Genomic DNA, 288358 nt, shown 5'->3' with positions numbered 1-288358 from the left:
CATGGCATGTCCCTATGTATCTCTCTGGGTCTCTTCTCCTCTTATGAGGACACCAGTCATATTGGATTAATGGCCCTACTCCACTATTACCTCATCTTAACTTGATTCCATCTACAATAACTACTACTACAACTCTATTTCCAAATAAGTTCCCGTTCTGAGGTCCTGGGAGTTAGGACTTTAACATATTTTGGGGGGGACACAAATCAAGCAACAATACTAACAGAATAATTAGGTCAAGTTGTGGGCACGGTTTGACTTTTAACCTGAAGCAAAGTATTCTCAGAAATGACATCTTCTACTGAGAACAGCCTTGGGATTCTACATAGACCAAAAGTCCAACTCTTACTACCATGTACAGTCATGCTTCCTCGGACATCAGGTAGAACATTCATTCAGGGACTCTTTACCTATAGGCTAATAGCTCTAAAGAGGCTTTTTTTTAAAATCAGCCTCACTGGGCAGGACTGTGTAGCTCTTTGAAGCCATCAAACCTGACAGTTCACACCACATAGGTAGCACCACCCAAAACCAGGCCTCGATCTGAATTATTCATAGCCTCAGTTCTGAACTTTCTGCCCTAGACTTTCCTCCCCACTTATATCTTATTCTTTCAGCTTCTGATCTCATGATTCCTCTTACTGATGATGGTTATACTTGTTCTTTGGACTTGATGTTTAGCACCATTTCTCTGGCTCTGACCAATATCTTTCTTCCTGGACCCCAGTTTGAACTTACCAAAGACCGTGTTGTAGTCATGCATGGTGGGCAAATACTCTATAATGTCCACCCATATGCAGCACAGTCATCTGAAGTTAGTGCTCCCATTGAACCATATGAATCAGAGCCAAACATCAAGCCATGACCTCTAAGGTTCTAGGCCATCCCTTGTGCTGCCATGAAAAATTGGACCTTCTTTGACCCAGACAGAACCATCCTTTTTCCACTGGGAACATATTTCTGCATTTATTTTCAAAACTGAAAGTACATTTAAAAAAAAAAGTACATTTGAAGGTTTTACACAGATTTGATGGAAAGTCTTAGGAACTTAGAACTCTTCTTCAGGTTCTTAATGGTGTCAGTCTTCTGCCCTCATATCTTGCCAGGAACAACCCTAGGAAATGTCCCCAATAACCTCTTAAGTACTGCATTCAATCACTTGTTTTCAGCCCTCACACTGCTTGACTTCATAATGCTATTTGACACTATTGACCCCTCCCCATGTCTCAAAAATCAGCTCTCTCTTGACTTAAGAGATAGAACCTCTGCTATTTTCTCCAACTTCACAGTCTCCTTTGCGCTCTCTCTGGCTTCAACCATCCTTTAATCATTGGTCATTCTCCAGGCTCTCTCCTTGGCTTTTTGCTGTCATGCTATACCTTCTGTGGGTGATCCCATTTCCTGTCAAGTCTTCAGTTATATGTTAATGATTTCCAAATCTGTATCTCCAGCCTCGACTTCTTTTCTGAGCTCCAGACCTGTGTATCCAATGACTGGGCACCTCAAGTTCAACGTGTCCAAACAAATCTCATTGCTTATATTGCCTACCTCAGTGAAAGTACCATCATCCTAGGTTTGTTACCCCATTTCACCCCTCACCTCTAATCTACATGTTCTCTTTCTCTTAAATGACCCTGTCTCTTTGTACTCACTAGCTTTACCCTAGTTGGAGGCTTTACTACACTTTGGACCATTTTAATAGCCTTTTGCCTAGTTTGTCTCTCACTTCATACCGTTCTCCACCTGGCATTCAGAGTGAAAATGTCACAGCATGAAAGTCTTCAGTCACTTTCCATTGCCTACAGGATAAAGTTCGGTTTCCTTAGGAAGCCATTCAAGGGGTGGCCTTTCGCACTTTGAACCTCATCTTTTGCTTGCTACGCCTCCTCCCCAAAGCTTCAGTCATATCAAACTACTTCTAGATCCCAATGTGTATTATTGTTTTATGCCTTTACTTCTTTTTCTCTCTGCCTGGAAGGCTTCCCCTTCTCCACCCCCGACTACTTAGAAAAGGCTCAGGGCCAGACTTCCTTTCTGAATACGAGGTAAGAAAAGCGGACCTCTGTAAGAGCTCATCCTTGCGGACATCCCAGCAGACACTCTGTTGGGCAGTTGGTCCCTTTTTCATCTGGGCCCTGAGAGAGAGAGAGCTGTGGCATGGTGACCCTGGATCCCTGCCAGAAGCTGCAGGGCAAAGACAACTTCTGTGGTGGACTCTTCCGGATGTGTGTCGGTTCTGGGTGAGGCTTTGAGGCAGCCAGGTTCTCAGGTTGGATCTCCTGTTGGCAGGCAGACAGCTTCTCCATGCCCTAGGTGCCAGCATTGCAAAGGTTTCTGCTGAGGGGTTCCAGTTTTCCACAGTTACACAGATAGCTAGACCTACCCTTGTCTTTGGCCTGACTCAGAACAGATGGGTGAATGGGACTGTTCCCATCCCCACTGGCTCCTGGGGTACATTGTGGCTGGCCCACAGTATCCGTCATGCAAGAGGCCTCTTTCTCGAAATAACTTATAGGATGATCTCTCTCTCTCTCCTCAGCATTTATTCAATCAACTAATATTTATTGACCAAGAACTATACACCAAGCACTCTACTAAATACTGAGGACACAGCAATATACAAAAAACAGGCAAAGAAAATCAGTGCCTTTTTTGAGCTTACAGTGTAATGTGGGAGACAGACATTAAATACAAAGACATGTAAATATTTCCTTAGTAGCCTTTGTGAAGGAAACAGTGCAATGAAGGAAAAGTGCAGGGTTCTATGAAAGAACTGAGTCTTTGTCAGCCTGATTTGTTGGAGAAATGAAATCCCTCAAGTGAGTACAAAGCAATTGCTTTTCTCTTGAAGTTTTAAGTTTTTCTTCTCCATTTGTATGAGTTTCTTATATGTTAAATTTATTAATCCCTTGTCTACTATATTTGTTGCAATTATTTTCCATGTTAAAAAATTCTAATTAAATCTAAAAACTCTGACACATTTGAGTATTACAGGCTAGTTATGTAGGTGTCCCCTATTTGAATTTGTCTCATGTTTTCTCATGACTAGGTCCAGGTTATGCATTTTTGGCACAGTTGTCATAGAAGTGATGCTTTCGACTTTTCATTGCATCCTATCAGGGGCACGTGATTTCAATGTAATCTGTTACTGATGGTGTTCACTTCCATCACTTGGTTAAGGTTTTCCACTGTGAAATTACTCCTTTTCCCCTTGTATTATCATTTTGTGGACTCCTTTCTCACCCTGCATGGACTCCAACACCCCACACCAGGCTGCTCATCCATGCATGCCTTCATAACCCAGGAATGGACAACCTTCTCACCCCGTTCAGGCTCTGACAACCCATGCCTGGCCACTCGCATGTGTGGATGCCCTCCTCACCCTCTCTGGGCTCTGACACCCCTTGCCAAGCCTTTCCTCCACACGGATGCCCTCTCTTACCCTGCTCTGGTTCTGATGCTGAGTTTTCCCCCTTCATGGAGGCCACTGTCATTCACTTGGGTTCCAACATCCTATGGCAGGTGCTCACCTCGCAGATGGACACCCTCCATTTGGGCTCAGATGTCCCATTCTGGGTCCTCCCCCTGCATGGACACCTGCCCATGCCGCTTAGATTTTGAAACTTCACCTGCTTGGAGTCTGACTCCGAAAAAATGCTGGGGCTCTGCAGGGATGCCCTTCTGACAGTGACCTGGCTCTGACTTCTCACTCCAAGCTGCCTTTCCATGCACCTTGCTCCATCCCTCTTTTTTTTTTTTTTTTTTTTTTTTTTTTTTTTTGCTGTACGTGGGCCTCTCACTGCTGTGGCCTCTCCCGTTGCGGAGCACAGGCTCCGGACACACAGGCTCCGCGGCCATGGCTCGCGGGCCCAACCGCTCCGCAGCATGCGGGATCTTCCGGGACCGGGGCACGAACCCATGTCCCCTGCATCGGCAGGCGGACTCTCAACCACTGCGCCACCAGGGAAGCCCACTCCATCCCTCTTAATGGCATGGGTACTGAACTGCTCAGACAGAGAAGAAAAAGGAACAAAAGAGGAAGAAGTAGAGCTCTACCCACTCTGCTACATCCAGAGTCTAAAGCCACGGTCAACTCTCATTGAGATTATCTGGATTATTTCAAAAAGCTCCACCTTTTTAAAGGGTGCATTTAAATGCCATCTCTTTATGAAGCATTTTCTTTTCTAAAAAAGAATTATTTTATTGAAGTATAGTTGATTTACAATGTTGTGTTAATTTCTGCTGTACAGCAAAGTGATTCAGCTATACACACACACACACACACACACACACACACACACACATATATATTCTTTTCCATTATGGTTTATCACAGGATATTGAATATAGTTCCCTGTGCTATACAGTAGGACCTTGTTGTTTATCCATTCTATATATATTAGCTTGCATCTGCTAATCCCAAACTCCCAATCCATCCATCCCCTCCCCCCTCCCCCTTGGCAACCACCATTCTGTTCTCTATGTCTGTGATTCAGTTTCTGTTTCATAGATATGTTCATTTGTGTCATATTTTAGATTCCACATATAAGTGATATCATATGGTATTTGTCTTTCTCTCCTGACTTACTTCACTTAGTATGATAATCTCTAGTTGCATCCATGTTGCTGCAAATGACATTATTTCATTTTTTATGGCTGAGTAGTATTCCATTGTATATATGTACCACATCTTCTTTACCCATTCATCTGTCGATGGACATTTAGGTTGTTTCCATGTCTTGGCTATTGTAAATAGTGCTGCTATGAACATAGGGGGGCGTGTATCTTTTTGAATTATAGTTTTGTCTGGATATATGCCCAGGAGTGGGATTGTTGGATCATATGGCAACTCTATTTTTAGTTTTCTGAGGAACCTCCATACTGTTTTCCATAGTGGATGCACTATTTACATTCCCACCAACAGTGTAGGAGGGTTCCCTTTTCTCTACTCCCTCTCCAGCACTTGTTATTTGTAAATTTTTAAATGATGGCCATTCTGACCCGTGTGAGGTGGTACTTCATTGTAGTTCTGCTTTGCATTATGAAGCATTTTCTTATCAATTCATCCAACTATTAGTGATCTTTCCCCTTATTCAGAAACCTCAAGACTCCCATGACATATTCATTTATTCAACAAAGGTTTACTGTGTGCCAACTCTGGCACCAGGTGCCGAGCAGGATGCTGAAGATAGTGTGGCAAGTGAGCCCCCAGCCCTGATGGAGCTTACAGTGTAGTTAGAAATACAGGCAAATGAACAGAGAATAATAAAGTGTGCCAAATGCTCAAGTGAGAGAAATGCATAGTCTGTAGGTCATTAAGGGGTGGTGGAGAAATGAGGATGAAGAGATAGGTGAGGCCAGATCGTGTAGGGCCTTTATAGCAATTCATTCACCATACACTGGTGTAGAATTTACTGAGTGCCAGCCATGGTTCTGCACACTGGGAATACAGTTATACAAAACAGATAAAACTCTGCCCTCATGTAGTGTATATTCTAGTGGGAGGAGACAGCTGATGAACAAACTAAACAATGGTTTTAAGTACTATGGAGAAAAATAAAACAAGGAAGGGGATAGGAAGTGTCAGTGGGGGCAGGGAACTTAGCAGAGGGGGCAGTAACCATTTTAGGGTGAGCGCAGAAGGCCTCACTGATAATAGTTTACTTCCTCAATTGGTGTAAATGCAGGAATGAGCCATGCCTACATAAAATGTGGGCATTTCAACCAGAGGGAAGAGCAGGCATAAAGGCCCCGAGGCAGAAGTGAGGAAGAACGAAGCTACCTTCTAGAACAGAGGAAGGAGGGGCGGTGGGAAATCGGGTCAGATGCTAATAGGGAGCCAGCACCCTTAAGGCCTTGCAGGTCAACATAAATCTTTCAATTGTATCCTATTCTGCGTAGAATAGAAAGTCATTGTAGAGTTTTGAGAAGAGTGGCAAGGTCTGGCTTATGTCTTAGGAGAATCAGAACAGCTGCTGGGTTGAGACTAGACCATGGAAGTGGAAAGCAAGCGTGGAGTCAGGGGAACTGGTTAGGAGTCTACTGAGAGGCGACGGTAGCTTTCTGCTCTGGTGATAATAGAGAAAGTGGTTTGGAGAAAAAGCCAGTAGGATTACTGAATGATTTTATGGGGGATCAGGTGCTCGATAGGGCAAGAGAGGATTCAGAGATATCTCCAAGTCATATAAGGGATTGAAACAAGAAAGTGATATGTGCTTTACATTTTAAAAATATCACTCTAGCCATTGGGTGGAAGATGGAATGGGGGGTGGGGAGGTCAATTTTGAATGTAGAGAGGGCAGTTAAGGGGCTATTCCAGTAGTCAAGGTGAGAGATGAGCCTGTTCTGGACTGGACTGGTGGCAAGGGAGATGAAGAAAAGCTGATGGGTATAGAATACACGATGGAAGTAAAACTGACAGGACTAGCTGATGGGCTGGGTGTGAGAGGGAAAGAGAAGAATCAAGAATGACCCAGGTTTTCATCTTCAACAACTGGGTAGTGCCAATAACTGAGATGGGAAATCTTGGAAGAGAAATAGGTTGATGTGGAAGGGGGAAATCTAGAATTCTGTTAGATATACAAGTGGAGATGCTAAGTAGGCAACTGGATATACATTTTTGAAGCTCAGAAGAGAGAGCTCCATCTCAGAAATGTCTCAATCTGAGACACCCCTCCATCCCTAATCACAATGTTCCATCCCTTTACCTGTCTCCTAATCAACATGCTCTTTGGTTTCATCAGGACCTCAATTCCCATCCTCCATCTTCATTCTCCAAGTCTGGCAGCCACCTTCTAGCTTCATTATTTTTCTCTTTGGCTCAAACTCAGTGCTCTGCTTTGTCAAACATTCCAGTTGAATTTGCTCTATTTTGTAACTTCTGTCATATCCGTCTTGCTAATCCTCAATCCTGGACAAATACAGTCATGTTTCTTTTTTTTTTCTGTTCCTAGTCCCTCTTATGGGTTCATAACCTGAGATCCAAAGATGGGCTTCATGAATCCTCTGACTTGTAAAAAAAAAATATATATATATATACATATATATATATATATATATATATATATATGCATTTATTTGAATAGACCATGCATTGTACTTACATTTCCAGAAGGATTCAGGACCTTAAGAAATTTTGAGAACCTTTACATTAAATGATGCTGGCAAATATTAAAAACAAGCAACAATAATTAGTCCCATTGTAAATTCATGTTATGGGAGCTCAGCTAGTTCCTTAATGTCACTTAGTGATACTTTTTACTGTTATTAAAAGTTCAGGGATTGGGAAAATATGAGGGGAAAAAGACTCACAAAATTATATTTGGGGTTGATTCTTTCACTTACAGATGCTTCTTAAGGCATAGTGGATATTCATCTAGGCAGAGTAGAACAGAAAGAACATGGAATTAGGAGTCCCAAGGTCTAGCTCCATCTCTGCCTAAAACTAGTAGTGTGTCTTTAGGTAAGTCACCTAACTGTTTCTAAGCCTTAGTTTCCTCATCTGTAAATAGAGGATATAGTATCTCCCGAAGTTTTTAAGGGTCAAAAATTGTAACAAACATTATGTGAAAGTGTTTTGTACATACCTAAACTACAGACCCCATGTTGCTAAGGAGAAACGGCTGAATTCTCAAAAGTGTGGCATTTCTTTTCCTGAGACGAATTGAGAAAAAGGGTCAACAGGGCAAAGTCCTGAAAGCAATACGAAGTGGACAGAGAATTCATAATTAGCAATTGATTCAACATGTTTTGCTGTAAACATACTCCTGGAAATATTTTGAAAATCTTCAGCTGTTAATCTCCAGGCACTGAGCTGGGCCAAACAGGGAGGGGCCTTGGGTGGAATGATGAAATCCAGGATGTGTCTTTTTGGCCCCCCTCACCCATCCCCAGCCCCACACTCCACGCCTGTACCCAGTGTCTCCTGCTGGCAAAGTCAGAAAGTATCTCACCCTGCAGCAATGTGGGAGCATGGAACAGCCTGAGGGCAGAGAGGGGCTGAAAGAAGGCAAGCAATCCTTCCTGCCAATTCCCCCTCCCTTGGTCTCTTGCCAAAAAGAAGTCATGTCTCCACCTGGCTCTCTCTCCCTCCCTGTCAATTTTCTTTCTACCAGGGAGCTTTGCAGTTTCTTAAGGAACTCTTGAAGACCTATAATTTTTCCAGACTCCAGTGAAAGAATTTTTCATGGTGTCATTCTAGGCACTGCGACCAACAGTGTGTAGAAGCAATGCCTCCTCAGCACATTAAAAAAATCCAGCTCAATATTTGCTTTCCAGTCTTCCTGCTCTGAAGATCAGCCTTGGTGACAGAAAAGAGAGCTACAAGCCTTGAACGTTCTAGTCAAACATTCTCTTCCCAGAATCATGAGTCACCAGGGTGGTTGGCTTAGCTAATAAATAAATATTGAAGCACTGGCTTCTTGTTGAATCCTTGTAGTTAATAATTCTTCAAAAATAGGTAATCCTCAGTAGTGTCACATAGCAAATATACTTGAGATCATGGTATAGTGCAGTGGTGCTCTATGTAGGGTGAGCACTGGAATCTGCTGAGGGAGGGGATTATTGGAATCAACTAGGACCCAACTCCAGGGAGTATGATTCATTTGCTCAGAGGGTAAGTGATGGGTGGGGTGGGCAGGACATTAGTATAGTCTTAAAACTCTCCAGGTGAAACAGTCTAGCAATTCCTTAAATGATTAAGTATAGAGTTGCCATATGACCAGTGATTCCACTCTCAGGCATATACCCAAGAGTAGTGAAAACATATATCCACACAAACACTTGTACATGAATGGTTTATAGCAGCACTATTCATAAAAGCCAAAAGGTGTAAACAACCCAATGCCAATCAATGGTTGAAGAGATAAACAAATGTGGTATATCCATAAAATGGAATATTATTCAGCCATAAAAAAGGAATGGAGGACGAATATATGCTACAATCTGGATGAAACTTGAAAACATTATGCTAAGTGACAGAAGCCAATCACAAATGTCCAAATATTATATGATTCCATTCATATGAAAGTCCAGCACAGGGAAACCTATAAAGACAGCAGGTAGATTAGTGGCTGCTTAGGGCTGGGGGTGGAGAATGGAGGGATAGCAGGGTGATAGCTAATGAGTATGGGGTTTCTTTTTGAGGTAATGAAGATGTTCTAAAATTGACTGTGGTCAGGTTTGCACGTATATGTGAATATATTAAAGTCATTGAAATGAGTGAATTGTACGGTGTGAATTATATCTCAGTAAAGTTGTTTAAAAGAGAGAGACAGAAAATAAAACACTCTCCGTGTGATTTTAATGTGCAGCTGAGGTTGAGAACCACTGGTGTAGTTGAAGGAGCATGCAATTGAAGTTAGACAGACTGGAACAAAATGACTGTGTCATTAGGTGACCCAGCTGTGGTTCTCTGAGCTTCATTTTCCTCATCTGGAGAATGAGGATAATAATTTCTGTCTCATAGGCTTGGAAGGAGGATTTAGTGTGGAAAACAAATGAAAGTATGTATGTGTAGCATCTGACACTTAGCAAGCCAGCACTCTATTAAAGGAAGCTATTGCCATCATTGGTTTTCTTTTCTGCCTGAAGGCTCAGAAGGACAGCATTAGAAATATCAGTTCTCACTGCACAAGCTGGGGGAAGGCAAACTGAAGAGTGGAGGGGACCAAGCCAAATACATTATTTGAATGTAGACTCAATAAATGTCCTCTGTGCTGCAAATAATTTTTTTGGCCCTGTCACAAAACCCACGTTCTTCCCATGAGTAAGACTGCAGTGTCATTGCTCATGGAGGAGATGGGTTGCTTCTTTTTTGCCTTTAGAGTTGATGGAAGACCAACACAGGCCCACAGTGGGATCTACTGACTTTCATAATATATTTGCTGTCAAATCTACCACTGTAGGGAATTACCTGGCTGTCCAGTGGTTAGGACTCTACGCTTCCACTGCAGGGGGCCCAGGTTTGATCCCTGGTCTGGAAACTGAGATCCTGCAAGCCACATGGCACAGTCAAAAAAAAATAATCTAACACTGTAATATGTCTCTCAGATCCCCTCACTTATATCCATTTCCACTGTCATTACCTTAGGCCTCTAACACCTCTCGCCTAATGACTGCAACATTCTCCTTAACCGTCTCTAACCCTTTCCCCTCCTACTTCTTCTCCATACCTCAGTTCCAGCCATCTTGGTGAAGCACCCTTCTGATGGAATTTTTTATTTAAAGACCTTTCAATGGCTTCAAGCCTTTCAAGAGTTGCTGCTATATGACAGTTCTGTTAATAGCATCATCGTCCATGCAGTTGAGTTCAGTTCAACAAATATTTATTGATGGTCTGCTTTGTGATAGGTTGTGAAATAACTAGTAAACAAGACACAGTCCTTTCCCTATCAGAGTTTACCTTCTTGAAAAGGGAGGCAAACAAGCAATTTCGATGTATGTGTAGGAGATAGGCAAAGAAGAGGCAAGGGGTTTCAGAGGGAAGAAAGAGAGTGAGCAAGGGCATGAGAGTATATGCAAGAAACTACAAAGCCACAGGATATTAAAGGGAAAGGTGTGAGGACAGAGTGGGGGAAATAAGGATGGACAAATAGGCTGGGGCCAGGTTACCCTAAGAAGTTTGGACTCAGTCTGATAGTGATAAGGAGCCCTTGGGGAGCTTTTGGCTAAGGGGAGATACAGGATTATATTTGCATTTGTAAAAGATCACTCCGGCTGCTTTGTAAAGGAAAGATTATAGTGGGTCAGGATTGGAGGCAGGGGAAGCTATATGGAATCTAGATTATTTATGACTGTCCAATTACCCAAGCTAGAAACTACTTAGTTTCTATTCCCCCTCTTCATCATAACCAATAATCACATCAAGTCCTGTCAGTTCTACCGCCAAAATTGACTTAATCACTCAGCATTTATTGAATCCTTCTATGCATCAAACGCTGGGCTTGATGACAAAGGATCCATTTCTCTCCTAAGAGAAGCTGATTGTCTTTGGGGGGGAGGCAGATATGTAAATGGATAAATGTGAAATAATGTGATAAGTACTCACTGGGCACTGTCAAGGCAGGAAGAGGAAGAGAGAAACAAATGAATGTCTCTGCCTGAGGGCAATGAGACAGAAATCAGGGATCCGAGGAGATGAGGTATGAGTTACATCCTGAAAGATGAGTAGAATTCTCTAGAGGGAGGAGATTTGGGGAGAGTGTACTGCACATGATGGGAATAGCTCCTGCAAAGGCATGGAAATGTGAATGAACAGGGCTTGTTTGGGAACCAGCAAGAAGTTTGGGGTCATGGGGACTGGAGATTAGGTTATGAAAGGAGGCATAGAAAAAGATGAGGTTGGAGAGGTAGGCCAAGTTGGAATGTGAACTCCCTTGTTTAGGGCAGTGGATCCTGGAGAGTCATGAGAGAATTTTAAGCTGAAGAATGTGATATGAGCAGATTTGTGACTCGAGTCCCTATCTTAGGCCATATTAATTTATCACCATCTCTTCATTTTTTGAAAAGATCCTGATTTTGCCCTATTAGGGCACTTGTTCTTTCTCGTTTATATGATTGCAGTGGTCTAACAGGTCTCCCTGCCCCAGAATCCCCTTCCAATTTATCCTCCACATTGGCATCTTTCTAAAACACCTATCCATTCCTGCCATTGTCCTGCTGCAGCCTGCCAGTGGCTCCCCATCGCTGCCAGGAAAAATCTTTAAATGCCCAGTACGGCACGCAAGACCCTTGTAATCCAGCCTGTGCTGCTTTCCAGCCTCATCTGTCATCCCTCTTTCCCATCCTTTTTCCAGCCTGCCCCTTTTGCTATCCTTGTTAACTAGAGGACTCCCAAGACCACCAGGCACATTTGGGGCTCCACATCTCTTCTCATTCTCCTCCCACAAAGGCTATCTGAAATGCCCTTACTGCAAACGTCTCCTTAGCTTTCAAGAACCAACTCGTAAGGCAAGTTCTTTCGACCTTCCCTTGACCCCCTACAGGGAGAACAAACCCCACTTCCAGGTACTTTCACTCTAAGCATCTTTGCCGTAAGCATTTTTTGCCATTTAACTAATTTGCTGTAAGGCAATTTTGCCCTGAAAAATTAAAAACACTGGTTGACAGTTTTTGGTTTGACAGTTTGGTTCACACTAGTTGAAATGCATTTCCTCCAATTAGTGATGTCATTGATGGCTTTATGGAGCTGACAGATGATGGATGATAATTTGCACTGAGTTATTTCTTATTTTGAAACACACTGTATTGGAGGAGAAAGAGGCCAAGGGCCTCAAAGGCGCAGACTTGAACCTGAGTTTCCCATAGAACTTTGGAATGTCTATCAAGGGACACATGACAACATGCCAAGAACACACAACAGTGTAGAGGCTTTCACAACACAATACAGAGCTCTGTTTTGTTTTGGTTTTGTTTTTAATATTTATTTATTCATTTGGCTGTGCCAGGTCTTAGCTGTGGCACACAGGATCTTCGCTGCAGCATGAGGGATCTTTAGTTGCAGCATGCGAACTCTTAGTTGCAGCATGTGGGATCCAGTTCCCTGACCAAGGATCGAACCCAGGCCCCCAGAATTGGGAGTGCGGAGTCTTAGCCACTGGACCACCAGGGAAGTCCCCAGAGCTCTGTTATGGATATGCATCCTAGCATTTGAAAATTGATACCTCTCTTAATGAAGGAAGACATTTTAGCAAAAAAGAAAAAGTTCAATGCCAAACGAGGAGAGGAATCACCAAGTTAAAAAAAAAAGGAAAAAATACTATGAACAGAAGGCTTGGAAGACAAGTACTTAACGTACAACCCACAAAATAAAATCAGTTATTTTTGTAGTATTGCCATGAATCTACACACATTTAAAATGCTTTCTTGTATTTTGTATTTTGCAATAGTCTTTTTAATTTTGTTATTCATTTTTCATGCTTTATTATGTTGTCTTTAATGTCCCTCTTTTATTTTTCATTATTTTATCTTTTAGGGCAAAATTGCCTACAGCCAATTAGTTATGTGGTGAAAATGTGGTCCTTTTAATTTTGTTATTTATTTTTCATGTTTCATTATGTCCTTCTCAATGTCCCTCTTTTATTTTTCGTTATTTTATCTTTTATGGCAAAATTATCTTATGGCCAATTAGTTATGCAGCAAAAATGTTTGTGGCAAAAATGCTTATGGCAAAGATGCTTATGATGAAAATACTGGATACACAAATCCTTTCCCTTCTCTGGGCTCCCTGGCATCTGGTACATTCTGATATTAGAGCATACAGCATATTGCCTCATAATTATTGCTCGCAGGGCTGTCTCCCAGGCTGGAATGTAAGCGCCACCAGAGGATAGGGTCATATCACATTCCTCTTGTAAACTCAGCTCATAGCACAGTGCCTGGAATATACATAGAAGCTCAGTTAAATGAAGTTAAATAAAGGTGTTGATTTTCTTGTCCCTTTTTTGTCTGGAATAGTTATCTTCCCCACCAAGCAACTATTTACTGTCAAATGGATATCACTCTTTTCTGGGTCGGATTTCCATTCCTAGGTCACTGAAAATATTCTTTTTAGCCAGCTGGAGAGCCAAAGGCCTGCAGCTCAGACTTCTCTTGGGTTAGAGAACAAGGGTTTCGATTGCCATGCCATAGTGGTCAGAAGACTCAAGCATCCACCAGACTCAGCTTGTAACCAAGCAGCATGATAAAGCCTTGCATTTGCCATTTAAATGTCCACACCCCCCATTTACTTCTATATATTTTGGGGCCTGAGCAAAGGGCCAAAACACTTGTAGAGATATCTTGGGGGCATGGCATAATGTCTATGCTTTGGTTGGGATTTTTCTAAGGGTAACCATGCAAATGTTCAAAAAAGGGACTGCAGGAAACCAGAGAAATCGATGTCCACTTGTATAAGGGATTCCTGAGGCTCCCTCCTAAACAATGAACCCCCAAACTGGGATTTACTGAAGGGTCAGAACCCCCAGAGATCCTTACATTTCTTAATTATAGACTTCACACCTGTCCACTTTCAAGGTCCAAGAAAAAGTTCAGATGGGCTTAAGCCCCTCGCTCCCTCACATCCCTCTTCCAAACTTTAAAGCTTACAGCAGCTGGTAGGAGCTTCAAACTACTAAGTCCAGGGCATTCTCTGAGGCTTACAGCATGAGTAAAAGTATCTAGAGCCTCAGGAGCCAATTCCTGGAGGACTTTCTGGGGCATCTGGGAGTCTCTGGTTACACGGCAGACTGCACAGATCATTGATATTGAAGCACATACATGGGACTAACATCTGGGGGATAACCTGACATTGGTTTAAGGCCAACCTGAAAATGTCTCCAACTACTGGTGTCAAAGGATTTGGAGACTGAATATTGGTGTTGGGGGAACCAGAGTAAAAAATCTTTACTTCCATTAGTTTTATTACTCATAAAACTATCTTATGGAAAGAAGGGAGGGGCAGGGTAGGAGTTTGGTTACATGGGGTACAAGTTAATTGGTAGGTACGATGAAGGAATGGGGACAAGGATTAAAGGAAAGGCCAAGGAGATGACTGTAGGGGTGTAGGTGGGGAATCGCCTGAGATTTTGCAGAGAGAATAGGAATTATTGCCTCATTAAGGGGAAATATTTGAGAGGTTGGGGGACCCAATATGAACATTTCTCTGACTTGTCTAAGATGAGGCTGGGACAGGTCTGGGTCAGCTTCGAAATCTACTGGAGAGGAAATCCAGGCATGAGCAGCAAATACTCTTTCTTGACTGTATTCTCCTCCCTAGACTCTGGGGGAATTTAATCTTAGACTCAAGGCCCTTCCGTCCATATTTACAGTATGCCTGTATGGACCATCTCTTTATGGTATACATTTCTCTTGAAAGTGAGTTTAGTAACAATTACTTCTCTCATAAACAAAAACAGAAAGCAAAACAAAGGAGCAAAAAAAAATCAGCTTAGTGCTGCAGAGGATGCAGGAAGGTGGAAGAAGAAAATGCATTTCCCATACTACCTGCTATAAATGAAAATGACCAGCAGGAAATGGCAGGGTTAGAGTTTTCTAAAGAGTGAACACCCATCTGCCATACTGGTCTGTGATTGTAATTTCATAAAATACTTATTGAGCACCTATAACACACTAGAGGTAAGAAGTGACTTAGGCAAGGCCCTACCTTCAAGGAGCTCACAGTCTATGGGAGAAAACTTATGAATGGGTCCTGTACAATGACAGGGCCATTGAGTTTGTGAATGGGGCAGCCTGGGCCATAGAGAGTAATGCCTAAGCACTGAAGTAGGTCTGTTTGCTGACAAAGGATGTGTCTGGGATCAACTGCACTTCTGGTCCTCCATTCAAACGCTAAGTTTAGGTAGAAAAAGGGTGCAGCTGAGCTCTGCAATGGATTCAGGATACAGCTGCTAAATCTAACTATAGTTCTTTTGGCACTGCTAACTGGGCTGGATTCTGCCTGGTGGCCAAAGACTGCCAAATCCTGATTTAAGACATTGACTTTCCAAAGAAAAATAGCTATAATGAAAATAGCTTATGTCTTACATAAAGTCTTAGCAATATAACAAACACATTACCTTTAAATAGGACCCATAGTATTTTGTTACATACGAACTGTCACACTGACTCAAAACAGTTATTTCTTGCTGTGTGTCTTTTGTGTTGTTTCCATGAGCTTGTAATTTTAACAGCACATATTTGACACTACCCAATGATGAATTTTAAGTAAATGTTTAATGAGAATTTTAAGACTTGTCCCAAAGTACCCTCCTCAACATTTCAATCATTTGACTTTGCCTTTATGATCTTAAGTCACAACTTTCCTGAGCTTTGGTTTCAACAACAAACTGGGCACAATAAAGTCCAAAACACCAGATAGCTGTAAGGTTCAAATGAGATAAATATATGTGAAAGCAGGACCCTCTCTGAAAAACTGTCCCTGTTTTAAATCTGAATGAGAAGTCTTACAGCCTTGGATATTGACCCACACAAGCGGCTATGTCCTGGAGGATGAATCTTCTCCCCAGATGAGAACATGAAAAGGGCAGAAAAGGTGAAGATATAAAGGTGACCCGGCTGTAACAGAGTACCCTACTGATATGGCTCATCAAGCATTTACCCTACTCCATCCTCTCTCTCTGTTATTCACTTGGTTAAAAATGTTGACCTTGCTGGATGAGGGATGCTATTCCTTCAGTAGAAAAAAAGGGGGAGGGCTCTGAAGTCATGAGAGCATTCCTTGTAGAAAAGGGCTTTTGGACTTGAAGGACAGCATCTAGTATGGCATATATGGGGTGTTTAGAGCCCAACTAAAGACTGATAATCGATGGTAATAAACAACAAAATATCTTCTGTATGTTATGACACAGGTATATAAATCTGCCCATTTTTACAATTTAAAAAATCCAGTTCATAATATATTTGGACAGACAGAACTGTCCAACTTCAAAGAAAACATTGAGATTAAAACATCTATTCAGTTCAACAATTTAAAAACACTAGGTTAAGCAGTGAATCAAAGTGATTGGCAAAACCTTTCACTGGATAAAACAAAGTGATAATTGTGTTGAATTTTCTTAATTCATTATTTCAGAATTTAATTATATTGCTAAATATCATCTGAAAAGTCCTACACATGGACAATTCCCAGCCAACAGATTTGTAGCTGGGCCACTTTCTCCATTTGGGACAAGTCATATACGTTATACTTTTTTACCCATTATTTCTAATTTATTTATAAGTTATTCAATTGATTAAATATTACATTTTAGGCTATATCTCAGTTTTTCCCCATATATGCCAGAATGGTGACTAAGGACACAAGTGAACGTTTAACTTGTTTAAACATGTACTGCAATACACATTATCATTTTGATAAAAAGTAATGACTTTTGAGTTATGAGATTTACAAGTTAGCAAATAACAAGTAGTAATACACCAAATAATTCAAGAAAACAACCTCAGTAATACAGATGTCTATTTTATTAAAAAAGTTACAAACAGGTGGACTGCAGGGTCATCTTACAAAATGACAAGAACGAAATCTATTGGAAAAATTTTACTTTTACAAATCTTTATAGGTCATTGTTCAATGTTTGTACTTGTTATTCGAGATTTTTTACCTTTCATTGATAAAGTTACAGTACATTAGATCCATGATAATAGGTTACATGATTTTATTTGCAGAGCCCTACTGCAGTGATTTGAACAACTCCTAAACAGACGCCATAGTAAAGACGAGACACATATTGCATTTAATATTAATTTATTATCCTAATAAGCAACTTGACATGCAATTTATTGAGGAAGCTAAAATAACTTTTGGTCCCTTTTCTTAAAATGTGCTGGAGAAACCACCTTTAAATCACTTTCCCCTGATTCCTGTGATCCTAAGTGAATTCAAGTTAAACTTGCTGCTGAGGTCAGTGACAGAGAGAGCGAGAGAGAGCAAGAGAATGAGAACTATCCATAGGAAAGAAATACTGTATTAAAAAAATCCATCTGCAGAAAATTTAAATCATTATGAATTATTTGATTCCTTTAGAATTTCACAAAGCTAATAAAGATGAACCACAATCACCTAACCTACTTTGTTTTTGTTTTTTTTTTTGCAGTATGCGGGCCTCTCACTGCTGTGGCCTCTCCCGTTGCGGAGCACAGGCTCCGGACGTGCAGGCTCAGTGGCCGTGGCTCACGGGCCCAGCCGCTCCGCGGCATGTGGGATCTTCCCGGACCGGGGCACGAACCTGTGTCCTCTGCACCGGCAGGCGGACTCTCAACCACTGTGCCACCAGGAAAGCCCTCACCTAACCTACTTTGAACTGAGTGTTTGGTTTTAAGTTTGGTGTTAAAGTGCAAACTTAAATTAGGTATTCATTTCAAGCAGTTTATAAATAAGAAACAAAGTTTCAATTGCCTCCACCCTTACAATCTCACCATAAAATTCAAAATCTAAAATCAAGAGTTCACTTTGAGGGAATTTGATCAGGAATCAAATGCAACACGATTTTAAAAAAGGAAATCAAAGTTTAATTAATTTCTATGCAATAATGAATGGTCATGATGACCAATAAATCACATGAATGTAGATAACATTTTATTTGAACATCACACACAATATAAATTTAAAATTGCCACACCCTTCCAAAAACCATCACTGCATATATTAGAGCTTTCCTTGACAAAGTTATTGAGCTATTATTATAGATCAAAAGTATAGTTTTGGTTTTTTTTGTTTTCTTTTATTTAGAAGCATGTTCAAATGACTAAAGCTGGGCTCCTAAAATCGAGAACTTTGGTGCAGTAGGTGAGCTGCTGTTATTAACTTCTGCAAATTAAAAGCACACAACTAAAACCAAAAAAAAAAAACCCAACAACAAAATACTGTCAAACTTACAAAATTTTTAAATCATTGCTAGAAAAAGCGCTCGTCATGATGTTAAAACTGAACCACAAGATTACTCTTTATAAGTTTTATTTCTGCTTCTATACCTGTGTTACTGTTAAAATGTTCAAGTATTCAGACAAAATGTGCTGATTAGGTAAACAACATGGAAGGCAATGGCTATTAGAAGCACATCTGTGAAAAAACAAAAACAAAAACAAAACGCCCAGAGACTTGGCGCTATCCTCCCTCCTGTTACACAGATTTTTGTCTCTACTACAAACATGCTTCTTGAGAAATAACTAAAAAGCAATTGTGATAGTGCAAGAAAACTTTAACAAATATTGCTTTAAACTATTACTCAGAAAGACAAATATTGAGAACTACAAACTGTATATGACTTTATTTGAATTTAATTTTACATGTGCAGAAGTCTACTAGATGTCAATTACAAGCCTGACAGGCAAAGCTGAGCTATCTCTGTTTAGGTATACAATTAATTTACCATGGATACAATATCCCTCTTCAAAGGCATTGCTAAGTAGGTCATAACTAAATTTAGAACTTCACAGAAAGGAAAATGTTACTGCTGCAATTTGATGCTGTAAATGAGATTAACACATGTGAAAACCTAATGGAATCAAATGCTTAACTCTTCAGCTAAATGCTCTACAGTCAATTTCAAATATCAATTGTAACTTTCAGAACATTTTAATTACAAAAACACATCACAAACAGCAGTTGAAGAAAAGGGATAATCCATCCATACAGGTAAAATGTGATCTTTAGTTTCTTTTTACAACACTGCCACATGTAAACAAGGGCTCAAAGTATTAACCAACCATTTAAAGGAGAAAGATTTTACAAATAAAATGAAGCACTGGTGCGAGGTAATATACAGAAGTAACCATTTGTTTAAGGCTCAATTTTTTCTCCATTATAACTTTCTTTTAAAAGGCATTGAGTAGGTAATACTGAGTTTGAGTATTTAATAAATACAAGTTGAGAAACAGATTAAAGAAATCAATTAAAATATTAAAAATTAATTCTTGCATATTAGCCATCAAAAAGAACTTAGAAAGCTACAAAAGAACTGATTGATAAAGAACAGATTTTAAACATATGGTAAACGTGCTAAGCATTCCTGTTTAAGGTCAATGGATCTTGAAGGCCAAAGACCTTATGCACTTAGTTAGATGTATGGCAACATGCTGTAATAGAGACAGGTTTACCAAGGCTCAGTTCTGCAACCCAGGTTGTAAAGTTCTCCAAAGCAGCATCTGTGCAAATTTCCTCTGAGTTTTATCTGCAATTAAGATTAAAATGTCATTAAAATGTAGAAATATAGATTACAGTTTAAAATGAAAACACTGACAACAGACCTCTATACACATGCAAGTGGTACCAGAATCGTAAAGTGGAATTTCACTGTGTTCCCCATAAATTTAAGCAAAAATAATTTTCTGTGGTCCAAAAGAATCATTAAATTTTAGCAACACTATAATGATGCATTGGATGTAATACACTGTACCTTTTATTTTAAAAAATATTATATTTTATAAAGTATACAATATTAAAAATGTTATTACGTGTTTAAAAGATCTTACAGTGTAAAAGTGGCAAATGTCACTTCTACTTTGAATTTGATCTCTTCATGTTTTTAATGGGAAATAGTATTAGAATTAAATGTATACTGATTATGAACTAACTTGACAATATGCAAAACTTCAAAAGTTAGGTTTTTTTTTGAGATTTTAAAATAAGAAAATGTAATTCAATCAAAGCCTAGCTATCAAGCATCTACTAGGTACCCCGACTTGGGTTAGATGCTAGGTGACAGCAGTAGTTCAAATTTCCCACTCTGGTCTGCCCTCTTCAGTACATCCTCCCAACCATAAAAGCTTCTCCTATGATTGAGATTTCTCAGTCTCTGTTCTTAGAATTGGTAGACTTCCGCCCTCCTAATTAATACCAGGGGGAAAAAAATCTATCATTCAGACACAATGTCTTTTAAATATACTGGATCACCAAAGTGCTTCTAGGGGAATGGAATTACATTTTTTAGTGTAAAAGATTAAAATTGTTAAATAAAGTCAGAAACAAAGAGTGGAATAGCAACTATGAAACAATGCCAAGTGAAACCAACTTAAGATCATCTTAGGGCTCTACCAATGTTTATACATGCAAAATTTTAATTTCATTTGACAGCTACACATCTATTAGTGTTCAAAGAGCCTGAGAGAACTCTTTATTAGCAGCTATATCATAAAAATGATTAGTTTTAAAGAACGTCTCTCATTATTATTGAAATTCTGCCACCTAAACACATTAGGAAAAACAGAACAAAAGTTTGTCTCTTTAGAAATTATTAAAGAAAAATTTTTCTTCCAATTAAAATTAAGACTTTCTTTGCATTAATGCAAGTTGTTAATTAGGACACTGGTTATTTAAGCTTGGGCAAGTCCAGTTTCCTCATCATTAAAATAAGGATAAAAATTCTTTCCTGACAGGGTTGTGGTAAACATCACATAAGGTACTATGTGAAAGCACCTTACATGTCAAATGTCAGGTAACTTTTTCATTTCTCAACTATGTTATAAATTTCTAGAAGACCAGGATTATGCCTTTGATATCCAAATTAAAGACCTTTATATTTTTATTTTTTAGCCTCATTTCAATTTTTATACCTATTTGAACACAACAGTATTTCATTATATATTCAGTTCATTGTGAGGACTCTTTTTCATATCAGACTTTCATCAATTAACATGAATAGTAAGTTGACTATAAATTTTAACCCACATTTTTCAAAATAAACAATTATAAAGAGTTTAGGATTTCCAAATATGAATATGTCTCTTAAATAGGGAAGACTTGGATGATTTAATAGTTCAGGAATTCTCTGAAATCAAATTGAGGAAGTAGTAATTATTTCTAGCCAAAATAAACATTAAGAATACATACCAGCTTATTAACCATAATCTATATGAAATAAAACGTGATAAAAATGCATTATTTCCCACCCTCTAAAAACCTGGTTAATACTTGGTCTATCCACCTTCCACAGGATGACAATAACTCCAGTGAAATCAAGAGACATACATAAATCCCGGGTCAGATTCAACAGTATTAATATGACGCATGCCATTAAACAAAGTATTAATACCAACTACTTTTCAAGAGAGTAATAAATTTTAATTCTCTGCAGTAATAAATTCTGAGGCAAAAGCTTGCATTAAGCCAAAAGTACAGTCTCTCTCAGATTAGAAGTTCACTGAATGCAAAATGTAAATGTTACTGCTCCACACTGTGAAAGCAAAATTTTCAGTGTACTAACAACTCCTATTCATTTAAAAAAACATTCCAGAAGTTTTAAAGGCAGCTGGTCAAAGTGATACTTTTTAACTCCCAGGATATCACATCCAGATACACTGCAAAAGTATAACATGCTACTTGTGAGACAGAACACAAGTGATCCTTGGCCTTTCTCTCAAGTTTCCAGCAAGACACCCAACAAATCTGAACTCTGGAAGCTTCTGCTCAAATTCTTGCTTAACTGGTTTCACTTTTCCACTTTTTTCTAATTAGATTTTGTTAGGAAAGAATAAAAAAAAAATCCCAAACAACAGTCCAAACCTTTTGCTCAGGAAATTATGAAATAGGGTCTCCCAAGTGGGGTAAATTGGTACACGAGAGTACCAAACGCAGAACTGAAAGAACAAAGATCATTATTTATGTCAGCGTGAAGAAAAAGGGAGACTCTTGATTCAAGACTAGCACATCATTTCACGTGGCAGCAGAATGCCTGGGATATTAACAAAGGCTCCTAAAAGGCTTAGCAGTTTATGAATGCCTTTCTAGCTTAGCTGGATTTAGCATTTCTAAATACAATGGTATTTACTAGCATTCTTTTTAGCAAATATAAATGTGCAACCATAATCAATTTTAACTTTTTCCAGTTTTATACATATGATATTCTGGGGACTTAACCAAAGGAACTTTTTAAAAAATAAATTTCGTTTCACATTTTTGACTTGGCATTTTCATATCCAAGTTAAATATTAATTATATTAGCAAAGCACTAAGCTAGAATTCTGTTGATAGAGTTTATGTTTTTTGTCAAATATCTTGCTTGTTTCTCCACTGTAATTTGAATAACACTCATGAAGCTTATTAGGGGGTGGAGTGAGAGAACTAGGATCATTAAAAGTGCTCATCTGTCACCCATTAAACATAGAGAGCAGAAGCTGAACCTATGGCATAGAATCCTCAAATGGAAGGTGAACCGTGCTTTAAGGAGAACATGCACACTAAAATTTTACAGTAAACCCAGGGTAAAAAGGAAAAGCTATTTTTCTTATGTCCTAGACCTAAAATCTCTAAGTTTAAATTCATATGATGAATTCAATTCTGAGACCTCAAACAGTATGGTCATGCCCACTGATATAAGCGGCAGTGTGAGTCCAATAATCTGATCCTAGCTGCTAGCTTTGAATTAACCCAGGTAGGGCACTGCTTCCCTCAACTCTAAATTGCTTTTTCTGAACCCCATACTCCTAAGACTGTGGCTAATCAAAGGAATTTGGGAGTATGTTTTTAGTAGGATAAGTTTTTCCAACAGCTGACAGGATTTAAGTTTTTCTTGGTGATATTATCTTCTGGATTTTAGAATTCCACTGAGAAGTACTCCCACGAGGAGAATCTTTCCTGAAGTATGGCTAGAATACTTCCTCAGTGGCAATTCTCCAACTCCATGATGCAATTTTTGTTAATTCTACTGATGGCTCATTCTAAGCTAGAGAGGTAACAGAGTAAAAGTGAATGGCTCAAATGCATTTTATTCTGCAATAAAAGCCTAATCTTGAGGTTAAAAGGAAGCAGTTAAAGTGGGAAGAGATATACAAAGAGTCATTCTAATCACAGACACCTCCACACCCAGAGCAGGTCTAACTAGACACCTATCCACCCTGAACAGTCCCAAACCATGAACCTTGTGGGGGTCAGTGAAGGTCTGGGAGAATTAGTGGGCAGAAAGGACAAGGCAACTCTATTCTTCCCTTTTCCCCCAGGTCCATTGCAGATCTATATGGTACACACTACCCCAAGGAATGCTTTCTCCTTCACTCAGGGCCACTGTGTCACAGGCTCCATTCTGGCTCACTATGTGAACTGGATGACAAACGAGCATTTAAAGTAAGCTATTTTCTCCAAAGTGATAAGCAAGATAGGGCAGGGGGGAAAAAAGGAAGTATCTATCTAAAGTATAACTTCAACAATAGAATTCCACCCCAGTGTTTTACTGATATGATTAATATTTAACTTGGATATGAAAATGCCAGCATTTTAAAGTACAAAATGTGATTTAATTTTCATGATTTCCCCCTCACATCTGCTAAATCCCCAGCATATCATATCTAATTAAAAGCTGGAAAAAAGATTAGAAACAATTCTGATTCCACATATTTATTTATTTTTAAAAAAACCTGAAAATGCTAATCAATTCCATTGTGTTTAGAAATAGTAAGGCCAGCTAGACTAAAATGACACTCATAGATGGTTCAGCCTTTCAGGAGCCTTTGTTAACATCCCGGGCATTCTGCCGCCATGTGAAATGATGTACTAGTCTTGAATCAAGAATCTCCCTTTTTCTTCGGGCTGACATATATAATGAACTGAGGCTGACATAAATAATGATCTTTGTTCTTTCAGTTTGATTCCCGGTGTTTGGTACCCTTATGCACCACTTACTCTCATTGAGAGAACCCGTCCATAATACACAGAGAAAAATAGGATAAAATCCTGCAGGAGACCTTCAAGCTGTAGTAAAGAACACCTTCTTTTATTCCTGTTTTTTTAAAAAATAATAATAATAATTTCTGTCAATACTGGACTGAGATACAGGCATCCTTGAAAAAATAATCTTTAAAAAATTCTATTTGCCAAAAGAGTATTTACCAAATGATCACATTTAAGGAATAACTTTACTGTACTTCCCTAACAGAATATTTTTAGGATATTATTTTCTTTCTTTCTGGAATTCCCTGTTTGGAAATCACCTCTGCCCCTCCCCCCCATCCACTCAAATCCTACCCATTCTTCAAGGCCTGACTCAAACGCTACTGCTCCCCAGTTCCTCTAAATCAGTGGTTCTTAACCAGGGGCAATTTTGCCCCCCAGGAGACACCTGGCGATGTCTGGAAATATTACTGTTCATCACAACAGAGGGGCGGGGGGAATGCTCTCGGCATCTAGTAGGTAGAGGCTAGGGATGCTGCTAAACATTCTGCAATGCACAGGACGGTCGCTACAGCAAAGGGTCCTGAATGTTGAGAACCTGCTCTAACTGAACGTGGTCTCTCCTTTCCCTGAAACCCCACAGCACTGTGATTTACTTCTTTTATAGTACTATGAGATTATTAACAAAACACTCATCATTCTCAACGACAGTATCTCACAACAGCCAAATGTCAACTATTTACACCAATACAGGGGAACGATGATACAGTTAATAAAACCAAGACAGGGCTGCGACCCTGACCTGGGTTTCTATTATACTTCTGCTGCACAGTAAAGGAAGTCCTTCAAAGCAGTTGGTGGCAGGCTCCTCAGGTCAGTAAGGAAACCAGCCACGAAAGCAGTGCATAAGGAATCTGGCATTGCTTCCAGACTTACAGTAAGATTACTGCCAGTGGGAGGGTGAAAGGTGAGGAAACAATCCTGGGAGCCATGCAGACAAACAGGTGTTGGGCAACAGACTGGTGACTCAAATTGAAGGGTGGTAAGAAATAAATGTGAGGAATTATCAGCAGTAATGCTTAGAATATTAATATAGTTTCCCTTTCAATTAAGAGAAACCAACCTACAACAATCACAGTTCTTCTGACTCACTTGAGTCTTACTATCTCTAATTTGGACAAGGTACTCTTATAAATATTAAGGCCAAACATTTCCAAAATCACCTTTATTTGTCAAAGTTTGATCTTCAATCTAAATCTGGGACTGAGAGACTTCAGAGCTCTATGAGTCAAGCTACAGGACTCAGAATCCATCACCTATTTTTTTCAAATAAATAGTAAGCAAGCACAACCACAAACTTTATGGACCTCCAATTACAGATACCTGTGCACATCAGTTCAATTTTATTTGACAGGAAAAAAAACCCACTGCATACAGTGTGCTTTGTTCTAAAAGATCTTGGTCAGGGGACTCCCTATAACATTTTCAGAAATCCAGCTGATTAGATATTTTATTTCAAGACTCACAGCTTCAACTGTGTATTCTGCTTATAAAAACCAAACAAAAACTACACAGGCAACTTAACCCATTATTATAAAAGTGAGCAATTATTGTTATTAATATTTTCTGAGTTAACAAAAAATATAAACATAGTTTCCTTGAGATATTAAAAAGTCTACTTAATCATTCTTGTAGATAACCAAACAGATTAAAAGTTAACTTAGATCACAAAAGCTGCAAAATGAAATAAACTCAGAAATAACGCAGAATAAGAAATCTTTAAAAATAACTTTAGACATTACTTATTTGCCAGTTTGACTAAGACAGTGGCCCTCTACATGTGAGACCAATTTTATTCAGTTTCCTTCCTATAGCTGTCTACATTAATGACAGAAAAAAACTTGGAACATTTTGCAGGAGCTGGTTAATTTTTTATAAAGATGATAAAACTAAAATGCATACACTTATGCCATTTGCCTGGTTAAAAGTGTCAGATAAAGAAGTAGAGCATAATGGTAAAGACGCGACACCACACAGAACTTGCTCAAACTTGAAGCTGGCTTACAATTTAAGAAGAGACATTGTGGTATCAAGAACCCTGGACTCAATCACCTACATAGGCCTGTTCCTGCCTCAAAAAACGATATTGTAAGTGTGATGCTATCAACAAAACATATGCTGGGCTACAGTCTGCACAGTGACACTATATGATAACAGATGGAGCTAGGTATAAGACAATAAATGTGTTTTCATCTCATTCTGGTATGCTCAAAAACTGATGAGTGAAAGCATTTTGAATAAAGCACTGTTGTCATCCTTCATTTTCAAAGATGACACCAGCTGACAGAAGATCTTGTCTGAAAAGATAAATTAGGGACTGTTAGTCTTTCCTCCAGGGAGCACATATAAAGCCAGACCTTTGATTAGGAATCATCTCTGCGATCTGAAATGACTGTTGCCATTTGCAACACTGCCTCTTAGACTTGAGGTCAGTCTTGGCTCAAAACAATCAATTCCATTCCTGATATTGTCAGGCTAGTCTGGCATTTTCTGTGGTTTCTCAGTCATCCAGGATATTTGTTGTCTTATCTTATAATCTAAGTATTATTGTCTAAGTGAGACTATCTGCCCAATTACAACCTAGATTAAAAGATCATGACATGAATAAAATAATCTCATTTTAAATGCTCAGTAAGTTTTATATAACCTTACTTTTCCAAAAACACATTCATTAAAAAAACCTTTATTAAGTTATTTAGCCCAATGAAAGGTTTGAAGATTTTACTATTGTTCTTATTAACTCCATTATTTATTAAACTGAATACATTACTTTCCTAGGCTTGGGACTGTCCGTTCTGAACACATCACAGATGATTTCACCAGATTTTCATCTGGACCATATATTCATAATGAAGTCAAGGTACATTGTGGCACTATAATTTATTATTATCAGAGGTCACTTAAGTCCCTCCAGTGCAAGGTACAGATGAACTTGATTAAATAATCATCCTGTAAATCTAGCACTTGGGTGATTAGTAAATTGATGATTTCAATTACAGCAGCTCTCCAGCCCAGAAAAGAAAAGCATAGAAAACACAAAACTAATCATCTTCTCAAATTATTACTGGATGCTCTCCCATGCATTTTGGATGCTACATCACCAAAACAGGGAAAAGGTGTATTATCCTTTAACTTACCCCACCCCAAAGGAATGTTACCAGAGGGAGAAGAACAGTAAGTCACTTTAAAAAACAAATCTTGGTGATGGGAATACAGGCAATTTCTTACCTTCATTTTACTAATCTGTATTTTTTTCGATTTTCTACATTGAACGTTGACTATTTTGTGCTAAGGGAAATATTATTTTAAAAATAAAGAAATTTAAGGTAGCACAATGTGTATTATTAGTATTACCCAGCTTTTTGTTCCACTTGACCAAAAACATAAGGTTCCATCAACAACTAACCTGCTCGGTATGGCCATGACTGAGGTTATCTTTTTTTTACTGGACAACGCAAGTTGTACAACACTGATCTTGCTTCTCGGGCAGGGAAGAATAGTTCATTTGCCTGACGATCTCGGCAAAAAGTTCATCCACCATTGATTTACTTTTTGCCGATGTCTCCATGAAAGGACAGCCCCATTCTTGAGCCAGAGCTCTGCCTTCTGAAGACATAACCTCTCTTTCTGGTTCCAGATCCACTTTATTTCCTACTAGGATCAGTGGGACTTTTTCATATCTCTTCACTCTGACAATCTGATCTCTCATTGGCTTGATATCCTATGTAAACAGTCACAAAGAGAAAGGAAAAAAATTATGCTATTTGCATAACCATAAAAGAAATATTGCAATATTGCAAGAAGTCATCCTTCAGTAAGTAGAGAAAGCTGAATCCAAAATAAAACCACACACCCAAATAGAGAAAATGTCATTTTCTCCATTGAAGTAGGAACTAGATAACTTCCACAGACCCTACCTGCTGGATTTCTGTCAAGAATATAAAATGTAGGTTGCACACTAACTTTAGGACTCATTTAATCACTTCTTTCCCTCAGTCGATTTAAAAAGCAGATTTAAAAAGCAAATTCCCAAATATGATGAATCCATTTGTACAAAAGGGTGTCTGGCCATGTCCTTAAACCTGCCGGCTTGTCATCACTCCTGATAACACCTGTTATCCTAGCACAGGATGGCAGCATCTATGCATTCCTAGCCATTTAGCAAGAGCGCTTGAGAGAAAGTGTTTTAGGTGGGAACAAAAACACTGCTTTGTGTCTAGAAGACCAAAGTTAAAAACAGATTCACACACTTCAGTGTTTCATTTTAAATGTAACGGTATGCCTTTATGCTCAAAATACACTTCAATGTTAGAAATTACTGTACACTAGTGAGCAGCTCCTGGGAGGGACAATGCAGGGGGGAGTCTAGGCGGGAAGAAGTCAAACTTTCCTTTGCCTATGTTCGGGTTTACAACTTGAATTTTCTCCCATGTGTATTACTTTTTGTAAGTAATTACAATTAATTACAAAAGGTAAGAGCCTCAACAATTCTCTAGGAGGGTGAACTTTGGGGGGGGCGGGTAGTACTGATTTAAGACATGTTATAGATTTAATACTAACATTAGTTTTTTGGATTTTTTTGTAACTTAAAAGATTTGACTTAAATATAACACGTGTTTAATTTGAATAGTTACAGGGCACAGTATTCACTTGCAGGATGAAGGAAAAACAAGGGATTGAAAATTTACAAAAACATACGGTTATTTGACATTTGTAACAATTTTGTTTGATCACATATCAATTCAGTCTTCTAGGTTAAGCTTCTTTTCCCTGTGTCCTTATGGAAACACAAGTTCAGCTGAGAATCCAAATTTATGGCATTTGGGCTTAAAAGAGTTTAAGTCTCCATTGAAATAATGGCAGTTTTTCACTCTCTATTTATGTGTATAAAAGAAGTAGCTATAATGGATATCTTATGAAAGACCCTTCAAAAGACTGCCAGCCTCAAGAGAGTCAGCTAATAGAATAACAAATGTCCCAAGGATCCTTTAGAAAGAAAACGCCTGTCAAATAGCACCTTTAGCACATTGGTACTTTCTGGTGAAAAATGCTTTTATAATAGTAATGCTTTGGAATTTAAGCCTACATAAAATGAACTTTAGTTTGGTCACAGTAACTCTGTTGCATTTACCCACAACTTATTATCTTTAAAAGAAAAAAAACCCTGAAGTTGCTATATCTGGTTACTGGAAAAGCTCACTATAGTACTTTAAGTTAAAATACTAAGAAAAGTGGAATTAGCACATTGGCTTGGCTAAAGCACTTAATGTCTCTTATGTAAGCAACATTAGTGCATACCTTTAAATGCAGAAAAAATATCCATTTCCTAAGGCAATGGAGGTCAATATAACGGGTCAATATGAGGTTATTTATTTTCAAGGAATAAATAGCAACATTTATTGCATCTCTTAAAATAATGTTAAACCTCCAGTCTGTCTTCCAGTGAAGGACACGACAGATATTCCGAAGAAATTGGACCACCTCCAGTTCGGCCACCGGCCGGGAGTTAGAAATCTGCACTTGTTCAGTGTTCCCAGTTCCAGATATTTTCTATAAATATTGTCAATGTTATCAGAAACGATTTGGATGAACTGCAAAAAAGGAGAGTCATTCTAGATTTTTGTTCATTAATTCTAGGTACTAGTCTTTTCAATTAGTAACTTCCCTTCACACGCCCCAAGTAAGTAAAATGCCTAGAAGGCAGGTCTTGAGTTCTTCATCTTGCAGCCCTAAGATTTATAAATCTGGCTGAGAGACTTGGCTGAGAACAGAGAGGGGGAGGGGGGAAACAGACGCGGAGGAGTTATCTGTGCAACAGATAATCGGCTCCAAATAATTTTCCTTCTGAAGTGCTCTATTTGCCCAAGATTATCTTTTAAATGTTGTTTTGAGTACATTAACCAAGACTTGTTGACTTGAACAAGCAACTTCAGAAGGCTATATAGTCCAGGCTAAATATACACAAGCTGACATTTCTTTTTCACTTCTCTTTCACTTAAAAATAACTTTAAAACATTTGTTGACGGTTGAGACTTTAGTCCTCTCTACAGAAACAACTCGATACTTTTCCGTGCCAGGAGTAACCTCAAAAATGCGCCATGTCTAACTTTCAAAAGCAAAACACAGTCATTTACGCACGGTGCAAGCAAACCAGAAGTAAATGTAGATTACCACACCCCCTTCTAACAAATTACAAGACTTGGTTTGGTTACCTGAAAAGACTGTTGATTAACCAGACTATAAACCAGGATGAAACCTTGGCCGTTTTTGATGTACAGATCTCTCATGGAGGCAAACTGCTCAGTTCCTGCGGTGTCCAGAATTTCCAGCACGGAGGGGGAAGAGTCCACTTCGATCTCTTTGCGGTAGAAATCTTCAATGGTGGGGTCATATTTCTCAATGAAAGTCCCAGTGACAAACTGCACAGTCAGGGCAGATTTGCCAACCCCTCCGCTCCCTAACACCACTACCTTGTATTCCCTCATGAGTCCCACCTTCCCCAACTCCTACCAGAGGGAGGGAAAAATTACACCCCGCTCGCTGCGGCGCGGCTCTGGGAGGCGGAAGGTGGGCGGAAATCTGCGAACCCGGGAGGAGAGTGCAGAGAAGCCGAGGGCCCAACGAGGGAAGAAGAGGAAGTTAAAGGAGGGGGAGGGGAAAGAGCGAAGTGTCGGGGTGGGTGGGGATGGGATGGTAATGCCCTTCCTATAGGAACTGAAGCCCAGGCAAGGGGCGTGGGGAGAGGGCGAGCCCGGAGCAGCCCGGAGTGGGGGGGAGGCGAGGCGCGCCCCTCGGAGGGAAGGGGTGGGCGCCGCAGGACCGACGGGGGCTCCCGCTGGAAGGCGGGCGTCGAAGGAGCCTGCGGCCGGGGGCTGCCCCGTACCCCTCCCCCGCCCTTCACACAAAGGGGCCCAGGGACCCCGCTTCCTGCTCTCGCCGCCGAGCCGGCCCGGGCCTGTGTGCTCCGTTCCAGTCTCTGCTGCCCGGACGGGTCTCTGGGCCGCGGCTCCCGCGGGCGTCGTCCGGCCTGTGATGGGGCGGGGAGAGGGCGACCGTTACCCGCCGGACCCCCGCCCGCCCCAGCCGGGCGGCCCGGCCGGCCGCTTCCCCTCACCCGCCCCCGGCTCCCACCCGGACCCGGCAACCGCCGCCAACACCACCGCCGCCAACACCGCCGCCGCTTACCCTGCTGTCCACACTCGCCCGGCCTCCCGGGAGGCTCTGTCACGCCAAGGCCATGGCCATCGGCCGGCTCCTTGGTCTCACCGCCGCCCCTGCGCTGCGGCTCGCAGAGGGAAAAGGGGCGGGGGCTGTCCGGCGGCGGCGACCGTTGGGACTCCAGGCGAACCCACCTCTTTTATTTCTCACCCCCCAACCCCCCCACCTCACACACCCGGAAGGGTTTCCCTGACACACTGGTTGAGGTGCCCCAGTTCCCCGAGACGGGACGGGATCACTTCCGGTGGGGAAAGTCCCACCTCTCCGGGGCGAGCCGGCTGGCGCTGGGGCCGCGCCCTGCTGGGCGAGACGGCCAGGGCACGGTTTCGGGTCCGGGCTACGGCCTTGGCAAAGGGCCTCTCCCAGAACCTCCGGCGTCCTCCCTTTTTCCGCCCGGCTGCCCGCAGCTGCTGTTCCTGCTGCTGATGCTGCGGACAGTCCCACCCCGACCTCGCGGAAGCCTCTCCGCGTCTCAGCTGCCTGCAGCCCGGCCTGAGGACTCAATCCACGCTTGGCGGATCTAACGACCCGGAGAACGCCAAACATCTCCGGACTAGAAGCGGAAGGGAAAATAAGACAGCCAAGAAAGTTGATTCTCTTTGCTGGTATTCCTTCCACTTGACATTTTTCGAAGAAACGCGTGCAAACTAGCCTTCGACTTCGCTAATGGTTCTGATTTCCTCTGTGGTGTGTTTTATTTAGCCGTGCCTGACAAATAATTAAACACACACACGGTACTTTTATCATCTGGCAAATCTGCTTTGTCTCCATCAGCAAATGCCAAAGTCATTCCTTTCTTTCTTATCACCAGGGTCGAAAAACAACAGGATTAGAAGTAGACTTTACGGTACTGTAACTCAGCTTTGCCCCATTTTTTATTCCAACCTTTACGCAGCAGGGAAGCCTTGACTGGAAGTTGTTTAGGCCAGCCGACTAACTTCTTTTAATCTTTTCATTATCTGCAGGCACAGCAATTTGCATGGCTGGCTCTTCCAAGTTAAAGTTTGTTTTAACGGCCATCCTTCATAGTCTTTGAAATTCAGAAGCAAAGGACTCGGGTTAAACACACTAAGTTTCTATTTTTAGATAAAATTGGTACTTCTTACATATCTTTCCCTCTGCTAACTTTCTATTTGTAAACTTTGTGTCAGATCCAGAGCCCCAGGGTCCCAGAAGCCTAGGTTATATTTTAGGCATGTCACTCCCTTTTTGATTCAGGCATGCACCCAGAAACCTGAGTCTGGCCAGTCGAGTTAAATTGACCCCAAATCCCCTTATTTGTAAGCCCTAATGGCTGAACTGTATACATAGGGATTTATTACCAAACCCAAATTGTTAGACATTAGACAACAAGCAAATTACAGTAGTGTGAAGTCCCACTGTGTCTCTCCCTGAGTACTCCCCAATGTCACTTACAGTATCCAAAGGAGAGTTTAGCTCAATTTCTCCTCAGCCTAGGGTTGGTGTCATCTGTCCCGCGAAGTCCCCGGCTCTGGCTCCAGCTGGCCTGAGTCCCACCTGATATCTGAGGCACTGCCCTCTGCTGGAAGAGGTTTGGTCTATGAATTATGAGTCTCCTTGTAGGTCACTGCTCCTTCCACCCGTGCTGTTGCCTGATTTGGAGTTCTGCTGCCCACCTCCCTGGCTAGCTGTCTCCAGACTGTCTGGGGGAATCCACAGCCCTGCACCAGCCCTGCTTGTAACTGAGTCTGGAAATTCCTCTTCTGATCCAGCAATCAGTGCTGAGCAATTGTAGCAGGTCTCTGCTGTTACTAAACTGGCAAAACAGGGTGCCCTTCTTGTTGAGGTGGTCCCACCTGTTGGCAACTCTAATATGAATGTGTTGGCCGAAGTATTTTGGAGAGAATTCTTCGTTTCTCCCTGCAGGGAAACATACTCCTACCCTCGGTACAGAGTCCGATTGGGTCACTCTCATCGACTACAGGGTAGACAAATGTCACACAGTCTGAAGATCCTTCTAAACTTTCTTAGGAAGGGTATTCATTACAGCAGCGTCTAGGAAAGTAAACAATTGGAAGTAACTTAAACGTCCTTCAATAGATGATTTAAAAAATAATGTGTACATACACACACACACACAACATTCACAAAATAAGATACCGTGCAGCTATGAAAAAGAGAAAAGTAGATTTTTAAGTGCTGATGTGAAAAGATGGCCAAGATATATGGTAAGGATAAAAAAAAGCAATATACTGAACAAATATATAGTTGCTCCCATTTATGTAAAATATGTGGGAGTGTGTGCAATGTATAGTTATATAGCCATTATAATCTGAAACACAGCCATTAATTATCAGTGAGGGATATTATGAAAGGACTTTCATTTCTCCATATCATTTTAATTTTAAAACAGTGATCAGGTATTATTGAGAAAAAAGGGAATAAATATAATTGTATAATATTTTAAAGGAGAAAAAAATTCGTTGATCCTCCCCTCCTGAGGGAAAAAGAAAAACACCAATATCCTGACTGTCTAGGGGTCAGTGGACAGATCTCCCAATTTAAATTCCCTCCTGCTGCTCATTCTCTCCTCCCCAAACATCTCTATACTTAGAAAAGTATTTTCACATACATTACCTCATTAGACTCCAGTTGTTTGCCAGTTCACTCTTATTAGGCAATGACAATATAAAGACCAATTAGAAGAGCACAGCCTGGTAGTTGAGGGCCAAGGGCCCTGAATTGAGGGGCACAGGCATTTCAAACGGCAGCTTCCCCGCTTCCTAGCTGTGGGACCTCAAGCAAGTGATTTCACCTGAGCCTCGAACGTCTCACCTAGAAAATGGAGCTAATCATTTAATATCAGACTATAATGAATTATATGTAAAATGCTTAGCACAGCCCCTTACTCATTATGAACCTTCAATAAATGCTAGCTATTGGGTTTTTATTTTAAAGATTTAATAAAGTGTTTTTCTTAAAAAAAATTCAGTGAACATGGAGAAGGAAACAAAACTTTTAAAGCCCAAGTATCTCCAAATGGCACAAATATAATAACTCAGTTACTCTTTCCAAAGGTATTTATTGTTAAAGGCTTTCTTGTTTCCTTTCGGGGAAAAATGTTTATATGCTAGTACATCTATCAATCCATCTTCTATATGTGTTTTTTAAATGACTACAAAAGTAATCTTACTATACACACCATTCAGCACCTTGCCTTTTTCACTTACTATATCTTGGTGATTTTTCCACTTCAGAGCATATAGATCTACTTCATTTTTTAAAATGGCTGAACCATGAATTAGTTAACCAGTTTTCTACTAAAGGACACTGGTTGATTCTAGTTCTTTGCACTGAACACCTTGCACATGTTCTTTGCCAGTTAAACCTTAGGGTGAATTTCCAGTAGCTCAATAATTGAAACAAGGGGTACTTACATTAGAATTCTTCTTGTAAATATTACCAAATTGTCCTTCAAAAAGATCACAGTAGTTCACATTTCCTATGAACATAGTATGACCACCACAGAAACATATGTTTCTTTATAACGTCACCCTAGGCATTACTAAGTGTAGTATTTTATAACTATTGTTACTTGCTTGAGGGTATTTTCAGGGCTAACGAATGCAGGCTAGCGTTATGGAGGGAATTTGGGCGTCAAAGTCAGACAGTCCTAACATTGCCCTTTGCCAGTTAGATCTCGATTCCCTTACTTGTAAAGTTGGGCATAATAGCAGTGTCTAACTCATAAGGCTCCTTTGAAGAATAAATGAGTCAATCCATTCAACGCACTTAGCCTTCCAAACACTAACTGCTCAATAAATGTAACTGCGCAAATAATAACTTGCCACTCTCAAGGCTCAAAGTTGGGGGGGGTCACTTCTCCCAAGAGTGTGCCCTTGAGATGTAGAATTTTTGCTTTAATTCTGTATCAACCTCCACTCCAAAATAACTATTGCTGGGGCAATCATTTTTAAGAACACAGCTGATTTCTACCATAATGTGAAGAAAACTTAGGGTATAAACTATATGCAGTATCTGTAAGTTACAGGTACATAATCTCATTTTATGCACTTAGCTTGGCACAAGTTTAAAGTGCTAAACAGTTTGCTTCAGGCACTAGTTGTTCACTTCTCTTATTCCTCCCTTCTAGTTTATACCTACTTCCGTTATGATCCCTGGAGCCATTAACTGTTCTGGATAATTCCACCTTCCAGGTGAGCCCTCTCACCTTCCAGGTCCTGGAAGAAAAAAACACAAACACCCAGGCCATGTTCTATCCATGTCCCAGGCTCTTGCCTTCTCTTTGCTTAAAGTTGCCTTTGAGTTAGCAGAAAGCTAAGTCTGTAGTGTCCTCGGTCTTTGCCTACGGAAATCTCCAGCAGAGCATCGCCTCTTCTTATTTCAGTGTTTTCGGGAGGCCCCTTGATATCAGATCGTCCTGGGTTCTTTCCAGCCTCTAAGTTTCCAATCTTCTTGTTCAAATCATGCCTCCAGCTACACCAGCTGTTAGTTCTGCATGTCAGTGCCCTCCAGATCCACAGAAGCAATTTTATACCTTTATTATCTTTTTCTCATTATAAAAAATGTTTTTTGAAAAAAACTTTCAAAAAACATTTTGAAAAAAGTTTTTTAAGGGTCATCCCACTACCAAAAGAAAAAAATCACCATTATATTTTAATACCATTCACAAATTTCTTTCTCTTAGAATGAAAGAATATTTTTTAAACTAAGAATGGGGTCGTATAATTTTGCAAGCTGCTTCTTTTACTTACTGAAACTTCATGTTTGTGTAAAGTATTAAAAATACTCATGTAGTCCTCGTAGCCTGAGTACATCTTTTCCCCCATAGCTTTGGCTTTCGTATGACCCCAATTAGTATTTAATCACATTTAACCTTGCCCACCTGGAATCCTTCATCCACCCAATGAGATTTCACCAGAAGGGCTGCTTACCACAGAGGCCGCTACCTGAGCCCAGCCAGGCAAACACTCCTCTGGAGACACAAAACTCTTTCTTTTCCAGATGTGACTGCAGAGAGAGTTAGTTCCTTGGAACTCAGGGGCCTACTAAATAGGTATGTACCTAAAACTGATCTGAACTCCTTAATAACTTTTCCTCTCCATTTCATTTTTAATTTCAAAGGTAGTAGTTAGGAAAGCCTTTTGTTAATTTATTAAGTACCAAATAGATGTAAGGAATGAGTTTTAAAAATAACCATAATCTTTTTTATTGTTTATATCTGCATGTTTACTGAAAATGTTAATCTGTTGTATGACCATACCCTTCATTTCTGTGCATCTGAATCACCTGGGGGTGTTGTTAAATTACAGATGGCTCCGTCTCAGCCCCAGAGTTTCTGATGCTGGGGTGGGGAAAATAATTTGCACTTCTAAATTCCCAGATGCCGCTGCTGCTGCTGGCCCAGGGACCACACTTTAAGCACCACTGTTCTAAAAAGTGGTAGGACTTTGTACTTGGACCTTCCCTGCTCAATATTCATTAATCTATCCACTCATTCATTCATTCATTCACTCATTCACTCACTCAACACACATTGGTTGAATTCCTACTTTACACCAAGCACTTTGCTAGATAGTGGGGATAGAAAGATGGATAAGACACAGTACCCTAAAGAGTTCATGGCCCTTTGAGGAACACAGACGATGCAATCAATACTTATATTATAGTGTGGCAAGTGCCATGATAGAGATATGGCCAGCGTGCTCCTGAAGGGCATCAGGGAAGGATTTTTGGATGCAGTGATTGGGCTGTAGGCATGGACGCCAGAGGGGTTAGTAGGGGCCAGACCCAGCTAAAGAAAAGCCTTATGTGGTAAGCCGAGGGGTTTGACTTTTGCCCTGGAGGCCGTAGGAAGTCATGGAAGGTGGTTTTTTTTGTTGTTGTTGTTTTGTTTTGTTTGCCGTCCGCGGGCCTCTCACTGTTGTGGCCTCTCCCGTTGCGGAGCACAGGCTCCAGACGCGCAGGCCCAGCAGCCATGGTTCATGGGCCCAGCCGCTGGATCCTCCCGGCTGGGGCATGAACCCGCGTCCCCTGCATCAGCAGGCGAACTCCCAACCACTGCGCCACCAGCGAAGCCCCGGAAGGTGGTTTTTGAAAGGTCGAGCAGTGCTGCACTGAGCAAAAGTAGAGGATTCAGAACCCAGGCCTAAGTTCAAAAATTGGCTTTGCTGCTAGTACGACCTGGGGTAAGTTACCTAATTTTCTTTGGGTCTCCCTTTCCTCATGTGGAAAGGGAAAAATAGTATTTACCTTATTTAGGTGTTGTGAAGATTAAGGAAGAAAAAGTACCTAAATGCCTGGCATGTGCTAATGAATGATGATTTAATGAATGGTGATTATGATCAGGTTTGACCTTTAGAAAGCTAAAGACATGGAAGACATACCTCTCAGATAACTACAATTCATTTGAGACTACCAGGCTAGTTCAAACATCAAGGCCATATTTGTCATAGTGGCAAGTTGGATGATTTAATGGTATAATAATGATGATCTATTGATTACAGACTATATTCCAGGCATTGTGCAAAGTGATTCACACACCTTTAATTCTTGTAATAGCTTTAAGAGTTAATTGTTATTATTATTATTCCCAATTTTACAATGAATGGACTAAAGCTCAGAGAAGTTAAGTAATTTGTACAAAGTCACACAGTTTGTCAGTGACAGAGCTTGAATTCAAACTCAGGTCAGTCTGACCCCAGAGCCTACACTGTATTAACCACCTTGTTTCAGAGCAAGCAGTTCTGTTTCTTTGGCATATAGAGTAGTGAATGAGTGGTAAAACAGTGTTAAAAATTTCAGAGTTATCTTTCTGTTTCTCTAAACTTGAGCAAGGCTGACTGTTCCTACTGATTTCCTATCCCCTCTGAGAACATGCCTCCATGACCTGCCAGGGGCCACTTAACTTGGGTCTGTGGCACTTCCTGTTGATGCCGAGGTTGTCACAATTACGTTCCACAATGCCCTGGAGACTTTGCAACAGGGAACCTCCTTCTCTTGCCCCTGGGACCATATTCAATTCCATGCGAGGAGGCAGGGAGTAAGCTTAATTATTTTTCATACTGTTATTACAAATAGCAGTTCTTGTTTATTGGGCACTTGCTATGCATCAGGAACTTTGTAGAACACTTCAATCCTCACCTCAACCCACAGCAAGTACTACTATCCCTAGTTTAAAGAGGAGGCAACTGAGGCTCAGGGAGGTTGAGTAACTTATCTAAGATCACACAGCTAACAGATGCAGATTCAAGCAGAGAACTGGTACCTTCATTTTTACAAACCTTACATTTTTCATTTCTTGCCTTGCCTCTGTAGCTAAAACACTTCCAAACACAAATGTAATCCTCTTGAATGCTTCTACTGCCTACATGACTTAGTTACCAGACAATAGTTCAAACCCTGTTTTTAATGATGTGTATGCAAATAATGCCTGTTGCCTCAAAATTATTGCATACCATAAGAAGTCATTTTTGGGCTATTATCAAAAAGAAAAAAAAAAGAAGTAACAAGTGCTAGTGAGGGTGCGGAGAAAAGGAACCCCTGGTACACTTTTGGTGTGAATATAAATTGGTATGCCTATATGGGAAACAATATGGAGGTTCCTCAAGAAATTAAAAACAGAATTACCATCTGATCTGGCAATCCCACTTCTGGGTATATATTCAAAGGAAATGGAATCACTATCTGAAAGAGATATCTATACCCCCATGTTTGCTGCAGCATTATTTACAATAGCCAAGACATGGAAACAATCTAAGTGTCTCTTGTTGACAGATGAATGGATAAACAAAATGTGATATATATATATATATATATATACACACATACACAAACACACATATATTTTATTTTATACAATATATATAAGTATATATTATATAATATAAAATATATATACTATTATATATAATATATACTATATTATCATACTATATATAATATACTATGTATTATATATTATATATATTATATAGTATGTATATTATATATTATATATATTATATATATGTATGTATAAAGTAAAATGCTTCTCAACCATAAAAATGAAGGAAATCCTGACATTTGTGGCAGCATTATGCTAGGTGAAAAAAGTCAAACAGAGAAAGACAAATATGGTATGATCTCACCTATATGTGGAATCTAAAAAAAACGAAACTCACAGAAACTGAGTAAATTGGTGGTTGCCAGGGGCAAGGGTGTGAGGGAAATGGGTGAAGGTGGTCAGAGGGTTCAAACTTCCAGTTATAAGATGAGTAAGTTCTGGGGATGGAATGCACAGCCTGGTGACTGTAGTTAACAATATTGTATTGTGTATTTGAAAGTTGCTAAGAGAGTAAGTCTTAAAAGTTCTCACCACACACACACACAAATGACATAACTGAGGTGAAGGATGTGTTAACTAACCTTATCATGGTCATCATTTCACAACATATACATACATGGAATCATCCCATTGCACACTTTAAATTTACACAGTGTTCTATGTTAATTATGTCTCAATAAAGCTGGGGGAAAAAGTCATTTTCCCCTCCCCCATTTACTAATTAATTCTTTTTTGCAAATGGTAGTTTATAATAGTTACATACAGGGCTAAATTTTGGCTGTTTAGTATAAACCCTCAATGTGAAATTGAGGATTCTTAAATAGTTGAAAAGTATGGTTATGAAAACTGTGAATTCCAGTCCCACCTGTTTCAACTTCTAAAGGGAATTTATCCTAAGTGTTCACAGCTTCCAGAAAGTGAAATTCTGACCTCCTTGGGCCTTCATGTGCTCTCAGGAATTGCCCCAGCAGGTAACCAAAATTGAGAATAGAAAGAAATTGCCTTCACATTGAATTCCTAGTCATTTAAAAGGACTGGTGTCTGAACGCTTTAAAAGGCTGATATATAAATATGAGAAATGATGTTTAGATAGATATTATTTGCCAAAAGCGATTTTTGTTATTGCTGAACTCATGGCACTGTATAAATCCTGTTAATTTTTTTTTTTAGAGCAGCTAGTTGAATATGCAGAGTTCCAGCACTAGGTGTCAGCAAAACATTAAATAGAAACTCCCATTTTTTTTCTTTATTTTTCTAAGTTTTCATAACAATAAAAATAAAATACATTTCCTGGATTTTAGAAAAGACGACACAGCACACTTCCTTGCCGCTGTGACATCAGTGGGAGAGAGGCACCAGAGGGAATCACCATGGATCAAGAAATTGTAAGTCTTAATTTGACTTTCAACTTTGAATGTCCTGGTATTCAATTTTGTGTCACCTGGAAAGCTGAGGGATTAAAGTTTTGAGGTGAGGGTGAACTAGTTCCTAAAATTCTAAATAATGAATTCTTTCGCACAGAGAAATCTAATTTTCAAGTTGACCACAGCACTGGTGCCCAATTAACTCAATGAATGCTTTTCCCATGTGAATAAGATGAATAAAATTAATATAATGGTTCACTTTGATAAGCCTCGGGAGTTGTCCCATCCTATGTCTGGTCTGGTGTATAGAGAGATTTGAGAAACATTTGTGTGACAGTTCTTTCCTAAAGTTTGTAATAACCTAGGTAGTGTATGTCTGTAATCCTTCCTTCACACTTCCACAGTGTCATGAAGCAAGTGTGTTTGAAGCAAGTCTGACTACATCTTTCTGCTGATTTCAGCAACTCCCTATCAAGATAAACTGCAAATTCATATACATAGAATATAAGGTCACCTATAATTTTGTCCCTGCTTACCTTCTGCACCTACTGAGATGATCATATAGTTTTTATTCTTCAATTTGTTAATATGGTGTATCACACTGACTGATTTGCAGGTATTGAAAAGTCCTTGCATCCCTGGGATAAATCCCACTGGATCATTGTGTATGATTCTTTTAATGTGCTGTTGGATTCAGTTTGCTAGTATTTTGTTGAAGATTTTTGCATCTATGCTCATCAGTGATATTGGCCTGTAATTTTCTTTTTTTGTGTGTGACATCTTTGGTTTTGGTATCAGGTTCGAAAGTATTCCTTCCTTTGCAATTTCCTGGAATAGTTTCAGAAGGATAGGCATTAACTCTTCTCTAAATGTTTGGTAGAATTCACCTGTGAAGCCATCTGGTCCTGAACTTCTGTTTGTTGGGAGTTTTTAAATCACTGATTCAACTTCAGTACTAGTAATTTGTCTGTTCATATTTTCTATTTCTTCCTGGCTCGGTCTTGCGAGATTGTACCTTTCTAAGAATTGTCCATTTCTTCTAGGTTGTCCATTTTATTGGCATAGAGTTGCTCGTACCTGCTTACCTTCCAAGTACATCCCACACCTTCACATGCTTTATGTTCTAGTGCAACTAAACTCATCACGGTTTTAGTAAATTTGCACCCAGTCTCAGGGCTTTAAATACCATCTTTTATACTGCAGACTCCTAAATTTCCATATGCAGTCCAGACCACTCCCCTCAGCTCTAGATTCACTCTTACTCTATAGCTGTACTTGTATGTATTCAGACATCTCAGATTTAACATGTCCAACACTGAACGTTGACAACCACCTCTCCTCAAAAAACAAAACAAAACAAAACAAAACAAACCTCAGTAAATGGCAATTCCAGCTTACAGCTGTTCAGGCCAAACCCTAGTGGTGGTCCCTGAGTCTTCTGTTTCTCTCCTGCCATATCCAATCCATGTGGAGATACTGAAGGAATTACCTTCATAATATATCCAAAATTTGACCACTTCTGTTACCAAACCAAATTTGAGTCCACTCGTCTGAGTGCAGTAAAGCCAATCTACTGACACCAGGTTGTGGTGAAGGGAAGTGCAGCATTTATTGCAGGGCACCAAGCAAGGAGTCCAGGCAGTTAGGGCTTAAAAGACCCAAACTCCCCGATAGGTTTCAGCAAAGCATTTTTAAAGGCCAGGTGAGGGAAGGGAGTCCCAGTGTTTGTGATCAGCTCATGCACAATTCTCTGATTGGGTGATGGTGAGGTGACCGGGCAGTGTCACAAGGGTTAACATTATCAATCCTTAGGCGTCAGTAGGTCTGGGGGCTATGCGGTCAGGGTCATCATGTAGTTAATTTCTTCCATTTGGTGGGGGTTTAGCATCTGCAAAACAACTCAGGAAATGTGCATCAGATACTGTTATCTAGGTACTGTAGAGAGGAGCTAAAGCAGAGGATATGGGGAAGGGGTCTGTCCCCGGAAGACCCCACAGGGTCCTGCTTGGTGATACTTCTTACCACCTCTACTGCAATGAATCTGGTCCAAACTACCATTTCCACTTTCCTGGGTTATTGCTCTAGTCTCCTAACTGCTCTTGCTGCTGCCGTACTTACCCCCCACTCAGTGTCTTTTCAACACAGGAACCAGAGTGATCGTGTTACAGCCATAAAACCCTCCAGTGGTTTCCCACTTCACTCAGAGTGAAGTCAACATCCTTAGAATTGTCTAGAAGGCCCTGCATGATCTGGCTGTTCCAAAATGTTAGGTACACTCTGACACCAGCCTCTGTACTTGCTGTGCCATCTGTCTGGAATTCTTTCCCCAGAGACACACAGCTCCCTTCCTCTCTTTGGGTCTTTTACTCAAAAGCTGCTTCTGCAATGAGGCTACTCTATATAAAATTGTAACCCCCCCAATACAATACCTTCAATCCCTCTTATCTGCTTAATTTTTTTTGTTTTCAATAACACTTATTCTCTTCTAGCTAGGCATTTTGTTTAGTATATTTCCCCTGTTAGAATGTAAGTTCAACGAGGACAGGGATTTTACTCAGTTTTGTTCACTGCATATTCCAGTGCCTAGAACAGTGCCTGCAACATAGTGTTAAACAGTGATGAATTGATTAAACTGTTTATACTATTATGCATATATGATATTTCTTTCCCATGTACCTCTGTTTATGATATTACTTCTGCCTAGAAGTCTTTTCCCTCTCTTCATTTTTTCCCCTATGGATCTGTTATCAGCATTCTTTTTAAAAAATATCTTTATTGAGATATAATTTGCATACTATATAGTTCATCCATTTAAATTGTACAGTTCAATGGTATTTACTATAGTCACAGAGTTGTGCAACCATCACCACAGTTTTTAGAACATTTTCATCCCCTCAAAAAGAAACTTTTTAGCTACTGCCCACCCTGTACCCCCAATCCCTCTAAGCAACCACTAATCTACATCTCTATAGGTTTGCCTGTTCTGGGCATTCTGTATAAATAGAATCATTTAATATGTGGTCTTTTGTAACTGACTTCTCTCCCTTAGCATCATGGACAGGCTCATCCATGTACTAGCATGGATCAGTATTTCTTTTCTTTTCATGGCCGAATAATATTCTATGGTATTGATATACCACATTTTGTTTATCCATTCATCAGTTAATGGATATTTGGATTGTTTCCACCTTTTCACTATTATGAATAATGCTACTATAAACATACAAGTTTTTGTGTGGGCATATATGTTTTCATTTCTCTTGGGTATATACATAGGAGTAGAATTGCTGTGCCATATGGTCATTCTAGGTAACTATTTAAGAAACTGACAGACTGTTTTCCAAAATGGCTGCACCATTTTACATTTCCACCAGCAGTGTATAAGAGTTCCAGTTTCTCCTCATCCTCCCCAATATTTGTCATTGTCTAACTTTTTGATTCAAGCCATACTAGTAGGTATGCCATGGTATCTTTTATCATTTTGATTTGCCCTTCCTTGATGATTAATGACGTTGACTTCCTTCCTTCCTTCCTTCCTTCCTCCCTCCCTCCCTCCCTCCCTCCCTCCCTTCCTTCCTCCCTCCCTCCCTTTTCTTTCTTTCATTCTAATTTATTTTTTATTGAGGTAACATTGGTTTAAAACACTATATAAGTTTCATGTATACATTATATTTCTACATCTATACACTACAGTGTGCTTACCACCAAACATTTATTTCCATCTGTCACCAAACAGTTGACCCCCTTTACTGGTTTTGCCCTCCACCCCCCAAGATTTTCCCCTCTGGTAACTACTACTCTGTTCTCTCAGCATCTTTCCACATGCTTTTACATCACTTGTATATCTTCTTTGGAAAAATGTCTATTTAGATCCCTTTCCCAGTTTAGAATTGGGTTATTAGTCTTTTTATTATTGAGTTGTAAGTGTTCTTTATATATTTCCGATACAAGTTTCTTAACAGACATGATTTGTAAATGTGATCTCTCATTCTATAGGCTGTCCTTTCACTTTCTTGATAGTGTCTTTTGAAGCACAGAAGTTTTAAATTTTGATTAAGTTCAGTATATCCATTTTTTCTTTGCTTGTGCTTTTGGTGTCATGTCTAAGAATGCTTGGTCAAATCCAAGGTCATGAAAATTTAACCTATGTTTTCTTCTAAGAGTTTTATAGTTTTAGCTCTTACATTTAGGTCTTTTATCCATTTTGAGTTTATGTTGTGTATGGTGTGAGGTGATGGTCTAATTTCATTCTTTTGAATGTAGCTAACTAGATGTTCAAGCACCATTTGCCAAAAAGACTAAAACAAGATTTTAATGGCCTGTTTGTTGCAGAAGATGGGACATATTCCATAGCCCAGTGGTTCTCAAAGTGTGGTCCCCAGAGCAGTAGCATGGATATCACCTGGGAACTTGTTAGAAGCACAAAGTTTCGGGTCCCATTGCCAACCTACTGAATCAGAAGCTCAGGGGTTAGGCCCAACAATCTAGGTTTTAATAAGTCCCCCAGGGGATTCTGATGCAAAATCAAGTTTGAGAACCATGGCACGTCAAACCAACTGATGAAGCACTTGTACTTAATGAGCATCTCTTGTATGGATCATCTCCCTTTCCCCCTTACACTTGGTCAGGCCACCAAATCCTATCGATCCTTTCTTATTAATATTTCCTGCATTCATTTACCACCACCTTTACCCATTCTGAGCCTCACTATCTTAGTTCAGTTCCTCATCAACTCACACTACAAGAGCCTCCTAATACCCCACTCCACCTCTTACATTGTCCTTTCCAGGTTGACCCAAGATTCCTAGAATATTGTACGTGTCAGTCAGTGCCTTACTGAAAAATAAGTGATAATGCCTTACCACCTCTAAGATGAAGCACACATTCTTCACTTGGGCAATCAAGGATCTCCTTCATTTGGTTCTAAACTCACTTTAAATTTTTTTTTCATTTATGAATCCTCAACAGGAACTGCTGCATATCTAAATTATTCCTTACACATACCATGAGAATTTTTGCCTCTGTACCTTTCCCTTTTCCAACTCCTCCCACCCCGTACTCACCACCTCTCCCCCTTTAACTCCCACTTCTCCCCTAGATTTTAGCTTTGATGTCTTAACTTTTAGGATGCCATTCTTGGGTGCTTTAGAAAAGGTAAGGTACACCTTCCCCTCCTCTGTGCTCCCATAGAACACTGTACTTACCCATTGTATTTTTTTTTTAGATGTTGGGGGTAGGAGTTTATTAATTTATTTATTTATTTTGGCTGTGCTGGGTCTTCATTTCTGTGCGAGGGCTTTCTCTAGTTGTGGCAAGCGGGGGCCACTCTTCATCGAGGTGCGCGGGCCTCTCACCATCACGGCCTCTCATTGTGGAGCACGGGCTCCAGACGCACAGGCTCAGTAGTTGTGGCTCACGGGCATAGCCACTCCATGGCATGTGGGATCCTCCCAGACCAGGGCTCGAACCCGTGTCCCCTGCATTGGCAGGCAGATTCTCAACCACTGCGCCACCAGGGAAGCCCCTACCCATTGTATTTTAATTGTCTGTCTCCTCTATGAGTGTGTAAATTTCATGATGGCAGGAATCTTGTTCATTAACTCAACAAATATTTATTGAACAGTACTGTGTGCCAGGCCCTGTATCCCCCACACCTAGGAGGTATTCAATAAAACTTTTAATGGATTAAAATGAGGGTTATCCCTTTTTATGCTTGCCCCTCCAGCCACGTATTGCTCTGTAAACCATGATTTATGGAGGATGAGTTTTTGGACACTTAAGATGACATCCAAAGTAAGTGGTGTAAAAAACATAAGAGCTATGGACCTAATAGCAAAGAAGAAGGGAAGGAAGGAAACTTGTCCAAACTCATCAACTACAACGTGTTAGGTACCTTATAGGAAATAAAGCCCTTTATTTTCTTCCTCTCTTTTATGTGAATTTGCAACTAAAATTAAATATGTGCAAATAAAGAGAATTTATCATGAGAAAGTAAATCTTTTTTGGCACATATTTGCATGTCAGAAAAGATAAGCATTTCATATTAAGATCAGGAAAGAGTCATTTGGGTGTGAATTGTGTTCCACTATTCATAATTTATAGGTAGATTATAAATATTTCTTCCCACCTCTTACCCTACTTTCCTCTCTAACCATCATTGATTAATGACATCAATTGAGAATGCATCTGACTTGGGAAAAGGTAGCAGAGAATAGAAGTGGGGATTCCAAAATGTTTTCAGACAGCCTGGAAAGTTCAGCCTCCTTTCAGCATTCAGGAAAGACTGGATTATGAACAGGATTCCAGATTCATCTAAGGTTAAGGTCAAAGTTTCCAAACTAGGGGCTGTGAATCCCTTAAGGGCTATATAAAAAACAAACATTGTTTATACACAATAAATAGATCTGGTACATATATGTGAAACTATGGACTGTAAAACAGAAGAACATGAACTTCATCTAAAATACTACTACTACTCAGAGGTAGCCACAGTTACATATCTTTAAATAAACTTTTATTTTAGAAGAGATTTAGATTTATAGAAAAATTGTGAAGATAGTACAGAGAATTCCCATACAACCCACACTGTTTCCCCTATTATTAACATCTTACATTAGTATGCTACATTTGTTATAATTAATGAATCAGTATTGGTTCATTATTATTAATGGAAGTCCATATTTTAGTCAGATTTCCTTAGTTTTTACCTAATGTCCTTTTTCTGTTCCAAGATCCCATCTGTTACATTATAGTTAGTTGTCATATTTCTTTAGGCTCCTCTTAGGTGTGACACTGTCTCAGACTTTCTTAGTTTTTGATGATATTGACAGTCTTGAGGAGTACCGGTCAGGTATTTGTAGAATGTCCCTCAATGGGATTTGCCTGATTTTCTCATAATTACACTGGGGTTATGAGATTTGCGGAAAAAGACCCACAGAGGTAGAGGGGCATTCTTATCAACCCATATCAAGGGTACTAAATGTAAGATATATATATATACACACACACACATATATCTTAATAATATATATATTACTATATTGTACTTACTGTTTTGTACCCTGCTGTTTTCATTTAAATGCCTATTGTGAAACCCTTTTCCATGTCATTAATAGCAGTATATGAATATCTAAAAGTTCATTTTTAAATTTTAATGGCTTTAGAGGTACATTTTTTTTTTTTGGTGCAGTACGCGAGCCTCCCACTGTTGTGGCCTCTCCCGTGTGGAGCACAGGCTCCGGACACGCAGGCTCAGCGGCCATGGCTTACGGGCCCAGCTGCTCTGCGGCATGTGGGATCTTCCCAGACCGGGGCATGAACCCGTGTCCCCTGCATCGGCAGGCGGACTCTCAACCACTGCGCCACCAGGGAAGCCCTAGAGGTACATTTTGTCTCCATATCTTTCTTCAAAAGATGGATTCCCCAGATCCAATTCCTATTGTGTGCAAGACGGTGTAATTTGTTTACATTATAAAAGGGGTTCTAATTAAGGAATTTAGTTCCTATACCCTGGCATTGCACACTGAGGGCTCTTGGCTGAGTTGGACTTTGTGAGCTATTTTCATGTACTTGTTGAAGTTTCCTTGAGGTCAGTGAGATGTGAGCAGGTGAGAGAAAAGTATAGAGGCTGGGTTAGGTAGAGAATTAAGAAAAACAAAAGATTTCTCCTTGTCAATTGCATTATTATGAACTTTCATCAAATCTTTAACTGTGGTCATTTTTAAGTCTTTTGTCATTTACAGACAGTTCTGGGTGTACTCTGATGCTTTTGCAAAAATGTTCCTATAAAAGGGTTTCATCTTCAAGGAATTCATGGAAAAGACTCTGACAAGTACAGGTTTCTGGTAACTGACTATACTGCTGAACTGAATGAATAAGCATTTTCAGAACTCTAATGGAAAACTGATGAATTCATAAAAGTGCTAACAAAAGATCAAGATAAAAAAAATTAATTACATGAGACTGAGTGAACTGATGAGGATGATTATAATTTTTGTGACTTTCTGTTTGAATTAGAAAAAATCCCACAAGGACTCAGAGGCAAAAAATATACAAATCAATTTTCACTGCAAAGTAAAGGAGCTGTTTCAGTGGAGGATTACTGGACTGAATATCAACATTATGCCATAGTATGAGTGTGTTTTGTGTTTGGTAATTGCAATCATTGTTGCTTTTGTTGTGATCATCCATTTACAATGCTTGGTGCCAGTTTATTTATCTCTTGTAAAAATAAAATACAGTGTGTGTATGTGAAAAAAAAATCAACACAATTATACCTGTCCTCTACTTTTTAAAGTTTCTGTGCGTTTTGGTCAAAAAGATGATTAAGGTTACATTCGCTTTCACATTATGCAGACAAACCTTTCAAATAAATAATTGGTCCTTCCAAAGTAAATTGTACTCAGAGCAGCCTGAGTCTTCAAGGTATGTCGTGTTTCATAATTATTATTAAAACTTGCTATTTAAAAAAAAAACAAACAAAAAAGAAAAACGAGGTTTTTAGACTTTCACCTGAAGGGGGAGAATCCAATTCAGAGTCACTATGTGGGACAGTCTCAGAATTGAGAGTCTCCAAAGGCTCTGGTTTTGCTAAACCATACCATATTTCCATGAGTTAAAAGACAGAAGATATAGAAGATATGTGGCAGTAGATGGTTGTGTTATTTTAAAATTATATATATATATATATATATATATATATAAATTTTTTTTTTTGGCTGTGTTGGGTCTTCATTGCTGAGCGTGGGCTTTCTCTAGTTGCAGCGAGCAGGAGCTAATCTTCATTGTGGTGTGCGGGCTTCTCATTTGCAGTGGCTTCCCTTGTTGCGGAGCACGGGCTCTAGAGTGCAGGCTCAGTAGTTGTGGCGCACGGGCTTAGTTGCTCTGCAGCATGTGGGATCTTCCCGGACCAGGGAATGAACCCGTGTCCCCTGCATTGGCAGGCAGATTCTTAACCACTGTGCCACCAGGGAAGTCCAGAAATGATATTTTTATGGTTTGAAAAGTGACCCCAAACAACTAGCTACTTTGTGCTTTGGTGTAATATTTTATTAAATATTAAAATTTGGTTCTTCTGGTTGGACTTTTGCCTAATGTAATCATAATATAATCATATCACATAACTACATCATTTAAAGCAACATTTTGATTGAACACAACTTCATATTTTGGGTGTTACTGGCAATTAGACAATATTTTCTTACTACTCCAAAAGGGGCGAAGGTAAAAAAAACTGCATTATTGTTTATTTTTAGATCTGTTTATACTGATCCAAATACATATGCCATTAATACCTGCTAATGTTATTATTTGAATGAAGTAAAATTAAACGTGTATTATTATGAATAATAATGATTTTTGTTAAATATTTGAGACTGACTGCTGGGTACTATAAAAGAGGTTCTGCTGATTTTTGCCTACACATCAAGCAAAGCACATATGCAGTATCATGTTAGGAAATTAGTGGCTGGGGCTTGAACTGGGACCATTATACCAAAGTGTAGTATATTTCCAGCAGTAAATCAGAAGTCAGAGGACTTACAAGAATAAGACCGCCAACCCATGTTGGATATACAAAGTTCATTCAAATAATAAGCAACCAGGAGATCTTATCAACCACTGAAATGTGGCATGCTGGCTGCAGCAGGGCACTGAGAAGTGTGAAGGTCCGGGTTTGAAAGCCTGCTCCTAAAGCAGCGTGCCAGCTCCTTATGTAACACAGACCCATCACTTCTTCTCTCTGAGTTTCAATCTCCTAAGGCTCTTTCTAGCTCTAGTCGTCTATGAATCTATGATTCTACTCAGTGTGAGGTACTATGCTAGGTGCTTTGTGGGAGCCAAAGATGTACAAGACACTGTCCATGTTCTTAAAAATCAAAATAAGGATTTGAACGATTCCATGAACATTTAGCAAACATTTGCTACTGGGACTCAAGAAGGCTTCAAGTACTGAGGTAGAGATAGAACGTATAAGTGACAGTGACACAATTCCAACAACAAAACAAAACTATGATGTTTGTCTTAGCTTCAATTTCATTTATTCTGCTCCAAATATCTACTTATACATGGCTAATATGAAGTGATAATATTGATTTAAAAACAAATATGCCAGAACTGAAGCATGTGTGCAGTCTCTTTGAAAAAATATCCTTGAAAGATTATTCAGATACTTGATAAGTCCCTTCATGGCCTGTGGCACATGTTCAGATTTACTCGGTTGGAATAGATCTTGGTCATTGGAGAATAGACAAGGTGTTTGGGAATAGCCATGTGTCACTTAGAGTGAAGTCAAATGAATAAGAGGAGTGATAGAGCTAGGCCATACATTTTGAGTTGAAAATGAAGTGTGACAATTAACAAATGAGACTGGTTTTCTTGACAGCCTTGTAATTGGCTCCGAGGGCAATTCTTGTTCCTAGAGATGTTCTGAGTATCACAAGAATAAGTAGATGTTCTCCCGAGGGAAACAGTTTGAAAGGCGACACTACTTCTCTGGCATGCTTGTGGTTTCAGGGTTTGTTTAGTTACAAATACCAGCTATATTATAAACAGTTATATATTATACCTGACTGATCCTTGTTGTTACAGTTTTGGGAAAAGTAACATCTTTCATCTGAAGGAAAACATCTTAAAGTAACACTTACTGAATCTCTCCCTTCTCTCACGAATCCATTAGGTGTTAGATGCTGAGCTATATAACTCCCGCAGCAACCCTGTATGAAGTGGGCATCATTTCCCCCATTTTATAGATGAAAAAACTGAGGTTCAAAGAAGTTAAGTGGCATATCAATAGAAATCAAGATCTTGGAGTTTGCCAAGGATCATAAAAGAACCCTCCTCCATAGTGTATTCGAGGAGTTTTTACACAGTTAGCAATGTTTGTAGCATTAGTACAATCCACTTTCTTTTTTCTGGGTGTTGTAACACCATTTTAACCAACCAGAGTATACCATTGCTTCCATACTTGCCTGCCAGAGACTAATGTAATAAACATGAATTTTTATTTATTTGCTACTTGTTTCTCAACACTAACCCTTTCAAATTTGCCAGTTAGGTACAAAAGGGTTTTCCTCTCTTTCATTGCATGGTTGCTTTGTTTTATTGTGCTTCAAGTCTCTTGACACATAGGGCATATTCACCTTGGTTTCTGATAATAGTTCTTTTAACTAGTCTCCAGACTTCTAAAATTTTTTATAGCCAAGAAAATAGTAACTATCCAACCCTAGGTAATTTACTGATTACCTAGGTAATCATTCTGAACTGTTTTCTTATCTTTCACCTAGAGATAAAAATGTTTACCTTACCTCCCATCTCAGGATTGATGGATGGCCTGAATGCAGTAATGTATTTGAATGGATGTTGAAGTATAATGCATGGTATAAAATGCCCAGTATTGTTTTTTCACGTTGACTATGTGATTGACTAACCACTAAACCAATGTGGATTTTCATGTAATTTGATCTAGGTTCTGGGCTGGTTCCAGAGAAAGATTACCTTCTTTGTCTCAGCTCCAGAAAGCAGAAAGCAGTCATACATTACTAAAGATCAGGCCATGTCAGATGTCCTTTTGACAATTAACCATGGCAGCTGTTGCTACTCATTGTCAAAAACATTCGATTATATTTCACAATATATACAAATATTGAATCATTATGCTGTACACCTGAAACTAATATAATGTTATATGTCAATTATATCTCATTTTTTTAAAAGTTTAAAAAATGCAAAATACAGTTTTGAGTGGAGAAGCTTTCTTAAAATCTAGATTGTTGCTGCTTCACCAAAAAGATACAGAATGTTGTATAAGACTTGCTTTAAGTTGTATTACAAGCTAATAAAAGTTGAAATTAGTAACACACACGCACAAATCCCCAAACCCCATTCAATTAGATGTTTTACATCAGTGAACCGAATGAGGACAATTCTTCCAAAAGGCACCCCCTGCAGAGGGAAGCTGGTTGGTCTAAACAGGGAATACATGGGGGGAAGGAGCAAAAGGTCTCAGTGCAAGAAGCAGGGGGCCTCCCAGGGCTCTCAGCCCTGAATCTTGTCCACTATTTGAAGGCAGGCAAGGCTCTGGTGCATTCTGATCATCAGTTTCTTTAACTAAAACAAGAGGAGGGACAAAGAATAATGCTTCACTTATATCATTGGGTTACTGTGAAGAGATTTGTCAACTGTAAAGAGCTATGCACAACTGAGGAATTAACAAATGTTTATTGAGTGCCTATTGTATACAGTGCACACAAATGAAGCATTCACGTACCCTCAAGAAACTGGCAGTCTATTAAAGAGAGAATAAAATGTATAAAAGTAAGAAATGTGAGGTAGACAATTGTCAGTGCCAAAATAGAGGAAGGCATTATTCTTACATGTCTACAAATAAACTAGGTGGTGATTGGATTGATCAATAAGATGATTAAAATGGTGAAATGATCATTCTTAGGCACAGGGCTTTAGCATCACAATTGCTTTATTCCTTGTACTTAATTAATGTATTTTTCAATGAACGAACATTTACTGAGCAACTACTATGTGCTGGTTCCTATGCTAAAGGCTTCAAATATACTGGGAGTTAAAAATAAATGTTCCTGCTTTCAATGAACTTATACTTTAGAGAGGAGGAAAAAAAAACATGCAAAGACGTGACACAAAGTATCAGGTGTAATGGAGGACACTTGGACAGGTTCTGGTAGGGGGTAGCACAAAGGAAGCAGTGATTACCTCTTGGCAGTGGGGGCAGATCTGGGAAACTTCATAGAGGAGGTGCCCCTTGAGTATTAAAGAAGAAGGAGGACTCCCTCAAGCAGACAAGAGGTAAGGAAGCAAGGACATCTCTGGCAAAGGAAAGGACATGAACACAAAGGCAGAGGTGCAAAGAGCCTGCGGAGTGAGGGCAACTAAATGGTTCTAAGTGGCACTACTGAAATGGGCTGTGGGAAGGAAGGGGCACAGAAAAAAAGATGAGATGCCTTTTTTTTGGGAGTGGTGTATTACTGTCTATTGCATAGTCATCCCTGTTGGTTAAAGTCTTTCTCTGTGAATTCCTTTTCTTGTTGGGGAAAAATAAACAGTCATGAAAACTTCAATTAGCCATTCAGGTTTCTAGAATTCCAAAGCAGTTGTTAGCTCGTTAAATGTTAGTATTCTGGAGTATTTGTCAACTAAAGTCTGCACCTTCCATGGTTCCATTGCTCCCCCTCCCTGCCCCCTACCCCACCCCGTGGCTGCATTTGCAATACAGTTTACCAGTCTGGTGAGAATGGGTCCTTTAGCTGGCAAATCTATTGGCTACTGTGTTAGAGCTCACAGAAATGAGTGCTTGGTGCTCCTAAGAAGTTGACATGTTAGTGCTCTTTTGTGATCTGTTTCCTCCTCAAAATGGCAGAGTCTTTATCTGCAGTTGACTCCAAGCTATCTTGCAGGAGCATCATTCCTGCCTGTTCAATAGGAGCTAGTATAGTGCAGTAGCCATTTGCTGTAGGGGAATTCCATTACCTCCCCTTACCAGCAAGATAGATTCTGTCTGGTGTTTACGCTGAAGATGGAGGAAATTTAATTAAATTCTTTCAAGTGCTAGATTTACTTACACTATCAATTTACCACTAAACCCACCATTCTCATTTTGGAGAAAGAGGATAGGACCATATGTCTCAAACTTATCAACTGTCGGCACTTCCAGTAATAGCTTTCTGCTTAGAATCAAAGAAAGATTTGAGTTTTTGAGTCCCCCAAAGCCCTCTAGTTAGAACCTTATGGACTTCGTGATTTGGAACTGAATTGACTGTACACTTCTGTTTATTGGAATGAGTTTTGCAATAAATCCAGTACCTTGTTTGCAAAATGTCTTAGGGCAAAGTTTGGCAAGTTCTCCAAAGGGTAGCTCTTTCCTCCCACCATTGCCTGGTGAAAACTGTGCAAGAATTAGATTAAACACCACCACCACCAATAAATCATCTACACGTTTGGCCAAGTGACAAAACACTGGCCTGCGGGGAAAGCCAGAGAAAGCAAGGATAAGGATATACATTAATTGCCATGAAAATATATAAAGATAAAGAGAAACTTGGTAAAAATTTCTGATGGCAAAGAGAATGACTTCATAATGCTGTCCAAAAAATGGTATTATAGGAAAGCTTCTCCCACTGAGTTTAGATGACTATTTAATTTATAGATGGAACAGAAATACATATGCATGTTCACATTTCTCCAATTTGTATCCAAAATGTCTGATATTTGAATAAAAGCTCAAAAAAAAATCCCATCCAAAATCTAAAGGGACATGGGACCTGTCCTCAAGTAGCTTACAGTACAGTTGAAAAGATAAAACTTCCACACATAGCATCATTAAAGTCAAAGAAAGTTTGTTATGAGGAGTGAAATGCACATAACTTAGTGTAAAACTTCACAGTACAGACACGTATCTGGAGCTCTGGGAAGTTAGGAAGAAGAACAAGGGATTAATGGTAGCTCAAGTCTTAGAGTTTCATGAAGAATGTGATCTCAAAGGTTAGGCACAGTTTGAATGAGACATTCTGACTGAAATTCTGATTGAAAAGGGGGGAAAGAAGAGCAAAAGCATGAGAGAGTGAATATGATGGGCAGAAGGCAAAGAAGAGGCCAGGCTGATTAGGATGGAGTATGTGAGAATGTTGGTGTGGCAGGGTAGACTCAGACTGAGCAATGCAGGCTTAAGAATTTGGGTTGGGTTCCACAGGCAAAGAAGAGCCATCAGGATCCAATGAGCAGTGTAGTGACATGATGAAAGTAGTGTTGTGGGAAAATTAGACCAGGATTTATGCGATTACATATGGCCATCCAGATGGCAAATGCACCAATTGCAAGGATACTTACTTGCCAGTACAGTGAGCAGTGAGATGACTGTGAAAGGAAAGAGGTTGAAGGCTGGCATAAAATCAGGCTATGATGGAGGCTAGGATCAACCTGGATGAGTTCAGATGGGAAAAACAGATAGTTTCAAGTGGCAATATGGAAGAGTTGAGATGAAACATTCTGATCATTCCTATATAGCATACTCAAAAGAAACCAAGAAAGACACTAAGGAGAATAAGAGAGCTGGAATAGTGAGGTCCCATTATTATGTGACCCCTGCCTCTCTCTTCAAACTAATTTTGATGCATGTGCCAGTCATATTGAACTGCCTATAGTTGCCAGAAATCAATATTTTTTCATCTCTCTAGGTCTTTGCCCAGAACACTCTTTCTCCCATTTTTCATGAATGCAATTGTTGTAGGTAGAATGGGACCCAAAGATACCCAGTTCCTAATCCCTGAAACCTGTGAATATGCTACATTACCTAGTAAAAGGAGCTATGCAGATGTAATTAAGGTTATGGAACCCAAGATAAGGAAGATAATCCTGGATTCCAGGTGGGCCCAATCTAAGCACATGAGCCCTTGAAAGCAGAATTTTCTCGAGCTGGAGTCAGAGATATTTGGTAGGAGGAGTCAGAGAGATCTAAAGGGTGAGAGGAACTCAACTTGCTGTTGCTGTAGGGAAGCCACATGGAAACCATGGGAAAGAATGAAGGTGGCTTCTAGGAGCAAAGACTGGCCTCTGGCTGACAGCAAGCAAGGAAATGGGGACCTCAATCCTACAACTGCAAGGAAGTGAATTTGGCAATCAACCTGAATGAGCTTGGAATTGAATTCAATTCCAGAGCCCCAGAAAGGAATGTAGCTGATGACTCCTTGGTATTGACCTATGAGACTCAAATCATAGAAACCAGCCAAGCCACACTGTACCTAGACTTCTAACCTGCTGAACTAGGGGATAATAAATGGATGTTATTTTTTTAACATCTTTATTAGAGTATAATTGCTTTAAAATGGTGTGTTAGTTTCTGCTGTATAACAAAGTGAATCAGCTATATATATACATGTATCCCCATATCTCCTCCCTCTTGCGTCTCCCTCCCACCCTCCCTATCCCAGGCAATGATTTCTTTGGTAATTTGTTACAGTAGCCTTAGAAAATGAATATAGCACCCTTTAACTCTGAGCTCAAACATCATACTTCTGGGAAGGCTTCTTTAAGGCCCTCTTCTGTGTTCCCATAGCCCTCTATATTTTTCTTTACAATGGCAAGGATGACATTATATGGATGTCATCTGGGTGCACAGCTGCTTCCCTCCCTAACTAGTGAGTGCCTTGAAGGAAGGAACCGTGTCTTATTCATTTTGAATTTATATCTGTAGCACTTAGCACAGTGCCTGACGGTTAGCAGGTAAATATTGCAGAGGAAAGAAAATGAAAATGGGAGGAGGAATATGTGTCTAAGACGCTGAGAGAGAAAGGGTAAAAGAAAATGGAATGGCTGCCAATAATTGCTGAGTCAGAAGAGCTTAGGAGCAGTGTGGTAGTGATAGTGGCTGGAGATGTAAATAAATGCAAAAAGGAGACCTAGGAGTTAGAAGGGATCCAATCAAAAAATGGGCAGACTTGAATTGACATTTTCCCAAAGAAGACATACAGATGGCTAACAGGCACATGGAAAGATGCTCAACATTGCTAATTATTAAGAGACATGCAAGTGAAAACAACAATGAGACATCACCTCACACCTGTCAGAATAGCTATCATCAAAATGTCTACAAATAATAAATGCTGAAAAGGATGTGGAGAAAAGGGAACCCTCCTACATTGTTGGTGGGAATGTAAATTGGTGAATTTATGTGTACCAATGGAGTACATGTAATGGTACATGTACTCCATTGGTACATGTATGGTGTTTCCTTTAAAAACTAAAAATAGAACTACCACATGATCTAGCAATTCCACTCCTGAATACCTACCCAGAAAAAACAAAACCACTAACTTAAGAAGATACATGCACCCAAGTGTTCATAGCAGCACTATTTACAATAGCCAAGACATGGAAGCAACATAAGTGTCTATCCATAGACCATTGGATTAAGAAGATGTGGCATATTACACAGCCATAAAAAGGGAATGAAATTTTGCCATTTGCAGTAATGTGAATGGACCTAGAGAATATTATGCTTAGTGGAATAAGTCAGACAGAGAAAGACAAATTCTATATGATATCACTTATACATGGAATCTAAAATACAATATAATACAATTGAGTAAATATACAAAACAGAAACAGACTCACAGACATAGAAAACATACTAGTGGTTACCAAAGGGGAGCAAGAAGTGGGGAGGGACAAGTTAGGGGTATGGGATTAACATACAAACTACTGTGTATAAAATAGATAAGCAACAAGGATATACTGTATACCCATTATCTTGTAATAACCTATAATAGAATACAATCTGAAAAAATACTGAATCACTGTGCCATATACCTGAAACAGAATACTGTAAATCAGCTATACCTCAATTTAAAAAAGAGTTAGAAGGGAATACCAACAATAATCAAGCTTAGAGGACTCTAGAAAGGCTCTAAAATCGCAGACATTAAGTTCTGCCCACCAATTATGCAGCACAACTTCCAATGTGTTTTTTAGTTCTTCACTCTTGAACAAGAATGGATAACTAAAGGTCACCAGTCACTTGAAAGAAAACTCTAACTTGAAAGAGTTAGGCCAACACAAAGAGAAAAGAAGGAATTGAAACAATGTAGAGAGAAGAAGAAAATGTCTATGAAACAATAATTAATATCCTTAATAAATAAGACAAGATATTGTATCACTAAAACAAGAATATGATTATATGAAAGAAAAATTAATCAAAGAACAAGAGTTCCTGAAAATTAAAAATATAATAGCAAAAAAAATCAGTTAATAGGTTTGAAGATAAAGTTGAGGAAATCACATAGGAAGTAGAGCAAAAAGATAAAGAGATTTCATTCATCAAAATGGCTTGAGTGCTTATTATGTGTCAGATACTGTTCTGCACTCTTGGACTATACCATTACATTATCATCATCAGGAAGAACAAACAGACAAAATCCCCTGTCCTTATGTAGCTTACATTTTGGTGGACAGTATGAGAATAAAGAAAAGTTGAACAATCCAAGCTATCCATCATCAAACTAATAAGAATTTCCAGAAAGAAAACAGAAAATAGTGGGAGCATACTATCAATGAAATAATACAAGATTGTTTTCCCATCTCCAAAAGACATGAGTTTCCAGATTTAAAGGGCCCATCTAGCACAGGAGCATTGTGAGATTCCAGAATACTAGAGATAAAAAAAAGAACCTGAAAACTTCCTGAGAAAAAAATAAAATAAGTCACACACAAAGTATTGGGCTTCTCAATAGCAAAATTGAAAGCTAGAAGACAACGAGGGTAATGCTTTCAAAATTCTGAGCAAATGATGATTTTCAGCCAAGAATGTTATCCTTAGTTAAGTTGTCAGTAAATCAGAGGGCAGAATAAAATCATTTTCAGATACGCAAGGTCTCAGAAATGTTACCTATCACGCACCCTTACTCAGGAGGTGATGCTCAACCCAAACAAGGATGTGAACCAAGAAAGAGACTCACAAAACAGGGATCCCATCCAGGGGAGAGATGAAAGGAATTTACAAGATAACAGCTGTACAGCAAGTTCAGAAAGCAAATGGTTCAGATTGGAGCAGGCCAGAGGGCCCTAGGAGGGATATTTCTAGGGAGAAAAAGCCCTCAAAACCCAAACAAAACTAAACAACATAACAAAACTTTGAGATAATCTGAAAGCTTTGCTTTCCTAGTTTACTTCCTGGCTCACCAGTGAATAACATCTGTGTACTCATAATGATGCAAACTTTAAATTGTGATATAACTATTGGGAAAATAGAGGAGGGGAGGGGAACTGTAAGAAAATTGAATCCCCGTCTACTATAATATGACTCCAATATATTAATTGTAATGAATCAAAAGACAACAATGAATTCATGTTATTTAGCAATATGGAAGTAAATGTCAGAAGAGACAGTTAAAAAATTGAAAGTGAGGTAGGGCAAGTTGGGAGGAAGGGAAGACAAGGAGATGGGGTCTTTAGTAGTATAAGCCTTTAGACACAGTAGTATACCATTGTAAATCAGTATATATTAGATACAATAATGATTAATTTGAAAAAAATCAATGGGGGTTAACATAAGGACAACAGGTGTTTTTTAACCTCCAGTTTCTAAATCCTCTGCCCACGGTTATCCTGTGGTTTTGTCCTGGCCATAATCAGAAAGGAAGAGTCTGATAAACTCTTTCACACTGAGATCCTAGATGCTTAAGGGGCTATCCTTGAGGAGGAGTGTCCTGGGGAGTGGGCTATATATTTTTTAAAGAGGAGTTTGGAGCAGGGCAACGCTAAGCAAGGAATAATTTCTAAATATGTATACATGGGCATTAGCATAAGTCCTGACCAGAATGGGATTTGGTTACGTGGGTGGGCGGGTGATATACTTTGTAGTGTGGGAGATTTCACTATGTTCTCAAATAGTCATGTAATGAAACCAAACATTTGTATTGCATTTATAAAGCACTTTCACCTAGGTCATTTTATCTGAGTCCCGTAAGGTCAAGATCATCCATGAATAAAGATGGAGCAGCACTAAGATCCGGGACTGGCCACCAGTGATTCTCTGTATCACTACACCAAGGTGCTTTCGTGAGAATTTTATGTGGCCCCCTCCCTACTGCCCTTAAAAGACTCACTTGGCCACTGAACTAATGCTGCATATGCCTCAGCTCTTCCAGAATCTCTCCACCAATCTGCCCTGCCCCCTGATTCTTTTCTCTCCAAGGCAAGCAAAGGAAAGGCAAGAGTATCAGCAAAGGACAGTCAGGCAGGTGAGGTTGCGTGGAGAAGCAGTTGGGGAGAAGCAGGGCCTCAGTGTCCTTTCTGTTTGGCGACTGGAATTATAAACATGGCACCTATGTGCTCTCAGTGCTCATCTCATCAGATTTCCAGACTTGAGCCCTTTCCAGTACCTAACACTCAAGGCAGAAGATGGGCCTTTAGGGTCCTGTGTACTAACAGAAAAATGTGAACAAAGGCATAATCAGTGCCCTTTGATCAGCAAACCACCCAAAGTACAAATGCAGCAGTCTTCACAGAAAGCTTATCAGCCTTCCCAGCAAGGAACCAAAAACTACATGCAGGGTCTGCCCTGTCAGGGCTTCTCTGATTGTCTCCACCCAGACACCTGGCAAGCTGGAGGCACTGTCCCAATCAGCACCTTGAGAAAACCTGCCAACCTCAGCCAGGAGCCTGGGAAGTTTCCCCACTGTGGGAATATTGGGAGGGGCCAAGCTTGGGAGGGGAAAGAGAGGAGTGATGAGAACTTTGTTCCGAAGTTCTTCAAAGGGTGGCCTCTGGGAGTGCCCTCTGGGAGTGCCCTGGCATCTACTGTTTGGCCCAGTTTTGAGAATCTGGATCCGTTAACTATTGGCCCATTAGTGGTTGCATCTCCTCAGGCAGACCTCCCTGTGAAGCTAGGATGGAGACGGATGGTGCCTGAGCAATAAGGATGCCTCTGCCACATTCTTCTATTTTCTGATAGCTCCTCCTTCTGTCTTTGAGACCAGTGTAGGAAGCTGTAGATCCCAGTTTACCCCCTCCGTCCATCTAGGAAAAACAATGAGATCAACAGAAACACATTCACATACAGGTATTTGATATTTAATGAGACTTCACCCGGATGCTTTGCATTTTAACAGAGGTGTCAGGGTGATGGTGGCCTCGCAGAATGAGTTTGGGAGTGTTCTTCCCTCTGCTATATTTTGGAAGAGTTTGAGAAGGGTAGGTGTTAGCTCTTCTCTAAATGTTTGATAGAATTCACCTGGGAAGCCATCTGGTCCTGGGCTTTTGTTTGTTGGAAGATTTTTAATCACAGTTTCTATTTCAGTGCTTGTGATTGGTCTGTTTATATTTTCTACTTCTTCCTGGTTCAGTCTTGGAAAGTTGTGCTTTTCTGAGAATTTGTCCGTTTCTCCCAGGTTGTCCATTTTATTGGCATATAGTTACTTGTAGTAATCTCGCATGGTCCTTTGTATTTCTGCAGTGTCAGTTGTTACTTCTTCTTTTTCATTTCTAATTCTATTGATTTGAGTCTTCTCCCTTTTTTTCTTGATGAGTCTGGCTAATGGTTTATCAATTTTGTTTATCTTCTCAAACAACCAGCTTTTAGTTTTATTGATCTTTGCTATCATTTCCTTCATTTCTTTTTCATTTATTTCTGATCTGATCTTTATGATTTCTTTCCTTCTGCTAACTTTGGGGGTTTTTTTGTTCTTCTTTATCTAATTGCTTTAGGTGTAAGGTCAGGTTTTTTATTTGCAATGTTTCTTGTTTCTTGAGGTAGGATTTTATTGCTATTAGCTTCCCTCTTAGAACTGCTTTTGCTGCATCCCATAGGTTTTGGGTCGTCGTGTTTTCATTGTCATTTGTTTCTAGGTGGTTTTTGATTTCCTCTTTGATTTTTTCAGTGATCTCTTGCTTATTTAGTAATGTATTGTTTAGCCTCCATGTGTTCGTATTTTTTACAGATTTTTTCCTGTAATTGATGTCTAGTCTCATGGCATTGTGGTTGGAAAAGATACTTGATATGACTTCAATATTCTTAAATTTACCAAGGCCTGATTTGTGACCCAAGATATGATATATCCTGGAGAATGTTCCCTGAGCACTTGAGAGAAAAGCATATTCTGTTGTTTTTGGATGGAATGTCCTATAAGTATGAATTAAGTCCATCTTGTTTAATGTGTCATTTAAAGCTTGTGTTTCCTTATTTATTTTCATTTTGGATGATCTGTCTATTGGTGAAAGTGGGCTGTTAAAGTCCCCTTCTATGATTGTGTTACTGTCAATTTCTGCTTTTATGGCTGTTAGCATTTGCCTTATGTATTGAAGTGCTCCTATGTTGGGTGTATAAATATTTACAATTGTTATATCTTCTTCTTGGATCGATCCCTTGATCATTAAATAGTGTCTTTCTTTGTCTCTTGTAATAGTCTTTATTTTAAAGTCTGTTTTGTGTGATATGAGAATTGCTACTCCAGCTTTGTTTTGATTTCCATTTGCATGGAATATCTTTTTCCCTTCTCTCACTTTCAGTCTGTATGTGTCCCTAGGTCTGAAGTGGGTCTCTTGTAGACAGCATATATACGGGTCTTATTTTTGTATCCATTCAGCCAGTCTATGTCTTTTGGTTGCAGCCTTTAATCCATTTACATTTAAGGTAGTTATTGATATGTATGTTCCTATTATCATTTTCTTAATTGTTTTGGGTTTGTTATTGTAGGTCTTTTCCTTCATTTGTGTTTCCTGCCTACAGAAGTTCCTTTAGCATTTGTTGTCAAGCTGGTTTGGTGGTGCTGAATTCTGTTAGCTTTTGCTTGTCTGTAAAGATTTTGATTTCTCCATCAAATTTGAATGAGATCCTTGCTGGGTAGTGTAACCTTGGTTTTAGGCTTTTCCCTTCATCACTTTAAATATGTCCTGCCACTCCCTTCTGGCTTGCAGAGTTTCTGCTGAAACATCAGCTGTTAACCTTATGGGGACTCCCTTTTATGTTATTTGCTGTTTTTCCCATGCTGCTTTTAATATTTGTTCTTTGTGTTTAATTTTTGATAGTTTGATTAATATGTGTCTTGTCATGTTTCTCCTTGGATCTATCCTGTATGGGACTGTCTGTGCTTCCTGGACTTGATTAACTATTTCCTTTCCCATATTAGGGAAGTTTTCAACTATAATCTCTTCAGATATTTTCCCAATCCCTTTCTTTTTCTCTTTTTCTTCTGGGATCCCTAAAATTCGAATGTTGGTGCACTTAATGTTATCCCAGGGGTCTCTGAGACTGTCCTCAGTTCTTTTCACTGCTTTTTCTTTATCCTGCTTTGTGGTAGTTATTTCCACTATTTCATCTTCCAGGTCAGTTTTCTGTTCTTCTGCCTCAGTTATTCTGCTATTGATTCCTTCTAGAGAATTTTAAATTTCATTTATTGTGTTGTTCATGATTGTTTGTTTGCTCTTTATTTCTTCTAGGTCCTTGTTAAACGTTTCTTGTATTTTCTCCATTCTGTTTTCAAGATTTTGGATCATCTTTACTATCATTACTCTGAATTCTTTTTCAGGTAGACTGCCTATTTCCTCTTCATTTGTTTGGTCTGGCGGGTTTTTGCCTTGCTCCTTCATCTGTTGTGTGTTTCTCTGTCTTCTCATTTTGCTTAACTTACTGTGTTTGAGGTCTCCTTTTTGGAGGCTGCACATTCGTAGTTCCCATTGTTTTTGGTGTCTGCCCCCAGTGGGTAAGGTTAGTTTAGTTGGTTGTGTAGGCTTCCTGGTGGAGGGGAGTGGTGCCTGTGTTCTCCCGGATGAGGCTGTATCCTGTCTTTCTCGTAGGCAGGACTGTGTCTGGTGGTGTGTTTTGGGGTGTCTGTGATCTTAGTATGATTTTAGGCAACCTCTGTGCTAATGGGTGGGTTTGTGTTCCTGTCTTTCCAGTTGTTTGGCATAGGGTGTCCAGCACTGTAGCTTGCTAGTCGTTGAGTCTAACTGGGTCTTAGCGTTGAGATGGAGATCTCTGGGACAACTTTCGCCATTTGATACTACATGGAGCTGGGAAGTCTCTGGTGGATCAATGTCCTGAACTCAGCTCTCCCACCTCAGAGGCACTGGCCTGACACCCAGGCAGAGCACCAAGACCCTGTCAGCCACACAGCTCAGAAGAAAAGGGAGAAGAAAAGAATAAAAGTAATAATATAAAATAATATAAAGTTATTAAAATTTTAAAAAATTTTACAAATAAAAATATTAAAAAGTAATAAAAAAGGAAGAGAGCATCCAAACCAAAAAACAAATCCACCAATGATAACAAGTGCTAAAAAGTATACTAAAAGCAAACAAAAAACAGACTTACAGAACCCTACGACAAATAGTAAAAGCAAAGCTATACAGACAATATCACACAAAGAAGCATACATATACACACTCACAAAAAGAGAAAGAGGAAAAAAATATATCTATATATTAAAAAAAGGAAGCGAGCAACCTAATCAATGAACAAATCTACCAATGATTATAAACTCTACATACTAAACTAAGATAAACATGAAACCGGAAACAAATTAAATGCAGAAGCAAACTCCAAGTCTATAGTTGCTCCCAAAGTCCACCTCCTCAATTTGGGATGATTCGTTGCCTATTCAGAGATGCAGGGTACATCAAGTTGATTGTGGAGATTTGATCCACTGCTCCTGAGGCTGCTGGGAGAGATTTCCCTTTCTCTTCTTTGTTTGCACAGCTCCTGGATTTCAGTTTTGGATTGGCCCCGCCTCTGCATGTGGGTCACTTGAGGGCGTCTGTTCTTTGCTCAGACAGGACGGGGTTAAAGTAGCAGGTGATTAGGGGGCTCTGGCTCACTCAGGCCATAGGGAGGGTGGGGTACAGGATGTGGGGCGAGCCTGCAGCGACAGGGGCCAGCATGACGTTGCAGCAACCTGAGGCATGCTGTGTGTTCTCGTGGGGAAGTTGTCTCTGGATCACAGGACCCTGGCAGTGGCGCGCTGCACAGGCCCCCGGGAGGGGAGGTATGGATAGTGACCTGTGCTTGCACACAGGCTTCTTGGTGGCTGCAGCAGCAGCCTTAGCATTTCATGCCCATCTCTGGTGTCCACGCTGATAACCGCACCTCACATCCGTCTCTGGACCTCGTTTAGGCAGTGCTCTGAATCCCCTTTTTGCGCATCCCCAAACAATGGTCTCTTGCCTCTGAGGCAGTTCCAGACTCTTTCCCGGAATCTCTCCCGGCCAGCTGTGGCACACTAGCCCCCTTCAGGCTGTGTTCACGCAGCCAACCCCAGTCCTCTCCCTGGGATCTGACTTCCGAAGCCAAAGCCTCAGCTCCCAGCCCCCACTCACCACAGTGGGTGAGCAGACAAGCCTCTCGGGCTGGTGAGTGCTGGTTGGCACTGATCCTCTGTGCGGGAATCTCTCCTCTTTGCCCTCTGCACCTCTGTTGCTGCACTCTCCTCCGTGGCTCCGAAACTTCCCCCCTCCACCCCCCATCTCTGCCAGTGAAGGGGCTTCGTAGTGTGTGGAAACTCTTCCTCCACAGCTGCCTCCCAGTGGTGCAGGTCCCGTCCCTATTCTTTTGTCTCTGTTTTTTCTTTTGCCTTACCCAGATACGTGGGGAGTTTCTTGCCTTTTGGGAAGTCTGAGGTCTTCTGCCAACGTTCAGTAGGTGTTCTGTAGGAGTGGTTCCACATGTAGATGTGTTTCTGATGTATTTGTGGGATGGAAGTTGATCTCCACGTCTTACTCCTCTGCCATCTTGAAGGTCTCCTCTGCATGTCTTCTTTGGAGAAATGTCTATTTGGATCATTTGTCCATGTTTTTGGTAAGGTTATTTGTGGGTTTATTTATTTATTTTTTGCTATTGAGCTGTAAGAGTTCATCATATATTTGTGATATTAACCCCTCATCAAATATATGGTTGGCATATATTTTCTCCTATTCTGTAGGTTTCCTTCTCACACTGTTGATTATTTTCTTTGCAGAAGCTTTTTGTTTTGATGCAATCCTGTTTGTCTATTTTTGCTCTTGTGCTCGTGCTTTTGGTGTCATATCCAAAAAAAATCATTGTCAACACCTATGTCAAGAAGTTTTACCCCTGTATTATCTTCTAGGAGTTTTACATTTTCAGATCTTATATTTAGTCTTTAATCCATTTTGAGTTGATTGTTGTGTATAATGTAAGATAATGGTCCAATTTCATTCCTTTGAATGTGAATATCCAGTTTTTCCAGACCATTTATTAAAGAGACTATCCTTTTCCCATTGTATATTCTTGGCACTTTTGTTGAAGGTCAGTTTTGACTGTATATGTGTGAGTTTATTTCTGGGCTGTTTATTCTGCTCCCTTGGTCTATACATCAGTTTTTATGCCAGTACCATTACTGTTTTAATTACTGTAGCTTTGTAATATGTTTTGAAATCAGGAAATATATCTCTAGCTATGTTCTTCTTGCTCAAGTTTGCTTTGGCTATTTGGGGTCTTTTGCATCATAGATTTTAGGATTCTTTTCTCTATTTCTGTAAAAAAAAAAAAACACCATTAGGATTTTGATAGGCATTGCACTGAATTTGGAAATCACTTTGAGTTGTATGGACATTTTTACAATATTAAGTCCTGTAATCCATGAATATGGGGTGTCTTTCCATTTATTTTTGTCTTCTTTAGTTTCTTTCATTAATGTTTTGTAGTTTTCAGCATATAAGTCTTTCAGTTCCTTAGTTAAGTTTCCTAAGTATTGTATTCCTTTTAATGGTATTGTAATGGATTTTTTTTTTTGGCCATGCTGTGTGGCATGCAGGATCTTAGTTCCCTGACCAGGGATCAAACCTATGCCCCTTACAGTGGATGTGTGGCGTCTTAACCACTGGACTGCCAGGGAAGTCCCCTGGAATTGTTTTCTTAATTTCTTTTTTGACTTGTTTGCTGTTAGTACATAGATAATGCAACTTATTTTTGTATGTTGATTTTGTATCCTGTAACTTTACTGAAATCATTTATTAGTTCAACAATTTTTTATTGTTGTTTTTTTGTTTGTTTCTTTGGTTTGGTGTGTGAAGTCTTTAGGTTTTTCTATGTATAAGAACATGCCATCTAAAAACAGAGACGTTTTTATTCCTTCCTTTTTCATTTGGTTGCCTTTTATTTCTTTTTATTGCATAATTGCCTTGGCTAGGACTTCCAATACCATGTTGAATAGAAGTGCCAAGAGTGGACATCTTTTCCTTTTTCCTGATCTTACAGTAAAAGCTTTCAGTTTTTCACCATTGAGTATAATGTTAGCTGTGGGCTTATTATATATGGCCTTTATTATGTTGAGGTAAATTTCTTCTATTTGTAGCTTGTTGAGAGTTTTCATCATGAAAGGGTGTTGAATTTTGCAAAATGCTTTTTTTGCATCTATTGAGAAGATCATATGATTTTTATCCTTCATTCATACCCTGTTAATGTAGTGTACCACATTTATTGCTTGCACATGTTGAGCCATCCTTGCATCTGGAGATCAAGAAGGTAAGTAGGAAGTCTCACAAAAAAACAAAGTAGTGTGTTCGGCAGTCTCACTGTGCTATGTAGATAAGGATTAGTGTTCAAGATCTGCCAAGGGTAAGGCCTTCGTTGAACACACCAGATTATCAGCAGAAAGTTCTGGACAGTAATGCCTTAGAAGCAGGGGCAAAAGTAAAGTAGACAGGCTTTACCAACACTGAACCTGGTTTTGATTCAGCTTAGTCACTGATTCAGTAAAGGTGATCTGCCCTTATTTGATCTGCTTAACAGAGAAAAGAGTGTATCCTCTCTGAGGGAAGATAACATCATCTGGAGCCTAGATAATTATTTATACACAATTGGTTAACACTCATTCAACACTTTCTAGGAATTACAAGAGACAAGGTCATATGACTGAAAGCCTAGGAAGAAAAACAGACAGTAGACACAAACCCACAAGTGATCCAGATATTTAAGTTAGCAGATAAGGAATTTTTAATAACTACATATTCAAAGAATAGGGGAAAAGGTGGAGAAAATATATGAAAAAAGAATTTAATCCAATCATTGGAATCTATAAAGAATCAAATGGAAATTTGGCCTGTGACTGGCAATAACCAATAGAATGCAGCAGAAGTGAAGTTGTGCCAGTTCTGGGCATATTCTTTAAGAGGACTGGCAGTTTCCACTCCCTGTCTCTTAGAACACTCTCTTTGGGGGAACGTTGTAAGAGGTCTGGCTCCCCTGCTGAAGGTACCATGTGGAGAAGAGAGTCCTTGAACTTTTATGTACAGGAAGAGAGGGCCAGACATCTCAGAGACCCAGTTGAGCCTCTGCATGACTCCAGCTGCATCTGACTACAACTGCATGTTAGACCCTGAGTAAGACCAGCAGAACTGCCCAGTGGAACCCAGTTAACCCACAGAACAGTGGGAGAAAATAGATTGATGTTTTAGCCATTATATTTTGGGGTAGTTTGTAAGGTGACAATAGGTAATAGAAACACTGTCTTTCATAACTGCTCCATACCCCACACTATGAGGTAGGATAATGGAGATCTGGTATCTGACCCTTCCTCAATGCACAAGGCCAGTTTTCCTTGCTGGAAACCTGTTCAACTCTACAAGAAAAAGGTTCTGCTCCTGGATCATCCACACTTCTGTGTGAGCCAAGCCTCAGTACAATATCTTCCCAGAAGGTAGTATTCCAAATCTCCTCTTGAGTTCTGCAAGAAAGACTTCAGTCCCAGATGTTGGCATTTCTAGCATCAATAAGCAGGTGAGGAAGATCTCTGAATGATCAGTCGCCCAAATAGATGGTCTTCTCCCTCTACTTGTTTGCCTGTCCAGAGGCTGATAATTGCTCAATGGTATTACCTTTCTAGGGAACCATATTCACCCACTACCACTGCATACCCTTACAGGTCCTGGTTTCACTCAAAAATTCTCCCATATGAATACATGATGTCATCTTGAGGTTTGCATCAGATTGAGCTCAGAGGCATAATTCTGCTGCCTATTTAGAAGACATATCACTGCAGGCTTTATTTACTAATTTTCATTTCCCTAAGCATTCCACTTCAGCAGGTCCTGTGAAAACAATTTGCTGCTGTAATAATTTCAAAGTATCTTTTGGAGGCAGCTGATAGGCATATCATCCAAGAAGACCACTTGTATAAGGAAACCTTCCTTGAACTGTTTTACGTGGAATGCACATCTTTATTTTATAAATATAGCCAACTCGGTTATCTAGGCTATTAAAGGGCTAGTGGTGTAAATAATCTAAAACATTGGAGAAAAGGTCATTTATATCTGTTTTGGGACTGTAGTATAGATTTTTTCTTCCAGCAGCAGCAGGTGTTCCTGATTATGATTTTGCTTAGGCTAATACTAGAATGAACTCGCACACTTTGAGCATATATATTACCAAAAACATGTTGGTAACTGAGCAGGGAGAGCTGACCCAAGACTCTTAAGAAGGTGTTTGTTGTACAATTTGCCTACAGAACCTTGAATCCTCTTTTAATGGATCTATCAGATTTCCCATATGAACTGAGAGCTGGTCCTCATTTTGACAGGCTGCATACCTATTCCAAAGATGCTATCATTTCTCACATTCTCAAAATCTCTCTTTATGATTTACCTCCAAAATCTGCCCTCCTTGTTTTCCCCTGTAGTCACAAGAGAATCTGGGCTGCTGTATCTACTCATCAATTGTAATGTCTGTCCCTGATGGTCTTTGGGGGCCAGTTGCAAGGCATGATAGGCAGGCAAGGAAGGCCTCACTGGGATCAGCCATGAGCCTGCATGGCTTCAGCCACTCTCTTTATCCTGATTACTCCTAAATTCCTATACCTGGCTCAGACCTCTCTCCCGAAATCTAGTGGTGTGTGGATATGCCTATTTACTTCCACCAAATGTCCCACAGGACCTTCACCTGAACTTCTCTCCCTCACTCCCTTCCAAATCTGCTCTTATGTTCTTTACATCAGTGGCTGATACCACTATCCATCTAGTCCTCAAACTAAGAACTTAGGAATCCTCCTTGTCTTTTCCTTTTCCGTCCTTACCCACCTGCTCCAGTTCTTGCTGATTTACTCCCTGATTATCGCTTCTGTCTGTCTACCTCTTTCCACACTCTTTTCCCCTCAGACCAAGCCTCTATTACCTCTTGTCTGTTCTGCACAAACATTCCCATAACTGGCTTCCTTGCATCAAGTCTTGCTCCCCACCCTCATCCATCTGCCACGTAGGAAAGACACAGAAGCACTGTTCTAATACACATATCTCATCAAGTCACTCTATGGCTTCCCATGGCCATCAGGACAAAGTTCAAAACCCTTGCCTTGCCTACAAAGGCCCTGCACAAATGTGACCCCTGCCAACCTTTCTAGATTTATGTTATGTCTCTTTTCCCTTCTGTCTCTCCACTTCAGCCATGCTCTATTTTTCTCAATTTCAGAACATACCATGCTCTCTCATCTCTGGGCCTTTTTCAGGGTCTTTCTCTCTGTCTGAGGTACCCTTTCACTTTCTCCCTCATCTGGCTAAGTCTTCCTGCTTCTTCAGATCTGGATCCAAATGTCACTGACTCAGAACAGTTTTCTCTGATGCTCTAGACTTTTAGGTCTTCTTGGTTTATGCTCTCATAGCACCCTGGATGTTTCCTTTGTAGCTCTCCTCAGACTGTGAGGGCCACAAGAAGATAGGACATGTATGTCTGTGTTCCCTGCTCAAGTCATTAGCACAGTGGTTGGAACAGAACAGGAGCTCAGTAAATATACTCTGAATGGCTGACTAAGCAATAGCCTCTTAACTGGTCTCCCTTCCTCCAGAGTCTCCCCTTCCAACCTGTCCTTTCCACTGCCCTCAAGGTGATCTCCTAAACCTAGGATCTCCATTCAAGTCACATTTGAGCTAAAAAAAAAAAAATCAATTCTCCCCCTCTCCTACTGAATGAAGTCCAAATGCTTTTGTATGATGTGACATCAAGATCTTCTGTGATCTGGTTCTAAACTACCTGGCCAACCTTATTTGTCTTAGTTTCTGCTTAGAAGAATAGCCTACACTCCAGTCAAAAGGAACTGTGCACTTTTCCCTGCCCTCACCTTGCTCTTTCTAACCTCCGTGCCTTTGCTTTTGGTGATACATCCTCCTGGCAAAGCCCATACCGCGTCCTGCCTATTAAGTCCCATCTCTCCTTCATGAGCCCGCTTAAAAGCCTTCTCTGAAGTTTTGGCAGTTCCGCCTCCCAGCTGGAAATGACCACTTCTTCCTCCGAACATCCCCAGCCCTTTTTACCTCCCTCGTGGCACTGATCCCATTACATGCACACAAGGCGCATTCTCCACTAGGCTGCGAACTACAGGAGAGAAGGCCCTGGCCATTTCTGTGTGGCTGACAGGACTCAGGCAACAGGAGAGCTGCGGGGTCTATTTGCAGGCCTACTGCTTGCTTCATAGCCTTGTACTCTAAGTGTGGTCCAAATACAAGCTGCCTCAATATCACCTGGGGGCCCGTTAGTCATTCAGTCTTAGGCCTCTCAAGCTTCCCAAATCAGAATCTGCATTTTAACAAGATCTTCAGGTGATCTGCATTTACATTAAAGTTTAAGAAGTCTTGCACTGTTTTATTACACAAGGGAACGTGCCTCGTCCAGAAAAGACAAACACCACATCTTGTAATTCGTTGCTCTCAGACCTGGGACCAATTTACAGATCAGCTGCACAGTGTGTGTTGCTGTTTCCGTTACCAGAAGAGCCAATTTCATCAGGCTCTTAGTTTGGGACCCTCCCCTTCTCCCACGACTCGAGGAAGCCTATTTTAGGCAAGGGAAACCTTTCCTCCTATTGGAGGGCTGTGGATGCACAGAGCTGGCCCCAATCAGGGAGGGAAGCTGTGATTCTTCACAGCTTGCCTTAATCAGTGCAGTCTCTGGCCAAGCTGTGCACCAGGCCTGGTGTCCTCTGTTAATCATCAGTGAAAGGAACACCACCGAGTGATGTCAAGTGAGCTTTGGGGCTAACCACTCCTAGAAACATCTGGAGCTGGCAGCAGATCGTGACTATGAATACGGATGAGGGGAACGATTGAACAATTTGAGTTAATCATAGTTTTCTATGTCTTGTACAAAACGTATTTGGGTTTTGATCTAAAGAGGCAAACAACTAAGCAATACTTGAGCTTCCTAGGTTTTAGAAGAAAGGTCAAGACTCCATCAAAAGAACTTTCTTTCCTGAACTTTCTTTCTCCCCAGATGGTTTGAGCAAGAACACCCTGTCTTCTTCCCTAGGCCTTACTTAATTATCAGCATAGCTCCAGTGTTGTACTCAGCGCCCATGTTGTCTACGGATGCTGATGGGTCATGTGGAGCAATATTGTCTCACTTCCCTGCAGAGCAGCCTGATCACTGGAAGGGCCCGCTCTCAAGTCCAGGCAAAGCAGCTCAAACTGGGAAGTGGCAAAACCTGCCGTTTTTGCCTCAGGCCTGTATTTGCTGATGAATTCCTGCCCAGGAAACCTCCTCCAGCTCTCTTTGAGCTGCTTGGCTTCTACTCAGAACCACACCCAGACTGAGGCGGGAGTGGCTTCAGACTAGCTTCTGTCTGTCACTGGGAAAGAAAGACAAAAATGTCCCCTGCCACGGAGATGACAGAAAAAGCAAGGCTTGTTAGCAACCATGCTGTCACAGGCCCCTGACTGTGCATTTAATCAGCAGTGTCTATTGTCACATAGGGCTTTGTGAGGCAAAGAAACAACTGGTTTAAATGAGAAAGTGGAAGATGACAAACAGGCCACTGATGGAAGCTGGTCTTCTAAGAAAACTGCCCCTGGACAAAATCGGGAAATAGATACATTGCACATTTTCTCTTCACCTATTTCCCTTTGCTAGGTTGATCAGGAATATATATATATCCCTATTGGTATGTATATATATCTTTCTTGAGAGAGAAAGAGAAAGAGGGGGAGAGAGAGAACAAATTGAGATTTTAAGGAGTTGGCTCATATGCTTTTTGGGGGCTGGCAAGTTCAAAATCCTTTTGGCAGGCCAGCTTGCTGGAAACTCAGGCAGGATTTCTCTGGTACAGACTTGAGACAGATTTCCCCCTTCTCCACTACACCTAGGCAGTTCTGGCATTTCAACTTCATCTAGTAAAGGCCATCTTTTGGTCCATGTTTTATATAAACAAACTGCTAGACTGGGCTAGCGCCAGCTCTCCTTTCTGATTATTCTAGGTTGTTGGTCTGGTCCACAGAGGAAATATCGTGGGGTTCCCTGTAGAACCAGGAAGCCAGGAAAGGTAGACAGGGACATTTGTCTGATGCCCCCAACATGCACAGCAGGAATCTCTGGGGCAGTGTCAAGAGAGCCAAACTCACAGGTTGTCACGTCTGTCAGGAGATGTCCATGGTAGGCAGTGACTCAAGAGCTATTCTAAGGCCATCCTTTGCCTGTTAAGTCACAATAGTTTGGCCCTCCCTGTTCTGTACTGCCCGGCCCTGCTAAGCTGGCCAGCTTTCCTGAATTGAAAGAGTACTCACTAGTCTCTTCGAGCTCTCACCACTCTAGGGAGCCGGAGAGAAGATCTGGCTGTGCCTGCCTGTTCCCAGGAGAAAATTGTTGTGATCTCAGGTTCGGTAGAGTTCTTAGATATAATACCCAAAGCACCATCTATAAAACTGAAGTGATAAATTGGTCTTCATCCAAAAAAATGTTTATGCTTCAAGAAAAGGATGCCACCAAGAATGTGAAAAGATAACCCACAGAGTGGGAGATAACTTTTGGAAATCATATATCTGATAAGGGTTTATATCCCAAATAAAGAAGTCTTACAGTTCAATTATAAAAAGACAACCCAGTGAAAATTTAGACAAGGATATGAATAGAAAATTCTCCCAAAGAAGATATAAAATGGCTATTAAGTACATGGAAAGATGCTCAACATCATTAGCCATCAGGGAGATGCAAATCAAAATGACAAGATACCATGTCACACTCACTAGGATGGCTATAATCAAAAAGAGATAGTGTGCATTGGCAAGGGAGTGGAGAAATTGGGGCCCTCCTACATTGCTGGTGGGGATGTAAAATGATGTAGTCACTTAGGAAAACAGTCTGGAAACTCCTTAAAAGTTAAGCATAGAGTTACCACATCACTTAGAAATCCCACACATGGGTATATGCCTGAAAGAAATGAAAACATATATCCATACAAAAACTTACACAAAAAAGTTCACAGCAGGGACTTCCCTGGCAGTCCAATGGTTAAGATTCCATGGTTCCAATGCAGGGGGTGCGGGCTCAATCACTGATCTGGGGACTAAGATCCCACATGCTGCACTGTGTGGCCAAAAGATTTTTTTAAAAGTTCACAGCAGCATTATTCATAAGAGCCAAAAAGTGTAGACAACCCAAATATCCATCAATCGATGAATGGATAAATAAAATGTGTTACATTCATACAGTGAAATGTTATTTGGCCATGAAAAGGAATGAAGTATGTATACAAGCTACAACATGGATGACCCTTGAAAACTTTATGCTAAGTGAAAGCGGCCAGTTACAAAAGACCACATACTGTATAATTCCATTTATATGAAATATCCAGAATAGGCAAACTTATAGATGCAAAAAGTAGATTAAAGGTTGCCAGTGGCTGGAGAGTGGGGGGAATGGGGAGTGACTCCTCATTAGTATGGGGTTTCTTTTGGAGGTGATGAAAATACTCTGGAATTAGATAGTGGTGATGGTTGCCCAACTTTGTGAATATACTAAAAACCATGAATTGTATAGTTAAAGGATGTAAATGTGAATGTATGTTATGTGAATTATATATCTCAGTAAAACTGTTACCAAAGAACAAAAATGTCCATAGTTCTCTGTTGCTCTTAGCATTAAGTCCCAAGGTTCATTGCCTGGAACATTAGAGCCTTCACTCCTACATACATGTCCAATCCCTGGCGTGCATTGTGCCACATCTAGCCACACTAGATTGCTTTATCTCCATTCTCCCAACAGGCTGTGCATGACTACGCAACTGTGCCTTTGCTCCTATCGTTCCTTCTGTTGTCTCCTCTGCCTTGTGTATTTGGTGAATGGCTACCTATTTTTCAGAAAGCAGCTCAAGCCTCTTCTCTCTCCCCGATCTCCACTCTCTTAGGCCAAGAAGGGTTACTCTTCCCTTCTCTCTGCCTCAACAGTTCACAGCACACACCTCTCTCATTGCACTTCTTACATTGTGTGGCAGTTGTCTGTGTTTACCTATTTGTCTGTCTCCTTAACTAGGTGATGAGTTCATCGTGGGCAGGAACCATGTCGGATTTAGCTCTCTACATCCAGCACCTAGCAGAGGGCCTGATACACAGTAGGCTCCAGGTACATATTTGTAGGTTGAATGAATGAATTTAAGTAGACTATCAGTTACTCATACCCTCTTGTCACTCCATTTTATCAGAGTGATATCCAGTGACTCGGGAGCTGGCAACAAGGTCTGAACACATGGAAGAGGAGGGCAGACATATTTGGGGAGCATGGAGAAGGCAAGTCTGGCCAGAACACTGTAGTGCAGAACCCTGGGCAACCAGAAGGCCAACAAAGGCATGTGGCCGGGAGAGAGGATGTTATCGGGGGGAGGGGGTCACTGGGGTTGAAAAAAGTGGATAGAAAGGGGAGGGAACATCAGCACCCCAGCCTTCTCTTAATCCCACTTGCCTGAAATCATTGACTCACTGGGTGGGGAACTCCTCAAAAGCAGGAATCGTGTCTGATTCCCTTCTGAAGGTCTGTGCCTAGCACAGAGTGGCATCAAATAGCTGTTTGATGAATGGAGGATCTTTGGTTGCCTCTCAGGGTCATAGCAAGTTTTCTTCTAGAAGTTTTAGAGTGTTGGCTCATACATTTAGGTCTATAATCCATTTTTAGTTAACTGCTGTATACTATGTACACTAAGAATCTGAATTCCTCTTTTTGCATGTAGATATCAAATTGTCCCAGACCATTTGTTGAAAAGATTATCCATTTCCAATCGACTTACATTGCCATGTTTGTCAAAAATTAATCAACCATAAATGGACTCTCAATTCTCTCCCACTGATTTTTTTTTGTCCTACCCTTGTCCCAATACTAAACTTAATTGATTATTGTGGCATTATACTAAGTTTTGAAACCAGATAGTTCTTCGTTTTCAAAATGATTTTGGCTATTCTAGACCTTTGTATTTCTCTACAAATTTTGGGATCAGCTTGTCAATTGCTAAACAAAAGCCTGCTGTGATTTTGATAGGGCTTGCATTGACACTATACATCGATTTGGGGAATATTGCCATCCTGACAATATTGAGACTTCCAAACCCATGACCATGGATTCTATCTGCATTTATTAAGATCTTTATTGTTCTCTCACTATAATGATTTATAGTTTTCAGTACACTGGTCTCTTTCACATCTTTGGTTAGATTTATCCCTGAGTAGTTCATATTTTTCATGCTATTGTAAATGATATTTTAAAATATTCAACTTCTGTTTTTCAGTGCTAGGATATAGAAATATAATTGAATTTTGTATAATGATCTTGTATCTTGTGACTTTTCTAAACTATTTACTAGTTCCACTATATTTTTATGGATTCCCTGGGATTTTCCACATACAGGATCAAGTCACCTGCAAATAAAAACAGTTTTACTTCCTCCTTTTCAATCTGGATGCCTTTTATTTCATTTGTTTGTTTGTTTGTTTGCTTACCACACTGTCTAGAACTTCCAATTCAATGTTGAATAAAAGTGACAAAAGCATAGACTCTCACTTTGTTCCCCATCTTATAGAAAAATATTCAGTCTTTCACCATGAAGTGTGATGTTAAGATGTTGTTTTGTTTTGTTTTTGAAGATGATACCTATTAATTCTGACCAAATCATCTATTCCTAGTTTGCTGGCAGCTTTTGTCATTAATGGGTATTGGATTTTGGAAAATGCTTTTTTATTTTTATTTTTTTGCATCTATTGAGATGATCATGGTTTTTTCCCCATTATTCTATTAATATAATGTATCACATTAATTAATTTTCAAATGTTAAGTCAACCTAACATAGCTGGAATAAATCTCACTTGGTCATGGTTATAATACATTTTATATGTTGCTGAATTTGGGTTGCTAATATTTTGTTAAAAATTGTATCTTGACAATGGGTGATATAGGTCTGTATTTGTGGGTTGTTTTGTGTGTGATGTGTTTCTCTGGCTTGGACTCAGGGTAATCCTAACCCCATAGATTGAGTTGGGAAGGGTTCCCACTACTATTTCTTGGGAGAGATTGTGAATACTTGATATTACTTCTATTTTAAATATTTGATAGAATTCACCAGTGAATCCGAGTCTGGACTTTTCTTTGTGGGAAGATATTCAACTACTATATCAATTTCTTTACTGGGTATATGTTTAGTCAGACATTCTATATCTTCTTTAGTCAGTTTTGGTAATTCATGTCTTTTTAGAAACTTTTCCATTTCAGCTATGTTGTCCAATTTTTGACATAAAGTTTTTCATGGAATTTTCATAATCTTTTAAATTTCTGTCATGTTGAAAGTGAAATCTCCTCTTTAATTTCTAATGTTGGCAATTTTTGTCTTCTTTCTTTTTTTTCTTGTCAGTCTAGCTTATTATTTGTCAATTCTGTTGATCTTTTTGAAGAATCAAGTTTTGATTTAATTATTCTCTAGATATTTTTACCTATTTTACTAATTTCTACTCTAATTTTAATTATTTCCTTTCTTCATCTTGCTTTGAGCTTAGTTTGCTCTTCTTTTATTGGTTTTATAAGGTGACACATATTATTGATGAGATATTCCTTCTTTTCTGATAGGCATTGAAAACTAAATTTTCTGCTAAGCTCTGCTTTAGCTGCAACCCATAAATTTTCATGTGTTACATTTTCATTTTTTCAGTTAAGAAACATTTCTCATTTCTTTCATGCTTTATTCTTTGACCTATGAGTTATTTAGAAGTGTGTTGTTTAATTTTCTAGTATCTGGAAGTTTACCAGATTTCTCTCTGTTGTCAATTTCTCACTTAATTCCATTTTGTTATTAAATATACTTTGTAAAATTTCCATCCTTTTAAATTTACTGAAGCTTGCTTTATTGTCTAGAACATGGTCTATACTGGAGAATATTACTATGTGTTCAAAAAAATATGTGTTCTTTGGTTGTTGGGTAGAAGTTCTTATATATATATCACTTAGGTTGAGTTATTTGATAATTTGTTCATGTTTTCTTCATCCTTGCTGATTCTCTGCCTAGTTGTTCTATCATTATTGAGAATGAGGTATTGAAATTTATAACAATTATTGGTGAATTGTCTATTTCTCTTTTCAATTTTGTCAGTTTTCAATTCATGTATTTGGATGCTTTGTTATATAGCATCCAATTTATAATTTTTATAATTCCTGATTTATCCTTTTATCATTATAAAATGTCCTTAATTATCTATAATAATATATCCTGTTTTAAGTCTATTTTGTATGATATTAGTGTAGCTGCTTCAGTTCTATTATGTTTCCTGCTTGCAGGTGTATCTTTTCTCATCATTTTACTTTAAAATTATTTGTGTATTTGAATCTAAGTTGTATTTATTTTAGAAAATAACGTAGTTGGGTCTTGGCGCTTGTATCCAGTCTGACAATGTCTGCTTTTTGAGTGGAGTGTTTAAATTATTTACATTTAATGTAATTATTAATATGGTTAAATTTGCATTTACCATTTTGCTATTTGTTTTATATGTCTTTTTTTTTTACTTTTAAAAAAATTTTATTTTATTGAAGTATAGTTGATTTACAGTGTTGTGTCAATTTCTGCTGTACAGCAAAGTGATTCAGTTATACATATATATATTCTTTTTTTTTTGCTTTATAACAAATTTAATCAGTTATACATATACATATGTTCCCATATCCCCTCCCTTTTGCGTCTCCCTCCCACCCTCCCTATCCCACCCCTCCAGGCGGTCACAAAGCACTGAGCTGATCTCCCTGTGCTATGCGGCTGCTTCCCACTAGCTATCTACCTTACATTTGGTAGTGTATATATGTCCATGCCGCTCTTTCACTTTGTCACAGCTTACCCTTCCCCCTCCCCATATCCTCAAGTCCATTCTCTAGTAGGTCTGTGTCTTTATTCCTGTCTTACCCCTATGTTCTTCATGACATTTTTAATGTTCATAGCAGCCCTATATATGTCTTTAAAAAAATATTAGGGCCTCCCTGGTGGCGCAGTGGTTGAGAGTCCGCCTGCCGATGCAGGGGATACGGGTTCGTGCCCCGGTCTGGGAGGATCCCATATGCCGCGGAGCGGCTGGGCCCGTGAGCCATGGCCGCTGGGCCTGCGCATCCGGAGCCTGTGCTCCGCAACGGGAGAGGCCACAAGAGTGAGAGGCCCGCATACCGCAAAAAGAAAAAAAAAAAAAAAAAAAAAATATTAACCATTTGTGTTCTTCCCTAACTGCCTTCCTTCACATTAAATACATAATTTTGAATGTACCATTTTAATTCCTCCAGGTTTTTTAATAATATATTTTAACTGAGCTCCTTTATGATTTCTCTGGGGATTATGAGTACATTCTTTTAACTTATCACAGTCTACTTAAGATTAATATTAACTTAATTCTAGTAAAATATAGAAACTTTGCTCCAATATAGCTTCTTTTTCTTCCCCTCCTCTTTGTTATTTTATTGTCACATATACTGCACCTCTATATATGTTTTAAACCTAACAGTACAGTATTTTAATTGTTGCTTTATAAAGTCTTATGACTTTTAAAGAACTTAAGGGACAAAAAAATATCTGTGTCTATAAGGTCCTTTATGTTAACCTGCCATTTCTGGTGCTCATTATTTTTTCCTGTGCATTTAAACTCACTGTTTGAAGTAATTTCTTTTCAGCCTAAAGGAAATTCTTTACTATTTTATATGAGGCAGATCTGTTAGCAATGAATACTCTCAGTCTTTCTTTATGTTGAAAGGTCTTTATTTAACCTTCATTTTTTAAGGATAGTTTTGCTGTATATAGAATTCTTGTTTTTTTTTTAATTGAAGTATAGTTGATTTACAATGTTGTGTTAGTTTCTGGTGTACAGCAAAATGATTCAGTTATATATATCTATATTTTTTTCTTTTTCATATTCTTTTCCATTATGGTTCATTACAGAATATTGAATACAGTTCTCTGTGCTTGTATATAGAATTCTTGACTGGCAGGGTTTATTTTTCCTCCAGTGCTTTGAATGTGTCATTCCACTGCCTTTTGGCTTCAATTATTTAAGATGAGAAATCAGCCATTAAGAGTATTGGTGCTCTTTGGTATGTGAGTAGTCATTTTTCTTTTGCTGCTTTCAAGATTTTATTTTTCTCTTTTACCAGTTTGACTATGATATGTCTAGATGTGAATCGCTTTGAGTTTATTCTTTTTTTTCTTCTTTGAGTTTATTCTACTTGGGATTCATTAAGATTTTTAGATGTGCAGAATAAAGTTTTTTGTTAAATTTGGGAAGTTGTTAGCCATAATTTCTTCACATATTTTCTCTCTCTTTCTCTTCTCTCCTTCTAGTGCTCCAGTTACACATGTACTGGTATACTTGATGTTTCCCCACAGTTTTCTGAGTCTGTGTTCGTTTTTCTTCAGTTCTTTCTTTCTGTTCTTAAGATTGAATAATTTCTAATATTGAGTCTTCTAGTTGACTGATTCTTTGTTCTGCCATCTCAGATTTCCAGAATTTTCCTTGAAAATCCAATATTCCCATTTGGTTCTTATTATGACTTATGTCTGCTATTGAGAGTTGAGAATCTCTATGTATTAATTAATTGTTGTCATTCTTTCCTTAACTATTTAAACATACTTTCCTCTGGTCTTTTGAACATATTTGTAATCACTGCTGTATCATCTGCTAAACACAACGTCTGGGGACACTCAAAATTTCTGTTTAGTGCTTTTTTTCCCTCTTGACTATAGATCACACTTTCTTTCCCTTTATATGTCTAATAAGTTTTTCTGGATAACTGGAAATTTTCATTAATAGATTATAACAACTGTGGATTCTGACGTTTTACCCCTGAATATCATTGTTGTTACTGGGTTTTGTTTGTTTGATTGTTTCTTTATTTAGTAATTTTCCTGGGCTAAATCTATGAAATCTGTCTCCTCTACCCATTTGCAGTTGCTAATATCTATTTTTTAAACTTTATTTTTTTAATTGTCAAAGCTGGCTTTCTAAGGGTCTCCCTGTGTCTGCATAGGTTAGTCGTCATCAATCACTGGACCAAGATTGTGCTCTACCACCTTGAGCAGTACCCAGCTGATGAAACTGTGTGCACGTAAAGGAGCACATTAAATCTTTATGCTGTTTTCAAGTATGCCTTTACTTTTTTTTTTCAGTTAGACCTTTACAGATCTCCTCTACACATTGTGCAGCTTCAGGTTCAGCCAGAAGTGTATGGTTTGAACTCTCTCAGGTCTCTGATGCACATGTGTGCCACCACAGCCAGGAATATACTTGTCCCAAACATGCAACTTCTGACTAGTAGAGATGTTGGCCCTCCCCACACCCTGGCTGCTCATGTGCTCTGTGATTGTTACCTGTACTAACAATACTGTTAGGCATAGACATTGCCCATCACACTTTTGACCTTGTCTGAGAAGCTGCTAGTCCTCATGGTATGCTCTATCTTGCAGAACTTCCATGCTGACTGAGCTGGAAGGGAAATGGGAACAGCTCCAGGCCAGACACAGATTTTATTGTTCTTACCTGAAGTTCAGAATTTTTTCAAACATAAACACTTCTCAGATTGTTGTGTTACTTTTGTTGATTTCCAAGGCACTAAACTTGTTGTTTTTGTCAATTTTGTTCAGTTGTATAGTGACTTTTGGGGAAGATTTGCCTGTCTTATCATTCAGCCATAGGCATGTGGAAGGTAAAAGAAGAAAGTGACATGCAATGTTTTGCGGGGTTGAAAGATCAATCTAACCAACATATGGAGGAAGGCCTTTGTAGGACAAGTTTGAAAGCAGAGAGACCAGTTAAAAGGCTGTTGAAGTAACACAAGTGAAAGATAATATGACTATGAATGGATTGTTGCCAGTAAGATGAAGGAAGGTGAACGAATTGGGCATCGATATCAAATGCTGAAGCCACAGGCCATTTTAGTAGTCCAGTTGAGAGGGTATAAGGCCAGAGCCAGGACAGTGTAAGTAGAAATGGAAAGTAAGAAATATTTTAAAGATATATTGCAAAGGAGGCATTGCAAAGACTTGATGCCTGATGGGAGAACTGGAATGTGTTGAGAGGGAGGGAGGGGAGAGTTTGGGTCTGGATTACTGGTAGGATTAAAGCACCAGACACAGAAGGAACAAAAGAAGGACTGGTTGTGGGCAGAAGGAAGACAGTTTTGGAAAAATTTAGTTTTGGAAAGCCATGAGGACATCCAAATAGAAATGTCCAGTAGGCATAGGAGATTTAGATCTGTAGGTCAGGAGCAAGACAAGGCTGCAAATGTAACAGGACAAAAGACCTTTCACATTCATATTTGGATACAGATGTCTCCATAAATCAGGACATCTTTGGTGTTACTCTTTTCAAAAACAATGTTTGGTCCTCCATATAGAATCTCTTTTTTAAAAAAAAATTAAGATACATTTTATTACATCTGGAAGATAGGTGGTCACTCCCTCCTTTTCAAAGACAAGACCATGAAGAGAGGTAAGAAGATTCTCCCAAAGTCACAGAGCTGAGTATCAGAGCGAGCATTTGAACATAGGTGTTCTTATTTATTTCTATTAACCCAGATTTCCACATCTTTAAAAATGAGAGTGATGATGATATTAAATAAGATAAAGCCTTTGAAGGTGTCCTCTTCAATGGATTGTTGTTAGAGAAAAGGTTGGAACAGGTCAAACAAAAAACTGTTGAAAAATTCTAGCAGGGAGGCAGTAGGTTTCAGTGTTGGGAAGCACACAGATCAAGATTCTTGATTTCAAAGGATTCAAACTGACTCTGGCTAAGTGAAGCAGCAAAGAAATTTGTTGGTTGGGCATTGAGTGGCTCCCAGACTTAGCAGGAAGGCTGGGGAGCCTGGATCCGGGAAGAGGCAGAAACTAGGGAAGCTGAGTGGCCATATTCACAGCCACAGGCACCTCCATAATCTCTTATATTTGCCCACAATCCCAAGAAGCGTTTTTGTTGTTGTTTGGTTTTGTTTGTTTGTTTGTTTTTGTTTTAAGGGAGTTGGCTAGAAAGTGGTCATGGGGGAGGAACATATAAAGATTAGGTAAAAGAATGAGAGAGAGGGAAGAAATTGGGATCATATGAGAAAGAAAGGACATAAGGCATACCAGAAGCTTCTTCCATCATCAATGTCCTAAACTGTGATGTGAGAACTAGACCAGAGAGCAATTGTGTTCATTCTCCCCATCCCTCACTCCTCAATTTTCAACAAAAGGTTCACTTAGTTTCATGAATATCTGTGTTTATATCTAACTTGCTTTGGCCTTGTCTTTGTCTTCCTCTGTCTTTGTCTTTCTTAGTTTCAGGGGATTTTTTCATTCTTCATCAGCTCAATATTTCATCCTTTGGCTGGCCCACGTTTCTCCAAAAGGCTGGCAGCCCCATCTGAGAATGCAAGGGCCAATTGCCCCCAATATACCTCTGAAGTACCACTAGATGGCAGCGTCTGGGAATTTTGCTAACCTGGCCTAGATCTTCACAAGTGCCTGACTGCTGAGTGGTGGGGAGTTTCACTTGGTTATTCTGCTTTTACACTCTTGCAAACAGTTGCTAACAAAAGGCATTATACCTAGCAGGATTCCTTTGTCCATCACAGAAGAAAACTGTTTGTAAAACACTCAGGACTGGGAAATCCTGTTCTCTAAGCTGGTGTTTCCCACCACCCCCCACCCCCCCCACCCCCCACCCCCGTCAATTCTCACACAAGTTCCTAGCTGCAAACCTTCCCTAGATATCCTTTTATTACCTCTTCAGCTGTTGTTTGTTGTTTGGCTTGGTTTTGTAGGCAGATTCATTTCCCCTTCCCTCCCCAGCCTGGTCATCAAGCTGAGTTGATCCTCTTTCCTCACTTTGAGCAGGGGCTTGTAGAGTCATGTGCTGTCAAAGCCTCAAGGGCTCTTATACTTCATTGAGTCTAAACCTATCATTTGCAGACAGAGCAACTGAGGCATATAAAGGAGTAGAAACTTGTTCAAGGTCATATAAAGAATTCAGGGGCTTCCCTGGTGGCGCAGTGGTTGAGAGTCCGCCTGCCGATGCAGGGGACACGGGTTCGTGCCCCGGTCTGGGAAGATCCCACATGCCGCGGAGCAGCTGGGCCCGTGAGCCATGGCCGCTGAGCCTGTGCGTCCGGAGCCTGTGCTCCGCAAGGGGAGAGGCCACAACAGTGAGAGGCCCGCCTACCGCAAAAAAAAAAAAAAAAAAAAAAAAAAAAAAAAAAAAAAAAAAAAAAAGAATTCAGGGCAGAGTCATATGGGTCAGAGTCTCTTGACATACTTGTTAAAAAAATCAACAAAACAAACATAAGATCATTTTGATCCACAAATTGTGCTAGCACGGCTATATGCCTGAGGAAGGAAACAGAGGCAAGAGATGTAAGACATGCCATCTGTCCTCCAGGCACTTAGAATCTAGTTAGGAAGCCAGACTTATACAATAAAAAGGAGATAAGGTGGTAGAAAAATGCTAACATGGGTGAGTTGGCTCAGGGATTCAGAGAAGAGAGAGCTCTAAGGGGAAACAGGGCCATGGGTGGAGGTGGAGGGGTAGATAATTAGGTGAAGCTTGGAGATGAGAAATTCAACAACTATAATTATTCAGAGGTCAAGGCCTAGGCTGACTTAAGCAGATGATGCTCAAAGACAAGTAAGAGATAAGGCTAGAGTGGTGGGCTGGGACTAGACTGTTCAGGCTTTTAAATGTCTGGCTAATTTCCTACTAATACTGAACAGAAACTTTCAAAGGCTTTGGATCTTCAGATTTTCGATTTTCAGTGGGAACTTTCCACTAAGTTTGATTTCCTAAGAAGCAGCCTCTTCACTTTGCCCTACTTTCCCCCAGTAGTCTCAGCCCCACAAAGATGAAGTTGAACCAAAAATTAGGCTGGTGCTTGTTTCCACTATACCTGTTTCCTAGCGACATAACCAAGAGTAATCTGGACATTCTCTGGCTCTAAACCCTATTTGCTTCATTTCCATCCCCCACCCACTCATAGGAGTCTGAGCAACAGGGCTCTGTATCCCACAGCTCCCTTTGTCACCAGGGGCCTTCCAGGAGAGTTGGAGAGCTCTTAACAGCTGAGCAACACCTAAAGGAGGTGAGCATGGTTTCACATAAATTCCAAAAGAGGCCTCCAAACAAAAGGTCTCTTTAAAAGCAGCCTGAACATGGGAGCAATACAAGAGCCCTTCCAGATTGTCAAGAGCACATCAGGGCCCAAGCAGTCTGACCAGCCACATTTCAAAGCAAAACAAGGCTGCTCTCTGAGCTCTCCCTTCATATCCAGGTCTGTTTTTCTACCAGGATACCAGTTGATATTCCAGTAGATATTCCAGTAGATACCAGTAGATATTCCTGCCTCAGAATCCTCCATCTAGTTTTACTCCTGCCATTTGCTGCCTCCCCTTCCTTCTCCCCAGAATACTATGCCTTACATCTTGGCTTCTGGTTGGTTCAGGGCCTGGAACATAGTAGGCGCTCAATAAATGGCATTCTCTTCCTTTAGACAGGTCTTAGAGATTATCTAGGCATTGGACTCCATGGAGTCACTTCAGGGGCCATTCGGGATACAGGTCATTGGGGAGCGGGCAGGCTGCAGGCCCCCACGCCTGAGTCAACAAAAGGAACTCTATTTTTATATGTTAAATAATAGTTTGGACACTGGATAGGATTTTGTTTTGGAGGGAAAGGGAATGTTCTCACTGATCTGATGTCTTCATTTTCTAGATGAGGTCAGTGAGGCTCAGAAACACTTTAAGTAGAGTCAGGAAAACAATCCCATTTAGAATAACAATAAAAAGAATAAAATACTTAGGAATAAACTTAACCAAGGAAGTGAAAGACTAGTACACTAAAAGTTATAAGACGTTGAGAAAGGAAATTAAACAAGACACAGATAAATGAAAAGACATCCCATGTTCATTGATTAGATGACTTAATATTGTTAAAATGTCCATACAGTCCTAAGTTATCTACAGATTAAATGCTATCCCTATCAAAATTCCAATGGCATTTTTTACACAAACAGAAAAAAATCCAAAAATTTATATGGAAAGATGAAAGACTCTGAATAACTGAAGCATCTTAAAAAGGAGAACAAAGCTGGGGACATCACATTTCTTGATTTCTAAATATATTACAAAGCTACAGTAATCAAAATAGTATGGCATTTTATGCTGGCATAAAAACAGACATATAGATCAAGGGAACAGAATAGAGAGCCCAGAAATAAATTCCCACATTTATGGTCAGTGGATCTTTGACAAGGGTGACAAGAACATAAAATGAGGAAAGGATGGTCTCTTCAATAAATGGTCATGTGAAAACTGGATAAACACAGACAGAAAAATGAAATTAAACCCTTATCTCACACCATATAAAAATCGACTCCAAATGGATTAAAGATTTAAACATAAGAACTGAAAATGTAAAACTGCCAGAAAAAAACATAGGGGAAATGCTTCTTGACATTGGTCTTGGCAAAGATTTTTTTAGATATGACACCAAAAGCAAAAGCAACAAAAGCAAAAATAGAAAGGTGGGACTGCATCAAACCTAAAAGCTTCTGCACAGCAAAGGAGACAGTCAACAGAGTGAAAAGGCAACCTATGGAATGGGAGAAAATATTTACCAACCATATATCTAATAAATAGTTAATATGTAAAATATATAAGGAACTTGTACAATTCAATAGCAAAAACATAAATAATCCAATTTAAAAATGGACAAAGGAATTGAATAGATGGTTCTCTGAAGGAGACATACAAGTGGCCAAAAGGCATAGGAAAAAGATGCTCAACATTCACTAATTATCAGGGAAATGCAAATCACAATGACAGTGGAATATCACCTCACATCTGTTAAAATGGCTATTATCAAAAAGATGAAAGATAACAAGTGTCAGCAAGGATGTGAAGAAAAGGGAGCCCTCGTACACTTTTGGTGTGAATGCAAATTGCTACACCTATATGGGAAACAATATGGACGTTACTCAAAAAACTAAAAACAGAGCCTATCATATATCCCAATTCTGGGTATATATTCAAAGGAAATGAATCTGTATCTTGAAGCGATATCTGCACCTTCCTGTTCATTGCAGCATTATTCACAGTAGCCAAGATGTGGAAACAACCTGAATGTCTGCCAGTAAATGAATAGATAAAGAAAATGTGGTATAACTATACAATGGAAAATTATTCAGCCATAAAAATAAAGGGAAATCCTGCCATTTGCGACAACATGAATGAAACTGGAGGGCACTACACTAAGTGAAGTAAGCCAGACATGGAAAGATCAAAATTGCATGATTTCACTTATATATAGAATCTAAAAGAGCCAAACCCTTAGAAGCAGAAAGTAGAATGATAGTTGTCAGGGGCTAGAGGGAGGTGGAAATCAGGAGATGTTGGTCAAGGAGTACAGTTTCAGTTAGGCAAGATGAATTAGTGCTGGAGATCTAATGCACGGCAGTGTGAATGGAGTTAGTAATACTCTACTGTGTACTTGAAATATACTAACAGGGTAGATCTTAAGGGTTCTTACCAAGAAAGAAAGCAAGGAAGAAATAGAGAGAGGGAAGGAGGGGAGGGAGGGAAAGAAGGGGAGGGAGGAAGGTAGAAAGGGGAGAAAGGAAGGAAGGGAAGGAGGGAGGGAGGAAGGAAGGAAGAAAATGGTAACTATGTGAGGTCATGGATATGTTAGGTTGATTGTGGTGATCATTTAACAATGTATGCATATATCAAAATGTAAGTTGTACACCTTAAATGTATGCAATTCATACTTGTCAATTATGCCTCAATAAAGATGAAAAAAAGGGAATTCCAAAGAATCTTTATTTCTGTTTACCACTGGCTTTTAAACTAAGAGCCTAGGATTTCCACTGTGGCCTAGTGGTTAGGATTCCAGGCTTTCACTGCCGTGGTTCGGGTTCAATCCCTGGTCAGGGAACTGAGATCCCACAAGCTGCATGGCGCAGCCAAACAGACAAACAAACAAACAAATAAATAAATAAAAATTTAAAAATAAACTAAGAGCCTTATAGCCCCCCAGGGCTTAGTGGAAATGCCTTAGGTCTCACTAAGAGAATGATTCTATCCTCTTCCCCACCCCCCATCCAAACAGCTTCACTTTTATCTGTTTTCTACATTGTAATTATACATAGAGTTCATTTAAACAAAGGGTTCCATGGCTAAACATGATTGCTTCTGCCTGTGAGTCAGCTTAACCCTAAATACCAAAGGGAGAAATATCTAGACACCAAAATGGAAAGGGCATTTCAAAATCAGGGAGCAGACTGCCTCCAAGAGACCACCTCAGACATGATTTAGTAGACTGATTAACCAACCTAATGCATCTGAGATAGGTGGCAGAAAAAAGGTTAAGTAACTAAAAATAAAGAAGTTATATTGGTGCCATGGCTTTATCTGGGAGGTAAATAGGATACAAATCTAAATGAGGAAGCAAGGGAAATGGGTACAGTGATGTTAAGCTAGTTGAGAATGACATTCCTGGGGCCTGACAGAGTTTGGATAGCCCCTGTCTGAAAATAAGCAAACTGAGGCTGTCATGGGCAGGGGCACAGGTAGCAGGAACTGCCCTTAATATTGCTGCTTTGCCACACACTTACTACCACACAACCCTTCCAATCCTAATTTTCCTCCTTTTCAATTGACAATAAAAATCCCTGTCCTTTGCCTCACAGAGATTGAGGGAGGCTCAGGTAAGACACTGGATATAAAAGAGCTAAAGATACTTTTGAAGGCTGTGCAAATAGTAGCTACTATTATGGTCCAAATGTTCTGTTCTTCAGCTGTTTTTGTTTGTTTGTTTCTTTGTTTTGCTTGGTTTTAAAGCTGATGTATAGGTGTAACTTGAATGTCTGAGAATGGTTTCCTGCTGCAGACCCATCATATCCGCTGGTCTGAAGTCCCTAATTAGGCCATTCATCAGCTATTAACACTGTACCCTGATTGAGCTTATTACATAGCTGGGTACTGGGGGAGGGGCGCTGGTTCAACAGTGGGAGAAGGGGATGCTGCCTAGAGAGGTGCCGTCCCTGGAGAATATTCAAGATCTGGCATCAGGGACAAAATCACAAATGTTCTCTCTCTCTCTCTCTCTCTCTCTCTCTCTCTCTGAAAGATATTTGCTTTATATATATATTTGTGTGTATGGTTATAGGTATATATATATACACACATTTATAACAAAATAAGGAGGACAAAAACTGGTCACATAATCGTAGCTGTTATTTATAACAACCTTCTTCTACGATTCATTCCACACTATTTTTGCCTACAGCAAACACCTCAGCTGGTCATGGTTCTTTACCTGGTGGGGTGACCCAAATCATTCCTGAAGGGCCTGTGCCATTATTAGTCCTGCCTGGATTGGGTGTTGTAGTTTTCCTTTGACTTTAATCATAGGTCACAGTAATATTAAGAGACACTCTAAGGAATCTCCTGTATTCCAGACATAGTCTTCTTTGCCTCTGTTGTGGAGGACCAGTCCAATTTCCCCTGGGTAGTCAGGATCAGTCATCCCAACCAGTACAGTAACTCTCTTCTTTGCTTATGGCCTCAGAGGCACAAGGAGCCCAGAATGGCTATATTGCTACAGCCTGTCCTCTGTGGGGTAGTGCCTGTATATCGTGCAGAACTATCCATAAACCAGAAGAGCCTTTTTTTCCTTTGTCAGCTGATCGTAGGGAACTCCCATGAGGCCATAGGTACAGATTGGGAGAACAAGGTAGTGAAGCAGGATTGGGGACCATGGGCATTTGGGCCACTTCTTCATGTAACTTACTTGTGCCTTCAGGGCCTGCTTGGGCCCAAATCATGTATATGTCACTTCCATTTGATGATGGATGCTACTGTGCACTCACAGCTTTATGGCTTGGTGGGTCAGATCACCGAGTTCATGATGGGCAGCTCAGGTCACATGGTAACTTGGTGGCCCATGGTAAAGCGTTCAGTCTCTACAAAGGCCCGGTAACAGGCTATGAGCTGTTTCTCAAAAGGAGAGTGTTTATCGCAGAAGATAGTAGGGCTTTCCTCCAAAATACTAAGGGTCTGTGCTGTCACTCACCTGTGGTAGCCTGCCAAAGGCTCTACACAGCATCCCTATCTGCACTGACACTTCAGGCACCTTTGGACCTGGTGGATGCTCCGGCCCAGGTGGCAGAGCAGCTTTCATGGCAGCCTGGACGTGGTGCAGAGCCTTCTCTTGTTCTGGGCTCCACTCAGAGCTAGCGGCTTTTTCAGGCTACTTGGTAAATAAGCCGGAGTAACGCGCCCAAATGAGGAATATGTTGCTTCCAAAGTCCCAAGAGACCCACCAGGTGTTGTGCCTCTTTTTCTGTTGTGGGAGGGACCAGATGCAACAGCTTAGCCTTCACCTTAGAAGGGATATCTTGACATCCTCCAAACCACTGGAATCCTAGAAATTTCACTGAGATAAAAGATCCCACAATTTTTGTTGGGTTATTTTCTCACCCTCTAACACCATGTCACTCCACTCTCTTTCCACTTACATAATGTCCAATCTGCTGGCATCTATATCTTTGTTCCTTAACATAACATGCTTTTTTCTCTGGCTGCTTTTAAGATTTCCTCTTTATCGTTGGTTTTGAGCAAACTGATTATGATGTGCCTTGCTTTAGTTTTCTTCATATCTCATGTGCTTGGAGTTCATTGAGCTTCTTGGATCTGTGGGTTTACTGTTTTCTTCAAATTTGGAAAGGTTTCAGCTATTAGTTCTTCGAATATTTTTTCTGCTCCTCCCCCCTCACCGAGGCTCTGATTATATTGTGTATTAGGCCACTTGGTGCAGCCCCAAGGTTGATGCTCTATTCATTAAGTTTTTTCCCTCTCTTTGTGTTTCATTCTGGATAGTTTCTATTGTTATGTATTCACATTCACTAATCTCTTCTGCAATGTGTACTTTGCCATTAATCCCAAACCACTGTATTTTTCATCTTAGATATTGTCATTTTCATTTTTAGAAGTGCAATTTGGCTCTTTTTTCTATCTTCCATGTCTGTACTTTTTTAACATATGAAACACGGTTATAGTAATTGTTTTAATGTCCTTTTCTGCTAATTCTAACACAGTTATTCTCCTCATTATGGGTTATGTTTTCCTGCCTCTTTGCATGCCTGGTAATCTTTGATTGGATGCCAGCCATTATGACTTTTACCTCATTGCATGCTAGGTAATTTTGTATTCTTATAATATTGACTTTTGTTCTGGGATGCAGTTAAGTTACTTGGAAACAATTTGATCCTTTCACAGGCTAGCCTTTACAATTTGTTAGGAGGGTCTGAAACAGTGTGTAGTCTTAGGGCTAATTGTTCCCCACAATTGAGGCAAGGCCTTCCTGAGTAGTCTACCCAATGCCCTGGAATTCGGAGGTTTTCCAATCTGGCTGGTTGGGAACAGGCACTGTGCTGGCCCTGTGGGAGTGCTCAGCACCGTTACTCCTGATCCTTTGGGGTGGCACTTTCCCCAGCATCAGCTAGTTTCCTCACATGCACTGTATTTGGTATTCAGCTGAATATGGTTGAGGTACCCTTTGTAGACAATGAACGTTCTCTCTCTATGCAACCCTCTCCTCTCTGGTCCTCTGTTCTGAGAACCCTAGCCTCCTTACTGTCACCGTATTATCAGCTCCATCTCCTCAACTCCGGGAGTCAGTCAGCCTGTGCCTGATCCCCCCTTCCTGTGCCACAGCCTGGGAGCTCTCTCAAGGTAGTAAGCTGGGACAATCACAGGGCTCACCTCATTTATCTTGCATAGTTCAGGCATTACTGTTCTGCATTTCCTGATGTCCAGTGTCTTGAAGAATGTTGTTTCATATATTTTAATCTAATTGTTTTGGTAATTTCAGGTGGGAGGGTAAGTCTGGTTCCTGTTACTCATCATAACCAGAAGCAGAATTCCATCTTCAAGGAAAGTTCTTCTAGGAATCTCTCAGCTTCTTCATTCATGCTGCTGGTGATCTTTCTCTTGAGCTTTTCCCAGATCTTTCATCTAGTTGCAAACCCCTCTGCACCCATGGGCTACATTCAGGACACACACAGAACAGAGGCCCCTTTGTCTCTAAACAAAAGGATATATCATACCCCTCCACCCTGATGGACACTGTCCTTGTCTCTTCAGATTGGCAAACTGACATCTCACTTGGCTGTAGACTCTGACAATTTCTTCAGAATGAAGTTTGGTGCCTCCTCCCCGCCAAAAACTTCATTCCTTAATTTTCCTAGTTTCCTTCCTTTTAACATCAGGCATACTTAGAAAATTACCAGGGGATTCCACTGGATGCAGTCACGTCACAGGGCTCCTAAAATTCTACTCCAACACCACCCGGTCCTAGAGGGGAAGGATGATGGAGGGGAAGTTGAAATGGAAAACTGTAGTCCTAACTGATTCAATTTAAACTATTTTACTTTTGCAAATTTTATATAAACATGCCCATGGGAACAACAGTGCTAAGTCCATTCCCAGGGCCTTGGAAGGAGTCTACACATGAGGGGCCCTGAGGATTTAAAGTTTATTAGCTACATGGTAAATGTACCTCAACATGCATCATTTTGACATTCTGCCTTAGTTCATATGCCGGAATCCTCCTTTTAGAGCCCATCTCTGTCTCTCCAGTGACTTCTTGCCAAGCAACTGATCTCCACATTTGAACTTTTAGTAATTTGTTTTGGCCACTCAACCACCTGCCTTCCAAAACACACAAAGAAGGTCATTTGCTCTTGATTAAGTTTTGAAAAACAGTATGTACAAATATGAGATGTCCTAAGATAATTTTCAAGGAGACAATGATCCATGTCTATGAAAAATTTTGTCTTTACCCACCCATCCTCACAGTGGTTATGGTGGACGAGTGTGGAGCTTGGCTCTTGAGAAGATGGTAGGATAAATTCAAGAAAAACATCTTAGAAGTGAATACAAGACTAAAGAATAGAATAGACCAGTGTGAATGGCATGACAAGGGTGATAAATGAAGGACAGAGTCCAGATTCAGAGACCAGGAAGAAACTGGATCTCAGTGGACGCATATCAGGAACAAGCACATATTCTTGGACACCAGTTAGTGTTCATAATTCATTTTTATGGGCCAATGGCTGTGTGGTAGTCTCACGAGGTTATTCAGTCCATTAATATCCAAAACTAGTCCATTCATATAAACAAACCCCCACGTATCCCAAATCTATCCCTCTTCATGAGAAGTGAGCGTTATTACTCTTTGGCTCTAGCTTTTAACCACATCTCTAGAATGAACGTTAAGCAAATTAAAGATATAAATTATTATTTCATCAGCAACTAGCAATGACTAGAACAGAGTAAAAGTTTACTGACTATATATTGAAGCATATTTATTACTCTATTTTACTGACTGTACATTCCTATCTCTCCCACTACACAGGGGCCATTCTTATTTATTTTTCTACCCTTTATGTCTAGCACTATGCCTGGAACTTTGTACATTCTTGATAAATGATTTCTGGGTGAATGGGAAACCTTAAAAGTGCAATGCAATGCTTTGTGAATCACTTCAAGGTCACAACTTGCAGCAGTGTTTAACACTCCTCCAAGAAACTAACCTAAAAATGTCCCCTCTACTTCTTGAGGAGGAGAGAGCTAGGGTTGATTTAAATAATAAGAGGGAAAATGGAATGACCTGAACCAGAATTTCAGGTGTACCTTCCTCACTGTAGCTCATGTGCCCAAAAGGAAGTGGAGCCCATCCTATAGTTAGCTGTCGTCACCTTCTTCAAGTTCATTGATCTTTTCTTTTGCAGCATATAGTCAGATATTAGGCCCATTCAGTGAATTTTTCACTTCAGATATTGTATTCTCCCATTATAGAAATAATTCCATTTGTTTTTTTATATCTTCCATTTCTATCCTCTTAGTGTTCATGTTTTCCTTTCATTTTTTTACAATGAAATGCATTCATAATTATAATATTTATATTTATAATACCCTTTAAAAAGTCCTTGTCTGCTAATTCTATCATCCCTGTAATTTCTGAGTCTATTTATATGGACTGATTTTTCTCCTGGATATGAGTCACATTTTCCTGCATTTTCTGTGTTAGTAATTTCTTATTGAATGCTAGACATCATGAATAATACATCGTTGGGGGTCTGGATTTTGTTATGTGCCTGCAGAGTGTTGAAGTTTATCCTGCTAGGAAGTTAAGTTACTTGTGGATCACCTCGATCCTTTCAAGGATTTTTTAAGGTTTTGTTCAGATGGGTCTAGTATAGCCTCTAGACTAGTGCTAATTTAGCCCACTACAAATGCATGACCCTTTCACTCTTTTTTTGTTTATAAGGATAGTTAATTTATGATGTTGTGTTAGTTTCTGGTGAACAGCAAAGTGATTCAGATATATATATATACACACACACGTATATACATATATATTCTTTTTAATATTCTTTTGCATTATAGCTTACTACAAGATTTGAATATAGTTCCCTGTGCTATACAGTAGGACCTTGTTTTTTTAAATATTCTAATTTTATTGGCATACAGTTGATTTACAATGTTGTGTTAGTTTCAGGTGTACAGCAAAGTAATTTGGTTATACATATACATATATTCATTCTTTATTAGATTTTTGTCTCATATAGGTTATCACAGAATATTCAGTAGGGTTCCCTGTGCTATACAGTGGGACCCTGTTGTTTATCTATTTTATATATAGTTGTTTGTATCTGCTGATCCCAAACTCCTAATTTATCCCTCCCCCTTTCCCATTTGGTAACCATAGTTTGTTTTCTATGTTTGTGGGTCTATTTCTGTTTTGTATATAAGTTTATTTGTATCATATTCTAGATTCCACATATAAGTTATATGATATTTGTCTTTCTCTGTCTACTTACTTCACTTAGTATGATAATCTCTCTGTCCATCCATGTTGCTGCAAATGGTATTATTTCACTCTTTGATGGCTGAGTAATATTCTATTGTACATATATACCACATCTTCTTTATCCATTCATCTGTCGATGGACACTGCGGTTGCTTCCATGTCTTGGTTATTGTAAATAGTGTTGCTATGAATATTGAGGCACATGTATCTTTTCAAATTATAGTTTTCTCTGGGTATATGCCCAGGAGTGGGATTGCTGGATGATATGGCAACTCTATTTTTAGTTTTTAAAGGAATGTCCATACTGTTCTCCATAGTGGCTGTATCAATTTACATTCCCACCAACAGTGTAGGAGGGTTCCCTTTTCTCCACACCCTCTCCAGCATTTATTATTTGTAGACTTTTTGATGATGGCCATTCTGACCAGTGTGAGATGATACCTCACTGTAGTTTTGATTTGCATTTCTCTAATAATTGGTGATGCTGAGCATCTTTTCATGTGCTCATTGGCCATCTGTGTGTCTTCTTTGGACAAATGTCTATTTAGGTCTTCTGCCCACTTTTTGATTGGGTTGTTTGGGGGACTTTTTGTTACTGAGTTGTATGAAGTGTTTGTATGTTTTGGAAATTAAGTACTTGTTGGTCACATCATTTGCAAATATTTTCTCCCAGTCCATAGGTTGTCTTTTCATTTTATTGATGGCTTCCTTTGTTGTGCAAAAGCTTATAAGTTTGATTAGGTCCCATTTGTTTACTTTTGCTTATATTTCTATTGCCTTGGGAGACTGACCTAAGAAAACATTGGTATGACTTATGTCAGAGAACATTTTGCCTATGTTCTCTAGAAGTTTTATGGTGTCATGTCTTTTATTAAGTGTTCAAGCCATTTTGAGTTTATTTTTATGTGTGGTGTGAAGGACACTTTCATTCTGCTCTAGGTGTTCAATATGGCCTCACCACTTTGGTAAGAATTCAAATGTCTCCTAGCCAGTGTTAGTTCTGGGAATTATTCATATTACAGTTCCCCAGTAGTTTTTCCTTACCTGGCCTTGTGGAGTTTCAGTATATGCATGTCAGCTTCATATTTAGCAAAAGACTCAAGGGCATTTCAAGCAGTTTTCTGGGGTGTTTTCTCTGCATAGCTCCCTCTTCTCTGGTTTTCTGTCCCATAAATTCCAGCTGTTTCAGCCTCAGTGAACTCTAACCTTTGTCTTCTTAACGTAGCAAGACTACTGTGTTCTGCTTGAGGTTCCCCTCCCTGAGCCAATGGTCTGGAAAGTACATCCAGTCAGAAGGCTAAGACAATCACAGGACCTTATTTATTTCTCACATCTAAGGAATCACAGTTCTGCACATTTTGTTGCCCAGTGTTTGACAATTGTTTATATATTTTGTTGAGTTTTATAATTATTTATGCAGAAGGTCAAATCTGCTGCCATGTGTTCTGTCATGGTCAAAAAGACTTCTGTCACCTTCAGAATTCATTGACCTACAAATTTATATTCAGAATCTTCTGTATTCCGAAAACTTGCAGAAGCCTCTTACATAGCCTCATCCACCAGAGGGAAGGCAGAGGAAGTGAGAAGAACTACAGTCCTTCAGCCTGTGGAACAAAAACCACATTCACAGAAAGATAGACAAGATGAAAGGCAGAGGGCTATATACCAGATGAAAGAACAGGATAAAACGCCAGAAAAACAACTAACTGAAGTGGAGATAGGCAACCTTCCAGAAAAAGAATTCAGAATAATGATAGTGAAGATGATCCAGGACCTTGGAAAAAGAATGGAGGCAAAGATCGAGAAGATACAAGAAATGTTTTTAAAAAATCTAGAAGAATTAAATGACAAACCAACAGAGATGAACAACACAATAACTGAAATACACTACACTAGAAGGAATCAATAGCAGAATAACTGAGGCAGAAGAACGGATAAGTGACCTGGAAGACAGAATGGTGGAATTCACTGCTGCGGAACAGAATAAAGAAAAAAGAATGAAAAGAAATGAAGACAGCCTAAGAGACCTCTGGGACAACATTAATGCAACAATATTCACATTATAGGGGTCCCAGAAGGAGAAGAGACAGAGAACGGACCCGAGAAAATATTTGAAGAGATTATAATCGAAAACTTCCCTAACATGGGAAAGGAAATAGCCACCCAGGTCCAGGAAGTGCAGAGAGTCCCATACAGGATAAACCCAAGGAGACACATGCCGAGAAACATAGTAATCAAATTGGCAAAAATTAAAGACAATGAAAAATTACTGAAAGCAGCAAGGGAAAAATGACAAATAACGTACAAGGGAGCTCCCATAAAGTTAACAGCTGATTTCTCAGCAGAAACTCTACAAGCCAGAAGGGAGTGACATGATATACTTAAAGTGATGAAAGGGAAGAACCTACAACCAAGATTACTCTACCTGGCAAGGATCTCATTCAGATTCGATGGAGAAATCAAAAGCTTTACAGACAAGCAAAAGCTAACAGAATTCAGCACCACCAAACCAGCTCTAAAACGAATGCTAAAGGAATTTCTCTAAGTGGGAAACACAAGAGAAGAAAAGGACCTACAAAAACAAATCGAAAAAATTAAGAAAATGGTCATAGTAATATACATATCAATAATTACCTTAAACGTGAATGGATTAAATGCTCCAACCAAAAGACACAGGCTTGCTGAATGGATACAAAAACAAGACCCATATATATGCTGTCTACAAGGGACCCACTTCAAACCTAGGGACACATGCAGCCTGAAAGTGAGGGGATGGAAAAAGATATTCCATGCACATGACATCAGAAGAAACCTGGAGTAGCAATACTCATATCAGATCAAATAGACTTTAAAATAAAGAATGTTACAAGAGACAAGGAAGGACACTACATAATGATCAAGCGATCAATCCGAGAAGATATAACAATTATAAATATATATGCAACCAACATAGGAGCACCTCAATACATAAGGCAACTGCTAACAGCTCTAAAAGCAGAAATTGACAGTAACACAATAATAGTGGTGGACTTTAACACCTCACTTACACCAATGGACAGATCATCCAAGCAGAAAATTAATAAGGAAACACGGGCTTTAAATGACACAAGAGACCAGATAGCATTTAATTGATATTTATAGGACATTCCATCCAAAAACCACAGATTACATTTTCTTCTCAAGTGCACAAGGAACATTCTCCAGGATAGATCACATCTTGGGTCACAAATCAAGCCTCAGTAAATTTAAGAAAATTGAAATCATATCCAGCATCTTTTCTGACCTCAGTGCTATGAGATTAGAAATCAATTACAGGGGAAAAAACTTCAAAACACCAACAAATGGAGGCTAAACAATACATTACTAAGTAACCAAGAGATCACTGAAGAAATCAAAGAGGAAATTAAAAAATACCTAGAGACAAATGACAATGAAAACACGATGATCCAAAACCTATGGGATGCAGCAAAAGCAGTTCTAAGAGGGAAGTTTATAGCTATACAAGACTACCTCAAGAAACAAGAAAAATCTCAAATAAACAATCTAACCATACACCTAAAGGAACTAGAGAAAGAAGAACAAACAAAACCCAAAGTTAGCAGAAGGAAAGAAATCATAAAAATCAGAGCGGAAATAAATGAAATAGAAACAAAGAAAACAGTAGCAAAGATCAATAAAACTAAAACCTGGTTCTTTGAGAAGATAAACAAAATTGATAAACCATTAGCCAGACACATCAAGAAAAAAAGGGAGAAGACTCAAATCAATAGAAATAGAAATGAAAAGGAGAAGTAACAACTGACAGTGCAGAAATACAAAGGATTATAAGAGATTACTGCAAACAACTATATGCCAATAAAATGGACAACCTGGAAGAAATGGACAAATTCGTAGAAAGGTATAACTTTCCAAGACTGAACCAGGAAGAAATAGAAAATATGAACAGACCAAGCACAAGTAATGAAATTGAAACTGTGATTAAAAATCTTCCAACAAACAAAAGTCCAGGACCAGATGGCTTCACAGGTGAATTCCATCAAACATTTAGAGAAGAGCTAACACCCATCCTTCTCAAACTCTTCCAAAAAACTGAAGAGGAAAGAACACTCCCAAACTCATTCTATGAGGCCACCATCACGCTGATACCAAAACCAGACAAAGATACTACAAAAAAAGAAAATTACAGACCAATATCACTGATGAATATAGATGCAAAAATCCTCAAAAAAATACTGGCAAACAGAATCCAACAGCACATTAAAAGGATCATACACCATGATCAAGTGGAATTTATCCCAGGGATGCAATGATTCTTCAATACACGCAAATCCATCAATGTGATACACCATATTAACAAAGTGAAGAAGAAAAACCATATGATCATCTCAATAGATGCAGAAAAAGCTTTTGAGAAAATTCAACACCTATTTATGATAAAGACTCTCCAGAAAGTGGGCATAGAGGGAACCTACCTCAACATAATAAAGACCATATATGACAAACCCACAGCAAACATCATTCTCAATGGTGAAAAACTGAAAGCAGTTCCTTTAAGATCAGGAACAAGACAAGGATGTCCACTCTCGCCACTATTATTCAACATAGCTTTGGAAGTCCTAGCCATGCCCATCAGAGAAGAAAAAGAAATAAAAGGAATACAAATTGGAGAAGAGGAAGTAAAACTGTCACTGTTTGCAGATGACATGATACTATATATAGAGAATCCTAAAGATGCCACCAGATAACTACTAGAGCTAATCAATGAATTTGGTAAAGTTACAGGATACAGAATTAATGCACAGAAATCTCTTGCATTCCTATACTCTAATGATGAAAAAACTGATAGAGAAATTAAGGAAACACTCCCATTTACCATTGCAACAAAAAGAATAAAATACCTAGGAATAAACCTACCTAAGGAGACAAAAGACCCGTATGCAGAAAACTATAAGACACTGTTGAAAGAAACTAAAGATGATACCAACAGATGGAGAAATATTCCATGTTCTTGGTTTGGAGGAATCAATATTGTGAAAATGACTATACTACAGAAAGCAATCTACAGATTCAATGCAATCCCTATCAAATTACCAATGGCATTTTTTACAGAACTAGAACAAAAAATCTTAAATTTTGTGTAGAGACACAAAAGACCCCAATTAGCCAAAACAGTCTTGAGGGAAATAAACGGAGCTGGAGGAATCAGAGTCCCTGGCTTCAGACTATACTCCAAACTACAGTAATCAAGACATTATGGTACTGGCACCAAAACAGAAATATAGATCAGTGGAACAGGATAGAAAGCCCAGAGAGAAACCCACGCACCTATGGTCAGCTAATCTATGACAAAGGAGGCAAGGATATACAATGGAGAAAAGACAGTCTCTTCAATAAGTGGTGCTGCAAAAAGTGGGCAGCTACATGTAAAAGAATGAAATTAGAACACTCCCTAACACCATACACAACAATAAACTCAAAATGGAGTAGAGACCTAAATGTAAGACTGGACACTCTAAAGCTCTTAGAGGAAAACATAGGAAGAACACTCTTTGACATAAATCACAGCAAGATCTTTTTTGATCCACCTCCTAGAGTAATGGAAATAAAAACAAAAATAAACATATTGGACCTAGTGAAACTTAAAACCTTTTGCAAAGCAAAGGAAACTACAAACAAGATGAAAAGACAACCCTCAAAATGGGAAAAAAATATTTGCAAACGAATCAATGGGCAAAGGATTAATCTCCAAAATATACAAACAGCTTATGCAGCTCAATATTAAAAAAACAACCCAATCAAAAAATGGGCAGAAGACCTAAATAGACATTTCTCCAAAGAGGACATACAGATGGCCAAGACGCACATGAAAATCTGCTCAACATCACTAATTATTAGAGAAATGCAAATCAAAACTGCAGTGAGGTATCACCTCACACCAGTTAGAATGGGCATCATCAGAAAATCTGCAAAGAACAAATACTGGAGAGGGTGCGGAGAAAAGGGAACCCTCTTGCACTGTTGGTGGAATGTAAAATGATACAGCCACTATGGAGAACAATATGGAGGTTCCTTAAAAATCTAAAAACAGAATTACCATATGACCCAGCAATCCCACTACTGGGCATATACCCAGAGAACACCATAATTCAAAAAGACACATGCACTCCAATGATCATTGCTGCGCTATTTACAATAGCCAGGTCATGGAAGCAACCTAAATGCCCATTGACAGATGAATGGATAAAGAAGGTGTGGTACATATATGCAATGGAATATTACTCAGCCATGAAAAGGAATGAAATTGGGTCATTTGTAGAGATGTGGATGAATCTAGAGATTGTTATATAGAGTGAAGTAAGTTAGAAAGAGAAAACAAATATTGTATATTAACGCATTTATGTGGAACCTAGAGAAATGGTACAGATGAACCGGTTTGCGGGGCAGAAATAGAGACACAGATGTAGAGAACATACGTATGGATACCAAGGGGGGAAAGCAGCAGGGGGTGGGGGGGTGGTGTGATGAATTGGGAGATTGGGATTGGCATGTATAAACTGATGTGTATAAAATGGATGACTAATAAGGACCTGCTGTATAAAAAAATAAATTAAATTAAATTTTTAAAAAAGAGTTCGCATGCCACAACTAAGGAGCTCACATGCTGCAACTAAGACCCGGCACAACCAAAAAAAAAACAACAACAACAACACAGTAAGTTAAAACAGAAAGAATATTCATGACCAGAACCAGCCTGTCTCCCTACAGGGAACAGTTAAACAGCTCACAGTTCTTGTCCCCTGTGTCTCCCTTTCCTGGATCCCATGAAGGCCACCCCTTTCTGCAGCCACATTTTTTCTTCAGATGGAGCCCAGTACCATGAATTTGTTTTTTTCTTTCTGAGTTATAATCTCCAACCAGGCATGCTTCCTTTGATTGCACTTGATTATTCCCAAGTTTCCTTAACACATCTGCAATTCCTCCCCCAGATGGTGCCTCTCATTCACTGTGCAAATTCACCACAACTTTCACTCCTGAGTGATGAACTTCCATCTGACCTCCCAGGAGGCCCTTTACTAGCTGTGTGACTTTAGGCAAGTTACTAAACCTCTCTGTGCCTTATTTTCATCATTTATATTATTGATACTGCTTACCTTGGATAGTTGTTTGGAATTAGAGAAAATTGTAATAATAGTAACAGCAGCAAAAGTTTATTAAGTTCTTATTGTGGCAGATACTATGGTCAGCATTTAACATGCAATTGTTTGCTTGAGTCATCTCAGCAATTCTATCACATGGGATCTCTGACTATCCAACCCCCGCCCCCAAAAAGAATCTTCTGTATTACCATACTGTGCTAAATCCCAAATTATGTATAGAAGAGAAGTAAAACAGCATCCCTGACTTCGAGGAGATTACAAATCAGCCAAAGGGAAAAGATAAACAGGTACAAAGTCACTGTTCCCTTTACTTGGAATGTCCTTTGTGCTCTGCCTTTGTGCCTGGCCAACATTTCCTCATCTAGCTGAAAGACAACTTCCTGTATGAGGCCATTCCTTGGGTAGGACCAACAATACTTTCTTTTGAACCTAACATTACCCTACACATTGTATCTTTGTTCTTTAAACACTGTCTTATATTTCTTTGTTTACATATTTGTCTCCCTCCCTAAACAGTGAACTCCTTTAAGACAAAGGTCATGTCTTTTCCCCAGCACCCAGAAGAGGTGGAGCATGGAATAGACATACAAGGCAATAAATACTAGTTAAATGAAGGAATTAATGAGTAAATATTTGGTTATGAGCTAATTAATGCATAATCAAATGCTAAACAGAGTAGTACTCACTCTTATGCAATAAAAATTGAACAAAAAGAGAACATGGAGCATTAGAAAAATCAGGAAAGTTTTTGGAAATAAAATGATCTTGAATCGGTGTGGTTGGCAGAATGATGGTCTCTCCCAAAGATGTCTATGTCCTTATCCTTATAATCTGTGAATACATTGCCTAATAGGACAGAAAGGACTCTGTGGATATGATTAAGTTAAGGTCCTTGAGATGATTAGATTATCCTGGATTACTGAGGTAGGCCCTATGCAATTACAAGATTTCTTAAGAGTCATAGATGGAGATGTGATGAGGAAAGAAAAACAAAAAACAAAAAACCAGAGTCGCACAGTATGAGAGAAACTTGATCTGCCATTGCTGGTGTTGCAGATAGAGGAACAGAGATACTGGCCAAGGAATTTCAGAAGGGGAAACCTCTAGAAGCTAGAAAAAGCAAGAAAATGAACTTTCTCCCTAGAGCCTCCAAAAGGAACAGTCCTGCCAATACCTTGATTTTAGCTCAGTGAGACCCATTGTGTACTTCTAGAACTGTAAGACAATAAATCTGTGTTGTTTTAAGCCACCAAGTGTGTGGTAATTTTGTTACAGAAGCAATAGGAAACTAATAGAGTTGGACGTAGATGGTTGGGCTGAATTTGTATGGGCCTACAAAGGAATCTGGGCTGAAGCAAGAATTGGAGACATTTGATGAAGATCCATGGGATTATCAGAGCAGAGATTAGCAAGTCAAATGGAAGGCTTCTGGACAACTGGAAATGAAAACATAAATAGAACTGGTCTCCAAAAGTCATGCAGAAGTCAGACATTGGTCTTGACAGACTTAAAATGCAGGCACACAGACCAACATTTCCATGTGCAGAGATTTCACAGAGGGCAAGAATAGCTATTTTACTTCACTCTCTTTGGGGGAGTTTTCTGAATCCATGTACAAAGATGAATTTCGTTGCAACCAGTCTTCTCAAAGAAGTGTGCTGATAGAATATTCATTCATGTACTTATTCATCCTCTGCCCAAATATTGATGAGCCACTAAATGCTTTCACTGTGGAGGCATGGTCCCTGTACTCTAGGAAACCATGTCTAGAAGAAAATATAGATAACTTGAATATAAGTATAGTGGACAAGGTTCTTTTTCTCCTTAACTCTCTTCATTTCTTCTCCTCAGTTATAGTGGGGAGAATGCTTTTAGTATAATGATGCATCAGAGTCTTGCCATTAAAGGTAGTTCAACATTAGCAAGAAGAAAGGTCTTGCAGACGTAGAGAATGGACTTGAGGTCAGGGTGAGGGGCAAGGGTAGGCTGGGACGAGTTGAGAGAGTGGCATGGACATGTGTACACTACCAAGTGTGAAGTGGATAGCTAGTGGGAAGCAGCTGCATGGAACAGGGAGATCAGCTCGGTGCTTTTGAACACCTAGAGGGGTGGGATGGACAGGGTGGGGAGGAGACACAAGAGGAAGGGGATATGGGAATATATGTATACGTATGGCTGATTCACTTTGTTGTACGGCAGAAGCTGGCACAACATTGTAGAGCAATTATACTCCAAGATGTTAAAAAAAAGAAAAAAAGAAGAAAGGTCTTATGGCTGCCCTATGCTAAATGCTTTGAAAGACCCAAGCCTGCTCCCAAAAGAGACTGTAAAGAGCCGTTGGATGGAAGGATCCACCATTATACCCCCCACCACCAAATGAAGAACCCCCAGGCTTGACTACACTGAAAGCTTCAGACCATATGAAAAGCCTGCAGGATGGAGCTGGGAAAAGTTGAGGGGAGAAGAGGGAGATCGGGGACTCTCATCACAAATGGGCTTTGATTAGACTGAAAGGAAAGCCCATGGGTACCATTCTCTGGAATATGAGTGTGTATATGATGGGATACTATTTAGAAATGGGATCTCCTTGAAGATCATTACAAAATGTTACATAAAGCAAAATGTGCCAAGTGTTATAAGAGTGACAAAGTGACATGGTGGGGGGAGTAGGTTCCACATTGATGTAATCAAAGAAGTACCAAGCATGATTTCCAACCCCTCAAATATCTCTCAGAACCTGAAATTCTACCATTGATCCCTAACACATCTGTCTTAAGCATTGCTTTCTTTCCTCATTATCTATATGAAAGAGCAAGTCTCCCCAGTCTTTACGAGTTGGTGGAATGACAGATGGGACTGATAGTAAGATGGAAGATGTGCCTCTTTGTTCTCATTTGAAAAGGCTCTGCTTTTCATCATTTATAGGTATCTCACTACTTACTGCTGCTGATGTGGTCTTTGCACTTTAGAATTCCCTGAATATGAAGTAGAATGTGCATTAAAATAGAATGCAAATGAATTGCTCTGTGATAGATTCTGGTCAAGGGAGAGATTGCTGCTCAGGTTTTGGTTCAGTTGAAAGTAAATTTCATACCTTGGGTAACAGACCCTACTACTTTTTTAATTGAATAGTCAGTACATTTATTCCTCATATTGGAGGGGGTGTTTAATGTTTTAAAAACAGATTTATCGAGGTATAATTTACATACCATAAAATTGACTAATTTTTTGTTTTTCATTAATTTTTATTGCAGTATAGTTGCTTTACAATGTTGTGTTAGTTTCTTGCTGTACAGCAAAGTGTATCAGCCACATGTATACATATATTCCCTCTTCTTTGGATTTCCTTCCCATTCAGCTCACCACAGAGCACTGAGTAGAGTTCCCTGTGCTATACAGTAAGTTCTCATTAGTTATCCATTTTATACATAGTAGTGTATATATGTCAGTCCCAGTCTCCCAGTTCATCCCACCCCCCTTCCCCTCTTGGTAACCATAAGTTTGTTCTCTACATCTGTGACTCTATTTCTGCTTTGCAAATAAGTTAATCTCTACCATTTTTCTAGGTTCCACGTATAAGCGGTATTATACAATAAAATTCACTAATTTTAAGGTTTGACTGTGCAACCATCACCACAATCCAGTTTTAGAAGGTTTCTTTTTAAAATTTTTTTAATTTATTTTTTAGACCCTACTATTTTAAGTGCTACAAGGTTTTCATTTTGTGTGCTTAAAAAGCAGGTCCCTGAATAAAATTAGCTACTCAGAAAAAGCATAGCCATGACATGAAAAAAATGATTATACGACCAGAGCAGCTTTCATTGTCTGCCAGGAAGAGTAGGCTAGATGCTGTCAGTGAGGGACTGCTTTTGATACTTCTAGATGAACTTTATTCACATTTTACCTTCAGACTCTCCTAGAATGTTAGTGCTCATCAAGTCCCACATGCAAGTTTCTCTTTCCCTCCTTCTCTTGGGGTGCATATCTTGGGTGGCTTCTCTGGTGAGGTCTATGCCTTAATGCCCCTCTGCACTATTCATGGGCAGAGGAAGTACAGCAGAGAGTGTAGGGAGCAGCTCACAGGAGACTAGCAAATGACCCTCAGGTACCCCCACGCCCCAGCCTTCTTCCTCTTTCCACTCTCAATCACATCAATCCCAATAGAAGGGATCCAGGCCTGAGTTACATGATTAGAACAGACTTTCCTTTGTCAAATTTGGCACTATCCCTTAGTAACCAGGCAGAAGATAGCCAACGGCAGAGTAGTGGAACCATAGAAGCAATTTAAAGATACAGAAATGCCTTCAGAGACCCATTATTTCAGCACTGCTGACCCCAACTCACCTGACTCAGAGATTTCTTTGGGGTTAGGGACTTCAGGAGAGCGTTGGGAACAGTTGAAGAGATTGGGCATCAATGATCCCAATAACTTCATTTCCTTCCTTTGCCACTCCTCTTTGTTCCCAAACAGAACCCAAGAAGTAGGATCATAAAGAGGAAAGAGCATTTCTCTGGGGTTCAGAAAACTGGGTTCTGATGTCCAGGTGAGTCATTATTTAGTTGTGTGACCTTGAACGAATACCTTTCAGTTCTTTGCCCTCAGTTTCTCCCTCTGTAAAATGAGGGGAAGTGTAGGTTACATTGCTAAGGATCTTGAAATCTCTGACATTCCAAGACTCAGAATAAAGCATACACAGTTGCTCTACCATTTGTATCTGGCCTTGGGCAAATCAATTACCCTCTTTGCACCTCGTTTCCCCATCAAGAATGTGAGAGGCGGGGGACTTCCCTGGTGGTGCAGGGGTTAAGAATCCGCCTGCCAATGCAGGGAACACGGGTTCGAGCCCTGGTCCGGGAAGACCCCACCTGCCGCGGAGCAACTAAGCCCATGCGCCACAACTACTGAGCCCGTGTGCCACAACTACTGAGCCCGCATGCGTAGAGCCCATACTCCACAACAAAGAGAAGCCACTGCAATGAGAAGCCTGCACACCACAACAAAGAGTAACCCCCACTCGCTGCAACTAGAGAAATCCCACACACAGCAACGAAGACCCAACACAGCCAAGAAAGAAAGTGAGAGGCTGGACTATGTTGTCACTAAGAGCCCTGCCATTCCTGACATTGTGTACATTTCCTAAGGCCAGAGCAAGTGCTGACTGTCTGAGACATGGCAAGTCCTCATTAGGCATTTTGGGAGCAGAAAGTTGTCTCGCCTCCCAGTGCATGTGCTCACGTGTCTGGCATGATTCACTAGGTTGGTCCAATTTTCCAATGGTTCCATTTTTGCTGGTTTGATTTCTTGTCAGGACAAGTGTGCAATCCATTCTGGGAATGTAATTAAACAAGCACCTAGAGATTCTAGAGGTTCTGGTTCCCCCCAAAGGAGGAAATACATTTGCACTGGGAGCTAGGTCCCAAGGGATGCCTCCCAGGAGCTAGTGACTGCCAGGCATGAGAATCAGCCTTGTGAGGAGGTGACCAGCTACCTATTACGCAGTGAGGATTGCCACTGCATAATACCATCTTCTTAGGTGCTGTCATCATGCCTCCAATGCTCCCATTTAAAATCCATCCATTTCAGTATTTGCAGATTTCAGCCAGAGGTTGCAAACTGGTGTCCTGGAGGCTGACTGCAGCCTGCCAACAGAACTTACTTGGCCAACACAATTTTAAGATTTGAATTTGAATACCTTTAGGCAGAGAAATGGTTCACCTGTAGGCCATATCTTCACCATTCCTTTTTATATTACAGCTCACTGTTTTACTGTGCCCCAGGATACCTTAATGCCAGTGATTTCTGTGAAGCCAGGTTTCTGCTCCCCACTTGGTACCTCCTCCCCGGCTGGGGGTTAGGTACTTGTGAAGTTGATCTTCTTCCAGCCAAGCAAGACTGTGCTAGGTAGGAGTTTAAAGGTTAAAAGAGATCTGATATGTCCCAATGCCTTCCTGGATTCCAAGGAGGTTTTTATATCCTGAAATAACCTACTTACCTTGCCTCAGCCCATCCAGAGGGTTTTAATCTGTACACCTTGGGGCCTAAATGTGCAGCTCCCTGGTGAGGGTGACTGCTGGCTCTGGCACGGAGGCTCAAGCAACTTCTCCCGAGCCCAGCCCTGACTGGGGAGGAGAACTGCTGGCAATGGCCTCTGGCCACAGAAGCATGTCCCAGGACTGGCCTTTGACTGGAGAGAGAGGAAGATGACAAAAAAGCTTGAAGAATTATTCCATATTGTGTCATTTAAACTTCTGTTTAACTTCTCAGAGCTTGGAAAGAAGCCTCTGGAAATGCCCTTTGGTCATAAAGGTCAGATTTTCCTTGGAGTCAGGAGAACTCTTTCAGGTCATGTGCAAAAGTTTCCTTTCAGTTTACCAGTCACTTAACTGTTGAACTTGTTTTTCCAGCTCTGTGCCTTCAAGTTCCCTCCAAGTCATCCTGGAGAAACTTGACAGGAGATAAACAGTAGGTTATTTAGGCTTGAACTGCTTCCCAGATAAACCTGTAGCTTACTTCCTGCTCTACAGAGGAAGGTCCACAGGGAGCAGACACTGGGAAGTGAGATTGGGGCTAGGTGTAGGGAAGCTGTTAATGGCGGAAATGTTCTGAGAGCAAAAGAAAATCCTCTCAGAGTCAGAACGTCAACCTTCAGGACCATCGGTGCAGCCACTGCCCACCCATTTAATTAGCATTTTCTCATCTTTTTCCTGGATAAGGCTGAGGAAAGCAATACTATTCCCCAGTAGAGCAGGCCTATAGAAATCCCTGGAAACCTAAAAAAGTCTGTTCCCAGTGTTCAGCACCTACCTCTACCTTCTAGCCCTGTTGCCCTCTCTCCAAATTTCCATCTCCAGTTCCTTTGCTCATCAGAAAATATTTAATGATATTTAAAGAAAGCAGGTAACTGCATAATTCATTTAATAAATTCTGATAAGACTGGTTTCAATTAAAAAGAAAAGTTTGGGTTCTTAAAGTTCATGGCTCAACTGCCCAGGTAACTTTTCACCTAATCTGTGAATATGTGTTCATCAGGGTTCCAACTCTAGCCACCTTTTCTTAGCACTATTTGTACCTCAAACACCATATTTCCATGATTCTAAGACATCATGAATTGTAAGACACTGAGTCAACAATAGCTTTACAAAACTTCACTGTAAGATGCATGATTATTTCAGAAATACTAAAAAGAAAAAAAAATGTTGCCTTAATATCAAGGAAATATGGTAGAGAGGACCTTCAAGATGGCAAAGGAGTAAGACCCGTAGATCACCTTCCTCCCCACAAATACATCAAAAATACATCTACACATGGAACAACTCCTACAGAACACCTACTGAAAGCTGATAGAAGACCTCAGACTTCCCAAGATCCATGCAGTTGACAGGGTCTTGGTGCTCCGGCCAGCTGTCAGGCCTGAGCCTCTTAGGTGGCAGAGCTGAGTTCAGGACTTTGGACAACAAGACACCTCCTGGCCCCATGTAATATCAAATGGTGAAAGCTCTCCCAGACATCTCCGTCTCAATGCTAGGACCGAGCTCCACTCAATGACCTGCAAACTCTAGTACCGGTCACCCCATGCCAAACAACAGGCAAGACAGGAACACAACCCCACCCATTAGCAGAGAAGCTGCATAAAATCAAAATAAAGTCACAGACACACCAAAACACACCACCAGACATGGTCCTGTCCACCAGAAAGACAAGATCCAGCCTCACCCACCAGAACACAGGCACTAGTCACCTCCACAAGGAAGCCTACACAACCCAGAGAACCAACCTTAGCCACTGGGGGCAGACAGCAAAAACAACGGGAACTGTGAACTTGCAGTCTGCAAAAAGGAGACGACAAACACAATAAGTTAAGCAAAATGAGAAGAAAGAAAAACACACAGCAGATGAAGGAGCAAGATAAAAACCCACCAGACCTAACAAATGAAGAGGAAATAGGCAGTCTCCCCGAAAAAGAATTCACAGTAATGATAGTAAGGATGATCCAAAATCTTGGAAATAGAAAGGAGAAAATACAAGAAATGTTTAACAGGGACACAGAAGAACTAAAGAGCAAACAAACAATGATGAACAACACAATAAATGAAATTAAAAATTCTCTAGAAGGAATCAATAGCCGAATAACTGAGGCAAAAGAACAGATAAGGGGCCTGGATGATAAAATACTGGAAATAACTACTGCAGAGCAAAATAAAAAAACAGAATGAAAAGAATTGAGGACAGTCTAAGAGACCTCTGGGACAACATTAAATGCACCAACATTAGAATTAAGGGGTCCCAGAAGAATAAGAGAAAAAGAAAGGGGCTGAGAAAATATTTGAAGAGATTACAGTTGAAAAACTCCCCTAACATGAGAAAGGAAATAATCAATCAAGTCCAGGAAATGAAGAGAGTCCCATACAGGATAAATCCAAGGAGAAACATGCCAAGACACATATTAATCAAACTATCAAAAATTAAATACAAAGAAAAAATATTAATAGCAGCAAGGGAAAAGCAACAAATAACACACAAGGGAATCCCCATAAGGTTAACAGCTGACCTTTCAGCAGAAACTCTGCAAGCCAGAAGGGAGTGGCAGGACATACTTAAAGTGATGAAATGGAAAAACCTATAACCAAGATTACTCTACCCAGCAAGGATCTCATTCAAATTCCATGGAGAAATTAAAACCTTTACAGACAAGCAAAGGTGAGAGAATTCAGCACCACAAAACCAGCTTTACAACAAATGCTAAAGGGACTTCTCTAGGCAGGAAACACAAGAAAAGGAAAAGACCTACAATAACAAACCCAAAACAATTAAGAAAATGGTAATAGGAACATACGTATCGATAACTACTTAAATGTAAATGGATTAAATGCTCCAAACAATAGACATAGACTGGCTGAATGGATACAAAAACAAGACCCATATATATGCTGTCTACAAGAGACCCACTTCAGACCTAGGGACACATACACACTGAAAGTGAGGGGATGGAAGAAGATATTCCATGCAAATGGAAATGAAAAGAAAGCTGGAGGGCTTCCCTGCTGGTGCAGTGGTTGAGAGTCCACCTGCTAATGCAGGGGACACGGGTTCGTGCCCCAGTCTGGGAAGATCCCACATGCCGCGGAGTGGCTAGGCCCGTGAGCCATGGTCGCTGAGCCTGTGCGTCCGGAGCCTGTGCTCTGCAACCGGAGAGGCCACAACAGTGAGAGGCCTGCGTACCACAAAAAAAAAAAAAAGCTGTAGTAGCAAGTCTCATATCAGACAAAATAGACTTTAAAATAAAGACTATTACAAGAGACAAAGAAGGACAATACATAATGATCAAGGGATCAATTCAAGGAGAAGATATAACAACTGTAAATATTTATGCACCCAACATAGGAGCACCTCAATACATAAGGCAAATGCTAACAGCCATAAAAGGGGAAATTGACAGTAACACAATCATAGTAGGGGACTTTGACACCCCAATTTCACCAATGTACAGATCATCCAAAATGAAAATAAATAAGGAAACACAAGCTTTAAATGACACATTAAACAAGATGGACTTAATTGATATTTATAGGACATTCCATCCAAAAACAACAGAATACGCTACCTTCTCAAGTGCTCATGGAACATTCTCCAGGAGAGATCATACCTTGGGTCACAAATCAAGCCTTGGTATATATAAGAAAATTGAAATTGTATCAAGTATCTTTTCTGACCAAAATCCTATGAGACTAGATACCAATTACAGGGAAAAAATGTAAAAAATACAAACACATGGAGGCTAAACAAAACACTACTTAATAACCAAGAGACCACTGAAGAAATCAAAGAGGAAATCAAAAAATACCTAGAAACAAATGAATGAAAACACGACGACCCAAAACCTATGGGATGCAGCAAAACCAGTTCTAATTGGAAGGTTTATAGCAATACAATCCTACCTCAAGAAACAAGAAACATCTGAAATAAACAACCTAACCCTACACCCAAAGCAATTAGAGAAAAAAGAACAGAAAAACCCCATACTTAGCAGAAGGAAAGAAATCATAAAGATCAGATCAGAAATAAATGAAAAAGAAATGATGGAAATGATAGCAAAGATGAATAAAATTAAAAGCTGGTTCTTTAGAAGATAAACAAAATTGATAAACCATTAGCCAGACTCATCAAGAAAAAAAGGGAGAGGACTCAAAAAATCAATAGAATTAGAAATGAAAAAGGAGAAGTAACAACTGACACTGCAGAAATAAAAAGGACCATGAGAGATTACTACAAGCAACTATATGCCAATAAAATTGACAACCTGGAAGGAATGGACAAACTGTTAGAAAACCACAACCTTCTGAGACTGAACCAGGAAGAAATAGAAAATATAAACAGACCAATCACAAGCAGTGAAATTGAAACAGTGATTAAAAATCTTCCAACAAACAAAAGCCCAGGACGAGATGGCTGCACAGGCTCCCCGGAAGGTAGGTGTGGATAATGACCTGTGCTCGCACACAGGCCTCTTGGCGGCAGCAGCAGCAGCCTTAGCGTCTCATGCCCGTCTCTGGGGTCTGCGCTTTTAGCCACGGCTTGCGCCCATCTCTGGAGCTCCTTTAAGCAGCGCTCTTAATCCCCTCTCCTCGCGCACCAGGAAACAAAGAGGGAAGAAAAAGTCTCTTGCCTCTTCGGCAGGTCCAGACTTTTCCCCGGACTCCCTCCCGGCTAGCCGTGGCGCACTAGCCCCTTTAGGCTGTGTTCACGCCGCCAACCCAGTCCTCTTCCGGCGATCCGACCGAACCCCAATCCTCAGCTCCCAGCCCCGCCCGCCCCAGCGGGTGAGCAGACAAGCCTCTCGGGCTGGTGAGTGCTGGTCGGCACCGATCCTCTGTGCGGCAATCTCTCCGCCTTGCCCTCCGCACCCCTGTGGCTGCCCTTCCTCCGCAGCTCCGAAGCTGCCCCCCTCCGCCACCTGCAGTCTCCGCCCACAAAGGGGCTTCTAGTGTGTGGAAACCTTTCCTCCTTCACGGCTCCCTCCCACTGGTGCAGGTCCCGTCCCTATTCTTTTGTCTGTGTTTTTTCTTTTTTCTTTTGCCCTACCCAGGTACGTGGGGGGTTTCTTGCCTTTTGGGAAGTCTGAGGTCTTCTGCCAGCATTCAGTAGCCGTTCTGTAGGAGTTGTTCCACACGTAGATGTATTTCTGATGTATTTTGGGGGAGGAAGGTGATCTCCACGTCTTACTCTTCTGCTACCTTGAAGCTCCCAGATATACTATTTTGTCCCTTTTTCCTCTTGCGAGTACTATTGTACCCCACCTGTTACTTTAAAAATTCTTCCTTTAATTCTCACCTCCACCTGCCATGTTGACAGAGGATTATCAGTTTCTGATGTGACCTTTCAGCACTGAAAGGGTAACCTTGGAGACTCAGTTTCTCTCTTCCTGATCTTGTTCCCCTTGCTTACCATTGTGGCATTTCTTTGATGTGCACCTTGCAGCTGTACCTGTAAGACATTATCCACTGTGTCTCTACCCCTTCCCCAAGCCCCCAGCCATCTGGAAGGATGGTTGCTTAATCCTTGTGCTCCACCATCAGTTGAAGTCAGAAACCTTTGATCTGCCCTGTTCACTAGATCCTGTATCATGACATATAAAACTCCTGACAACTACATTTTTATTAAATTTGCTTTCCTGGGTTTTAGTCGTAGCACTAAAATTCAATCCCAACATACAATTATTTTTTAACCTATTATCAGTGTGATTTTACAGTTACTATAGCAGTAAAATATGCACTCAACAGCATTATTACAATTTTCCCTTACTTACAGGATATATTTGGTTCATGTTTTCAAGCCAAGGAAGGAAAGAAGTAAATAAAATGATTGCCATCAACACTACTGCAGTCTTTTGTATCCTTAAAAGTCATCACCCGTGACACATATACCAACAGATTGCCTGTAAACACATAAAAGCCCTTCTCGGAAAAAGTGGGCTTTTTGTTTCCATCATGGTGAAGGCCAGGTCCTTTGACAGGATGACTGATGACAAAGAAGATAGGAAAGGGTGAGAAGACCTACCTTTGTGCACTCTATACCAGCACCCTGTAGATACATGAGCATGAACAGTGGCCTGACCCCTCTTAGCTTCCCGAGATCAAGTGACCCGGACTACAATTTGCTATTGATGAATGGAGCAGCCCTGGGCTCTGGCAGGAGCAAGTGGGTGATGGAATCTTGCCCACACTTAATTAATCTTTCATTTTACAAAATGTTCCTTTGTGCAGGATGTTTAGGGGATGGTAGATTGGGCCAAACTTTTTATGCCTGTGAGTCTCAGTTCCTATGACTCCTGAGAAGCTGGGTGTCTGGACCTCATCTGGTTCCCCTTTCTATATACCTGTAGAGGAGCAGGGATTATCTGTATGGAGATGGCTAGTTTGGAGAGTTGGTTTCTGGGTAATCCATGCTAGAATTGGGATATTACATCTGAAGCAACATGGGGAGCATTAGACAAGAAAATCAGTTAATACTAATGGAAAAGTCCAGAAGGCCAGTGGCAACATGAAGATTGAGGTTTAGTGTCAGTGGGCGACAGCCAGTGGGTCCTCTTGGGTCTTTGCCCATAGCCTTGCAGATAGGTAGATGCATCGTGTGTGGGTTGATTGGGTTGGCTTGGCTTATGGCCCCTGTGCATCTAAAAGCCTTATTACTTCAATTCTGTATATCTACTGCCTAGCAAATATCCACTCATCAGACTCAACACTAGGATTCCTTCAGGAAGGCAAAAAAAGAGGCTCATTTTAATGGATTCCCTTCTACTGTTTCTTTCAAGAATAAAACCCATGGCTCAATACCTTGGTTCTCATCTTCCCCATTCCTGCCAGCCCCCATCCCCAAAACTTGTTTCAGTTTCAGTATCGTAAAACAATAACTCTTTTTGGTTATTTTGAAAGGCTTTATTACATTTAAACTCTTAAAATAGTTCTTTCTTTTTCATATTCTTCTCAGAGCAAAAGTGGATCAAAAAGAGCTAAGCAGGAAAAATGAAAACTCCACTTCCCTTCTGTCCTGTTGGAGGCCCCTGAAAAATGAATTGAAGTCTTGCCACAGAGCTTCCATAGAGTTGATTCTAGATAAAGTTTTCATTAAATTGGACTCACAAATACTGAAACCCAAAGCAGGAAATAAATTAGAGTGTTAAAAATTTTTCAAGTGTTATATGCCAGAAAAATAATGCTTAGATGTGTGAATGATGTGACTTTGTGTAATAGAGGTGAACATATAATCTACAAATACAGACTCATGTAAAGTTAATTAGTATAAGTAAGACATGCTTCTCCATGGCAGTCTAGACTCAGGAACAGTCAGAGACTTTAACACAAGGTCAGTGATATTTGGCTCTGAGCCCCACAGATTTTGGTTAATAGACTACAACCTTCTTCTTTGTCTTAGGCCTCTCATTTTCCCTTATAATCAAGGAGCTCTTTCTTGGCCTGAACTGCCACTCTCTGTAGTTTTGCACTTGCTCTATTGGTCCCCACCTCTAAGGTTCCACTTCCAAGGTTCTATTTCACAACTTTCAAAGTTGGAGGACAATCATTATCCTTCATTGATTTCAGATTTCTTGGTCAAATACAAATTGTCTAGCATTCAAGAGACTACAGACTTAAGCTCCTTCTGTCCACTCTTCAACCCCCAAGAGTACCTTTCAACTTTATGGTCTTCTTTGAGGAACGTTGGACAAGTTCACCATGAACCATTTGTGGGGACATTTTAGTGACACCTCTTCATGCTGCCCTGGGAATATTCCTCTCATCCTCCCTGACCTGGAACCACAATACAGGATGTTTTGACTTTCTGACTCCATGGTGAGTGATCTGACTTCTAAGGATACCATTCCATCCTCCTTCCAGAGGTTTTATTGAAAAGTCTTTTTGTGAATTGGTCTTCAGTGCTTAAATCCCCTTCCCTCTTTCTGCCAGGGGGCCCCTTGTAAATTGGAGTCCATTTGGCTGTTCCCTAATATCCTCAAGTTTCTAATGTATGTTTCAAATTAGGGCCGCACACAAGGACCTTGCAGTAGTCTCCTCCACCCAACCTGTGACACTTTTACCGTCTCTTTAAAGCTTTCGCATTCACCCAATATCTCCCCTTTTAAATGATGTCCTTGGAAGTGCTTCTTTAACTTCACTATCCACTCTGAACTCTGCATCTTGGTATAGAGTAGGTAGGTACTCAAATATTTGCTGAATGAATCAATCAGTGATGAAACGATGGAAGGAAGGAATGATTGAAACAGATTTCCAAATGCCAAACAGTACTGAATAGGCACTAGAAGTGAACCAAGACAAAGGTTCACTTTGGGGTTCATCCTTCCCTATCTTTATGTTTTTGTTTTGTAAAACCACGGTAGAGGGAACCCTAATAGTTTCCTAGTTTAGAGGTATGCTGTACCCTGCCGAGGTGGCAGTAGCTATTTCAAAGTTGACAGTGTTTTCCATAAATTAAAAGGTTTTCCTGATTCAAATCATTAGTCACTCCAACAGTCTTGAATTTGGTCCCATAATCATTCTGTAATTTCAAGGTAGCCACAGACTGTGACTGACATGTTCCACTCCTGGTTTACAACACCAAGCCTAAGGGACCAAAATCCTAGATTAAAAATATGGCAAAAGACAATTATGGCAAGGTCAACTTCACTCTCTGTGCTGATCCCATACCATGATTCTTTTACCATCTCTTAATAAAGGCCATTGAGTTCAGACTGAAGAGAAACAAAGAGATATTAATGGTCACAGCCTACTTTCCCAAGGGCCAGGGAGATGTGGACCTCATGCCTTTCTACTTATTTTGACTTCTCCCAGACACACCATACCTTCTGAAACACCAGGGGTAAATTCTGATTGCTGATGCATTCAACCAATAGATAACAAGCATTATCACAGTAACAACATAACAGCAAGTTTTCCTCGGAATTACTTGCCCTGTATATTTGAGTAATGCCTTCTCAATATCCATTTGCTCCTTTTTATAAAAAACAGAATTCTTCACTCAGGGCAGCCTACCCTGCATATTAGGGGTAGCCATATTTCAGAGTTAAGAGGGGTAGCCAGTTAAATGTAAACAGAAGTCTAATAGATAAGGCTACCAGGAAAGCTGTTTTCCTTCTAAGAAGATAGAGATTCAGCTATCATACACAGTTTTGCCTTTGCTCTTTCCCCCTTTTCCTTGTCTGGACCATGGATGCAGTGCCTGGAGCTACAATAGCTACCTTAAACCTACAGGAATAAAAGACAAATAGTAAGAAAGACAGAAAAGGAAGATTGGATCAGGACTTCTCTTGAGCAACTAAACCAACCCTGGGGTGCCAACCACCAAACTTGCAAAAGGAGACGGGAAAACTCCTTATTTGCAGCCAAACACTCCTAAGTGATCTCTCTCTTTAACTCTTGAGAGCCAACGAGTTCTTTCTCAGGGCAAATCTCTGCCATGCAAAGTTCTCACTTTCTCTTACCACCAAGAAAGGCCCTGTTGAGAGTTTCTGTGACTGTCTCAGTTACTTTTGTTGTCCCTCTTTTCACTCTTCTTCCACAGGTAGTTTTGTTTTCCATGGAAAGAAGTTGAGAGTCACATATTCTTATTCCACAGGGGGAGCTTCCACTGAAGTTGAAGGAACCCAACCTCAATCTAATATACAGACTACCATTATCTATGGCAAAAGTAGAAAAATAGTGATTTGAAGGGGAAGATAATGTCTGTAGAAATATTTTGTGTTGGCCTGCCCAGTGTTTTAAGGCATTTGAATCCATTGCCAAGAATTACAAGTCAGAATAATTTTCATAATTTCTGTATTTCCAGCATCTCATGAAAAATCCAAAGAACTGACAACAGTGGGCCCTCATGGCAACAACTGACTAAAGTAGCACCTTATCCATTGAGAAGGGAGTATGCACTTTCCAGATTACCAGAGTGCCCAGCTCTCCTCCCATGGCCCGCTGTCTACTGACTGTGCTCCCTACAGCCAGTGGCAGGGGGTGGGGTGGCGGATGTGCTGCATGGCTGCATCTCCAAAAATGTGTGTACATATTTGTCAAAACTCATTGAACTACATACTAAAGTGTGTGCATTTTATTGTTTTTAAGTTGTTTCTGTAAAAGGAAGGAATGTTGAACAGATTAGATAGTAAGCATGTATGTCAATATAAGTAAACATTTTATGTATAAAATATTAATCATGCCTAATTTATTGGTCTAAAAAAAAGGACAAAACAAAATATCGGACCAAATGGCCTGTTGTTGGCAGGGATGGGAGGAGCATTGTTTGCAGTTAAAATGTACTAACATCCATGTTTTTTGTGGGAGAGGGAGATTAAGGTATTATTTTCAACTTTAGGCTGTGTTATGAAAGAAAACTGTACTGATAACCACTTAAAGATTATTACTTGAGGGACTTTCCTGGCAGTCCAGTGGTTAAGACTCCACACTTCCACTGCAGGAGGAACGGGTTTGATCCCTGGCCAGGGAGCTAAGATCCCACATGCCGTGCAGCACGGCCAAATAAAAAAAAAAAAGAAAGAAAAAAAGAATAGTACTTGATAATAAATTCAAACTGTTACAGGAAAAGGGAGTGGAATGTGAAAAAGAATAAAATACAATTTTACCATAACAATCATAAGAGAGAAAGAGAGAGAGAGAAAGAATTAGAAGAATAGGAAAAGAAGTTTGAATAGAAATGAAACAGTAAGATGGTAGAGACAAATGCAAATATATATAATCTCAATAAATAAACATTTCTAAGAAGGGTTGAAATAATAAATTATCAAAAGATATACCACAGGGGGGAAAAGATGTACCAGGCAAAACAGTAGAATAAAGAAAGCTAGGATAGGGGCTTCCCTGGTGGTGCAGTGGTTAAGAATCTGCCTGCCAATGCAGGGGACACGGCTTTGAGCCCTGGTCCGGGAAGATCCCACATGCCGCAGAGCAACTAAGCCTGTGCACCACAACTATTGAGCCTGTGCTCTAGAGCCCGTGAGCCACGACTACTGAGTCTGAGCACCACAACTACTGAAGCCTACAGGCCTAGAGCCCGTGCTCCGCAACAAGAGAAGCCACCGCAGTGAGAAGCCTGTGCACCGCAACAAAGAGTAGCCCCTGCTCGCCACAACTAGAGAAAGCCCGTGCACAGCAATGAAGACCGAAAGCAGCCTAAATAAATAAATAAATTTATTTATTTATTTAAAAGAAAAGGAAAGCTAGGATAGCAATATTACTGAAAGATAAAAAAGACTAAGACAAAAAGCATTATTAAGGCTAGAGATGGTCACCACAGAATAAAGGCTAAATTCACCAGAAATATATAGTAATTCTAAACTTGTTTGCATATGTATATAGCCTTGAAAATTCAGCAGTGGAGGAAGAGAGAAACAAACAAACAAAATATAAAAAACAATAGCAAAATGGCAGACACACAGTCCCACCTTATCAGTAATTATATTAAATGTAAATAGATTAAGCACTCCAAAGAAAAGGTAGAAATTAGCAGAATGGATTTTTAGAAAATGATCCACTATATGCTCTCTGAAAAACACACACATTAAATTCAAAGGCACAAAGAGTAAAAGGAAAGATCAATGACCTAAATATATGAGCTAAAATTATAAAACTCTTCAATGAAAACATAGGGATAAATCTTTGTGACCATGGGTTAGGCAATAGATTCTTAGAGATAACACCAAAAGTACAATGTCAACAGAAAGAAATAGTGAAACTGGAATTCATCAAATTAAAACCATTTCGGGGCTTCCCTGGGGGCGCAGTGGTTGAGAGTCCGCCTGCCGATGCAGGGGACACGGGTTCGTGCCCCGGTCTGGGAGGATCCTACATGCCGTGGAGCGGCTGGGCCCGTGAGCCATGGCCGCTGAGCCTATGCGTCCGGAGCCTGTGCTCAGCAATGGGAGAGGCCACAATAGTGAGAGGCCCTAGTACCGCGAAAAAAAAAAAATTAAAACCATTTCTTCTTCAAATGATACTATCAATGAAGTAAAAGTTAACCCACACAATGGGAGAAAATATTTGCAAATTATATGTCTGATAAGACTTGTATCTAGAATATATAAAAAATTCTTACAACTCAACATTAAAAGCAAATAAATCAGTGTTAAACTTTTGGTTTCCAGTTTCCCAAGTAAGGAACTTGAAAGTCACCACTACATCCTAACAACAGGTAAAAAGCTGAACAGACTGAAAAATCAACAACTTTTCTTGGATATGTAATAGAGAGGCGAGGACACAGGACAAACCGCTGCCCCCATGATTGGAGAGGCAGACAGGCAAATACAGGGAGTCATGGCTCACTAGAGCCGACTCACAAGTGAAAACTGCCACAGCAATCGGTGCCAAGGTAGGAAAACCCAAACTGTAATTGACAAATTGCTCGAGGTTCAGTGTAGACAAGACCGAAAATTAAAAACTCCAAGGGGGCCCAGTCATAGAGAGGACCCCATGCTTTTGTGAGTTTTACATCCAGAAACTCAACCAGGTTCTCACAGTAAATGTTGGAGAAAAATTCTATAAAAAATTAATAAACAAAAACCTCAATTAAATAGAGTTAGGAGACCAGAAGGGGGAGCTCCTGTGCCCTGTGAAGATAGCAGAGCCCAACAGGAAGAAGAAAGTCTCCTATTCTTTCCTGGCAAAGACTCAGCCAATGAAAACCCATGGACTCTTTGTTTATTATAACCCTCCCAACTTCCTTTTCCTCTCTGTAAAAGAGTTCTCCTTCCCTTGCCATGCAGGACTTAGCTTGCTATGGTTGCAGACTTCTGAATTGCAATTCTCTGCTGATCCCAAATAAAACTATCTTCCCTGGACAAATATCTGGCAGTCTGTTTGTGTCAGGTCAGCAATTCCCTTGTTCTTCTGGCAAGGAGAGAGGAAAAAGAAACCATTTAGAAATACGCCAGACATTCTGTTTTTCTTTCTTCTTTTTTTTTCCTTTATTGACTATTATATGTAGGTATAGTTTATTTTTCTTTTAACATCTTTATTGGAGTATAATTGCTTTACAATGGTGTGTTAGTTTCTGCTGTACAGCAAAGTGAATCAGCTGTATGTATACATATATCCCCATATCTCCTCCCTCTTGCGTCTCCCTCCCACCCTCCCTATCCCACCCCGCTAGGTGGTCACAAAGCACGAGGCTGATCTCCCTGTGCTATGCGGCTGCTTCCCACTAGCTATCTATTTTACATTTGGTAGTATATATAAGTCCATGCCACTCTCTCACTTTGTCACAGCTTACCCTTCCCCCTCCCCATATGCTCAAGTCCATTCTCTAGTAGGTCTGTGTCTTTATTCCCGTCTTGCCCCTAGGTTCTTCATGACCTTTTTTTTTTTTTTAGATTCCATATATATGTGTTAGCATATGGTATTTGTTTTTCTCTTTCTGACTTACTTCACTCCGTCTGACAGACTCTAGGTCCATCCACCTCACTACAAATAACTCAGTTCCATCCACCTCACTACAAATAACTCAGTTTTCTTCCTTTTAATGGCTGAGTAATATTCCATTGTATATATGTGCCACATCTTCTTTATCCATTCATCTGTCGATGGACACTTAGGTAGCTTCCATGTCCTAGCTATTGTAAATAGTGCTGCAGTGAACATTGTGGTACATGACTGTTTTTGAATTATGGTTTTCTCAGGGTATATGATATAATCTCAGCTTATATTTCTTGCTTAATTACTCAAGTCCTGCACCTAACAGCTCTGAGGAGCCCATTTGGGTACATCACACTCATGCACCAGAAAAGCTATGAATGTGTTGATCATGTCTCATCATGTCTTCATATCTTCAGGCAAAAGTTCTGCCTTCCTAACCTAGAATCCTTCTGGCTGGTACCAGGGTATATTCAGAGACATCTTTTATATTCATCTTTAGTATTTTTTATTATTGATTTATTGGTTATAAGAACTCTTACTTGAGGCCACAGTCATCATTTGAAGGAGAAATAGTGGCAAGGAGGCATTTGTTCACCAACAGAACATATTATTAAGTTGGGAGTTCTTTCTGAAAAAGACAGCATCTTACCACTGTAAGATGTGTGGAAAGGAGGGCCTGACCCGCTATGTAGCCTGACCTGATACTAGAACATTTCCTAAGTTCCAGCCAAAGCTATTTTTAAAAAACTTTTATTGGAGTATAGTTGATTCAAAATGTTGTGTTAGTTTCAGGTGTACAACAAAGTGAATCAGTTATACATATACATATATCCACTCTTTTTTAGATTCTTTTCCCATATAGGTCATTACAGAGTATTGAGAAGAGGTCCCTGTGCTATACAGTAAGTCCCTATTAGTTACCTATTTTATATATAGTAGTGTACATATGTCCGTCCCAGTCTCCCAATATATCCCTCCCTGCCCCATCCCCAGGTAACCATAAGTTTGTTTTCTACATCCATGACTCTATTTCTGTTTTGTAAATAGGTTCATTTGTATCATTTTTTTTAGATTCCACATATAAGTGATATCATATGATATTTATCTTTCTCTGTCTGACTTACTTCACTCAGTATGACAATCTCTAGGTCCACATTGCTGCAAATGGCATTATTTCATTCTTTTTTTATGGCTGAGTAATAGTCCATTGTATATATGTACCACATCTTCTTTATCCATTCCTCTGTCAATGGACATTTAGACTGCATGTCCTAAATGTCCATGCAATCATGTCCTCCCAGCCAAAACTATTAAGTGTTAATTATTTAGCATGATCCTGGGCTGTAGTCTTTGACAGTCCTAGTGACTAGCACTCCCCCAGCCACTTTCTGAAAGAAATCAGCCCCAGGGTTCTTTCTGCATAAAGTTGCAAGAGCCTATGCCATATACATTGAGAGCAGCTAACCCTAGGAATAGAGTTAGCTCCAGCCATAATATGTTGAACAAGAGATTTGCACATAATTAAGGATAACTTTATCTAAGACTGTTTGGCTTGAAACACTGCCTTATAATAGTGTCCTATATTAAAATGTACTGGTGACAAGGGCTAACATCTATAGAATAGATGTGAAGACTATCGGTCCTTTTGTGGCTTATTGAGAAACCTGGTCTTACAGGTCCTATAGATGTAGAGGAGGTAGAGAAGAAGAAGGAGTGTCTAAGGTTCTGAATGAAAGCTGATAATCATCCAAGTCTAGGGATTACTGGGATCTAAAATACCTTTGTGGATAAGATGATAAGTTCCATTGAGAAGCAGTAGAGCATAAAGGTGGGGTGCAGACTCAGGAGCCAAACTGCCTGTGTTTGAAGACTAGTCTGCCAGTTAGTAGCTATGTGATCTTATGTAAGTGCCATCAATTCTCTGTACCTTAGTTTCTCCATCTGGAAAACTGGTATAATAACGATATCTGCGAGACTGAATTGTGAGGCTGCAACAACTTTATACATGTTAACACTTAGAACAATGGCTGGCACATAGTAAATGCTCAAAAAGACAAAAGCTCTTAGTATTATTTTATCCTGTTTCTTAAGTGAGGCAAAATAACTTGTTGAGGTGCTGTGTTTCTTTTCTCCCTATTTTCCCTTTCCTGTATTCTAAAGAGGACTCCAGGTCCTTTGTTCTCTCTCTCCTGGGGAGAGAGTGGGTTGGGGTTCAGGGCCTAAAGTCTGTCTTCCTAGCTTTTGTTTACCTGGAATCCTGAGCCTATTGTAAGGATTGTGCTCAAAGGAGAGGAAGGAAGTAGTTGACTTTAGAGTAGGCAGAAGGACTGTGATTTCTCCAAGCCTTGGGAAGAACTGACGGCTGCTAGTTTGGAAGTAGTAAGGATCTGGGGCCCCTTCCTGGCAGAACTCCTGGGGGTGATGTATCTGTGGTCAACCTTAGGAGGCTAACTAGACTCTAGGTACTGTGGCTTTCACCTAGGCATGGGAGAAGTGTGACTGCTTGCTTTTCCAGTACCATGCAGACTTGGACTAAAAAACATGATGGCCTGAGGATTAGAGATACTCTTCCTGTTTGACACTTGCCACACAAATCTCCTGAGTGTTTCTGTGATCCTCAAGAGGGAAGAGAGCTCCAGGAAGTGACTAGAATTTAATTTTTTGCAATTCTGGAAGTGCAGAGATGTGGAGTTGAAATAAATTTGATTTAAAGAAAATAAAGAAATGTAATAGTTCTTGTATACTCAAGTCTGAGGAGTACATCGAAACCAATTACACAATAAACCATTATTACCAAAAGTAATTTAGTTTTTTATAGGGTCTTTTTTGTCATATTAGAAAGACGAAATGATATATAATTTTGTGCTAAGAAATAAGTTACAAAGAAAAGATCCTTAAAGGGAATGAGAGACTGGAGGGGTGGAGTGGGTAGCATCAAGGATCTTCCCACTTGAAGTCATTGTTTGTAATGGTGGAGTCATTGATGAAGGTTTCCTTCAGAGTTAAGGTCAGGCTTTGGGGCACATGGCATCTGTCACTTTAGAGTATATATTAGTTTCCTAGGGCTGCTGTAACAAGGTACCACAAACTGGGTAGCTTAACACAACAGAAATTTATTCTCTCACAGTTCTGGAAGCTGGAAGTCTAAAATCAAGGTATCGTCAGGGCCATGCTTTCTCCAAAACCTCTAGGGGATAATTCTTCTTTGTCCCCTCTAGCTTCTGCTCTTTGCTGGTAATCCTTGGCCTATCTTGGCTTATAGATGAATCATTCCAATCGGCCTGCATCATCACTTCCATGAAGCTTCTTCACTGTAAGAAATGTCTTCTTCCTTTACACTGCTATGATATCTAATTCTTATCTTTCTTGTGGTGTATATGTTATAGCACAGTTATTTATGATTATTTCTGTAGTAGGCACCCTTTCAGTTGTCTGCTCAGACAACCAACTCTCTACCTTGGAAATAACAGTACAAAACAGCAAGGGAGAGTTCTGTCTGCCATATTCATAGTACATGATCCTTGGCCCCTGATCGTAGCTCATTTGATGAGGGGTGGACAACTGACCAAACTGAATCAGTAAAATTCTCTCCCTAGGGAATTTGAATTTGAGACTCAGGGATTCTGGTGAGTCTTAGTGCTTTTGATTAAACTGAGGATATGTTAACCCAAGCATTGCTAGGACCAGCAGAAAGCTCAGAGAAACAAAGAAAGTTTTTCTGAACAAACAAGAATGAAGTGGATGTGCAAAGAGGACTGGCTGTAGTGCTAGGAGAAATTAGAGGGAAAAAAATCAAGATATTGGCATTTACTACTTACTTCCTGTTGCTTTCACCAAAGTTCTACAGGAGAGGAATTAACTCAAACTAGACCTGAGGAGGTCTACAAGTAGATATAAAAAGAGATACAGTATTTCTAAGATAAGTACTTTCTGCCTATAGACTGTAGTTTAAACTGACTGATTGTCCCATAATTTGGAGCCTTACAGGATTGAGAAAACCACAGGCTCCTGTATCTCAAAACTGAAGCAGGCACAATCAGTGGCTAAGAATGGCAGGCACAGCAGAAGATACAATTAGTGGTCTAGGCCTTTCTCAAGCAGGTTCTGTTAAAAAATCCTCTGCCAGACCAAAGGGAAAACCCTGTTGACAATGACCTAAATATGAATGATGTCTCATCAACCAAGGTTATTTTAGGGCTAGGGAAATCCGAGTGCAGAGATGAGTAGATAAAAAAGAGATACTTTATAAAAAAAAAAAAAAAGAAAACACAGTGGAGCATAAGAATAGGGCCTGGAAAAATTCAGATCCCCCAGGTATCCCCCAAGCACCTACTTTTATCAAAAGGGGAGCCAATACCTCAGATGCCTCTTAAAAGAAAGGGGAAGATTAGCTGTGCCTCCGCTACCCTAAGGTAATTGAGGGACTAGGGGACCTCGGCAGAGTCCTAGGGCCTGTTGCTAAACTTAAGACAGAAATTTCTAGGCTAGTGTGAAGATTCAAGGACGTGAGTTGACGACAACTCTTCCTTTGACTACCACCCCATGGAAGAGAATTTAAATCAAATCTATTGTGGTAGAAGGTAGAATTTTAATTGCCTACCCCAACATCTATTTTCTCCTTCTTTAGTAACAGATTCCCAGTTCTTATCTGGGCATATTGCCATTTGGAATGAAAAACTAGACAACATTTCCCTACCTCTCTTACTTAGGCAAGGCCATGCATTTAAGTTCTCATTAATAAGACATAGGCAATAGTGTTTTGTGGGCCTTCTGAGAAATTTACGTAGAAGGGAGGAGGCTTTCCCTTCTTTACATTTCCCCATCCTACTGCCTGGAATGTGGATATGATAGCTGGAGTTCTCTCAGCCATCTTGGGCCATGAGGATGACAGCCATACCCTAGGGATAGTGGAACAGAGAGCCAAAAGGAAGTTGTGTACTTCATACCAGCTCTGGATGATTTACGTCCAGACTTATGAAGGAAAGAAAGAAACTTTAATCTTGAGTAGGACACTATTCTTTGGATTTTTATCTTATAGGAAACTAAATTTAATACTAAGTGATATATCTACTAATTTTAAGGAAGTACATTGCCAGACAAAAGCAAAGCCTGGCCAAAACAAATAAACAAAAACCAAAAACCAAACAAACAAAAAACCCAAAGGCCTATGATTTTTCAACCCCTAAGGCAATCCCCAAGTCACTGAACTCACATCTACAGGAAGTGAGTTGCTGAAATGGTACAGCCCCCAGAAGGGTTAACCTTCCCAATGCCCCTTTCAGGAGTAGCCAAGTAAGAGAATGGACAAGGGAGATACTCTCAGAGAACAGAATCTGAGATATCCAGCTGGTTTGAACAAGAACTCACTCTATTGCCAAGTCAAGGAGCTCTTACTATTCATGTATATGGTACATAAATGGATATGATATTAAGTAATCTTTGTATATTGTATCAAGTTTTTTTCTATTTCCAAATGGGAGGTTTTATTTAGTTCATCCTGTTTTCCCTCTAAGAAACCAGCTCTCTCTCTTTCAATGCACAGGTTTGAGCAGAGATGTCCCATTCCCTGTCCCATTCCCTGGTTCAAAGAGTAGGTGCATAAACTCTAACCTGGCTTCAAGAAAGGGCATGTGATCTAAGCTGGTATGATCATGTGCCCAAAACTAGGCCAGTGAACCAGCCTTGGAATTACAGTGGAACTATTGGGAACAATGCACTCTCTTCTTCTGGATTGCTAATCTAGTGAGATCTAAGTGTGGACCTTCCAGTGATAAACACAGAGCTTGAGCACCAGCATACAGCTGTGCCTGAAACTAAACCATCCATGGACCGACCTTTCAACTATATGACCTAAAACATGCCCTCCTTTTTTAAACCAGTTTATTTTGAATTCAGTCATTTATAATCAGAAGAACTCTGACAAATAGACACGCATATCCTCATAAAGCACCCCTGCCCCCATTATACTTATGCTAAGAATCATTTACTGATAGTAGCTTGTGGTTTTTTCTCAGGGCTATTGGTATTTTTCCTTTCCATATTTATTCTTCCTTGTCTGATCTGTTTTTTTTTTTTAAACATCTTTATTGAGGCTTCCCTGGTGGCGCAGTGGTTGAGAGTCTGCCTGCCGATGCAGGGGACACGGGTTCGTGCCCCGGTCCGGGAAGATCCCACATGCCGCGGAGCAGCTGGGCCCGTGAGCCATGGCCGCTGGGCCTGCGCGTCCGGAGCCTGTGCTCCACAACGGGAGAGGCCACAACAGTGAGAGGCCCGCGTACCACAAAAAAAAAAAAAAAAAAAAAAAAAAAATCTTTATTGGAGTATAATTGCTTTACAATGGTGTGTTAGTTTCTGCTGTATAACAAAGTGAATCAGCTATACATATACATACATATATCCCCATATCTCTTCCCTCTTGCATCTCCCTCCCTCCAACCCTCCCTATCCCACCCCTCTAGGTGGTCACAAAGCACCGAGCTGATCTCCCTGTGCTATGCGGCTGCTTCCCACTACCTGTCTATTTTACATTTGGTAGTGTATATATGTCCATGCCACTCTCTCACTTTGTCCCAGCTTACCCATCCCCCTCCCCGTATTCTCAAGTCCATTCTCTAGTAGGTCTGCATCTTTATTCCCATCTTGCACCTAGGTTCTTCATGACCTTTTTTTTTTTTAGATTCTATATATATGTGTTAACATACGGTATTTGTTTTTCGCTTTCTGACTTACTTCACTCTGTGTGACAGTCCCTAGGTCCATCCACCTCAGTACAAATAACTCAGTTTCATTCCTTTTTATGGCCGAGTAATATTCCATTGTGTATATGTGCCACATCTTCTTTATCCATTCATCTGTCGACAGAAATTTAGGCTGCTCCCATGTCCTGGCTATTGTAAATAGAGCTACAATGAACATTGTGATACATGACTTTTTTTTTTTATTAGTTTCTGCTTTATAACAAAGTGAATCAGTCATACATATACATCTGTTCCCACATCCCTTCCCTCTTGAATCTCCCTCCTTCCCACCCTCCTTAACCCAACCCTCCAGGCGGTCACAAAGCACCAAGCTGGTCTCCCTGTGCTGTGCGGCTGCTTCCCACTGTCTATCTACCTTACGTTTGGTACTGTATATATGTCCATGCCTCTCTTTCGTTTTGTCACAGCTTACCCTTCCCCCTCCCCATATCCTCAAGTCCATTCTCAAGTAGGTCTGTGTCTTTTTTTTTTTTAGTTTCTGCTTTATAACAAAGTGAATCAGTCATACATATACATCTGTTCCCACATCCCTTCCCTCATGCATCTCCCTCCCTCCCACCCTCCCCACCCCACCCCTCCAGGCGGTCACAAAGCACCGAGCTGATCTCCCTGTGCTCTGCGGCTGCTTCCCACTATCTATGTACCTTACGTTTGGTACTGTATATATGTCCATGCCTCTCTTTCGCTTTGTCACAGCTTACCCTTCCCCCTCCCCATATCCTCAAGTCCATTCTCAAGAAGGTCTGTGTCTTTATTCCTGTTTTACCCCTAGGTTCTTCATGACATTTTTTTTCTTAAATTCCATATATATGTGTTAGCATACGGTATTTGTCTTTCTCTTTCTGAGTTACTTCACGCTGTATGACAGACGCTAGGTCTCTCCACCTCATTACAAATAGCTCAGTTTCGTTTCTTTTTATGGCTGAGTAATATTCCATTGTATATATGTGCCACATCTTCTTTATCCATTCATCCGATGATGGACACTTAGGTTGTTTCCATCTCCGGGCTATTGTGAATAGAGCTGCAATGAACATTTTGGTACATGTCTCTTTGAATTACGGTTTTCTCAGGGTATATGCCTAGTAGTGGGATTGATGGGTCATATGGTAGTTCTATTTTTAGTTTTTTAAGGAACCTCCATACTGTTCTCCATAGTGGCTGTACCAATTCACATTCCCACCAGCAGTGCAAGAGTGTTCCCTTTTCTCCACACCCTCTCCAGCATTTATTGTTTCTAGATTTCTTGATGATGGCCATTCTGACTGGTGTGAGATGATATCTCATTGTAGTTTTGATTTGCATTTCTCTAATGATGAATGATGTTGAGCATTCTTTCATGTGTTTGTTGGCAGTCTGTATATCTTCTTTGGAGAAATGCCTATTTAAGTCTTCTGCCCATTTTTGGATTGGGTTGTTTGCTTTTTTGCTATTGAGCTGCATGAGCTGCTTATACATTTTGGAGATTAATCCTTTGTCAGTTGCTTCATTTGCAAATATTTTCTCCCATTCTGAGGGTTGTCTTTTGGTCTTGTTTATGGTTTCCTTTGCTGTGCAAAAGCTTTGAAGTTTCATTAGGTCCCATTTGTTGTTTTTTTTTTTATTTCCATTTCTCTAGGAGGTGGGTCCAAAAGGATCTTGCTGTGATTTATGTCATAGAGTGTTCTGCCTATGTTTTCCTCTAAGAGTTTGATAGTGTCTGGCCTTACATTTAGGTCTTTAATCCATTTTGAGCTTATTTTTGTGTATGGTGTTGGGGAATGATCTAATCTCATACTTTTACATGTCCCTGTCCAGTTTTCCCAGCACCACTTATTGAAGAGGCTGTCCTTTCTCCACTGTACATTCCTGCCTCCTTTATCAAAGATAAGTTGACCATATGTGCGTGGGTTTATCTCTGGGCTTTCTATCCTGTTCCATTGATCTATCTTTCTGTTTTTGTGCCAGTACCACACTGTCTTGATTACTGTAGCTTTGTAGTATAGTCTGAAGTCAGGGAGCCGGATTCCTCCAGCTCCGTTTTTCGTTCACAAGATTGCTTTGGCTATTCGGGGTCTTTTGTGTTTCCAAACAAATTTTGAAATTTTTTGTTCTAGTTCTGTGAAAAATGCCAGTGGTAGTTTGATAGGGATTGCATTGAATCTGTAGATTGCTTTGGGTAGTAGAGTCATTTTCACAATATTGATTCTTCCAATCCAGGAGCATGGTATATCTCTCCATCTATTTGTATCATCTTTAATTTCTTTCATCAGTGTCTTATAATTTTCTGCATACAGGTCTTTTGTCTCCTTAGGTAGGTTTATTCCTAGATATTTTATTCTCTTTGTTGCAATGGTAAATGGGAGTGTTTTCTTGATTTCACTTTCAGATTTTTCATCATTAGTGTACAGGAATGCCAGAGATTTCTGTGCATTAATTTTGTATCCTGCTACTTTACCAACTTCATTGATTAGCTCTAGTAGTTTTCTGGTAGCATCTTTAGGATTCTCTATGTATAGTATCATGTCATCTGCAAACAGTGACAGCTTTACTTCTTCTTTTCCAATTTGGATTCCTTTTATTTCCTTTTCTTCTCTGATTGTTGTGGCTAAAACTTCCAAAACTAAGTTGAATAAGAGTGGTGAGAGTGGGCAGCCTTGTCTTGTTCCTGATCTTAGTGGAAATGGTTTCAGTTTTTCACCATTGAGGATGATGTTGGCTGTGGGTTTGTCATGTATGGCCTTTATTATGTTGAGGAAAGTTCCCTCTATGCCTACTTTCTGCAGGGTTTTTATCATAAATGGGTGTTGAATTTTGTCGAAAGCTTTCTCTGCATCTATTGAGATTATCATTTGGGTTTGGGTTTTCTCCTTCAATTTGTTAATATGGTGTATCACATTGATTGATTTGCGTATATTGAAGAATCCTTGCATTCCTGGAATAAACCCCTTGAGCACCACTTGATCATGGTGTATGATCCTCTTAATGTGCTGTTGTATTCTGTTTGCTAGTATTTTGTTGAGGATTTTTGCATCTATGTTCATCAGTGATATTGGCCTGTAGTTTTCTTCCTTTGTGACATCCTTGTCTGGTTTTGGTATCAAGGTGATGGTGGCCTCGTAGAATGAGTTTGGGAGTACTCCTCCCTCTGCTATATTTTGGAAGAGTTTCAGAAGGATAGGTGTTAGCTCTTCTCTAAATGTTTGATAAAATTCGCCTGTGAAGCCATCTGGTCCTGGGCTTTTGTTTGTTGGAAGATTTTTTATCACAGTTTCAATTTCAGTGCTTGTGATTGGTCTATTCATATTTTCTATTTCTTCCTGATTCAGTCTTGGCAGGTTGTGCATTTCTAAGAATTTGTCCATTTCTTCCAGGTTGTCCACTTTATTGGCATAGAGTTGCTTGTAGTAATCTCTCATGATCTTTTGTATTTCTGCAGTGTCAATTGTTACTTCTCCTTTTTCATCTCTAATTCTGTTGATCTGAGTCTTCTCCCTTTTTTTCTTGATGAGTCTGGCTAACGGTTTATCAATTTTGTTTATCTTCTCAAAGAACCAGCTTTTAGTTTTATTGATCTTTGCTATCATTTCCTTCATTTCTTTTTCATTTATTTCTGATCTGATCTTTATGATTTCTTTCCTTCTGCTAACTTTGGGGGTTTTTTGTTCTTCTTTCTCTAATTGCTTTAGGTGCAGGGTCAGGCTGTTTACTCGAGATGTTTCCTGTTTCTTAAGGTGGGATTGTATTGCTATAAACTTCCCCCTTAGAACTGCTTTTGCTGCGTCCTATAGGTTTTGGGTCGTCGTGTCTCCATTGTCATTTGTTTCTAGGTATTTTTTCTTTCCTCTTTGATTTCTTCAGTGATCACTTCGTTATTGAGTAGTGTATTGTTTAGCCTCCATGTGTTTGTAGTTTTTACAGATCTTTTCCTGTAATTGATGTCTAGTCTCATAGCATTGTGGTCGGAAAAGATACTTGATACAATTTCAATTTTCTTAAATTTACCGAGGCTTGTTTTGTGACCCAAGATATGATCTATCCTGGAGAATGTTCCATGAGCACTTGAGAAAAATGTGTATTCTGTTGTTTTTGGATGGAATGTCCTATAAATATCAATTAAGTCCATCTTGTTTAATGTATCATTTAAAGCTTGTGTTTCCTTATTTATTTTCATTTTGGATGATCTGTCCATTGGTGAAAGTGGGGTGTTAAAGTCCCCTACTATGATTGCGTTACTGTCGATTTCCCCTTTTATGGCTGTTAGTATTTGCCTTATGTATTGAGGTGCTCCTATGTTGGGTGCATAAATATTTACAATTGTTATATCTTCTTCTTGCATCGATCCCTTTATTGTTATGTAGTGTCCTTCTTTGTCTCTTCCAATAGTCTTTATTTTAATGTCTATTTTGTCTGATATAAGAATTGCTACTCCAGCTTTCTTTTGATTTCCATTTGCATGGAATAACTTTTTCCATCCCCTTACTTTCAATCTGTATGTGTCTCTAGGTCTGAAGTGGGTCTCTTGTAGACAGCATATATATGGGTCTTGTTTTTGTATCCATTCAGCCAATCTGTGTCTTTTGGTGGGAGCATTTAGTCCATTTACATTTAAGGTAATTATCGATATGTATGTTCCTATTCCCATTTTCTTAATTGTTTTGGGTTCGTTATTGTAGGTGTTTTCCTTCTGTTGTGTTTCTTGCCTAGAGAAGTTCCTTTAGCATTTGTTGTAAAGCTGGTTTGGTGGTGCTGAACTCTCTCAGCTTTTGCTTGTCTGTAAACGTTTTAATTTCTCCATCAAATCTGAATGAGATCCTTGCTGGGTAGAGTAATCTTGGTTGCAGGTTTTTCTCCTTCATCACTTTAAGTATGTCCTGCCACTCCCTTCTGGCTTGTAGAGTTTCTGCTGAGAGATCAGCTGTTATCCTGATGGGGATTCCCTTGTGTGTTATTTGTTGTTTTTGCCTTGCTGCTTTTAATATGATTTCTTTGTGTTTAATTTTTGACAGTTTGATTAATATGTGTCTTGGCGTATTTCTCCTTGGATTTATTCTGTATGGGACTCTCTGTGCCTCCTGGACTTGATTAACTATTTCCTTTCCCATATTAGGGAAGTTTTCAACTATAATCTCTTCAAATATTTTCTCAGTCCCTTTCTTTTTCTCTTCTTCTTCTGGAACCCCTATAATTCGAATGTTGGTGCGTTTAATGTTGTCCCAGAGGTCTCTGAGACTGTCCTCTGTTCTTTTCATTCTTTTTTCTTTATTTTGCTCTGCATCAGTTATTTCCACTATTTTATCTTCCACCTCACTTATCCGTTCTTCTGCCTCAGTTATTCTGCTATTGATCCCATCTAGAGTATTTTTCATTTCATTTATTGTGTTTTTAATCGATGCTTGATTCATCTTTAGTTCTTCTAGGTCCTTGTTAACTGTTTCTTGCATTTTGTCTATTCTATTTCCAAGATTTTGGATCTTGGAAATAGAATCTTGGATCATCTTTACTATCATTATTCTGAATTCTTTTTCAGGTAGACTGCCTATTTCCTCTTCATTGGTTAGGTCTGGTAGGTTTTTGTCTTGCTCCTTCTCCTGCTGTGTGTTTTTCTGTCTTCTCATTTTGCTTATGTTACTGTGTTTGGGGTCTCCTTTTTGCAGGCTGCAGGTTCGTAGTTCCCATTGTTTTTGGTGTCTGTCCCCAGTGGCTAAGGTTGGTTCAGTGTGTTGTGTAGGCTTCCTGGTGGAGGGGACTAGTGCCTGTGTTCTGGTGGATGAGGCTGGATCTTGTCTTTCTGGTGGACAGGTCCACGTCTGGTGGTGTATTTTGGGGTGTCTGTGGACTTTTTATGATTTTAGGCCACCTCTCTGCTAATGGGTGGCGTTGTGTTTCTGTCTTGCTAGTTGTTTGGCATAGGGTGTCCAGCACTGTAGCTTGCTGGTCGTTGAGTGAAGCTGGGTGCTGGTGTTGAGATGGAGATCTCTGGAAGATTTTCGCCGTTTGATATTATGTGGAGCTGGGAGGTCTCTTGTGGACCAGTGCCCTGAAGTTGGCTCTCCCACCTCAGAGGCACAGCACTGACTCCTGGCTCCTCAATTTGGGATGATTCGTTGTCTATTCATGTATTCCACAGATGCAGGGTACATCAAGTTGATTGTGGAGCTTTAATCTGTTGCTTCTGAGGCTGCTGGGAGAGATTTCCCTTTCTCTTCTTTGTTCTCACAGCTCCCGGGTCTCAGCTTTGGATTTGGCCCCACCTCTCCGTGTAGGTTGCCGTAGGGCGTCTGTTCTTCGCTCAGACAGGACAGGGTTAAAGGAGCAGCCCCTTCCGGGACTCTGGCTCACTCAGGCCGGGGGGCAGGGAGGGGCATGGAGTGCGGGTGGAGCCTGCAGTGGCAGAGGCCGGCGTGACGTTGCACCAGCCCGAGGCGCACCGTGCGTTCGCCCAGGGAAGCCGTCCCTGGATCCCGGGACCCTGGCAGTGACGGGCTGCACAGCCTCCCCGGAAGGGGGGCATGGACAGTGACCTGCGCTCGCACACAGGCCTCGAGGTGGCGGCAGCAGCCCCAGCGTCCCACGCCCGTCTCTGGCGTCCACGCTTTCAGCCGCGGCTCACACCCATCTCTGGATCTCCTCCAAGCAGCACTCTTAATGCCCTCTCCTTGCGCACCAGGAAACAAAGAGGGAAGAAAAAGTCTCTTGCCTCTTCGGCAGGTCCAGACTTTTTCCCGGACTCCTTCCCGGCTAGCTGTGGCGCATTAGCCCCTTCAGGCTATGTTCACGCTGCCAACCCCAGTCCTCTCCCTGCGCTCCGACTGAAGCCCGAGCCTCAGCTCCCAGCGCTGCCTGCCCCGGTGGGCGAGCAGACAAGCCTCTCGGGCTGGTGAGTGCCGGTTGGCACCGATCCTCTGTGCGGGAATCTCTCCGCTTTGCCCTACCCAGGTACGTGGGGAGTTTCTTGCCTTTGGGAGGTCTGAGGTCTTCTGCCAGCGTACAGTAGGTGTTCTGTAGGAGTTGTTCCACGTGTAGCTGTATTTCTGGTGTATCTGTGGGGAGGAAGGTGATCTCTGCGTCTTAGTCTTCCGCCATCTTCTGAGTCTCTCTGTGCCTCAGTTTCTTCATCTATAAAAGGAGGATAGTAGTCATCTGAGCTCACAGCTTTTGGGGGGTCTGAGGTCTTCTGCCAGCATTCAGTAGGTGTTCTGTAGGAGTTGTTCCGCGTGTAGCTGTATTTCTGGTGTATCTGTGGGGAGGAAGGTGATCTCTGCGTCTTACTCTTCTACCATCTTCCCCGGAAGTTTTCACATGACTCTTTTTGAATTATGGTTTTCTCAGGGAATATGCCCAGTAATGGGATTGCTGGGTCGTATGGTAGTTCTATTTTTAGTTTTTTAAGGAACCTCCATACTGTTCTCCATAGTGGCTGTTCTGATCTGCTTTTAAGCTACACGTGAGAAGCCAACTCCCATCCTGTTTGTTGATGCTGCTTGTTTTTAAGCATTGCTTTGTATAAAGAACTATTCTGGATAGTCCTAAAGGGAGAAAGAATAGAGGTGAAGGCTTGCAGATGCCAAAGACAGAGAAGGCAAAATGGGAGAGCGGTTTGGAAAACTTCCTGGGAGACCTAGAAGACCAAACAGAAGGAAGGGCATTCAATTAGGAAGCTACTGCTATTTTGTTGCGCACCCTGTACCCTCTCAGTGCTCCGGGGGATATGGAAGAACCTCAGAAGGAAATGACTGGGTGGTACAATGAGAGAGGTAGATCCTAAGAACTGTGGCTCCCAGTCTTGCAAGTGGGATTCTTGTGTCCAAGCTTAGAATAGAAGTAGCAGTGGATTCATGTGCTTTTTTTTTTAATTGTGGAAAAATATACATAACATAAAATTTGCCGTCTTAAGATGAATAAAGAAAAGGTGATATATTTATATACATATATGTATACATATATAATGAAATATTATTCAGCCATAAAAAAGAAGGAAATCCTGCCATTTGCAACAACATGGATGGACCTCGAGGGCCTTAAGCTAAGTGAAATAAGCTAGACAGAGGAAGACACTGTATGATCTCACATATATATGGAATCTGAGTACATTGAACTCATACAAGCAGAGAATAGAATGGTGGTTGCCAGGGGCTGAGGGGTGGGGAAAATGGGGAGATGTTTGTCAAAGGGTACAAACTTCCGGTTATAAGAAGAATAAGTTCTGGGGACATAAAGTACAACACAGTGACTGTAGTTAACTCCCCGGTCCCTGGCAGTCACCATTCTACTTTCGATCTCTCTAGGTACCTCATATAAGTAGTATTTGTCCTTCTGTGACTAGCTTATTTCACTTAGCATAATGGCCTCAAAATTCATCCATGTTGTTGCATGTATCAGTATTTCCTTCCTTTCTAAGGTTGAATTATATTCCATTGTATGTATATGCCACATTTTATTTATCCATTCATCCATTGATGGACATGTGTTGCTTCCACCTCTTGGCTATTGTGAATAGTACTGCTATGTACATGGGTGTACAAATTTCTGAGTCCCTGCTTTCAGTCAAGTCATTTACTTTTAAAGAAACATGAAAGCTTGGATAAAGAGCATATTGGTGGCGACTAGTGTGGACATAAGACCAGAATACCTCTCTCTGAATGTTTATGACTCTGCAAAACACTCAAGGTCCTTGAATGAGCATCTGGGGTAGGGGGCAGTGGTGGGGGAGTTTTGAATTCTTTACCAGTCCATCAGGTGGGGACTCAGAGAAGGTTAAATTTAAATTGGAGAAATAGGGAAATTCCTCATACCCATTTTGTAGAGTATTTTCATAGCTGCTATACTGATTTGACTAAATTTTTATTACTTGCTACAAAACGAGACTTGACTCTATTTTCTCTTCTCTTAGTCTATAAGGTCTTTGCAACAGAATCCAAGTCTGAGCAGTTTATTTTTATTCCACATAGGAGAAGTATCACACACAAAAAAGGTTAATTGAAAAAAATAAAAAATAATAAGGTTAATTGTATGACATGCTCCTAAGCGATCAGTGATAAATCTCAACTCTAAAGCTATCAGAGAGGACAAAGGGCCATTCTATGATCTTTCATTCAACATAGGATACTACTTTTAAAAAAGTGTGGTTATATATGTTTATAGCATAAAATTTACCATTTTAACAACTTTAAGTGTACAATTCAGTGAAGTATATTCACAGTGTTGTGCCGTCATCACCACCATCCAGATCCAGAACTTTTCCATCATCCCTAATAGAAATCCTTTACCCATTAAACAATAACTCGCCATTCCCCTCTCCCCCTACCCACTGGTAACCCCTATTTTACCTTTTGCCTCTATACATTTTCCTAATCTAAGACCTAATATAAGTGGAATCATCCAATATTTGCGTTTTGTGTCTGGCTTATTTCACTTAGCATAATGTCCTCAAGGTTCATACATGTTGCAGCATGTGTCAGAATTTCATTCCTTTTAATGGCTGAATGTATTCCATTGTACATATGTACCACATTTTATTTATCCATTCACCTGTTGATGGATAATTGGATTATTTTCACCTCTTAGCTATTGTGAATAATGCTGCTAGGAACACTGGTGTACAAGTATCTGAGTCCCTGCTTTCAAGTCTTTTGGGTATATACCCAGGTGTGGTATATACTGCTAATTCATATGGTAATTCTATGTTTAAATTTTTGAGAAACTGCCGAACTGTTTTCCAAAATGGCTATACCATTTTACATGGCTACCAGCAATGCAGAACGGTTCCAATTTCTCTACATCCTCAGCAACACTAGTTATTTTCCTTTTAAAAAATTATAGCTATCTTAGTGAGTATGAAGTGGTAGTCATTATAGTTTTGATTTGCATTTCTCTAACATGATGTGGAGCATCTTTTCATGTGTTTATTGGCCATTTGTATATTATCTTTGGAGAAATACCTGTTCAAGTCCTTCCTTTGTCCATTTTTGAATTGAGTTATTTGGTTTTTTGTTGTTGAGTTGTATGATGATGCTTTTTAAATCCCTAAGTTAGGTGCTGGAAATATAGCAATGGGTTAAGACACAGACTCTGTCCTCAAGAAACTCACAAGCTAGTGGGAGAAGCAGACAATATTCTAATGCAGTGTGGTGAATCCAGTGATAATTGTATGCTCAAGGTATTATGAGAGTTTCAAAGAGCGGTACACTAGTGGAGGTGGGAAGCAGACGTGGAAGTTTTCTTGGGTGATATGGTACTTAAACAGAGTCTCAAAGGATGCTAGCCAGGCAAAAAAGGGGTGGGGTGCACATTCAGGCAGAAAGGAAGTGATAAGCAGTGGCTTGCAGGCATAGAACAGTAGAGGATGTGCTGGAAACTCCAAGCATTTACCTGCTGTTGAAGTGGCAAGTCCAATGTAGGCAGTGGCAAGAGATGAGGCTGGAGAGCTAGACAGGGACTGGTCATGCCAGATGTTGTAGGCTGTTGTAAGGTGTGTTTATGCTTTATCCTGAGAGCTATGGAGAGTCATTCAAGGGTTTTAAGCAGAGGAGTTATATAGTGAAACTTGTGTTTTAGATCAGACCTCTCCAATCTTTCTTCATATTACATCATGGTATACATAGCATGATGAGATTTGTGTGGCATTCTGAGGTAGGTATACTTGCAGCTGCATGCTGCTGGAGATGACAGGACCAGTACTTTAGCTGCCCCAGGTCCAACACAGCTGTCTCAAGAGCTAAGGTTGGGAAGATGTTTTAGATAGATCATTCTGACAGTCATGTGAAGAACAGATTGGAGGAAAACAGCACCGGAGGCAAGCTATCAACCAGGTATAGTAGGGATAGAGAAAATAACTAGGAGATAGAACTGATGGGACTTGATAGATTAAAGATAGAGGATGGGGGAGGAGGAGTCAAAAGTGATTCCCAGGTTTCTTGCTTGTACCATTGGGTGGAGGAGCAGCATATTTAAGAGGGAAGATTATGATTTTAGGGCTGGATGTAAAGATTTGATTTAGTTAGAGATGACTGGCTGGAGATGCCCAATAGATGGTCATTATGTTCTTTTTTTTAAATTTTATTATTATTATTATTATTATTTTAAATTTATTTTTGGCTGCGTTGGGCCTTCGTTGCTGCGCGCGCGCTTTCTCTAGTTGTGGCTTGCGGCAAGCAGGGGCTACTCTCCGTTGCTGTGTGTGGGCTTCTCATTGCAGTGGCTTCTCTTGTTGTGGAGCACGGGCTCTAGGTGCACGGGCTTCAGTAGTTGTGGCACGCGGGCTCAGTAGTTGTGGCTCGTGGGCTCTAGAGCGCAGGCTCAGTAGTTGTGGCACACGGGCTTAGTTGCTCCGTGGCATGTGGGATCTTCCCGGACCAGGCCACAAACCTGTGTCCCCTGCATTGGCAGGCAGATTCTTAACTGCTGTGCCACCAGGGAATTCCCGGTCATTATGTTCTTATTGGCTCTATTGGCTATGGAGAATTGAGCTGCAGAGACCAAGAATCCAGTTCAGTGTGGAAATTCTTATGGGAATGACTATACCAGAGATCCACCTTCTTTGAAAAGTTTCCCATTCCACAGCCTCAAAAAGGCAACCTTTTGTATATGCCATGTGACTTCAAACTTTGTCCACAGCTGCATGTTATAGGGATAAACATTTGACTCACCATTCAAATGATCTCTCATGAGAATCAGGCATTGGGGCCCCAGGACTTAGTCAGTTTGGTGAGGAACCAAGCTTGAAGGTCAAATAGATCCATCATTCTCAAATTGCATCCCCAGATTCTCAGAATCATTTGAGAACTTGTTAGAAATTCAAATTCTCATACTTCATCCCCTAGCTACTGATTCAGAGACTCTTGAATGGGTCCCAGTAATCTATGTTTTACAAACCTTCCTTCCAGTGCAGGCTATCATTGATAGAGACTCTTGGGATAAGACTGCCATTCTGAGAGGAACCCTGATGAATCACCCAAGTGCTGATAAGTAAGCAGAGGAAGCTGGTTTGCAGAGAGAAGCAGGAGACTGAAAAGAGACAGACAGATAGACACAGAGAGACAAAGAGAGGAGAAACAAGCTACCTGATAACTTCCCGGTAACATGAGTCCCAGGTGTTCTTCCTGCAATTGGAATTTGTGAAATTTCCCTGCATCACTGCATAAATCCCTTTTATTTGAATGGAGTTTTCTTCTTTACAATAAAAATGCCCCAATTTCTTAGTCGACTATTTTTCCAAAAATATATTGTGCATTTACTGTGTGGCCACCGTACAAGACATCATAAAGGATAGCAAGGTCAACAGGGTTATTGCCCTTGAGAGGCCCCGTTTAATGTAGGAGGAATATAGATAACGTTAGAAGCCCTGTAGGGGAGGTGGCTGCTGAGATTTGAGATTACTTGGTAAGAACTCAATAAATACAGATCTTCCTTAACTTATGATGGAGTTACACCCCCATAAACCCACTGGAAGATGAAGATATCAGAAGTCGAAAATGCACTTAATACACCAAACCTACCAAACATTGAAGCTTAGCCTAGTCTACAGTAAACGTGCTCAGAATGCTTATATTAGCCTGCAGTTGGGCCAAATCATCTAATACAAAGCTTATTTTATAATAAAGTGTGGAATATCTCATGTAATTTCTTGAATATTGTGCTAAAGATGAAAAACATAACAGTCTTATGGGTCCAGAATGGTTGTGTTTTGGATGGTCACCCTCATGATCACGTGGCTGACTGGCATTGTAAGATCAAAAAATCGAAAGTTGGGAATTATCTGTAGTAGCTGCATCTCAGTGGTATCTAGTAAGGATGGAGGAGACTCCAAGGAAGAGGTGATAGTTGATATATACCTTTAATGATGAGTGCAAAGAAGAGGAGGAGGAAGAGGGGAAGATGTTCCAAATAGAGAGAAAAATAGCACAAAGATATGGGAACCGATGGGGTGCGTGTGGGAAACGGTGAGTGGTGTAAGGGCAAATTCAGATTAAAACTGAGATGCTTAATTCTCCTTGTTGAAAATAAGTGAGGAGATGTCTCCCATTTCTTTCCAAATTTCTTTCCCTGTCCCTTTCAAATGAATGTAAATCTCAATAATGGCTAAATAAGCCTCTCGATAATCTCACAACTCCGGAATGTTTCCTCGAGGATCTGGGAGCCATCTCTTTGAAATGCAAACATCAAGGGAACTAGAGCCCCATATTTCGGTTCCTGTGGGAGTTTAGGAGCCTAACTTCCTGGGCACCTTGCTCCAATTTGCAACACTATGTTTGATAAAGATATGATTAGTTTGTTTCTCCTACAGATAAAGTCAACACAGGTGGCCTCCCCAGTGGATGAGAAAGTTAAGACGAACCTGAATGACCACAGGTGCCGTCAAGTCCTCTTAGTTGAGGACTAGTTATTGTTTACCCCGAAAACAAGTATGGAATGGGTTGTATCTGTTTGACTACATAAGGGGGGTGAGATTCCTTTCTGTCTCTGCAATCACTTAGTGGGGTGCCTCTGATGCTCATCCCATTCCACTTTAATGTTCATTCAATAATAAAAATGTTTTCTTTCACGACTACCTTTGTGGAGAGGATTTGGGCGTTGGAAGATCTCATTTTTTCAATTTCCCCAACAGAGGTTTGGTTTGTCTGGAGTGTACAGGTTACAGAAGGCAGGGGAGAGATGAAACGAGAAGGTGAGCATAAGGCCAGAGCACAAGTGTGCTATGTGAGCAGGTCAGCGTTATTCCACAGGCAGCGGGAGGAGCTATGGGAGAATTTCAGTCAGTGAAATGATGTAATGTTCGAGCTTAGAAAAATGACTCTGGCACTAACGTATAGGGTGGGTTGGAAGGGAGAAGGGTCTAGTGTCATAGCACTGCATGTGGACACAATAATAATTGAAAAATACTAGTTAAGGGCCTTCTTAGTGTGTTACTACTCAAAGGTTAAGGTTATTCTTGGACTGACCTTTCCCTAAGCCCCCTCTGAATATCTGGATTTGTTTTTTTGTTTGTTTGTTTGTTTTGCGGTACACGGGCCTCTCACTGCTGTGGCCTCTCCCGTTGCGGAGCACAGGCTCTGGATGCGCAGGCTCAGCGGCCATGGCTCACGGGCCCAGCCGCTCCGCGGCATGTGGGATCTTCCCGGACTGGGGCACGAACCCGTGTCCCCTGCATCGGCAGGCGGACTCTCAACCACTGCACCACCAGGGAAGCCCTGGATTTGTGTAATTTAATTTTTACCACAGGGACATTTCTCCAGGATGTGGAGAGTAGTGTCTTCAGGGACTAGACTATCTCTGATGATTTCCATCAGGAGAAGGGAGTTGCTTATGACAGTGGTCTCTGCCATTGGCTGGTGCTGAGTTTATGATAAACACTTGCTTGCTATTCAGTGAGGTCCTGTACACCAGCCAAACTGCGGTGTGCAGGTTAGCTCAAATGCCTCATTTATTGGCAACTCCTGCTGGAAGCCCCCAACAGTTACCATTGATTCACGTGAGTTCAGGCTTTCCTAGTATAACAACCCATAAATGGATTGCGTCACCTGGGACTTTGTAAACAGAAATTGAGAAGAATCAAAACACTGTGAATGAACTACATACACATTAAATAGTTAACAAAGGCACATCAATAACCACTTACTATATATATATATATGTATGTATATATATACATACATATATATATATATATATATATATATAAAATTAACACAGATATGATTCTTAACTTCCAATTTCCTCAACAAAGAATTGTCCGACTCTTCAGGTCATGAAGGCTAAAGGCAAAGTCTCAGTCCCGACCTTATTATTCCCCACCTTCTTCTTGAGAACTGCGTTGATCTTCAGAGTTAACCATCATTTTCTGTAGCCATAATGTCTCTAGAAGCATGCTGACTGCAGAGACTCCTCAGGTTCTTTCTGCATTCTCAGGTCCAGTTCATGAACAGGCTGTCTGCTTTAACAGGTGCTGTCGCTACTTCATCCAGTTACTCTATGATTTTTCACCAATTTCTCTCTTTGCACTCGGACATGCTGTGCACTGAATCACTTATGGGGTGAAACCTCCCTCTCTCTCATCAGGAAAATCTCTGATTTTTCTTGCATCTATCTGTTTTGCCCCACGTGTCCTGCCTGCCTTTGCACTGCACTCTGTTTACGTGCAAAACACGAAAATGCTGGGCTGACCAGAACTTCCTTCTCATACCAATTGCTACATCCACTTTGGAATGGGGCATCTATTTGAAAGGACAGGAATCAAATCTCTGTTCCTCTCAAAAACCTCACCCTTCTGTCTGCGTGGCTGCCCTTCCTATCAGTGGAGCCCTTGGCTTTTGTTCCCCAGACTCCCACTGTCCTCCTGCTGAAGGGAGAAGTGTAAGTCCAGGCACTGAAAGGAAAAGCTGGGAGGGCTCAGTTAAATGGGCACTTCTAGTACAGGGAAGAGTCAAGTAAAAAGTCAGAGTATGTTGGATATTAGCAAGCACAGGCATGAGGCTACTCCAGAAATGTGACCATTTGTCAGGCCCATCACACTGTTATGCTCTTTACTACAGAGGTGGACCATGGCGTGGATCCAGGTCTGTGGAATTCGGGGATGCTCAGTATCAAGTCAGTATTTTAGGTTCATTATGGTATCAGAACTTTCCTGACAGTAACAAAATGACAGGAGTCTTCCTTTTTCGGCCTTCTTGATGTGGTGAATCACGGTACCACCCCTCCATGGGAATTTGGTTGCTGGTTAAATGCTGTGATTCAAGTGCCCAGATTTTTGCTTCAGTAAAGCATTTCTCCGTCATCTACGCATGTGGCCGTCTGATATTTGACCACTGGAGAGTCATGCCTTTTTAAATACAAACACTCCCAGGAGGGGCCGTGGATTAAGCACTTCTGGTCTATAACACCTTAGTGTGATTTGTCTCTTAGCAGCTATGAGCTGCTCTCCATAGCCTGAGATGCCCACCAGGAAAGTTCTGAAGGAAAAAAATCCATTATGTATCTGGGGAAGCAGGCCTGATAAGCTGCTACCATGGGGCTTCTAGAAGGCCAGAGGCCACCATGGGGGATGAGAAAAGGAGGGGCTTAAAAGGATGTTGGGAAAAGGCTGAAAAGTGTCAAGGTAAACTTGGTTGACATCTGGTTTTGCCCCGAGTCAACTTTCTTCTGACCAATAGAAACTCCATTTTGATGACCAATGCCTGCCCTGAATTCTTCCTTCTATCATTCAGCAGCTTCAAAGAGAGGGATATTAGCTGAATTCTTTAGAGGCCAAAGACCTCTTGTAAATGTCTATATACTGAACTGGTTTTAGTGCTGGAATTATGAGAGTCACAGAAACATATCAAACACATCAAAGGGCTCAAAGTTGGCCAATCAGGAGATGCCACAGTGGGAACCACACTTAGAAATATTTCTGTCAAGCAGGGCACAAGGGACAAGGGAGCTAGTAGCTCTGTATGATTCAGCTGATATTGGACAAGGACCCAACCTCCTCCCTGGCCCTTTATACTGTTCTAGACACGTGAATAATACTTTACTCTGTTACAACCTCTCATCCAAAGTCTCTTCACATCACTTTTCTATCAGCCTGACTACTGAACAGCAGCGATATGGAGAAGTTCCTGATTAGTGTTTTTAAATATTTACAAATCTGACCGAATAAAGAATTACCAAGTTACATTTTGCTTTCTTTAAAGAACAAACCCGATTATCCGTTCCTTCCTGTGCCATTTGTTGGAGAAAACCAATTTTAAGTGAGAGAAAACATTTTAATGCAAAAAGTCATGCATCCCATTGTTATGAGACCATTGATGCCCATCTTGAAAAGAATAAAATGAATGACACTGGTTTCATATATTACACTCAACATGCAGGATAGAAATGAATAATAGGAAAATACAAACTAATAATAATAATGTATCTTAGAATATGCCTCAGAATTTCTGAAGCACAATAGAAACCAGTAAGCGTTATCACAAAATTTTTAGTGTTCTTTTGCTAAAATATAAGTGTGTCTTTCTTGCGTTAATGACTTCAATATTATAGGAATAATACATCTAATACAATGGATGTATTAGCTATATAATTCAAAATACTGAAGGTATATATTTAGTAATAAATTTATTCTATGTATGAAATATAGCACTGAACCAAATCAAATCTTATATTAGAATTACTAAATATTAGGATTAATATACTAGAAGACAAATAGCTTTTAGGTGAACTCGTAATGTGTGAATATGGATTCATAAAAAAAGACAAAACCAAGAAATTTACACATTTTATTGAAAGAACAAAAAATAACATAGAAATAGCATACTAAAATTAACTGCATAATGCACACTTCTAAACACAAACAAGCAGTACACACTATAACTTGGAACCCCCCCCCCCAAAATCAAACCGTTTGCCCACTGATAGCAGTTGAGGGAATGAGCTATTGCATTTTGGAGGCAAGTATTATGGGAACAGCTTATATTTATTAAATACAGTGATTATTTAAATCTATAAGTGTTGCACAGGGCTAATAATTTTCTTATTGATAAGTATTTTTAAACTGGCATTTTTCTGCCCAAAATATGTGCTTCCATTTTCTACATTATACTGGATTATTGTTATACAAAGGCATAAAATTAGCCCTTTAAAAGAGTATATTTTGGAGCATCTTTTTAAGAAAACTTATTTAAATTATTGCAATTTGGGGGCATGTCACAAATGGTTCATTTTCTAATAATTAAAGCAACAATAATAATAAAAGGAAATGTATTTTGAAAAGGGCAATCCCAGAGTCCAATGATATAATGGTCATGTAATTCTCTCAACTGCTAGACACAAAAGACACAGCAAGAAAATAATTTGGTTTCCATCATTAACAAACAGCATCTGTACACCGGAATAAAGCTTTGGAATCATGCAGTTCTGTGACAGATAAATGTTTTAGGTTGTGTGTTTGGGGAGAAAAGAGCACTGCTTAAAGTTGGGTTACTTTTAGGTCTTGTTACAGAGTTTGTTTTTTTTTAATTCAAGTAATAATGATATACCTGTGACGTATTTCACAGTGATATGCTATAATTGAGGATGGGTTCTATTTAAAGATAAAATTCCTCTGGAATAACCCTGCTTTGGAGTATTGATGGGTGGTTCTCTTTCAGGGAAGAACAAGTGGAGGGGCTGGAAACTGAATCAGTCAAACTAAATCCTTTCCTGGGCTTCATAATAGAGGTCCTTTCATTCTCTAATTTTACTTACTTAAAAGACAGCACTGTGTTTAAGCTCCAAAGAGTGTGACATAGTGGCTGTCAGTATGCACCACATGCCATCAATTAACTGGTTATCTTTAGTGATGCTTCTAGGTTCATTCTTACTATTTTATAGGTGATTCTGCCCGACTTAAAATCTTACTATATTTCTATTGACCTTATGAAAATATATTCGTGTGGCTTATAGTTTCACAAGGAAATGTCAACACAAGGACATGGGTTAAGTTGGGGAAATATGTTGGTGATAAGGTTAAAGTTGGAGTTCCAAACTACAGAAGGAGTGAATGCTTACATTTTCTATCAATGGAAATGCTGGTCAGATGGTCAGGCTGTTAGCTGTATGGCTGACTCTAAGTGGTTACGGGCTCAAGGGGGGAAAAAAAAGGACATTTCTAACCAACTGGCCCTGAGCTATTGGACAACTGTAAGGCTTGGATTGCTTTCTGGCTTTGGCTTATTTTCCTGTCTCTGTAAGTGAGAACTATCAAAATGGGTAGCAATACTAATAACAACTCCCTCAATCCCAAGATGGGCTCCTTCTCCAGGGTAAGGACAACAGGCCTCAAGATGGGAAGGACTCAAAGCCCTCATGGTGATCTATCCTTAAACCTTTCTAACCTCGACCTTTTCTAGGCCTCATCACTGGAGGCAACAAAAAGATAAATGGTGATCTGTAGGTGATGTGGGAGCTGAAATTGGCAGAGATGATCTGATTGAAACATTCTTTTACAGCTCTGATGTACACAAGATTTCGGCTAGTTCTCTTGTTTCATTAAGAGTAGGAGGCTGAAGTGGCACGGTGAAGCGCTGTCTCACCTGGTAAAGGTAAGTCAGAAAACAGCCATTTCTAAAATTGTGCCAGGAGCATTTTTTCCTTTGCTGAAGGGAATGAAATGCTCTGTGCTGGCCATACTTAACTGTTAAATTACATCTTTCAGTAGTTGCCAATTTGGTTTTGGCTTCTGGATCTTGAAGGGGAAGTAGTGGCAAATGTTAGCAATTTGTCACTTAAATACATATTAATTGATGGAACCAATGTAGCTCAATTGACCATTTTCTGTGAAAGATGAAATCTAACTAGATCAGAATGGGAATATACATCTTGAAATTTACAACTCCTTGCAACCATTGAAAAAAGAAGACCTCAGCCAGAAACCTGCTGCCGTGTGTGTGTGTGTGTGTGTGTGTGTGTGTGTGTGTGTGTTTACAGTGAGGATTAATTTAAAAACAAACGATCTCTGCTAGCAATCTTGCTAAAAGCTGAAGTACCTTAACTTTTGTTTAGTGCCGTTAGCTGAAGTTGACCTGTTAACCTGTAACCAGTCTTGTCTTATGACGAGCCCTAGCAAACTAGAAAGCCTCCACAACAGCAAAGCAATATCACGTTTTAGTTAAGTCTTGTAGCAAAAAAAAAAAAAAAAACCTTCTCAAAGCCTTAGAAATAACTCTCTCTTACTAACTTTTCCACTATTATCACAGACTTATATTAAAAAAAAAAAAGCTCCAGGGATCGTTTTCATGGACTATGTACATCAGTGCAAAAAAGGTGTCTCTCACACGTTCGCACCCTAACTGAGACCATCAGTTAACTGCAGCATATGTCTCTTCAACACTGTTATGGGGTCATTCCACAGTATCTGTATGGATGGTTTCACAAAGATGAATTAACTTAATCTGTGCTTTTGTCATTCTTTAACCCTCATTTGGATAGATTTGTAAAAGAGAATTTTTGTAGCTACAGCTATGCCACTTGAATAGAATGATTCTGAATAAGTAAGGTTATGCAAAGAGATCGGGGCATATTATAAATACGATTGTGTTTTGGAGTCTAAATACTGTGGAATAACCCTATCCACACAACAAATTCTATCAGCTCTAAAGCCTGATTCTAGAATCCAGATGTTGTAAACTTTTTGCTCAAAAAAGTCACACAAGGACACAAATTCAATTTTCACATGGGAATTTGGATTAAAAAGAAAAATCAACCATATCTATTTTTGAGCTTTGAGCTGTATCTGCTACATGCTCACACTGTCAAAAACCACACAGAGTTTACAAGTAAAATTTTCACGCACAAAAAAAGTCTAAAGGTAGCCATGTTGTAGTTTTGTTGCTAAAGCAACAACTAAATACAATTAGTTAAACATTATTATTTGTATATAAAGTTAAGTTTGTTCTTAAACTGTGAACTGTAAGGAATAATTATGAACTATACTCTATACCTTGTTGTTTTTCAGTGTCAGTTGAGGACCTATCTAGGCGGGTTGAATACCTGTAGTAAAATCTTAAAGCTTCTCTAACTCTCCTTCAAAATTAAATTCACTAGTTACTTAAAGATATGAAAAGGGAATAAAATAAAAACTTTAGAAAGTAATAAGAAAAATGAAAACGTGGCACCAATTAGTGAGTTGGTGCCCAGAACCTCTACTTGTAATTATATTTACAGTTTGATTAGGCTGTCAACTAAACTTGCAAAAAAAAGTTGTCATACTATTTTACATAGTGTTTATTCTATTGCCTTTGACAGGCACTGGTAAAATTAAAGATGAGGCCACTATCTTCCTAAATCTATTCAACAGAATTGGGAAATCATATTTTCCTCAATCATATTTCCCTATTTCTATTTCAACGTGTGTGAAATGTAGAAGAGGTCAAAGAAAGAATATTCCAGTTTCAGTTGATTCTGTGCATCACAGCCTACCCTACAGACTGAAATAACTTGAAAACGTGTGGCTGCATTTTACCTAAGAGCATCCTCATGTACTCTCCAAAGGAGTGGAGGAAGGACCAAATAATATTCCAAGTAGCACACAGGCCTTCCCTACATACCATTTAATAAAATTTGATGTCAATGTTGTCCTTAATCAGACATCACTGTGCTTACTGGTCATGCCATGAAAAAGAGATTCATGTTGTAAAGATTAATTTTATTTGGTTCCTGCTGATGGTAAGGAGGAGGTACTTGCTTTGCCCCCATTGGAGAGCTGGTGAGCTTAGGCTGCCCATTAGTGAACACAGCCTACATAAGTAGGACAACACTTATGGCAAGATCAAAGTGCTTCAGCGTGTTCAGAAATGGATGGCAAAGATCGGTGGAGTAGGGAGAGGATGGCTTTTCATGTCGTGATTAACTACAAATTAAAGACTCTAATTTAGACAAATGCAATGAAATGCAACAGCTAGTTGAGGAATCATGCTCCAACTGCAAAAGCAAATACTGCATGGATTTTATGAATCCATTTAATTTAAATGTAATCTTAATCCTCTTTAAAATATACTTATGTTGTGGTCACATAGTGCTTTAAAAACTATGACACTACTAAAACCCTCTTAACAGAACACCTTTAGATTATTTTCTCTGTATATATGACCTGTTTTATCCACGTTTCAGCACGCTTGCATATTTTTGTGAAAGGCTGAGAGGAATGGACAGAAACAAAAATTTTGGATAAATAAAAGCAAGCCCTTGTAAATTACAAAGCTTATAAAATGTTAACTAAGCATCACAAGTGATTAGAATTTTATATATACAGATAATCCAGTAAATTGTTGTTTAGAGTCACTGATTAGTTTTGTGACTTGTCTTTTTCACCAGAAATTTATAGTCTAATGACTTCTTTCCTTTTCTTGAATAAAGATCACTTGAATAAGTCATTGCACAACTAAAGAGTGCTATCTTAAAATTGCATGTTTGTCTGTCAAAATTCTTTCACCTCTGATCAAAACCTTAGTGCTTTGAGTCTTCTTTCTTTAAATTCACTCACAAAGCAACTTTTAGAATGCCAATATCAAAAATTGTTGCACCAAAAATACCACTACTCTGAATCTCTCACTGAACCTCTTACTAAAAAAATGTCATTATTCATGTCTTCCAGTGCTTAAGGCGACATGCAAACAGCTGTACTCTAGGTTCATTGTCCATGTACATCTTTGTCAGAAGTTTAAAAAGTTAAATGAGACAGTATGCTGTATCAAAATGTCAAATGACAAAAATGTTCATTTCACACTGAAAATGTCTCTGTCTCTTTTAAGAAATACATCTAGAGTAGCTCAGGTGCATCCCTCCTGGATTCATGTGATCAAATCTGCCCTTCCTGAGAGGCACCAGCACAGGTTTTACAAAACTCAGTTCCAAACACAAGTAATTTCACAAAGGCATATTCTACCTTCTTTAGCAATGTTAAGATTTTGGGCAACAGAAATTAAGTGGTTCAAAGGACCAAAAGGTAAAACTCAAGACACTTCTTGCTCTCTAACTCCAGACAATACTGTTAGCAGATGACAATGGCTCAGTACAAGCAAGACCATTTAGAAATCCCTGATGATCATGATTTGGATTGATAATTAAGATCAACAGGATATCAGCTACTGAGGAGTTAATTTTGCTCCTCTGTATTCTGAGCCAAAATGATCTGCTTTGGGATGGAGTCTCAAATGTTCTGGAGCACAAACAATGTGAAAAAGGCGAACAACCAGGAGTCAGGAGATATTTCTGGGTCCAGCTGCTACCAAGTAGTTAGGCAGCCCTGGGCGAATCACATGCCCTGGCTGTGAAAAGGTTTTGCCAGTTCCACTGTTCTGTGATTCAAACACTACTAGCCGGCTTAAGGTATCCTAAATCAGATTTTCCCTTTGCTTGTCATTTTCATGAAGGAGAAAAATAAACTTGGTATACGTCAAATCTGATGATTTTATACTTTCCAGTGAGATAACACATATTTAGTAGAAAATATTAAATCTGTCTAAATCAATGCAAACTATCATGTGGTTCTACCACTGATTAATAATAGTAACTTGAATTAACTGTGTAGGGTGGAAGAAGTATGTGACATACCATAGGAATTAGTTACTATTTTACTTGGTGTTACAATTATTTCAAAAGTATTAGTAATGTGAATTCAGGTCAGCTCTGTGGAGTGTAGCCACTCTGTCTCATCCAAAGGGTGTTACAAACCTCTCTATTCGTCTCTATTATAATTTTCAAAACATATACAAACAAAGAAATCCAAACAAACCAAAAAAGAGGCTTGGTTATGATATGACAGATTCTGCTGTTAATAAAGTTTGGGAAGGGCAACACTTAACATATCACAGGCACTTGCTCCTTCACTAAAATGTTTAACAAAACTGAACTGAGCTGAACTTAACTCAGCTGAGCTGAACTCAGCTGAACTGAGGCTAAAGACAACTGTGGACATCCTTCTTAGAACTTTTAAATAATTGAAGAGTAATTTCAAATGGCTCCCTACCTCCCTCCCCAGTCCCGCCATTTCTCCAAATCTAAACTCAGACTCCAGCTGTGATGAACAGAAGAGACTGTCCATTCGGGGAAGAAAGGCCTCACTTGGAACCAATTCTCCCTCACCCTGACTGACTTTTCCGGACTGCATCTTACTTATTATTCAAAGAGTAGTCGAAAGAGCATGAGCCATTTGCATTCAGAAAGTGGCACTTGTATCAAAGGTTACATTGCAATGGTTTTTACACACTTTCCTCCAATATGTAAAAACTAGCTCCAAGCCCCCCTCTCTCTGCTTAATTTATAACCTGTCATTAGAATACCTTTAAGCTTCCAAGAACCAATTTTTCAGCTGAAAATGACAAATGGCTCAGTTTTAGACACTCAACCTAGAAGACAGGATCCTTGAGCCACAAAAAATGTAATGGGCACTTTAAATTCTAGTTTTTCAATCTACTTAAGGAGTGAAATTCGGGTTAATGTTTTAAGAAGTTCCCTGTTATTTTCAGGTAATTATTTCTCTCACAAAAAAATCCAGTAATGTGATTGTACTATGCAAGGTCAGATCTACAGGTACAAACTATATACATCCATGTTTATGAACAGGTTTTGGACACACTCAAAAGTGAGGCCTTTTAAATGTCTGCCTCAAGAAACCTACAGAAATATTCTAAAGAGAGAGAGAGAGCATATCAACATTAACCTGTCATGTTTTTCAAGCACATGTGTTTCTGTTTCCCATTAAAAGCATTTTAGTTAAAATCAAACACCACACATTACAGCAAAACACTATAGTATGTAAAAACCTAACACAACACACCACAATACAATACAATACAGTAATGGGGAAAATGGTATTGGATATATTTGTTACTTTCTGAATCAAACCAACAGACTATTGTGTAAACAAAACGGTAAGGTAACACTTCAAAACAGACCGAACATTTATCCACCAAGAATGCACAATAAGCCAGCAGTCCACTGTAGAGATTCACTCAGCATAATGGTTATTGGAAAATCACAAAGAATAGTGTGATAAATTACAAAATGTTATGGTGTTCTACCTAATAATTCAAATAAGATAGATAGATGGTAGTTGTTAGTTTTCTGTTGGTGTTTTAACATCTCCATTGGTTGTTTGATGCTTTGGTTTTTATTCGAATTTGTTGGTTGGTATGTTTGTTTCGTTTAATATATTGACTGCACCATGCTTATTGTTGTGTTGGTAGAAGAGGACATACGTGAATATATACAGAAAGGCCATATGGAGGTTCTCACGGAGAGGTTCTGATACTCCGTAACTCTGTTGTTCAGAATTTCAACTGAAATGGAAGAAAAAAAAGAGTGAGAAATCTTGGAGGGTTATTGAAGTAGGGGTCAGGATACTTGCTTCTTGTTCCAGTTCTGTGTGTGAACCACACGCCAAGATATTCCCCACTCTGAATCTACGAAAATTGAGCTGTTGGAAATGCTCACTAAGGAGTCACATAGCGTGACAGTCTGATAGTCTGTGGCTCTCACTGAGTGACAGTGTGGACAGTTGCCCTAAGTTAACAGAGATGCACTCTGTTGTTTAAGGCACTGTCTACACCATGAACATCCACCCATCCATCCACTTCCTCCAACAAGCATATATTGACAAAACATACTGGATTCCATTTTGAAATATGCAAATATTAAGCAAACTTTAAACTTTTTTTTATTTTTATTTTTTGCAATACATGGGCCTCTCACTGTTGTGGCCTCTCCCGTTGCGGGGCACAGGCTCCGGACGCGCAGGCTCAGCGGCCATGGCTCACGGGCCCAGCCACTCTGAGGCATGTGGGATCCTCCTGGACCGGGGCACGAACCCATGTCCCCTGCATCGGCAGGCGGACTCTCAACCACCGTGCCACCAGGGAAGCCCCAAACTTTAAACTTTTTATCTGTATGTTTTGGAGCCATGCAGGAATAGCCTAAGTGTGAATTCTGGGTATACAGTATTTTACAAAATTACATTTTTGCACTCTGGAGAAATTTTCAACATCTGTTACATATTGCAATGATTATGACGTGCCAAATACCTCTAAATTTTCTAATGGAATCAAGTAAAAAAGAATCACTATTCCCAAACATGTTCTGTTGGAAAGTTAACTATATTTGAGGCCTCCCTGGTGGTGCAGTGGTTGAGAGTCCGCCTGCCGATGCAGGGGATACGGGTTCGTGCCCCAGTCCGGGAGGATCCCATATGCCGCGGAGTGGCTGGGCCCGTGAGCCATGGCCGCTGAGCCTGCGCATCCGGAGCCTGTGCCCCGCAACGGGAGAGGCCACAACAGTGAGAGGCCCGTGTACCACAAAAAAAAATAATAATAAAATAAAAGAAAGTTAACTATATTTGACCACTTTTGTTTACCTTGATGTGAAGCAGCCCATGAGAATCAGGCAGGTGTTTACAAAGGCTATTATTCTCATGTTCGGTGCTATTCCCAAGTTACCACTATCCCAAATGATATCCCTGAAAACTACTACAATATACAGCTGCTTCAGTTATTCCGTGTACTCAAAGAAGTCTTTTTTAAAACACTCCTTATGATTGAAGGGACCTGTTATCTAATGTACAGTTATCTATATGCTCTGTCCAGAACAGTTAGTCTTCTGGGCCTGTGTGTCCTCAGCAGGAAAGAAATGCTAGCCAGGTTCTGGGGAACTAGTCCATCAAGAGAACAGAACTGTTGCCTTCTTCAACCAAGTGAAACACTCCAGGTGTGAGAACTTCAAGCTTTCAATGACTAATGGATGCAACTCAGAATCAGTGTATTTGTTTAATAACTCCCTATAATTATTAATTAAGATGCCTCAGAGTCTTGAGTGACTTTAAAAGTCACACGTTCCAAGTGAACAATTGCTCAAATTAAGTTTGTTGCCATTACAGGATCTGGACCAGGCAAAGGAAATCAAAGGTGAGGGGGGAAAAATCCGAAAACAACAACAAAAATTACCAAAAAAAAGGTGCCATGATGTGAATGAAAATAATGATTAAATTACTAAATTATGTCACTCAAAGTTGAAAACAGCTGGAGCAATTCTGCTAGACTTACATGGGAAGCAACACAGTGGCAGAATGTGAAAGCGCTATTTTCCATAATGTCTTTAGAAAAAGCATACCACCTACTGTCTTTAAGATAACCATCTTAATCAAATTGTGACAAAATTACTTTGCTTTATTTCAATTAAAATAAAACAAAGTTAGAAAAATGTTAAAAGATTAAAATTCAAAATCGATCTGTGCCTTTGGCTAACCAATCATACCCCTTTAATAATGGGAAAACATTTGGGGATTTGTAAGCTCATTGGGAAAATACAATACCAGCTGTCATTTTCATATTAAAAAATTGCATATTTGCTGTCCATATTTCATTGTGGAAAATTTAGAATGCTTAAATCAAGCTCTAAGTTATAAGCAATGCCTATTAATGAAAATATTTACCAAAGTCTTTAGCAAATGCAACTGTGTAGATAAAAGATATAACCTACAAATATTATATTAATACTTAAAGAGACTTACTGTTCTACTGGTAACTTCTACATCTGTGAAACAAACATGCTGCTATTCAGTTCATCTATTGATAATGGGGGTATCTATAGTAGTAAAAAAGATTTTAGATTAAAATAGTTTCTTGAGAGAATTCCATTTATTTTGTTCACTGCTTGGACATGGTAATCAATAACTGTAACCAATTTCACAGAAAAATTTAGACACACTAACCATATCCAATAATAGTTAATTTTGCAAAAAACACAAGTTAGAATATGGTTTGTTTTCCCAATGGATTAATTCTCTGTGTCCTAAATGTTTATCACACTTGTAATTGAAACAGCAGTGGAACTTGCAGTCTTTAAGCGTGGTTACCACTTTAACAAGGCAAAATGGCCATAATATTACACAGTAATTATTGTTAAGTATCTCCTTATAATTTCGAGACTCACCCCAAATTCATAATTTGCCTTGTGACTCTGCCTGTAAAAACTTCAAGCAAATGAAAATTAAAACAACACAAGCACATCTAATGTTGGTATGAGAAGGAATTTTGGATGTAATCATTGGGTAATGATAAGCATATCTGTGCCTTGGAAAGAAATGTGTTATCTTTCTTTCCAATAGATCTAAAGGTAAAGGTGATGATAGTACTAAGTGAAAGTTCAAATGCAATAACCAAAAATGGTAGTAAACTAAAATAAATTCTCCTCTCAACCAATGAAGAAACATTTAAAAAATATTTAGTATATACCTTTGAGGATTGGTGTGGTAGCAACAACTATATATACAAGATGTCAAGAGTGACATCTGTAACCAATTAAAAAAAGAGAACACTCTGCTGACTCATCTCAGGATGAGCAGCAAAGCAGGAACATTCCTCTAGAATATACACAAAAAGAAAAATTCTAAATGTAACAACGGCTAAAGAAACACATAAGGATAGGGACTAATGTCTCTCACCAATCCCAAAAGCATATACTGTGCCTCACCAACACACCGTAGTTAGCTAGGTCTGAACAGGTGAAATAAATGGCCAAACCTGATTGATTGTAGCTGTTGCAGCGAAGGGAACGCTGGTGGCAGGTGGTGTTGCTGCAGACACAGTGGCAGGTGTAGCACCGTGCATCATGGGCACTTTCAGTAGGAAATCATGGAAGCAACACACGAGGGGGTGGAACATTTACGTAACCGTGACATACACGATGAATGGGGCGTGGCAGGCATCACAGCAACAAGCCATGTAACATCATCATGATGGATACACCAGGGTGCAACATGCAATCACAGTCAGTGCAAAGCAACACAGCATGGAAGGGGGAAATATTTAAAAAGAGAAAAGGGGAAAGCCAATTATAGTTACCATTAAGGAAAATGGAATCATTCTCAACATTTAGTTAGCTTTTGAGCAGAATCACACTGTAGTTGACTTCAAGGGCCAAATTTTCAGAAGGGGTTACAATGGGTACCTATGACAAATCTGAGTTTACCAAGGCTATCTCTGTGGACAGCTAGTCAAGCAGAAATCACTATGAACAGCTAGTCAAGCAGAAAAGTAACTGGGCTGCACATTCAAAATGGGAGTAGGGAACTGTGAATTGGTGTTTGGTTTCGCTAACTCATGACAGACATGAGTGCTGTCACTGGATTTGCAGGTGCAAAGGAACGGTTATCTATATATATATTTACCTGATCTGTATACAAAAAGATCGTAGTTTGCTTGGTGGGTATGTGGTATGGGAGCAGATAAAGAATACAGTGGACTATGCACGCAGGTTTTTCAGCACACCTCTGGCAACCCCCCTGGAAACTTAGGCTACTTATGAAACAACGTATTGTTGTTTCATAAATAGCCGAAATTTCCAAGGGGTACTTCATAGTAAATATCCGACAAAATTTTGTCTTCACTGCAATATTACAGCGACAATGACTAGCAGCTGCAACATCTCTTTCAGGCTGATTTCTCTTTGCCTTTTCTAGTTTCTATGTCATTTTGAAAGCTTCTGGGATGCTTTTCTTATTTCTAGCTCATTTTGGATAGCAAGCCAAGGAATTAATGTGTGAATGGCACGTGTGCATATGTGATAATTTGCATCTATAATATATCGATTGAATTCAGATTTTCTGAAAGTCTACAGAGAAAGTGAATGGCCTGGAGAGAGGAAAATCAACACATGCAATGTCATAGAAACCACAAATGTACCCCAAATGGTGATTAACAGAAACTCTGTAGTTATCTCTCATGCTCATCTCTAGTTATCCATTACCTATCAACATCCCTTATTGTAGCACATGCCAATTCTAAAAACACTCTTGTTTTCCCTTTGGGAGCACAACAACTGTGCAGGAAGCAGCACCACTGAAGCATGCAGTTTGCATTCCTACACTGAGCTCTTAGGTGAAAGGACAAGGGAGCAGAGTCACAAAATGGGAAGATGGAGACACATTTCACGAACTTGCAGAAGTTATGTTCTTCTAATCATATGCATATGATGCTTCTGTTAGTACCAGTGGAAATGTTTTTAATTCTGACAGAGCACAGCTAATAACAGAGGCCTCACCTGTTAGTGAGTGCTACTACTATGTAGTTGTCATTTTGACTTTTTTGTTTTATCTTGATAAACCTGTTAGTCCCTTTTGGGCTCTGCATCAACTTTGGTTGACCAATGGGATGGAGGTCAAGCTGTTGCGAACTCTCAAAAAGGATAAAAGGAACTGGATTGATATGAGATGGTGGGGTGAGGTGGGAAAATTCCTCCCTGTGTGGAACAGAGCTATTTTCTCCTGGTCTGTTCCTGGTGCCCGTGGAAACTATAGGAGCTGTGAACTCCCTAGTTCTGAGAGGGAAACAAGTCCCTTTCCTTGTCTTCTTCAGTGTTAGTGATGTACAAAATGGTTTCGAGATGGCTACCATATTGGATAGGTGGCTAATTAAAGGATCTGTGTGCAACTGGTTATTAAAAATCACATACCCCCAAAGAGTCATTTCGAAATGATTCTGTGGTGCCTGGTTTCCGTGCAGATGGCACTTCATCCTAGAACACTATAGAAATCATCACAAAACACTACAGAATACTCTAGCTTTGCTTTTTTGCAACATCTCAGTATTGAATGATTTTGATCTTATGGATAACTTTTTTTGGAGGAATTGTTGTGTTGTACTTTACAAATTATACATTTAAAATATTTTAAATATTTTACAATTTCTTAGTAACAGATGCAAAGCTAAGAATAAAACTGCCCATTCTGGCTAGATAAGGAAATGTTTCAAAATATTTCAGCTACTATTTTTAGGGTGAAAATACAGAAATGGCAGGGTCGGTATTTGACCACAGTGGCTACCAACTGTGAGAGTGTAGGACTGTTGTGATTCCACAAAGATATGTAACAGACAGCACCATATTAAACCTTAAATACTCAGAAAATGTCCAGCCACATCATCCAGTTGCTTGTCTCTTTCATAGTCACAACAGAAAAACACTTTTTTTCAGACTGTAAAAAGTTGAAAATTTTTGTACAAAACCTACCAATACTTGAAGCGGGTATCATGCACGGTATTGGCCCTGTACACCATGCAGAAAAGCGTGAAAAGTAAAGAAAAGAGATATTTCATTATTAAAGTTTTACTGATAGAAATAATTTCTAACTAGAAAGATATTCCTAGCAATATTAATCAATCAGCACATGCACATCCAGTAATCTCCTATGCTCACAATTACAGCTTAAGATCCCAAACCCAGGTAATCAAAGTAATTCTTGGATTCTTAGGTATAAAAATGAACATTAATTTTTCTTTAAAGGTATTAGCTCACTTAAATTACATATTTATTCTGGATGAATACACCCTAAGTGATTTTTATTATGAAAGGAAGAATTTTAATTTATTATACATACAATTTTCAAAATATGCACCAGGATCTGGCAGCTGGTGCCAGTAAGTTCTACTTAGGGCACTAATCTATTATCATTGCTTTCTCCACCTCGCAACCAAGGACTTGACTGTGAACATATGGCAAATAGGCTTTTCATCAAGAGGGGGCTCTCAGCCTGACAAGTTTTTCTTTCGCTGTTAATTAAGGAGAAAGGGATTCTTCTGATGTTTTTGCTCGTAAATCTAGATTTTAAATTAGCCAAATCCAGCCCAACAAGTCTAAAAATTCTGTTTTTAAATGATATCATGAAGAACTATTGTGGTTAGTTAACTAGACAAAAGACTGAATTTTTATGGCTTCTTTCAAAATTAATTAACTGATTAATGTATCAGTTAACCAATGGGTTTCTTCAAGTCCAGGCATACAATACCATGTGCTTAGTATGTTTATAATTAACAAGGTTTCTAAATTAATTTTTAAAGCATGTAACTTTCATTTAACAGTTTCCAAACTGGGGCATTTATGATTCTGACAATAAAGAAAATCATCTACCGTATTCCCAGGGGTTAGTATTTTCAACTTATTCCTAAGAGACTATGTGCTTATTCTTAAAGTACTGAACCACTGGAAGAAAAGTAATTCCCCTCATATATGATATTTGTTTGACCTCAGCTCTTCTGCTTCTCGGCCTGCATGAATGCTGGTTTGAGCCCATATCTGGTCATGGAAATAATTTCATTTTGCCAGCTACAAATCAACCAGCGGCATGTGGGATCTTCCCGGACCAGGGCTCGAACCCATGTCCCCTGCACTGGCAGGTGGATTCTTAACCACTGCGCCACCAGGGAAGCCCCCTATGATATTTATTTGAAAAAATTATGGCTTAAATTTTTCTTTTCAATTTAGTGCAAAACTGTTATGCTATTAAATATAGTTGAATGTAGGAGGTAATAAATATGCCACAAAGTATCAGGAAAATGTGATAAATTGCTATATATTTTATATTAACTGGTTTAAGAGTTAGAGGCTAAAACTACCTGTTTTATATATATATACTATACTGTATTATATTGTAAATGTAAGGGTAGTTTTTTTATAACTATCTTTGGCATATCAAAGATATATGGACTACCTATTTTTGCAATGCTGAAGCTTGGAAACTTTCTCTTTTTTGAGGGCAGACCATTGTCTTTGAAAGTGATACCTAAGAATCAAGGAATTAGTTTGAGACTGAAACAAGTGAATCAAACATGAGAAGCAAAAATTAGGAAATGCTCAGAAGAAAAATGTTGACAGTGTTTCCTAGTATGATTTCAAAACCATTTTCAGGAATCATAGGAAAACAGTTTGTTCCGTATACAAACAGACTGAGCGTAACTGCCTTGTTTTATTTCTAACCACAATACCTGTTGACCGTTCTCACATAAATGCTCTTTGGAAGCTGATGGGCACTGTATTCATTCGCAACATCAAGCAACTCATGGTGCCCAGAGCCCCATCCTCACCTGCAGGGATAAATGCCGGCTGCGGGAGTTGCAGGTTAGCCAAAGCCTGCTGGCAGTGGAAAACACCGGGATTAAAGACTGGGGTGGCACCATTGGCCTTTTCAAGTGCCGATCTCTTTGGTATCAGTTGAACTGCACCAGGCTGCAGGGCCTGTGAGGGAAGGATGGATTAATAAATAGTATTAAGGAAAGTAAAATATGTACTCAAACCAAGCAAGCAGCAGTTAGATGAGGTCTGGCTTGGGAACCCTTTGCAAGGGTCGCCATTGAGCAAGGTAACCAACTTCAGAGATGAAGCCGTTGACTATATGAGTACATACTCAGTCCAAAACAGAAAATAAACATACAGCGGGGAAAAGAAGCTTTTCTATATGAGTACATACTCAGTCCAAAGCAGAAAATAAACATACAGGGGGGAAAAGAAGCTTTTCTATATGAGTACATACTCAGTCCAAAACAGAAAATAAACATACGGAGGGAAAAGAAACTTTTCAATTTCACTAATTTAGACAAATTAATGAAGCTGAAAAGGACCTCATCATGTGGGCTGGATGTGACAGGATGCTGTTGACAGCAAATAATCATTTAAAATTAACATCTAAAGGATGCTTATCTACTAACCTATTAAAATGAGATTAGCAGAAGCAACAGATATAGCAGGAAAGAAATTTTTGCCAGTTACAATTCCAATATAAATCTAGGAGATAAATGGTATGTAGGTGAAAAAACAGATGTCAGTGGATCAGAGTCTAAAGCTCCAAAATCCAAAATTCAATTTATACAAAGATTTCAGGTCCAAACCCTATAACTGTATAGTTCCCAACTAACATGTAAGGAAAAAGCAAATGAATGAATCTGCCCCTGCCACCTCACCCAGATACCATAGATAGTTAGCAAAATGTATGCAATTCTCACTTATAGAGACTTGCTGTGCATTTCGATATGTATTGTTTGCTTTGTTGTAAGGTTTAATTCTGAAACCTCTTAGCATTTTAAAATCCTTCTTTCATGTCTACAATTCTTTCAAAATCCCACTGTGCTTAAAATATTCAGTCAAAGCTCCCCCTGGATCAGATTCATTGGAGAAATTTGACATTACTGTACATTTTTTCCTCAGCAAATTGCACAGTACTTTAAAAACTTGTCCCGGCAACAATGATTGGGTATGCTGCAAATTCTTAAGGAGACGGGCACACTTATGCTGAGTATCTAGCCTTCCACAAGCCGAAAAGGGGCATGCCATGACCTCCTTATTCCTATGGATAAGAAGGCCTAATGGTACCTCTATTTTCATTTGGGAAATAAATATCACCCCTTCAAGTCTTTCCTTTTAAATGCATACAAGCTGCTTTCAGTAAAGTCAGCCCGAGCTGTGCACATGAACACGAACAGGGTAAAAATCTCTGCTTCACAAAGCATTTCAACTCTGAATCCTTAAAATATAGAAAGCTTAAATTTCTTCATGCAGCCCCCTTTGTTTAATCTCACCTCAAACCAATTCCTATGGGCCAGTGTTACTTTACCTTTAAGACACTGCTCTGATCAGTCACTCAGAAAGGAATTCTATATTGATGTTCAAAAGTACCAGTTGAAGACCTTACTATATATAGTACGTTTAACTCTCTACATGGAAATTTGGGGCTGACTTATATCCATTCTACCAAACACACCAAAATCATCAGAAATAGGCACATACATACGAAGGTCCCATGACTGAGCATTGGACAGGTAGGTACACCATGGCACAGGCATGGCATTCCTTGTACATCCCATGCATATGAGAACCTTTATTTTTAGGGGGCCAACTGCATTCCTCTCCTTTACAATAGGGTACGTTGTTTCTGAACATTATGCCGCCAACAGAAATAATCTAACAATTGGAGGCTTAAATTCTGCATTGAATATTCTGGATACCTTCCTATTTTCATAGCTTAAAATTCCCTCATTCAAAAGAATTTAAGACAAAAAATATTTGGTGAAGTCTTTTTTAACATTCATTAACAAATTCTGCTGTCCAGATCAAGGCAGAAAATAAGTTTGTTCTATTTTGGTACTCAGCTCTTTCACAAGGTATTGGGTTCAGTTTTGAGAGACCAGGGGTACTGAGAAACAGAACAAGTCCAAATTTGGGGTATTTGGCTTAGGGAAAAGACATGAGAATCAGGCTCCTATGAAATAGGGATTGACATGTTTTGCAATAAACTAAGTGTAAGTTCCAGTTACAACAAGGTAGATTTTAACTTAGTATGAGGAAAACCTTCTCAACAAATAGAGATGTCTGAAAATAAATGTATCTCTCTTATGAAAAGGAAAGGTCTCTGTCATGGGCTTCAGGGTCATGGAGGTGATTTTTTTCCCACAGCCGGGAAAAATGAGGTTTCCTCAGGGTTTTGTTCCCTATTGGGGTTATACCCTATTATATGAGGAAAGGCCCAGACTATAAAAGAAATGAATAGCCCACAACCTATCAAAATAATTGACAGCTGTGACAAGCATAAGTAATCATAATTCCTGTTTTTTAACCTATCACCCTGTAGTGTTATGCAAATGTTTTCCTACCTCCTACCTTTTCGTGGTTCAGTAGGACTAACTTTCCCCCCAGATTTACTTACTAGGGCAACTCAATAGCCAGGCCTCTTCTCCAACCATGTAGAAATTTCCCCCCAGCCTTGGCTGGCTGCTGACTTGAAATCGTTAACCTTTGGGAAATCAGAACCTATTTCCACCCCGTCCTCCAAGTCCTCTGTTTGTGAAAGGCATTAAGGATGTTACCAGCAAAGTGACCATCTAGGCGGCTCACGGGGCAGAAAGGCAACTTTCTGCCTTTTTACGATATTAAGGTTAGTTAGGCTATAAAAACCACTCCAAAATAATTTACTGTTTAAGTTGTGTAATTTACTCTTTCTTAAAAAATGGGAGAAAAAGCACAGTAAGTTAAAGTCATTAGGAAAGATTTTAAATAGTTATCTTTAGAAAGTTTTAGTGAACTAGAATAAATAGGTTCTCTCTTTTCCAGCTTATAACCTGGGCAATTCATTTTAAGGTCCCCTCATGACTATCCAAGATCATGGTTCCAGGATATTAGACAAATTGAGGGACATAAGAACCCTTTATCCCCAAACAGTCGACGAGCCCTGGCCTGTTCTTACCATCGCAGTGGCACCTGAATGGTTCATCTGGTGATAAGCTGCCTTGAGTTTGGCTTGCAAGTGCGCAGGAGGATGAAAGTACTTGCATTTCTCCCGGGAGCATCGACCTTTGATATAATCCATGCAGATGGTCACGGTATTATCACTTGCCTCAATCATGGAAAAATCTGTAGGGTGAGCATAGCGGCAATCGTTCTCGCCACGGGTACAATTTCCACGCTGAAATTCACGGCAAACCTTAAAGAAAAAAAAAAATCACATTGATGCTTGGAAGGTGATTAGCTTTTATTTATTTTGCCAGTGAATGTATAAGAGCAACAGTATACATTCTTTTGTCATCTATTTAGGAAAAATTCTAAAAGCTGAAGGATAATGTCGAGCCATATTCACTATGAGATGTAAACCTAAACAAAATTTCTATTCCGAGGAAGAAAAAAATCCAGTCTTCCCAAAGGAAAAGTTTGTCTGCTTTCCTTACACTGAAATGCAAGTATTGTTGAAAACCAGTTTTTAATCCTCTACTTGAGACACAGCCTAAAGTGTAATTAGCTAAGTTTGCAAGAGGGGGTTATTTTGTTAGGGTCCAAGATGTGTCTTTATCACACAGCAATGTGCTTTCTTTTTTTTTAAATTAAGTTATTTATTTTTGGCTGCGTTGGGTCTTCGTTGCTGCGCGGAGGCTTTCTCTAGTTGCAGCAAGTGGGGACTACTCTTCATTGCGGTGTGCAGGCTTCTCATTGCGGTGGCTTCTCTTGTTGCGGAGCACGGGCTCTAGGTGCGCGGGCTTCAGTAGTAGTGGCACACAGGCTCAGTAGTTGTGGCTCGCGGGCTCTAGAGTGCAGGCTCAGTAGTTGTGGTGCACAGGCTTAGTTGCTCCGCAGCACGTGGGATCTTCCTGGACCAGGGCTCGAACCGTGTCCCCTGCACTGGCAGGCAGATTCTTAACCACTGCGCCACCAGGGAAGTCGTGCAATGTGCTTTTTACAAGCAGACTTGTGGACCATGACTAAAGGACATGCACAGATTCCAGTTCAATACATGGCAAGGCATTTAAGGAGCTGCCAATGGAGCTGACTTTTTGATTATTCTAGCAAGTAGAGACTCATCAGCGAATACAGTAATCCCACTCTGCAAAGCTGGAGCCTGGCTAAAAGGAGCATTCCCATCAGACTTTCTGTGCCATAGCAAAGGAGATGCACAATCTGCAGCTGGGTACACTAAGACATTGTTTGACCTACTGTACAACCGTGCACTTCATAACAGGGTAAAATTGCAGTAATAAAATGTCTAACATTTCTCTGAGGTTATATTCCATAAGCTTAAAATTCAGATGTACTTATTTAAAGCATTCAAAACATTGGGCTCTAAGAATGTCTATGCATAAGGTTAATATCTACCCTATAGGGATTTATATATTTCTACACAAATACCTCCAGTTTATCTGAACGTATCGGTCTTGGACCAGGAGCTCCTGGCAGTGGAAGAGGCGGGCTTCCAGAAATCAGCACAGGTGCATTTGGTAAAAGTTCGGCAGGGACCAGGCCCATCCCAGGATGAGGTAAGTAGGGATTGAAAGCCATGGCAGGATTAGGTACCAGGGCTGGAGTCACAGGAAAAGAAGTCTGTATGTTTAAAAGAGAAAAAAAAGGTGTTAGAGGTCAATAGATTATTCCTATTATTACACAAGGAAGCATTCTTTCTAAAAGCTCAAGTCATATCAAAAGTTACCATTGTATTTTCTGCTTTATTTTTAGTCTCATACTAATTCCCATATAGGAGGAGTTCCTTTTAAAACCACAAATCTCTTTGAGTAACAAATTTATTGGTAAGCTGATAAGCCAAGCCACATAATTTTAACAGTCATGAGTTAAGTAAATTAAATCCCACTGATAGAGTCTGTTCCAAATGTGTTTTCTCTAGCACTTCCATTTTTACCTAAAAACCATGTCACCAACGATATCATATACGTGGGCAATCTGCCTTATCTCCTCACACAAGCATGGCCTTTGCACACAGACTTCAGGTTCTCCCCCTTCATCCCACCCTCTTCCTTCCCTTCCCCTTCCTCACAGTACTGCTTGGCTCCAAAGCTGCTGGTCCTACCATGGTTCCCAACTGCCCTACCGAACACTTGCTTCTTGGCCCACTATCAATTAAGGAAGAAGAAAGCAAGAAGGGAGGAAGAAAGGGGTAGATTCTGAAAAGTGAGAGCTGTAAGAACTCCTTGCTGTCTACCTAAAATGAAATTAGTACGGTCATTTTTTTTAGAGGTCTTATTTTACAAATGAATCTGACTTGCCTAGCCTTGTCTTTATCTAAGGGATCAGATGATGGGCACAGTTTAAAAGGGGGCCCTAAACATGCTACGAGAATCCCTATTAGGCAGGAAGAGATAACAGGATTATAAGGTACATACACCAGAGTATAACTTGTAAAGAAAAGTCTTGGAAATGCAAAGGAATCTTACTGGCTTTTCTATTTTTTTTTTATTAACAGGTTATTTTATTTGACTCAAATCTTATTGTAAACATCACAAAAAATGTTAATCTCCATAAATACTCAACCTTTATGGAGACAACAAAAAACTAATTTAGGCTAATTGAAAATAAATTCTGAACTGACAAATACGTATAATGTATGGTAACACAGCGTAGTTATAAACACTTCACTCTAGATGATACACAGTTTTGTTATTAATTCCCATTTAATCTAAATTGAAATTACTGAAAACTTTTAGTCAAATGTTTGGTTTTTCTTTTTTTTTTTTTTTTTTATAAATTTATTTATTTTGGCTGCATTGGATCTTCATTGCTGCCCACGGGCTTTCTGTAGTTGCGGCGAGCGGGGGCTACTCTTCATCACGGTGTGCGGGCCTCTCATTGGGGTGGCCTCTCTTGCTGCGGAGCACGGGCTCTAGGCACGCCGGCTCAGCAGTTGTGGCTCACGGGCTTAGTTGCTCCGCGGCATGTGGGATCCTCCCGGATCAGGGCTCGAACCCATGTCCCCTGCGTTGGCAGGCGGATTCCTAACGACTGCGCCACCAGGGAAGCCCTGGTTTTTCTTTTTTTGACATCTTTATTGGAGTATAATTGCATTACTTTGTTGTGTTAGTTTCTGCTGTATAACAAAGTGAATCAGTTATACATATACATATGTCCCCATATCTCCACCCTCTTGCATCTCCCTTCCACCCTCCCTATCCCACCCCTCTAGGTGGTCCTGATCTCAAAGAGTTTCATGTATATACTGCCTTTATTATATTATTTATTATAACCACATAATTTATCACTTTACTGTGCTGTTTTCCAGTTTGATCCCTATTTGGGTGTATTTTCTTCTCAATGTGGTCATAATTTCTTTGATAGTTCTCTTGTCTCCCCTATAGCACCCAATATATAGTGAATGACTGATTGATATAATCAATGACATAATTTAAAAATAAATGTAAGCATTTTAATGAATGAATAACACATCATGGTTAAATATAGTACATTTCTAATAGTGACTTTGTAAGGTAGGTAGCGCATTGTCATGCAAATGGTGATGTCTCTTGTATTACTAATAGCAGCATTGTTCTTTCTTGCTTTCTTTTTATTTTTCACTAAAAAAATAATCTGTTGCACTGCCAAGCTATGCCCACAACTTCTGCTAAATCACATTAATCGGAACAGCTCTAAATGCAGGTAGAATAGAAGTCTATGGAGTATGAAGTGAGGGGCGATCTATATTCATGGCGCCACTCCCTAGTCAGACTTGAAACTTTCAATAGCACAGCCTTCTCCATGAAACCCCTGTTATAAACCACATTCAGCTTGGAAGGAAGGACTTCCCCATTAGCACTCTACCTTAGATGAGCTTATCATTAGCTAACTAGCAAATTAGGAAGGGCAGAAAGAGCATGCCCCCTCCTCCCCAAACTGGCAAGACTCACCAGGGTTAAGTAGAGAAGGGATGGTGGCCAAGAGCTTTAAGAGGAAAGGGGTGACACCAGGTGGCAGCAAAGATGACGGGGCAGTCAGGGAGGTGCTTTAAGCTTTGAAGACAAAAGCCAAGGGCTGACCCAGCCTAACTAGCGCTGTGATGTAACAGGGTATAGGGACATGTCATACTTCTTATGGAATGAAAACTATTGAATTAAAAGGAAAACTTGCAGGTGAGTGAATTTTCCAGATTAAAAAATCATTAATCACTAATAAATAACCGATCAATTAATAATATTTAAGAATAATGTACATGTAAGCAATGCTTCCTATTTATAATAGCTCTGAACTTCTGTATTTTTTCCTTCGTTTTTTGGGGGAAATTTCCTGGTTAACTTCTGCTTTCTTTAGAATATGTTTTAACCCTCTCACGTTTGTTACATGTTCCAATTGTATGAAAACAAGCTGAAAATTAAAAGTCTATATAAATAGTGCAAGGGACTTGCTGAAAAAGTTTAGGGTTTGTAAGGTTATACTGTGCCATGTTTAGGTTTTAAAGTTAGTATTGTAGATTTTATAACCATTTTCCTCCTTGGTATAAACTTCATTCTATTACTGTTTATTGAGAAGAAGCAGGTTTTTTAATTCCCAACCCTCGGGCACAGGAAGGAACTCCTGAGTTTCTTATTTATTTTCAAATGGACATTTCTGTTTCTCACCACCACCTCTGCCCCAGGGTAACTACTCCATTTTCATGAATTTGAACATTCAAGGGCTTAGCTTTAGTTAACAGCCACCTGTTATATCAGGCAGCCTGCAAGTTCACACATTCAATTTTAATAAGCAACTTTAATCCTTCCTATACCTATACTGCAGGCTTTGATGTCAGTTGAGCTAACATGAACCAATTAGTGGGGTAATCTTAATTTTAAAGAAAAAGGTACCTAACAGGTTGAATCTGATTTCTATTTACAGCCTGAATGGTCTGGGCACTTAAATATGTTTCAGATGTTCACTCAAACCTAAATTATTTCCTAAATATTTGAAAATATGAGAAAACTTTTCCTCCTAGAACAGGGGGTATGGATTTTCATCTTTCTCTGAGACTTATGAAACCAACAAGAATGATGGCGACAACTGACTATATGAATAAAATGATCACCTAGACAATCATTTACCCTCAATGTCTCTTGCAGTATTAGCTGCTAGGGTAATTCCCGTGAGCTACCAGTTACTTGCACAGTACCTAGGAACTATCAGGGCCTTAGGAAATGCTTTCTAAAATTTGGTGAATTGCCTCTAGAACAGGGGCACCTAATCTTTTTCGAGTCCTGAACTTCTCTGAGAGTCTGATGAGAGCTGTAGACCCTGTCCACGGAAAAATTCATATGTGCATAAACTGCATCTGATCTCAAGAAGTTCAAGGACCTCATGAAACTCACCCCTGGTGTGGGGTTATGGACGACTTACTGTTTAAGAGCTTGTGTTCTAGGGTAACGGTTGGCAAACCACAGCTCCTGAACCAAATCCAGCCTGCCCTGTTTTTGTATGGCCAGAATGGTAAGAGTGGTTTCTACATTTTTATTTTATTTTTTTAAATTTTATCTGAAGTATAGTTGATATACAATGTTGTGTTAGTTTCTGGTGTACAGCCAAGTGATTCAGTATATATATATATATATATATATATATATATATATATATATATATATACACACTACTTTTTCATATTCTTTTCCATTATGGTTTATTATAGGATATTAAATACAGTTCCCTGTGCTATACAGTAGGACCTTGTTGTTTATACATTCTATACATATTAGTTTGCATCTGCTAATCCCAAACTCCCAATTCAACCCCCCACCCCTCCCCATGGCAACCACAAGTCTGTTCTCTATGTCTGTGAGTCTGTCTCTGTTTTGTAGATAAGTTCATTTGTGTCACATTTTAGATTCCACATATAAGTGATATCATATGGTATTTGTCTTTCTCTTTCTGACTTACTTTACTTAGTATGATAATCTCTAGGTCCATCCATGTTGCTGCAAATGGCATTAATTCATTCTCTTTTTATGGCTGAGTAATATTCCATTGTATACATATACCACATCTTTTTTATCCATTCATCCATTGATGGACATTTAGGTTGTTTCCATGTCTTGGCTATGGTAAATAATGCTGCTATGAACATAGGGGTGCATGTATCTTTCCAAATTATAGTTTTGTCTGGATATATGCCCAGGAGTGGGATTGATGGATCATATAGCAACTCTATTTTGTAGTTTTTTAAGGAACCTCCATACTGTTCTCCATAGCGGTTGTACCAATTTACATTCCCACCAACAGTGTAGGAGGGTTCCCTTTTTTACCACACCCTCTCCAGCATTTGTTATTCTCTACCTTTTTAAATGGTTGAAAAAAAGTACAAGATGAGTAATATTTCATAACACATGAAAATTATATGCAATTCGTGTTTCAGTGTCCATAAATAAATTCCACTGCACTCACATGTAGACCTGTATAACAAAAAGTGTGGATATCTGTTTTCTCTCTTGTTACAGAAGTACCTACACAATATCCTCAACTTTGTTTCTTGTCCCACAAAGCCTCAAATATTTATTAGTCATTAAGAGAAAATTTTGCTGACCCTCATTCTACAAGATTCCAAAAAATAAAGCACTCCATCAATTTCTGAAGTAAAGCACTAATTATATAAAAATCTATTGGTGTGAATTTAATACTTGTAGCAAGATTCCATAAGTTGAAGAAGTTAGACTTTAGAAACAGATACTAAAGTATTCCCTAAAATGTTCTTTTACATAGTTAGTAAAATTCATGTTCTTAACTATTTGTTTATAAAACAGTAACTACTCAGTGCCTGACTAAGAATGGGGAGATAGATGGACTCCTGTAAAGGTAAAATTTTAGGAGCCACCACATTTTGTCCTTAAGGGATTCTGAAGCACCTTTGAATAATAATACAACTCAGTGAAAAATGATGCCTCAAATAAATAAGTCTAGTTTACGTATACATCTTAGTAACACTGATTTATTACTTAAAATGAGTTAATCCTCAGGCTAGTATAAAGAAATAAAAATTAAATGTTATGCTAAATCCATCTCTGCATCTCCCCACAGCCTAGATCTATTTGTAGTTACTTGAATAATATACAAGGTCAGTTACAAGTATTGTTGGATGAATGCAAGACACTTCTTAGGCTAATCCTGGCCTGAAGGCAACATCGTAATTGAGGTCTCCTCTCTCTAAACTCCTGTCTAAAGGTGGATGACTAAGCATTTTCTTTTATAGGATGGTAAACATTTGGTAACAATTTGTTGACTTGATTTTAATACCAGAAAAATAGCACTCTTAACTTTAGCACTCCTAAGACCTTAATTTTATTACTCATTTACAAGCATTTATATAGTACAAAAGGAAGCCCCTTTCACCAGTCACCATGCGTATTTCTATCCTTAGATAATCCCAAAGCACAATGAAATGTATCATTTTTGTTTCCATCAGACTTTACTAGCTGTTCACGAGGAGCAAAACTGAATCGTTTTTGTTCCACAGTTTTTGCTTGGTCATGTCCACATTCTCTGAGCGTTGTTCTAGGGGGACGGAAGTGGCGAAAAGGCACACTGCAGGAGGCCCACATAACCTCCAGACTAGTTAATTGGTCCCTCAATAATTGAGAGTGAACTTTATAAACAGATGCAAGCCGATAGTGGTGTTTATGTACTAATCACACTTGTTAATGAATAAGTCAGTGTGGCCCAAGAGAGAGCGAAGAAAAACAAATACATTCAAGGGTCAAAGTGAATAGTTATCCTCACCTAGACCTGGCTTTTCTGACCTTATTAATCATGGAAGTCTCCAAATAAGGGGAAGCATTGAAGGAAGACACGTAGGGGAAGGGTCGATAGATTATTGTGCGTATAAAAGGTGTAAAGTATCGCAAGAAGGAGGGAACAAGTCATGGTTTGGATCTGCCTGTAGGTGGTGGGAGAAGCTGCAGAGCAGGTCAGGAATTATAATCCACAGCTGATTCCTAGAGGTAAGGATCTGGCATAAGGTAAATGACTTCTTCCTCAGATGGGTGAGGGGATTTTAACTTTGCTCCTGCGACGTGAACAAGAACTGCCCTAAAAATTATTTGTTGGTGAATCACTATGTAATAACAGTGACAATTCAATTAACTTTAGTATACCACTAGGAAAGAAAAAGTATTTAAAAAATCAAGTGGTTACCCAGTTTTAACAACGGGTATGAAAAAAGGAAGGGTTTGGGGGGAGGGGGAAATGGCAAGAGCTGAGAAAAGCAAAGAACCCACAGGAAGCCTGGAGACTAGAGACATCTCAGTGCAAATCCAGGATAAATGGATGCAAAGGGTTATAATTATCAGAGGTTCAACAGAACACCACCACCACCGCCACCAAAACAACAACACAAACTAAAACAAAACCTTGCATGGCTAAAATAAAAATACTCTACGGAGGAAAAAAGAAAGCCCAAAGCTATAAAAATACGGAGGATCAGGTACAAAGCAGAAACGAAGGGTATCACGAAAACATTAATCCACCATTTCACTACTGTTAGATCATATACTCCTAGAGGGTAGAGACTGTTTCTAATTCACCTTTTAATCCATCTCTTACCCTTATAAATGCCTGGCACAGAGTAGATGCTCAAGAAATATTTAGTGAATTGAGTCAAAAGGGATTCCTAAGCCATTGATTACTTTTAGGTTTACCAGTTAGAAAAATCCAAATCAAAAATCACAAAACAAAAGAAACACTCAGGGATCGAAAGTAGTGGCAGAGAGATTGAAAAATCCATCAGTTTTGGTCTCTGCTGGGGAAAACTTTAAGCAGAAGGCCACTCCCAAACGGTCTTTTGAAATGCTAAACAGTATGAGAGGCACAGAGTACTGTATAACACATACACATGCATGTGCACATGCACGTACACACCCCCACACATATGTATGTGTGGCAGTTTTTAATTGGAGTGGCTAAATCATCAGTATCAAAAGGTATCCGATGAAGAGTTCCGGAAAAAAAAAACGGTTTAGTGATACTACAGACTGAAATATGCAACTTCTTATTACAAAATGTGTGGTCCCAGGGGACAATTGAATTGCTAATGTTTCTGATATCCACAGAATGGTTTAAGAGGGGAGACTAGGTGAAGAAGGTTTTCAAATAATATTTAGTACATCTATAAAGATTATTATGGCAGATTAGGATTATTTGGGGGAAAGATTATTATCAGGTGGGGAGGGCAACCACATTTTTTCACACTAGGTCTCCTGATGGCCCTCTCAGTGACAAACCACTGAACTCTACTGATCTGAGCAAGAGGATGGTGATAAAAAAAATACCAGCCTCTCTAGGTGAGAATGCCAAGCACTGACTTTGTTTCTCGTTGCTGTTGTGATTTTTTATCCTCCGTCAGGGAAAACGATTTTCACAGATCCTCGCAACTTCCTGCCTTCACCTCACTGGTGATGAACGGCAAGCCACGCTGAGGTAGCTGCTGGAGCTTAGACTGTGACCACGAGCAGGAAAGCTAATGGGCCCACATGGTCTCATTAGCACCAGCCTCTCACCAACTGAGCTAACCAGATCCAGAGGAGGACACAAAATGGGCTGAGAGGAGATTACATTTTAATTTATCTCCTGGGAATATATGAGGGAGGACAAAGGGAGAGTGTTGAGATTCGTCACTATCAAAGAAACTGCGCACTGTAAAGGTATCATGAACAAATGCCCTCTGTTTGACAGCAAAAGTGTAGGATTTTCATTTCACGTTCAAAAAAAAAACAGATTTCACATTGTATATTAAGCCGAGTTGGGGCAAGGCAGCAAACCTCCAGCTGGTGTGATTTACTTTGCTTTACTCTAAAAGGAGCTTTAAGCTGTGTGACATGCACAGCCTCGGGAAAGGACCTGAATAACTACTCTACTTTGGACAAGTAGTTGCAATCAGGAGTGAATCCAGGATCTGTGGGGCCCCAAGTTTAGGCCTTCAGAACAAAGGATACACAAATATCTTTGGCAAATTTTACAAACACGTTGTAAACACATTGCTACGCCTCCTCCCAAGGCCCTGGCACGACACCACACAAATGAGGGGCCCTGAGCCTTCACTAACCTCAAGGTAAGCCTACACCTGGGAACAATTTGTGGAACAAATGCATAATATTAGGTCTCAGTTGCTATATCTAAAAGTAAAATCTTTTCTAATTTTTTAGAAAACTTAGTAAAATCTTGATAAAATTTTGCGCTTTTAGCATGGTATCACTCCAAATACTCCTGTGATGTGATCTGCTCAACCTCAGTCAATGTGGAATTTAACATGATAATGACAGTCATAATTATATTAAGAGCATATTAACCTTATAATTACATAATGCCTGTCGTCCACTGATTTGAACATTTTGCAAAACTCACTTTACAAAACACCGAATGTCACCACATCGAGATGAAAGACATAAAGGTCGTCATTCATCGTTTCATGAGTAGGTAAACTGAGAAACTCACTGAAGAATCTTCATTAAAATTCACTAATTTCTGTACTGGCCATGAGACTGGTAATCTGGAAAATGGACAGAATTTCCTTTTCCATTAAATCTACAAAACGTCTTGCTCACCTTTTTAATGATAATTTTTTAATAGAAGAGCCCTGACAACAGGGAGATAGCATATATACTTCAGTCAATCAAACTAGTTTATGTGAGCTAGAAAAACTATAACTCTGGATGAATATGCAAAATGTAGAATGTATCTTGGTGAGGGAAGGATATTATCCTTTCATCTTTAACTACAAAATCATTTAACATTTTCAAAAATTAAAAAGTAAATACAGGCTTCCCTGGTGGTGCAGTGGTTGGGAGTCCGCCTGCCGGTGCGGGGGGCACGGGTTCGAGCCCTGGTCCGGGAGGGTCCCACATGCCGCGGAGCACCTGGGCCCGTGTGCCACAGCTGCTGAGCCTGCGCTCTGGAGCCCACGTGCCTAGAGCCCGTGCTCTGCAACAAGAGAGGCCGCCACGGTGAGAGGCCCGCACACCACAACGAGGAGTGGCCCCCACTCGCCGCAACTAGAGAAAGCCCGTGCGCAGCAACGGGGACCCAATGCAGCCAAAAATAAATAAATTAACTAATTAAAAAGATTTTTAAAAAAGTGAATAAATATTTTGCAATTTTACTTCTATTCACTTAAATCAGTCCCGGTCCAAAGTTGCATAGAGTAATATAATATCTTAGAGGTCCTATTTAATTAAAGAAGAAAAACATTCAAAACACGGGAGCCTAAAAATACTGAAATTATTCACTAATTAGTATATCTCCCTTCCTCTTATCTACTGCAACTTCCTATTTTTCCCCATTTGGTCCTGAAGTGTTACATCACCTTCATTCCTTACTATATTAATGTCAGACAGACATATAAACTTGTTTCTGAGAAATATATTTGGTAAATAGAATTGTAAAAATGAAGCAAAAAGGTGGGGAGGGTCCAGACAGACATCAGATGATTCTATCTGTGATAAAGAAAAAGACTGAAGTCCTGTGTTTATAGCCTCTGTGGTTTGGAACACCATGACTTGGCCACAGGAATGCAAGTCATGAAAAGCATACAGCAGACCAGAGGACTTGGCACACCGTGATGGCTGATCCAGTAATCTCTGCACGAATCATCAGGTGAATACACCCGACTGGGTCAAGTTTACCTGCGTGTAAAGAACTGCTTCCATGCGAATCACCACATTCAAACAGAGAAGCAAAAGGAATTTACTAGATATAGACAGGTCTAGATTATACAAAATGTCTGAGCCAAAAATATTTTTAATAGCCTTATAACATCATCTCCACCTTTTACATGCATATATTACATCCAGCAGTGAGAATCCTTCCTTGGAAACTTCTTTCTGTAATGAAGATTCCAAGTCATGAAAAGACCTGAAATTTTGAAACATTAGCTTTGCTTGAGAGTTGGAATCCAATGTGTCTGCTTGCCCTAAAATTCTTCTCCAGTGCTCGTGTTTGCCTCTTAATGATGCCAAGGGGAGTTCTTAATTGTACAGTTTTTTGCTGTGAACATCAGCAACTATCTCTCTTAAACTGCACTGAAAAATACTAGGGAGTCACACCCTTTGCCTCACTTGCTAAACTTCCTCAATAAAGCTAACAAGAGCTTTCTGAGGTGGAATTTTATACGTGCAAATGTCAATTCAGACCTGTTAGATACAGTGAACAAACTTGCCTGCTACAGTAAGCATTCCACCCAAATTGACTAGGTGTGGCTTTTATTCATAGTTCAGTCACACTGAACAGTTCTGTTCTCTAGCTACATTTAGGTTGACATTGCCTTTATCTGGGGGCTTATAATAAGCAAAACATACTCAATTTTCCAAAAGCAGATGTGCTCTTCTGTTATCCTAGAAACAGATCAAAGTGTGCTTTGTGGGAAGACCTGAGGTTCAAGGCAGTGATACCAAATGGGTCTTAATATGCAGCCAGACAGACAGCAGGACTGGAAATTTAAACAGAAGCTTGAATATTTTAGAGAAAAGAATCAGATGATCAGGGCGGGAGGGGGGTGTGGTTAGAAGGGATAGAGAGTTGTTTGGGGGAGAGTAGGTACCAAGGAAATGAAGTAAAATTATACGTTACTTCCATAGTAAAATCAAGATCCATAATAAAGAACAGTTCTTTGAAGTCAGACTGGTAAATGTCACTTAAAATTGCTCACACTAGCTCAGTTACAACACGCCCACAAGGCAGCTTTCTAGACCACAAAAGAAGAGCATATCAAACATCTGGAGGTTAGCTTTTTGTACACATAGTAAGGACAGAAATCAATCTTTTATCAGTTTATCACATCACAACAGCTACTGTTAAATAATCTACAAGGTAGAAAAGCAATTTCCAATTGTTCCCTGGGGTCTTCTAAGCAATGTCTTGTGATATGCTATAAAATAAATTGTATTCCTGTGAGTCATATCAGTCATATTCTGCAGCCTGAAATTACCCTCATTGAAGAAAAAAGGGAAATGTATTCTATTATAGAAAGCATGGAGGATCAAAGCACAAGAGGCTGAAAAACTCAATGGATCTCTCATTGGACTCTAAAAAGCCACTCCCTAATCAATAATGCATGAAGGGTTGAGACTTGGCATGGAGATACTTGACTGGAGGCTGAAGGGAAGATGAATGAATAGTCTGCCTTCTGTCTTTACCCCTGTTTTACCCCAGGCCCTTGTTCTCTGATTCCCTGAAATAGGGTAGTTGACTGATGTCCCTTGACCTATGAAAAAATATATGCTCCAGCTGTATAGGAAATGCTGGGCTCAGGTGTGTGATAAAATCTGGCTCCTATTCTTTGCTCAGTCTGAAATTGGGACATCCCACAAGAGGCCAAGAGTAGTAATGGTGGGTAGAAGTCTCCCTTGCTTTATTCCCCATCTACTCACATTTTCTGGACTCACCAAGCATATTCATTTCTCTGTGGCTTTGTTCATACTATTCTCAGTATCTAGAACACTTTCTCTTCCTTATCCCTTCAGGAGTAAGGACAAACTGAAATACTTCAGTATTTGAAAGCTAAGGACAGAGTTTGAAGGAGTTCAACCATGTAAAGTATTACTAAAGATCAAAGAGGAACTCCAGGGTGACCTTCTGGGAACAAATTTATCAATGTAATTAATCAGCACTGAATTCCAAGGCAAATGTTTTTGGCAAATGAATAGTGTAAAACATGAAATCTATTTATTCTACTTAAAATTTTCTAGACATTCTGGAAAGAGTATCATGGTACAAAATTTTAGTGACTTGTCAATGCCTCAAGCACCTGTTTTTTGTATTATCTATAAAGAGGTACCAATTAAGGGGTGCCCTATCTATACAGATATCCTTGAATTCTGAGAAACAACTTTCTAATGAGATACACTTTGCTGAGAGCAGATTGACCTATTCCCACATTTTTGTTGCATCTAAATACTATAAACATCTTTCAGTTTTCAGTGTGTTCATTATATAGTCACCAATGAAGTGGGTTACAAAAAAGAAAACATAAGCCTTTCAAATTAGTATCCGGATAATGATTAAAAGGAAGTAGGCCAGCTGGAATTAGAATGAGACACCATGGAACTAAATTTGAGACCTGGAAGAACTCAGTAGACAGGGACAGTTTTCAATTCCCCCTTAAAACTCTAAGACCAACCAACAACTTTATATTTTAAGGTATCAGGACAAGATGAATTCTCCGTAGGACAAAATTACTTTTTAGGTGATCCATTTAAACTCACTGATCCACACAAATACTAGACATTGGTCTAGAATGACGCCAAAATATTATTAATTTCAGCAAAGGGAAACTGTGGCTAGATTAAGTTAAAACCCCCATCAACTACCTGGCCAGTATTCCTCAAGACTGTCAAGGTCATGGGAAACAGGGAAAGACTGAGAAATGGTCGCAGACCAGAGGAGAGAGGGGAGACAGGATTCAAATAAATGCACTGTGGTATCCTGGATTGGACACTGGAACAGAAAGGGTACACTAATGGAAAATCTGGTGAAGTCTGAATAAAGTCTGGAGTTTAGTTAATAGTAATGTGTAAATGTCAGTTCCTTAGTTTTGACAAATATACCATGGAAATATAAGATATTAACAGTGGGAGAAACCAGGTGAGGGGTAATATGGGAACTCTCTGTACTATCTTTGCAACTTTTCTTTAAATCTAAAATTATTTTAAAATAGAAAGTCTATTAAAAAGTAACAACAAAACTACCATCAAAGAGCAAGGAAATTTGTTTGAATTAATATCCTAAAATTAAAAGGGTTATATGTAATAATAATCAAACCTCTTCCTCCTCTTAAAATGTCCCTGCTCCTTTATTAATGTTCTTCTATAAACTACATTCATGGTTCCTGCAACCCAGGTTTTAAATCCAACGCACCTGATTGCTCCCTTCACATGCACAGCAGCTTTGTAGTGTCAATTACCTATCAGCCTGCATCCTCAATCCTTTGATGACTAACTCCCCTGTCAATTACCTATCAGCCTGCATCCTCAATCCTTTGATGACTAACTTCCCTGTCAATTACCTATCAGCCTGCATCCTCAATCCTTTGATGACTAACTTCCCTGTCAATCACCTATCAGCTTGCATCCTCAATTCTTTGGTGACTTACTTCCCAAAGACCCTGCAAGGTTATTCCAATGTAGATATATATCCTTAAAAAATAAAAGACATACATATGCAATTTTGAAAAAAGCAGCACTGTGACTTACAAATGATGGCATTTGACCATTTTGGAACATAAACTGCATCTGCTGGGCGAACATGGCTGCGGCAGTCTTTTGTTGAATCAGATTGTTCCGTCCATTAATTTCCAGCTGCGTCTTTAAATGCGGAGGAGGGTGAAGGTACTTGCAGTTCTCTCTAGCACACCGACCCTGAAAATGAAGGATTAGATGAATTTACATGAATATTTCTAAAAATCTGGTGTGGCTAAGAAAATAAGAAAAGTTTATTAATCTCTTAGCATATGTGATGTACTTATGTATATGTCATAAGTACTTTACTTGAATGAATGCATTCAGTCTTCATACAAGGCCCCTAAGACTGATACTCTCATAATCTTCATCTTCCAGGTGAGGAAACTGAGACTGTGAGAAGCTTGAACAGCTAACCTGACAAAACCAGAACTAAAACCCAGTTAGTCTGATTCCAGAACTTATTCTCTTAGCCACTTTGCTCTGCTCTACTTTGATACGCATCAACTTATGTTTAAAATATAAAACATTAGGAATAGTGTATCATAACATTACAGATTTATATAAAATTTTCCCAACATGATACATCATGCATGATAAATATGATTTAGGGTGTGGATCTACATATACAATCAGGAAAACTGAGGGGAAATGTTACATATATACACATAAATGTATCTTAAAACTTTTAGATCCATTATTCTGGATAATTTTGGTTCTAAAGTTTTTTCCTGAATCCATACAATGTGAGAAACATCCTGAAATCCACTGATATTTTGTTAATCAAAGAATAAATCTCTACCTTGGGGCTATGCTGTTCTGTAGATTCCAGGGGCACTGGCCCTGGATCACTTGGATAATTGAGACCAAAGTGTACTCGGGAGTGTCCGGTATTCGAATGTTTTATGGATGGTTTAAGCACTTCCAGACAGGATCATATGTCAGTCCTGTGGAACCAAACATGCGTTTGGTATTACCTAAATGCTGATATGGCTGATAATTATGATGTTTACTATGCGGTAGCAAAGGATGTCACTGAACAGGTATTTATCACATTCTCAAATGTGACCTGTTGTGTTTGTTTAACTCTTGAGCACTGGGCAAAGCAGCTAATGATTCTCTCATTTGGATTACTAGGTCCGCCATAATCCTTTTAAGATAAGCACAACTGCAAGCCATTCTTTTTCCCACAGTTGCTAAGATCCTTCATAGCGCGTGAGCTTACTGGAGGGAGGGGTGGGGAAAAAAGGCAACTTTTTTTTGAACCCAAGAGCACAAGTTGCTAGGCCACCCGAATTCCCAGGAGAAAGTCAGTTAGTTCATCAAGTGTTTTCAACACATGCTACGAATTTTCCCTATTTATGATGCCTTAACGGATTATGTAATCACTTCTCCATATTTAGTTATCTTGTTATCCAAGCATTCCTATAATTTCACTGAGAATCAAGGTGTGTCCTTCAAAATTTTAGAGAGTTACCTACAAAGCAAAACCAGATGCACTGCAACTGATCTTTTAAATATCAGATCAGTGGGATGAGGTATCTCTTTTATTTTACCTCCCCTGGCAGGAAGCTGAGTATAACTTAAGCTTGAGAAGTCAAGGAAGCCACTATTGTTTTCTGTCAGGCTTGTCCTGTTGTTTCTCCAATTTGATCAAATTTTTAATCAAATTATTTATAAAATCAAATAATACTTTAGTTTCAATGTGCCTTTATATTTCTCTGGAAATCCTGGAAAAGGAAGAATTTCTTGGTAGTAAGAGTTGAGGGTGGTATGAACCCAGTCTTCCTGAACTCATTAAGTAGCCTAGGAAACAGCTACATAATTTTAGCACATATAAGGACTATAAGGAAATCCTTATATGCGCTAAAAATTGCGGTAATGGAGGGTTGCCCCCAGTAATGTCCCCCCTAAGAGAAAACATAAGCTTCTCTTTACACCTACTACAACCTGCATCAAAGCAAAGATAGTCACAAGGATTTTAGTTCCCAGATTCTCCACCCTCCACCCAGTATAACTTGGATTATCTGGCTCAGAATTAACAGCTCAGGGGAAGTAGTGACACTTGGTGGCTTCCAGAGCCAAGCATGGTAGTTTATACTTCTGGGGTTTCTCTTTTCCTCCCACACCCTAACGTTAAAGATTTCCCCAAGGTACAGTCCTAAATCCTCTGCTCTCCTCCTTAATCTCTTTCCCCTGGAGAAATGAAATGCTGGTAAAATTTCATCTCTCACTGCAATTGCTCAGATCTTAAATCTCTCTCTCTACCTCTGACCCCTCTTTTGAATTTCAGGTCTTTTTATCACTAACTGCAGCTGCATTTGGAAATCCTGCCCCCTAACCAGGTCTGAACAACTTAGTCCTGACCTTCCTTCTCCTTAGACTATCTCTCCTCTTGCTGCCTACTAGCATTTAGGACCATTGCTCCAATTCCCAGGCTTTGGGACAGTTGCATAGCAGCCCTGAAAAAAGAAACCAGGCACCTGCTGAGCAGGATTGCCTTAGGATCGCAAACCCACCTTGATAGCTTTCCCAGACAAGTGGCAAACACAACCATAAACATTTAAACAGAACACAATTTGTAACCCACTCCTTGCGCCCCCAAAATTAGATGAGGACTCTCTCTTACATTCAGGAATTCCAAACAATAGATCAGTTTAAAAAAAAAAGGAAAAGGAATACCTTAGGATTTTTGCCATTTGTTACAGTTTAGTTTTAACGTCATTTACACCGAATGTAATCAGAGAGGAGAGGAGAATGGAAGGGAGTGAGAGAACATGGTGTATGTGGCACATTTCCTGCCAATCTACAGGTAAAGAATTGCTACCTGCCTTTGTGCTGTTACCTTACTGTCCTTTATATATAATAACTTTTCTTAAGCTTTTTCTTGGGAAACTAATGACATTTTTACAAATCAAAAATGGTACACAGAAATAGAAAAAAATTACACTTTAAAAATTACATCAAGTTAGGCTATAAAACTAAAGTATGGAATATGAGGCAGCATAAGATTTTTTAAAACTTATTCATCTTAGTTATGAGATTTTACTTGATTTATAAAGCATTCTCTTTTGAAGGACAGAATCCATAATTTAATTCTATAACAGTGCAAATGCACAGCAACACTACCTTACCAGAGACTGCTTATGGTAAAGAAAGCTTATAAAGAAAAAAAAAAACCCTGCATTTTCTATCCAAACAATAGATGAGAACAAATAATTTAACATCAATGTTATCTGTGGAACACAATATTTCAAAAGAAAGCCAAGCCCCTCAAGTTTTTTCAAAACGACTTTAGGATTCAGGATAATATATTTATATGCACAACACTTGGTGACAACAAATCTCCCCTGTATTCATTCTTCAAGAGGCCCAAACTTAATTATAGGCCAAAATACTTTAATTGGAGTTGGGGAGATGGTGGCAAACTTTGCTCTTGACCTTTGCTAACGTTTGCTTTTAGTCCTTGGAGGGGATTAAGGCTTTGGTAAGCATGTATGAATGGGACGGGGTGGAGGCTGAGGAGGGATCTGCCCAGCACAGTATGTAATCACTTACTGTTTTTGTCCTTTGGAAAACCAGCGACTATGGAGTAGAAAGGTTCCAATGTTTTCCTGAGGCCTGCTAAGCACTCTTGAATGGGCCACAAGACTCCCTATCACATCAGGTCTATAACAGCCCAGAAACTATCTTGGGCTGAAAAAAATCACCCATTGTGTTTCCCAAGCCAAGTCAATGTTGTCCAAGCCCTCCTTCTAGACCCACAGGTTCAGAGTTGCCATGTGCTCAGTGCAAAGTAGGAGACCATGTCATAAACGCCTCTAAATGTCGTACCCATGAAAATTGCCATCCACTGGTAGAGCTGGCTCTATCCTAAAAACAGCAGCTAAGGCTGGTCAAGACGTGTAAACCTCTCTCCCTCCCCTCCACAGACACACAAAATTAAAGCACTGAAGAGATTAGAGTGCAAGCTCATTTAGGCTCGCCTCAATTCCACTCCTTTTCCATTTCCTTTGGCCTTAAAAAACACATCATTCTCATTGGGTTTTTCACGGTGATACGGAGTCAAGAAAATAGCAAGGCGATTCAATGGGAAAGTGATTCTCTGCTGAAATAAGCACTACTATATCTATGAAGCTTCCCGCTCCCCTTTCCCATCTACTCTCTTTGAAAAAGCACCCAAAAAGCAGCAGGGGAATAAATGACCAATGAAATTTCTGAAATACATTGGCATCAAAAAGTTGATGACAGACAAAGGAAAAAGTTGCAGAGCATTCATAAAACCTCTAAACTTCAATCTATTTCCTTTTTCCTACCTTCAGGCTTTTCACAAATGAGCACAAAGAGTACTTGACTGAAAGAGAAAAGTAGCATTGTAGAGATTCAAATCCCACCTAAGTCTTGGGAGGTATGAGAGTGAGAGTCTGTCAGAGACAAGACTTCCCAGGCACTTGGTGGTAGAAAACCCCTGTGAAGTGTACTTTTTTATGTTCATGAGAGAAAGCTCTACCATCCATCAGAATAAGAAAAGGACCCCAGGAAGCTGAAAATTACCCTTTGTCAGTCACCAGTATATTAACAGGAACAGCTGTGTGCAGAATGACTTGCTTCTTCAAATACATTAGGAATTATGGGGGGAAAAAAGCTCTCAAATACAGTGGTAACTGGATTACCTTTTCAAAGACACCTCACTGCTCTGCTAGGCTATCAAGAGTTAAAAGTTAAATGTTAAATAAAGGCAATGAAGAGATGATTTGATTTCTATGAAAAAATTATTTCATTTTTTTTTTTTTTTTTTTTTTTTTTTTTTTTTTTTGCGGTACGCGGGCCTCTCACTGTTGTGGCCTCTCCCGTTGCGGAGCACAGGCTCCGGAAGCGCAGGCTCAGCGGCCATGGCTCACGGGCCTATCCACTCCGCGGCATGTGGGATCCTCCCAGACCGGGGCATGAACCCGTGTCCCCTGCATCGGCAGGCGGACTCTCAACCACTGCGCCACCAGGGAAGCCCAAAAAAAATTATTTCATTTTAATGATCATGTGTTAAATGAAAAATCCTCTTGATTATACTGCCCCACTGAAACATACTTACATATGCGTACACATGGCTTCTCAGAGGAAGTAACAGTAATTTTAGAATTACAAATGATATGTAGTAGGTTGCCTTGTTCCTACAACCATCACGGACCTATTAAGGGCTAGGAACAATCTGAAATGGCTAAAAGTGAGGCAACATGAACATAAGCTGAGTATTAGCCAGATATCAGTATACTAACGGCAAATTTCCCACTTTCTTCCTCTTAGAGTTCTGTCTTTATAAAAATGGATATCCTCCAGTATTGTACCATCTATGAATACTGATATATATGCACAAAAAGCATCCTTAAAATCTTGCATACAACTTTTAAGTTAAATTTGGGATGCAGACAAAAAATCTTTTTAAAAATGTCTTTATTAAACCATTTCCTGAGTTTATTGAAGGCAAAATTAATGAGCCAGCCAAGCACTCCCCCAATTGCAGTCAGCACTGCATCTCTGCTGAACTCTGCTTTCCTTTTTTAAAATTTATTTTATTGAAGTATAGTTGATTTACACTGTCGTGTTAATTTCTGCTGTACAGCAAAGTGACTCAGTTATACATATGTATACATTCTTTTTCATACTCTTTTCCATTATGGTTTACCACAGGATATTGAATATATAGTGCCCTGTGCTGTACAGCAGGACCTCGTTGTTTATCCATCCTACATATAGTTTGCATCTGCTAATCCCAAACTCATGAACTCTGCTTTCTTGACATGCCATATACACATATACAGGGCAATGACTTCGGTGCAAACCAGACACCAAGTCTAAATAGGTAAGAAGCTGGAAGGAGGGCAGAAGAATTTTCTCGCCTATCTGCCTCAAGAAATGTTTCAGATGGCGACCTCCAAAAGATGAAGGGAGGAGTAGGCTCAGCAATCACACCATTGTTCTCTGCAGCAGCCCGCTAAGATAACCTGATTACCAGAATCGGAACATTTAGGGCTGAACCGGATTTTAAGGAACATCTGTGCACTTTTATCTTACAGAGAAAGTGAAGGCCAAATTGATGAGATGGCTTGTCCTAAATAACAAGCAGCTCAGTAAGGACAGAAGCTAAGTTTGCAGACTCTCACTACCCAATATGGATTTTCAGTTCAAATGACTCTCTGTAAAGATCTTCCTGAACCCCTCTCCCCACCCCACCCCCACTTCCCTCTCCCTCTTTTGTGTCTCCAGGCGCATCCTGTACTCCCTTTTATCATAGCACTTATCACTGTGTACATTGATACATTGTTTGCATGCCTATCTCCCCATTCCACTTTGAGTTTGTCTAAAGGCAGGACTATATCTTCCTCATCTTTGAACCTCCAGGGCTGTTTCTGTGCCTGGTGAATAGTGACCACTCCATAAAAGTTTGCTGAATGAATGAATAAACTTTGTGAGAATAATTTTATAGGGCATCACACTAAGTCGGCCTTAGAGGCCTAATTGCTTCTCTTGCCATTTCCTTTCCTAAGTTCTTTCTTCTTCCTCCAAGAAGAGAACAAGAGGCAACATACGACTGAGGCTGTTCCTGGTTTTCTGTTGCAAATGAACCGTTATTCTATTCAGGTCCAGAAAATAGCTAATTCGTAACAATTTTTTTTCTATGAATATATACGCTGGTGTGTGTGTGATCATCATGGCTGAAAAATCCTGGTAATTCAGTATAACTGAATCAGAAATGTTAGGAACCCATGAGGCACAGACACAAACCCTGGTCTAATTCCCAGGGGTCTGTGGTCACAAGAACCCCCAGGATATAGGGGCCCACAGAGCAGAATAAAGGAACCTGCAGCAGATTCATATTTAATCAGCACCTGGGCCTGCCCAAGGGGAGCACTGCATTTCTAGGGTCAGCTTAGAATAAACTGCCTTCTCCAACTGCTCCATCCCCACCCTGCATTTCTCTAACCAGCTGCAAGTCAAATTCGCTGAAGCTACTGAGACAAAGGTGGAATACAAGGCTTCAGGATAATCACATTGAGTGGAGCCTTCTTGTGCATCTCTATTGCATATGCTGACTTCTTAGAAGAAAAATGTCCCCGCTGTGCTTTAAGACCCATGTTCAGCTGCATTCACATTAAACATTTTCAAATAATCATTAGCTTGAAATTTTTTTGAAGAACAAATAACACCAAAAATCATAGTTGCTGGTCATAGTGAAACCAAGCCTGCCTCCCCAATACCCCGGATCTGCTTCCTGTCCACCCCCCAATTTTTCCCCTCTAGTCAAATCAAATACCTTCAACTGCTTGAGAAAAATATTAACTGGATATCTGTTCAGTAATATGCTCCTCAGGAATGTATGATCTCTGTTTACAAAACAGCCAACCAGAATCAAATTAAAACCCAAAGACAATTGAAGCACACTGGTGCCGAGTTACCAAAAGTCAGAAGGCATTTCCGATGCTAAGTATTCACGGACGCTGTCTTTAAAGTAGCTGAGGGCTGCCAACGTAAAATGTCATAAAATACAGAAAAAAAGGGAAAAAAATGACATTGAATTTGTTACTCCAAGAAATCAAATACACAAAATCATGCAACTTCAAGAAGCTACTTACTACATAGGCTTTGTTACAAAACAACATAAAGGGGTCTCTCCCTTGGCCCTTAGGCAGTCAAATCTCTGGCTCTCAGGGTTCCCGTGGCTTCCTTCTCCGGACACCCCGTCCAGTCACTAACCACAGCGATTTGGAACCAGGACAAAAAGGATGCCGGCTGCTTGCACCCTTTCTTCCCAGCTAGGGTTTCTGCCTGGGCTCCTATCTAGGGTTGCCAGATTTATCAAATGAAAACACAGGACTCCCAATCAAATTTGAATTTCAAATGAACAAGGACTAATTTTTTAGGAAAAGTATGCCCCATACAAAATATTAACCGGCAACCCTCTCCCTATCTATTCTCCACCCTTGTGAGTTGAGCTAAATAAAGTCAAATCCTCAAAAACCCATTTTCTTCCCGTTACCTTAAGGTCATAAGCAGCCCCCTCTATGGAATCAGCCCAGGCTCTACTAGGCCTTCAGTTGCCCGGAGCAAAGTAGAAGGCACAGCCCCAGCTTACCTGACCAGCTGCAAGGAATTTAAGGAAGTTGACTGTTGGAGAAAGCAATTTTTTATTCCCTGGCTCCTCCCACCAAAAGCTCCGCACGGCTCCCTACGCAGTCAGCCAGTCCACTTTCCCAATCACCGTGGCGCAACTGTATATTCAAATGACTTTGATGCCTGCCTGCCGGAGCTCCTCCTTTAAACTAAGATGGGGGAGGGCGTGGTGAGTGACCACCATTGCCGGAACTCCTGACTCTAAATTCGTATACATTATTTGAACATAAGAATTATTACAGGAAGATGAGGCTTTTATGTTTTTAAGGTTTTTGTTAGTGGGGGGAGGGAGAGGAGGGCAGGTTAACCTTAATTTCTTCAGTCCTGTCGGTGGTATACTTAAATTCAAGCAAAAGTCATCCATTAAAGCCCAGGAAAACATCTGCTTAAGTATTGTTTCTACATGCACACATAAGATCGATGCAGATACATATTCAAAACCTGCAAAAAAATGGCATGAATAGCCATTATTTGCATAGATGTCTTTTTCAGTCAACCCTTGATTACTCATATTAAAAGAGAGGGAGATGTAGAGGGGCATGGTTAATTCTAATGAACAAAATAATATATTCAGCAAAAATGGCAATCCATGACAGCCCCACATGACAGAACAGGTATATCACAAAAGTGGCAATGGTGAACATTTAGGAATCAGTTACTAGACACAATCCTGAATTAATTTTTTTATTAAGGTTGCAGTCTCCTTTGTTGGAATTATCAAAGAGTCAGAATTAGTAAGGTCAGAGAGAATGAAATTGTACTTCACTGGGGAAGCTTATATGTTATAGACAACGTGTCATAGAAACATTAAATACTAAGGCTGGAAAGGCTCTTAGAGATCCTTCACTCTGTGTACCACAGACCACTATTCCCAAGAGAGGAGCCTCAGAAACTGAGCTTCCTGGTGAAATACTTGTAAGGAATGGTACCCTCTATTCCCCTCTTGGAGATTAACAGTCCACCGGAGCATAGTAAAGGTTCCCTCTCACATGTCCTAGAGTAAAGAAACCTGCTGACTTCTGTTAACTGAAACACAGTTCAATCGCAGAAACCATGCCTCTTTTTTTTTCCATAAAAATACCTTTTAACATATCTCGTTAGAGAATCGTTATGAAAATACTGATTAATTCAACTCCCTCCTACTAAAGCTCAAAGCAAGCCCCATGGCATACAGTGAACTCCAAGGAACCGGATCGTCCGTTGAAATGACACTGAACATTCCTGCCCATGCTCGATCTCCGCACAGCTAACAAGATGTAGATTTTTCCTATGATGGCTACAAAGAAAGATCCCACAGTCAGCTTCCCAGCACTCCTTGCCAAAGTTGTAAGTTCTGCCAGAGCTTTCCAAATGGCTGCTGGGGCTTTCTTTTGTTTGAATGCTTCAGTCAGGTAACTTCTGAAATCACAACTTCAAGCCTTCTCTGTCTAACTGGCTTTCCTACACTGTGACTTCTATCCCTTGAAACCATGCCAGTTACCTTAGGTTTTCCATGACTTAAGGGTCTCAAGTGAGTTTTAACAGCACTAAAACTTGGGAAGTAGGAATGTATTTGGCAATCCCTCCAATTCCTAAAGGTCTTAGCTGCGCACTAAACTTAAATTAAACCTTGCAGGTTTCCACCTGGAATGCAAACTAATTTCCTGTCTCCAAGTAAAAAAGAAATTTCAAAGAATAATTAAATGTAGACAAATATCTTGCAAACTTAAGGGGAGTAAAAGGTGAGAAAGGCACTGATTATTGTTCAGATGTAACAGTTTATCTTTGCAACGCTCAGTATGCTGCTAAAATAAATTAAATAATTACATCTCTAGAACCAGCCATGAACCCCTCCACCCAGAGGTTATATAAAGGGCAGATACAGTTATTGATTTACCTCTGCATTTTTGAAATTAGAGGCACAGAGATAAAAATCAGTCCTTTTCTTTTTTTTTTTTTTGCTAGACATAAGTTTTCTTTCAGATAAAGAAATTTAAAAGCATGATACCAAATGGTTGTTTACAGGGTCTTGCTACATTCATAAGTAGAAATCGTGTTTCAAATGCCAGAGCCAAATGTATCCACTTTAAAATAAGCATTTTTCTCACAACCCTACCCAACTAGCAAACTAATACCAAATATGAGATTTCCAAGCAGAAAGGTTTACTTGGTGACATGGACTGCATTAAAATGCTTTGAGGCATGGACCAGCTCTACATTTTGTTAATGATAAATATATTTTTATCACCAAAAGCCTTACTGAAACCTTTATGCTAACTTGTTATTAAAACTGTAGGCATTTTAGAGTATCAGACAAATCTCCAAAGAAAACTCCAAACTCCAAATGCACTGTGTATTTAAATAAAGTGGGTTTTTTTTAGCCAAGTTGCTATTTGTTTTTGTTCTGACATAAAAGCAAGCAATTTATTGATATAAATTCTTTCTCTTTTAAAAATAAAGATCTATTCTGCCTGGCCTGATTATTTACCAAATATATTAAGTTTCATCCAAAATGTATTTCAGAGATGTGAACAAAACTGACAATGTTCTAGATGAAACTACCCAGACTACTTTTTTAAAAAAATATGTTTAAAAATGATCCTCTCTCAGTCTTACTAAGTAAATATAGCAACCTTGTTAAACTCACCTTCTGCTTTCAGTGAGCAGTTAATATTTGATGATGATGAAACTGTTCCTGGTATTTAAAGAACTAAACAAGGCCATCCACAAACAATGTAACTAGAAATGGGGTTGTTTAAAGAAGATAAAATGATAAATGGAAGTTTTACGTTTTAAAATAAATCAATCCCTCAACCATAAATGTCTCATATCTTTACAGAGAAGAAGTTGAAATATGACCCCTGCCAAAGAATGCCTATCTCCATATCTAAAACAAAGTAAAGCAAAGGACAGCAAAAGTTAATTAGTTTTAAAAATCTATTAATTGTTCTCTGCAAGTCAGTTTAAGCAGCTAGAAGAGTTAGTGGGCGAACAGTGCACTTGTAAGGATTCAGTGTTTCTTTTAAACCCTCTCTATTAAGCACAACAAGGTTTCTAAGGTCTAGTCACTGCCTTTTAATTAGTGGAATCCTTATTCTGGTGAGGGGAAAAATAGGAAAAATAAAACAAATCCCTAGTTTCATTGTGCCTTCCCTGAATATCAGAATAAAATTAGAAAACTTCAGGGCTTCCCTGGTGGCGCAGTGGTTGAGAGTCCGCCTGCCGATGCAGGGGACACGGGTTCGTGCCCCGGTCTGGGAAGATCCCACATGCCGCGGAGCGGCTGGGCCCGTGAGCCATGGCTGCTGAGCCTGTGTGTCCGGAGCCTGTGCTCCGCAACGGGAGAGGCCACAACAGTGAGAGGCCCGCGTACCGCAAAAAAAAAAAAAAAAAAATTAGAAAACTTCAGAAAACATGTCTTTCTGAAAAAAAAAAAAGAGCCCAGTTTATGTGTCTCTTACACAAGGTAAATCAAATTCCATTCTGGAAAAATATTTGATCAAGTGATACAGCGAAATAAACTAGGCCATGTAAAACATCAGTGTGCCAATATTTCACAGTTATTTTTCTACTAAAGATAACTGGAGCATTTAACTGTTTTTGTTTTGTTTCATGTTTTACAGGCTCTAGTGTATAAGGTCAAATGACCCTTCAGATGTGAACTAATTCTGACCATTTATGAGCGGGCTACAGAATAATTGTATCTACAGGTTTATCAGCTCATGTAACTTGGCATGTGATGATTGTTGACACACATTTAGAGACCACGTTGAGGCCCCTGTAAAATTATATTTTCCATTAATATCATGAAAGTAGTCATAATGACACAACTCATTTGAGGGATTTATTGAACGCTGTGGTCAGGTTTGCATTTATTTTTCACATCATGACCACCTGGATAATAATAACAACTGACTTTATAGTAAGTATATTTACCATGTGCCAGACACTGTTCAAAGTGCTTTACATGCATTACCTCATACAGTCTTCACAATATAACCCTAGGAAGTCAGTGTTTTACTGAAGAACTGAGGCACAGAGAGGTGAAGAGACACGCTCAAGGTAACAGAACAAATGTCGCAGAGCTGTGATTTGAACCCAGGTGGTCTGAGTCTGCAGCTCACATTCCTAACCAGTACACTAATGCCTCACAACACCATGGTGTGCTAAACTGAGGAATGAGCTCGTTCAAATATTTCTAATGGTTGGGTCACTATTTTCCTTCTAAGATTATAATAAAGATTGCATACCAACTGGCCGTTAGGTATGTCCAGAAACTATTTAATAGATAAATGTGTGCCAAGTGGGCTGTTTTGTTAAGTACCTGGGGATCTTAGGTGACTTGAAAACGAATAAGACAAGATAACTGGGTGTCCAATGTTTTTTACACCACATCCACCTGAATAACTTTACTGTGTATTTACTATGTGCTGGGCACTGTTCAAAGTGCTTTAAACGGATTATGAAGTCTTTCATCCTAACCAAAGCAGAACAATTAGTACATATATCTCATCTCTTAGCACAGCTTTTTATCAAATGTCTGCATGATAGAATTTTGCCAGTTGGTCTGGGGGAAGCAGTGTCCTGGAATTGGGAGTCGGGTTATGAGAGCTTAAGCACAAATGACCATGGCCTGACAAAAGTAAGTCCTGCAAGACCCCATGGACATAGAGAACAGATGGAAGTGGGGCCCAATGAAAGGGTCGGTTGTGTGCCTTTTGTGACTATTATTATTACCACTGTAAACGAAGAATCTTAAAAAAAAAAAAAAAGCCCACCACGGCAGTGCCATTTAGAAGCAGGTTTACTCAGACCATAAATGTCTAGGTGCTGTAGGTTCAACACTATGACAAAGCAGAGAAAATCCCAAACAATGACAAAAGGTCAACCTTATCACAAAGAAGTACAAAGTGTTCTTCTGAAGCATTTCATTCCACAAAGAACACAGACAAATAAGGATTCACACACACCACACATACCACCTCTCAAAAAACTATGCCACCAAAAGCTCAGTTTTAGTGGGGATTTGACTTAAATGACCAGAGAACGTATAAACTTTGAGATGGTGCAACATGGGGTGATGATTTGTGGGCCTGGGAACTAGGATTTGACTTTTTCAATGCTTCAACTCTGCCTGTGAGCAAGTTATGTTTACTTATTTTCTTTTCTATACTGTCAATTTATTTTTGGTTAAGTAAACATTATTCACAAAATAAGACTAAAGACTTCAAATGCAAATCAACATGTAAATGCATCAGGTAAACATATAAACATGATGTAAACATATCAATTCTATTCACTCTAACTTAGCATTTAGGTTTTTCCACAGCCTTTAAAAGAAAATATTCTAGGTATTTGCTGATGATGTAGTAGGGAACCTAAATCTTATATAAGTGACTGGACAATTGAACGTGTAGAATCCAAAAGGTACTTATACTTCTGGAGACAATTTGATGGGGAAAATAATAATGATAAATAAATCCAATGTTGAAATGAATCAGCTGTTTGGAATCAGGTTGCAGGCAGTTCATACTCTGACTTCTAACACATTTATTCCAAGACAAAGCAGGAATAAATCTAAATTTTTAATATGAATGCAGTATTTTACTAAATATGAATGCAGTATTTTATTAGGAAGAGGGCTAAACTGGGATTTAAGTGTCCTGGATTCTAATTACCTTTAGATCATGGCTAAATTATTTTCCAATTCTGTTAATCAGTTTTTCTAGGAATAATTCCTGCCCCTAGATACTTCATAAGTACTTTGAAAGAATAAAGGGAAAAAGTGAAATTTAGTATGCTTTGGAAGTAAAATCAGTAAAAAAAAAAAAAAAACATTTATTTTCTTTATTAGTTAGTTAGAACTAAAATTGTTGCTGTGAATTAAGTATAAAAAATTCAATAGATTACAAACTATGTTTTACCATTTTACCTCCCCACAGAAGATAATGCATTATTATATGAGGAATCCTTGATTTTGTGAGTAATATAAATTATCATGTGCCTAGAGAGGGAATTTATATACAATGTTAGAAAACCAAGGCCACTGCTCCCACAGCTCAGTGGGAATGGTAGGTGAAAGAGCAGAGGATAAAGAAGCAGATCCAAGCTTTAATCTTATCCTTGCAAATAACTGAAAAGAGAAAGGAATTATTGCTCCCTTTACAATTGGCAATAAGCCAGTGCCTACTTAGAAGACCAGTTTACCTAGTCAAGAGGCACTTCTCTACCATCACAAGCTTCTTTAAGATCTCACATAATGAAAATTCACTTTAGAGTCATAATGAATAAAACATTCAAAGTAATCTCTATCATATGAAAAAGTTGGGAGCGTCACATTTTTTGGTTGGTACTTTTTATATTTTAACTTTGCCAAAACTGCTGTTATATTTTATTTACAACACATATTAAAAGGATATAAAGAAATCAAGCAAGTCATTTTTTTCCTGGTAAGTTAGGAGGATAGAGCAAAACAAGCTTTAGGCTATAAGAGAAGATGTTAATGGTGCTTAAAATACTAACAAGTAATTAATTATAGCAAAGGGATTTTGAATATTATTTATATAAGTTGGTAAAATAATAATGAATCGCATTATAAAACTTTTTCTAACTATTTGAACAGTTTTTCATTTTTCTTATTTTTCATCTCAACAGGCCCAACTGCTTAGAAGCCAAGATTGACTCATATAAATGTGAAACACGTTGGAACATATATACTTATATATTGAATATTCTTATTGTACTGAATATTATATTGAATATATTTCTATTGTAAAGAACTAATAATAAATATATATTATATACAAATATATATTATATATGTTATATACATATATAAGCCCTTTCTGTCCCCACACTTGCTGCATATAAAACTTTGAAAGTCCACTTGTGGCAGCTAGTAACACCTACAATAGACCTTTTGGGGTATAAAAAAGTCACTAATCCTTCCAAAGGGTTACAAGAGACAAATGATTAAAATAATCTTTTTCTTCTTGGTTCCACACATTTACACACCAATGTTATTCTTGTCCAGCTACCTGTGATGAGATGTTCCATGGGAAGTTTCTATGTGCTCCACAAAAATAGGGCTCTGTGGTAAAAGAATTTTGAGAAATGTTGAGTGTAACAGAACTGTAAGTGTAACATACTGCTCTTTTGTGCAGTACGTCTCAGAGCCTTAGCTAATAAGCACTGTGGTGCTCCCTAGGGAGAGAAATAAAATAAGTTTCCCAAAGATATATAAGTCTTCCTGAACAGATGTCATTTTCTTTCCACCAGGTCTGAGTATAAACAATAAGCCAAGAATGACACTATTTGAACAAAAGTGGAAAAAAGGAAAAAGCATTGAGGGAGTAATACAGAGTGCTGAGAGTTCTGAAACTGAGAAACATTATCTTTAGTTGATACTCTCTTGGACTGTTAGGGATTTCTCTAAACCAGTGGTCCTCAAACTTGAGTGTTCATCAGAATCACCAGGAGGGCTTTTTAACACACAGACAGTCAGATCCACCTTCAAAGTTTCTGATTCAGCAGTTCTGGGTAGGGCCCAAGAATTTACATTTCTAACAAGTTCCCAGGTGAAGCTGGTGCTGCTAGTTAGCCAACAACACTTTCCCAACACTGTGGGAATGGCTGTCTTATCAAACAATAGATTTAGCTATTTACTAAGCATTTTCTTATGTCGCTGATAATCAGTTTCTAAAAGGTCATATACACGGGGTTTTGATATCTTAATTCCACATCTCTGACCTCAGTAATGATGTTAGCAGTCGTATAAAAGAAGGCCAGTCCAGGTCACACACAAAAAAGGATTGGACCTCTCAAGATTCTATTCTACTACTCCTAGAAAACACATTCATTTTCTGTTTACAAAGTAGTGCTATTAGTTATAAAGGTAAGTATATAAGAGCTCTGTATTACATGTTGCCTACATTTGCTCTACAAATCTCCCCAGAGTGTTTTTCAAAATGTTTGCTACATACCCAAATTTAAGCAGATAAAGGATTTTCTAGTAAACTCTCCTCGGCTCTCTAATAAATTAATACCTTTACTCACTGCAGAAACCACACTCATTTGAAAGTACTACCTCTTCTCCTCACCCCCAAAAAAGATGTCTGGAAAAAAAACAAGCTCAAAGGAGGGAAATACTTTTCACATCAAATAAGCAAACAACCCAATGTTGACCACAGCATTTCAACATGGATAACTAAAAGGTGAAGTATTGATAGACTCCCAAACCTCAAAGCAAGAACCAAATACAAAGTTCATCCGTTGTACCCTGCAGTGATGCAGTAAGGAAACAGGACATCCCATACAACACTTTGTCCTTTTCATTGTGAAGAAAATAAATACCTGGCTAAGGAGTTACAAGTATTTGTCATCATTTCCTTTCTGATTAAGAATAGTCTCAGCAGTACTCGGTTTACTTCTGAGTATCACTGGCAGCCTATTTAAATCTGAAGCCCCCAGTTTGCAATACCATAATGCTTGCAATACATTGACACGTCTAAATGAAAAACACTCAAATAGCTTAATAAGCTGTAAATAAGAAATTCAGAAATAGAATTAGCCCCTTCCCTTGCCCTCTCACTAGGTATACAACTACATTCTTCCACAAGGGCTTGGAAACAACTTACAAGAAAGACACACTTCCAAAAACACCATTATCATGGGCCTAAAGAGTAAGAGTGATATAATGGGGAAGGTGGTGATAATTACATCAAAAACTTCAAAAATCTAGATAAGGTTAATCACTTCAGCTGGGCCCTAAATGTAGCTCTGAGCTTTCTGGCAACCACTGTAAAGAGGAAAATGCATTGAACTACACTGTTCTTATTACTTGATAAAAGAAAGTACACTGGTTAATAAGCACCTCTCTGTAAAAAAGACTGTTGGATACTAATGGAAGACAATGAATAGGGCAGGGAACCTGCCCACAAGGAGTTTGCCTATCTTATCTCTTCTGCAACTGCAGAGGCCTGAGGACTGTTGCTGAGAGGGGCTCTAGCACTTGACATTATGGGATAGAAATCAAAGGAAAACAGTGGGGTAGAAATCAAAGGTGACTAAACTAGGGGTCTAGAGGTGCTACTGAGGAGAAGGAGAAATTTGATGGGGAGAATGAGACGTCTCTGAGCCATAATTAGTCACAGCTCTTCATTTTTGCTTCAAGGAAAGCCAAGGAGTTTATAATGTGTGATAAAAATGGCACAAATAATTCTCTCTCTGGCAGTCTCACTTTCTCTATCACCACCACCCCCTTCATTAGTATGTTATTCTATTCATTACACTTTCATTCTGGTTTTGCTTCAGATACATTATTATTGGAGATGAAGTATTTCAGAATGAAAAGCTTTTCTCAAATAGGTGTCTCCGAATTTCTTCTTTTTTCTCTACAATCTCCGGCATGGAAGTAATGTCATTTTTTTCCTTAAGTGTTTCTCTAGTGGGAGAATAGGAGATTTGGGGGAGGAATAGTGAAATATGATTAAATACATTTTATCAGTAATATTTCGTAGATGGAATAAATGTCATGTGCCACCGGAGTGAGGCCTTGAGAATTTGGGAAGAGTGAAAGAGGGTCTTGGTTTTGGTCTTAGCTGTCAGTTGCCTATTAAAATATGCAAGTCACAATTATGGATATTATTGTAAACTATTAATGACATCAGCTGAATGCTGCTAAATACTTAAAACCATTTTAAGTTTCCTTCTCTGTTGAAACATTTTTCTAAAATGGTCCAGGTACTTTTCTTATTTTTGAAGTACAGTCAGTTGCCCAAACCTGAATCACATCTCGATTACTAAGGATTGCACCCAAGGCCTCAGGATGTCTGTCCTGAAAAACAGAAATCACTATGCCAAATGCAGATGAAGATGGAGAAGGTATAAGAGATTGAGCTGACTGCACAAATACCAAGGTACAGCTCATAAGCCTAGAAATCCTTTTTTAAAATTCCATCTTGAAATTAGTTTCCCATTTCTTATCACTTTCCCATTTCTTTTAAAAAGCAGATTGCTAGGTATTTTAAAAGGTCAATGCACAGGCTCTCTCTCTAAGAATTTTTCTTTGCCTTTCTATGCTCAAACTCTTCAGACTTTTTAAATATCACTGTGCATTCGAAGCAATCGTTATTGATTAAACTTTAAATATATATTTTTATTGGATTAGGCAGTCACCTTTTACACAAAACCCTTTTCTGCAGATTATGACCTGGTACTTGACTCAGGATGACCTTATTAGTGCTAATCATGCTTCCAAGAATACCTTTATTTGCAAGCTAGCCACTTGCTGTAAAATTCAATTTCAAACATTTTAAGGCAGAAAATGATGCTTGAATATTACTAGATTATCACACTAATTACTTTAAAATAATATGTAACAGTGGCCATTCAGTAAATTTTTAAAAAATCCACAGAGGGTAAAAACACTCAAATGCTAAATTTGGAGAGTATCCAACGCGTTTGGCCAATGAACATTTCTATAATGCTAAGGGACAGAATTAAATTCACAAAAATCAGCAATCTGTAGGCCATGAAATCTAGGTTAAAATGTGGTTGAGTGAGGAAAGTTGGCACATGGGTGTATACAATTTTCACTCATATTTAGGTAAAAACTGAACTGGGAGTAGAAGTACAGGTGCAGGTGGAGAGATGACTAGGCACCTTGCAGGGGAGCCCATATTGGTTCTCCCTCTATCAAAGCGATTCAACAAGCTCATGTTTCATTCAGTGAACACTTTTCAAGCTCCCAATATGTACTATGTGTGCTAGGCACAGAAGCTGTGGTGGTGAACAAGACACCATCTAATGTGAAACCAAAAAAAAGTATGACAAATCTTCATTTCAAATTCAATGAAATTGGGTATTAAGGTGAACACAATAGCAGTAGGTGGAAGTAGTATTTCAACCAACCCCCTCTTACTTAACCATGTTGACTTGAGCAGCATCTCAACTCCATCACTGGCTTCTCCTTCTCACTGCCACCCCTAATTCAAATTCTTATCATTTCATACCTTCAATATGAAGCTTTCTAAGCTTCAACAGCAGCTTTCTAAGAGGTCCCCCTGTGGCCAGTCTCTTTTGCTCTATCCATTCATCTTGCATAGGCTGATGATGCCATTTCTCTACTCAAAATTGTCAGATTCCTCAGAGCTACAAAATCAAGCTCAAGCTCCTCACTTCCTTTTAAGGCTACTCCTCTACCAACACAAGCTCTATGCTTCAGCCAGGCTGACTTAACACTCAACTCCCCAAATCCACACTACAGTTTTTTCCCCTCTGTCTTTGCTTAGGTTATCCTTTCTGCCTGGAATGTCTTCCTGTCTCTCCTTCCAAGAATATCTCACACGGTACTTCTCCCATGACTACTTCTTTAACCACCACAGCTGGATGTAATCCCAGCCCTCCCTCTCCCCTTGGACTCTTTTAGTGGTTCGTTTGTACCTGGCTTATGGCACATAACACAAGCAGCTTCATAGTAAAAGGTCAGGCAGGGACCCTATCTTCCATAACTTTGTATTCTGTGCAGTACTCAGCCCTGTGCCTAACGAGTAATAGTTTTCATTAAATGTTTGTTGAATGAATCATTTCTTTGGGGAATTGAATGTATATAGACAGAACTCTTAATGGATTTAACAGGACTTTCAGCATTAAATGACCCCTGACATTTATAAAGTCCTTGTAGTAAACCACAAGCAATAGTCCTGCAAATTGAGTACTGCTGCTTGCTCTTGTATGAAGAGAAACAGAGGTAGGTAGGATTCTCATGACTTCCTCAAGGCCACACAAGGAGCCTTGGTTAGAGCTGTTATTATAAGTCAGCATTTTCTACGTTTATGCCACTTGCTGATACCATGCTTCACATCAAGCATTTCCATGGTTACATCTGTTGTTCACCCAAGAAAGAGGCAGTTATCAAGACTACCTCTAAGGCCTCTATGAAAAATAAGACAATATTCCAAAATATATACAATGGAATATTATTCAGCCATGAGAAAGAAGGAAATCCTGCCTTTTCTGGCAATATGCATGTACCTTGAAGGCCAGACACAGAAAGACAAATACTGTACAATTTCACTGATATGAGGAATCTAAAAAAGCTAAACTCATAGAAACACAGTAGAATGGAGGTTACCAGGGACTGGGGGTGGGGAAAATGGGGAGATGTGGTCAAAGGGTACAAACTTCCAGTTATAAGGTGAATATGTTATGGTAATCTAAGATACAGCATCGTGACTATAGCGAACAAAACTGTATTATATACTTGACAGTTGCTTAAGACAGTAAGTCTTAAATTGTTCTTACCACAAAAAGAGTAATTATGTGAGGTGATAGAGGTGTTAACTAACCTTATTGTGGTCATCATTTCCCAATATATACTTGTATCAAATCATCACGTTGTACACCTTAAACGTACACAATGTTATATGTCAATTAAATCTCACTAAAGCTGGAAAAAATCCTTCCTCTAGTGGGGTACTAGCAGAATAAAAATGGACAATTAAAAATTTTTTTTCAGTTACTTGGAAGTAAGTTAAGATTGAATTTGTTTCTATATAGAATGCTTTCCCAGCTAATAGAAAAAGCAAAATAACCAGGAAATGGCAAAAAAAAAAACACCTCTAGAGATTATGTTTTATAAAAGTTGGAAAAGATTTAAGTTCATTGAATAAAGTGTGTGATAAATATAAACATTAACAACAGAAAAACAACTTCTGGGATAGGTATTTAGCAAATGTTTTAAAACCACACAGAGTTCTTAAACATATTCAACGTTCTCAAACGGATACTTCAGGGTTACTATTTTTTCATAAATAGGATGAACAATTTTTAGGCAATATGACAAGGTGATCTTAAAACAATGTCATCTTAAAAATATAGTCTCCAAAATGTATTTGGAATGGAATAAGAGACGATTGATACTATCATGCTGCCTACTCAATGTACCTAGACACATATAAAAGATGGGTTAAGAGTTTAAAGTCACAGAGAAAAAGGTTTTCTGTTTGCATTTCTGCATCCTAGAGACAGAAATTAGAACCTTAGTACTACCTAGTTAGCTGGCAAATCATAGCTGACACATAGGACATCTCTTACTTAGTTCAGGAAATTTGCCATATTTAACACAGTTATATCACTGTGACTATGTTTTCAAGCTGTTGGATGGTTTCCAGTGTGGAAACTGCCTTCACTGTCTACCCACAAGAACATGTGTAGGAACAAAAGGCTAATCTCTTTTCTACAAATTCCCAGTGGGTAAATAAAAATCTGAGTTTCAAAAGCAACAAAAAATATGTCCATTTACAATAGAAAAAAAAGTCCAATTGAAAGCATACATTGACATGCCCATGACCAAGCAACAGCCGCAAAAACCGATGGATCGTATTGTCACATCTACTGCAGTAAGTAACAGAGTTTGACATGACACTAAGCCATATTATACAAGCTCATCAGGAATAATACTGGAAAAATAATTTACTCCAACTCTAGACAACATGGTTAAGTCCAAATAGTGGAGATGATTTACAAAACAAAAGGTCGTAGACCAAATGGAATCGTTTACTGACTTTTAAGAAAACAGTATCAAGAAAGACAGGAAAAAGCATGAGTTAAACTTCTCATTACGTCTAGCAGTAAAACTTGACCCTGTGGTGAGAACTGAAGGCACAGAAAAAAAAAACACTGAAAACCTAAGCAGGGTTGCAAATCTGGATTAGACAGCAACAGCAACAAAACCCATAAATTTGGGACTTCCCTGGTGGCGCAGTGGTTCAGAGTCCGCCTGCCAATGCAGGGGACACGGGTTCGTGCCCCAGTCCGGGAAGATCCCACATGCCGCGGAGCGGCTGGGCCCGTGAGCCATGGCCGCTGAGCCTGCGCGTCCGGAGCCTGTGCTCCACAATGGGAGAGGCCACAACAGTGAGAGGCCCGCGTACCACAAAAAAAAAAAAAAAAAAAAAACCATAAATTTAAGAAATCAAAGACTGATTACACAGTGGAGGAAATACAGAAAAAAAAAGAAGATGGTTTAGAGATAATGAGGAAACAACAGATGGCTAAAATTCCTCTGGAATATATACCCCTGTAGGTCAACAATCAAGTGGCTGGCTGAGATAGAGGAAAACAAGGCAAACTTGGGGACTTTACAATCAGAAACCTAATCTGTAAGGGCAAAAACAGCAGTGAGTAAATGATGTTCTATGAATAAAGTCATGTTCCTAGAAGAACTAATTGCTATTTCCAGATGCACAGAAGTACCTTGTATCCACATTTCACAAAAACGTGAAGAAAAAAACAATATTTATGACTTCATACAGCTATGTGACATGAGAGAATTATTATATGATCAAGTAAGATCAGACATCTATTTCCCTAACATGTACAGAGCTTCTTCCACACAAAAGAGTTGACATATAGTAGACAGTTCTCAAACTTCAGATATTTAGACCTCTCGTACTAAATGGGGTTCCTGTGACAAAGGGTCCATCTTAATGGTACCAAACTGTGGTTGAAGAATACATCCCTGGCCATATCACAAGTCCTTTCTTACCAGGTAGTCAATTGCAGCCTTGGCTGCAAGGGGGAGAGAGAAATGATCTTGAGCTATGCTTCCATAAAACAACATTTTAAATTCATTGGATTAGATTCCAAATTATTTTACAAAACTGTATTTGACCCATAACAAGGCTGAGCTGCTACTGCAATATTTTCAGTTAATCTGTGACAGGTGCCTCCCTAGCTGGCCAGGACTTTGTACTAATGAGTATATCTATATCAGCATCAGACATCAAAGAGTTTCATGCAGTGAAGATATACATGATCCACAGCCCGTTACAATCCCCGACTCTGGCTAGCTAACTCAGCAATGCAGGGTTTGGAGAAAAGGATGGATGAGGGAGTAGAGACAGCTCAGTGTTCTGACTCTTGGTGATTAAACAAAGCTTAGTATCACTAAGTTAGATAATGTGGTCTAAAAATAAAAACACCCTGCCTCTCTTCCTCCTTTTCAAAATTAATAGCCCAAATGACTATCAGAGAACTAAATATGAAACCTTAATTAAAGTCTTCATCTAAACACAATGTCATGAAACAATAAATGAGGGAGAGATTAGGAAAGGGAAAGTTGACTTTTCCCCCCTTTTGAAGTAACAGAAAGTGAAGGAGAAACACAAAAGGTTGAAAACAGGGCATCCCAATGTCACGTGGGACAGTCTGACGTGATAAGCACTGGATGCTTTTGGTTTAGTAAAACAATAGCCCAGTGCTTGCTTCGACAGCACATATTCTAAAATTGGAAAGATACAGAGAAGACTAGCATGGCTCCCGCACACGGATGACATGAAAATTCATGACGCATTCCATATTTTTGAGCAGTATGTTTCTTCTCTTAGAATTAAACGAATCCTGCAAAGATCAAAAACAAAACACAATAAGCCGAAATGATGTTTTCTCCATCTCCTTCTTCACCACAGGAAAAAAGACTGAAATGATTGGAAGAACACTGGAGTTCTCAGGATCTTTTCATAACTGCTTATGTGACGTTGGACAAGGGACTCTCACTCACTGGATCTCCAGTTTCCTATCTGTAAATGGTGACAATCTGAAATGAATGTTCTACATTCAAAATTTTTTATTTGCTAGGTTTGTGAAGCGCTGTTATGGGTATGAGTGCTTTCTTAACTATTTAAATCAACCAACCCATCTAGTTAGTTGAGGTTAGTCCCAAGACCAGCCACTCCATGGATTTCAGAGTTTTCTCATTACCACACCCAAATAAAAGAGAGAAGAAAGAAAAATTAAAAGAAACATTAGGACTTCCCTGGTGGCACAGTGGTTAAGAATCCACCTACCAATGCAGGGGACACAGGTTCAAGCCCTGGTCTGGGAAGATCCCATATCCTGTGAAGCAAATAAGCCCATGCGCCACAACTACTTAGCTTGTGCTCTAGAGCCCGTGAGCCACAACTACTGAAGCCCGTGCTCCGCAACAAGAGAAGCCACGGCAATGAGAAGCCCGTGCTCCGCAACAAGAGAAGCCACGGCAATGAGAAGCCCGAGCACCGCAACCAAGAGTAGCCCCCGCTCGCCGCAACTAGGGAAAGTCCGCACACAGCAACAAAGACCCAATGCAGCCAAAAATTAAATTAATTAATTAATTAATTAATTAATTAATTTAAAAGATTTTTAAAAAGAAACAATAATAATCCACTGTATTTCTGAGCATCAAAAGACAGGAGATGCATGTGCAAGACTAAGAAAGTTCTTTTTAAAGCATTTAACGTTGAAATAATTTTAGACTTACAGAGAAATTACAAAAATAGTACAGAACGCCCCTGGAGACCCTTAACTCGGATTCCTGTAATGTCAATAACTTACATACCATACATAGCACAGTTATCAAAACCAGGAAATTATCTTTACTACAATACCATTAAATTAACTAGAGACCTTATTTGAGTTTCACCAATTTTTCCCCTAATGTCCTCTCTCTGCTCCAGTATCCAATCCGGGATCCCATATTGCATTTACTTGTCATGTTTATTTAGTCTCCTCCAATCTGTGACAGTTTCTCAGTCTTTCCTCATCTCTAGGTCCATTTTCTCCTCCCTTCCTTTCTTGATTGACAGTTAGTAGAGAAGTGTGTTACTCATCACTTCTAAGATGGACACTTCCACATTCTGACAGCTTGGATATTGGGATGACCCTTACCATCAATGGTATGTTGAGGAGATGTTGAATAAATGAAGAAGATATTTATCGATTTTCACAAGAGGAAAACTGATCACTTTACAGCAGAGAAACCCAGCAGACACCATCTTTATCAGGTGATTAAGGTTAACATGAGAGAGGAGATACATCAACATCAAGTACCCTCGAATATGACGCACATCATTTCTATGGTTTTCTTGCCAAAAATGCATGACCTCAGTCAAATCATGAGAATGCATTTGACAAACCCGAATTGAGAGGCATTCTACAAGGTAACTGACCAGTACTCATCCAAAGTGTCAGGGTCATGAAAGACAAGGAAAGGCTGAGGAACTGTCACAGATTGGAGGAGACTAAATAAACATGACAAGTAAATGCAATGTGGGGTCCTGGAGCAGAGAAAGGACATTAGAGGGAAAATTGGTGAAATTCAAATAAGGTCTCTAGTTTACTTAATAGTATTGAACTAGAGTTATTTCCTGGTTTTGATAACTGTGCTATGTATGGTATGTAAGTTGTTGACATTACAGGAAGCTGGGTGAAGGGTATGCAGGAACTCCTTGTACTATTTTTGCAACTTTTCTGTAAGCCTAAAATTATTTCAAAATAAAAAGTTTAACAAGTGAGGCTGAGCTATCAATATGTATTTCATTGGGTACTGACTGTAATTCCATTTTTCTTTCAAAAGAGATTTTTGAAATGTCCAAAATAGCATTGACTTTTACCGGTCAAAGATACATCCTTTTTAAGGTCAATAATAGAAGATAGAGATCCTTAAGTAAAATGTTATTTTCCTTGAGTCTCAGGATGACAGGTGCTGTCTATGTATCTTTACAATACAGGCAGACCCCTCTGATCAAGCTCATAAATGATTCTAAATCTTGCATAATTCAGCAACACTTGGGATTATGTTGCTAGGAGTCTTCTGCTCCCAGTAAGTTTTCCCTTAGCAAACAGGGTTGAGGTAAATATTCACTCAGAAATAATCAAATTTTAAACTGGTGAAAACTGCTGTGACTAGTGGTACTAGTACAGAATATACTGGTAACTCAGGACAAATTGACCTACAAGGATAGATTCACATCCATATGTCTATAAAACCAGTTTCACTTGCCAAAGTATTATTATGCTTGCAATCATATGTGATGTTTGAAGACATAGTATGGGGCTGTTTTGTGTGTTTTCCTCACCCAGTTCTCATCTTTTAGGAATGTATATGGGTTGACATGGCTGTCCTCTGACTATGCCTGCTGCTAAGGCCCTTGCCAGGAGATTTTTGTTACAAAACTACCCAAGGTGGTGAGTTCAGTGGGCAGATGTGATGGGTGTTGATCTTTCATAATTAAATAATGACAGCATTTATATCCTTCCTAGATAACAAGTGGCAGATATCACAGTGCTTCAAGTATGGAGGAGACGGTTTAAGACACATGAAATTGCTGAAGCAGAATACATGAAGATAATATTGGCTATGAAAACAATCACAGATTCTAGGTTGGTATTTTCAGTAATGATCTTTTGTTAAAGTCAAGGGACAGTCGCTAAAAATACCAACCTAGATCAACTGCAAACTGTAATATCAAGAAATTGGCACAAAATGGGTTAAGCAATACTTTGGAGAGAAATTCTGAAATAAATTGTGCCAAGCCGACTAGGCAATTGAGTCAAAAAACAGCTGCATATCAACATGATGTGAGACTCTTTTACGTAGCTGGAAATTAATCTATGGGCTGTACTATCTAGATCTCTATCTGAAGATGGTGCAAACTTCATCACTGAACACTCAACATTCATGGAGTGATGGGCACAGCACTTCAGCACAATGCAAAATTAGCCATCAAGCTTGCCCTCCTTATTTTCATAACATTCCCTCATTATGAGGTGAGTATAGGATATCGTTAACTATTGTGACTATTATGAAGGCAAAGAACCATCACTATCTGAACTGGAATGGTCTGCAACAAAAACTAGCAACCACGAAATAAGCAAAAGTAACTACTTAAGTAGGATATCATGATAAAATGTTTTCTGAATAAATGATCACATGAAGGACTACATCTCTGTTAGCCAATGCAGCCATAAATAAAAATGTTAATGAGGTAAAATTGGTCATGATGAGGATAAAACAATATCAAGAAATTGAAACAGTTATTAAGCTTAATTCATTTTAACATATTTTGAAGAAAAATCTAAAATGAATCATAGGAAATCTTACTAATTAAACCAGGAATCTATTACCATTTTTTACTCCTATGCTTTAATTTGTACGTTTACTCTTAATTTAAGGATAACCATGGATAAAACATGAAAATCAGTGCATTTTTCGTTCTGCAATCATATATGTTCTATTCTACATAATATCTCACCTGTCCTCATATTTTATTTATACTCATGTACATGATATTCAGGTTTGATGACCTTGGCAATAGAACTTTCCTTATAAAATGTGCTCACAAATATGAAATGGTCAATCAGTTGCTCAGGAAGAAAATTACGTGAACCTAGTTTTGTAGCAATATGTTTAAGTTAAAGGTTCAAAATATACTTTAACTGAGAAAATTCAAAATGCCATCATTTTCCTCCTGGATGGTGAGATTTTCACCTTATACTTTCTCTGTCTGACTTTATTTATCCTCTGATTGGTCCCTGCCGAGTGTATTTTGATAACATAGATAATAAGCTATATTTCAGTAAAGGACTCCTCTAAGTTGAGGACTATGACCACTGTATTAAAATCTAAATAATATACACAGATGTAAAGTACAGCAAGGCTACAATTTCTCACTCCTACAAAAATTCTTGAATTCTCTTTTCTTTAAGTCTATCTATCTCGGTCAGTGAGCTCTGATTGGTGAGCTTCAGTCTGGCTTAGTTCTACAAAGTCTACATTCTGTCTTAAAAAACAAACAAACTGATATTGTAGGGGAAGGCAGGAAGATGGCGGAAGAGTAAGACGCGGAGATCACCTTCCTCCCCACAGATACATCAGAAATTCATCTACACGTGGAACAACTCCTACAGAACACCTACTGAACGCTGACAGAAGACCTCAGACCCCCCAAAAGGCAAGAAACTCCCCACATACCTGGGTAGGGCAAAAGAAAAAAGAATAAACAGAGACAAAAGGATAGGGACGGGACCTGCACCAGCGGGAGGGAGCCATGAAGGAGGAAAGGTTTCCACACACTAGAAGGCCCTTCGCAGGCAGAGACTGCGGGTGGCGGAGGCGGAAAGCCTCGGAGTAGCGGAGGAGAGCACAGCAACAGGGGTGTGGAGGGAAAAGCGGAGAGATTCCCGCACAGAGGATCGGTGCCCTCAGGCACACACCAGCCCGAGAGGCTTGTCTGCTCTGCTCAGCCGCCAGGGCGGGCGGGGCTGCGAGCTAAGACTCGGGCTTCGGTGGGAGCGCAGGGAGAGGACTGGGGGTTAGCAGCGTGAACACAGCCTGAAGGGTCTAGTGCGCCACGGCTGGCCCACAGGGAGTCCGGGGAAAAAGTGTGGAGCTGCCGAAGAGGCAAGAGACTTTTTCTTCCCTTTTGTTTCCTGGTGCGCGAAGAGAGGGCATTAAGAGCGCTGCTTAAAGAAGCTCCAGAGACGGGCGCGAGGCACGGCTAAAGGCGTGGACCCCGGAAACGGGCGTGGGACGCTGGGGCTGCTGCTGCTGCCGCCACAAGGCCTGTGTGCGAGCGTGGGTCACTGTCCACACCCCCCACCCTTCCGGGGAGCCTGTGCAGCCCGCCACTGCCGGGGTCCCGGGACCCAGGGACGGCTTACCCGAGAAAGCACACGGAGAACCTCGGGCTGGTGCAACGGTCACCGGCCTCTGGCGCCGCAGGCCCGCCCCGCACTGCGTGCCCCTCCCTCCCCTCGGCCTGAGTGAGCCAGAGCAAATCAACGGCTCCTTTAAACCAGTCCTGTCTCAGCAAAGAACGGACGCCCTCTGGCGACCTACGCGCAGAGGTGGGGCCCGCGCAGAGGCGGGGCCCGGTCCAAGGCTGAGACCCCGGAGCTGTGAGAGCAGAGAAGAGACAGGGAAATCTCTCTGTGTAGCCTCGGAGGCAGCGGATTAAAGCTCCACGGTCCGCTTGATGTGCCCTGCATCTGTGGAGTGCATGAATGGACAGCGAATCATCCCAAATTGAGGAGGTGGACTTTGAGGACAAGATTTAAGATTTTTTCCCTTTTCCTCTTTTTACAATGAATTATCCCAAATTAAGGAGGTGGACTTTGAGAGCAAGATTTTCGATTTTTTCCCCCTGTTCTCTTTTTGTGAATGTGTATGTGTATGCTTCTGTGTGAGATTTTCACTGTATAGCTTTGCTTCCATCATAGGTCCCAGGGTTCTATCGGTCAGTTGTTTTTTTTCAAAAATTACTTTTTTATTTTTAATAATGCTACTATATTTTATACTTTATTCTATTTTACTTTATCTTCTATTTTTTCTACCTTCCCTTCCTCCCTCCCTCCGCCCCTTTCTTTCTTTCTTTCCTTCCTCCCTCCCTCCCTTCTTCCTTTCACTTTCTTTTTCTTTCCTTCCTCCCTCCCTCCCTTTCTTTCTTTCTTTCCGTCCTTCCTCCCTCCCTCCCGTCTTTCTTTCTTTCCTTCCTCTCTCCCTCCCTCCTTTCTTTCTTTCTTTCTTCCGTTCTTCCGTCCTTCCTCCCTCCCTCCCTCCTGTCTCTTTCCTTCCTCCCTGCCTCCCTCCCTTCCTTTCACTCTTTTTCTTTCCTTCCTCCCTCCCGCCCTCCTTTCTTTCTTTCTTTCCGTCCTTCCTCCCTCCCTCCCTCCTATCTTTCTTTCTTTCCTCCCTCCCTCCCTCCTTCCTTCCTTTCACTCTTTTTCTTTCCTTCCTCCCTCCTGCCTTTCTTTCCTTCCTCCCTCCCTTCTTCCATTCACTCTTTCTTTTTCTTTCATTCCTCCCTCCCTCCCTTTCTTTCTTTCTATCCATCCTTCCTCCCTCCCTCCCTCCTTTCTTCCTTCCTTCCTTCCTTTCTTTCCTTCTTCCTTTCTTTCTCTCTCTCTTTCTTTCTTCTACTAATTCTTTCTTTCAACTTTTTCTCCCTTTTATTCTGAGCTGGGTAGATGAAAGGCTCTTGGTGCTGCAGCCAGAAGTCAGTACTGTGCCTCTGAAGTGGGAGAGCCAACTTCAGGACACAGATCCACAAGAGACCTCACAGCTCCACATAATATCAAGCGGCGAAAATCTCCCAGAGATCTCCATCTCAACACCAGCACCCAGCTTCAGTCAACGACCAGCAAGCTACAGTGCGGGTCACCCTATGCCAAGCAACTAGCAAGACAGGAACACAACCCCACCCATTAGCAGAGAGGCTGCCTAAAAGCATAATAAGGCCACAGGCACCCCAAAACACACCACCAGACGTGGACCTGTCCACCAGAAAGACAAGATTGAGCCTCAACCACCAGAAAACAGGCCCTAGTCCCCCCCACCAGGAAGCCTACACAAACTACTGAAACAACCTTAGCCACTGGGGATAGACACCAAAAACAACGGGAACTACGAATCTGCAGCCTGCAAAAGGGAGACCCCAAACACAGTAAGATAAGCAAAATGAGAAGACAGAAGAACACACAGCAGGTGAAGGAGCAAGATAAAAACCTACCAGACCTAACCAATGAAGAGGTAATAGGCAGTCTACCTGAAAAAGAATTCAGAATAATGATTGTAAAGATGATCCAAGGTTCTATTTCCAAGATCCAAAGTCTTGGAAATAGAATAGACAAAATGCAAGAAACAGTTAACAAGGACCTAGAAGAACTAAAGATGAATCAAGCATCGATTAAAAACACAATAAATGAAATGAAAAATACTCTAGATGGGATCAATAGCAGAATAACTGAGGCAGAAGAACGGATAAGTGAGGTGGAAGATAAAATAGTGGAAATAACTGCTGCAGAGCAAAATAAAGAAAAAAGAATGAAAAGAACAGAGGACAGTCTCAGAGACCTCTGGGACAACATTAAACGCACCAACATTCGAATTATAGGGGTTCCAGAAGAAGAAGAGAAAAAGAAAGGGACTGAGAAAATATTTGAAGAGATTATAGTTGAAAACTTCCCTAATATAGTAAAGGAAATAGTTAATCAAGTCCAGGAGGCACAGAGAGTCCCATACAGAATAAATCCAAGGAGAAATACGCCAAGACACATATTAATCAAACTGTCAAAAATTAAACACAAAGAAATCATATTAAAAGCACCAAGGGAAAAACAACAAATAACACACAAGGGAATCCCCATCAGGTTAACAGCTGATCTCTCAGCAGAAACTCTACAAGCCAGAAGGGAGTGGCAGGACATAATTAAAGTGATGAAGGAGAAAAAACTGCAACCAAGATTACTCTACCCAGCAAGGATCTCATTCAGATTTGATGGAGAAATTAAAATGTTTACAGACAAGCAAAAGCTGAGAGAGTTCAGCACTACCAAACCAGCTTTACAACAAATGCTAAAGGAACTTCTCTAGGCAAGAAACACAACAGAAGGAAAATACCTACAATAACGAACCCAAAGGAATTAAGGAAATGGGAATAAGAACATACATATCAATAATTACCTTAAATGTAAATGGACTAAATGCTCCCACCAGAAGACACAGATTGGCTGAATGGATACAAAAACAAGACCCATATATATGCTGTCTACAAGAGACCCACTTCAGACCTAGGGACACATACAGATTGAAAGTAAGGGGATGGAAAAAGATATTCCATGCAAATGGAAATCAAAAGAAAGCTGAAGTAGCAATTCTTATATCAGACAAAATAGACTTTAAATTAAAGACTATTAGAAGAGACAAAGAAGGACACTACATAATGATAAAGGGATCGATCCAAGAAGAAGATATAACAATTGTAAATATTTATGCACGCAACATAGGAGCACCTCAATACATAAGGCAAATAATAACAGCCATAAAAGGGGAAATCGACAGTAACACACTGATAGTAGGGGACTTTAACACCCCACTTTCACCAATGGACAGATCATCCAAAATGAAAATAAATAAGGAAACACAAGCTTTAAATGATACATTAAAAAAGATGGACTTAATTGATATTTATAGGACATTCCATCCAAAAAAACAGAATGCACATTTTTCTCAAGCGCTCATTGAACATTCTCCAGGATAGATCGTATCTTGGGTCACAAATCAAGCCTCGGTAAATTTAAGAAAATTGAAATGGTATCAAGAACCTTTTCCGACCACAGTGATGTAAGACTAGACATCAATTACAGGAAAAAATCTGTAAAAACTACAAACACATGGAGGCTAAACAATACACTACTCAATAATGAAGTGATCACTGAAGAAATCAAAGAGGAAATAAAAAATACCTACAAACAAATGACAATGGAGACACGACGACCCAAAACCTATGGGACACAGCAAAAGCAGTTCTAAGGGGGAAGTTTATAGCAATACAATCCCACCTTAAGAAACAGGAAACATCTCAAGTAAACAACCTGACCCTGCACCTAAAGCAATTCGAGAAAGAAGAACAAAAAAAACCCCAAAGTTAGCAGAAGGAAAGAAATCATAAAGATCAGATCAGAAATAAATGAAAAAGAAATGAAGGAAACGATAGCAAAGATCAATAAAACTAAAAGCTGGTTCTTTGAGAAGATAAACAAAATTGATAAACCATTAGCCAGACTCATCAAGAAAAAAAGGGAGAAGACTCAAATCAATAGAATTAGAAATGAAAAAGGAGAAGTAACAATTGACACTGCAGAAATACAAAAGATCATGAGAGATTACTACAAGAAAGTCTACGCCAATAAAATGGACAACCTGGAAGAAATGGACAAATTCTTAGAAAATCACAACCTTCCCAGACTGAATCAGGAAGAAATAGAAAATATGAATAGACCAATCACAAGCACTGAAATTGAAACTGTGATTAAAAATCTTCCAACAAACAAAAGCCCAGGACCAGATGGCTTCACAGGCGAATTCTATCAAACATTTAGAGAAGAGCTGACACCTATCCTTCTCAAACTCTTCCAAAATATAGCAGAGGGAGGAGCACTCCCAAACTCATTCTACGAGGCCACCATCACCTTGATACCAAAACCAGGCAAGGATGTCACAAAGAAAGAAAACTATAGGCCAATATCACTGATGAACATAGATGCAAAAATCCTCAACAAAATACTAGCAAACAGAATCCAACAGCACATTAAAAGGATCATACACCATGATCAAGTGGGGTTTATTCCAGGAATGCAAGGTTTGTTCAATATACGCAAATCAATCAATGTGATACACCATATTAACAAATTGAAGGAGAAAACCCAAACCCATATGATCATCTCAATAGATGCAGAGAAAGCTTTCGACAAAATTCAACACCCATTTATGATAAAAACCCTGCAGAAAGTAGGCATAGAGGGAACTTTCCCCAACATAATAAAGGCCATTTATGACAAACCCACAGCCAACATCATCCTCAATGGTGAAAAACTGAAACCATTTCCACTAAGATCAGGAACAAGACAAGGCTGCCCACTCTCACCACTCTTATTCAACTTAGTTTTGGAAGTTTTAGCCACAGCAATCAGAGAAGAAAAGGAAATAAAAGGAATCCAAATTGGAAAAGAAGAAGTAAAGCTGTCACTGTTTGCAGATGACATGATACTACACATAGAGAATCCTAAAGATGCTACCAGAAAACTACTAGAGCTAATCAATGAATTTGGTAAAGTAGCAGGATACAAAATTAATGCACAGAAATCTCTTGCATTCTTGTACACTAATGATGAAAAATCTGAAAGTGAAATCAAGAAAACACTCCCATTTATCATTGCAACAAAAAGAATAAAATACCTAGGAATAAACCTACCTACGGAGACAAAAGACCTGTATGCAGAAAATTATAAGACACTGATGAAAGAAATTAAGGATGATACAGACAGATGGAGAGATATACCATGCTCCTGGATTGGAAGAAACAATATTGTGAAAATGACTCTACTACGCAAAGCAATCTACAGATTCAACGCAATCCCTATCACAGGACTAGAACAAAAAATTTCAAAATTTGTTTTGAAAAACAAAAGACCCCGAATAGCCAAAGCAATCTTGAGAACGAAACACGGAGCTGGAGGAATCAGGCTCCCTGACTTCAGACTATACCACAAAGCTACAGTAATCAAGACAGTGTGGTACTGGCACAAAAACAGAAAGATAGATCAATGGAACAGGATAGAAAGCCCAGAGATAAACCCACGCACATATGGTCAACTTATCTTTGATAAAGGAGGCAGGAATGTACAGTGGAGAAAGGACAGCCTCTTCAATAAGTGGTGCTGGGAAAACTGGAGAGGGACATGTAAAAGTATGAGATTAGATCATTCCCCAACACCATACACAAAAATAAGCTCAAAATGGATTAAAGACCTAAATGTAAGGCCAGACACTATCAAACTCTTAGAGGAAAACATAGGCAGAACACTCTATGACATAAATCACAGCAAGATCCTTTTGGACCCACCTCCTAGAGAAATGGAAATAAAAAAAAAACAACAAATGGGACCTAATGAAACTTCAAAGCTTTTGCACAGCAAAGGAAACCATAAACAAGACCAAAAGACAACCCTCAGAATGGGAGAAAATATTTGCAAATGAAGCAACTGACAAAGGATTAATCTCCAAAATGTATAAGCAGCTCATGCAGCTCAATAGCAAAAAAGCAAACAACCCAATCCAAAAATGGGCAGAAGACTTAAATAGGCATTTCTCCAAAGAAGATATACAGACTGCCAACAAACACATGAAAGAATGCTCAACATCATTCATCATTAGAGAAATGCAAATCAAAACTACAATGAGATATCATCTCACACCAGTCAGAATGGCCATCATCAAGAAATCTAGAAGCAATAAATGCTGGAGAGGGTGTGGAGCAAAGGGAACACTCTTGCACTGCTGGTGGGAATGTGAATTGGCACAGCCACTATGGAGAACAGTATGGAGGTTCCTTAAAAAACTACAAATAGAACTACCATATGACCCAGCAATCCCACTACTAGGCATATACCCTGAGAAAACCATAATTCAAAAAGAGACATGTACCAAAATGTTCATAGCAGCTCTATTCACAATAGCCTGGAGATGGAAACAACCTAAGTGTCCATCATCAGATGAATGGATAAAGAAGATGTGGCACATATATACAATGGAATATTACTCAGCCATTAAAAGAAACAAAATTGAGTTATTTGTAGTGAAGTGGAATGACCTAGAGTCTGTCATACAGAGTGAAGTAAGTCAGAAAGAGAAAGACAAATACCGTATGCTAACACATATATATGGAATTTAAGAAAAAAAATGTCATGAAGAACCTAGGGGTAAAACAGGAATAAAGACACAGACAGAAGTACTTGAGAATGGACTTGAGGATATGGGGAGGGGGAAGGGTAAGCTGTGTCAAAGGAAAAGAGAGGCATGGACATATATACACTATCAAGAGTAAGGTAGATAGATAGTGGGAAGCAGCCGCATAGCACAGGGAGATCAGCTCGGTGCTTTGTGATCGCCTGGAGGGGTGGGATGGGGAGGGTGGGAGGGAGGGAGACGCAGGAGGGAAGGGATGTGGGAACAGATGTATATGTATGACTGATTCACTTTGTTATAAAGCAGAAACTAATAAAAATAAAAAAATAAAAAATACCCAAACTTACTGCTTTCATGCTATTATTAACTTGATTAATTTCAAGGCACAACATATTTCAAAAAAACCCAGAAATCAACAAGTTTCAATTAAAAATGATGTGCATTTAGATGAGACTCACCTTTAAAGAATCAAAACAAGCCATCACACGACCATTTTCCACATGGCAAACTCTTGGTGGATGGGCAAACTTGCAATCTGCTTCAGCTCGAGAGCAGGTTCCTCTCTGAAATTCTCTACAGACTTCCAAAGTCAGCCACTTGGTATCACGAACCAGGGCAACAGTGACAGTCGTCATATTGAAAGCAAAGTTAAAATCAAGTGCACCCTCTCTAGAACACTATTACTGCTGTTGTTGAAAGGTTAAAAATAAATTCAAGCTAAATGTGAAGAGATAACTGGTTGCTTTGGTGAAATGTTTCTTTGTTAGCACTTAAGTTTTCATTTAAGTCAAATTTGGTCTAGTCAAACAAAAAGCCCACTATAAAATAAAAATCGTATCAGAGTAACTAAAAGTCAAACCAGAGACCAACTCCTAAGAGGGCAGCAGTCAAGGTTAAGATATTGAGTGCTTTATTTTTTTCCTCTGCTGAAGTTACTTCAAACAACTGGCAGAGTTTCAAAAGGATACTGTGCTCTCCAGTTGATATTTTCAATTATTATTGCAAAAAGCATATGCTGGTGGCTGCCTGTCAATGTGTGGAATGGTCTCAGGTCAAGGGGAGAAAAGTTTTTTTACCTATCTCTTGGCTTTAAAGATTAAGATTGGTAGGATGATACAACTGCAATTTTTTTGCTTTTTTTTTTTTGCTGCAGTATCGGGAGCAGGAAAAATGACTATGAAAATTGAGAATCAAAGAAAAAAAAGAATGAACGAGTTGCTGAGAATGAACTACAAGCACACTAGGGTTGTTTTGCAGGGCCGGGGCGGGGAGAGGTGGCAGTGATGGTGGTAGGGAGAGGGGTTTATAAAGAGGCAGCTCCAAAGTGGAATCCAATCAGCAGAGTTTTCAGAAAAGGCACTTTCCAGAAACCTGCAAAAAATAAAATAAAATAAAATTAGCTAATATAACACATTGCTTCCGTTTTAAACTCTAGATTTGGAAAAGCAGTAACATATCCTCTTTAAAACAGGAAGCATCTAGATACTGACAGTGCAACATAGGAGACAGTCAGCCATTGTCAATAAAAAGGGCATTTCCCAGTGTAGAACTGTACGTAGTAAAAGGAAGCAACCACTTCGATTTACTGTTGAAATACAAGACTGGACAACAACCCAATTAAAAAGAAAAAAGAGATTATTTCATTTTGTTCTGTTTGGGGGCAGAAATTCATTCAGGGGTCCACTGCACAGAAAAAGACAGAGCCTGACATGTCAGCCCTTTATGTAGTCATGATCCACCTGTGTCTTCAGGTTTTAGAGGCTACCAAAGACCTGCCATTAAACTGGCTTTACTATGATCTGATCGAAGGCTTGATGATCTGCTCTCAAAATCCAGAAAACAGAAATCGCTAGGAAATTTTAAGATGCTCCAAGAGGTAACTGTGTATTTGAAATGTAATTGTTGATGATCATATAAAACATTCATGACATAACTAGCTGGAGACCCATTGCAAATGAGGGAGGGGAGAGACTGTGAAATGTAAAATGTGCTTCAGATCAAGAAAGAAATCCTTTGAGGAGAGGGGGAAGATGGTGGAAGAGTAAGACGCGGAGATCACCTTCCTCCCCACAGATACACCAGAAATACATCTACACGTGGAACAGCTCCTACAGAACACCTACTGGACGCTGGCAGAAGACCTCAGACCACCCAAAAGGCAAGAAACTCCCCACGCACCTGGGTAGGGCAAAAGAAAAAACAGAGACAACAGAATAGGGACGGGACCTGCACCAGCGGGAGGGAGCTGTGAAGGAGGAAAGGTTTCCACACACTAGGAAGCCCCTTCACTGGCGGAGACTGCAGGTGGCGGAGGGGGGCAGCTTCAGAGCCACGGAGGAGAGAGCAGCAACAGGGTTGCGGAGGGCAAAGCAGAGAGATTCCCGCACAGAGGATCGGTGCCGACCGGCACTCATCAGCCCGAGAGGCTTGTCTGCTCACCCACCGGGGCGCGCGGGGGCTGAGAGCTGAGGCTCGGGCTTCGGTCAGATCCCAGGGAGAGGGCTGGGGTTGGCGGCGTGAACACAGCCTGAAGGGGCTAGTGCACCACGGCTAGCTGAGAGGGAGTCCGGGGAAAAGTCTGGACCTGCCAAAGAGGCAAGAGACTTTTTCTTCCCTCTTTGTTTCCTGGTGCGCGAGGAGAGAGGATTCAGAGCGCTGCTTAAAGGAGCTCCAGAGATGGCCGCGAGCGGCGGCTAAGAGCGCAGACCCCAGAGACAGGCATATAAGATGCTAAGGCCGCTGCGGCCGCCACCAAGAAGCCTGTGTGCGAGCACAGGTCACTATCCACACCTCCCTTCCGGGGAGCCTGTGCAGCCTGCCACTGCCAGGGTCCCGGGATCCAGGGACAACTTCCCCAGGAGAACGCACGACGAACCTCAGCCTGGTGCAACATCATGCTGCCCTCTGCCGCCGCAGTCTCGCTCCGCATCATGCCCCTCCCTCCCCCTGGCCTGAGTGAGCCAGAGTCCCCGAATCAGCGGCTCCTTTAACCCCGTCCTGTCTGAGCGAAGAACAGACGCCCTCCGGAGACCTACACGCAGAGGCAGGGCCAAATCCAAAGCTGAGCCCCGGGAGCTGTGCGAACAAATAAGAGAAAGTGAAATCTCTACCAGCAGCCTCAGGAGCAGCGGATTAAAGCTCCACAATCAACTTGATGTACCTAGCATCTGTTGAATACATGAATAGACAAAGAATCATCCAAAATTGAGGAGGTGGACTTTGAGAGCAAGATTTATTATTTTTTCCCCTTTTCCTCTTTTTCTAAGTGTGTATGTATATGCTTATGTGTGAGATTTTGTCTGTATAGCTTTGCTTGCATAATTAGTCCTAGGGTTCTATCTGTCTGTTTTTTAATTTTTTTCTTAATAATTATTTTTTATTTTAATAACTTTATTTTATCTTACTTTATTTTATTATTTTATTTTTTTGTGCACCATTGTTCATAGCAGCTTTATTTATATATTTATTTATTACTTTCTGCTTTATAACAAAGTGAATCAGTCATACATATACACCTGTTCCCCCATCCCTTCCCTCTTGCGTCTCCCTCCCTCCCAACCTCCCTATCCCACCCCTCCAGGCGGTCACAAAGCACAGAGCTGATCTCCCTGTGCTATGCGGCTGCTTCCCACTATCTATCGAGCTTACGTTTGGTACTGTGTATGTCCATGCCTCTCTTTTGCTTTGTCACAGCTTACCCTTCCCCCTCCCCATATGGTCAAGTCCATTCTCAAGTAGTTCTGTGTCTTTATTCCTGTTTTACCCCTAGGTTCTTCATGACATTTTTTTTCTTAAATTCCATACATATGTGTTAGCATACGGTATTTGTCTTTCTCTTTCTGACTTACTTCACTCTGTATGACAGACTCTAGGTCTGTCCACCTCACTACAAATAGCTCAGTTTCATTTCTTTTTATGGCTGAGTCATATTCCATTGTATATATGTGCCACATCTTCTTTATCCATTCATCCGATGATGGACACTTAGGCTGTTTCCATCTCCGGGCTATTGTGAATAGAGCTGCTATGAACATTTTGGTACATGTCTCTTTTTGAATTATGGTTTTCTCAGGGTATATGCCTAGTAGTGGGATTGCTGGGTCATATGGTAGTTCTATTTTTAGTGTTTTAAGGAACCTGATACTGTTCTCCATAGTGGCTGTGCCAATTCACATTCCCACCAGCAGTGCAAGAGTGTTCCCTTTGCTCCACACCCTCTCCAGCATTTATTGTTTCTAGATTTCTTGATGATGGCCATTCAGACTGGTGTGAGATGATACCTCATTGTAGTTTTGATTTGCATTTCTCTAATGATGAATGATATTGAGCATTCTTTCATGAGTTTGTTGGCAGTCTGTATATCTTCTTTGGAGAAATGCCTATTTAAGTCTTCTGCCCATTTTTGGATTGGGTTGTTTGCTTTTTTGCTATTGAGCTGCATGAGCTGCTTATACATTTTGGAGATTAATCCTTTGTCAGTTGCTTCATTTGCAAATATTTTCTCCCATTCTGAGGGTTGTCTTTTGGTCTTGTTTATGGTTTCCTTTGCTGTGCAAAAGCTTTGAAGTTTCATTAGGTCCCATTTGTTGTTTTTTTTTTATTTCCATTTCTCTAGGAGGTGGGTCCAAAAGGATCTTGCTGTGATTTATGTCATAGAGTGTTCTGCCTATGTTTTCCTCTAAGAGTTTGATAGTGTCTGGCCTTACATTTAGGTCTTTAATCCATTTTGAGCTTATTTTTGTGTATGGTGTTAGGGAATGATCTAATCTCATACTTTTACATGTCCCTGTCCAGTTTTCCCAGCACCACTTATTGAAGAGGCTGTCCTTTCTCCGCTGTACATTCCTGCCTCCTTTATCAAAGATAAGTTGACCATATGTGCATGGGTTTATCTCTGGGCTTTCTATCCTGTTCCATTGATCTATCTTTCTGTTTTTGTGCCAGTACCACACTGTCTTGATTACTGTAGCTTTGTAGTTAGTATAGTCTGAAGTCAGGGAGCCTGTTCCGTGTTTCGTTCTCAAGATTGCTTTGGCTATTCGGGGTCTTTTGTTTTTCAAAACAAATTTTGAAATTTTTTGTTCTAGTCCTGTGAAGAATGCCAGTGGTAGTTTGATGGGGATTGCATTGAATCTGTAGATTGCTTTGGGTAGTAGAGTCATATTCACAATATTGTTTCTTCCAATCCAGGAGCATGGTATATCTCTCCATTTGTTTGTATCATCTTTAATTTATTTAATCAGTGTCTTATAATTTTCTGCATACAGGTCTTTTGTCTCCTTAGGTAGTTTTATTCCTAGATATTTTATTCTTTTTGTTGCAATGGTAAATGGGAGTGTTTTCTTGATTTCACTTTCAGATTTTTCATCATTAGTGTACAGGAATGCCAGAGATTTCTCTGCATTTATTTTGTATCCTGCTACTTTACCAACTTCATTGATTAGCTCCAGTAGTTTTCTGGTAGCATCTTTAGGATTCTCTATGTATAGTATCATATCATCTGCAAACAGTGACAGCTTTACTTCTTCTTTTCCAATTTGGATTCCTTTTATTTCCTTTTTTTCTCTGATTGCTGCGGCTAAAACTTCCAAAACTAAGTTGAATAAGAGTGGTGAGAGTGGGCAGCCTTGTCTTGTTCCTGATCTTAGTGGAAATGGTTTCAGTTTTTCACCATTGAGGATGATGTTGGCTGTGGGTTTGTCATAAATGGCCTTTATTATGTTGGGGAAAGTTCCCTCTATGCCTACTTTCTGCAGGGTTTTTATCATAAATGGGTGTTGAATTTTGTCGAAAGCTTTCTCTGCATCTATTGAGATGATCATATGGGTTTGGGTTTTCTCCTTCAATTTGTTAATACGGTGTATCACATTGATTAATTTGCGTATATTGAACAAACCTTGCATTCCTGGAATAAATCCCACTTGATCATGGTGTATGATCCTTTTAATGTGCTGTTGGATTCTGTTTGCTAGTATGTTGTTGAGATTTTTGCATCTATGTTCATCAGTGATATTGGCCTGTAGTTTTCTTTCCATGTGACATCCTTGCCTGGTTTTGGTATCAAGGTGATGGTGGCCTCGTAGAATGAGTTTGGGAGTGCTCCTCCCTCTGCTATATTTTGGAAGAGTTTGAGAAGGATAGGTGTTAGCTCTTCCCTAATGTTTGATAGAATTCGCCTGTGAACTTTATTTTATTTTATCCCCTTTCTTTCTTCCTTCCTACCTTCTTCTCTTCCTTCTTTCCTCTCTTTTTTCTTTCTTCCTTCCTTTCTACTTTTTCTCCCTTTTATTCTGAGCTGTGTGGATGAAAGGGTCTTGGTGCTGCAGCCAGGAGTCAGTGCTGTGCCTCTGAGGTGGGAGAGGCAACTTCAGGACACGGGTCCACAAGAGACCTGCCATCTCCACGTAATATCAAATGGCGAAAACCTCCGAGAGATCTCCATCTGAACGCCAACACCCAGCTTCACTCAGCGACCAGCAAGCTCCAGTGCTGGACACCCTATGCCAAACAACTAGCAAGACAGGAACACAACCGCACCCATTAGCAGAGAGGCTGCCTAAAATCATAGTAAGTCCACAGACACCCCAAAACACACCACCAGACGTGGACCTGCCCACCAGAAAGACAAAATCCAGCCTCATACACCAGAACACAGGCACTTGTCCCCTCCACCAGGAAGACTACACAACCCACTGGACCAACTTTAGCCAGTGGAGACAGACACCAAAAGCAACGGGAACTACGAACCTGCAGCACACAAAAAGGAGACCCCAAACACAGTAAGATAAGCAAAATGAGAAGACAGAAAAACACAGCAGATGAGGGATCAAGATAAAAACCAACCAGACCTAACAAATGAAGAGGAAATAGGCAGTCTACCTGAAAAGGAATTCACAATAATGACAGTAAAGATATCCAAAATCTTGGAAATAGAATGGAGAAGATACAAGAAACGTTTAACAAGGTCCTAGAAGAACTAAAGATGAAACAAGCAATGATGAACAACACAATAAATGAAATTTAAATTACTCTAGATGTGATCAATAGCAGAATAACTGAGGCAGAAGAACGGATAAGTGAGGTGGAAGATAAAATAGTGGAAATAACTGATGCAGAGCAGAATAAAGAATGAAAAGAACTGAGGACAGTCTCAGAGACCTCTGGGACAACATTAAACGCACCAACATTTGAATTATAGAGGTCACAGAAGAAGAGAAAAAGAAAGGGATTGAGAAGATATTTGAAGAGATTATAGTTGAAAACTTCCCTAATATGGGAAAGGAAACAGTTAATCAAGTCCAGGAAGCACAGAGAGTCCTGTACAGGATAAATCCAAGGAGAAACATGCCAAGACACATATTAATTAAACTGTCAAAAATTAAATACAAAGAAAACATATTAAAAGCAGCAACGGAAAAACAACAAATAACACACAAGGGAATCCCCATAAGGTTAACAGCTGATCTTTCAGCAGAAACTCTGCAAGCCAGAAAGGACTGGCAGGACATATTTCAAGCGATGAAGGAAAGAAACCTACAACCAAGATTACTCTACCCAGCAAGGATCTCATTCGGATTTGATGGAGAAATTAAAACCTTTACAGACAAGCAAAACCTGAGAGAGTTCAGCACCAACAAACCAGCTTTACAACAAATACTAAAGGAACTTCTCTAGGCAAGAAACAAAACAGAAGGAAAATACCTATAATAACAAACCCAAAACAACTAAGAAAAGGGGAATAGGAACATACATATCGATAATTAACTCAAATGTAAATGGATTAAATGCTCCCACCAAAAGACACAGACTGGCTGAATGGATAGAAAAACAAGACCCATATATATGCTGTCTACAAGAGACCCACTTCAGACCTAGAGACACATACAGACTGAAAGTAAGGGGATGGAAAAAGATATTCCGTGCAAATGGAATCCAAAAGAAAGCTGGAGTAGCAATTCTCATATCAGACAAAATATACTTTAAAAGAAAGACTATTACAAGAGACTAAGAAGGACACTAAATAATGATCAAGGGATAGATCCAAGAAGAAGACATAACAATTGTAAATATTTATGCACCCAACATAGGAGCACCACAATACATAAGGCAAATACTAACAGCCATAAAAAGGGAAATCAACAGTAAAACACTCATACTAGGAGACATTAACACCCCACTTTCACCAATGGACAGATCATCCAAAATGAAAATAAATAAGGAAACACAAGCTTTAAAGGATACAGTAAACAAGAGAGACTTAACTGATATTTATAGGACATTCCATCCAAATACAAAAGAATACACATTTTTCTCAAGTGCTCATGGAACATTCTCCAGGATAGATCATATCTTGGGTCACAAATCAAGCCTTGGGAAATTTAAGAAAATTAAAATTGTATCAAGTATCTTTTCTGACCACAGTGCTATGAGACTAGATATCAATTACAGGAACAGATCTGTAAAAAATACAAGCACATGGAGGCTAAACAATTCACTACTTAATAACAAAGTGACCACTGAGGAAATCAAAAAATACCTAGAAAAAAATGACAATGGAGACACGACGACCCCAACACCTATGGGATGTAGCAAAAGCAGTTCTAAGAGGGAAGTTTATAGCAATGCAATCCTACATTAAGAAACAGGAAACTTCTCGAATAAACAAGCTAACCTTGCATTTAAAGCAATTAGAGAAAGAAGGAGAAAAAAAAACCCCAAAGTTAGCAGAAGGAAAGAAATCATAAAGAACAGATCAGAAATAAAAGAAGAAGAAATGAAGGAAACGATAGCAAAGATCAATAAAACTAAAAGCTGCTTCTTTGAGAAGATAAACAAAATTGATAAACCATTAGCTAGTCTCATCAAGGAAAAAAGGGAGAAGACTCAAATCAACAGAATTAGAAATGAAAAAGGAGAAGTAACAACTGACACTGCAGAAATACAAAACATCATGAGAGATTACTACAAGCAACTCTATGCCAATAAAATGGACAACCTGGAAGAAATGGACAAATTCTTAGAAATGCACATTGTGCCAAGACTGAATCAGGAAGAAACAGAAAGTATGAACAGACCAATCACAAGCACTGAAATCGAAACTGTGATTAAAAATCTTCCAACAAACAAAATCCCAGGACCAGATGGCTTCACAGGCGAATTCTATCAAACATTCAGAGAGGAGCTAACACCTATCCTTCTCAAACTCTTCCAAAGTATAGCAGAGGGAGGAACACTCCCAAACTCATCCTACGAGGCCATCATCACCCTAATAGCAAAACCAGACAAGGATGTCACAAAGAAAGAAAACTACAGGCCAATATCACTGATGAACACAGATGCAAAAGTTCTCAACAAAATACTAGCAAACAGAATCCAACAGCACACTAAAAGGATCATACACCATGATCAAGTGGGGTTTATTCCAGGAATGCAAGGATTCTTCAATATATGCAAATCAATCAACGTGATACACCATATTAACAAATTGAAGGAGAAAAACCATATGGTCATCACAATAGATGCAGAGAAAGCTTTCAACAAAATTCAACACCCATTTATGATAAAAACCCTGCAGAAAGTAGGCATAGAGGGAACTTTCCCCAACATAATAAAGGCCATATATGACAAACCCACAGCCAACTTCGTCCTCAATGGTGAAAAACTGAAAGCTTTTCCACTAAGATCAGGAAAAAGACAAGGTTGCCCACTCTCACCACTCTTATTCAACATAGTTTTGGAAGTTTTAGCCACAGCAATCAGAGAAGAAAGGGAAATAAAAGGAAGCCAAATCGGAAACAAAGTAAAGCTGTCACTGTTTGCAGATGACATGATACTACACATAGAGAATCCTAAAGATGCTACCAGAAAACTACTAGAGCTAATCAATGAATTTGGTAAAGTAGCAGGATACAAAATAAATGCAGAGAAATCTCTTGCATTCCTATACAGTAATGATGAAAAATCTGAAAGTGAAATCAGGAAAACACTCCCATTTACCACTGCAACAAAAAGAATAAAATATCTAGGAATAAACCTACCTAAGGAGACAAAAGACCTGTATGCAGAAAATTATAAGACACTGATGAAAGAAATTAAAGATGATACAAATAGATGGAGAGATGTACCATGTTCCTGGATTGGAAAAATCAACATTGTGAAAATGACTCTACTACCCAAAGCAATCTACAGATTCAGTGCAATCCCTGTCAAACTACCACTGGCATTTTTCACAGAACAAGAACAAAAAATTTCACAATTTGTATGGAAACACAAAAGACCCCGAATAGCCAAAGCAATCTTGAGAACGAGCAACGGAGCTGGAGGAATCAGGCTCCCTGACTTCGGACTATACTACAAAGCTACAATAATCAAAACAGTATGGTACTGGCACAAAAACAGAAAGATAGATCAATGGAACAGGATAGAAAGCCCAGAGATAAACCCACGCACATATGGTCACCTTATCTGTGATAAAGGAGGCAGGAATGTACAGTGGAGAAAGACAGCCTCTTCAATAAGTGGTGCTGGGAAAACTGGACGGGTACATGTAAAAGTATGAGATTAGAACACTCTTTAACACCATACACAAAAATAAGCTCAAAATGGATTAAAGACCTAAATGTAAGGCCAGAAACTATCAAACTCTTAGAGGAAAACATAGGCAGAACACTCTATGACATAAATCACAGCAAGATCCTTTTGGACCCACCTTCCAGAGAAATGGAAATAAAAACAAAAATACAACAAATGGGACCTAATGAAACTTCAAAGCTTTTGCACAGCAAAGGAAACCATAAACAAGACCAAAAGACAACCCTCAGAATGGGTGAAAATATTTGCAAATGAAGCAACTGACAAAGGATTAATCTCCAAAATTTACAAGCAGCTCATGCAGCTCAATAACAAAAAAAACAAACAACCCAATCCAAAAATGGGCAGAAGACCTAAACAGACATTGCTCCAAAGAAGATATACAGTTTGCCAACAAACACATGAAAGAATGCTCAACATCATTAATCATTAGAGAAATGCAAATCAAAACTACAATGAGATATCATCTCACACCGGTCAGAATGGCCATGATTCAAAAAATCTACAAACCATAATTCCTGGAGAGGGTGTGAAGAAAAGGGAACACTCTTGCACTGTTGGTGGGAATGTGAATTGGTACAGCCACTATGGAGAACAGTATGGAGGTTCCTTAAAAAACTACAAATAGAACTACCATATGACCCAGCAATCCCACTACTGGGCATATACCCTGAGAAAACCATAATTCAAAAAGAGTTATGTACCAAAATGTTCATTGTAGCTCTATTTACAATAGCCAGGAGATGGAAGCAACCTAAGTGTCCATCATCGGATGAATGGATAAAGAAGATGTGGCACATATATACAATGGAATATTACTCAGCCATAGAAAGAAACAAAATTGAGTTATCTGCAGTGAGGTGGATGGACCTAGAGTTTGTGATACAGAGTGAAGGAAGTCAGAAAGAGAAAGAGAAATACCATATGCTAACACATATATATGGAATATAAGAGAAAACAATGTCATGAAGTACTTAGGGGTAAGAGGGGAATAAAGGCACAGACCTACTAGAGAATGGACTTGAGGATATGGGGAGGGGGAAGGGTAAGCTGTGACAAAGTGAGAGAGTGGCATGGACATATATACACTACCAAATGTAAAATAGATAGCTAGTGGGAAGCAGCCGCATAGCACAGGGAGATCAGCTCGGTGCTTTTTGACCACCTGGATGGGTGGGATAGGGAGGGTGGGAGGGAGGGAGACGCAAGAGGGAGGAGATATGGGAACATATGTATATGTATAACTGATTCACTTTGTTATAAAGCAGAAACTAACACACCATTGTAAAACAATTATACTCCAATAAAGATTTTTTAAAAATCCTTTGAAAAGATGCTGGATTTTTTTTTTCTGTGTATGCTCTATTAGTTCTTAGTCTTTATGAAGGGATATTGGAACAACTCAGTAGGAGGTTTCAGCATGGACAAATAAGTGAGACCGAAAGCGCTGTTCATACACCGGTCATACATTAAACACTGTGCAGCTTTAGGGTTTCTACTTTAAACCAGTGTCGACCAGCAATAATTTCTAGGAACTCAGCTGAGAAGATCGATTAAATGTTAATTTACTGGCATTATGCCATGAACACATAGCACAATAAGAGGGATTTTCTAAAGCAAAAGTAAGCTCTGAGTATCAGACAAATCAACTAATTGTAAACTTCATCAAAAAAGTAGAATTAAAGTTCTTGAAAACATTTCATTTACTTTTTTGAACAGTTTCTTCAATAATTTTACAGAATCTGAATTTTTGCTTTATTCTTTCCACATTCAAGATGAAACTCAATATCACCTAATTTTTCAGATACCATTAGGAAACTAAGTATATAGGAAATTCATGCAGGCTTATCCATTTAAGAGCAAAACGTGTTTCTCTAAGTCATTCTTCATGGAAATATTTCTAAAATGTTTTATATGTAGCTTTGCCTTCTTAAAAAATACTGAACATAATTTGGGCTCTGGTTGAAGACTTGGGGTCATAAAATGCCCTGGAAAGTATTATAGTTCTCTTTCTGTGGCAGATTGTTAATTGTCACTTCTACTGTCACTTCCCTTCCTGCCACAATATCTGCCACCGTGGATTGTCCAGCTCCTTTCTGGAATACATAATAGCCAATCGTGAGCATTGAATAAGAGTTAGTTACTCACTGTATGAGGGGCCTGTGGGCAAAGTGCAGGGCTTTCATGCAGAAGGTCTGTGACTACTCTTACTGGTTTGGAAACCCTTTTGCAATATGTTCCATTCAGGACCACGTTCTAGAGGATTAAGTTTGTCAGGTGAATGACCTCTAAAAATATTTAAAATATATATCTATTTTAAACAGCCAGATGGGGGAAATACAAATGAAAATCACAATGTGATACCACTTCACACCCATTAGGATGGCTACAATAAAAAAGAAAATTTGGAGGGGCTTTCCAGGTGGTGCAGTGGTTGAGAGTCCGTCCGCCTGCCGATGCAGGGGACACGGGTTTGTGCCCCGGCCGGGGAGGATCCCACATGCCGCGGAGCGGCTGGGCCCGTAAGCCATGGCCGCTGAGCCTGCGCGTCCGGAGCCTGTGCTCCGCAACGGGAGAGGCCACAACTGTGAGAGGCCCACATACCGCAAAAAAAAAAAAAAAAGAAAAAAGAAAAATTGGAGAAATTGAAACTATTGTACATTGCTGGTGGGAATGTAAAATAGTGCAGTTGCTGCGGCAGTGTAACAGTTCCTCATAATGTTAAGCAGTTACCATATAACCTAGCAGTTCCATGCCTAGGAATATACCCCCAAAAATTGAAAGCAGGATCTCAAAGACATATGTGTACGCTCATGTTCATAGCAGCACTATTCACAATCGCCAAGAGGTAGAAATAATCCAAGTGTCCATCAGCGGATGAGTGGATACACAAAATGTGATACATCAATGCAATGAAATATTATTCTACCATAAAAAGGAATAAAGTACTGACACATGCCACAACACAAATGAACCCCCCAAAAATGATGCTAAGTGGAAGAAGCCAGTCACAGCGGCCACATATTGTATGCTTCCACTTATATTAAATATCCAGAATAGGTAAATCCATAGAGTCAGAAAGCAAATTAGTGGTTGTGAGGGCTTGGGGAAGGGGAGAGAGAGGAGCAACTGCTGAATGTGTATGGGGTCTCCTTGGGGGTGATGAAAATATTCTGGAATTAGACAGTGGTGATGGTTGCACAATTTTTTGAATATACCAAAGCCCATTCACTAAATTGTATACTTTAAATGAGTGAATTGGATAATATGTGAATTATATATCAATAAAGCTGTTTTTTTAAGTCTAAAGAGACATGACATCCAAAAAAAAAAAGCTTCGTAACGTGATAGAATTGGCTACCCCCAATCTTTTCTTTCTTAGATTCTTCTTAGACACACACTCTTCTAAGTAGTGTTCCGAAGTTGAATTTCAAGAGTAAATTCATTTCTACACTTATATTATAGAAAGTACTCTAAAAAGAGTATGTTCTGTGAGTTTGTAAGTTTATATTTAAAGATATATTCAAATTTAGTCCTATAACTAAATTACATGGGCTGCCTGAACACATTTGAAAGAAAAATAATGAAAAAATATATATATATATAATGGGTTTTTTCCTCAGAACATAAACAGTGAATGAGGGTCTGGAGAAAGATTTTTCTACAGAGGTCTATCAAGTATAGAAACAAATAATAAATAATAAATTTGAATTTTAAACTTTTACAGACGAAAAAATACAAAAAGGAATTGAACTCTGGCCATGCATTTTATGTAAGACAGGGGGAATGGGAGAAGGAATGTTCTTCATTTTTAAAATTGACCGGTAAACTCTGATGGGACCCTGGCCAGTTCCTCAAAACAGTTCTAGCCAGTGCATATCTGCATGTCTTCCTTCAAACTGGAACTATTTTTGGAGCTGGCACAGAAGAAGCTAGGTGCAACAACTAAAAAGAGCTGGTGTGACAGTGGAGAGGTTCCATCCTGCCGCACTGCTTGGCTCTGTATGAAAGACGGGGAGGGGTCCATTTTAAAGATCAACTTTGTTTGGGGGACAATACAACTTTATCTTCACTACTTTAGACTTGAGTAATAGGAATACGAGTTTGCTTTTCATGATTTATAGTCCTCTAATGTAGAACATGAAAGGTTACTGTTTCTTAGTACATTTGTACTTGTATGGTACTTGCAGCTTGCAAGTGTTTTTATTTCATTGATCTTTGGAGCTCTAAAAGATACTCTAAAGCATGGGTGATAACCCAAAAAGACCAATGAAGGAAATGAAGCTCAAGGAAGCTAAATTACTTATCTGAAGTTATAAAGCCTTAAGTGGTAGAGCCATGGCTCCAGGCAAGATCCTCAGACTCTAAATCTCGTGCTTAGATCCTGGCAGAGAAAGGTAGCAGTGATCATTTCTTATCTCTTATCTCTATTGGGAATCTTAAACAATTTTGCATAGTACTTATGATTCCTTCTCAAAATTACGTTCATGCCTGTTGCGGTGCCATCTTCATAATATTCCTGAGTTGTGCTGCACCAACATTTATCCACATCCACTATGTGCCAAGCACTGTTCTAGATGTGGAACAAGACTGATAAGGTCCCTGCTGTCGTAGAACTTCCTATGCTCATTTAAATAGAGAAGAAACCAAAGGCACAGCAAAGAGAAATGATTATGAGAGTTTATGAAGGGGTGGAAGCAGACTGTAGGTATTCTGATTCCAACACAGGTCTCTCATTCTCCCATGAATGGTACACCAAGCACTCTAACTTAACAATACTCTTAAACACACACTCAAACATTATTGCATAGAAATGAGTCACTAAAAGAAACACCCCAGAAATTACTCACACCAAGTCTTACTACTCTCCGGATTCCTCTTGAAGAGAGTACTACTGTTCCCATTTTACAGATGGGGAAACAGAGGTGGAGATGGGTTAAGTCTTGCACAACTTCATGTAGCTACCCTCAAGCCATGGTTCAAACCCAGGCAGTCTGCAACCAGAGCCCACCTTCTTAGTCATGTCATGATACTGTGTCTCCCTTATGGCACGGATCACATTCTTATTATAGGCCCTTAAGTTTTCTCCCTTATCAGACTGTAAATTCCATAAAAGTAGAGATCATGTTTTACTTAGTTTTGCTGACTCTATCTTCTCATTGGAAGTTAGAGCATGACAGCATTTCTCAGGATTCTTACTTCGAAAGGTCAAAGATTAAATGGTAACTTAACCCTTCCAAGCAAGGATTTTTGTCAGTTGAGCATCCTCTAGGCTGGCTGAGCTTTGGCCACCTCTGTCAGATTCATATCTATCAGATCTGTAAAGCTGAGTATTTTCTCATAATTCTAGCTTTCAAATTGAAATGTTAGTACCTGCGATTCTTGATATATAGAGCACTCAGTTTCGATAAAGAATGGTTTAATTCCTGCTCTTTTGGTAACAGCAAGATCTTATCTTGGATTTAGAGTAAAAATATGAGATAACCAAATGACTTCTTTCTATACCTTTGGACAGTAGGCTAATTTTTGGAATGTTTTTGCCCAAGAATCAGTATGATGAAACTGAACTGGGAGTGGGGTGAAGGAGATTTCAATTTGAGCCACAGGAAGAAACAAGAAACATCCCCAAAGTACATATTTTTCCTTGAAAGTAAAAGAGTTATTTTTGAATTTTAATTAATGCTCCTTTATAAAAATTCTATATTAGATATAACATAAGGAAAATAAAAAAACATTTTTACTTCAAAAAAACAATCCCTTTTAAAAATCACATTTAAAAATACTTAGGAATAAACCTGACCAAGGAAGTTAAAAGACTTATATGCTGGGCTTCCCTGGTGGCACAGTGGTTGAGAGTCCACCTGCTGATGCAGGGGACATGGGTTCGTGCCCCAGTCCGGGAAGATTCCACATGCCGCAGAGCGGCTGGGCCTGTGAGCCATGGCCACTGAGTCTGCGCATCTGGAGCCTGTGCTCTGCAACGGGAGAGGCCACAGCAGTGAGAGGCCCACGTACAGCAAAAAAAAAAAAAAAAAAAAAAGACTTATATGCTGAGAACTATAAAACATTGATAAAGGGAATTGAAGATGATTTAAAGAAACAGAAAGATATCCCATGCTCTTGGACTGGAAGAATTAATCTTGTTAGAATGACCATACTACCCAAAGAAATCTACAGATTTAATGTGATCCCTATCAAAATATCCATGACATTTTTCACAGAACTGGAACAAATAGTCCTAAAATTCATATGGAACCATAAAAGACCCTAAATTGCCAAAGCAATCCTGAGGAAAAAGAACAAAGCAGGAGGCATCATTTTCCCTGACTTTAGGCTATACTATAAAGCTACAGTAATCAAAAAGCAAGATACTGACACAAAAAACAGACATATGGATCAATGGAACAGAATAGAGCCCAGAAATAAACCGACACACCTACAGTCAATTAATTTTTGACAAAGGAGGCAAGAATATACAATGGCGAGAAGACAGTCTCATTGCAGCACCATTTGCAATAGCCAAGACATGGAAACAATCCAAGTGCCCATCAACTGATGACTGGACAAAGAAAATGTGGTGTGTATGTATATATGTGTGTGTGTGTGTGTGTGTATATATATATATATATATATATATATATATATATAAAATGTAATACTACTGAGCCATAAAAAAGAATGAAATATGCCCATTTGCAGCAACATGGATGGACACAGGGAATAGCATATTAAGTGAAATGTCAGACAGAGGAAGACAAATATCATATGATATCACTTATATGTGGAATCTAAAATATGATACAAATGAACTTCTTATTTACAAAACAGAACCAGACTCACAGACACAGAAAACAAACTTATGGTTACCAAAGGGGAAAGGGAGGGGGAGAGAGAAATTAGGAGTTTGGGGTTAGCAGATACAAACTACTATATATAAAACAGATAAACACAAGGTCCTACTGTATAGCATAGGGAACTATATCTAATATCTTATAGTAAGCTATAGTGGAAAAGAATATATATATACACACACCTGAATCACCTTGCTGTACACCAGAAACAAACACAACATTGTAAATCAGCTATACTTCAATTTAAAAAAAGTTTTTACTTTAAAATTACATACACACTAGATTTATTATTAAGTAGATTATCTATATTTTTAAGGATTCACACATTTTCTCATGGAATTGTTCTTGATGGTAAAACAAAATAAATAAATATTTTCTACTGATATAATGGAAATAGTACCTTGTTCCAGAGTGGCTTGCAAGGCCACTGCCAGCAGTTACTTTTGTCCCACTTTTTCTTACACTTTCCTTGTCTCCTCCTTTCTTTTGCCTTCCCTTCACAAGCCAGCACATAACAGAAACATTGCCAGTGCCTGGTCCAGAAGATCACAAAGATGCTCTTTGGCACCTAAAGCAATATCTGAAGAGGCATTTCTTTAAATGTATTTATCGACCTCTGGAATAAACAATGAAAACAACGTTTTCTTTCTTTCCATTTTAAGCTTTCCTTACATCTGTATTACCACAAGGAATTCCTTGTGGCCATTTATTTTGGCTCTATGAATATATGACACGCCTGCTACATGCTGCTTGAATTGGCAGGCTGACAAGGCTTAAAAGCTTTCAAGTTTTCTAATTTGCTTCAAGTTCTATTTCCCTCACATGTTTAGCTTAGTGGTCCACCAATCCAGTTCTTTAAGGCATATGAGAGGTACTCAGCACTGCAGATGGAAGCCATGATTTCACAAGCATCCTATAGAAAACTGAGTTTTATGTCTGAAAAAAATAAGTGTGAAAATAAGGACATTTCACCTATGTGCAGAACTTTTTCATTAAGCTTTTCTTTTAAGTTTCATTGAATTTTTTTCACAATATTCCCAGGGTAACAAATTTATCTTTTACAAAAAGCACGTAAATCAAGTTATTCTGTTTCATAAAGCAATTAAAAGACCCACCTCAGTGCATATATATGGTCAGAAAAAGAAAAAAAAAACAGGTGCTACACTGTCTCTTTCAAACATAGCTCTAGCAACAAATGTGATTGGTTTTGTTAGTCAGAGGAGTTCATCGTTTTTTTTAAAAAAAAGATATATCCTTTTAAAATAATATATGAAACTATGAGAACTTGCTAATAAATGCCATTTAAATATTTTAAACTAATCCAATTTAATATAAAAACAACCTAAAGCCTGGATTCTGCACACAGTTGTTATCAAACAACACTGGTTAATTGCTTGCTTATGTCCATGGGACAGAAATCCCAGAGCCATTAAAAGATCACCAAAAAACTGGATTTAAAATTGAAGACAGTAGGAACTTAACATATTTGGCCATTTAAGTCCTATAATGCTCAAGCATTTGAGATGAGAGAAATACAAAATGTCACAAGACACTGCATTTAATATATGCAGGGTGATTTTGCTGAAGATTCATTCAACAAATATTTATTCGGCATCTAATATGACCTAGGCACTGATCTAGGTGCTGGGGATGCAAAGTTGAGCAAGATTAAATCCCTGTCCTGAGAATCACACATTCAATTGGTTGGCCACAAATGGGGATGGGGGGGATGGTGAAAATAAATAAAAAATCATATCCATCATTCATTTTATCCATTTAACAAATACCTATTATGATTCCCTAAAATTCAAGCCAATGAGGTCTTGAAAAATGTTCATGTGGAATAACAAATATTGGTGAGGATGTGGAGAAAAGGGAATGCTTGTACACTGTTAATGGGAATATAAATTGGTACGGACACTATGGAGAACAGTACAAAGGTTCCTCAAAAAACTAAAAATAGAACTACCATATGATTCAGCAATCCCACTCCTGGGCATATATCCCAAGAACTGAAAACACTAATTTGAAAAGATACATGCACCTCAATGTTCAGATTATTTATTTATAATAGCCAAGATATGGAAGCAACCTAAGTGTCCATCAACAGATGAATGGATAAAGAAGATATAGTATACAATATACAATGGAATACTACTCAGCCATAAAAAAGAATGAAATGTTGCCATTTGCAACAACATGGAGGGACTGAAAGGGTACTATGCTTGCTGAATTAAGTCAGAGAAAGATAAATACTGTATGTTATCACTTATATGTGGAATTTAAAAAATAAAACACACTAGTGAATGTATCAAAAAAGAAATAGACTCACAGATATATAGAACAAACAAGTGGTTGCCAGTGGGGAGAGGAAAGGGGGGAGGGGCAAGATAAGGGTAGGGGATTAAGAAGTACAAACTATTATGTATAAAATAAGCTACAAGGATATATTGTACAGAACAGGGAATATAGCCAATATTTTATAATACCTATAAATGGAGTATAATCTTTTAAAAATTGTGAATCACTTGTATATCTGAAACTTTTATAATATCGTAAATCAACTATATCTCAATAAATAAATAAGAAAATGTTCATGTGGGAAAGTGTCAGTTAATCAACAAACATTTATTGTGTCCACCAACAATATGCACAGACTTGTGTCACATGTTTCTGGGGAACCAGATGAGCTTTAAAACACTGCCTGTGTACTCAAGAAACCTCTTTTGAGTTGGGGAGACAAGAACAACGTAATATGAAATAAAAGCAAATGATGTAGACAATTAAGAGCAAAATTCAGTAACATTAACAACAAATGTGATGAGAGTTCTGAGAAGAGGATGTCACTCAGGCCTGAAGTTGTCAAGGGAGTTTTCCAAGAGAAGAAAGTGGAGCTGGGCCTTAAAGAATGAGAAGGGGGCTTCCCTGGTGGCGCAGTGGTTGAGAGTCCGCCTGCCGATGCAGGGGACACGGGTTCGTGCCCCAGTCTGGGAAGATCCCACATGCCGCAGAGAGGCTGGGCCCGTGAGCCATGGCTGCTGAGCCTGCGCGTCCGGAGCCTGTGCTCCGCAAGGGGAGAGGCCACAACAGTGAGAGGCCCACCTACCGCAAAAAAAAAAAGAATGAGAAGGACCTAGGTGAGGGTGGAGGGGCAGAGAGACTTCCTGGAAAGAGGAACAGCACGAATGAGGATGAGATGAGAAGATTAGGTATCAGGTATTTGTAGGATGGTGAGCAGACATGGGCGGGCTAGAATGGCAGGTTCATACTGTGGAAGAGAAATCATGTGTGGGTTGTTTCTGAAGATCCTTGAAAATGGCTCAAGGACTGTAATGTTTATTATAGAAATAGGAGCCGCTCTCAAAGATTTTAAGCAGAGTAGAAACTTAGTGGCCATAAATGTAGTATGGTAACAATGATCTGCCATTGCAAAATTGTTTTATTTAAGGAGCCCACAATACACAATCAGAGCAAAGTTTACACATCTGACATACTCTGGAAGAACAAAAGATGAGAGAGAAGTGGGTGGACGTCAGAGTGTTGCTCTAGTTCACAGGCTCTGTGAGGACAGGACAGGCAGTGATTCAAGTCAGGCTGCCATGAAAAGTGGGTAAAAAAACAAACTGAAAAGTGCAGCTTCTTGCTTTCATTTTGCTAATTACACATTTATCAATGACCCCCATCATTAAGAACACATAACTGTATTCCTATTTTACAAAGTGACTCAAATGTTTTTCAGTCTTACTCTGTGCAAGGTAAATTCCTTTTAAAAATGTAGTTGAAACTTCAGCAAGAATTTCTTTTTTTCAGTTAGATTTTGCTACAGAACAAGCTCATGCCAGGAGTTAAATTTAGATAGCAACTTTTGGCTGTAATGGCATCCTGTAACTTCCTGCTACAGGACTTTAACCAGCACCCCAGTGGCTGGAAAGTATCCACGCTCCTCCCAAAGTACATACTGAATTGAACTCAATTCAATTTTCAGGGCCAATTTACTCACTGATAAGATTTCGTTGAACATTCACTATTTACCAACACACACACACACACACACACACACACACACACACACACACACACAGGAAAACAATCATCAGAAACTATAACAAAATGTTTATTTATCCTTTAAATACTTATGAACAGCTCGAGTAACTCTCTAGTCAAATTTGTGAGTCACATAAGTATGACTATTTGTCAGAGAGGTAAACCAAAATAGCGTCTAAGTGATTTGATCATGTAAGGGGATTCATCACTGTATCTAGTAAGCATCCAGTGAGGGCTTCCTTACCTGACTTCATCACTGGTATTATGCCCAATACATTCAGATTCTCAATCTCAGTACAAAGCCTCCAATCCTTATTAGGAGCACTTATAAGACTACTAAAAGGATAGAGGAAAAAAGCTTTATGGCTAAAAAAGTTGGAAGAGGACCAAAGGTAACCTGATTTCAAGGACCAAGTAATTTAATACATCAATGCCAAAAGTTCTAGTAAGACTTGAAGGGAGTTTTCTGGGAAAGTAAATTTCTTAAGCAAGTATACACAAGAGTTCTATCCTCTATGTCTGAAGTTACTGTTGCTAGAGGCATTATTTCACATTCATATTATACACGACTGTGACTTATATCTGTAAGCTACTTGCCTAGAGTTAATTGGAAAACTGGGTACTTTAGTAAAGAATTATTCACCAAGAAAAAAAAGGACGAGGACTCAAAATCAGAAATAAAAGAGTAGATATTACAACTGATGTCACAGAAATACAAAGGATTATGAGACTACTATGAGGAATTATATGCTAACAAATTGGACAATCTAGAAATACTGGATAAATTCCTAGAAATATACTACCTACTAAGTCCAAATCATGGTGAAATAGAAAAGCAGAACAGACCAATAACAAATAAGGTGATCAAATCAGTAATCAAAAGCCTCCCAACAGGGCTTCCCTGGTGGCGCAGTGGTTGAGAGTCCGCCTGCCGATGCAGGGGAAACGGGTTCGTGCCCTGGTCTGGGAAGATCCCACATACCGCAGAGCGGCTGGGCCCGTGAGCCATGGATGCTGAGCCTGTGCGTCCGGAGCCTGTGCTCCACAACGAGAGAGGCCACAACAGTGAGAGGCCCGTGTCCCGCAAAAAACAAAACAAAACAAAAAAAGCCTCCCAACAAACAAAAGTCCAGGACCAGATGGCTTCACTGGTGAATTCTACCAAACATTCAAAGAATTAATATCATTCCTTCTCAAACTCTTCCAAAAAACTAGAAGAGAATGGAACGCTTCCAAACTCATTTTACAAGGCCTGCATTACCCTGATATCAAAACCAGTCAAAAATGCCACAACAAGACTTCCCTGGTGGAGCAGTGGTTAAGAATCCGCCTGCCAATGCAGGGGACATGGGTTTGAGCCCTGGTCCAGGAAGATCCCACATATCGTGGAGCAACTAAGCCCGTGCACCACAACTACTGCAGACCTGTGCTCTAGAGCCCACGTGCCACAACTACTGAAGCCTGTGCGCCTAGAGCCCATGTTCCACAACAAGAGAAGCCACCGCAATGAGAAGCCCGCACACCGCAACAAAGAGTAGCCCCCGCTTGCCGCAACTAGAGAAAGCCCATGCACAGCAACACAGACCCCAAGCAACCATAAATAAATAAATAAATAAATAAATAAATAAATAAATAAATAAATAAATAAATAAAATTTAAAATGCCACAAGGAAAGAAAATTACAGGCCAATTTCCCTGATGAACACAGATACAAAAATTCTCAACAAAATATTAGAAAATTGGGGCTTCCCTGGTGGCGCAGTGGTTGAGAGTCCGCCTGCCGATGCAGGGGACACGGGTTCATGCCCCGGACTGGGAAGGTCCCACATGCCGCGGAGTGTCTAGGCCCGTGAGCCGTGGCCGCTGAGCCTGCGCGTTCGGAGCCTGTGCTCCGCAATGGGAGAGGCCACAACAGTGAGAGGCCGTGCACCACAAAAAAAAAAAAAAAAAAAAAAAAATTAGGTAACTGAATTCAACAATGTATTAAAGGTTCATACTCCAAGATCAAATGGGATTTATTCCAGGGATGAAAAGATGGTTCAACATCTGCAAATCAGTCAATGTGGTACACAGCATTAACAAAATGAAGGATAAAAATCATATGATCATCTTAACAAATGCAGAAAAAGCATTTGACAAAATTAAACACCCAATTATGATAAAAACTCTCAACAAAGTGGGTAGAGAGGAACACAGTAAAGGCCATATATAACAAGCCCACAGCTAACATCATACTCAATGGCTGAAAGCTTAAAGCTTTTCTGCTAGTATCAGGAGCCAGACAAGGATGCCCATTTTCAGAAACTTTTATTCAACATAGTATTGGGAATCCTACCCAGAGCAATTATGCAAGAAAAAGAAATAAAAGAAATCCAAATTGGATGGGAAGAAGTAAAACTGTCACTATTTGCAGATGACATGTTATTACATATAGAAAACTCTAAAGATTCCATCAGAAAACTCCTAAAACAAATAAGTGAATTCAGCAAAGTTGCAGGATACAGAATCAATACACAAAAGTCTGCTGTGTTTCTATACAGTAATAATGAAGTATCAGAAAGAGTAATTAAGAAAACAATCCTAAAGTAGGAGGACACAAAATTAATGCAGAGAAATCTCTTGCATTCCTATACACTAATGATGAAAAATCTGAAAGTGAAATTAAGAAAGCACTCCCATTTACCACTGCAACAAAAATAATAAAATATCTAGGAATAAACCTACCTAAGGAGACAAAAGACCTGTATGCAGAAAATTATAAGACACTGATGAAAGAAATTAAAGATGATACAAATAGATGGAGAGATATACCATGTTCTTGGATTGGAAGAATTGTGAAAATGATTCTACTACCCAAAGCAATCTACAGATTCAATGCAATCCTTATCAAACTACCACTGGCATTTTTCACAGAACAAGAACAAAAAATTTCACAATTTGTATGGAAACACAAAAGATCCCGAAGAGCCAAAGCAATCTTGAGAAAGAAAAATGGAGCTGGAGGAATCAGGCTCCCTGACTTCAGACTATACTACAAAGCTTCAGTAATCAAGACAGTATGGTACTGGCACAAAAACAGAAATATAGATCAGTGGAGCAGGATAGAAAGCCCAGAGGTAAACCCACGCACATATGGTCACCTTATCTTTGATAAGGAGGCAAAAATATACCGTGGAGAAAAGACAGCCTCTTCAATAAGTGGTGCTGGGAAAACTGGACAGCTACATGTAAAAGAATGAAATTAGAGCATTCCCTAACGCCATACACAAAAATAAACTCAAAATGGATTAAAGACCTAAATGTAAGGCCAGACACCATCAAGCTCTTAGAGGAAAACATAGGCAGAACATTCTATGACATAAATCACAGCAAGATCCTTTTTGACCCACCTCCTAGAGAAATGGAAATAAAGACAAAAATAAACACATGGGACCTAATGAAACTTAAAAGCTTTTGCACAGCAAAGGAAACCATAAACAAGACCAAAAGACAACCCTCAGAATGGGAGAAAATATTTGTAAATGAAGCAACTGACGAAGGATTAATCTCCAAAATTTATAAGCAGCTCATGCAGCTCAATAACAAAAAAACAAACAACCCAATCCAAAAATGGGCAGAAGACCTAAATAGACATTTCTCCACAGAACATATACAGACTGCCAACAAACACATGAAAGGATGCTCAACATCTTTACTCATTAGAGAAATGCAAATCAAAACTACAATGAGATATCATCTCACACCAGTCAGAATGGCCATCATCAAAAAAATCTACAAACAATAAATGCTGGAGAGGGTGTGGAAAAAAAGGAACACTCTTGCACTGCTGGTGGGAATGTGAATTGGTACAGCCACTATGGAGAACGGTATGGAGGTTCCTTAAAAAACTACAAATAGAACTACCATATGACCCAGCAATCCCACTACTGGGCATATACCCTGAGAAAACCATAATTCAAAAAGAGACATGTACCAAAATGTTCATAGCAGCCCTATTTACAATAGCCCGGAGATGGAAACAACCTAAGTGTCCATCATCAGATGAATGGGTAAAGAAGATGTGGCACATATATACAATGGAATATTACTCAGCCATAAAAAGAAATGAAATTGAGCTATTTGTAATGAGGTGGATGGACCTAGAGTCTGTCATACAGAGTGAAGTAAGTCAGAAAGAGAAAGACAAATACTCTATGCTGACACATATATATGGAATTTAAGAAAAAAAATGTCATGAAGAACATAGGGGTAAGACAGGAATACAGACACAGACCTACTAGAGAATGGACTTGAGGATATGGGGAGGGGGAAGGGTAAGCTGTGACAAAGTGAAAGAGCGGCATGGACATATATACACTACCAAACGTAAGGTAGATAGCTAGTGGGAAGGAGCCGCATAGCACAGGGAGATCAGCTCAGTGCTTTGTGACCGCCTGGAGGGGTGGGATAGGGAGGGTGGGAGGGAGACGCAAAAGGGAGGGGATATGGGAACATATGTATATGTATAACTGATTAAATTTGTTATAAAGCAAAAAATAAAAAAAAAGAGTACAACTGCCTCTGTTACCTGCCCTACAAACACTGATTAAATTTTGTTTTACAAAACCAGATTCAATCAAAGAAAACATAGCAGACAACTGCTCTGTGTAAGGTGTTAACTCAAACATGCTAGATTTGTGTCTTGAAATACAAATGACATGGGCTCTGGAATGCTCTTAGGGAGCGCTTGGGGGCTTCTCTACGAGGACAGTTCAAAAGCTTTCGGATCTGGCTTTCATGAGATCTCAAGTGTCTGTTTAGAAGCTGAGGTCTGGAAGTAGTGCCCCATCTCTTTATGGGAGATGACTCTTCTCTCAGAATGCTAGTTAGCATTTAAGATGCAACCAGGAGGAAACAGTCCATGAAAAGACCGTGAAGGTCTTAGAGCTCCAATGGCATGGGTAGTGGGAAAGGGATAGATCTCACAATTGGCTATGAGCCAGGAATGATATCCAAAATATTAAACAACACTTCTAGCATGGCCACAAGCCAAGCAGGACTGATGCTACTCTGCTAGGAATTGCCTTTTCCCCCCACCCTGAATCATGGGGGTGACCAGGAAGTGAGCAGTGGAAAGCGTGCTCTGGTCAGTGCCTATTTACCAACTAATAAGGAATTATTCCAATAAATATTTCAGTAAGATATGCCCATACGGATGTATACTGCTGGACTATCACACTGATACTTTCTGCTAGGTGCTTGCTAACGCATGCCACATGCTCAGATCCCTTGACATTACATGCACATTGTAAAGGGATGTACAAAAGCTTGTTTGAACTTAAGTTGTTGAGCGAGAGGGAGGCTTAGATTTTCCAGGAAGCCAACTAAGAAAAAGCATAGTTTGGATTCCTAGGGAGAGACAGTGCCCTCCTTAAATCTAAAATATGACTAAAAGGCATGCCAATGATTAGGAAATACAAGGGAACTGGTTATTGCTGCTTCTGTTTATCTTAGTACAAGCTTTGGAGAGTTAGTCACTTGAACACATGATGATTTCTAGAGATAATTACAGCAGGTTATAAAGACTATTTGTTGGTAAATTTCTAAGCCCAACTTAACTGCTTACATATTTTATTTAAGGGAACTTCAGATTAAAAATTGATAATGACCATACATGTGAAAGCTATAATTAACCCATTTACTTATTGCTACTGAGGAAGCTTTCTTGGTGGGCACAATATTAATATGTTTCCATTTAATGACAAAGATAAAATTGTAATCTAAGTATAATGATGAGGACATTGCAACAACTTGGTCCATAAAGGCTGGAAGAACAAAGTGGATTTCCCCTGGACCCTGGATGAGCTGCACTTAGTATAGCATCTAGTCCCACCAGTCTTCTGTTTTCTGTGCCAAACTGGCTCCCTCACTCCTTCCTGTCATCTTCGGCATTTTTCCATGTGCTTAATTCTGAAAATGACTATATCATCATTGTACTAGAAATAATAAATGTGACATAATGTAGAAAGATGAAAGGCTAACAGTAATGTGAACTAAGGCAAAAACAGTAATCTCAATGTTAGTTTATTATTATTCTAAATGACTTTGTATTTGTCAACTGTTTTGGCCAAGCAGAATTCCAAAACACTGCCAAAAACCTTTATCAGCAGTAGGAGACTGAAACTCACCACTAAATTCTGGCCCCTAGACAGCATATTGGCTAATGATGCTAGTGGCTGACTAAAAAAATGCCCACGTAAATCACAAGACTGGCAAACAGAATGGCATCAATGCAGTCAAGAAATGTAAATCCAACTCTGTTGTATGCTTTATTTCTTGGGGATTTTAAACTACACATCAAACATTCTAACAGCATTGATCCCTTAGCAACGAGATGGTGCGTGAGCTATGGAAATTTTATCAAGATAACTGATAGGAAATAGTAACGTAACTTATTGTAAAACGCTGTGGCCTTGTAAAAGGAGCAAAAAGGAATGTCAAAGTTGACCTCTCATTTCCAAGCAGAGATAATAGAGAACCTACTCAGCTTTTGGTGTGAAAAGACTCAAAGGACTATAGACTCTGTGTAAGGGAAAAGTTCACATCAATTTCCAATGATCTGAATTTCATTTAAAGGTGTGTATGATTTATGAAAAACAGAGTAATAAAGCATGAAATTTCAGATGAATTGAAAATATAACAGGAAATATGCACACTGTGTTTACTACATGCCTGGCACTAACCTTAGCATTTTCATGTACATTACTTTATTTACTGCTCATAACAATCCTATGAAGTAGATACCAGCATTTTCCCCATTTTATAGATGAGGAAACTGAGATACTGAAAGACAAGTAATTTGGTCCAAGGTCATACAGTGGATGAGTGGAAGAGCCGGGTCAAATTCAGGCATGCTCTAGAATGCTTGCTGTCAATCACTACTCTGTACTGCCTCCCATGGGTACAGAAGTGAACAAACATAACCTATGTTTAAAATTTAAAGGATTATTCCTAGGTATATATTTTGGCACAGAATGAATCCCAGTACTTTTAAGTTCTATTAAGATATAATATGATTTCTGGAGGTGCCAAGCAATACTAACAACAGCTCTGCTTAAGTTTTATTTACAAATGAAATATGTAATTGCATTGCATTCATAGATTTAATGTCAAAATACATGGCATTTGGTAGATTAGAAAAATGCAGTTTAACTTCTTCTTGGTAAAAAGTGAGTGCCTTCTTATTGGATGTGCTCCAATGTAGGGGAGAATGCCTCAGATGGGATATGGAAATCAGATGAGTGGATGAATGAGATCCAGACACAGAACCATACTCAGGGTTTCAGCATCCCCATCAAACACGTCTGGCCATCTCCATCTCAACACTTGTCACACTATAGTGTAACCCTTGCTTATCTGTTTGCTCGACTGTCAGCTCCTCAAGGGCATGTGTTATTCAGCTTCAGTGTCTGCTCAATACCTCATATATACTAAGTTCCTAACAAGTACTTGCTAAACCAATGTAAGTAGTGAACATCTGCTATATGGAAGACATTGTGCTGGTGGGAAAACAAAGATTTGGTCCACATGCAGGGTAGCAAGGCAAAGTGCCCAGTATATTGTGGGACCAATAAAGGAGGCACCCCAAAGAACATAAATTGTCAGCGTGAGTCTTTATGTAAGAAATCAACTTTCCCCATAAATGTTACAGAATAAGTGGGAATCCCAACATGTCCCAATCCATTGCTTCTCTTTAAAAGTAGATCAACAACCCCCTTCCACTTCTAACAATTCATAGTTCTATAACTTAGAAGTATATTGCAAAGTCTACAGCATCTGGTCATTCCAGATGTTTACTTCCTTCGAGCAGCACTGTCTTTATCCAGTGCTCAGTCCTACATCACTAATACATAATGAAAGGGACAAGCAGCAAACTCAGGTTCCCAATGAAGCCTTTTTATGTTTCCATAATATAGCCACAGGGGTTATAAACATAGACTATGGAGTTAGAAAGTTAAGTTCAAGTTTGGACGCTGCTGTTTACTAGAAGAATGTCTTTGGGCACGCTACCTAATCTCTCTGAGCCTGAGGTACCCCATCTGTAAAAGGAGATAAATAACAACACCAACCTCACGGGGTTGCAATGAGGATGAGATGAGATAATATGTGTAAAGTGCTTATCACAGTGCCTGGCACAAAGTCAGTAGCTGTTTCCATTAGAAAAGAGTACAAAATTACATCCCCTCTTCCTATCACTTCTTAATATGGTCTTAATATTTGTTTTTTTTTTCTCCCTAGTAAATTGTTCTAGCGTTAGGCCTTCTCTGCAACTAAAAACTGGTTATCAATTAATGTTATATTTAAAGAAAAAGGTATGATTGCTTTATTTTAGGTCAGATATTACATGGGAAGATATACTTGAAAAAGATCCAAAGATACTACATATCTATAATACAACCGCAATCTACTACATAACTCAGGTTTAAATAGAAGTTAAAACTGTTCCTGTGTGTGTTTGTGTGAATATGTGTTGGGGGGGAGGCATTTAGTACGTAGGATACCCTATTATAAACTCCTAATAAACACGTAATCGTAAATATGCTTTTCAAACAAAAAGAAGATACACTAAGATATTTTATTGTTGAGGCAATTTTCCAAGGTTGTACATATAGTGATTTCCTGGTCAAAGGCTGCTTTGGAGGGGTGCCAGGGTTGATATGCTGTAGAAAATCAACTGCAAAAATCACACATAGCCGGTGTACCTAATTTTTCTCCATGCATTTTTTGCAGATTTGCTTTTTTCATATGAATTTGTGTAGCTTCTTGACTGGAGTCAAGATAAATTGCCCCCTTTCCCCTTTTTCTATCTACTGCTCTGCACATATAAGACTACAGTTTTCAATTTGAATATTGGAAGAATCAAATTCCTTCCAAGAAAAGAGGCTACAGACCTTTGGATGTCAACACGGATATTTAGGAACATTAATGTTGTTCCAGGAACTGAGGCTAAAGGGCCAAACTTAAGCTAACCTTTTGACATAAGAGGGAGCTCAGATGATGAACAGACACAAGAGAAATCGAATAGAACTGGAATCTGAAGAAATGAGTAACTACCTCTCAAGGTCGGCAAGTCCTTTCTATTAAAAAAAAAAAAGACAGCAAGTCCGGCAAAACCAGACTTCCTTAGCTTTGAAAAAGACAACGTACTTTGCATCCTAAAGTAAATTAAATGTTTCTCGCAACTTAATGCAGCTGGGCAGAAGTGGAGGCAAAGGCTTTTACTGAAAAGCCATTTTAAGAGAGGTCTGTTTGGAAATACCTCTGATCACTCACTCACTTTTGTCTTCGTTGCTGGAATTTTTCCACTTGAAGCTCGACAAACAAGTCGTTAATCATACATGCAAACACACAGACACGCACAAAGATAATGCAGTAAAGACTTTGGGAAAAAATACATTCTCTATATGTATTTTAATTTTAATTATTTAAATCATTAATTATTAAACATTCAAATGAGTGTTAATAATTTTAATTAGTTAATTTCAATGTGTAAAGTTTGTTGTTAAAAAACATAATTTCACTGAGCAAAAGGACTCTGGGGTTGTTATTATTGATACTATACAAATCCCAAAAGAATCCATTTGCAAATTCAATGGCTTTACTGAATCCAATAAATAATTGTAATAATTATCAACCAGAGAGCAGACCCCGGCAGAGGAGCTGAGATGCCTGAGAGGTATAGTTAATTGGTAACTCGGAACACAGCCTTTGAAGAGATATCAGATTAAATTAGCTCGTTAAGAGATGCATAGAGTTCACAACTTGATTACCAAGCTGTCTGATTCTCTCAAAACAATAGCCTTAATTGAAACCAACCATATAAACTTGCCTTCGTTTGCAATTCTTCCAATTATCAAGCAAAGCGCTGAAAATTGTTGATCACAGATTTAATCAGCCCATTCAGGCTATTATTTCAAGTTTGGATCTGCTGCCTATTTTTACCTGAACAAAGTAAAATATACTCTCAGTAACTTAAATGTGAAACCATTTGGTGTGCTTCTCTGTTTAGGATAGTACAGAAATCTATTTTCTCCAGTACAAAATGGTAAGGAAGAAGTTGAAACTACAAATCATAAACAAGAAATTAAAGGCAAATTCTTCATAGTCATTTTAGAATTACACTTACCATTTTCCCTGCAGTAAGGGGAATCTTTTAATCTAAGTTACTGCTGACTTTGTGCAGTGTGTTCTCTTGGCAGGAAAATGTTATTAAACCATTTTGATTCCTGTTGATGGAGTAGTCTTAAATTCTTATCAACAAGTCATGTTTGCACAGTAATTTGAAATGCAGCACAAAAAAACAAAAGCTGAAAAAATTATATACATATACACACCCACTCATATATGTACGTTTATATGTATACATATATGTGTGTGTATATATGTATGTGTGTGTGTATGTGTATATATATATAGTTTGGGGGGGGAAGAGGGAACGTAGCTTTAGTACAATTTAATCCTCAGAATATGGTATTCATTTTAACCATCAATTCCCAGGCATTCCACCTAAGAAGCCCTTTTTTTCTTCCTGGAATATATGGCAAAATAAACACAGTTTAGGAAATCCTGATTTAGATAATGAGTACCTTTACAATAACTTCAAAGATTTAAGTTTTTCAACATGTCACAAAATTTGCATCATCTTCTCTATAGAGTAAAAAGCATTTTCAGAACCTCAAAGCAGCAACCATTTCTTTTTGACTAGAATCAAACATCACCCTAGACATTATATACAAGGCTTACATTAGAAATATTTGTACCAATAATCATCAGCTTCTAATAAAGGAAGAACAAAGTATGTTCAAGAAGAAAGAACTGGGATAGTGATTAAAATGAGGGGAATTGAATCTGGACCCAAGGTTTACTTTTTAAATTACATGTTAAAATATAAAATCCACAAAAAACTGAAGTTGCCAGATGTGACCCAGGGAAGCTGCTGCACATGTTAAAATTTCTAACTTGATGAAGGACTGACACTGAATCTTAGTCTAAAGGGAAATCGTAGAGTAAAAGTCCATCCTTGGCAGTTATATTGGAATCCTTATTATTTTTTATAGCTTTTCCCACCTTCTCTTTTTTTTTTCATTGAGCCTGACCTATAGAAAGATGCCAGTCACATTTTCACTAATTCAGTAGCACTGACTTGTCTCTAAAGCCATTTAAAAACAATCCTATCGGGCTTCCCTGGTGGCGCAGTGGTTGAGGGTCCGCCTGCCGATGCAGGGGACACGGGTTCGTGCCCCGGTCCGGGAGGATCCCACGTGCCGCGGAGCAGCTGGGCCCGGGAGCCGTGGCCGCTGAGCCTGCGCGTCCGGAGCCTGTGCTCCGCAACGGGAGAGGCCGCAGCGGTGAGAGGCCCGCGTACCGCCCAAAAAAAAAAAAAAACAATCCTATCTATTATTTTGGGTGAATTCCACTGTCTTTTTTTTTTTTTGTCCAAACCTATCCCAGTTCTTTAATGACAAGCTTAATCCTTTACCTTAAGGGCAAAATGAATAAACACCAGAGCTCTTCACAGATTACTTAATCAGACTGCATAAATAATACTGTGCATATTAACCGAGACGCTGGGCAAGTAATATAGGCACTCGATGCATATTTGGTGATTTACAGACATTTCTACACTTGATGAGTAAAGATAGGATGAAAGCTCTGCTTCACCTCTGCGTCCCTATCACCACATCTAAGTCACTCCTACCCTAAAAACAGCAACAAAACTCTTCCTTCCCTTGATCCTACTTCCTTGTTAAGTTCCAACATTTCTCATCCTTAATCATCAACTATCTCAAAAAAGCAATCACCACGACTTTCATTTCCCAACTTTTCATTTACTCCTCAGCCCTCCGTAAACTGGTTTCTGGTCTCTAAAATGTCACCAACAACCTTTTAAATACCAAAACTAGTGGCCTCAACTTACATAATTCCTTTGATATTTGTTGATTTCCCGCCCCCCCCCACCCACCCCTAGAAACTTTCTTTCTCCTTTGCTTCTGTGGCACAGAGAGATTCCTCCCCTGATGCTCTCCTTGGGGTGCCCTGACCACTCCTAGGGGTAAGAGACTGACTCGCAAGGTTTTGCTCTGTTATTTTCTCTGCATTTTAGACAAGTTTAATCCAACTTTGTTCTAGGTTTTGCTACATAGCTGTTTCAGCAGCACTTCCACTCAACATCATTTCACACTCCTGACGCCTTACTCTTCATCCTGTTATTTCCCACCTGACTGCAGCACCATCCACCAGACAGCTAAACCAGTCATTTGTTCTATCAAGATGATTAAGAGATTAATGTTGGTTTGACTGAAAAGGAAATAAACGTCTTCACTGATAGAAGAGGCAGGCCATGGGTCATGACATGGTCCCCAAATAATGAAGAGAATATGACTAGACAAAGAAGAAATGATTTTGTGTTTGTGGGGTTATATTAAAAAGTGAGCAAAGGGCTGAAGGTGTAATTTTTAGCCTGATATCTACTGATGCCAAAGAGAGTATTTGCCTGGCTAGAACCAATTGCACTTCATAGCTAGAGAAAATGTTGTCCTAACAATAATGAAAGCACCCAGCAGAGCATCTGGCTACAGTAACTATTCGATAAATGTCAGTTGACTCTAAACGTCTATTATAGGACATTTTTATTGGGCGTTCAAATTTTATTCCTATATATAAACTCCTGCCTACAGATATTAAGATTGGAGGCGAAGGTGGTAGTAAGCACTGCCATCCAAGAACTCCAAGAGCCAATGTCACCCTTTCTGGGCCTGCCCAGCATAAGGTGGTGTCAAGGGAAGTCGCAGGCCTCTGACATCTCACGTGGTTAAGTTCTATACCACTATTCACACCCAGCAAATCAGAAACAGACCCTTAACGACACAAAAGCAATGGTTGTTGATTCTACTTTCTGACTTCTTATTACCTAAGTTCTGTCCTGCTCTAGGAAGCTAAAAATTTGAAGACTCCGAAGTCTGCATGTGTGCTTCACAACACTCCCTCTACAGGGATTCAAGGAAACCCAGCTTATTTTCACTTAAGAACCAACCAACCAACCAACCTCTCATTTCAAGAGGGGTTTGTTTTGTCTTGTTTGAATTATTACCCAACATGAGGAACAACAGGAACCAGAGCTCCTGTCCTGGAGCTGAGATGACCAGGCTTTTGTTTTTCTTATGTGCAATCATTGCAGGCTTCCTGAAAGCATGAATGGTGGTGATTCTTGGAAGCAAGAGGTTTCCCTCACTTATCAGTTAGGAAAACCTCTGCCAACAGCAATACCAACACCTTAATTTTCTTTTGGCCAATAGGGTCCCAAGAAAATGAGGAATATGATAAAAGGAATTATCCAAGCAAAAGACTAACAAATCTAGCATCTCCTTCTTTCTCTCCATCTTCCTTCTTCATTCTAGAAGACAGTTTGCCCTCACAGTCTCATTGCCTTCGGAGGGAAATTTTCATTCACGATAAACAAAATAAACTCACCTGCCGAAGGTCTTGTGTTCCATGTATACCTTGAAGTTTTAAATGAAATTTGACAGATGTGTTACACAAGGGATCATAATATTTCACAGACTGAGAAAAGCTAGGATGATGTGTGAAATGAATGACAGCTTGGGGTTTAGTTGGATTTAGCACACTTTCTTCCATAGCTTTTTCTTATCACTATTAATTTGCCAAGTATTCACAAAAAAGACCCACAGGGCTAAAGTGAAAAAAGTAGTTAAGTGTTCATCAACAGATGAAAGGATAAAGAGGATGTGGTATGTACACACACACACACACACACACACATACACACACACAAAATGGAATACTACTTAGCCACAAAAAATGACACAATGCCATCTGCAGCAACATGGACAGACCTAGAGATTATCATACTGAGGTAAGTCAGACAGATAAACACAAATATCATATGATATCATTAAATGTGAAATCTATAAAAATGATACAAATGAACTTATTTACAAAACAGAAACAGACTCACAGACTTCAAAAACAAACTTATGGTTACCAAAGGGGAAAGATCAGGGAAGGGATAAATTACAAGTTTCGGATTAACACAAACACACTACTATATATAAAATAGATAATCAACAAGGACCTACTGTATAGCATAGGAACTGTATTCAATAGATTGTAATAACCTACATATATATATATATATATCACTTTGCTGTACACCCGAAACTAATACAACATTGTAAATCAACTATACTTCGATAAAATTTAGAAATAAAAATAAATACATATATTGCAATACAACTCAGCCATATGAAAGAATGATATTTTGCCATCTGCAACAACATGAATGGACTTGGAGGGCATTATGCTAAGTGAAATAAGTCAGACAGAGAAAGACAACTACTGTATAATATCACTTACGTGTGGAATCTAAAAAGTACAACAAACTAGTGAATATAACAAAAAAGAGGCAGACTCACAGATACAGAGAACAAACTAGTGGCTACCAGTGGGGAGGTGAGGGGCAATATAAGGGTGAAGGAGTGGGAGGTATCGGGTATAAGAAAGGCTCAAGGAATATAGCCAATATTTTGTAATAACTGTAAATGGAATGTAACCTTTAAAATTGTATAAAAAATTTAAAAATTTTAAAAAGTAGCTGACACCCCAAACCAATGACTAATTTTGTTTGTCCAAAACATACAAACAACCACATGCTTGTTACAACTGAAAATCCTGAATAACTCACACTTAAACTGCCCACATCTTATTCTACCTACTCTAAGCTACTAAAATGTTGTTTATGGTGAAACAGATGCTATAGGCAGAGTTATCCTGTGGCCTAAAAACATACATATTAGTGCTCTCTAAACAGCTTTAACAAACAGAATAAGATAGCTAGTGGGAAGCAGCCGCATAGCACAGGGAGATCAGCTCGGTGCTTTGTGACCAACTGGAGGGGTGGGATAGGGAGGGTGGGAGGGAGGGAGACACAAGAGGGAAGGGATATGGAAACAGATGTATATATATAACTGATTCGCTTTGTTATAAAGCAGAAACTAATACACCATTGTGAAGCAATTATACTCCAATAAAGTTGTAAAAAATTTTAAAAAAATAAATAGTTAAAACCTGTCGCTCCAAAGATCGGGAAATGTATGCAGATTAATCCATCATTTTTTAGTTTTTATCATCATGAATAGAGTAATGCATGGAACGTTTTTGTCGGTGATGGTATAACCCTTTATTATGGTGTTTAATTTGTTTTACATCCCATTTAATAAACTGATTGCTAATTACACAACCATTAGATATGTAAGCCTTTCTCTATTCTTAACAAGTTTTAAATATGGTATATCTGAAGAGGGAGATAAGAACTCATTTACAATTGACAGAATTTAGTTACCAACTGATTACAGCTGAGATTGTATTTTATTTCCAGAGCAGTAACTTAAGTTTAACATTTAAATGTCTGCGATGAAAAGCCTAATTTCATTTCAAATTCTCCATGTGGAGAAAGCAGCAGTGCATTAAGGCTCTGAAAGATGTCCACAGTAAAAGACCTTTGGGAATGAAGTCAGCATGTTCAGCCATAAAAGAGATTTCATGGCACTGGCAGAAAACTGGGGATGGGAGTGGGGGGGTAAGGACAAGATCCATATGATCATATGTACTGGAGAGATGCAACAGTACCCCAGAAGGCAAAATTTTCCTCCCCCTCACAATGATCTAATTCAAAGCAATATGCACAAATTGTCCAGATTTCTAAGGTGGTTTCCAGTCTCTTAATGGATTATACTCAGTACCTCATATGAGTAAATCTTTTTTTTCCTACTGCTGGGCCTAATTCTCATCAGTACAAAAAAGTAATTAGAAACGCTATGTGACTACCATTGTCTTTATTTGTGTAATCATTCCCATCAATATCCTAGGTATATTTAACAGACTCTCGGCTTATGCCTCCCATCCACAGTTTTAAAATTCATTTTAATGTGTGCCTTTGTTCATTCAAGAAGAAAATAGCCACCCACAGGTTTTCTTCCAAACATGGTAAATGTGTACATTTATATTTATTTAAAAATCAGCTTTCTTCTCTCTTGATATGACCATTTTAGATTTGTAAAAACCAAAACCAATTTTTGAACTCATCAAACTCATCTTATATTAATGTGGGCTTTTTTCTACATTTAAACATTTTAACCATTCTTTTGCTGCTACAAGCACCTCACATCCAGCCATCCCAAGATTTTTAGTTATTGTTGTTGTTTGTCTAAGATGTCTTTTTTTGTCTTCTGTTCCTAGCTAGCATTATTTTCTGTCTCATGGTCTATCAATATCACTTGGTAAATACATAATACTTACATAAAGTGTATACCCTCAGGACTACAACATATCATAGACGTTAAATCTTACAGCATTCCTACAGCAATATGTCTCACTTCTCAGTTTGAAAAACAGACACACAACTGTGAAGGTACTTAACCAACATCATTCAGTATGTCAGCACCCAAGACCCCAGTATCCCTTGACCACTTTCCCTTCAAAAAAAGAGGAAAAACATTTCTGACCTGGTTTGAAATAACATCTACTAAAACACTGACTTTTAAACCGTTTCAACAGCAACAAATAGTGAGAAATACATTTTACATCCTAACTAAGTACATATGTGCATAGATCTGAAATAAGTCTCACAAAAATATCTAAGCTTACTACACGATATATTCCGATGTTTTCTTGCTGTATATTTTATTCAATTTTGTTTAAAAGTAATGTTAGTCATAACCTACTAAACAGACTTCATTATGCACTAATGACTTATTGCCCACCACTTGAAGACTACACTGATAGAACAAATAGACTTTTCACATGCCACAAGGTAATGGTATTGGCTTCACTTATAGTAGGGTAAATCTTCATTAATTTTGAGGCCACTAGTACAGACCGTGGTAACTGAATCCGAACCAGCTTGAAATATATTTTGGGATAACCTACAAAGAAAGGGTTTGCTAAACAAAACACGATGTCAAGAAGATGGAAGGGGTACTTAAACTCCTAGAACAAGATACTTCTAAGGTTTCTGGATCATTATTTAAATGCAGCTGTGTTGCTAATTACAAATGTGTGTTAATTCAGGTAATAGGACATCTACTCAGAAGAACCTTATTTGTTCTTAATCCAAAACATTTTGTAAATCAGAATATTGTCTTTAATCTGAGCTCGCAGAATTTTAGTGTATCTTAACATTCAAATGCAAGAATGCTCAAAATAATAAAATCATGTTTTCAAATTTTTTTTTAGTTCATCCAAGTCATTTCTTTGTTTATAAATGTGCTCGAGGCCTCATCTAATAATAACAACAGTAACTGGTATACAGTTCATTTGTAGTGTTTTAAACTTTGGAAAACTTTTATTTTTTGAACTGGTTATAACCAGCAATCTTTGGATTACTGAATATTTTTAAAGCATGTAATGACATTTTCCAGACCCAAAAATGAAACGTAATATTTGGTTTGTGCCGCCTGTGACAGATTTCTCAATCCCATGAAGAAACCCAGGTGTCTGGCCTATTATGATGGCCTGTATTTTAGAGGTTCAGTCCACCCCTGCCATTCCCCCACCAAATTTGGTAGATATGAAAGAAAATTTCAAGGTAAAGGACCAAGCCAAGTTCTGAAGTCGGGGTGTCCTACAACCTCCCTTATGTGGAGGTATCTATTAAAGAACTTAGAACAGATGTTTAGCCTTTATAAACATTTAACATTTTAGCGAATTGAAGGCTTAGGAAGCTAAGGGAGCAAAGGACAGGCCAGCAAGTCAGTAATTCCTGGATGTGAACCTAATCTCGGTCCTATTCTGTTTTTGCTCTAAATCAATGCCAAATTCTTCACACCTCAGCTGCTTTATAGCAGGCAAGAATTATACTGCGGACAAAACTGTTTCCTGGGTATGTCTTAGGTTAAATGGTTAATGTTACAGCCCTCAAAGGTGCTTCCACAAGAGGCAAAGCATTCTTCATACATATTATTTACCTTTTCTTTATATTAGGGAATTGAAACGGAATATCAGTGTCCTGCTAAACTGACCTTGAAAAGAGATCATTCTTTCCATCCCTAAATTCTTGTCCACTTTGGCAATGATCAGTTATTCAACCAATTAGGAAATTCAACCATGTGATCTTAAAGGTTTTTAAGGTAGCTGTAATACCTGTGAGTTGACCATTTTCAGGCAGCTAATACTTGGCGAGTTCAGGGCCCTTATCTTTATTTGTCCCCTCTCCACTGGGTCATCAACCTCACCCACGTCTTGATTTGGCACCCTGTGGGAAAGTCAGTTGGTCCCTGTCATGAAAAGAAGCTCCGCTCTTCATACCACAAGGCAGCACATCCATATCTAGCTCTGCCGGCGCTGCTTTGGGCTCTTCAAAAGGCAGACTGCGTTTTCACTTTCTCCTCACCACTTCGTGATAAAAGCGCCCTGGTCCCTTAGTGGCATTTAATGAATGGTCGTCTCTCCCTGGATTTGGACTGTTGGCCTTTCCGACCAGTCATTAACTGGCAGGAAATGCCCTTCTCAGCAATCACTATTGTGTAAATAGAGCTATAAACTTTCAAAGGCCCATGCAACCCCAGACCCTAAAGCTGCACGTGTGTGTGGTGGGAGGGGGGAATCTTGATTGTAAAAGCACTGCCTTCCAAATTAAACTCAAACCACATGATAGTCCATAAAATATATAAAACATGCAGTCCAGTGACAGATTTATTGTGGCCCTACAGAAAAAAGCCAAAAAAAAATCTCTATACAGAAAACACTGCTACTTTTGACCCAAGTAGCCCCCAAACAGGAAGTTAAAATCAAATCAGCCAGCTGTGGTCTCACTAAGTTATGAAGGAGACCAGCGCAAACGGCATTTCCTGTCATTGCTTGTCACCATTTCTCAGTGCCTCCGTCTGAACTGTTTTCATAGGTGGCTAAAAATATTATGGAAATTTATTTGGGGATAGATGGAAGGGCAATGAGGAGGGCTATTAGATGATTTAAGCTTGCAAGTGAAAAATGCAACTTTTCCAAAAAATTTTCCTTAGCACAGGTCATACATACAACCAGTCACTTGAACTTCTGCACTTTTAATGAATACAGGAATAACAGACCACATTAGGAAAAGTAAAAGTGCTCAGAATCAGACATTAGATAGCCTAGATGTTTCCTGTTAATTTTGGGTTTATTTTCAGAACCACAATTTGCATGCATCTGATTAGTAAGAGAAAACTGCAGACTACAATATCCCAGAGAAGAGGAACTACCTTCGTAAATTTGGTTTCTCTCTCCCTCTGACTCTCTGTCTCTTTCTCTCTCTCACCAGCCCACAACATCGTGTGCAACTTCAAAGTATGTGCATGTAATGAGAGCTCTCTAAGGGAATCACATTTTAGATCCTTTATTATTATCACCACACTCTTCACAACATATGGAGGTATTCTCTTCTTTTTCTAGCACTGTGAAATGCCAAGCCCTGTGTCACATTTCTCCAGCCTGTCAACTTCTCAGTCACAAAAGAGCTTTGGAGGGGAAGTTTCAGTCGGAAAGTACAAGCATTTTGCCCTCGTATTATTGCTACAGTATGTCCGAATGAGTCCCCCAGCAAAACCAGGTTTATCTCTCTGAGAAAGAGGATTAATAAATGGTAGCAGGGCAGCTAGTTGGCCAAAGTTCCGCCAAACTCTAATGTCTTTCTCAAAAAATGCCTTCTCTTGGGGAGCCTGTCAATCTGGTTCCAGCCCAGACCCTGGCTTCAGAAAGCCGCAGAGCGCTTATTGACACAGCCCGTGTCTGTGGCTGGGGCCACTGCTATAGGCATTCATGAAACAGATCAGATTACATGGCACCTCCTCGACCACGCCCCCCATGTTTTTCTGCATTTGAAGACCTTAGGCAGAAATGTGACCCTATAATCTGTACTGTTTTTCACTTCATACTTCTGGGTGAGCTAATAAGGTTTTTCTTCGTGCTATCCAATTACTTAGGAAAAATGCTGACATCAACGACTTGGGAGTTTAAATTTTTCTCAAAATCACTTCTGAAAAGAATCCACTCCTTTTCTTTGGAATCCTCATCTATCACAGATAGCAAGAATTTGGGGAAACACCAACGTGTTCTTTAACAAAATAGCACCCACAATTGGGCCATTTATTGAATGCCTGCTTTTCAGAGGACAAACGCAAACTCCAGTTGGGTGCTGAGGTGAAATGTGATCTCCGCCACTGTGCCATGCCTCTGGTTGAGCGCGTTTCTCTATACGTTTTAAATAGAACTCAGAAAAACCACTATATAGTACATGAATCCAATCATAATAAAGCAGCCACCTTAACATTAGGTGACAATCTCATTTTCTAAGTTTATAAAGCAAAAAACTGAGGAATTATACTATGGGATATATGCCCAAGCTAATATTGTACACGGTGCTTTTGTTCTGCTTTGTTTTGTTTTCCTGCATGAAGGTTGAAGACTAAAAACAAAAGGTGAAATGCAAGCTCTCTGGTTCTTTCACTCTCATTTTTTGCTAACAGGCCACCCCCCCAAAAAAAACACCCCCTTGTTTGGTTTCTTCATGTTGCTATATAAGGAGAGACTACAAAAGCTGTACCTAAAGACTGATGGTCCTCCGGGCACAAAAGATGATTGTGGTGGATCTGAAATGGCAGCTCTTGTCTCTCCCACTGTGTGGACTTTGCTTTCTGGACACAGTAAAAAGAGGCGCTATTCATACCTGTATCTTGGTAAATAAAAACCTATGCAAATTCACCCTCTAAATGGGCAATCAGTGTTTGACTGAAAATGAGACAGCTCTCAGTGTCCTTTTTGGGTTTTGTCTGACTTCATCACTTTCTAAACTATACATGACACAAGGCATCTGAGTCACGGTATTTCTGATTTTGCTCCTTTTTTTATCTGGTGAAATGATTTGAAGGACTGTTTCTACATAACTTCTTGTTGCAGACTGATTTCTCTGGGATGTGCTGGAGATATACTAAATGCAACTACAGGTGACAGAAAAAGAGCAACTGGCTTTCAGGCTACTCCTCGAGGTCTCAGCCCAAAGGTTGCCATTTCTTGCTTTTCCCTGGACTTGTGAGAGAGCTGTTATCAACGCCTCCAGCAGGATATTCTGTTTGTTGTTGTGTTAATTTTTTTTTTGTCAATAAAAAATAGATAATGCTACCTGAAATCACAGGAAGGCTGTTCATAAAATAAAAGAACAAGTTAGAAAGACTATTCTCCCATTTACTTAACCAAGTTTTACTGAGAGCCTAGTATGTGCCAGGCACTGGTGATATGAGGTAAGGAGACCCAGGAACTTGCCTAATAAGGAGTTACTCATACATTCAAGGAAGCCTGAATAAGCCTTAGAAACCATTTTCAGATTTCCACACCAGTTGCGGGCAATGCCAAGAAGCTCGAGATTCAAAGAATAACTGTTGGGGACAATTTTAAGCTAATTTGAGTGATCCACACTGGAAAACAAGATCCGGCAAACTGTCAGTCTCTAGGATGCCCCTATGGCCTAAGGAGATCACAGAGCCTGCCCGAAGTCTAATACCAACCTCCTGCAATTCTGCCCAGACTGCCTTTCTCAATTGGAGGCCCTTCACTTCTGGGCCCCTCAAGTTCACCCACTATGTGGGCATAAAACGAACTCCTGCCTAACGTCAGAAACAAAGCACTCCTTCTACTCATGAGCCAACTTAATGCTGATGGAGGAAGGACTTGAGAGTGGACATAATATTTTAACAAGCGTGCCTAATTGATTCCTAATCTCTCATCGGTCTCCTTTTTACCCCTTAACACTTTGTTCTCATGGCTATTATAAAGAGTTCTGGGGTTACTATGCTTGAGTTTCTTGAAAAGGATCATATACATATAGAGGGAGAAAAAATATATATATATATACGTGTGTGACATACGTATGTGAATATACACAGCGTACATGTTATATACAATGTACATGTTATATACATTCATATGTATATTCACTTACATACACACACACACACGTGCTTAAATCAAGCTTCCTTTCATTTCTGTTTCCTCTTGAGTTGTGATCAATGTATCCTTTCTCTGAAAGTTAACTGACTGGAGTTGAACATACAGAGCCGCAGAGAGCAATCATGTAATACAAGCATTTATTATGAATGCTTTTAAAAAAAGAAACTTTTTTTCTTTCACTGAGTTGGAGAATTGCTGTAAAAATAGGTATCTTTCCCATAACCTTCCAGGAATAAATCAATGCACGGCTGTATAAATTGTCATAAAATGAAGACTAATTTGCACATGTGTGTGCTTTCATGTGCCCAGACAACTTGGGAGTACCTTTATTTCTCAAATAAAAATAAGGTCCCTCTTCCAGATTGCATTATTTCTCCATCCCTCTTTTAAAAACACTGTCACTCTATTTAAAACCAAGTAGAAGTAAATGATGGTTTTATATTGTCTTTACTAGAATGATCTGGAAAAAAAACTTTTCTGACCCGTTTTAGGTCATATGCATGTCATTAACATCTGATAATGTAACTGATAACTTATTTATTCTAATTCTCGAAGTTGCCTTTCCAACATTGTCATTTGGCTGTCCTGAGGCAATATATAACCATTCAGGAAGAGCAGAATGCCACAGACCATCTGGATTCCTTAACATCTAAAAGCCTTTCTTTTGGATAATTTGCATTTGTTTGTTTTGGGTTGGTTGGTAATTAAACTACTTGCTCCCAAACAGTTTTATTCTCTTAGAGGAAAAAGGCCCACTTCATTTTATCTGAGGCGCAGGTTTCTTTCTATTTTTTGGATCGAGAACTGCGTCACACGTAGGGAGAGGCAGAAAAATCCCCCAAAGAAACAAAACTGATTTCTACTTTCTTGACATCACATACATTTATAATGGGGAAAAAATCCATCTGTTCACCCTACTGAGACATTGTTATAAGAAAACTCAACTGTATGGAAGCACCTTAACGAAGTCAAGGTGAGTGTAGCCTGACTGCTCTTTCAGACACTTGATAGTTTTAACATGGCAGTGACCATTATCTAACTTTAATTACAGGATCAAATTACTTGTCAAACATGGACTGTAACTTATTCTTGTCTGCTAGGCCCCAATCCCTGTTTGTAATCCTATCAGACAACGTGATTTATTTCGAAACAGAACAATTCTGCCACCTTCCTGAATTGACTGTGCTGTTAAGCAGGATAAGTGTACATTTTTCGGAAGGAAAATCTTCATCACGTTAGGGCTTCTCACTCTCTTCTTTCCTTCCCTTCCGTCTCGCATATAAAGACAGTTGGGTGGAGAACAAAATTGTACTTCCAACTACACTGTCAGCATCTGAACAGCAGCCCACATATGGCCACTGTTCCAGCACGTGCAGTACTGTACAGCCTCCAAAGACAAAACCTTTCTTCCCCAGGCTGCTGTGATTACTTTTTCATACGGTAGAGCTGGGCAGATAACAATACACCTACTGGTCAGAAGGATGAAATACACAGGTGCCTAGCATTGCGGTGAGAAGCAAGAGAACCCATTTGAGGCAAATAAAATGCAAGCAATTAGGGGAATGCTGTTCTAAATTACTTCAAATTTTGAGGTTCTTGCCAGCTCACAAAAAACAGAAAATCTTCTGTTTAAATTAAAAGCTGTGCACGAAATTTGCTCCTCTGTGAGTTTACCGACTACTCATTTTTCTTTTTAACTCGACATTTATTAAGCACCTAATTTGTGCAAAGCATTGCTTAGGTAAAAGGTAGGTTCAGGAGATTACCAAAGAGAATTCGGATACCAGCTCAGAATCATAGGTTTTATATCCCTTAAAAAGCAGCTGTTGTGACATGCTTTGAGTGGACAGTTGAGGGAAAAAAGGGACTTTATAATAGTCCTGGGAATCATTATGAGGGCTTAAAGCAGAGAAGGAAATTAGAGAAATGAAGTAGCTCTTAGAAATAGAGCGAAACATTCAGTCACCACCCCTAGCCCAGCACTATATCAATTCTCTCTCAAAATATGTTTCTTTTTCTGACAAACTCCTTCACCTGTTTTCACACAAGGTCTCCAATCTCATCACTATATGAAGCCGCAGAATGTTTAACTGGCAAAATGTCTTCCTAATGTATCTGACACTAGTTCAGCTTGTCTGTTCTGGCCCCAAGGTTTAGCACCCACCCCGTCACCCCCTTTTTAAGGATGCATTTGGTCCAAAGTCATTCAGCAACAAGGCAGCACATGAGGAAGCAAAGCTTCATGAGCTGGAATCTAAGGATGTAATCACTAAAAATGGGGGAAGTTGCTTTTGGTCACCCCTGCTCTCTTGCAAAAATGCAACTATCTATTTCTCTACCTGCAGGAGGAACTCTCCTTTCAGATGTGAAGCAATGAACTGCCCCAAACACTTCTCCCAACAATAATCTGGAAAACAGATTACATAGTAACTCCACTGCAAACAGTTCAGTTCTTTTTAGGCACACTACAGCACCTGGGCAGGAAAACTGCACCATTTCTAATAAGTGCAAAACAATCTCTTTTCCCCCGCCACTCCCCAGAAGCTTGCTTAATTTAATAACAGGAGAATCTGCCAGCCAAGTAGCTTCTACTGCTTTGGGAGAAGTCGAAGGTGGACAGAGGTAGAATAGTATCAGCTGGGCTATGGGCAGAAGCCCTTTTAGGCTACGTTTAGGGAAGTTTCAATAAATATGAAAGCATCCCCCCAAAGTATTACATATTGAGAAACATTTTCAAAACAACTTTTAAAAGTATTTAAACATTAAGGGGCTTCCCTGGTGGTGCAGTCGTTAAGAATCCGCCTGCCAATGCAGGGGACACAGGTTCGAGCCCTGGTGCGGGAAGATCCCACATGCCACGGAGCAACTAATAAGCCCGTTCGCCACAACTACTGAAGCCCGCACGTCTAGAGCCCGAGCTCCTCAACCAGAGAAGCCACTGCAATGAGAAGCCCACACACCGCAACGAAGAGTAGCCCCCGCTCGCTGCAACTAGAGAAAGCCCGTGCCCAGCAACAAAGACTCAACTCAGCCAAAAATAAATAAATAAATAAATTTATTTAAAAAACCATTAAGGACTAGATTTTCATAGGCAAAATGGAAAATGTGAATGTAACTAGAAAAATCTGAGGTCTCTGTTAAGCTTCACTGACAATATGCCTTTCATCAAAGGGAAAAAAACCTCAGGTCAAATGTATTAAACACCGATATCTAGTCTTTTGTACAGCTATTTCAAGTCTACTTTCCAACCATTATATCAGTAACCACCCAAAGAGTCAACAGAGCGAAAAATTATCAACCATTTCAAAATTAAATCTTGCAATAGTTTTGTTTTAATTGATGGTTTCCCATGAACTCAGTACATGTGTAGCGTTAGGCTGTGGGGATCCATGCCCAATTCATAAACACTAGCATTTAAGGAACATCTAAGAAAAAAGAACTTTTGGAAAACACACTACCTTAATTACAGCAACAATAAATTCACCCTCACTGTTGTATCAATCTCTACCAATCAATAGTCAGTAGACAGAAAAACACACAGTAGGTCTACTAATGATAAAACTACACAATTGAATCACCTGAATGTTAACTTGGGTTGCTCGTCTTGATTTAATTTCATTTTCTGACCATAAGAGCTATTTGTATGAACGCTAAAAATTAAAGTTACCTTTTCAATAGTCTCCTAAAATCTACCTTCAGGCCCTTCAGATGCCGGTAGTAAAAGCAAGCTGCCCAAATGTGTTGACCCAGAGCGGGAAGAGACACAGCTCAGCATGAAAGCTGGGGCACTGCCCACGATATCGCATGGCCACGGGGAAATGAGTGGCTAGAAGCATTTGCTGATAATATGCCATGCAAGTTCCTTTAAGTTACAAAATATATATTATATATGTTATATATGCAATATATATAAAGAAGAAGTAAAAAGAAAGGAAAAAAAGAAAGAAGGAAGCAGAACAATAAGAAGACAGACCAAAGCCTTAAAATTGCAAAAAGTTGCAGGATTACTTTTCCTTCTCTTTGCCATTTTGAAAAAATAAAGTTTAAAAGGCATTCGATTTCGTCGGCGTCCTAGGAAGGCAGCCACGCTCACCAACCCCAACTCCTCGCCATCCTTACCTTCGGCTGCTACTGCGAACCCAGAGCCTAAGGGGTCCCGCTCTCAGCGGCAGCGGCGGGGGCAGCGGCAGCGGCAGCGGCACATGCCATCTGTTAGCGGCAGAAGCAAAAGCAGCGCTGCGCGAGGTGGCCCCGGTGCCGGGAGAGCCTCTAGCAGGGGTGAATACTCAATGCCGCCATTTTAAAGCGAGGCTCCCGAAATCATTAGATATAAGCAAATTAAAGCCCGCCCCACCTACAGAACTTCAGGGCTGGGACGGGCAACCCGGCTCCGAGTCGGCCGCGGTGGGGTATAAATTGTCAAGCGAGAGACACGCACACGGGGACTCCAGGACGGAGGAGACAATCCCTCCGATCCCCTCTTCTCCCCACCCCCTGTGCTTTGGCGAGCCTCCTTTCGGGCCCAGAGGCCAGAAGATTTTCTTTTACTCGACTACTTCGGGGCCCTTCCCCGGGGCCGGCCGGCGGGCCGGGGAACAGCGGAGAACCAGGGCCGGCCCTCCCCGCGCCTCCCTAGCGCTTGGTTTAGTCCACTTGGAGCACACCTAGAGCTCCCCGGCTCCCCAGCTGCAGGCGGGCGTTGGGCTCCGGGCCGGGCGAGCGGCTGCCATGGCAACCCCGGTCCAAACCCCGCCCGGCCGCAGCCAAAGGCGTGCCCTCCGCCCGCCGGCCCCCGGCAGTGCCCAGGCCCCTGCGGCGGGCAGGCCCTCGCCGCGCCCCGCGCCCGGCACACGCGCGGCGCGCCGAGGGCATGGCGCCGGCGAGGGGGCTTCGGGCGCCCGAACGGCAACTCCCGCCAAACTCCGCCGGGCAATGGAGTGGTGCGCGGGCGCTCCCGGGCTGGGAGGCGGCACGCTGCCGCCCTCGGCCGCCCGGTCCCGCCCGGCCAGGTAGCGTTGCACACCCCGCACCCGCCCCGCCGCCGACGACGACCTCACCTGTCCCGGCGCGCACCGCTCCCAGCCCCGGACGCGTGGGAATGGGGCTGCGTGCTCCGTGCTACCCACGCTCCCGCGCCCAGCCCGGGACTCTCTGTCTTCCGCCTCCGTCTCGCTGCTCCCGGAGAGCGCCAAAAAGTCGCGCGCCGGATCCCGCTCTGAGTGCGGGCACTTTCTTCCTGTAGGGCGCTGTTTCGTCGCCAGATATATTCTTTGTGTGGTTCGCTCTTTCGTGCTCACTTCTCCCGGAGCGAAGCGCGGGCTTTATTCGCAGGGGGTGTGGCGCCTTTTCCCCCCAACCCACAGGCCCAGCCCCCGCTGCAAAGGCTTTTTGTTATTTCATTAAGGGAAGGGGAGGGGGGACAAATCATAAGGCTCAGGTTTTACAAAAGCGAGAACAAACAGAGCTTGCACACAGCCCCGGAGGGGGCGGAGGAGGGAGGCAGCAAAGTTTCTAGAGCTGCAGGATCAGAAGTGCCAATGAGAAATGCAGTGTGGTTCAAAGCTGTACTTTTATAGTCACTTCGGATACAGGTAAGGTGAAATAGGTAATTCCAAAAATGACCTTAGTCAATAAATATGTCGGCCCACTGAAGGCAAAAAAAAAAAAAAAATATATATATATATATATATATATATATACATATATATATACTCACCAGTACTCACTAGCTGCCTTCCTGGGTCCTGTCCCTTCTATAAATCTTTTATTTCCCTTTGAGACGCTAACCTCAGAAAGGGAATCATTGATCTGTGCGAATAGTTCCCCCTCTTTAACGGAGTTTGAAGGGTAGGAGGAGCCCTTAGGTAGGGTACCAGATACTTTTGAATGACAAATGGACAAAGCAAATGCAATTATATATTTTGACTTAAAATAATGTACATCTGGATAGCTAAATTACACGTTTCGATTTAATTCAAGTGTAATAGGAACACCAGCTGTCCCTTAATTGGAGCCCCACAATAATAAACACATACTTTTATTTAATCTTAGGAGGACAGTTGTAGCTGAAAACACACACATATGCAGGATCCTCAGTGACAAGCTCATAGCAATTCATGGGCTGCTTTCCTGCAATGAACTGCTTCACCCCAGTACAGAGTTCTACATGCTCTGCAGAAAGTGCAAAAACATTACAGGAGATATTTAAGCAGCAGTGAGAAGAGTGGAGTGAATTCTCAGGCTCATTACGTTTTAAACAATTCTGCCCGACTGATCCAAATAGAATTCTCTAGCTGATATTAGGCAAGAAATCAATCACTGTTAAATGTGGGATAATAGGAGCAGTTTGTGCTCTTTAAATAATTGAGAAAAACCCTCTGTGGCATCTGACAAACACTGTGAAAGTTATCAGGACAACGTGCAGGGGCAGTGTCTGATAGGTTTGTAATAGTGGGTAGAATCCTAGCATAAGTCAAACAGAAGGCAGGAGTTTCTAGTTATTTGAAAAAATGGAAAAAAGACACTTTCATTCCTAACCACCTTTCCCCACCTCCCTTCCAACTTGCCAAATGACCTGCCCTACTCTAAAAGTCAAAGTTGGCTGACATAGGAAATGGCTTTTGCAGTCCAGGAACTGCCATAGCTAAAAGTAGGAGGTGTTGGCTACCACAGTAGGCTGGAGAGAAGGGCAAGGCTGAATTATATAACTTTAAACCCAATGATCTAACAAATGAGGAACTGTTATCACAGCGAGTCAACAAAGGAGTCTTTATGCTAAACATAACTTGGGTCAACACCGGTTCCCTTACCTCTGCCCACCGTGGCAAACCACATCTCCTGTGGAACACTCTGGCTTTCCCTAATCCTACACAAGCTGGCTTGATTTTATTGTTATTGCATGGCTGAAATAATTGTTTTATCATAAATTTCAAGTCACAAGTAGGTCAGTTTGCTGGTTCTCAATGTAGCACAGCTTCAACACTGTCTCTTGCTGGAAATTTCTGACCAGTGAAAGTTGCAAATGAGACTTTATTATTCTCTTTTTCACACTGAAGGGGAGAACAACCTTATTAACAAATTTGAGCCTGGTAAACTGTCCTCCTTGTATCCAGGGTGGTGTGACAAATGAAGCTAGGCAAATTTCCATGCATCCAGGTCATTAGGGAGTGTTTTCAAAGGCAGTAGGAAATTGCTGTCTCCTCCCCTCAGCATTTTAAAAGGGCCCATTTGCTCTCTGAGGTAGACTCACCTTGGAATTACTTTCCACTTTAGTGGAGTGGGTAGAGCTAGACAACGTTTTCTTTTCTTCTCTTTTCCTTCGGCGTGACTGGGGGCACAACCCAGGAAAAATCAAGTTGTGTAATCACTGACCCACTAGATGAGTTCTTAAAACGATGTATGTACATTATAGTCTCTGAATAACTTACACTTCTCTCGTTGTGTTTTGGGATAGCCTCAGAACCACTGCTCCTAATGGATCTTCAAAGGTCAGTGCTTCACATTACTTGGATTTAAATTTTCACTCCTGTCCCTCCCCCTGCAGCCAGTCAAATACAACAGGTAAGCAAACATTTAAATATGCTTAGGGAATGTACTCTCCGTTATGTCTTAACACACATACAGATGTAAAGCTAAGACTGTAGGTAAGGACATAGCAGCCTCTCAAGTGGCCTGTTCTTACAATAAATCTAATTAACTTGGATGGATACAGGAAAGAATTCTAAAAGTTATGTAATGGTTTAGTAACAAAAGGATTATTGTAATCCACCACCAAACAAATGCTGTGTTTTTAAAGATGATGAAAAGTAAAACACTCTCAGATATCAGTGCCCCATGGTTTTAAGGGATTTTTGAACTCTCAACTTATTCTACCAGAATTATGTTTTTACTCCTCTGTGAAGGCACATAACTCATTTATTATTCTTTTTCAAAGATGGTCAACTGATGCTACAGTATTGGACATGCGGGCAGGGTCGTGCTATGCACAAAAATGTGAAGCACCTCCTTTCTCTTTTGAACCTGTGGAATTATTGTCACCACCTAATGTCATTAGCAGATAGTCCTGTTTGCTGCTGCTGTTCTAGCAATGGCTCCACAGCCTGCAGCCCCACGACATCATTTGTGGCCACTCCATACAGAAGCCTCTGGCTATTTAAGGGTGGTTGAAGGGCTATAGACACTGATTATTCATCCATTTCTGACAAGCCTTTTCCATTTTCCATTCAGAGCTGGGAATTGGGGGGCTGGGGTTCACACAAAGGTTCTGATTAGATAAACAGGAAAAAAAGACAGCAGACTCTCATTGTTAAAAAGGTTTAGACAGTCAAATAAATGTCAGCTTCCATGGTAACCCCTTTGTAAAATGATGCAGACTGTATTTCTTACAGAAGGAGTGATGAGGCCGTCCAATAACTAGTTGCATCCTGAAATCATTGCAAACATAGATAATAACTAGATCAACATTCTCAGGTTGCAGAGAAAATTTCTGAAATTCATATTTTTCTTTCACTTGGACAAAACTGTCAGAATTATCTGAATACGTTCTAATAAACGCAGAAGAAAACAGGAGAAATATTAAAGAATCACACGCTCCAAAAGGTGATTTTCTTCCCCAAGCCTTTGAAGGATATGTTATACAAATTATCCTTGAGTACTGAAACATATGGTATATTTCTTAAAATTCTCTTCAGAGGGAGATGTGTTAAGAATGATACAGATAAAAATGATACAAAAACGTAAGAATAGATTCAAAAGATAAGAATGATATAAAAAAGAAAAACATGGTTTATTATCACTTAAGCATATGATCTTTATAATAGCAGCCATTTACTATGGAACTACTCCATGCCAGCCACTGTACTAAGCATTTTTCACAAGTTAGCTCATCTGATCCTCACAATAATCTCTATAAGGTAAATATCATTATGTCCCCATGTTAAGAACAGGAAAGTGAGGCTCATCCAAAGTAATGAATTAGCAAAGCTCTTAAGTGGCAGAACCAGGATTCAAAGTTAGTTGTCTCTGATGACAGGGCCCATGGTTTTAATTACTAGCCAGTACTGAATTAAGTGATTATGGGGCCCAGTTGGATTTGAACTCAGACACTTGCTATGCCATACTGCCTCTCACTGATATGGGCATTTTAATCAAAATGATGCCAATAAAATATAGAAACTTACTAAAATAATTTTAAGCCTTGATCAAATATTGTTTATCCCAGATATGTAAAGATGATTTAGTCAAAAATATCAATATTATGGAAAAATGTATGGTCATCTCAGTAAATGCCAAAAAGGCATTTGAACCGTATGCTAACACATATATATGGAATCAAAAAAAAAATGGTCCTGACCAACCTAGGGGCAGGACAGGAATAAAGACGAAGATGTAGAGAATGGACTTGAATACACAGGGAGGCAGAAGGGTAAGCTGGGACGAAGTGAAAGAGTGGCATGGACATATCTACACTACCAAATGTCAAATAGCTAGCTAGTGGGAAGCAGCTGCATAGCACAGGGAGATCAGCTCGGTGCTTTGTGACCACCTAGAGGGGTGGGACAGGGAGGGTGGGAGGGAGGGAGATGCAAGAGGGAAGAGATATGGGGTTATATGTATATGTATAACTGATTCACTTTGTTATAAAGCAGAAACTAACACACCATTGTAAAGCAATTATACTCCAATAAAGATGTGAAAAAAAAAGGCGTTTGATAAAATCCAATTCCTTATTATGGTTGATATCTTTTAAATATAGGAATAGTGAACTACCTCTTTAACATGATAAAGGATGATAAAGAATTAATCTGCCTATTGGAAAAACAAAGTCATTTCCTATAAACTGGACCTAAATAAGGGAGCTTTTATTCATGTATAAGCTTAGTGTTTCTGGAAATTCTTGTTTTGGTAATAAGGTATGAAAATAAATTAGAAGTAAATATTGGAAAGGAAGAGATTAAAGATAGAGAATTTTTAGATAACATTAGTATATACCTAGAAAAGCCACAGAATTAACTTCAAGTGATTAGACAAAACTACAGAGTTCAGCACATCGGAATATCTATCAGTAAGGCAAAAAGGAGAAAAGGTAACACATTTCAATAAAGAAAAACACTAAAGTATTTGGAAATAAGTGTGAGAAAAATAAATAATATGAAAACTTAATAGCAGAAATAAAAATATGGATAAATGTAAAGTCATGCTACATTTCTGAATGGGAAGACTGATAGCATGAAGCTAATACTTCTTCACAGATTGATTTATAGATGTAGACAATTCAAATGAAACTATCTCTTATTTCAAAAAAGATACCACATTCATTTGTAGTAACAATCGTGCATGACTATCCTAGAGAAACAAAAGTCTAAAAGAATTATCAAATATTAGAATGTGCTATAAATTAACACTAGTTGAAATGGCAGAATTCAGATGCAAATCAGAAATATCGATTAGTAAACACAAAAGTGAGACCACGAAAAGGCTCTAATAAATGTAAGAATTGAATGTGTGATGAACAAAGCATAACAAAACAATGGGAAAGTACCCATTATGAAGTAAATTCACCTGGGGTATCTGGTCATGGATATGGAGAGGAATTAACATAAGGTTTTATCTCTTACCATATATAATGATTCTTTCTACATGAAATAAAAAATTAAATAGTTAAGGAAAATTTTAAAAATTAGGAATTGACTAGAGTATTTAACTTAACTATAGGAATTTTAAAAGTTTTGAAGTAATAGAAAACACTGCAAAGAAAAGACTGGTCAGAGAGTACAACATAATACAAAAATGTAAAACCATTATCGAAACTAAGATTAAATGGTGGAAATGCTAGGAAGATCATAGATATATGACTAGCATCTGAACTGTAGACAGAGGTGCTATACAGGTACAAGACAATTATCAGATCCCCAAGGGACAAATGGTCAAGGAACATCATCACCCTAGAAGAAATCCATATTGTTCTAACTAGGAGACACCATTTGATACTTAACTTAATTGCCCCAAATAACAATTTATAAAACCCAATACTCTACAGGCTTTGGAAGAATAGGCTCATTCAAGTTGCTGATGGCATTGCAAATTGGGTCAACAGTCATAGAAATGCCCATAGTCCTGGAACTAGGAATCCCAATCCTGGGAAATTACTCTAAGGTAATAATTCAACAGAAGAAGAAAAAAGCAGCCTTAGTTTGAATATCAAAAGCCTTGAAGCAACCTAAATATCCAACAATAGGGGAATGATTGAGCTATTTATTATATATTAATACAACGAAATTATTTAAGCACTATAGAAAAACAAAAAATTGTACAGGAAATAACATTAATAAAAGGTTACACTGCAAGATGAGATTTTCACTTTAATTGTATCCATGAGTATTCATAAGGATAATGATCAGGAAAGCCCAAAGATTTATATCTAGGTTTTTAGAAATCTAATAAAACTGGGGAAATTTTTAAATTTTTATTATTTTGGAAAGCTAATAAAAACATTATTAATTTGGAGAAATATTTGACTTCTATTTTAAATAAACTGCTTCTATTTTTCTCACCTGCCATTTCTTTCGGTCTTTCCCTGCATTTCTCAATGTCTGTTCTTTTACCTTCTATGAATATTTCTCTGGCCCTTTGTCTCTTTCTTCATTTCTCTCTATTTCAACTCTCTCTCTTTTTCTCTTCTATCACCCCCTTTACTCCACCTTTTTTCTTTTTATTCTCCTTAGCTTTTTTTGTGCCTCTGCTCTTCGAATGGTTAAAATAAGAGACAGCAATGTATTCTATTTGTTTTACCTGTTGAAGTAAACATTGCTTTTGTTCATTTTAAAAGTGAATGAGACAAATTCATTAGGTTTGAATTCCCTTTTAAAAAGGCATCCAAATTGAATTGTCTTTTAATGATGTATGCATGACCAAGGCCAAATCAAATGCTTCTACAAGGCCTTAAATGATGTCAAGTGGAAAACACTCCATATCATAATTTCATTAGATTTATCACCACAGAAAGAACAATAAACATAAATATGAAAGATTTACATTCACATGTACAGGAAACCCTTGCTATTCCAATTTTCAAGGTTTCAAATATCTAACTTTTAGTCATGCTAAAACATGCTCTAACCTCCATGCAACATGTTGATATAATCATTACAGTCTCATTGCATTTTGCATTCATGATATTATTAATAAAATATGGTTATGAACCAGTACTCTTAACCATGGAACCTGAGATGATACTGAATGGTAATGAACAAATGCAGAAAATGGGCAAGAAGCTAAAAAATATCTATTGGTAATATAGTAACCTTAGACAAGTTCTTTAATCTCTCTCAATTTCCTCATAAATAAAATCCAGATAATTCTAGAACCTTCCCTGTAGCATATATTGTAGTATTAAATATGACAAAGGGGGACTTCCCTGGTGGTGCAGTGGTTAAGAATCCGCCTGCCAATGCAGGGGACACGGGTTCAAGCCCTGGTCCGAGAAGATCCCACATGCTGCGGAGCAACTAAGCCCATGCGCCACAACTACTGAAGCCCATGCGCCTAGAGCCTGTGCTCTGCAACAAGAGAAGCCACCGCAATGAGAAGCCCGCACACCACAACGAAGAGTAGCCCCCGCTTGCCACAACTAGAGAAAGCCCATGGGCAGCAACGAAGACCCAACACAGCCATAAATAAATAAATTTATAAAAAATATGACAAAGGTTTGAAAGCCCTTACAGGGCCTGGAACATAGTAAGTGCTCCATCAGTGAAAGAAGGTGGAGGCTATTGCAGGTTTGGGGGCATAGTGTGCACATTGGCTTAGAGGCAGGAATGCAGAGGGCTTGTCAGGGACAGTGAAGAGACTGGCTTGGCTATAGTCATACTGGAGGCTTAATTTGGCACATCTTCCTTTTACTTTTAGAAAATAGGATTAGTCACACTTCAACGGATCCTTATCAAACCTTCAGAGCAGCCGCCAGGTTTAAACATTCCTTCCCTTTTTGGAGTGGAGTGGGGAAGGGAGGGCTTGAGAGGCAGTTCCTTGTCAGTCTTGTGCAACACCGAAAGGAAGAAAGTGATATCAGCCCCAGAGTAACTCAGGCTCCTACTAGCAACGTCAGAGTGCCAGATACGTGACCTGTCTCTGCCCTGCCAAAGGGGGGGGCATGGCATGAGAATGTGTGCCTCAATGGTGAGTCTCTGTGAGCCAGTGACTATGTCTGGTCCATCTACTGATGCTATTCAGAAAGGGGGAACTTGAATTTGGGATGCTGATGGGTATAATATGATGATTAAAGGCATGGATCCTACAGCCCCACTGCCTGTGTTCACTTACTAGGAGTGTGACCTTGAGCAAGTTACTTCCGCTCTCTGTGCCTCAATTCTTTTTTAAAAACTGGAGACAATGATAGTACCTACTTCATGGGGTTTGTGGTAAGAATTAAATAAGACAACATATGTAAAGCACTTAGAATGCTGCCTACCAGATCATGAGTGCTGACTATTTTTATCCATGGACAAATAGCTCATTTCTCAGCTTCTCTTGCAATCAGGAGCATTTTCTTCCTGGGTCCAGAGAGGACACATCCCAAATACAAAAGAAGAGGATCATGGGTTTTCCCTTTAAATCACACTTGGGTGGGGCCTATTAAAAGCCATAAGACAGTGGCATTGGCACCAGGGAGATTTTGTAAATGGCCATAGAAATCAGACGAAGGCTAATCCTGAGAGCCTGGGTTGGAGGGGGGCATTCTCTCCCTCCCCAGTCTGCAGTGAGACCTGAAATTTCCTGCCATCATGCCATAATGTCTTCAAAACCCCCTCTGGAAATGAACAATTACCCAGGAAGAATAACACATTAACTTGTTAGTTTGATGAACACTTTAGCACAGGTTACTTTTATCAGATTATTTAGCTCCTGGAAGCTGGCCCCTGAAGGCAAAAGATGAACAATGGCTAAATGGTGCTGGGAGGGAAGAAAGAGGGAAAAGGAATCTGGAAGCAGCCTGAGGGCTGCTGAGGACTAAAGCTGGACAAATCCAATGTCTGCATGGGCCCCTGGATGGAGCATAGAACTCCCTGACCCCTACGGTCTTCCCTACTTCATTTATCCTTTTATTTTCCTCTTCTCTCTTTTTTTTTTTTTTTGTGTGTGTGTACCATACATCACATAGCACAGGGCCAGGCACACAATCAACAGATATTTATAAAGTACCTGCTGAGTAAATAATTGCCTATAGTGGACAGAAGTCTCCAATTGCTGCAGGGATGTGCTATCTTGAACACAATTAGCTATGGTTCTATAACTGCTGACTAGGAGGGCTTATATTCTGGAGGTTTACCTGCTCCATACGGTGAGGCAGGCACTTGAGGCTGGGAACTAACATGTACTTACTAAGAGAGTACTCAAAAAACAAGTGGGATATAGTGATGGGCTCGAGAATCAAGCAGGGGTAGAAGATCCGAGAAGAAAGGCAGTACACATTCAAGAAAATACCAAGTCAGGATTCCTTCCAAGAACCAGGAAAAGGCTGAGTTTCCAAGAGAGAGGAAATTAAGAAAAGCAGCAGCTTTTTATTGAGTGCCTTCTTTGTGCCAGTCACTTTTACTGACCTTGCCTAATTTATTCCTCACAATCGGACCCAAAGGAATTATTGTCTCTATTTTTTAAATGGGAAAACTGATCATCAGAAAAGCTGGGCAAATTGTAGCATACTGTAGTGGCTAAGTGCATTGACTTGGATCTGAACTACCTGAATTTGAATCCTGGCTCTGCCACTCATTAGCTGGGTGGTCTTGGGCAAGATTGTTAATCTCTCTGTTCCTCAGTTTCCTCTTCAGTAAAAATGAGAATAATAACAGTGCCTACTTCCTCGAATTATTATAAGGCTTAAATGAGTTACAAAGCACTTACAGCTGTGCCTGCCACATATGGGATGTTACATGAGTATATGTGAAATAAATAAAATAAACTTGTCCATGTCTATGTGACTAGTATGAGAAAGAGGCAAGACTTGAGCCCAGGTCCAAAACCTTCAGTCCTAGCACAATTCTTAACTCCTCCATGGAACGCAAATCTTACTTTTCTTCAAGGACTCCTTGAAGTCCTCAATCCCCCAGAAAACTTTCCCTGACCACTCCCTACTTTGATTTACAGCTTAATACTCAGTGACAGACTGCTTGCCTAATGATTTGGGGTTTTTTCCTGCACGTATCTTGTTTTCCAAACTAGTTTATACAGCTCTTCTTAAGGATTTGACTTACCTCTTTTTATGCCGCAAAGTGCCTAGCATTTCTCTGTGTTTTGAATTGAAATCTTGCCCACAGCTCTTGGGACGAGTGGTGGTCTTACAAAGTTTTGAGTGGGACAAGTATATTGCAGGTCATAATCGTTCAGGATCCTTTGGTGTATGAAGCACACATTTTCCACATCTGCCCATTTGTTTTCACAGTTTTGGTTTCACTCTAACCAATGGTTGTAGAAATGATACTATGGTTTCTAACCTATTCAATATAAAGCTTTAGCATGTCTTTTCTGTGGGATTTTTATTTTTTATTATTATTATTTTTTTACCGGTACGTGGGCCTCTCACTGTTGTGGCCTCTCCCGTTGCGGAGCACAGGCTCCAGACGCCCAGGCTCAGCAGCCACGGCTCACGGGCCCAGCTGCTCCGCGGCATGTGGGATCCTCCCGGACCGGGGCACGAACCCGTGTCCCCTGCATCGGCAGGCGGACTGTCGACCACTGCACCACCAGGGAAGCCCTCTGTGGGATTTTTAAAAAGATTTTCTCAGTTGTTATCATTTTAAAGCATTTGCTGAAGTGTAGTTAATAAGAGATAGAGACAGAGAAACAGAGAAGCAATATGGTACCGCCAAAGTTCCAGTAAAAACATAATTTTCTGTGTTATCCCTTTCCAGGCATATGGCACTGAGTCATAAGAAATAATAGCAATGGAAAATGGCCAAATGCACACTGGTGTACTTGAGCTAAGTACAAAAGGAGATATAGAGTTATTTTTAAGATACAATCTATTTCTAAAGTGCTTTCTGAGCCTTAAAGGTACTGTACAGTCTTTATCTCTGAAAGAAAAGAGAAATGTACCTAAGTTCTAAAAACACTTGCTGAGACAATAAATGAATGTGCTGAATTTCCCTGATCAGAAACCTTCATTCCAGTTTGATGCAAGCCATAAATGAAATGACTTGGTTGATTATAAGTCAGTCCCCCATGAACATCTGTTTACATCTGAAAACCACTACACATAATTGCTGTCTCTGCTCAGGGGAGGCCCAGCTGGGATTACAAGAAGTGTTGCAAGGTTCAACTGAGGTGTTATCACCAGTTATGGCATGAATCTGGCACCACATGTCCACGCTGTCTCTCTTGGCAGCTGGATCCATCAGTCTCTCTCCTTCACACAAGTAAACTTAGCCAAAAAGACAGCAGAAGTCTTGGGAAAGAGAACATAGAGCAGTAAGTAACATTCAGATCAGGCATATCCTCTTTGCTCCTGAGACATAGTCTGAGACACAGTCTGTAACACAGTAGTTACCATGTTCTTTCAAAAAGCCAGTGATAGTACGTTTTCATTGTCAAAGAGAAGGGCTTGGAGAAAAGTCAAGATCAAGGATATACCATAAATATTGATTTCCCAGAAAAATTACAATTGGCAATTTTTCTTAATCATCTTTTTTACCTTTTATTATTGTGAAAGCAGTACAGGTTTGTTTTTTTAAGAGAAAAACAATTTATTGAGTTATGTTTGACATGATAAGCTGGATGTACTTAATGTATACAAATTGACAAGTTTGGGGATAATTATATATCCATGAGACCAACACCACCATCAAGGCCATAAACATATGCATCACTTCCTTAAGTTTCCTCTTTATTTTTTATTGTTGTTGTTGTTGTTTGGTGGTAAGAACACTTACTATAAGATCTACCTTCTTAGCAAATATTAAGTATATAGTACTGTTAGCTACAGGCACTATGCTGCTCAGAAGATCTCCAGAACTTATTTTTCTCACAAGCTCTGTACCCTTTAACTATCACCTCCCCATTTCCCTCTCCCCACAGGCCCTGGAAACCACCATTCTACTCTCTGCTTCAATGAGATTAAATATTTTACATTCCACACATAAGTGAGATCATACAGTATTTGTCTTTCTCTGTCTGACTTATTTCACTTAGCATAGTTCCCTCAAGGTTCATCCATGTTGTAGCAAATGGCAGGATTTCCTTCTTTCTCCTGGTTCAATAATATTCCCTCAAATATGTATGCCACCTCTTCTTTATTCATTCATTCACTGATGGACATTTAGGTTGTTTCCATATCTTGACTATTGTGGATAATGCTACAATGAACATGGGGATGCATATATCTCTTCAAGATGCTAATTTCATTTCCTTTGGAAGTTTACCCAGAAATTGGATTGCTGGATCATGGTAGTTCTTTTTTAAATTTTTTGAGAAACCTTCATACTGCTTGCCATACTGATGGTACCAACTTATGTTCCCACTGACAGTGTACAAAGGTTGCCTTTGTTCCACATCCTCATCAATACTTGTTATCTTTTGTTGTTGTTTTTATTGTTGCTTTAATAATAGAGCATCCTAAGAGGTGAAGGTTTTGATTTTCATTACCTTGATGATTAGTGATGTTGAGCACCTTTTTGTATATCGTTGGTCATTTGTATGTCTTTTTGGAGAAATGTCTACTCAGGTCTTTTGAGCATTTTTAAATCAGGTTATTTGTATGTTTTTGCTATTGAGTTGTATGAATTCCTTGTATATTTTGGATATTACCCTATCATCAGATGTATTGTTGGAAAATATTTTCTCCCATTGCATAAATTTTCATTCACTTTATTGATTGTTTCGTTTGCTTTGCAGAAGCTTTTTGTTTGAGGCAATCTAACTTGTTTATTTTTGCTTTTTTGCCTTTGGTTTCATACCTAAAAATCATTGCCAAGACCACGTGAAGGAGCTTTCTTCCTATGTTTTCTTCTAGGAGTTTTACAGTTTGTGGTCTTAAGCCTTTCATTCATTTTGAGTTGATTTTAGTGTATTGTATAAGATAAGGGTCCAATTTCATTCTTTTGCATGTGGGTATCTAGTTTTCAAAACAACATTTATTGGAGAGACTATCCTTTCCACATTGTGCATTGTTGGTACCCTTATTGAAAATTCATTGATCATGTATGTGGGTATTTATTTCTGGGCTCTCTATTCTGTTTCATTGGTCTATGTGTCTGTTTTGAATGCCAGTGCCATATTGTTTTGATTACTATAGCTTTGTAATGTAATTTAAAATCAGTATGTGTGATGCCTCCAGCATTGTTCTTCCTGCTTAAGATTGCTTTGGGTACTCAAGAAATTTTGTGGTTTCATACTAATTTTAAGATTGTTTTTCCTATTTCTGTTAAAAATGCAATTGGAATTTTGATACAGATTGTGTTGAATCTATAGAACACTTTGGGTAGTATGGACATTTTAATAATATTAATTCTTCCGTTCCATGAGCATGAGATATCCTTCCATTTATTCATGTCTATTTTAATTTCTTTCATCAACGTTTTATAGTTTTCAGTGTACAGATCTTTTACCTCCTTGGTTAAACTTATTCCTAAATATTTTATTGTTTTGGTGCTATTGCAAATGGGATTGTTTTCTTAATTTATTTTTCAGATAGTTTATTGTTAGTGTATAGAAATGCAACTGATTGTTGTATGTTGACTTTGTATCCTGCAATTTTACTGAATTAATTTATTAGTTCTAATAGTTCTTTGGTGGAGTCTTTAGGGTTTTCTAATATAAGATCGTCACATGCAAACAGAGATAATTTTAATTCTTCTTTTCCAATTTGGATGCCTTTTATTTTTTTTCTTGCCTAATTGTTTGGCTAGGACTTCCAATATTATGTTGCATAGAGGTATTGAGAGTAGGCATCTTCATGTTGTTCCTGATCTTAGAGGAAAAGTGCTTTTAGCTTTTTGCTGTTGAGTATGATTTGGCTGTGGGCTTGCCACATATGGCCTTTATGTTCAGGTATATTCCTTTTGTATCTAAATTGTTGAGAGTTTTGTTTTTCTTTAATCATGAAAGGGTGTTGCATTTCTCAAATGCTTTTTCTGCATTTATTGAGATGTTCATACGATTTTTATTCTTCATTTTTTTAATGTGGTGTATCACCTTAATTGATTTGTGGATGTTGGACCATCCTTGCATCCCAGGAATAAATCCAACTTGTTCATGATATATGATTCTTTTAATGGGCTGTTGAATTTGACTTGCTTATATTCTGTAGAGGATTCTTTGCATCTTTGTTCATTAAGGATATTGATCTGAAATTATGTATTCTTGTAGTGTCCTTGTCTAGCTTTGGTGTCAGGGTAATGATGGCCTTGTAAAATGAGTTTGGAAGTGTTCCCCCCTCTTCAATTTTTGGAAAAGTTTGAGAAGGATTGGATTAATTCTTCTTTAAATGTTTGATAGAATTCATTGGTGAAGTCACCTGGCCCTGGGTTTTCTCTGTTGGAAGGTTTTTGATTACTGATTCAATCTTTGTACTTTTTATGCTATTGGTCTGTTCAGAGTTTCTATTTCTTCATGATTCAGTCTTGGCAAGTTGTATGTTTCTAGGAATATATCCATTTCTTCTAGGTTGTTCAACTTGGCATACAATTGTTCATAGTAGTCTCTTATGATCCTTTGTACTTCTGTTTTACAAGTTGTAGTGTGTCTTCTTTCATTTATAATTTCATTTATTTGAGTCCTCTTTTTTTTTCTTAGTTTAGCTGAAAGTTTGACAATTTTGCTTATCTTTCTGAAAAAAACCAACCCTTTTATTTCATTGATGTTTTCTAATATTTTTTTAATCTCTACTTCATTTATTTTTGCTCTGTAATTGTTATCGCCTCTCTTCTGCTCACTTTGGGATTAGTTTGTTCATCTTTTTCTAGTTCCTTGAGGTGTAAAGTTAGGTTGTAAATTTAGATCTTTCTTTTTTCTTCATTTGGCATTTTTCACTATAAACTTCCCTCTTAGAACTGCTTTTGCTGCATCCCATAAGTTTCGTTATGCTGCGTTTCCATTTTCATTTGTGTCATGGTATTTTTTTAATCTTCTTTTTGATTTCTTCTTTGACCGTTTGGATGTTCAGGAGCGTGTTGCTAAGTTTCTACATATTTATGAATCTAATCATTTTTATTGGAAAAAAAATTAGTCTATTCCATTTGAATGTGGAATGATTATGGGAGAGTAACATGTAACTGCTTCTTTATTAACAAATTTGAATTTAAAATAAACTTCTTTAATGTCTGTAAATTAGGGATATAATATTATATACCTCAAGGGTAGTTGTGAGGATCAAATGAGTTTACAACTGTTAGAAGTTGTAGAACACTATAAGCACGTAGAAAGCCCTATGTAAGTGTTTGCCATATAAATAGAAAAATAAAATCTGAGAGGAAAAAACTAATAAACATCGTAATCTTTCACTTTTTACAGCTGGCATTCACATGTAAATGACAGTATGTAAAAAAGGATTTTTGTGGTACAGAATTCCTCTCATCGCCTAGCTATACAATATAGATGCATGACATATTCAATTCCATATTTTACACACATGCTTTTATTTTCTATTTGTAATGTGACCTAAAAGACGTTAAATCTTGCCTTGAGAGTCTGTATCATTGCCTCCAGCACTACCGATTTATTATATATTCCATATTCTTAGAAAAATCATCAACCATCTTATTCCCTCTGATATATACATCTTATCTCTAAAAGGGATATGGGCCTATTTCACAAATATGCTTCGGAAAGAATTGAGCTAATTATTCCTTACCCTTGTCTTTTTATTAACAAGTAATGATAAAAACAGGTTACCAGATTGGTTCTGCTGTTGCTGTTATTTTTCTTAATGTTCAAACCTTGTGAAACAAAACCCGCTGATGAAGCCTTAATAAAAAGAGTCCCTTGAACTTGGTCATGTAAGTAACTTGAGTAACATTTCCAAAAGGTGGCACAGTTGGGGAATGAGGTGTTTAGATTAAAGTAGGAGAAAGGAAGACTCTTCTCGCTTTATGGAGTAAAGCTGCTCCCTACTGATCCTACCCCAGCAGAGTGGACTCCTCTTCACTTCCAGACGAGGGTGGCATGTGCACTAATTGGCCTAAGCTCTCAGCTATGGATGTTTAGAAATACAACTCTTTACCAACCCTAAGGCTTTGCTCTTATAGCTATGCCATCACCCCTGGTGACAGCTCACTTAGAAAGAGATTTATGAAGATCCAAAATCTAGGCTGTCTTGGGTAGATCTGGCTGAGCAGAATAAGCCCGTGGAGAGGTAAAAGGAAGAAGAGGTTAAAAGGAGAGGAAGTACTGAATCTTTCCTCTAATCATTCTCTCTAGCATCCTATGTTCCACAGGAGACTATAATTTTGTTTCTGTGTAGTTCTTTCAGTGAGTAGTTCAGGTATCCCCAAGTATGTATAGGAAGAAGGCCAAAACTTGCTATTACTGTGCCGATGTGTGACACCAACAAGGCTTTAGGCAGCTCATCTCCCTTCTCCAGGCTTTGTTTTCTTCATCAGTAATGGTGTCACCTGCTCTTTGGATTATTATTATGGTTTAAACTTAGTTTGGCAAAAGTGATCATTCTCCCTAGGCTACGAACTCTTTCTGAGCAGGGACAATGTCTTACTTATATTTGGATCACTGTCACCTTGAATGTAGTGAGCATTTTAAAATGTTTGGTGAATAAATGAATGAAAGAAGGAACAAATTAAAGAACAAAAGAATAGTGAAAAGGGTTGGACTAGGTATCTTCTGAGAGCTCCCCATGGCAGGCTGAATCAATACCTCCCCACACCAATGAAAACCAAATTTTGTATGGGTCCAAGAATAGATAACAGAATGATTCAGAAGAACATAGGAAAATATAGGTGAGTTCATTAAATCTCTCATATTCCTTTTGCTGTCTTCCCCAATTCCCACCCCCACTCTTTGTCCCCTTCATCCTAAAGGCTAAGATTTGCTTTCCTATTTTCTAAGGCAAACAGAGAAAAAAAATTGACATTTGCACTTCTCCACTGACCTGTGTCACTGTTTACTCAAAAAAAAAACCCACTTTCTAGTGCCTTAAAGACAGTCCATGTATGATGCAATATGTCTTTGGTAAATGCAGCCCTTTTTATACTAATCTGAGCACTTTCCCCCAGGTGCACAAAAACCCATAATGTGCCACAACCAGCAGAAGTAAGTCACAGAATCCCTTCAGTTCCAAAACCCTTGATGGCTGCAATTAGCATATGTGAACTATTTCTAAGCAGCTTCAACCTTTCCCCCCTGTGTGGGAAGACTTAGGCAGCCAGCTTGGGAACGCAGGCATCCTGGGCAGTGCTTCCCCAGATTTCACCAGCAATGGAAACTTCTGCCAGTTGCTTAAAGGTTCTAGTTGCCTCGGTGACTATTAAGTGGGAGTGTGACTATAATACTGTTTAGACCTTTACGTTTTACACTAAGGTCAGGGGAAAAGGCAACTTTTAAAATGGCATATACTTAAGTTGTACATTTATCAAAGTTTTTTTTCTTATATACTTCTGGTATTATGTGAAATTGAAAAGCTCCACACACTCAGGTAAAATAGAAGACCTCATAATGCAGGTGATTTTGAGAGAGAAAGAAAAGGGAAATGTGTAGATATCAAAGGACTGTTGGTTTCCCTTAATGCTGTTTCCAAGAAACAATTCCTTTAATGGACCTAGAAAGGAAGACCAAGGAGGACAGTATGAGGAAACGCAGTGGAATTTAAATCGATGGTTCATAATAATGTGTAATGAATGACTAAGGCTTAGATCAAAGCCCAGAAGGAAAAGAGCAGTCCATCCTTGGCTGTAAAAGTCACAAGTCAAAATGTAAATTCCCGGTGGCCCTCTCTGGACAGTACCATCCCTCTATATGGCTCTTTCTCTTTTAAGGAAACATATGCCACAGAGCAAACTCGAATCACTAGTGGACATTCTTAAAGTAATAGCTGTGTGCTCCTTTGCTGCATAATGGTTCAGGAACTGAGCCTCCTGACTGTGTCATTGCATAATATAATAGAAAAACCCAAAGCTGGCAACCCCAGGGTTTGTTGCTTCTAAGAACCCTAACCAAGTCTAATTTCTATATGCTTGCACTTTCCAGACAAAGCATTAGAAGGAGAGGGATTAGGGCTTCTTCACAGGAGTATGAAAATCTGGTGACCCTCAGGAAAGGCACTGAAAGTTTCTCTCCTTCTCTTCATCCCACTCCTGCTGTGCCATGTGCTGTGTGCAAGTGGGCTGCATGCCCTGCCACCAAGAGTTGGCTGCATTTCAGTGGCAAAGAAGAAAGACGCCACAGAGCTGTGACTGCTCCTTACTGCTTCTGAATATGATTTCTCCCGAATCCCATTACGTATTTTTTAGCGTGTTTCAGTCACTGGATCCTTAAAGTCCTTTTTCACACAGTGGCCACCCAGCATTAAAAGGATGTTGAATATTGCCAATTACATTTGTTGCTCAGTCCTGAACTGCGTTCACTGTTCCTACTAGCGCGGTATAATCTGCATGCAAGCAGATTTTTTATATTTGGAAGATTTGGAGTAAGTTACCTAAATTTTGAGATTCCTCAATCCAATCAGCAGAGATGCTTCATTAAGATGTTTCCTACATCAGCAGGACATTCAGTTCATTCCTCATTTTGATCCAATGCCTACTAAGGGGACTGAAGAGGCTATGTGTTATTTAAGTAGGCAAGGCCTAGGGTTTTCAAAATAAGTGACCCTACTGAGTAGTTGAAACCTTTGTTCTACAGAAGGGGTGGTCAGTGAAAGTAAAATTATACTTAAATCATCAGCGAACAGGCTTGTCCCCTACCCTGTAATGACCACTGCCTGCCTAAAAAGCAATGAGACTACTGTGTTTCAGTAAAACTCCCAGTATTTAAAACATCCAAGTGACTTTTGTCTTTCAAAAGTAGCCTGTTTGATGCCAGTATTTCATATTTTGGACACTTCTTGGGGGAAATGCCTTTGGAGCCAGTATCTGAGTCATACAAGAAAAGCACACTTATTCCTTCAGATCCACACCTAATCATTAAACAAAAACAGCATTACCCAGTTTGATCCACCCCCCAGTTGCTCATAAGACTTGGCTTTCAAAGACTGTATGCCCTTTCGAAATATTAAATCCATTCTCAAAAGACCAAATTTTTATACCACTGAGAGTCATAAGAATAGGCTCTGAAGGCAGTTCCCAAAATAGTGGGTCAAAATAGGGGGAACCCCAGAAGCCTACTGGAATAAATGCGTGGTCCCCAAAGGGACAACCCTTATTTCTATGTTTAAAATATAGAATGTTATTTAAACAGTGAGGAAGGGGTAAGAAACCTCAATTTAAAGTAGATTAAAAAAATCTAGGCTCCCTCATTTCTAAAGACAAAACTTGGGGTTAAAAACATTGATTTCAAAGGGCTACTGTGATAAATAAATGAGATAGATGGATCCATTTTATAGATCCCAAAGTAGACATTCAGGAATAAGATGGATGTGTATGTAGACAAGTAAGCATAAGTATTTATACATAAAATCAAATCTATTATATTCCTGTCTTATATCCATAAGGGAAACATGAGGAAGAGTTGAAGAGGATAGAAATGAAAGGAATGAACATTTGAGTTTAGACAGATTAAAAGAGTAGAAAGGTGAATGTAGTTTAAAAGTAGAATAGGGAGGCTTGAAATTTACTAATGATTCACTTTTCCTATCTTAATGCCAAATGGCACTATTAAAAAAAAAAGGTTAAACCCTTGAAGAAGAGAGGACTACATTTAAATATAATGAAAAAGGAATTCTCAGTAACTGCTAATGGTGCCTAATTACTCCCAAATTGACTTAGGATTTCTTATTCTTCTTATACTGGTATTTCAATACAAAACACATTTAACTAAACGAAGCTAAATGAATGGAGTAGCTTAATTTTAGTTCATTTGAACAAAACTTTACTGGATGAATTTTCTTTTCAGAAATATAACACTTGAAAAAAAAAGAAATATAACACTTGATGCCACTCAAGACCCTTAAAATAAAGAGTAGAATACAGAATTTATCACAGATCTTTGAGTGAATGATTTGTTTTTAATACTTTTCTTTTCCTTTCCAAATTATACACTCAAAGAATCACGAGGATATTTCTCAAGTTAAACTCAACTCTAAGTATATTGGTGGTAGGTAAAAACTCAATTAATTGGAACTCAACCAATTAGAGCTCTCAAGTTACTGGAATGTTACTGTTATTAACTCGTACTCAGAAGCAAGTAACAAAAAACAAATGAAAATCAGCCAATTTAATTAACAAATACTCCCAAATCTTCTGGAACAGAGGGTCTCTTAGTTTTACACTGAGCCCCAGTTTTCTACAATTTTCCTATGATAGCTAGATAAGAAAATAAAGAAAGCAATAAAGGTTTCTGAAACAGTTTCTGTGTGCCCATCTGTGTGGTCTGGCCCTGGCTAACATTTTGTACTTATTCCTTCACATATCCTCTCTTCCATTCATCCTGAACATCTGCCATTTTGTTTAATCTTGACAATAACTCTGTTTTTAAAAGTCACATATTTTAATTTTACAGATGAGGAAACTAAGGCTTAGCGATGTTAAGTAACTTGTCCAAGGCCATGAAGTTAAGTCACTTGTCCAAGTTCACATAGTTAGTAGTAATAGGCCTGGCATTTGAATCCAGGTTAGTTACACACCATAGCACATATTTGAATGATGACCCTTGAATATTTTAAAATCCTCAACCAGCATAAAAATTTTGTATTGGCATTCATTAGTATCTCTGTCCTGAGTGGCCTATGAAAGTAAATTTATATACATAAGAAATATTTTCAGCAAAAAATGAAATTAAAACAGCCTTCCATTTAAACTTCAGTTAACTATGGTTCCTTTTAATTCTAAAATTCCAAGTTAAAAGAAAAAGTCCATCAATTAACAAAATAAAGTTATTCATATGGAGTAAGTGCCCATATGATCACAATGCAATATATTAGACATTAATAACAAAATGCTCTCAAAACTTGATACTTGGGAAAATATTTAAATGTCCTTACAGAATGAGTCAAGAAGTAACATCAACAGAAATGACAGAGTGGGGGCCTCTGAAATTTCTTTCCTAAAAACAATGAAAAAACTGGCAAAAACTTTCAGAAACAACTTTTTCAGAACTCTGGATAGCTGAAAGCCTTTGTAAATTTCCAGAGTTCTGTAAAAAGATATACCATACAAATGATAACAGAGAGCTAGAATGGCTATGCTAATAGCAGACAAAATGGACTTTAAGACAAAAATTGTTAATGGAAAAAGGGGGACATTTGACTCATAATGATATATGAGTTGATCCTTCAAGAATATATAACAATTATATATATAGGCACCTAACAACAGAAGACACCTAACAGTCCTAAGATACATAAAGCAAACTGACAGAACTGAAGGGAGAAATTGGTCAATAATAACAGTTGGAGACTTCAGTGCCCCACTTGAAATCATGGATAGATAGATCAATAGAACAATAATGGATAGATCAACAAGGAAATAGAAGAACTGAACAACACTAAGCCAACTAAACCTAACAGACATCTATAGAACATGTCACCCAACTACAGCAGAACAAACATTCTTCTCAAGAATTCATGGAATATTCTCCAGTATAGACCATGTGGCAAACCATAAAACAAATCTCAATAAATTCAAAAGGATTGAAATCATACAAAATACATCCTTCAACAACAATGGAGTGAAAGTAGAAATCAATAGCAGAAGAGAATTTGGGAAAGCCACATATATGTAAACATTTAACAACACACACTGCATAAACAATGGGTCAGAGAAGAAAACAAAAGAGAAAGTATGTTGCTATGAATGTAAATGAAAACACTACAAACAAAAACTTATAGAATGCAGCAAAAGCTAAGCTTAAAGGGTAATTTATAACTATAAACACCTTATTAAAAAAACAAGAAAGACCTAAAATAAATAACCCAGACTTTGAAACTAGAAGACGAGCAAACTAAACCTAAAGTATGCAAAATGAATGAAATACTAAAAATTAGAGCAGAAATTAATGAAATGGAGAATAGAAAAATAATAGAGAAAATCAACAAAACCAAAAGTTGGTTTTTGCAGTGACAGAGAAAACTGGCAAAAGTTTAGCTAGATTGACCAAGAAAAAAAGAGAGAAGACTAAAGTTACTAAACTCAGGGTTAAAAGAGAGATATTACTACCAATCTTACAGAAATAAAATGGATTATTATACAAGGATACTATGAACAATTGCAGGACAATAAATTAAATAACATGGAAAAGGACACCAACTACAGAAAGTGACTTAAAAAGAAGTAGAGAATCTGAGTAGACCTATATCAAATAAGTAGATTGAATTAGTAATTTTAAAAATACTACAAAGAAAAGCATAGTCCCAAATAGCTTCACTGGTGAAATATCCCAAATGTTTAAATCAGAATCACCAATACTTCACAGAGTTTTCCAAAATGTCATAGAAGACAGTACACTTCTCAGCTCATTCTATGAAGCCAGTTATTACCCTGCTAACAAAGCCAGGCAAAGACGTTGTAAGAAAAGAAAACTATAAAGCAGTATCTCAAAAGTTTTGTTTCCATATGAGAAAGGAAGAGAGGAAGAAAAGTGAGAAAACAGGACTCCTTCATACAAAGGACAAGTACCATACTGGACAACTCACCCATCTACTCCATTCTCAGGTGACTTCTATGATTTAAAATTACAGTGTTATTCAGGTTAACTTCTGTGTATTGAACATGCAATATGAGCCAGGCCTAGAGCTACAAGGATGAATACAGCAGTTCCTGGCCTCTAGGAACTCATAGTTCGGTGAGGGTGACAGGCACATTAATGAGTAATTACCCAACAATGGAATTAGGGCTTTAATAGATGTGTGAACAAAGTGCTGTAGGTTGGGGCCAGAAAATGGAGGGATTTAACTGCATCACAAAGAGTTTGTACTTTGTCCAGCAGAGAGTCCTTGCTTTGTGAGCAGGGAAGTGACAAGGTCCAATAAATGTTCTTAAAAATCTGGTGGCTTCATAGTTGGAGCAATCCATGCCCAGGATGATTTGTGCTGTATTTGTCAGGTACATTAAAAAAAATTCACATATTAAAAATCTTTGAATTCCCAATAAGTTCATATCAACTCTGTATGAGTAAGATCAATATCTCGACTTGACTAAGGAAACTGACTCACAAGTTCAAACCCTGAATCTAAGATTACAAAGAGAAGAGGCTAAATACGCAGGTTAACTTCAGCTCTGAACATCGGGATGTGCGCCGGAGGCCTTTTGTACTCTTTGGGCCACCGTAGCCGGATCCTCTCTCCGTTCCCTCTATTTATGTGCCTGCGGACTGCTGGAACGCTGTCCATTTCTCCAAGGTCATCGTTGTTGAGTTGTCAAGGAGAAAAACTACCATGGCTTCCAGTTCTTTGACAAAACCTCAGATGCATGGCCTTCTGGCCAAGCGTCTGCGATTTCATATTGTTGGAGCATTCATTGTCTCCTTGGGAGTTGCAGCTTTCTATACGTTTGCTGAGGCTGAACCAAGAAAGAAGGCATATGCAGATTTCTACAGAAATTATTCCATAAAAGATTTTGAGGAGATGAGGAAGGCTGGTATCTTTCAGAGTGCAAAGTGATTTTGGAATATAAAGAATTTCTTTGGGTTGAGTTCCATTGAAGTTTGTCACTTACCTGTGTTCCTGAACTATGAACTACTAATATCTGGGCTAAGGAATAGTTTCTCATGATAAATAAACGATTAACAACAACAAAAAAACTCTGGTGGCTTTGTGTGGTAGGGACAAGGATATGGGAGAAATTATAAGAAAGAAAATAGGAGACTTTAATTAATTCTGACATATGACAAAAAAGGTTTGAAATAAAATAGTGATGGTAGTAAGTGAAATAAAAGAACATATATAGCATTGTCTGTTATTTCAATGGAAAAATTGGAATCAACAGGGCTTGGTGGTTGAGGGGTTGGGAAGGACAAGGCAAGAATGGTTTTGTGTCTATGTAACTGACAGTGTGGTGGTGCCATTGATAGAAATGGAAAGTTTATGAGAGGAGAATATTTTTATTGGTGTATAGTTGTTTTACAATGTTGTGTTTGTTTCTACTGTACAGCAAAGTGGAGTTCCCTGTGCTGTACAGCAGGCTGTTATTACTTATCTATTTTATACATATTAGTGTATATATGTCAATCCCAATCTCCCAATTCATCCCACCACCACCACCACCCCATTTCCCCACCTTGGTGTCCATACATTTGTTCTTTACATCTGTGTCTCTATTTCTGCCTAGCAAACTGGTTCATCTGTATCATTTTTCTAGATTCTACATATATATGCGTTAATATACGGTATTTGTTTATCTCTTTCTCACTTACTTCACTCTGCATGACAGTCTCTAGGTCCACCCACATCTCTACAAATAACCCAGTTTCGTTCCTTTTTATGGATGAGTAATATTCCATTGTATATATGTACCACATCTTCTTTATCTGTTAGTCTGTCATACCATTCTACTTTCTGTTTCTGCGAGTATGACTTTTGGAGATTCCACATATAAGTGATATCACATAGTATTGAATATTTGTCTTGCTCTGTTTTTTGTATTTCATTTGGCACAATGCCCTCAAGTTGCATCCATGTTGCCACAAATGTCAGGACTTCCTTCTTAAGGCTGAATAATATTCCTGTGTGTGTGTGTGCACGTGTTTGTGTATGTGTGTAACGTTTTCTGTATTCATTCATCCATTAATGGGCACTTAGGTTGTTTCCACATCTTGGCTATTGTAAGTAATGCAATAAATATGGGAGTGTGGATATCTCTTCGATATCCTGTTTTCATTTCCTTTGGATATATAACTGGAAGTGAGATTGCTAGATCATATGATAGTGCTACTTTTAATTTTTTGAGGAGCCTCCATACTGTTTTCCATAGTGGCTGCACCAATTTACATTCCCACCAATGGTGCACAAGGGTTCCCTTTTCTCCACATCCTTTTTAACACTTGTTATCTCTTGTCTTTTTGATGATAACCATTCTAACAGGTGTGAGGTTATATATCATTATGGTTTAGATTTGCATTTCCCTAATGATTAGTGATGTTGAGCAACTTTTCATGCATCTGTTGGTCATTTGCACATCTTCTTTGGAAAAAATGTATATTCAGGCCCTATGCTTATTTTTAATTGGGTTACTTGTTTTTTTTGTTATTGAATTGTATGAGTTGTTTATATGTTTTGAATATTAACCCCTTATAAGATATATCATTTGCAGATATTTTCTCCCATTCCAGAGATTATCTTTCATTTTATTG

The 288358-nt window shown here is 39.4% G+C and overlaps 3 protein-coding genes across 14 annotated transcripts; 1 reads left to right on the top strand and 2 right to left on the bottom strand.

The window, feature by feature from the left end:
- Positions 1-17983: 17983 nt before the first annotated feature.
- On the bottom strand, positions 17984-32879 carry RAP2C (RAP2C, member of RAS oncogene family). Of its 3 annotated transcripts, none has more exons than XM_081221892.1 (4): positions 32792-32879; positions 30370-31184; positions 27564-27878; positions 17984-19667 (listed from the first exon to the last, which is right to left on the bottom strand). In XM_081221892.1, exons 2-3 carry the CDS (start codon positions 30640-30642, stop codon positions 27600-27602), a joined length of 552 nt encoding a protein of 183 aa, XP_081078018.1. In that variant the 5' UTR covers positions 30643-31184; positions 32792-32879; the 3' UTR covers positions 17984-19667; positions 27564-27599. The 3 variants fall into 3 exon arrangements, with proteins under 3 accessions (XP_081078018.1, XP_081078017.1, XP_081078019.1); XM_081221891.1 differs by lacking the exon at positions 32792-32879 and adding an exon at positions 31343-31511; XM_081221893.1 differs by lacking the exons at positions 17984-19667; positions 32792-32879 and adding an exon at positions 31343-31514.
- Positions 32880-145724: 112845 nt separating this feature from the next.
- MBNL3 (muscleblind like splicing regulator 3) lies at positions 145725-263150 on the bottom strand. Of its 10 annotated transcripts, none has more exons than XM_081223185.1 (10): positions 262981-263150; positions 214865-215777; positions 179213-179377; positions 165426-165617; positions 163996-164232; positions 160847-160997; positions 158997-159032; positions 156512-156606; positions 155500-155573; positions 145725-153277 (listed from the first exon to the last, which is right to left on the bottom strand). In XM_081223185.1, exons 2-9 carry the CDS (start codon positions 215039-215041, stop codon positions 155517-155519), a joined length of 1110 nt encoding a protein of 369 aa, XP_081079311.1. In that variant the 5' UTR covers positions 215042-215777; positions 262981-263150; the 3' UTR covers positions 145725-153277; positions 155500-155516. The 10 variants fall into 10 exon arrangements, 8 of the variants coding, with proteins under 8 accessions (XP_081079311.1, XP_081079316.1, XP_081079313.1 ...); XM_081223190.1 differs by having other exon boundaries at positions 215648-215777; XM_081223187.1 differs by lacking the exon at positions 262981-263150 and adding an exon at positions 262043-262104.
- A 23295-nt stretch (positions 263151-286445) lies between these two features.
- Positions 286446-286793, top strand: LOC308608697 (cytochrome c oxidase subunit 6C-like; the record flags this gene model as incomplete). Its single annotated transcript, XM_081221983.1, has 1 exon — positions 286446-286793. The coding sequence occupies one exon, from the start codon at positions 286446-286448 to the stop codon at positions 286668-286670; it is 225 nt and encodes a 74-aa protein (XP_081078109.1). The 3' UTR covers positions 286671-286793.
- Positions 286794-288358: the final 1565 nt, after the last annotated feature.

The sequence above is a fragment of the Mesoplodon bidens genome (assembly GCF_964165515.1).
Source record: "Mesoplodon bidens genome assembly, chromosome: X".
NCBI classification, from domain to species: domain Eukaryota; kingdom Metazoa; phylum Chordata; class Mammalia; order Artiodactyla; family Ziphiidae; genus Mesoplodon; species Mesoplodon bidens.
This window is presented reverse-complemented; position numbering and strand designations above follow the sequence as displayed.

Coding starts and splice junctions, on each gene's coding strand:
- RAP2C (XM_081221892.1), bottom strand. CDS start 30,642: ATGAGGGAATACAAGGTAGTGGTGTTAGGGAGCGGAGGGGTTGGCAAA. Junction 27,879..30,369: donor TTAATCAACAGTCTTTTCAG/GTAACCAAACCA, acceptor CTGTTTACATAG/GATATCAAGCCAATGAGAGA.
- MBNL3 (XM_081223185.1), bottom strand. CDS start 215,041: ATGACGACTGTCACTGTTGCCCTGGTTCGTGATACCAAGTGGCTGACT. Junction 160,998..163,995: donor ATTCAGGTGCCACTGCGATG/GTAAGAACAGGC, acceptor CTTCCCTCACAG/GCCCTGCAGCCTGGTGCAGT. Junction 159,033..160,846: donor GCCGGCATTTATCCCTGCAG/GTGAGGATGGGG, acceptor CATGGTGTACAG/GGCCAATACCGTGCATGATA.